General features: G+C 39.8%; 1 protein-coding gene across 5 annotated transcripts; it reads right to left on the reverse strand.

The window, feature by feature from the left end:
- Positions 1-45,042: 45,042 nt before the first annotated feature.
- Positions 45,043-237,250, reverse strand: mta3 (metastasis associated 1 family, member 3). Of its 5 annotated transcripts, XM_059985760.1 has the most exons (22): positions 237,032-237,249; positions 234,691-234,758; positions 223,976-224,069; positions 203,067-203,193; positions 182,374-182,437; positions 177,806-177,923; positions 148,110-148,212; positions 127,890-127,989; positions 117,969-118,157; positions 116,461-116,535; positions 115,170-115,228; positions 113,778-113,905; positions 107,895-108,046; positions 106,944-107,166; positions 100,388-100,477; positions 93,388-93,546; positions 89,132-89,167; positions 85,053-85,084; positions 80,530-80,684; positions 69,681-69,716; positions 65,938-65,965; positions 54,595-54,742 (listed from the first exon to the last, which is right to left on the reverse strand). In XM_059985760.1, the coding sequence occupies exons 1-22, from the start codon at positions 237,057-237,059 to the stop codon at positions 54,731-54,733; spliced, it is 2,076 nt and encodes a 691-aa protein (XP_059841743.1). In that variant the 5' UTR covers positions 237,060-237,249; the 3' UTR covers positions 54,595-54,730. The 5 variants fall into 5 exon arrangements, with proteins under 5 accessions (XP_059841742.1, XP_059841741.1, XP_059841744.1 ...); XM_059985759.1 differs by lacking the exons at positions 65,938-65,965; positions 69,681-69,716 and having other exon boundaries at positions 45,043-54,742; positions 93,397-93,546; positions 237,032-237,250; XM_059985758.1 differs by lacking the exons at positions 65,938-65,965; positions 69,681-69,716 and having other exon boundaries at positions 45,043-54,742; positions 237,032-237,250.
- Positions 237,251-288,358: the final 51,108 nt, after the last annotated feature.

Genomic DNA, 288,358 nt, shown 5'->3' on the forward strand with positions numbered 1-288,358 from the left:
TTTGTGTTGATCCTTTATGAATTTTCTCCGATTCATTGCTTAGATTTTGACTCTGTGAGAGTTCAGATACAATCACAAATTGACAATTGTACCAAGTATGTGAAAATTCCAAAACTTTTCCTTGTTACTTTTGTAACTCTAAGACTAAACATCCTGCTTGTTTAACATGCCCTCATTCACTCTAAGATTTCATTTCCTTCACCATGGTTGCAGTGAAGAGCATTCACAGAAAGCATTATGGTTGCTACATATTCTGATAGCACATCCCAACTCTGCACTACTACCAAGGGCATTAAGGGAACAGTCTCATAGGGAACATACCACCTCCAGATTCTTCTCCAAGTGACAGCCCATTGCAATTTGGTGATCATATTGTAACAGTCCAGCTGTTAATTCTAATTTAAACATTTTTAATTCAGAAGCAAGAGAAAACCTGCAGATGCTGGAAATCCAAGCAACACACACAAAATGCTGGGTTTTGGCCCTAAATGCCCGCCGTATTCTTCCATAGATGCTGCCTGACCTGCTCAGTTCCTCCAGCATTTTGTGTCTGTTTAATTTGGACCTTGGAGGTACCCATGTTATTGACCAGTGGGAAATAGTTTTTCCTCATTTATTTCCAGAAGCTTTCAGAATTTTGGACCCTTTGTTTGCAACTTCATTCTTTCTTCTAACAGAAGAATGCTTGTTGTTTTCATTTCAAATTTGTTTGGGAAAATAACATTAAATCTGATCACAGCTATTCCAAACCCAAATAGATGTTAGGCACCTTAATTACTTTGATACCCAACTTGATCTGAATGATTTGCAGGGAGCAGGGAACTGTGATCCAAAGAAGATACTGAAACTCTCTGCACTGGTTTAAAATGCTCTGGCCAGGCCCCGTCTAACACTATCTGAGGACCTACAAGTTTTGTTTGAAATTCAGTCTGGTTGAAACTTCACATAGATCATAGATCCTGGAGACACTAGAAAGTGAAAATGCTAAAAATTGGAGCAACACACAAAACACTGGAGGAACTCAGTGAGTCAGGCAGCATCTATGGACAGAAATAAACACATGATGTTTTGGGTCAAGATGGGTCCCTGTTGGGTAGTCTGGTTCAATCAACATTAACCAATCTTGTAAACTTATGACAGCATCAGCTCGACAGTCATAAAACATTTTTTAAAAAGTCAAAATGTATTCATGTCTTATCTAAAATCGTTGTCCAAAAGGAATACAATTTTTAGAAATTTATAATTTCTATTTTAGAAATGTTGTTCAATATTGTTCAATAAAAAGATCTTACTACAATCTTCTAGAAGGTTTTCTCTTTACCTGTTATCAAGGTTTCTTGCACAAGTTAACACAAGTTTACAAGTTGCCTGCTCAGCAGTCACACTGACACCCTGAAGGTACAAGAAATCTGGAGCAGAAAACAAATGCTGGAGAATCTCAGTGGGTCAAGCAGAACCTGCCGAGACCAAAGGGTTGTCGATGTTCCTGATACAGCCTTGACCCAAAACATCGACCATCCTTTTGCTTTCACACAAGCTGCCTGGCCCACTGAGTTCCTCCAACAGTCTGTATACTGGTAGGGTGTGCAGACTGGGAGCACTGCCACCAGCCTAGCAAATGCACACTGACCATCAATCACCCATTTTATTCTCCCAAGTTCCAATCCCCCTCCCTCCTCATTGTAAAGCTCACGTACACACTCAAGGCAATTTACAGTGGTCAATAACCTACCAACCCACACATTCTTAGGATGTGATAGGAAACTCATAAGGTCACAGGAGAATGTGAAGCTTTGAACCCTGGTCTCTAGTGCTCTGTCACAGCAGATTTATCAGCTGCAGCACTGTTGTCAGGCCACAATATTACCAGTTTTTAGAGAACTTCTCAACCTAAACCTGTTCTCCAGCTTAGCCAGCAGAGGACAGATCGAATAGGCTAGTGGGTATTTTACTGTCTCGCTTTTTGCTACAGCCAATTAAAACACACTCTCGTCTTTTTCAGCACATTACCAGCCTTTACTCTTCTTATCTCCAGCATGAGTACACAAACCTAGTACCTCCATCGCAGACTTTTCAGCGTACAGTCCTCTAGTTCTGCACACAGACAACAGACAACCAATACCTTTCCTTTGATACAGCTCCCCTGACTCCAACAGGATTCAGCTTCACCACCTATCTGTTCCTTTCATAGCTCTACATTAGAGGCTTTACCTGTAACACTGTCACCTTTTCTTAGTAAGGGACAGGTACCTCTGTAAATCATTAATATGATGTTTATGAACATTGACTTCTCTTCTGCAAACATCGGGTCCCATCACGAGATTACACCAGGCCTAGTGTCAAGAGAAAATCAAGCACATCCAATCAAACAAGGGACGATCGACCGCTTAAAGGATTTTCCCTTTTATCTAAGCTTAAAGTTTTTAATTGTGCACACTTATATTAAAAAAAGTTAATCAAAATAAATGCTTACAGATTCTGAGAGGTTGCATATAGGCATATAATATTTTGGATATACCTTCAATTTTCATTGCTTCTTTCCTGAAAATTCTAATTCTGGCCTCTTATGCATATTGTTTGCCCTCGTTGATATTCTGCATGCTTGGATTTATGCCATGCAAATCATGGAGACACAGGAAATTGCAGATACAGGAACATGGAAGAACAAACTGATGGACGAACTCAGTGTGTCAGGCAGCAGCTGTGGAGGGAAATGGACTGTCTGGATAGATAAGCATTAAAACATCACAAAAACATCTGATCTTTGCCAAGCTCAACATTTCAGATCTTTTCAAAAGAAATCTCTGGAAGATAAGAAAGAAGATATTTGGCTGAGTTTCCAACCTCCTCCTCATTCCGGGGAATTCTGGACAACTGGGTCTGATGAAGTGAACTTATTAAGCACCATTAAATGGCAGGAGATAATACGAAACGAGAGCAGAATAAGGCCATTTGGCCCTTCAGGTCACCTCTGACATTCCATCATGGCTGATTTATTTTCCCTCTCAACCTCATTCTCCTGCCCTCACCCCATAACCTTTGACATCCTGACTAAGTAAGAACCTATCAACCTCCACTTTAAACATACCCAATGAATTGGCCTCCACAGACATCTGTGACAATGAATTCCACAGGTTCGCCTCCTTCTGACAAAGTAAATTCCTCCTCCCCTCTGTGCTAACAAGGTAGATAGATGCTGCCTGGCCTGCTGTGTTCCACCAGCATTTTGTGTGCATAGAGTGAAACTCCTACTCACCTCATTTTAAGCAGATGTCCCTCTATTCTGAGATTCTGTCCCCTGGTCCCAGACTCACCCACTACAGGAAACATTCACACCACATTTATTCTAACAAGGCCTTTCAATATTCAGTAGGTTTCAATGCAATCTCCCCTTATTCTTCTAAGGAATAGCAATTACAGGCCCAAAGCTGTCACTCATCATGCTGTACTGTTAACCATATCATTCGTGAAGTCATTCCTGTGAACCTCCTCTGGACCCTCTCCAATGCCAGCATGTCTTTTCTTAGATAATAGGCTCAACACAGCTCACAATCTTCCAAGTGTAATCTGACCAGTGTCTTATAAAGCCTCAGCACTATGTCCTTGCTTTTATATTCTAGTCCTCTTGAAATGAATGTTAATATTACATGTGTCTCTTTACCACTGATTCAACCTGCAAGCTAACCTTCAGGGACTCTCAAGTCCCTTTACCCCTCTGATTTTTGAATGTTCTTGCCTTTTTGAAAATAGACTATGCTTTTATTCTTTCTACTAAAGAGCATGACCGTGCACTTCTTTACACTATATTCCATCTGCCTCTTCTTTGACCATTCTACTAATCTGTCAAGCCCTTCTGCAGACTCCCTGCTTCCTCAATGCTACCTGTCCCTCCACCTACCTTTGTACTGCCTGCAAACTTGGCTACAAAGCCATCGATTCTGTCAGCCAAATCATTGAAATAAAACATGAAAAGAAGTGGACCCAATGCCTGACACCTACGGAGCACCACTCATCATTAGCAGCCAACCAGAAAGGCCCCATTTATTCCCACTCTTTCCCACCTACCATTTAGCTAATCTTCTATCCATGTTAGTATCTTTCCTGTAATACCATGAGCCCTTATCTTGTTAACAGCCTCATGTGCAGCACCTTATCAAAGGCCTTCTGAAAATCCAAGTGAACAACACCCACTGGCTCTCCCTTTCCTACCCTACCTGTTATTTCCTCAACAAGTTCCAACAGATTTGTCAGGAAATATTTCCTCGTAAGGAAATGATGTTGATTTTAACACAGTTTTTCATGTAGCTCCAAGTCCCCCAAAACGTTATCCTTAAGAATGGACTCCAGCGTCTTCCCAACCACTGAAGTCAGGTTAATAAGCCCATAATTTCCTTTCTTCTGTCTCCCTCCCTTATTAAAAAGTGAAGTGAAATTGCAATTTTCCAGCCCCGCAGAACCATTCCAGAATCTATCGATTTTTGAAAGATTATTACTAGTGCCTCCACAATCACTAGGATGTAGTATATCTGGTCCAGGTATCTACCTTCAGACCTTACTGCTTCCCAAGTATCATCTCCTTAGTAATAGCAAATATACTCACTTCTGCTCCCTGACACTCAAATTTCTGGCACACTGCTGGTGTCTTCCACAGTGAGGACTGACATAAAATACCTATTTTGTTCATCCTCCATTACTTTGTCCCTCATTACTACCTCTCCAGCATCATTTTCCAGTGGTCTGATATCCACTCTCACCTCTCTTATACTCTTTACATCTCTGAAATGCTTTCAGAATCCTCTTTGATAATGTTGGCTAGCTTACCTTCATATTTCATCTTTTCACTCCTTACAGCATTTTTAGTTGCCTTCTGTTGGTTTTTAAAAGTTTCCCAATTATCTAACTTTGCACTAATTTTTGCTATATTATATGCCCTCTATTTTGCCTTTGACGGTCCTTGTCAGCCATGGTTGCAATCTTCTCCTCTTTAGAATACTTCTTCATCTTTGGGATGTATTTATGCGGTGCCTTTGGAAATGTCCCCACCAAGTCCAGCCATTGCTGTTCTGTCATCAAGTGTCAAGTGTCTCCTCCCAATCAACTTTGGCCTGCTCCACTCTCATGCCTCTGTAATTCCCTTTATTCCTCCGTAATACTTCATCTTTTCCCTCTCAAGTTGGAGGGTGAATTCTATCATATTACGTTCACTGCCTCCTAAGGTTTCCTTTATTTTCGGCTCCCTACTCAACTCTGGTTCATTACGCAACACCCAATCTAGAATTGCGTTTCCTCTAGTGCGCTCAATCACAAACTGCTCTGAAAAGCCATTTCATAGTCATTCTACAAATTCCTTCTCTAGGGATCCAGCACCAAACTGATTTTCCCAATCTACATGCATATTGAACTCCCCCATGACTATTATAACATTGCCCTTTTTACAAGCCTCTTCTATCTTCCATTTAATTTATATCCCATATCTTGGCAACTGTATATAACTCCCAACAGTTTCTTCTTACTCTTGCAGTTACTAAACTGTAGCCACATGGATTCTATATCTTCCTATCCTATGTCTGATTTGTTTAAATCTCTAATAGCCTAAGCATTTAATGAAACGATGGAAACATGTACTGTGCTAAAAACAAAATTGTAAAATTAAATCCTAATGTTCATAGTATTGCTGCTTTTTCAAAAGAAAAAACATGTTTTTAAAACTTGAGAAATACTAATTTGTTTTACACAATTTTCCAAAATAAATTTTCGACAAGGCATGATCCAAATGACAATAGTTTGCTAGAATTTTTGATTCTAAAACTAATTTTCATACTTTAGTACGTTTATCTTCTTAGATTTATTTCAGTTTCACTTTGTTTTAGTGTTGGATCAATGCCACGCTTCACAAATCAGAAGGAAAATTACCGGCAAAAGGAAACAGTGCCTAATTGCCTGCTCATCTTGACACTAATCCTCAAAGCACTATTTGACATTAACCAGGAAAATAGATACAGAATGCTTTGGAACATAGAATAGTACAGCACAAAAACTGGCTCCTTTGCCCACAATCTTGTGCTGATCTAATGACACCTAATTAAACTAATCCCTTCTGTCTGCCTTTGGTCTGTATCCCCACCATCCCTGCATATTCATGTGTCTATCTAAGAATCTTTTTAGCACCTTCATCATATCTACCTCCAGCATCACCCTTGGCAGTGTATTCCATGGTATGCTCTACTCTGTGTGGAAAATCGTGCCCCTCACACCTCCTTTGAACCTACCCCCTCTCACCTTAAATTCATGTCCTTCAGTATTAAATATCTTGACCCGGGATAAGATATCAGCTATCTACGTATGCCTCTCATGATTTGATAAGCCTTTATCAAGTCTGCTCTTATTCTCTAGTGTTCCAAAGGAAACAATTCTAGCTTGTCCTAACTTCTAGTGCATGCCCTCTAATCTAGGAACCATACTGGTAAACTCTTCTGCACCCTCTCCAAGGCCCCACACGCTACTGGCAACTAGTACTGAATGTAATTCAACTTCCTGATTCTTAAAACCAATGCATTGGCTCATAAAGGCAAGCTTGTCTCAATCACCATTCAGTCTCAAAGCAATCTTTCAAACATCACACTTACATACATTATAATTTTGTGTTCCATCCATAACTGGGGTTCCCAACCTTTTTAATGCCATGGACCTCTACCATTAACCACGGGATCTGTGGACCCAGTTAGGGAACCCCTGATCTAAAAAGATGAGGACAAAGATAGGAATGCAGATCCTCGGATTACAGCTGCTTCAGAAGTACTTCTGATAAAGAATGCAAATATCAAACAATGCTTGCAAACCCTCCTAAAGTATTACTCATTAAAGATTATTTCAGGCCATGGTCACAAACGGTGTCACACGCAAAAGATCAGTACTTTTACAAATTTGTCCCTACAGTCATTAATCATTAACTAATATTGACAATCTAGTAATTTGCCTTGGCATCAGTGCTGCCAGATTGAGAAAGAAATATTGTTCGTCATTATTGAATTTTTTTACTACTCAGTGGTCAAGCATGCACAAACATAGGCAGAAAATAAAGGAGGGAGTAGCTTTTCACTCTCACCACAGCAGTATCTGTCACAAAGAATGGTCACTCAGGGTGTCCAATATCCAGGAAACCAAAACATCCTGGTGGTATGGTAGTGCATCTTTACAGGGCCAGAGGCTTGGGTTCAGTCCCAACCTTGGGAGTTGACTGTGTGCTGTGAGGAGTCTGCATGTTCTCACTTTGGGTTTTCTGCATCCCAATGACTTATAGGCTGGAAGGTTAATCAGCCACGATAAATTGCACCTAAGTGTTGATAGTGCGTGGGAGGAAGGCGATGAGAATATGGACTGAATAAAAATTAGACTAATATAAATGGGTGGTCAATGGTCAGTGCAGACTGCATATTTCCATTTCCTATCTCACAATGACAACATGAATCAACAAGGAAATATGGCAAGAAGTAAAAATGCAAACAATAGATTAACACCAATAGTACAACCTTTTGTATGTTTGCCATATTTGCTGTCACCAGTCAGATTAAGATTCAGATTCATTACATGGAAATGGAAATGTATTGTGAAATGCATAATTTGCATTAACAACCCACAGTACCAAGGATATACTGAGGACAACCCACAGGTGTATTCACACAGTCCATTGCTAACATAGCAAGCTCACAACAGAACCACACAGAATGCAGCAGAATAGAACACAACAAACAACAAAACAACAACTGCAAAACAAGCCCCTTTCCTCCCCTTCACCCACCCACACAGTCTTCCAACACCTAAACCTTCATAGTACCTTTCAGTGCTGACTTGCCAAAATCACAAAGGTAAGTCTTGAAATACAGAGTGGAGAGATTTTTAACTCAGTCCTAATTTTAAGATTTTCCTCAAATGAATTTATATATTTCTTTCTCTAAATAAAACAAGGCACATATACTAACCCACTTTAGAAACAGCTATCAGACATGCTTTATTCAGTTTCTTTCCCTATTCAGTGTTTCAGGTCAATAAAAGAGCCTGCTAATCAAATCAGCTATTTTTGTAATTAGCAGAAGTAATGGGTGTTTTGCTTCCCCGTTTCATTACAAATATTAAATAGCTAATCTTTGATGATAATAGAACTACTATTCCTAATTACTAACAGGCGATGAATGTATGATTCATTAACTTCCTGCACTATTAAATTTGTTGAGTTTATATCCTGGATGCAATGAAGCTCTTCTTCCCTATCCACATTTTCTAGTGGAAGTGGCATGCACTTTAATTGTAAGGGAAATACTATAAACCAAAGAGAGTGCATAAAATGGTCTTTGACAACACTATTGCTAGTCTATAGCATGATGTATCCCAAGATACTATGTTATGAGATAATTGACCTTCAATTTCTTGTATTGGTTAGGCAACCAGTAAAGGCACTCTTCACAAAGGGGAAGGAAGTAACATAGAGAAATACAGGACAATTACATGTCAATGATACTTCAAACATTGGGATGAACATAAACTTCCAACTATTGTCAAGAATGAACTTTTAAACTAACTGCATAATATCTGCATCCCAGTTGCATTTCTACCACTTTGTTTGCTCCTTTCGTTAAATTTCCACTCCCCCTTTTCCGTTGTAAATGTATCTTTCTATCTCACAGCTATTACTGAATGATTGAAAAGGAAGTTTTCAACTAACCCCATTAGACCAGTTTGGTCTTCTCAAACCTGCTCTTGAATGCCATATTTGAACTGATTAAAAATCTCACTTACATGACTTCTGCAAATAATTCTTTCAATGCTCAATATTGTCCAATAAATTTGTCTTTGTAAATTTGTAAGCATTGGTACAAGCCAAGTTCCCACCAAACCCTGCATTCCATTGAACTAAAGGAATGGCAAGCGGAGCCTAACTTTCTGTGGCAACATTGTGAGTTACCACTCCACTATGATATGTCTCAACATCAGGATGTTAGCCTCCACTTCTACATGAAGAAGATGCCTGCCAAAATGAAGTTAAGGATTGCCTTGGTCTGGAAAATGACAATTTCAAGCTGAAGAACATCAACATCTCTGCTCATGATATCAACAATAACCCTTGTATACACTTTTTTCTTTTCAGGGTGGCTGGGGTCCTGTCGGAGTCCATGATCTACTGCTGTAGCTCAGACTACGGGTTCTTGGACACACCATACAGCTTAACATTTTGATATCTCCAGGGTCAGCCCAGACGATGTGGCCCTGTTGTTAACCCAGTTCCTCACTGATGTCAGTGACTGAAGTGTCATAGGAGACTTAAATATCGAGACAGCAGACTGCATGTACTGCTGTTTGAAGAAGGCCCCCCTGAACTTGACCAATCCTCTCTCTCTCTTTTGATGGTGAGAGAGAGCATGTCGATCCTTGAATCAGGGACTTCAAGTAACATGGAAGGTTCTCACATCAAAACAGCAAGATGCAGGTCTTCCGCATTCATTTGTTGCAGGAGCAACTTGCTCTCTCTCTCTTCTACAGCCTGTCTGAGAAAGCAAAGTGCTGGGATGGGCTGTAGTTTTTTGATAGACTCTAGGTCATGATCTCTTGGCAGCTTTTGTAATGCTAGGATGGTGTGGGAAGAGGGGCAGGGTACTTTGAGAGCTCTGACGTTTCTGTCATTCATTATTTGGTTTTTCTCTGTTTTGTAGATGTCTGCGAAAAGTAAGAATTTCAGGTAGCATCCTGTCCACATTCTCTGATGTTAAATTGAACTTGAAACCTTCAGCTAATGCTAGATTGCCTTGTTTCACTGCCCATTAATCTGTAGGAATTCCAGCTGATTACAAATATTTTCTCATCAACAAGGAACACAGTACCCTTCACTGGTGCTTAAACCACAGAATCCTTTCTGTTTACAGAATGACTTCAGCTCTGAGGAAGTTTGGAACAGGGAATGGAACTCACAAGAAGTATTACTCAAATAGCTCATTACAGACCACACAGAAAGAAAGAGCCTTGCTTTCCAAGACATACATCACAACTTTTAATTGTCTCTCCAAACAAAAACAGCGGGCAATACTGATTCTCAAGGCACAAATGGAAAATTTTAAACTTTCCAATGGGCATGAACTGAAATAAGCCATACAGCATTTAAAAATTCAGGGCCCAAATTGTAAATATGACAGAGGTCATAATGATATATTCTGCTGTTTCAAACTATGGTTGATATTGCACTTGGGACAGCCATGTGAATATCAAAGAAAGTGAAATTAATTTAGTATCCAGTAATGATTAAATATCCAGTAAGAATTGCTCAGACAGATTACATTGTGTACAGGGATAGTCCGGACATCCCAAATGGTGAAACACTTGGAGATAGTAGAATGGCAGTATGAGACCCATCAGTATGTCTGAGCTTCAATTTCACCTTTTGCAGCTTTCATGGGTATTTACTTCTGGGCAGATAAAATGCCTGTATGTTTCTGCTGGAGGGCCCATTTTAATTTGCAAAGTTGGGTTCTTTAATGCTTATAGAGCATAATGCAGTCAAAATACAGTATTGTATAGTCATAGGGCCTCAGCAATATTGTATTTCAATATTAAATATCATTCCAAAAGGCTGGAATGTAATATTAACAGTAAGGTTAAACAAGATAAGCAAAAATAATTCGTGGAAAAAGATTTCATAAAAGCAACAAGATCCGTGCTGGGATTTGTGTGACCTGAAATTACATTGAGTAAAATGATTTTTGAAATGTTTAGACAAATGAGTAACACTGCAGTAAATGGTGCTCACTCTTTTGCATATGTGAATCAAATTTCAATATGGACTCAAAGCACAAATCTAAAGCTGGGACTCCCAAAAGTGGGTTGATGGTGAGATTTATTATGTGTTGGTGGGAAGGTCTTCCTTCTGAACAAAGGATGTACTTGCAATAAAGGGAGTGCAGCCAAAGGTAACCATTTGACTCTTGGCAATGACAGATTGTGGTATGAGGAGAGATTAAACAGACGGACATACAAATGGATGATGGGTTAACACAGAACAGTGGCTGGTGTGGACAAGTAAGGTTGACTCATGCTGTATAAGTCTATGATTCCAAATGTACTCTTGAATGTGGAAGAATGAGAGGTGGTCTCTTTAAAACCTACACATTGTGGTTTGATGGGATAAATTTTAAGCCACTGTTTCCTCCAGCTAAAACATGTATAATTGAGGACCACAGTGTCACAAGAAAGGGTGGCTATTCACAAAATTAGATGACAAGTTTCATTACCTAGAAGGCAGTGAATCTTTGAAAGCCTCTCGCTAAAGGGTCCGTGGATGTACAAGACAGGAAAGAAGTGCTGACACAGTATTGAAAGACAGACCTGACAGAAAGGGCTGAATGTACAGTTCCTGGTCTTTTTCTTTCTGTTCTTTCACTGACTTCCATTCAGATAACGAGCGCTGAATACATTAACTTGGAGGGACGGTACAAGAAAAATTAATTACCATTGACAGTAATTTCTGTTTAGACTTTGGTTATATGGCACAGTGCTCTCGGTTTAATAATTGTATCTGTGATGATAATTTGTCCCAATCACTCTTTGTTGGTAATAGCAATTTACAACTGATTTTATTGAGGAGTACTGTTGATGATTAGTGGTTTAAGTCTGAATTATATTGCAGATGATTTTCTCAGTGGCTCCTTTGATCACCCTGTGCTGGATGAGCATAAGCATGCTAACATTTCATTTCTCCTTGTTCAAATTGAATTCTCCATTCATGGATGACCCCTGGTCTCAAGGATTTTAGAGTCACAGAGCAACACAGCGTGGATACATAACACCTATGCTGGGCTGATTTACTGAAATGTATTTGCTCACTCTTCAGCCCACTTCCCTAACTGATCAAGATCACCTTATAATCCATGAAAACCTTCTTCACCTTCAACAAAACCTCTGCATCATCTGCAGACTTACTGATCAAGCCTTGTGCATTGACATCCAAATCATTTATGAAAACAATGAGTAACAACACAAATCCCTGCAGCTCAGCAATAGTCACCGAGGAAGGGTCTCAGCCTGAAACGTTGACTGCTCGTTTCCAAGGATGCTGCCCAACTTACTGAGTTCCTCCAGCGTGTTGTACGTGTTGCTTTGACCTCAGCATCTGCAGTGTACTTTGTGTTTTTGAATCCTCCCCACTAGTTCTTCCTGGATTCCATGGAACCGATGCTTCTAGACCAGTCTGCTTTGTGGGACCTTGTTGAGGGCCTTGCTAAAATACAGATAAACAATGTGATGGTGCCGGGCTTGCTGACCACAAAGTTCAAAACTCTAACGAAGAACTTAAGCCCTATCAGATATAAAGAGCCATGGGAACCCTCACTGATGAGAGGTTACAGTGTAATCTTCTCTGACTCGTTCACTTCCCTGTTTTGCCTCCATAGTGACTTTAGCTGCCAATACCCACATATGCACAATTTGAGCAGTGGTCTCCTACACCCGACCTTACCAAGGAGAAGATACTTCCAGCTAACAAACTAGTTTAAACACAGTTCAGTTATTTACAGCAATGCATGTTTAAATCCAAACAACATTCTTACAGAGGATTTCTGTCTTATTAAAGATTTATAAATTATAAGCCATTTTTAATACACAAAGGATTTCCAAAAGAATTCCTATAAGCTAAAAAAAAATACCAACAAGCCGCAGATGAACCAGTCATCTGTCACAGAAATCAAAGACAGAGGAATGGATTCTAGTTCACCTCATCTTTCCTTCATGATTTTTATTGTTCCTTTGCCATTCCTAATAAGCATGAACTTCCCTCTACATTTATACTACATTTTTGCTACTTGGGTGAACTTCACAGACATATGGTATTTTTCCAGATACTTTTAAACACAAAAGCTTCTGGAGACAGAGATCCCAGGATCCCACAATTAATGCCGTGAAACTGATTCCATGAGTATACATTCCAACTTACTAATATATCAGCTATTGATATGCTAAATGATATTATGCATCTTATCTGCAAACTTCCTTGAACTAAACAACTGAGCCAACGTTGTCTATTTTGAAACAAGCCAAATTAAAAATCTATTTATCTTATACTGCACCTCTTCAGCAGTTAGCACAGGCGCAATGGGGCCAGCATCTGCTCTATAGACAGTGCGTGTTTGCAGAACTGTCGACTTCAAACTGATTATCACTTGCCATTTACATTAAGAACTGAAGACTAATGTGCATTTACAACTAGAAGCTAAACAAAGAATGTACAGTCAATGTTTCAGGACTGATGAAGGATCTCTGCCCAGAACGTTGACTGTACTCTTTTCCATAGATGCTGCCTGGCCTTCTGAGTTCCTCCAGCATTTTGTGTGTGTTAGTTGGTGAGCCTTTGGTTGTAGAGTGTCCTGCATTATGAGAAGGATGAAGAGGTTCTGCTCTTGCATCTTCCGGAGGTTTTGGGATCCAGAACATTGCATGGCAAGCTGCTCGATCTGCTCAGGCTGCCTGATCTGCTGATCTATTCCAGGGCTCCAGTCAAAGCTTCATGCCAACACTTTCATTTTTATCACTCTTAGATGACCGGTAGCTCCTCTAACACTACTTCTCAGCTTAGATGGAACAACAACTCTCAATCCTACATAAGTCAATCCCCACCAGGAGCAACTTCATCCTGATGATTTCTACTGCACTTTCCAGCCATTTTAAGTTGGCATGTAAACCAAAGACAGTGTGGGATCTTTTCTGGTTTTCCTTTTGTTCATCTCTGCCCTAATAGGGAGACTTTCGATTTGAGTTAGGAAAAATAAGTCAAAAGGAATTTCTTTGTTAATTTTTCAGGCATTTCCTTTTCCAAGGGTAAGCAAGACATATCAGTTGTTCTCTTGAATTCAATATTGTAATTGTGTTCTCTAAGAAGCAGAGCCCATCTCTGCAAGCGCACTGCTGCTGTTAGTGGAGTAACCTTTCTGCAGATTGAAAATGGAAATTAGTGGTTGATGATCATTAATGAGGGTAAACTCTCTGCTATACAAGTACTGGTTGAAATGTTTTACACCCCAAACCAGACTCAAGGTTTCACTATTAATATGTGCATAACTTCTCTCTGCAGTGGCAAGAGAACATGATGCAAAGGCTATGGGGCATTCATTTCCATCACTCATAACATGTGACATGACTGCACATATACCATGAAACATTGCAGGCAACCTTCACTGGATGATGTGCATCATAACATGTGAGTACATGGTCTGACGTCAACATTTCCTTTATCTTTTCAAAAGCCACCTCACACTGCTTTGTCCATTGCCAATTCTTCTCAATCTGTAGCAATGAGTTCGAGGGGTGGAGCACATTAACCAGGTTTGTCTGGAACCTGTTATAGTAGTTAACAAATCCTAAAAAGGACTGCAACTGTGACACATCCTTTGACCACTGCTTGAATTTTTTCAGCATAGTTCTGTAATTCTGTGGCACAATGGTGTGACCACAGTAAGCGAGTTTGGTTTAAAGTATTCATGCTTGTTGCATTGTGCTCTGACCCTATAACTTTCTGGTTGTTTTGACACGGCCTTGAGATTTTGGATATGTTCCTTGTCATCCTTACAATGATATCATCCAGGTAAAACTGATTGTCTGTGCAGACTTGCAGTACCTGGTCCATAGCTTTCTGCCAGGGTGCAGGTGCAGAGGCTGCTCTGAAAATAAGACAATTATAGCAATTAAGCCCTTTGTGAGTGTTTAAGGTGAGAAACACTTTGGACTCTTCTTCCATCTCCAACTGTAGGTAGGCTTCGGATAAATCCACTTAGCTTCCCAGAAAGGTTTGCAAAGGAATCCTTAATCCTAGACAGAGGGTATTGATCTACTTTCAGCACTGTGTTGATGGTGACCTTAATATTACCACAGATCCTGACAGATCCATTCTTCTTGGCTACTGGAACCATTGGCATTGCCCATGGGCTCCACTCAGCCATGGAATGAATTCGTTCAGCCTCCATGCAATCCAGCTCACTGGCTACCTTATCACGGATGGTATAAGGAACCAGACGGGCTTTGTAAAACTTGGGTGTGGCATTTTTGTTCAACACTATTTTACCCTTGATATGTTTGACTTTTCCAATGCCATCACTGAACACTGCTCTGATATCATCCAGTACCTTCCGTAGTTCACTGTAAGTTGACTCTATTGCAGGGATGTGACATGCATGTTGCGGATAGATCACCATCCAGCACTCACATTCCCACAATGCCAGCCCTCCCGCTTTTACCAGATACAAGCCCTACGTGGTTTGTTGGTTGTTATATTTCGCTGTTATAAATGTCATTCCCACAGAAGTTACCTTTTCTCTAATATAACATCTTAGTTGGATGTCTGCAGACTTCAGTTCAGTATCTTTGAAATGCCAATGTAACTGGCAGACAACTACAAAAAGGCTCTCTTTATTCCCACTCTTTGTCTCCTGCCAATCAGCAACTGTTTTATCCATGCTAGAAGCTTCCCTGTAATATCCTGGGCTCATAGCTTGTTAAGCAGCTTCACGTGTGACACCTCATCAAACGCTTTCCACAAGTTTAAGTACATGATATCAACTAATTCTCCTTTATCTATCCCGCTTGTTATTTCTTGAAAGAATTGCAACAGATATGTCAGACTTCCCTTGAGGAAACCATGCTAACTATGGCCTATTTTATCATGCAACTGCAAATACTCCATAAACCACCTCCTTAACAATCAACACCATATTCCCAAACCAATGAGGTCAGACTAAATGGTCTATAATTTCTTTCCTTCCTCTCTCCCCTCTTGAACAGTGGAGTGACATTTGCAATTTTCCAGTCTTCTGGAATCATTCCAGGCTTTAGTGATTCTTGAAAGATCATTACTAATGCCATCACAATCTCTCTAGTCACCTCTTTCAGAACCCTGGGGAGTACACCATCTGATCCAGTGACTTATCTACTTTCAGACTTTTCAGTTCACCAAGAACTTTCTCCCTAGTAATGGCAACACACACTTATGTCCACTAACACCCTCAAACTTTTGGCATACTGCTAGTGTCTTCCACCGTGAACACCGATGCAAGATACTTACTCAGTTCATCTGCCATTTCCTTGTCCCCCATTGCTACCTCTTCAGTGTCATTTGCCAGTGATACAATATCCACTCTGACTTGTCTTTTGCACTTTCGAAACCTAAAGCTTTCTCCAATTAACAATGGGTTTTGTTCTAGAAGTTCCTGCATAACTTTCAGAACATCAGCAAAGCTCATTTCAACTGGTTTGGTTGGTAGAGATAAACTCCTAAGCAAACTGTATGCTCTACCACCAACAGAACTCAGCAGAACTGGAACTCGCTTTTCATTAGCTATTTCATTTGCTTTAAAACACAGCTCAAGATTTCTGTATGCAGCAACCCTTTATCATTTGTGCAAATGAACGTGTCTATCTTTCCAATATAGCCAGCCATTTCTGATTTTTAAAGTATTTATTATTATTATTATCACCAGGTACTTACTATTTACAAATCTGTGAATTTGTCCATTTTCTACCTTTCTGAAAACTCGATTGTCTCTGTCCCTTCTTGACGAAGCACGGGCCGTGCTGTCTTATTACTTGATTGCTTCTCACTGTGCTTTTTTTAAAATTCAAAAGTCTCATTGTGCTCTAGCAGGTAGGTAGTCATCTGGGGTTAATTTAAAATGTCCTTGTTGTCACTGTTATGTTTTGTAACCTTAAAGCATAAATCTAATTAAAGGAAGCATAGATCCAGAAGTTTGTGTTTTAGTTTTGCTTTTACTTTTAGTGAGGCGCACACCTCTGATGTGGTCACATGATGACATATGCCATTTACGTATTTTTACATATAACCTGTAATGTGTTATGTAAACAACAGAGTGCTTAATCAAACAACATATTTACAATATTTCTGAAACATTAAATATACACTATCCTTTTTTGTCATTATTTTAAAATAATATGATATTTAAATATTAAATTTGATTGTTTACTCAAGTATTGACTATCAACATTTTAAAACCAGTTTTTCTAAAACATTTAATTTATCCATGTTTTTCTTCCAAATCAACTCTCCATTTGTTGGTTTTCTTCCAAGCCATCTCTCACATTTCTCTATCAGACATATAAATAAATGTCACCCAGTAAGTGATTATCCTTGTCATCAGCTTAACACCAGTATTTTCAAATGCTTTCTTCAACATGATTAGTTATCAACATGATTAGTTTTCCCTTTGTTTATTATTTTAAGTACATTATTTTTGAGACTGAGTGTATTAGTCAAAGGTAATATTTAATCAGGAAATTGATTTGAAGCCAACTTATATAAAAGTGAAATAAGACAGATGCTGGAAATCACAAATTTTAAGGAAACAAATAAAACATAAAATCTTATGGAAGCATTTAGCTAAAGAGGATGAAAAACAGCTCATGTTTTAGTCTCTGTAGGTGTTGCCTAACAACTGACGATTTCCAGTATTCTCTGTGTTCACTCGATTCTCTGTTCTTCTTTCACCCTCATTTACATGGCCAACTTCAGAAGAGTGACAGTTATCTCCATCACACTTTTAAAAACGTCTCAGTAATGACTGTTGAATTATAGGAGACAAGATGAAAAAAGTCCGCTAGTGCCTCTGAAATCAAAACCCGGCCAGAAAAGGCATTTCAAGAAAAAGGGAAAACCAGGAGAATATATAATTAGTAAGCCCTTAAGACATGTTGTAACCATACAGGGAGTGTACAGGTCAAAGTGATATGGTTTACAGCTCAGGAAAGATCCCTCCCTAGATTTCCACAATATATTAACAATTCATAGACCCACAGAGCAATACAACATGGAGTTGCAACATGTTTCAAATGAGGAATATTATAGAAGTGTGATATCTGAAAGCATATTCCTTTCAGTTTTACCCTAGGCCTCAGTGAGTGATGTCAGTAAGATATTCATGTGAGTATCTCCCACCTGCAAATAATTCTCCTGACTTACAGCATCCATAAAGATTCAAAGCTCCCATTAAGATCATTCAATATAAAGCAGGCTTCTAATTTTCTTGAATTTTAATTCTCACATTAATGTCATGTTATAACAGTTTTCCACTTTGAAGATAACAACATTGCCAAATACAAAGGTGTTTCACTCAATGTAACATTCCTGTATAATGGAAAATTACACTCTTTACCTTGCAAGCTTGACGTTTCACTTAGAATATGAGGACTTAAGTTGTGACTGTCTTCCTGAAAAAATAAATAGAAAGTTAATAGTCACTATTCTTACTAGTTCAAAATAAGTCATAGATTCATCATAGTTTAAAGATTTAGTCAATTTTTGAGTCTAAGTGGGTTAGTGAAAGGTAACATTTAATAGGCAATTGATTTTAAAAATGACACAATAAACTTTAACACACCTGTCAGGGATGGTAGTGGCTTTCCTGTACCAGGTACAAGCAATATACTGTAATCATTAAAGAAGGTCATAAAATGTAACTAACTCCCAGTGTACCCTGATACAACTTAACTCATTCATGACTCACCAAATGTCAACACGCCATGTAAGCAAGTTGTGCCGATATCTGTGACTTTTTCCAGTATGATCCTTGAGAATGAATTTCATTCATTCAAAGAACCACTAAAAATCAGTTAATTTGGAAAATGCATAAGTAATATATAACATCTAATGCATAAGCTGTGTGGTGAAAAAGGCACAACTGCGCCTCTTTCACCTCAGACAGTTGAGCAAGTCTGGTATGGGCCCCCAAATCCTAAGAACTTTCTAAAGGGGCACAGCTGAGAGCATCCTGACTGGCTGCATCTCTGCCTAGGATGGGAACTGTACCTCCCTCAATCGCAGGACTCTGCAGAGAGTGGTGCTGACAGCCCAGCGCCTCTGTAGATGTGAGCTTCCCATGATTCAGGACATTTACAAGGACAGGTATGTAAAAAGGGCGCTTAGGATGATTGGGAACCCAAGTCATCCTAACCACAATCTATTCCAGCTTCTACCATCCGAGAGACGGTACCTCAGCATAATAGCCAGGACCAACAGGGCATCAGACTGATGAACTCACTCTGATTTGAGTGTACTCTATGTTACATTGATTATTATAATTTACTATGATTGCACATGGCACATTTAGATGAAAATGTAACATAAAGATTTTTACTCCTCATGTATGTGAAGGATGTAAGAAATAAAGTCAATTTAATTCAATTCAAATTCAATAATGCAGATTAAAACAAACTGAAATGAATGCAATTTGGTACAGACCTTTAACACAAAGTTGTTATTGAAAGCGCCAGCAATTCGATCACAGTGAGACCATCACATGCATTAACTGTAATATGCAGATGAATTGGTTTAAACTGTTTGTCTGTTTTCCACCCTAATCATACTTTACCACTCTGTTGTGAAGTTTTCAGTTCCATTTTTGTATTCTGTTGATAGTTCTATCAAATTATTCTTTAGTTCTATCAAATTATTCTTTTCTTCTCCCTGGGTTCTTTTACAGGGTTCATCAATGATGTAATGGAAGTATTACTAAGATTAAACAATTAATCAAGCTTTTCTTTGGATAGCACTTAGATAAGTTTTATCCAAATTCACACCAGAAATATTAGAGATAAGCTTAACTCATTAAAGTTAAAGAGTAAAATACTGGCATGAATACTTCTAAGGTACAAGGTAGTAACAGGTTTTCATTTGTCCCAGCAGACCTTCTCCCAACACTTAGAACAACACTGTTGTTCAATTAACTGTCGGTACTGCAGAGCAAAGGCACTTTCTCATTCATTCAGGTAACTACCTGCAACCAATACAAACATTCTAATTGCTTCTATTGATAAATATTAAAAAAATATATATATATTCAGAAAGTTAAACTTTCAGAATTGTAACTGGAATTCAGCTTGGATTAATGATATTTCCAGTTGTGGAGGCATCCAAAATCAAGGTCTTTGTAAGGGTTAAGAAGACTGGCAACAAAACCAGAATGGATTTTTTTCTGAGAACAGAGGGTATAGAAACCACTTTGAAATGAAGCAGTCATATGAAAAAGAATTGAACATGCAATTTATTGGCAGTTTGAGGTGAATTCAGAAGTGGCCAAAATTTGAAAACAAAAATACTGCATTCTTATTACTGTGCCTCCTGTCTGTAACTTTGAGAAAATGTTCCTATTGAAACAGAATGGAACTGTCAATATACAGTGACTCACTGTTCAACCCTCGTGCCCTCAACGATCGGCAGGAAGGTAGACAAAAAAATTCATTCTGCAATGTGTTCCAACTCTTTAGATTGGAAAAGGCCAGGAGAGAATTGAGGAAAAGAAACAGATTTTGTGTAACCATCGTTTTGGAGAAAGTAGAGAAGTTTCCTGCACTCCAGTCATCCCACAGATCCAAACCAGATTTTCAATATCTTGGATCTCCTTTTTCTTTACAGCAGGAATTACTGCTGAAAGATCCAAGCGTAAAGATCTGAAACTATCAGCTTGTACCACTATGACAGAGGCTGCACACAGCAAAGCCCTAATTTGTTTGCAGGTCCTTCTTTGCCTGACTATTTTCATCACCTCTTTCAGGTTTTTTCCCCAGTGCTGGTATAGCAATCATTTGCTGGGTGGAGTTTTAGTTATGATGTGGGAACTCCCTACCACACCATTTCAGGTGAATATAAAACATATCATAAAGAACAGCTTAATTTACCATTGGTGAAGACAATGATGTGAATCCCATCTAAACTGAGTTCTGTGATAAACTACATGACTTTTGGGAGTCCTGTCCAGGTTTTAAAAGAGGTGGATTCCTCTCTAAGTGGTAACAGAAAAAAAATCAACAAACATAAAATAACTTCAGAGATATGGTTTCAGTCCGATTTTTAAAAGAATCAGAAAATGCCATTTCATGCTGGATTGAAAGAGCTTGCATTTTGGTTAAAAGCTTAGAACAAAATCAACTTAGAATCTTCCTCTGTCTTTATTAAAAACAAATAAGAGCTAACAACACTTGATTTCTATGGGAAAATGAATCTGGCTATATAATCTGTATAATGTATTGTCTTTAAGGACACACGGAATTTGTTCCCAAAGTTGTACAGTGTCATGTGCAAATACAGTTGTCTAGAAACTCTATGGCACAAGAAGAGTGTTTTAACAATGCTGTGTAATGGGAGCTACCAGCTATTTTATTCATTAGATCCCAGCTATAAATCTCAGTTTCACTGGATGATTATGATAGAGGCTCTGTACTGAGGAAGATAGTCTTTGACAATCAACCCCATCTTGGCCTTAGGTCAAAGCCAGGTTATCATCATTTGGGACATGGATGAGGTTTACTTAAGAACCTGCATGTGAGGTGCCCATGGACAGAGATAGGGGGTAGATATCATAAATTATCAAGAAGGTTGGAGGATTGTGGTTGGAACTGTTTGCACGTGAAGGATGACAAAATATTGAGTTTTGTGTCTGGGGCTATCAATCATGAAAGTGGTTGCAAGTACAGAGAAGGAAGAGATCCAGAACTGAAGGAGAATTGAAAGGTAGAACAGACTCAATGGAGTTTAGATTTGGATCAGAGGAAGGGGGTTTCGGGGCAAATTGGGGAAAGTGGACAGGGTAGCACTTGCAATGTTTAGATGACCACAGTTAGTCATGGGAATAAAGTGGCCTTGAGTTGGAGGTTTGGCTTTAGGGCAAAATCAGAAGGCCTTAGAGTGGGTGGGTGGCACTTACAAGATCAGCAGGATTGGTATGAGATAAAGGGTGGGTGCAGTGTGGGTGGGTCTCTGCAGGATCTGAGGTAAGGAAGCTATCTAGCCTTCAAGACCTGGTCCAGTGCTCCTCTACTAAAAACTAATTGGTCCTGGGAGTACCAAACACTTGATGCTCTGAGGACAATGATTCAGTCGCAATTCATCTGCCCAGGAAGTGACATCATTCTGTGTTTGACTTATATCGTGAGGGAATAGCTTTCTTTTGTCTGAGAATGCCCAGTTGAATTTAAAGAGAGATGTCTTCCAAAAGGTACCTTTTTCACATTTTATTCTTGAAAGAAGAGTAAATATTACTTTATTTGTGAATTCTAAGCAAATGGTTATTAATTTCTAGTGCCTGCATGTAGAATCTGTGCAGGTTACCAGGTTTAATTACTCTCAGATTTAGAAACATAGAAAACCTACAGCACAATACAGGCCCTTCAGCCCACAAAGCTGTGTCCAACATGTCCCTACCTTAGAAATTACTGAGTTTACCTATAGCCCTCTATTTTTCTAAGCTCCATGTACCTATCCAAAAGTCTCTTAAAAGACCCTATCGTATCCGTCTCCACCACCGTTGCTGGCAGTCCATTCCACGCACTCACCAGTTTCTGAGTAAAGAACTTACCCCTGACATCTCCTCTGTACCTACTCCCCAGCACCTTAAATTTGGGTCCTCTTGTGGCAACCATTTCAGTCCTGGGAAAAAGCCTCTGACTATCCACATGACCAATGTCCCTCATCATCTTATACGCCTCTATCAGGTCACCTCTCATCCTCCGATGCTCCAAGGAGAAAAGGCTGAGTTCACTCTATCTATTCTCATAAGGCATGCTCCCCAATCCAGGCAACATCCTTGTAAATCTCCTCTGCACCCTTTCTTTGGTTTCCACATCCTTCCTGTAGTGAGCCGACCAGAACTGAGCACAGTACTCCAAGTGGGATCTGACCAGGGTCCTATATAGCTGCAACATTACCTCTCGGCTCCTAAATTCAGTTCCACGATTGATGAAGGCCAATACACCGTACGCCTTCTTCAGAGTCAATTTGCGCAGCAGCTTTGAGTGTCCTATGGACTCGGACCCTAAAATCCCACTGATCCTCCACACTGCCAAGAGTCTTACCTTTAATACTATATTCTGCCATCATATTTGACCTACTAAAATGAACCACTTCACACTTATCTAGGTTGAACTCCATCTGCCACTTCTCAGCCCAATTTTGCATCCTATTGTTGTCCCACTGTAACCTCTGACAGCCCTCCAGACTATCCATAACACCTCCAACCTTTGTGTCATCAGCAAACTTACTAAGCCATCCCTCCACTTTGTTATCCAGGTCATTTATAAAAATCACAATGAGTAAGGGTCTCAGAACAGATCCCTGAGGTACACCACTGGCCACCAACCTCCATCTAGAATATGACCCATCTACAACCACACTTTGCCTTTTGTGGACAAGCCAGTTCTGGATTCACATAACAATGTCCCCTTGGATCCTATGCCTCCTTACTTTCTCAATCAGCCTTGCATGGGGTACCTTATCAAATGCCTTGCTGAAATCCATATACACTACATCTACTGTTCTACCTTCATCAATGTGTTTAGTCACATCCTCAAAAAATTCAATCAGGCTCGAAAGGTACGACCTGCCCTTGACAAAGCCATGCTGACTATTCCTAATCACATTACACCTCTCCAAATGTTCATATATCCTGCCTTTCAGGATCCTCTCCATCAAATTACCAAGCACTGAGATAAGACTCACTGGTCTATAATTTCTTGGGCTATCTCTACTCTCTTTCTTGAATAAAGGAAAAACATCCGCAACTCTATCATCCTCCAGAACCTCTCCTGTCCCCATTGATGATGCAAAGATCATCACCAGAGGCTCAGCAATTGCCTCCCTCGCCACCCAGAGTAGCCTGGGGTACATCTCATTCGGTCGTGGTGACTTATCCAACTTGATGCTAAAAGCTCCAGCACATCCTCTTTCTTAATATCTACATGCTCAAGCTTTTCAGTCTGCTGCAAGTCATCACTACAATCACCAAGATCCTTTTCCATAGTGAATACTGAACGTAAAGTATTCATTAAGTACCTCTGCTATTTCCTCCAGTTCTACACACACTTTCCCACTGTCACACTTGATTGGTCCTATTCTTTCATGTCTTATCCTTTTGCTTTTCACATACTTGCCAAATGCCTTGGGGTTTTCCTTAATCCTGCCTGCCAAGGCCTTCTCATGGCCCTTTCTTCTTGACTAGATTTATCACAGACTTTGTACACCACGGTTCCTGTACTCTACCATAACTTCCCTGTCTCATTGGAATGTACCTATGCAGAACTCCACTCAAATATCTCCTGAACATTTTCCACATTTCTTTCCCTGAGAACATCTGTTTCCAATTTAAGCTTCCAAATTCCTGCCTGATAGACTCATAATTCCCCTTACTCCAATTAAACACTTTTCTAACTTATCTGTTCCTATCTCTTTCCAATGCTACTGTAAAGGGGATAGAATTATGATCACAATCTCCAAAATGCTCTCCCACTGACAGATCTGACATCTGATGAGATTCATTTCCCAATACCAAATCAAGTACAGCCTCCTCTCTTGGAGGCTTATCTACATATTGTGTCAAGAAACCTTCCTGCACACACCTAACAAACTCCATCCAATCTAAACCCTTTGCTCTAGGGAGATGCCAATTGATATTTGGGAAATTAAATCTCCCATCAGAACAACTCTGTAATTATTATACCTTTCCAGGATCTGTCCCCCTATCTGCTCCTTGATACCCGTGTTACTATTAGGCGGCCTATAAAAAAAAACACCCAGTAAGAGTTATTGACCCCTTCCTGTTCCTAACCTCCCCCCACAGAGACGCCATAGACAATCCCTCCATGGCGTTCACCTTTTCTGCTGCTGTGACACTATCTCTGATCAACAGTGCCACACCCCCACCTCTTTTGCCTCCCTTCCTGTCCTTTCTGAAAAATCTAAAACCCAGCACTTGAAAAAACCATTCCTGTCCCTGAGCCATCCAAGTCTCTGTAATGGCCACCGAATCATATCTCCAAGTACTGATCCACGTCCTACACTGATCCGCTTTGTTCACTACACTCCTTGCATTAAAATAGACACATCTCAAACCTTCAGTCTGAGCGCATCTCTTCTCTGTCACCTGCTTATCCTCCTTCTTGCACTGTCTACAAGCTTTCTCAATTTGTGAGCCAACTGCCTCTTACCCAGTCTCTTCAGTTTAAACCCTAGTTAAATTCTAGTTAAAATTCTAGCTTAAACTCTCCCCACTAGCCTTAGCAAACTTCCCCGCCAGGATATTGGTCCCCCTGGGATTCGTGCAGCCCATCCTTTTTATACAGGTCACACCTGTCCCAAAAGAGGTCCCAATGATCCAGAAAGAGCAAACACAAGGAAATCTGCAGATGCTGGAAATTCAAACAACAACACACAAAATGCTGGTGGAATACAGCAGGCCAGGCAGCATCTATAGGAGAAGCACTGTCGACGTTTCGGGCCGAGACCCTTTGTCAGATCATGTTGTTCCAATGATCTGAATCCCTGCCCCCTGCTCCAGACCTTCCCTATTCCTATTCTCACTGTTGCATGGCACAGGCTGTAATCCTGAGATTACTACTTTTGCAGTCCTCCTTCTCAACTTCCTTCCTTACTTCTATCAGAATCTTGTACGAATTTGGTTTGGATGGTCTGAATGGACAAAAATTCGATCCAGCATAACATGGTATTGAATTGGAATCTCATTCAAAGTAGGTTTAGAAATAAAGCATCAAATCTCCGTATATCATGGGTATTCTTCAGATGGAAGATAGCGTTCTTAGCTAGTCCTTTAACCACTGAGACATCCCAGTCAAACCAGAATCTTGTTCAAAATCTGTTTTAATGAACTTTCCGAACTACGGTACATACAATGACTGAACAACAATTCATTGTGTATTAGTCCTCCCTAGTAAAGCAATAATGGCAGTGGATATCAAGCTAGCTGTCCAAGTAACTGCAGTACTAGTGCCCTCGACAGACAATCAGGCAGCAGAATTGGACAGTCAGTGAGATCCAAGAAGCCATGTGTAGCCCCCTGGCTGGACTCAGTCTCGTTCAACTCGCTTCCATCTCGGGGGAGCAGCTTTCGGCCCCGCCAACCTGGATAATCAGCTTGTGTGGATGCTGTCTGATGTTCCCACCTCGCCAAATAACAGACAATACACCATATGCAATTAAATGATTACACTTTATAGATCTTACTAGAACTAAGTGATTAATAACAATACAGTATATATGGAAAAGAAAATAAAGAAAAGGCGCCAAACTTATCAAAGTCCAAACCACTTCATGCACAACCGTTGGAGATCAATTAACGAAGTTTACTGGCCACCATTCGATCCCCTCCAAACTCCTCAACTTGTAGCTCAGGACCACCCGAAGTGATCAACCAAGCACGTCTGTCCTTGTCTCCTCTCCTTGCTGAACCTCCTGGCCTCGGACCCCCGCTCAGGGTCTGTTCTGTCGCCCAGTTTACAGCATCACGTCCTCTCTCTCTCACCACCTCGTGCCGACTCCCCAAATCCCCTCCAATACTAGCTTACAGACCCAGAAGAAGGAATAACCTCCAACCCAATTGGTTAACAAATGAATACAGTTCTTGTTATCAGTAAATTTTAACCCAAACAAGCTGCAAGAGAAAGCTCTTATCATAACAAAGAAGTATTCCTACTTTTAACAAAACAAAGAAGCCATTTTGATTAACATACGCAGTAACATAAAGAAAGAAGAAACCCCCTCAGATTCAAATACCAGGAGATCATCCACATATGCCAAAACTCCAAACACCTCCACATCCCCCAAGGTCTTCCACATGCCCCACGGGAAGGTTGCAAGGGCTTCGGATATGCCGTGTGGCATCTTTTCGGACTGGAAGAATCCTAGGGGACCTATAACAGCTGTCTTCTCCTTGTCGGCCTCACTGATCGGGATCTGGCAACATCCACTCCTCAGATCCAGCACCTTAAACCACTTTGCACCACTCAGACAGGCCATCGCCTCTCTGGCCCTCAGGGCCGTATTCTGGTCCATGACAGTGCACCTCTTCAGCGCATTATAATCCACACACACACTGCCTACATTTTCCACGGCTGCAGAGGCCAGTCGCCGCAACCTCTCTCTCATCAAGGTGTCTTCAGCAGTCAACTCCCCTCCCTCGTGGGATTTCAGGGCGCCCACTAAGAGGGTCTCACCCTCAGATACTTCCCCCAGGCCGTACCACCACCGGCTCTCGTTTGAATTTGGTACCAGCCCAATGCTGCTACGTACAAGCAGCTCAAAACTCTGGGTGCATCGACAATGCCTCCAAACAGCTCTCACCCGCCTCCTCCTGGCAGGCCCCCAGGCGCCTCCTCACCAGCAGGGTGTTGGTCCTCTCCAGAATCGCAATGTTGCCCATCTCAGCAGTGTCCGGACACATCAGCATTAATGATTCACGAACCTCAGCCACACCCACACCGGCCTCCACAAACTCCATTTTCACTGACCAATAACTGTTGTCTGGCTAATCACCAGCACTGGCACCCTAAATCTCCAGTGCCCTCAATGTCGTCAAGGGTAAATGCTTCCAATACCGGTTATAAAACAAACTGTACAGCAACTTGACCTGCGCCCCGGTGTCGAGGATGGCTTTAGCTTGGCTTCCATCCATCCGTAATGACACCTGAGTGCGTGGTCCCTCTAAGTCTTCAGGAGTAGGGTCTGTTCCTTTTGGGATTTCCTTGGTACATTACTGGGAACGTGCTCCCCCAGAGACCCCAAGCCGTTCCCCCACTGGGCCTCCTCTAAGTTTCCCGACACCTCTCAGACCAACTGAACAACTGAGGGAGTTGCTGATCCCTTTGACAGATCCTCCTGGCACCGCAAGCAATTTATTTGCCCACCTAGCCAAAGAAAATACCCTGAAAACTTCCCACCAATCTCCCGCCACAGATATGGTAAGCCCCCCCAGCTGTGGCATTTGAAGCAAACGCATTTTCCCACACTTCCCCATAACTGGCAGCTGTCACCCATCACCCCGAGGTAATTGTACCCAACAGTTCTAACAATGTCACCAGCCTGCCTACTTAAACTTCCAACCAATCCCTGTCACGTTCCCTCAGCCAAGCACTGCCACTCACCCAACAACTGAGAAGTCCACTCCGCCCACGCCACCGCCCCTTTAGGGCTGGACATTATTCCAACAACCGGGCGGAGCCTACCATAGCTGAAAAATTCCAACCTGTCGTTCCTCACTCTCCTAACAGTACGGACAGCCTGTGGTCCCACCACCATTTCGACAGCGCTAGTCTGAACTCGAACAACGACCTCCGGGCTACCAACAGCCACCCCACCCAACACACATGCAGTGATAACCAGCAATCTCACACCAGCAGAGGCGCACTAGCTTTTCGTCCCCACAGCTTGCATAATTTAAAGAGGACGATCACACAGAATTCCACAGAATTTCAATTCTGGACACGAGCCCCACAATGTAGCCCCCTGGTAAGCCTCAGGCTCATTCAACTTGCTCCTGTCTAGGGGGAGCAGCCTTAGGCCCCGCCAAACCGGATAATCAGCTTGTGTTCTGTCACCCAGCTTACAGCATCATGTCCTCTCTCTCTCACCACCTCGCGCCGACTCCCCAAATCCCCTCCAACACTAGTTTACAGACCCAGAAGAAGGAATAACCTCCATCCCAATTGGTTAATGAACAAATACAGTTCTTGTTATCAGTAAATTTTAACCCAAACAAGCTGCAAGAGAAAGCACTTATCATAACAAAGAAGCATTCCTACTTTTAACAAAACAAAGAAGCCATTTTGATTAACATACGCAGTAACATAAAGATTAAACACATGATTAAACCAAGTGATTGGACCAAATTAGGACCTCTCCACCTATTGAGATGCTGAATCAGCATTTCTTATTCTCAGTGCAATACAGTAAATCCATGGAGCACTATAGCAGGCTCTACGACTCATCTGGACCATGCTGGCCTAGTCTTCTGCTTGGTTCCACCTATCTGCACCAAGACCATAGCCTTCCATTCCACTCCCCATTCGTGCATCTATTCAAACTTCACTTATATATTCCAATTTAATTCACATCTACCACTTCCGCTGGCAGCTTGTTCCACACTCACACCATGCTCACAATATAAAAGGTTCCCCCTCAGATTCCCCTTAAGTATTTCACCATACACCCTAAAACTATGATCTCTGGTTGTAGTCTCACCCAACCTGAGGGGAAAAAAACTTGTTTGTATTCCTCATCATTTTGTATCCCTCTGTATGACCTCTCCTTGTTTGCCTACGCTCCAAAGAATAAAGTCATGATGTATTCAACTGTTCTCTGCAAGTCCTGAAAATATACTTGAAATTTTCCCCGGATATCTTTCCTGTAGGTAGGTGAACAGAACTGCACGGAATACTCCAAGCAACGCACACAAAATGCTGGAGGAACTCAGCAGGCCAGGCAGTATCTATCTACTGTCAATTCCACTTCCAAAGAATTATGGAACTGTATTTCCATGTGCCTTTGTTCTTTCACACACCTTAGTGCCCTACCATTCACAGTGAAAGTCTTACCTTGGATTGTCCTGCCAAACTGCAACACCTCACATTTATCTGCATTAAATTGCATGTGCCATTTTTCAGCCTAATTTTCCAGCTGGTCCAGATCACTTTACAAATTTTGATAGCCTTCCTCGCTGTCCACTACGCTTCAATCTTGGTGTCATTGGCAAATTTTCTGATTCAGTTTACCACATTGTCATCTACATCAGTAATATTGATAATAACCAACAATGCCAATCCCTGAAACACACCCTTACAAGGGAGGTAATTTGCGAATGTGAAAATATAGAATCTCCAGAAATAAAAAAAAAGATTTAAAATACTGCAAGTCAAGCAGTTTATGTGGTCAGGTCAGACACCCAATAGCAGAAGTGAAAAACAGTTCTGACAAAGTTTCCCTGGCCTGAAAAGTTAACCCCGTTTCTACCTCCACATTGGCTGCCCGACTTGCTAAGTATTTACTGCTTTAATTCCAGATTTCCAGATCTTAATTTTCAAACTTCCGAGCCAGTGTTGAATACATTCTGAAAAGACGTGGAAAAAAAAAATCAATGAAAAGAGAGAGAAAATAATTTGAGTAAATTGAACATGTTTTTTAGTGGCAGCAGTTCTCACAGTGCATATATCTATTTCCAGTAATTCAATAAACAAGTGGAAACTGCACACTTACTGAAACAGTTAGTCAAAGGCCATGGCCTTACCTATCTACAATAGGCTGGAAAGACCTGTGAAAGGTTAATGGATGTAGTCATTGCAACATGAATCTGATGATGTGGTAAGTTATTTAAACAGTTTAGGCAAAATGGGCAGAGCAACTTCCTTCTGTGACCTAACACTTCCATGACTCTAAACTGACATTTTAATATCTCAGAGCAATGCACAAATTCTTCTGGGTCAGAAATCTTTTATAATTCAATGAAATTGTTGAGATGATCCTGCTTGAAACCAGCAAATTTAAACAAATATAGAAGGGGACAGGAGAAACTGCAGGTGTTAGAACATAGAGAGAGAAAAAAACAATCTGCTGGAGAAATTCAGCTGGCTTGAGCAGCGTTAGCGGGGGGAAAGGAGTTGTCAACATTTCAGGCTGAAACCCTGCATCAGGACCAGAGCTTTCTCTACCCCACTGCACTGCCCCAATACACACACACACACACACACACACACACACACACACACACACCTTATTTTAAATGAAGTAAGATGCTATTCATTTAATAACATCTTTTACATCTTCAGGACAAATCGGAGACACGCTGAAGACATTGCATGAAACTCTAATTTAAATCTGTAATTAATTAACAGCCACTTAATCTGTTTTAGTGTTCATTGAAAATTAAACAAGGGATTGCATGATCGGACATCTCCTCAAGCTTTTAATACAGACTCAAAAGGTTGTTGAAATTCAACAAGACCTCCAATCAAGAGAATATTGCCAAATATGTAATGTTAATAGACAATAGGAGGGTTTGAGGAAATATCAAAATAAAAAGAACTTAGGTGACTGCATCTCAGTGATAAAGTAAACCTCTTGATATGGATTTCATATAAGTGATGCAATTCTGCATTCCTTGAAGTTTTGAAGAATACGAATCTTTAATTTCAAGTAGATCATGTTGGAAAGACAAGTATTCTTCAGAGGAAGACAATGTAACAGCTAGCAACATTACTTTGACTTTAACTTTCAGCAATTAGCTAGCCTGGATGGAGTATACCGTATGTGCTTGATTGACGGTGTAAACAGTGCACCATACTGCAGATACTGACTTCAAGAGTCTGGATTTACATTCACCACAATTGAAAATAACTAATTCAAAATACTACTTAACATTTTCTCTTTGGAGCTGAACATGTTTAAGATGAATGAAAAACTACAATTGCTATTGCTATAGACTTTTCACACTAAGATTGCTCTGTGTTGTTAATAATATATGTGGTCACATTTATTGCTGCAATCAAGTGTGGACAGGATCTCTGCAATTTGAATGTTCCTTGAGGTATGACAAGAAATATTAATCATACATTATTATTTACATATCCATGAGGCTGAGTTGCTACAGATTCAATACCCCAGCTGGCGTGTGGGCCAGCAATGGGGTGAACTTAATTTAGTTCTTTGCAATTTCAAAAGTAGAAAATGATGCTACTTCTATGAAAGATAAATGGAAGCAATTTAAAGAGAGATTCCACTCTCAAAATGGTCATATTTATCATCTTTCAAATTCTAAGTTAGCTAAGAATAATTTGGCAGTTTTATTGATAGTTAACTTATTGCTGTGTTAAAGCCTGAAGAGTTTTATGGTCATAGCATTGAGTACCTGATGTGTAAGTATTAATGCATTAACATGATATACAAAGAAAGTGCAAAGCATCTGTTTAATTAACAAGTTTAACCAGGGCTGTAAAGTAGCATGGCCCCCAGAACAATTAGGCCTTGATATTTGAGTACAAATGTTTGCTGGGTTGCAAGTATTCCATTCTTGACTGTCAGAGTTGAATGCACCACTGATCTGGACATAACAGAAGGGATAGGGAAGGAGTCAGCCACCTGGCCCATCAAGTTTGCTCTGCCATTCAATATGATCATGGCTGGTCTGGCCGTGGACTTAGCTCAACCTACCCACCTATTTCCCATGAACCATACTTGACCTGCAATGCTCAAATATATCTAACTGTGTCTTAAATATGTTTAAATTGATTTAACTGTGTCTTAAATGCATTTAATAAGGTAGCCTCTACTGCTTTGCTGGCAGAGAATTCCACAGATTCACCACTCATTAGGAAAAGCAGTTTCTTCTCATTTCCATCCTAAATCTATTCTCTAACTTCTTGAGGCTATGTCCCCTAGTCTAGTCTTACTTATCAGTTGAAATGAACTTTTTTGCCTCTGGCATATCTATTCCTATCATAATTTTATATGTTTCTATAAAATCCATTTCACTCTTCTGAATTCCAGTGGATATAGGTAGTCCCAGGCAACACAATATCTCTTGATAGGTTAACTTCCTTATGTTTGGAATCAGCCTGGTGAACCTTCTCTGCATCACCTCCAAAGCCAGTATATTGTTCCTCAAGTAAGGAGATCAGAGCTGCACACAATACTCCAGGTGCGGTCTCACCAGTATCCTGTAGAGTTGCAGCATAACCTCCCTGCTCTTAAATTCAATCCCTCTAGTAAAGAAAGCCAACATTCCACTTGCCTTCTTGATAACCTGTTGCACCTGCAAACTAACCTTTTGTGATTCATGCATAAGCACTCCCAAGTCTCTCTGCACAACAACGTGTTGCAATATTTCATCATTTAAATAATAATCTGCTCTTCTATCTTTCCTTCTCAGGACCCACTGAGTGAAGAAGTTACCCCTCACAATCTCCTTAAACTTGACTCTCCTCATTCTCTGCATAATTTGCTTTCCCACCTAGTTTTGGGTCATCAGCAAATTTAGATATGCTACATTTGGTCCCCTCATCCAAATCGCTAATATATATCATGAGCAGATGCAAGCCTAGCACTGACTACTGAGAAACTGCTCACCACTGACTGCCAACTAGAAAAACACCTATTTATTCTAACTCTATATCTTCTATCTGTCAACCAGTCCTCTATCCACGCTAATATATGCTACTTCATGACCATTTAGGATCCCAAACAGTCCTTCCAGGTGAGGCGACACTTCATCTGTGAGTCTGTTAGGGTCTTATATTGTGTCCGGTGCACCCGGTGTGGCCCCCCGTATATTGGTGAGACCCGACTTAGATTGGGAGACTGCTTCGCCAAGCACCTATGCTCCATTGGCCAGAAGAAGCAGGATCTCCCAGTGGTCACCCATTTTAATTTCACTTCCCATTCCACCATGTCAGTCCATTGCCTCCTGTACTGCCACAATGAGGCCACATTCAGGTTGGAGAAACAATACCTTATATTCTGTCTGGGTAGCCTCCAACCTGAAGATTTCCCGAACTTCTGGTAATGCTCCTTTACCATTACCATTTACCTTTACCATTCCCCATCCCCTTTTCCCTCTCTCATCTTATTTCCTTGCCTGCCCATTGCCCCCCTCCAGTGCTCTATACCCTTTTCTTTCTTTCATGGCCTTCAGTCCTCCCCAATTTGATTCCTCCTTCTCCAGCCCTGTATCTCTTTCACTAATCAACTTCCCACGTCTTCATTTCAACCCTTCCTCTCCCGGTTTCACCTGTGTTTCTCCCTCCTCTTCCCTCCCCCACCACGTTTTAGCTCTACTCCTCAATTATTTTTCTCCCATCCTGCTGAAGGGTCTCGACCTGGAACACTGACTATACTCTTTTCCATAGATGCTGCCTGGCCTGTTGAGTTCCTCCAGCATTTTGTGTGCGTCGTTTGGATTTCCAGCATCTGCAGATTTTCTCTTGTTTATGCTGATGTATGCTGTGTCTGCCTGTTGGACCCACTTCTACTCGTGAATGATAATTTCAAGCAATTTCTTGACTAAACGTTAAGCTAACAGGCCTATTTTTATATGCCTACATCCTTTTGTAAACAGTGAATGATATTACTGTCTTCCAATCTGCTAGGACCTTCCGGTGTCCAGAGAATTTTGGTAAATTATCACAAATTCTTCTACTATAACTTCTGCTATTTCTTTCAATATATGGGATGCATTCATTAGGACCAGGGGACTTGTCTACCTTTGGGCCCACTAGTTTACTCATCACTGCCTTTTTAGTGACAATGATTGTTTCCAGGCGCGTCCCTCCCATCACTCTTAACTTATTTCCATAATCTCTCTCTTTGACTGTTAGACATGTCCTCCACTGTGAAGACCAACACAAAATACTCATTCAAAGCCTCAGCCATTTCCAAATTGCCCAATAATAGTTTCCCTTTTCAGTTTCTAAGGGACCTACATTGACCTTAGCCACCTTTTCCCACTTTATATAGTTATAAAAACTTTTAATACCTGCTTTTATACTTTGGGTGTTTACTTTCATAATCCATCTTCCCTTTCCTTATTGTTTGCTTAGTGATTCCCTCGGTGCTTATTAAAGCTTTTCTAACCTTCTTATTTCTCACTACTTATGTGAACTTCGTATGCATGAACTTTTAACTTGATGCCTTTTTTTATTTCCTTAGTTATCCAAGACTGTCACTTGCCAGCCTTGAAGTCATTGCTTTTAACTGGAGTATACTTTCATTGAGCACAATGAAAAATCTCTTTCAACGTCTTCCAGTGTTCCTTAAATGTCCCACCAGTGTACGCAAACCATTGTCCCATTGTAGTCTCCCTTGTTTAGGCATTATACATTGGTTTTAGATCAAACCATTGCACCTCCCTTTTGTATGAGAAATTCAATCATACTGTGACCACTTCTTCCAAGAGAATCTCCAACAGCAAGATCATTATTTTTTTCCTGGCTCGTTTCACAGGACTAGAACTAATATAACATTTTACCCTGTAGATTCAGTAACATGCTGTTCAAGAAAGCTATTGCAGATATATTCCATGAAGACCTCCTCAAGAATGGACCAACTTGATTTGCTCAGTCTTTGTAGAAGTTTAACTACCCATGATGATTGCTGTTCCATTCTTACATGAATCTAGTATTTCCTGCGTCACTGCAATATTATTATTCTGTGGCCAATAGACAACTCACTTGAGAAGCTCACTTCATTAAGTTGGCCAAATGAAGGTGAAAGGTGAAACACAATTAGGGTGGGCCATCGATAGTGCTTCAGGTAGGTGAGCACTAGGTCCCTAGGAAGGGGCCGCATTGGTGATATTGAGCAATCAGGAAATATTGACGAAAAACCATCAGGGGAATTAGGAATGTCAGTGTATAGAAAGTGGGAGAGTTTGGAAAAAGGTGAGAAAGGACTGCAAAGGAGATCTACTCTCAGGATGAGGCTTTATCATTCCAGAACAAAGGAGACGTCCTCCTTCTTTCAAGAAAGTGGCTTCCCTTCCTCCACTATCAATGCTGTGCTCAACTGCATCTCTTCCATTGCACGCATGACTGCTCTCACCCCATCCCCCAGCTACCCCACCAGGGACAGGGCTCCTCTTATCCTCATCTACCACCCTACCAGCCTCTGCGTCCAGCACATAATTGTATGGAACTTCCACCATCTTCGTCTCCAGTGCAATCTTTCCACAATCCAACTTTTTGCTTTCCGCAGGGCTCACTCCTTGTGCAGCTCCCATGTCCATTCATCCCTCCCCACTGATCTCCCTCTCTAGTACTTATTCTTACAAGCGGAACAAGTGATACACTTGCCTCTACACCTCCTACCTCACTACCATTTAGGGCCCCAAACAGACCTTCCACATGAGGCAACATTTCACCTATTTGTCTGTTGGGGTCATATACAGTGTCCAGTGCTCCCACTGTGGCCTCCAGTGTATCGGGGAGACCAGACATAGATTGGGAGACCGCTTCACTGAGCATCTGAGCTCAGCCGACCACCCATTATCTCTACAACTATGATCTGCATTCACTGGGCCCCTGGACCGATTGGTGCTGAACTGACTCTACAACTGTGATCTGCATTCACCGGGCCCCTGGACTGGTCGGTGCTGAACTGACTCTACAACTGTGATCTGCATTCACCAGGCCCCTGGACTGGTCGGTGCTGAACTGACTCTACAACTGTGATCTGCATTCACTGGGCCCCTGGACCGGTCGGTGCTGAACTGACTCTACAACTGTGATCTGCATTCACTGGGCCCCTGGACCGGTCGGTGCTGAACTGACTCTACAACTGTGATCTGCATTCACCGGGCCCCTGGACCGGTCGGTGCTGAACTGACTCTACAACTGTGATCTGCATTCACCGGGCCCCTGGACCGGTCGGTGCTGAACTGACTCTACAACTGTGATCTGCATTCACTGGGCCCCTGGACCGGTCGGTGCTGAACTGACTCTACAACAATGATCTGCATTCACCGGGCCCCTGGACTGGTCAGTGCTGAACTGACTCTACAACTGTGATCTGCATTCACCGGGCCCCTGGACCAGTCAGTGCTGAACTGACTACATGGCTAAGGATTCACTTTTGGTGACTCTGTGGTTCATGATCTATGTGTTATTTGTTTACTTTGTTATTGTTTGTACGTTTTTTTCTTCTTTCACACCTTAGATATTTGATTGTCTTTGTGGTTTGGGGCTTTTCATGAATTCAATTGTGTGTCTTTGTTTTGTGCCTGCCTGCAAGAAGACAAATCTCAAGGTTGTCTACAGTATACATACTTTGATAATAAATGCATTTTGAACTTGTTAATGATGTAGGCTGCTATTGTGCTATTGCAGTAGGATAACAAATGCTGTAATACCTGTCACAAATGAATAACTGTGGAAGGGTAACTATGGTGCTTGTTTGCTTGTGGAATCAACAGCCACATTTCACTTTAATGCAATAACGTATTCCAGCTTGCTTCACAGAAATGAGACAGATACCAGGCAATCAGAGAAGAAATTACAGAGGTGACAAAGAAGATGGCCCAACAGACAGGATTAAACAGCCTTGAAGGGCAGCAAGAGAAATAGCAAAATGAGGAGTTGGAAATATTACAGAGAAAAAAAAGTAATAGTCAAAATAGTATTTAATACCTCCAATATTCCAATGTCATTATTTGGGAATAAAATATGAAGGCTTAAGGAAATACAATATTTTTCAAAACAAATTGGTATCAATATGGGGTAAGAACTTATGCTCATTGGTTATTTGCTATACAAATTAGAAATGATCTTTATTCAAAGGTTTAGTAATTAGCAGGGTAGATACATTTTAATAGTCTGATAATTGTACTGTTTCCAAACATTTCTTGCACAGAAAGGGAGTAATAAGAATTACAGTGTCATTCCCACAGCCTGTGAATTCTCATTGAATATTTAAAAAATGTCAAATCTTAGATATTTCTTAATGTTTCATTCTGTTTTATTTCTCTTAATCTAATTTAGTTCTCTGTCTGCATTTGCTTTTACATTAAATTGGCCCAGTGTATAATTCATCTTCTCTAACTGTTCTTATTTATTGTTTGAGCCCTTGGCCCTATTTTTTTTATTGTTTGTCGAAGTCACAGATATCTTATCACCCTCATTTCTGATCCAAAAAGTCTTTGTGGGCAACAAATTAATAAGGAAAAGTTGGCTCTTCAATAAAACCTGAGCTATTTAATCTCAGTCCATTATGTTAGGCTATCAAGTCATTATATACTATTTCTAAAATTGATTATACATCCCCCAACTCAGCAGCCTTCTGGAAAATGGATCAAAAAAAAGTGGCAAACCTGTGGTTTAGTAATCTTACTTTCCAGCCTTTAAGTATGGAATTTGTTTATGAAATAAATTAGCCATTCAGTCCTTCAAGTCTGTGCCAACTCTTTGTTGAATGATGCAATCAGTTCCATTGCTCTGCTCTTTCCCTGCATAACACTGTAAATTACTCTCCTTTAAGTTCCAATCCAGTTCCCTCAGTCCAATATTTCAACCCTTTTGCAGGCTCTGAATTCAGATCACAACCAGTCTCTGAGGGAAATAACTGCTTTTCAATAATGTTCTGTTCTCTACTTTTAAACTACATTCCTTTGACCTTGAACTACCCACCAAAGGAAGCAAATTTACTCAAATCATCTAAACACATGCCAGTTCTCCATGAGAACTCCTATCAACTTTGTCAGCAGGACCAAGGAGCTGATTGTTGACTTTAGGAGAAGGAAACCAGAAGCCTATGAGCCAGCCCTCATCACTGTCTTTTGTACACTCATTGAATGTCCATGTTGATGTGGTCTTTCATTGATTCTATTATGGCTATCATTCTATGGATTTATTGAGTATGCCCACTAGAAAATGAATCTCGGAGTTGTACATGACGACATATATGTACATTGATAATAAACTTCCTTCGAACTTTGAACACTCCCATCTTCTCTAGTCAAACCTTCTAGCTGTATCCTCCATCTCTTTAATGAATCTAGTAATTGTTTCTCTACCCTCTTTCTAGACCTCAAACATCCTTCCATAAATACAGGGGCTAAAATTGATACTATTAACCAATGTTTTGTAAAAGTTTCAACATAACTCTGTACATTTATACTAGCTGCCTTTATTTATGAATCATAGGATATCACATGCTTTACTGGCCAATATGTCCTGCCTCTTTCAAGGGTTTTGTGCATTGGCTCCTCAGTTCCTGACCATCTTTTAGAATCATGCTACTTAAACTTACATGGTCACCCTTTATTCTGCCAACATTGCCTACTGTTTGTCTGCCCATTCTCCTATCCATTTATGTCCTCTTAACTTACTTATCTGAAGATTTTGTCACTTTTCTTCTGTTTTGTCATACCTCCATGTATATCCTTCTGTATCATATACAAATTTTTAAAAAAATCTGATCACACCCATTTCTAAGCAGCAATGCCAGCACTAATACCTGAGAGTGTCATTATCCATCACTCTCTCATCTGAAAAACAAGTTTGCCATAACTCTTCACAGTCCCTCCATGAGCCACTTTCTTATCTAAGTTGCCAATGATGCTTAGGTCATGGTTCTTACACAGCCCCTCAGCTGCTAAATACCTCCAGAAAGTCCAAATGGACAACATTTATTGCATTCCTTACACCAACTTAATCCATTTTTTTTTGCAAAACAAATTTGTTCCCTATTTATGACAGGTGGTTTCAATATTGCCCATATTGAGGTTAAGGAATCTGCAGTGCGGTATACATCTGAATTTGGTCTAGAATGATAAGTGTTTTTGTTTTAATAATTAACTAGATCGAGAAATAAAACTGAATTTGTTCTTGCTCCAAGAAAACACTTCAAATTCTTACCGAATGACAACATAAAACAATAGCAACAATAATTTCCATTAACTGCACATTAGAAAACAGAACACATGGAGTTGCTTCATGGTGGTGAGGAATCAAGAGAAAATTAGGGAAAATGGTTTAATAATTTTGAACTTTAAAGGAGAGGGAGAGAAATAGAAAGCACTTTAAAAATACAGCTTTTGCAAGATTCCAGAGAGAGTGATAGAAAGTATGTAACCATAGATTCTTGTTGGTTCAGGCAGGTTTCACCACGACAGCCCTCCAGACATGGAACACATCACATGCATAATTAATCCACTTACCTGTATGTCCAGTTCTCTAAGTACATGGATTGCAACATTTTTGCTTACAATTATATTCTGATGTATTTTGGGAAAGAGTTCAAATGTTCATTTATTATCAAAACATACAACTCTGAAAATTCTTCAGTTCTCCAGGTAACCATGAAATCAAAAAAGAAAAGAAAGAAAGCACAATTACCAACTACAAAATCGAACAAAATAGATCGGGCACATCAACCCACCAAATCCCTCCTCCTGCACAAGAAAGCAAACAAAATGGAACAGGCACGTCGACCTCCAAAACTCCCTCCTACCCAAAAAAACCCATAAAGATCAGGTGATAAAACACAGAATATAAAAACCAGAAGACTGAACAAAAAGAATCTATAGTCCAAAGTCCAATCAAAAACACAGAACAAACCGGACAACACTCCCAAAGAATATACTTTGGATTTCCTGATCACTGTGTGAAAAGTTGTAGGCCTCCTAGTTCACAGTCCCCATTGTTATCTTCAAAACCACATTAAATAAGTATGAGAGATTCTGCAGATGCTGGAAATCCCGAGCAACACACATAAAATACTGGAGGAACTCAAAAGGTCAGGCAGTATCTTTGGTAATAAATGAACAGTTGATGTTTCGTGTCAAGACCCTTCCTCAGGACTGGGGGATGATGTCAGAAGCTGTTACAGAAACTGAAGCCATTAAACACTTGTTCCTCAAACAGAATTTTGTGTGCAGTTTTGGTCAGACTGTTAAAGGAAAGACATTGTCAAGCTGGAGAAGGCGTGTAAGAAATTTACCAGTGTGCTACCTGAACTAGAGGAGCTGAGCTGGCTACACTGCATCTTTATTCCTTAGACAACAGAGAACAAGGGGTGATCTCACTGAAGTTTATAAAATCATGAGGGTTATGAACAAAGTGGACAGTTATAGTCATTTTACTAGAGTCTAAAATTAGAGGGCACAGAGGGGAAAGACTTAAAAGAGACCTGAGAAGTAATTTCTTTACACAGAGGATAGTGAGTACTTGGTATAAATTGCAAGAGGTAGAGGTCAAGGTGGGTACAATTGCAATATTTAAGAAGTACTGGCATAAGTACCTGGAGACGAGGGGCTTGAAGGATTATTGGCTGAGCACAGGCAACTGGGACCAGCAGAGAGGATGCTGTGACTGGCATTGACCAGTTGGACTGAAGGGCCTGGTTCCATGATATATCACTCTATGATGCTAATCTCACATTAATTTGATTCCAACCGTCTATTGTGTTGTTCCAAGATATTCGCTTTTATACAGGGACTCAATAAAATAAGTCATTGTTAAACAATGTAACTTAGTAGTTATCAAACAAAGGTTATAATGTATATATCAGAAAATACCATCATCATTTCAGTTGTCTCAGGAAATGGGGATAAAATAAGAATGATTATGTATATAGAATTTGTCTATACTTCCTGCTGCTTCAGTAAAGCAACCAGCATAATCAAATATCCCACCCACCCTGGATGATCTCTTTTCTCCCCTCTCCCTTTGGGCAGATTGTACAAGAGTCTGATAGTGTGTACACCAGGCTCCAGGTTGAGTCTAGATAATTCAACAGACCTCTCGCATGATAAGATGGACCCCTGGTCTCACTACTGACCTTGTTATGATCTTGCACATTATCGTTTACCTGGGCTGCATTTTTTTTGGAAGTTTTTGCATTTTATTCTGCTTTATATTGTTTTACCTTTTTTCAGGACTGTGTTAGAGTGGTCAGGCTTCAGTTCAAAAGGCTTCACGGAGAACCAGCAGCGGCAAAAGTTGCTGAGTCTGCTGGAGTTACTTTGTTGATTGTGGAATTTAAGCTTGAGAAGTTAGAGCCAAAGGTATAACAAGTGTAGGCAGGGTGGTAGTTAAGGCATGGAATGCTCCTCCTGTGAGATGTGGGATTGCAGGGCACCTGACAGGCTCACTGATGACATCTTCAGAAAGTGCACCCAACTTCAGCTGCTGATAGACAAAGTCAAGGAACTGGAGCTGGAAGTACTCAGGACCATCAGGGAGGCTTAAAACTTCATAAATGGAACTTTTACTCAGGTAGTCTCACCCAAAGTGCAGGCTTCTGATAGTAGATGGGTGACCACCAGGAGAAGTAAGGAATTATCAATTAAGTGCAGATTTCCCCTGTGCCCATTCCCCTCAGCAACAAGTACACCCTTCTGGATGCTTCGGGTGTAGGTTGTCCTAACAAAACACACCGCAGCAGCCAGTCCAGTGGCACTGCAGCCAGTTCTGATGCTCAGCAGGGAAGAGGGTAAATTCTGGTAGAGCAATAGTGATTGGAGACTCAATAATTCGGAAGATGGACAGGAGATTGTGGCCACAAGAAAGATGCTAGGATAATGTGTTCCCTCCCAGGTGAAAGGGTCAAGGATGCCTCAGAGCAGTTGCAAAATATTCTCAAGAGGGAGGATCAGCAGCCAGTGGTTGTGGTGCACGTTGACACAACTGACATGGGTAGAAAAGGGGAAGTGATTCTGCGCAGAGGGTATAGAGGGTTAGGGAAGAGACTGAAGAACAGGACCTTTAAGGTAGTAATCTTTGGATTACTCGTGGTGTTACATGCTAGCAGAGGAATAGGATGATAGTACAAATGAATGAGTAGCTGAGGATCTGGTGTAGTGGGCAGGATTTCCAATACTAGATCATTAGGATCTCTTCTAGGGAATGTACAACCTGTACAAAAATGGAACCAGTGGGGGGGGGGGGGTAGTCAGGAGAAGACAACATACTCATGGGAGAAGATTTAAATTAATTTGGCAGGAGGATGGGGAGCATAATGATAGGTCTGAAGATGGACTAGTTAGTAGACAAGTCGATCTCGTGCGTTTTGAGACTGAGGAAGGACAAACAGATGATAGGGCAAAGTTACAGTCAGTGGGATGAACTGAAGTGGAACATGGGGTAAGGTTGAGAGGGATGATTAATGGGGGACTGAAGATATATTTAAATGCACACAATGCATGGAATAAAGTAGATGATCTTGTAACGTAGTTAGAGATTGAAGGTATGACATTATAGGCATCACTGAGTTGTGGTTGAAAGAAGATCATAGTTGGGAGCTTAACATCCAAGATACACATTGTATCAAGAGGACAGTCAAGTAGGTAGAGGGGGTGAGTTGGCTCTGTTGGTAAAACAATAGAAATCAAATCCTTAGGTGACATAATGGGAAGATGAAGAATCCTTGTGGATCGAGTTAAGAAACTGCAAAGGTTAAAAAAAAACCCTGATGGAAGTTTTTTTACAGCAGCCAGAATACAGAATATAAATTACAATGGGATACAGAAAAGGGATGTAATAAGGCAGATGTTATGATAGTTATGGGGATTTCAATATGCAGGTAGATCAGATTGATGCTGGATCTCAAGAAAGGGAATTTGTAAAATGCCAATGACATGGCTTTTTAGAACAGCTTATGGTTGAGCCCAGTTGGGTAAAGGCAATTCTAGATTGGGTGGTGTGTAATCAACCAGATTTGACTGGGGAACTTAAAGTGATATAAAGCTCAGGAAGCAGTGACTATAATATGGTAGAATTCACTCTGCAGCTTGAGACAGAGAAGATAAAGTTGGATGCATCATTGTTACAGTAGAGTTATAGGAATTACAGAAGAATGAGAGGGGAACTGGCCAAAGTTGAATGGATGGGGAAACCAGCAGGGATGATGGCAGAACAGCAGTAGTTGGACATTCTGGCAGCATTCTGGAGGGTGTAGAATGGATACATCCCAAAAATGAAAAAAAAATATAACTTAAAGGGAGAATGGGGTAACCGTAGCTGACAAGGGAAGTCAAAGAAGACACTAAAGAAAAAGTGAGGGCATATATCAAAAATTGGTGGGAAGTTGGAGGATTGGGAAGCTTTTAAAAACCAAGAGTGCAACTAAAAAGCTATACAGAGAGAAAAGATGAAATTTGAAGCTAAGCTAGCTAATAATATAAAAGAAGATACCAAAAGTTTTCTCAGATATATAAAGAGTAAAAGAGAGGTGAGGACAAAGAAATGATGGACAAGGCTGATAACTAGTTTGAGTCAGGCAAACACTAGCAGTATGCCAGAAATTCAAGGGTGCCAGAGGACAGATGTGAGTGCAGTTGCTATTACTAAGGAGAAGGTGCTTGGGCGGTTGAAAGGTCTGAAGGTGGATAAGTCACCTGGACCAGATGGACTACACCCCAGGGTTCTGAAAAGAAGTAGCTGAAGAGGTTGTGGTTACATTAGCAATAATCTTTCAAGAAACACTATATTCTGGAATGGTTCTGGAAGATGGGAAAATTGTAAATGTCAAGGGAAAATCTTGCCCGACAAATCTATTGGAATTATTTGAGGAAATAACAGGCAAGATAGACAAAGGAGAGTCTGTGGATGTTGTTCACTAAGATTTTTACAAGGCACGCATGAAGCTGTTTAACAAGAACCTATAGTATTACAGGAAAGATTCTAGCATGGATAGGAAATTGGCTGACTGGCAGAAGACAAAGAGAGGCAATAAAGATGCCTTTTCTGGTTGTCTGCTGGTGACCAGTGGTGTCACGCAGGGGTCAGTATCTGGATAATGGAATTGATGGCTTTGTGGCCAAGTTTGTGGACAACACAAAGATGGATGAAAATGTAGAAGCAGGGAGTCTGCAGAAGGACAGACAGGTTGGGAGAATAGGCAAAGAAGTGGCAGATGAAATACAGTGTGGAGAAGTGCATGGTCATGCACTTTGGTACATAGAAGGAATAAAGACATAGACTATTTTCTAAATGGGGAAAAGATTCAAAAATCTGAGGTGCAAAGGGACTTATGCAGATTTCCTACAGGTCAAGTTGGTGGCAAAAAGGAAGTGCAATGCTAGAATTCATTTTGAGAGCACTAGAATATAAGAGCAAGGATGTAATGCTGAGGCTCTATAAGGCATTGGTCAGACCACACTTGGAATATTGTAAGCAGTTTTGGGCCCCTTATCTAAGAAAGAAGTGCTGGCTTTGAAAGAAGTCCTCCAGAGTGACCAGAGCAAGTTTACAAAAATGATTCCAGGAATGAAAGAGTTAACATATAAGGAGTATGATATTGCTCTGGGCCTGGACTCACTGGAGTTTAGAAGAATGAGGGGTGATCTCATTAAAAACTACCAAATATTGAAATGCCTATGTGGAGTGGACGTGGAGAGGATTTTCCTGTGGCAGTGAGTCCAGGACCAAAGGGCACAGCATCAGAATAGAGGGACATCCATTTAAAATAGAGATGAGAAGGAATTTCTTTAGTCAGAGGGTGGTGAATTTGTGGAATTAATTGCCACAGATGGCTGTGGAAGCCAAGTTGCTGAGTATATTTAAAGCCAACGCTGATGGCTTCTTGATGAAGCAGGGTGCCAAAGATTTTTGAGAGAAGACAGGAGAATGTTTTTGAGAGAAATAATAAATCAGCTTTGAGGGAATGACAGGACAGGCTCAATGAGTAGAATTGCCTAACTCTGCTCTTATGTCTTAGGTCTAATATTTAACCAGATAAAAATACAAAGATGTCTTCAACTTTATTTTTTTTAACCAGTTGTATACAAAGCATTTGCCACCCATTATAAACATTAACAGAAGACTCATTAATTTCTCCCTTACAGCATCAACAAAGATTTTCTAAATAGAAAAAATTAGGCCCATATTTACTATTGCCAAAGCTAAACCTGTGGGAAAAGGCAACTCCTGTTATTTTTAATGTCACAGAAATGGGCAGCAGAACAAAAATCTAATTCATTAGTAACCTGCAGGTTTTGCAATCTATCATCAGCTTAAACATGTTTGCATACAGCAGCTGTAAATAAAAATTATTCACAGAAGACTAAATGGTGAACTTTTCATAATATTCAATACCGCGCACAGGTTTATTTCACAAGACCACAAAGTAATCATAAATAACATAGATTATGCTATAAATTTAAAGTTATAGAATAACAAATGTTTTATTTTGTTCTCTGCTATTTTATTATGTTTGGTTCTCTCAAGTGCTTTTTCTGACGCCAACAGTTCGGTATTTACTAAGAGTCATTGACACATGGACTTGGTTAGATTTTGCAGTAATGTGAAGGGTTTTAATTCACAATCTATTCAAGGTAAACAGCCACTTATTTCTAAGTGACCGACATGAAACTTCAACTGAAACTGCATATTTTGATTGCACTAAGCTCATTTTGAGCAACTGCAATGCAAGTGAATCAGCACGATGGAAAGGAGCTCTGGAGGTGAGGCTGAAGGGTTTTTAGATGCCTTGATGCGATGATATAAACTGAGGGAGAGAAAATTTCCCTTCAAAATGAGGCTGGAACCTCCAAGAAATGCAGCATTTATCTATGGCTTCAAAACTTTGATATTACTTAATTTAAATGTTAAGGTTTCAAACCCTTTCTGCCTTTATTCTGTCATTCGTGTACATGGGGAAGTCTCCAATTTTCTTGAAAATGGCCTTCATACTCCGTCTACGATGTGGTCTATGACATTGGCACAACATTTGCACTGCTGTCCCACTCAACCAGGGTAGTGTACCATTCCTAAGGGAAAATGCTCTAACCCTCTATGCATTCCCTACGTGTTAGAAAAGCAATAGTTAGATGAAAAGGGATATAGTCCAGTGAAGAACATGGTGTTTAGAGGAGGGAGACTGATTATCTTTGGAAGGAGATGGAGAAAAGAGGTGTTTGTCATTGGCAACTAGCTCATGGTCATTGAGATGGGAACCGAAAAGCAAGCAGAAGTACAGGCATCATAATTACACTCCTCCCAGGGAAGGTTGTATCACTCCAACCGTTACACACTGCTCACACATATAATTCTCCACAACTGGATGCTAGAGCAGACAGATGACTGTGTGAGAGAATGGTCGAGTACTGGGTTAGCTCACAGGCACTTGCTGCCAATATTGACACAGGAGAAAGTCAGAGATGCTGAGCGTTGGTCACTCTCAAATGATTGACTGGATGGAGAGTCAGCAAAGAGTGACACGCCAGCTGCTAGCTATGCTGTTGTTTGCATTTTAAAAGGGAATAAGGAAGTTGGGCTCCATTGATGATGAAAGGAAATCCCTTGCTCACCTGATCTTGTGACATTGTCCAACAGCAATACTGCAGCTCCCAGATTCCCATAGGTAGCAGTGTGCTGCCTTAGGACTAACAGTGGGTCTCTTGCCCAGGCAAGTGAAGCAGAAAAATTGCTTGTGGACTCACACTTCAGAATGAGGTGTGCAATGAGTCACAACTTTCAGCATCTCACTGAAACTTGCCAGATCCTGATGTGTCTACCATTGCTGAGTCTATCATGGCATTGAACATCGCAACATTAGAGGAATCTATTCCTGTGGGTTTGAGTGCAAGGCGCTTCCAACTCACATGGGTAATAGCATCATCTCATGTTCTTTCCTACCAACAGCTGAGCACAGGAGGCTGCACAGGATCTCAGTCTGGAACCCAGGGAGCAGCTGCCCTGCTACAGGCACAGATGCAGTTACAGTTGGCAAGGGCATGATCAATGAGTCAATGGCAGCAGTGTCCATACACTGCACCTGAGGTAAACTTAACTAAAGTTGAGGTTCTCAATCACAATTTTCCATGAAATCTCAGGCATAAGCAAAGAAGCTTTAATTGTTTTCACTCATCTGCCCAGTATTCCCACTATTTGCTGCCTTTATTTCATTTTTCCAACTGGAAGCATTTCCATTATGCTGACAATGTTAACTACATTATATTAATCAACAGATGAATTTACTTTCAGGAATCTGAGCATTTAGGATGAATAGTACTTGCATCTGCATGAATATATATTTAAGGCCACAATGTATCTAGCTTGTATTATACAAAAACTTTTACGTCATGCACATGAAGGTAGAAATATTCTGTATACAATGATAGAACAAAATGAATTTATAGATTACCATGATCAAAGGGCACAGCAAAATATAAATCTCTTATTTAGCACTTTCAACTACTTACACAGTTAGGGAGGTTGTGCATTTTAATGTTAAAACAATGCAGTTTACCAATTGTGCCAACAGTCAGCTTATGATCAGCCCTAAGCCAATTATTGCAGATATCATATCCAGTTGCAAAGAATACTGCAATCTGATTAGGAATGAATGGCAACGGCTCGTGGCAGAAGTGGGGGGGTGGGGAGGGGTTTGTGGAATACCTCTAATAGGTAGGCACTTTGTGTCATGTGGAAGCAGTGTTTCCCAGCACGCCACTGGTTGCCATTCTGGTCTGCAGTACTGTTCATCTGATCTCTACCAATGTAGTTCTTCAATGTTATTATAATAATTTTTTCTACACTGCCAAGTACACCCAACTTAACATTTTTTTGTACTTATTCACAAACTTAACCATTTAATACAGCAATGATTGGAAACATTTGCCTGACATGTTTATATTATAGCAATCAGCTTCAGATAGTTAATGGACATATTCAAGAGGCAGCATCCATGATTAAGGACCCTTACCTTCCAGGACATGCCTTCTCCTCAATACTACTGACAGGGAGGAGGCAAGGGAGCTTGAAAACCAATATTCAAGGATTTAGGAACAGCTTCTTCCCCTCTGCCATCAGATCTCTGCACTGCCTCATTATTCCTTATCTGCAATGTATACATTTTTTGTCCTTGCACTGTACTGTTGTCACAAAACAACAACAGTCATGTCATATGTCAGTGATAATAAATCTGATTCTGATTCCGAATATCTCTAGTTTAAGGTTACAAAACATGAACCGAAAGAGATCACTAGTGGCAGGAGAAAAAGTAGGCTGGATGGAGTGGGCCAAAATGGGTTCAGCAGCATTTTGGGGGGAGGGGGAATGAAGAAGTGGGGATGTGCTTGGAAATTATGGAAGCATTGCCATGTACTTCCAAAATCCATTAATTATTAGGCTAGTGATCAAGCCAAAGGGTGGTTGGGGTGGTGAGTTCATCTGAAGAAATAGGGCCTTGATGAGAATTGAAGGAAGAGCTTAAAAAAAAGACAGGAACAAAAGATAAATGGAAGCATGCTACCTATTTAGTAGGGTTCCAAACCAGCACAGGGAATAACTAATGATCTGGGACAAGGAACTTAACTTCCACTAACACCCTCCAGATTGCTGTCCAGAGAATCATTTAATTTGATGCGTGTCTGACAATATATAAAAAAAATCACTTCTGGTTTGAAAGTGCAATGGGCCTGGTCAAATTTTTTAAGTCAAGCAAAATGGCCTGGAATTAGTCATTGCACTTACTATGGACTAAAACACAACAGTTTCAATGACATGCAATGCACAGCACAGCTCTAGGCAATCCAATTTCAGCAAGACATGTTTAACACAGTCATGATTAGCAAGATCTTAATGATACTCCTCCATGTTTGCTGCTGGGTGAAGTCATGAAGAAGGAGCACAATACAAGGAACAAATCTACATGTCTCACCAAGATGGCAGAAGGGGTAAGCAGCAGAAATATTATGTTAGGGTGATGGAAACGGTTGTTTCATAATTTAACCATGTCAAACCAATGCTTATCTCACTAAGCAGAATCCATCTCATTTACCTTGGGACTTAACTTTCAATGGACTTCCTCATCTTCCCATCTATTTACAGCTGTACTCGTCCTACTGCCTGTGTACTGAGATGCCACTGCAAGATAGTCATCTCCTTAAAAGCATTGTAAAGGCTTTGTGAAATGTACACAGGTCTGTTCTTATACCATCCTGTAAAGGATTGAGCAAGGTTGTAGGGGGAAAGGAATTTTCTGCCACAACTTATGTAAAACTCCTGACACAGGACAGACTCTGGACAACAGTGACAATAGTTTATCCAGTTCTTCATCAATGAGGAAACTTGGATCCCATGGGTGCTAAACAACATTATTCACGATACTAGATCATCTATTGGGTGGGGTGAGCTGCATGACACCTCGCAAATTGTACACCAAGCATCATTTGGAAAATAAGGCAAAGGAAATTGGAATCACAGGAGCATCTCTCAGTGTAAAGAAATGTGGAATAGTCATGAATCATTACAAATACATGAAATGCAGTGAATCAATCTCAGTCACTTACAACTCAGTCATGTTCAACCCTATGCTTGAATAGAGGGCTCAAGCTCTGTTGAATTCTATCATTTGCTCTCTGTCCATTTGGAACTACGTTCAGCCTTAAGCACATCGAACACACAACGAGATTATTTCTTCAGTGATTGAACAATAAGAAACTCAAGTGTAGTGATAGACATCACAGCTTCTTCATCATGACCCATTTCAAATCACTTCTTTTCTATCACACTCTTCAAATATATAGCAATAATTTGTAATTATGTACAATAATTCTATATTTCTTCCACAAGCAGCAACTGTTAAGTTATTTGACCAACAAATCCTCCACCCCCCATCCCCATTGCCCGTAAGTGTTTGGTCATTCACTAAAATTACGCCTGATCTTTCACTTTGGTGTTATATTCCTGCAATGATCCTAAATAGCCCTTGATTATCTTAATATCTAAATATTTATCTAAATGCTCTGCAGATTGGCATCTAAGCCTCCATAGCCCTGTTAAGTGGAGAATTGCAGATTTACTAACCTCTGGTACAAAGTTTCTTCACCTCTCTATCCTGAATGACCTTTTTTTTAAAGTTTTCAGACTGTCACCCCCTGGTCCAGACATTCCAGCCAAAGAAAACATCATCCCTGTATCTACAGCCTTTCGAGTCTCTATTCTACTCAGCCCAATGCTGAAAAAAAATGTTATCAACTTTCACTCTTCTAAACCCAGGAGAGCCTGAGCCCAGTCAAGTAAACTTAACATATGACAAACATATCATCCCAGGAATCAATATGCTGAAACTTTGCTGCATTCCCTCGATTGCAAGTACAACCAGCATGGGTAGAGAGAGACCAGATATCTACATAATATGCTCGTGCAGTCTCTTTAGTGCTCTGACAATTGGAACAAGCTCCCTGCACTCTTGAACTCAATTTCTCTCGCAATAAAGAGAAGCAGAATGTTTGCAGATATGTTAGACATATCAACAGGTTTGCTTTAACATCAAAGAACTCTACCAAGCTGTTCACCTGCAGTGATAGGAATAATGTGCTGTCAGTCTAAAAGCAAGATGATGGTACTGGGAAGACAGAAGTGAAAAATGCTCACTTTTCATGGGCTGTTCTCTAACCCACCAGCACTCAATGTGCTCGTGAGCTTCTGGTGAGTGATTGTTTCCCTAATACAGGAGCAGGTGGGATCCAAACTATGACTGGATCAAAGAGTGCAGGTGTGTGTAGAAAACTATCAAAGTTACATAAATTCATAGTTCCACTTCTCTTTTTTAACCAATATTGTTTTCAGTGCTAGCTGACCTGGGTCATTTTACATCATGAAAGGTCATTTATAACATAAATTTGATAATGCAATCAAGAGTGATGAATTCTGCATGCCACAGAGCTTCAGAAGAGTTTGCTGAGTTTTGTGATTCCTCAGCTGAAGAAGTGCAGGTCACTATGGCTTATTCACTGGCTAATAATGTGCAATACATAGCCTTTATCACATTGTTTTGAATTTCCCACTCATGGAGGAGATCCTGATTTAGTTACTGTCAGTATTTAAGGGCATATCAAGGCCAGAAAATGCAATGTTTCAATCTCGATTCAGGTCTTCATTTGTAACATCTGCATTGCTGTATTTGTTTTACCAGCATTTTCTAAACCTTGAAAAGGTCCGAGGATGAAGACTGATGGTTCCCATTGGGGAATGAGCAACATAATACACTTGGTTGATGGACTAGTTTATAGGAGATGATGGGGGTTGGAGAATTTAAATTTAATATTTTTCCTGGCGAAAGTCGTTAGCAGAATTTTCAAGGTTTTAAAGTACCTGGGAAGCATTTTTTTGAAGCTTTCCCCATCTAACAAGTACACCATCGGTGATGAGCACTGAGCTATCATCTAACTGTAATACATAACACAGTGCAATGTGGTGCTAATGCAGCACAAGACTATCAGTCTTGTTACACTTACCCGTCAGCACTGAGGAATATTTTGAGCACAATTGCAAGTACTAGAGGTGCATCTTCAGTAAGACTTGCTCAGTGACTTAGCTAGTAGTCACATCTTTCCCAAAACATACAGTGAGCCCACCCTCGGTCAACTCCTTACTGCAAAGAAAAATGCAGTGCTGGACGTTGGATGATGCATCCCCGGGAAGCAGGCACACATGGATCTGGATGGACCTTTTCTTGTGATTGCACACCATTAGTGCACTGCTGGAAGGAAATTACTTGCAGAAGATCAAAGTTTTAATCAATGGTACTCTGCACCAGGGGGATGCCAGCCAGAGATGCTAATCTGACCACCTGCAGAGTAGATGAGCACTCAGCAAACTATGCACTTGTAACCTATTCTGTGTATTTAAGTGCTACCAAGAGAGGTCCTTGAGGATCCGCGATGTCTAGGAGGCAAAGAAATTGAATGTGATTTACAAAATGACAGAGAAATCAGGCTCAGCAGCAGGCAGCTCTTCTTGAACAAGGCAACAGATGTCTGTGATCACCTACCCTGTCAATCCTAGTGCAAACAAGCGCTATTCCATACACTTTAAGGTAGCCAAATATCTGTGCATAGACGCTTCACATACACAAAACCTCCAGTGTCCTCTCTCCTCTACTTGCTTTGCTCTCCTATTACCCCAGGTCAGTTGTGGATTTCTTTGCTGTGCAACCTATTACCACATTTATGTTCCTTGTGTGATCGAAAGCTTCCATGATATTTGTTCCCTAACTTTTTTCAGGCCTATTCTGAAGGTGCCTAACTGAAAGTTCCCAAATGTTTATGATCACAGGAAGCCATTACAAAATATTTGCTAGTGGAAACTAAGAAAACAGCATGAAAGCAAAGAGCACTTATTCTTACTGATGAGCTTCCCCAAGTCTCGTCTGCTGAAGTTTGTTCTCAAATGCCCCATCAGCATGGAAAATTTATCACCCTGGCCTCACAAGCAGGTTACTCACATGCACCCAGACTCTTCTCCAAAAGATGCACAAGGAGTCATTTAAATATGACTTAAACATTGCTTTCCTATTATTCCCCAACAATTCTACCAGTCCTTGAGATTTACTGATGTTATCCTGCCCTTACAGAGTTTCAGCTTTCCACTAAATTCATAAGATGAAGTTGTGTTCAAAGAAAAATTAAAGGTTGCTAAGGGTTTGAGATATTGTAGATAATTAGGCTGACAGCAACAAAATAGATGGAACCCTGAAACACATGCAGCTCTTTCCTGATGGTATCATCATCAGAGCAACCTGGAGAGATAGTGATTTGATTTGGCTGCATGATCCTGGATTAGTATGTTTAATCATTAAATTACCATTGTTTTAATTCAGATTATTGAAGTCTGAACTTTGAGGTGTATCTGCATTGAAAATGGCATGTGGAACAGTTTCACATTGAAGGAAGTTAGGCTCCTCTGCAGCATCATACAGCTGGCGATATGAAAGTCCATGTGTTGCTCAGCCAAAATGCACCCAGCAGGATGAGGGCATTTGTACTGTTTACCTTCTAACTGCTAAACAACACAAAATCTTCTAAACCATCGCTCTATCAAAGGAATATTGGTATAAAGCTGCTCAGGTCTGAATTGGACATAGACCAAGAGTCAAGATGGTAAAACTTTTAAATACATTGTTAACAATAAACACTTCATTGAATTTCAGTACCTGATATTCTGGGTGCAATATTGGACCTGGTTATATTTCCTTTTATTAAAAATATATAAAAGTATCTCTAAAGCCATAGCCACAAACTCCATTTTACCGTTAGTCACTGAATGCAAGTATAATTAGGTTCTTCCATTTGTCATTTTCCCCCCATTTTAAATATTTGTCTACTGAAGTCCATGCACATGGATAAAACTGTAACTACAGCTCCAGCTATAATCTCAATAATTACCATTGTACACAGCTTAATCAGATAAACCACAAAACAGATGCTAATTACAAACCAGCTGTTTCCCAATATATTACTTAATTAGCTTAGCTGTCATTTGTGCTGTAGTGAAGCACAAAATGCTGTTTTCTCTTTCTTGTCTGGAAGAACACCACAAATACACAGCAGGCAGAGCTCGTGCTGAAGCCCTTCGATCTTGGGGCATTTTTTTCTTGGTGCTGAAGATGAGATGATTGAGAGGGACCTAGACACACACACTTTGGGTTTTGAGCCCTGATGAACTGTAAACAAGGATAAGGCCTGAATTGTTTCTGCGTAAGGTTTTATCTGTGTAGACTTCATAAGGTGATTTCCACTGGAATCTGGATATACATTTTATATACAATTCAGAAATTTGTATCTGCCTGCAGTTGCCATTACCAAAATATGGCTTAGGATCGTCCATCAATGACGGAACAATATTATGCCACACAAAGGAGCTAGAGGAACTCAGCAGGTCAGGAAATGAACAATAGATTTTCAAAACCACTCATCAAAACTGACCAGTTCCAAAAAGGCCACTGTTTATTTCCCTCCACGAATGCTGCCCGACCCGTTGAGTTCCTCCGGCTCCTTCGTGCTCCAGATTTCCAGCATCTGCAGTCTCTTGTGTTTCCTTTTTAAAACTCGATGTTGATTAATTCAAGAAGGGCAACCTAGCAATCACGGAATATAAACAAAAGGACGATTGGATTGTTTGGGTTTAAAAGCCTTGAGACAAACTTGGACATCCCTGATCGATATATACACTGGTAAGTACTTCTAAAAAGCATATTAACAAACATATTAAAGTACTTCAGTGCTACTTGTATAATCAATCTAATGCACAAATAAAATATATAAGACAGCAAAATGTCTCACCATTGTTCTGAAAGCACTAGAAAATAATATAAATGTAACAATAAGAATATTCATCCGCTGGAGAGAGTGGCAAAACAACATTGCCATTAAAATATTGATACTATTTCCTTATTCTTCTTAACAACAACTAACAAAGTTGTAAAGGCCTGATAGGAAATCCATGTGATCTATAGCTTCAATGCTCTATTCTTGATAAATTTGACTGACTAAATCCACCAATTTCATGTTCTCAGTCTGTAATGACAATTGCTTCTGCAATGTTGGATTGTTTGCATTGATTAGAAGTCAAAGGCGGCTGAGGGGATGGCATGATAAGTGGGAGGTAAGGTCTCCTAGAAGCTCTCCTCATCTCAGAAGGCGACAGTAGTTTACGAATCTTCCTGTATGAAGGAAACAAAAGATTTTGTTTGTTAACAAACCCACATTTACAAAACATGAACAACTCACAGCCATCAAAATCTTTATTTGAATGAAGGTTTATACAAATATTGCCAGATAAAATAGTGATAGTGAACAACAGAAAAGGAAAATTGAATTTTAAGGAGAGAATTGCAGAGTTTAGTTTCAAGGGAAATGAAATCATGGCCACCAATGTTGGAATAATTAAAATCAAGAATTTACTGTTGGCTGCAATTGGTGAACCACTGACATATGAAAGACTTGTAAGATAGGGAGAAAAAGTGAATTGGGAGGGATGATTAAAAGAGCAGGAGGTATGGAAATGCTGGGTGCCAAGATCACAGAAATAACAGAAAATGAGAATAAGAATTTTACAATTCTGTCTTTGTTAGTGTATAATTTAACTTTCACAATGTAACAGGTGAACTTGAAGTGAGCGATGATAAGCCATCAGAATTTTAGACAATCACGTCTATGTAGAGTGGATGATGGTGAGTCGTCTGAGTGCATGTCAGAGTATTCAGGACTGCTTTTAACAATGGTAAGGATGAGGTTTTCAGTAGGAGGCAAGAGAAGGCAGTTTTGAGATAAGAAACATTACAAAGATGGTAGTTAGGCAGAATTAGTAACAGAGTAGATTTGAAAATGCACGCTCAGAGGTGTGTTGAGAATGTGTAGTCTGATTTTTTTCCAGAAATTGTAACAGTGACCATGAAGCCAAGTCTGTGACAGTCACAAAACACTCAGTCTTCTCACATTTAGAAGATAATATCCACTTGGCTAATAAACGATATCAGACACTGCGTAGCAAATCTGAGACAGTGGAGTGATCAAGGGAGAAAGTGGTAAGGCAGGACTGACCTTTGGAACCTTTGGAATGTTTGTATTCAAAGGAAATCACTGAGGGATTGGATGAGATAACAAATAGAAGTGTTGAAGGACAGACAAAAGGGGACATCAGAGATAATAGTGCAGATAACAGTGAAGAAACACTTGTGTGATTCTCCAGCTGGAATTTGATAATGAAACCAAAAACCCAAATGGACAATGGAGGCCAGATGCTGGGAGGATGTTAGTGTGTCATAACATGAGAAGATTGAGGGGAGATGGTTTAGAACTGACAAAGTCAAAATGAATAACGTTTGTGACTTTGTTTGGGTAGCACTGTAAAGTAGATTAGAAGGAATCAAATGTAAAATTGAGGAACAGATAAGCATGAACTTGGAAGCCTACAATATATGTATATTTACGGATACTAAATAGGAAAGGAATGTTTAAGATAGGGTACAACACTCGAAAAATGCTGGTGGAACACAGCAGGCCAGGCAGCATCTATAGGGAGAAGCACTGCCGACGTTTCGGGCTGAGATCCTTGTTAATTTTCAAGGCAGTCTATCAATAGTGCTTTCTTTGAGAAGGTTGATGATGGAGAACATGAAAAATTTTCACTGGCATGATAAATATCAGTAACTTTGTTCTTAATGCAGTACATCCTCATATTTTGCCTTTTGGATACAAGCTCACTTTCTCAATTATTATACAAGCTCAATTATTAAATATGAAGCTGTGGTTGTTAATTCATTTCAAATCTTGCATTGTGTTGTATGGGTTCCGATCTAGCTGAGATCACTGGACTCAAGGAGTTCCAGCGCCTCAATCCCAGACGAACGTGGCACAGAATTGTCTCTTATTGCTGTGTGGTACGTATTAATGTGAGGTAGCATTAACCACATTATATTGTTGTAGCAGAAACTACTGTTAATTGAGTGTTGATCACCCTTAATAAAGGATGTGTTGCTGGAACCTCCAGCCTTATGATCTTCTTTGAACAGAAAGAAGTTGTAATGGTTTATCCTTAATGTTCAGACCTAGTGGAGAATACTAGCAGTGTTGCAATGTAAATCAGAATATATTTCTAGTTCAATGTCCAGTCACGACTAACTGGATATTACAACTGGCTTCATTCCCTACACTAGGAAGGTAACAGATTTGGAAAGGAGGATGGAGTCAGTCGGGATTTCTACACCTATTTGTTCCTAGGATATCTACCATCATACAATAATACCAACTAGAACAGGATCTTTTCTCCTCTAGTCCTGCCAAAAGGTCTTGGCCCAAAAAGTTGACTGTACTTTTTTCCATAGATGCTGCCTGGCCTCCTGAGTTCCACCAGCATTTTGTGTGTGTTGCTTGATTTCCACTATCTGCAGATTTTCTCCTGTTTGCAATCAGAACAGGAGTTTGTTAAAATGAGTGTACTGTTTAAGCTAATCAACAAATAACTGTTTGAATAAGATATCAGCCACACTGAAAATACAGTAGATTCTGGTTAACTGAGACACATCAAGACCAGTATACTTTGGCCCAATTAAGCAGCTCCCAATTATCCAAAGTTTAATTGAAATAGTTAAAATGAAATAAAAAGGTCAAATTCCCATTTAACTGAGTAACAAATTACTTACTGAAATGAAATACAGGACAAATTAGAACATCACCAATATTAACAACACTGTATTCCGTAATTTTTAGTTAGTAACGAAGGAATTCATTGAGTGTTTGTTGGCATAGTACACTCGATTGGTGAACTACCCATTCTTCACCCCTTAAAGCACTGAGGTTTAATGCTTTTCCCTATAACCAGCAACTTCTTTTTATAAGTTCCTGACATTTTTGAACAACATGGTAATACGGTTCATTACTTTCTTTGCATTTGAGTGTTGCCTGTTTGTAGCAAAGGGAACCATATGGCATAGCACAATTAAAAAACAAGGCCTGTTATATCCTCATTGTAGATATCATATGCACAAAACTTTTGAAACAAGTTGGGAAGTTTTGTAGATTTCCATGTTTTTGCACTTACAACATGAGCACTATCTTTCTCACTGTGTGCTTTCTTGAGTACTAAAAATCTGTACTAATCATCTGGCTAGAGTGTTCACTGAGATCTTTAACCTCTTGCTTCAGCAGTATGAAATACCCAACTGTTTCAAGTAGGCTTCCATTATATTGGTGCCTTAGAAGAACTTGGTAACCTGCCTCAATGAGTATCGTCTAGTAGCATTTACTGTATATTCACAGCAGTGAAGTTTTTGAGAGGTTGGCAATGAAGTGACTTGGATCCACTCCAATTTACCTACCGGAGCAACAGGTCCAGAGCAGTTGCCATCTTACTGGCTCTTCATTTAACCATGGAATATCTGGACTGCAAAGATGCATAAATCAGGATGCTCTTTAATGACTCTGGCTCGGCATTCAATACCATCATCTCCTCAAAACTAATCATGAAGTTTCAAGACCTTGACCTCAATACGTCCCTGTGTAATTGGATCCTCGACTTCCTTATGTCAGTTCGGATTGGCAACAATACCTCCTTCATGATCTCCATCAGCACAGGGGGCTAAGCACACACCACAAGGTTATGTGCTTAGCCCCCTTCTCCACTCGCTTTACACTTACGACTGTATTGTTAGGCACAGCTCCAAAGCTGTATTCAAGTTTACTAATGACACCACTGTTGTAGGCTGAATCAAAGATGGTGATGAATTAGTATATAGGAGAGAGATTGAAAATCTGGCTAAGTGGCACCATAACAATGCCAGAAAGACCCAGGAGCTGATTATTGACCTCAGGAGGAAACCAGAGGTCCATGAGCGAGTCCTCATTAATGGATCAGAGGCAGAGAGGGCCAGGAAATTTCAATTCTTTGGTGATATTATTTCGGAGGACTTCCATCTTGGGCCCAGCACGCAAGTTCAATTGCGAAGAAAACGTGGCAGCGGCTGTACTTCCACATGTTTACAGAAGATTGGCATGGCATCTAAAACTCTGACAATCTTCTATAGATGTGTGGTGGAGAGCATATTGATTGGCTGCATCACAACTTGATATGGAAGCAGCAATGCCCTTGAATGGAAAAGCCTACATAATAGAGTGGACCTGGCCCAGTCCATCATGGGCAAAGTGCTCCCCGACATCTACATAGAGCACTGTCACAGGAATGCTGTATCCATTACCGGGCACCCCCAACACCCAGGTCATGATCTCTTCTTGCTGTAGCCATCAGGAATAGGGCACAGTAGCCTCAGGACCCACACCACCAGATCAGGAACAGTTATTACTCCTCAATCATTAGACTCTTGAACCAGAGGAGGTAATTTCACTCAGTTTCACTTGCCCCGTCATCGAAATGTTTCCACAAACTATGAGTTTCTTTTTGAAGGACTCCTCACATCATGTTCTTGATGTTTATTGCTAATTTGTTCTTTTTTTTGTATTTTCATAGTTTATTGCCTTTTGCACACTGGTTGAACACCCAACTAGGTGTGGTCTTTCATTGATCCTATTATGGTTATTATTCTGTTATGGATTTATTGAGTACACCTGCAAGAAAATGAATCTCAGGGTTGTATGCAGTACATGTACTTTAATACATTTTCTTGGAGCTTTTGAAATTTGAACTTAAAGTGATGCCTACATTTCCATTGAGACAACCAACTGTCTGTTACTTTAAATCTTTGTGACCCAGCTTCTTAGTTAGATCCTCTGACTTCTTTTTAACATTGATTCACTGACACACATAACTCATCCAGTTACAATGGAAAAACACTGATTGAGGGTCTCCTCAACATCCAGATACTTACTTCCATGCTTTCATTTTTGGGATGTTTCCTGTTGTCCCTCATTTATTGCCAATTACCCTTGTATTTTATCTCCTTGCTGATGTACTAAGTGTGCAATTGCAGATTTCAGCACTCCAGTTATCTCTGCCAGCTGACGATAGTAGTGTTGGGTAGGTGGCTTTTAACTTGGTCCAACAGGGTAAATTTCTAGTTTCAAATCTTTTCATAGCAAGGGTCTCAAAAAATTTTAAAGAAAAAATAATAAAACTCACTTTTTGGAATCAGCATCCATCTAGCCAAATGGATAACGTAACACAATAATACTCAACTGATACAACTGTTCACTCTAAGCATGGTGTAGTGTCTAATGGCCACACAAGTTCACATGACTGACCTTCTTCTGCCCCAAGTAAGCTGCATGGTGTCCCAAATAAACAAAGGGAATCCCCGCTATTTTCTCAAATTGCTTTTGTTCTTAAGATTTGTCCCACATAAGTGGCTGCTCTAATTAACTGGACCAATTAACTGGAATCCACTGCATTGACAAATAAAGCTGTAAAATTACAGATGGACTATAAATTTTAATGCACAAACAAGTCACATCTTTATATGATTTTTAGGGGAATCTTGTATATTGTTTTTCAGTTTGTGGGAAGTTAAATAGCGATATTCTTCAGGCATTAATGTAATGGGCATTGCCTTAAATTACAATCAATTCATGAGAGAACTGGGTGAAAGTCACGGTTTCCAGACTTATGGATTACACAAAACCTGGCAGTATTGTGAAATGCAGAGAGCGTAGTGCTAGAATGCAGTTGATATATAAACAGTTTGGAGAAATGGGCAGACACATGGCAGATGAAGTTTAGTGCAGAGAAAGATAAGGAATCAGAATCAGGTTTAATAATACTTGCATACATCATGAAATTTGTTGTTCTGCAGCAGTACAGTGCATTAAATTAAAAAAAAAACTATAAGTTGCAATAAGAAATAGACATAGAAATTAAACAGTGCAAAAAGAAAGCAAGAAAGTGCTCATAGGTTGGTTCATTACCCATTCAGAAATCTTGGTAATTTTAAAATCTTGGTGGTGAATTTGTGGCAGGAAGTTTGAGGAGAGGCAACGTAGAATAACGAATACAATTGAAGAAAAGGTGCAAGAGCAGAGGGCCAAATAACTGTATGCAATAGGAAAGATTGGTGAAGATATTAATGAAGCATACATAATTCTATGTTTTATCAACAGAGGCATAAAGAGAGTATAAAAGGTGCTAGGTTTTATTAAACCTCTAAAAAGCATCAGTCTGGCCTCAACTGGTGTGTTCATTTCTGGTTATTGCATCATCAGGAGGATTTGAGGGTATAGAGAGGGAGTAGGGAGTTTGGTTACAAGGACAGATTGGAGAGCAAGGCGTTGTTTGCTCTGAGAGAAAGCTGAATGGATATTTAATTGAAGTATAAATTGCTGAAGGGTATGGATAGAGTGCAGAGGGAGGGCCTGTTCCCCTTGGTGGAGGAGTGGATGATGGCAGGTCATGGATACAAAATAAAGGAAAAGAGAATTAGGAGAAAACGCTTTCATGCAGGATGCATTTGGAAATTAAAATGCATTGACTGTGAATGTGGTGAACGCAGATTTATTACGCCTAACAGGGAATTGGATAAATATATGATGAAGAAAGGGACAGTGAGAACTAAAGAATTTATCTGGCAGAGTGCTGGTTCTGACATGATGGGTTGAATAGTCTCCATCTGTGAAATAACTATTTACATTTTAGTTAATATCAGAAGCAAGCTTATAAATATAAAACATTTATTACAAAAACTAACCAATGTAGCATTTTATATCTTATGACATTTTACTTCTAATGCACAAAAGTTTACAGTTGCATAAATAGCTTTGTTTAAAAATCAAGAATAATTACTTGTAAACAATGAACCTTACTGCTGAGAACAACATATCATTCAGACAAAATACTTAATGGCTTAAATTAGTGCCGCAATGTGAGCAACCGAAACAAAAGCAATTCATTCTTTATGATATAATTAACTAAAACAATCAACATTCCTGTCACTGCTTGCAGACCCACTATATTGTTTCACAGTTCTCATCAATTGTATCTAAAACAGCGAGTTCAATTATTAATTATTAAATAATTCATTCATTCTATTCATTGCCTGCTTGAACACATAGTGCAACAATCTAAAATAGACATATTCACCCAGTTAGCCATATAATTCCTGGACATAGATCTAAGCCAGTGATTTATCAATGCAGTAGCAACTATTTGGGTACCATATGCAAGATATGACATGCAAGTAACTTTTCTGTTCTCTGTTCATAGCAATAATACAACAGAATTGCTAAAAAACACACACAATTCATTGTCTTTATAGAATATAAAATAGATTAATTACTAAATGTTAAAAAACAACTAGTTTCCTAATGGTTTCCTTACACAAGAAATAAGTCATCCAACAGTAATTCAAATATATTTCAGATGCAAAAAACCTGAAGTACTCTTAAGTTATCCATCCTACCAAGGAAGAAGCATAATAATAAGTCTATGAGGTACAGACTTCAATTCTGACGGAAAGGTTAACAGCCTGAAACATCAAACCTGTTTCTCACTTCATAAGTGCTCCCTGACCTATTGGGTATTTCCAACATTTTACTTTTACAACAGATTATTTATTTTCCTTCCCCTACATCGCAAAAGGTACAGGATGTGTTTGGAACTTGAAATACTTTGCCCATGGACATGGTGAAGGTAGATTTATTATGGCCAACGGAATTAGATGAACATATGATGGAGAAAGGAACAGTGAGCAGAATTTATTAATTATATGGAAATATTTAGGCATCAAGAATGATGGGGAAAGGGGTTTAGCCTCAAAGAGTAAAGTTTATTATTAAGAAACAGAGGTCAATTTACTGGCTTGCATGAATTAAAACCAAACTTTGCAGAAGATTTGTTGTATGGCAAATGAAGGCTTGGACAAACTGACCTTTCCACACACGTTGCCCTCTCCAGATCTGATCCAGCACTGTAACTGAGGACCATTACCACATGTGCAACATTGAACAGATATATTATTTCATTAATTCTTGTGACATTGCAATACAATTTCATTTTGTTGAGTACTTCAGAACTTAAAATAAAAAGATCATGCAACCATAAATGCTGTCAATAATTACTTCAAAAACCTGTAGTGATGCAATAAAAAAAGTGTGCATTCACTCACAGCTAATCGCCAAATCATAAAAATGAGTTAACAAGTGTGACAGCAAATAATATTGCTCCCCTGTCACCCAGTCAATAAATGGTAGAGCCAATGAAAGGCAGCATTTTCAATTCATCTCGTTCCTACCATCAGAGAAAAAGCAGTACGAGTTAAAATCTATATCTGTTCATGTCAATTCATTGCAAACTTAGTGGAATATAAAATCACAGGGAATAATCGAATTATCACAATGTCTCTCCAAAATTGGAATCATGTTTATAATTAGGATTTTTTCAGACAAAACAAAGTATTTGGTCAAAGAAGTAAAAGAGAAGCTGTCCAAGATTTCTCTGATCTGCTTCAGTATCAGGTAACTACAGAATTATCAAACATTAATGAAAATAGATTGAGGTGATCAGATTTTGCAATTAACATTCAGAGCTCTGCAAAACATGCTTTCCTTTAAACGGTTCAGTTCCAGTTCATTGTAACTTGAAAAAAATTATGCAAGGTTGATGAAAACAATGGGAGATGCATAAATAGAGTTATCTAATTCGAAAGCAGACAATAGTCCACAGTCAAAACCAATTATTTCAAGCTTCTGCAGATATATTTCTTTCAGATATACCAAATATTATTTAAGAAAAGAGAGGCTCGGCATAAAATGCAGGCAAAACCCATTTCCTGCCTCTGACACACATATACACAATGATGGAAGTAAACTGTTCCACCCCTCTTCAAGTCGGCCTGCAAAAAGATGCTATGTGAAAGCCCATTGAAAAGAATTACATTGTAATTGCATAAAATTTACAGTGTGATGAGAACATTTTAAAGATAGCATTGTTCTACATGATGGAAAATAATTGCCTTGTCAATCTTAGAGGATGCTTAAACATTCTTTGGTAATAAATGTAACATTCCCAACAAAATTTTGCAATGATTATTGAATTTCATAATATATAATTGCAAAATAATGTAAGCAGGGGTACAGTAAAAAAGAGACAATCACTGAGTGAGGAAGTGACAGTATTCATTATGAAGATGATGAAGTGTGTATGCAAAAATCAATGCAGATTCTCTGAAATCTGTGGCTTGATTTGATGAAAATAATCACCATTTCCAAAATCATCACTATAGGTAGTACATTCTGATTTCCTGATTAAGCTGTTTTCTCCAGAGAATCCGTATTCCTGATTTATAAATCATTTGTCTGATGCCTCTGGTAGATAAAGAGATTGTAAGATGAGAGGGACAATGAAAGAGAGAGTGGGGGAGGGGGAGGGGAAAGAGTGGGGTGAAGTGGGGGGGAAGGGGGGTTAGAGGGGGTTGTAGAGGGGGTAGAGGGTGGTAGAGAGGGTGAGAGAAAGGGGATGTAGAGGAGAGAGAGATGGTAGAGAGTGGGGGAAGTAAACCGAGGGGGCGAGAGCATTGAGGGGAAGGGGTGAGGGAGGGGGAGAGCGAGAGAATGAGAGAGAGAGTGATAGAGAGAGAGAGAGAGAGAGAGAGAGACAGGGAGTGGGGAAGAGAGGGAGATAGGTAGATTTATGTTTGCCTGAGTTATATTCACTTGCATACACATAATTCCATTGACTTTTATGAGAGCTAGAAGACTTTATAAAAAATGGAAAGCAGAAACAAATTTAGAAGGGTCTGGATTCCATCGCTAATTAATATTTGGTAATTGCTTTATCACTGTCACAATGTGAAACTTTGTTTATACCATCCATAAATATCATTCCAAAACAACCATACAAAGAAGTACTGCAAATAGAATAGCAATAATAGAATGCAGAATATACTGTCAGTTACCATTACAGAGGAAGTGCAGAGCAGGAAGACAAACCAGGTGCACAGTAGAGAAAGATTAGACATCAGCTACTCTGACTCTGTACCTGCAGTTTGTAGAAGATCTCTGCTTCAAACAGAAGCAGAAAGATCCAGTCTATCTCAGCATTTCTCCTTAGAAGTTCCCATGTCCACATTTATAAATTAACTTTCTGTAAGCTCATCACAGTGTAATGCAGTTCCTCCCTACTCCACCACAGGTTCTCTAACCACAACATGTCACATTGTAATCCTGTTTGCATCTCTTGACTTAAACTGCAACAACTTGCAGTTAATATAATGCAATTAAAGTACTTCACAGTAGAACAAAGTAACACAGTGTCTCATTGAATCACACAAAAGAAAATGGGGAGACAAGCAATAGCAAAAGTTTGGTCAAAGAAGCAGGTTTAAATTTTAAAAATCTCATTTTTAGAGAGAGGAAAGAAGTGATGGGGTTCAGGATGGAAAACAAACCCCAGAAAGAAACTGGTGTGGATGAAAGCAGTCTATGTTCCTGTCTTTTAAAAATTGTCTTCATTTTTTATATGAAATATTTATAAATCTTAAGAATGATGCATGACTATAGAAAGGATACTGTTAGAAAGTAGATAAAGGACCAGCTTTAGATCAAGTATTATAAGTATGATGTGGAAAGGAAACATAATTTTAAAACAAAGAGGGAAACAGGTCCCTCGTGTGCAAACATATGTCTCCAAAAGTATTTCAAAATTATATGCAACGAAAAATAAAAAAGAAATGATGTGGTTTTTAATTTAAAAGCATTGAGTAATAAAAACAAAGAATTTGTCCAAGGCTGAGATTAGACTGGGATTGGTTGCGGGTGGTTTCAGACTTCATTCTATTAAAGCAGCGGGAAAGAGACAGGCAACCAGGGTTACCATTGACCAGATACTGTATTTCACAGAGCTTTTGAAAAAGTCACTTGTAAGGGTATGGTGCAGCAAAAAAGACTTAATGGGTTTAAACTTTGTGTCTCTTTTTTGGTGAGTATTTTGGTATTGTAATGTTTAGAGTTTTAAACTTTGTTTGCATACTGATAATGTATGGGTGAATAGTTTTGAAGTTGTTACAGTCATCTGCTGATCACAAGATCCAAGTTAACAAAAGGATTCAGAATCTCCACAGGAAGAATATTCACAACAGAAGTGCACAAATAATTAAGCACATGCTTTATTACACCATTTAGAATAATAAAGAACATTAAAACCATGAATTTAAAAGCAATTTAAAAACTGACAGCTTTAGTGGAGCATGACAAATGCTACAAAATAATTGGCATAATTTTCTAAATATCCCTAAAATTGTACAATTCATCTTAAGGAATTAAAAAAAAACACAAAATCACAGTTCTGGTTGTGTCACATAAATTAGCATGCTGTTTTAACTGTCAACAATCCCTCCTTTATGAAATGACAGTCTCATTTAAGGTCTGGCTGTGAATGGCTTTTAAGTGAGCATTAAATCATGGGAAGATCTATACTTACTGTGGAAAGGTGTTCAATTGCTTCAGCACTGAAATGAGATAAGCATTCATACATTTAAAAATGGATCTACAAACATATACTGTACTTCTCTCTTAACTTGCTGAAAGTGGTGGTTAAGTGGGATAGCTCCTGAAATGGATGAAGGGTTTGCTACATATGATTAAGCTATGGCTGCCTTTTTCAATGCTGCCCCCTCACCATTGCATGCCACCTGCTCATTCACATGATTGACACTGGTAACAGTACAAGCTTACTGCCTTAGCAAGCTGGCAGACATCACCAAAAGCTAGCTTGCTCCTCTAAAAAGGGAGATGCACATGATGACAACAAACGAGATAGACAACTGGCATTACAGTTGGTTCCATGGCTTGTTGATGTTGTACTAGTCTTAATGTAGGAGACAGGGAGGAAAAGAATTGTCTTAGTCTGAGAGGAGGTCTTCCATACACATTTTGAAGGATGTGTGTGGATGAAGCTATGCAGTAAACTAGAAAGCATGGAAGCAATGCTGCAGGAAGTTCAAGGACTTCAGAAATGATCATGGACTGTAAAGGCGATCAAAAGCCAGTGAAGGCATTCTCAAATGTCATGTCCTGTCAATTGACTGCCAATCTCACTAATACACAAAATACCACATGCTTTATCAATCTCTATCAATCAGGGCATAGAACTAAAATTAATCTAAATCTGACTCTGCATTTATCTACCATTGTTGTAAGTCTTACACCCACAACTCACAGCTTGGACTGTCAAACATGATATGTACACCTCCCATATACTGAATGGCACAAAGTGACACAAGATCTCAGACAGGCACAACTAACTATCATTAGGAGGAGAAACTGCTCTGCAGAAGTGAAAATGTCAGGAATCAATCAGTGACCAGCACAGGAGATAAAGATACCGTCAAATCTAACCTTCCTTATCACAACCAATTTCTCACTCTTCCTCCAAAGCCAGCTGATCTAGCCATTTTTTCTTTCTTTCATTCTACAAAACCACAACCTTGAGTTTTTCTCCTTCAAATACCCAAGAATGACAAGGCTAACCAATCAATGACAGCAGGAAACAGAATGGTGAAAAAGCTTGCTTAAGTCAATAACTCCAAGAGATTCAATTCACTGCCCAATTCCGCGCAGGTATTGTCATGGCTTTGTGTTATGACAGACAGACAGACATACTTTATTGATCCCGAGGGAAAATGGGTTTTGTTACAGCTGCACCAACCAAGAATAGTGAAGAATAGTGAATGATTGAGCTAAAGGGTTACAGCAAAGGAACTAGAGCAACTAGACAAGAAATTGGGGGTGGGGCCAAATTATAATACCTTTTGAAGTTAAAGTGCACATATTTATGTTTACCATAACATAGTGAGCTTTAAAAATACTAATACTTAAGTCTACAAGGTTTGGCAACCTTTTGAAAAGCGTTAAATTCAAATGATAATGACACATAAAAAATTTGTGGCTAACTTTATTAGTGAATAACTAATTACAAATAGATTTATTTCAAATATTACTCTGGAAATTGTGCAAAGTTTTAGAAAAATCTTTTTTTGGAAACCTACTATTTTATCAGCTTTCTGAAATCAATGTGAGGTGTGGCAATGGCACAGTTCCAGGTAGATCAGAACTGTTAAGTATTATTTTATGCTCCTCTGTGATCTCTTTCAAACCATAGATTTCAGCTTAATTGCCTTAGTGATGGATAAATTCTACATTTGGCTGCCTTATATATACAAGAGGAACATAAATTTAAACCTTATCCCTGAGGCTCCACATTTTGCATCTCATTAGTGGAACACATCTACTTACAGAAAATAATTTTTTAAAAACTTGGATCACCTCGAGCTTTATCTAGAATGATTTAATATGTTATACAAGCAAGTTTTGTTTTATATATTGTTGCTTGTAGATTGTACTATTCCAATATACTTCCCCATTTCCCTTGTTCAATGCTTTGCAAAACCCAGAACTTAATCACCATGTCCTAACTTGTAACTTCTCATTCATGTATTATCCCTGTGTTCACAATGACTTACTACACCTGCTTAAGCAGGACTTTGATTTTAAAGTTTTCAGCCTTGCTTCCAAGACCCTCCATCGCTATATAATCTCTTGTAGCTCTATGGTTCTCCAGTTGTTTATGCTCCTCCAAATCCAACCTCTTGAGCATCCTCAATTTTAATCACTTCATCGATGGCCATGCTTTTAACTATCAACACCTAAGGAATTCTCACCCTAAACCTCTGTTTTAAAAATCTATTCCTTTGCCATTTGAAATGTCATAATAATGTATCCTCTGGCAAACAGTGATCATAACAGAAAGAACCAAAGTAAACAGTGACTTATGAGGAACGTGTTGATCAAATAATATTTAAATGTTTGACTTGCAGATAAATAAAATGTAATTTTCATGAATACACATTCCATCAAGATATAGAGATGCTACAGGATTATGCTCCAAGCAAAGTTAACTAGAGAAGGGTAATTATCATTAAATTAGACAAGAAGTTTATAACACTGCAAGGAAATACATGAGGATTGAGGAGTAGTTGAAACCAAACATGGGCCAAAATTGAAAGCAAGATTGGGAATGAAGTAAGAAGATAGGGGTGATACATGACCACTGTACCAGCCAGATCACCCAGTGGCCAGTCACTTTAATTCCACTTCACATTCCTACACTGATAATGCCTGTCCATACTCTCCTCTATTGCCAAGTCGAAGCAAGACACAGATTAGAAGAACATCCCAGTAGTTCCCAACCTGATGTAATGAATGCCAATTTCTCTAACTTCGGGTTACCACTCCCTTCTGTCCTCTTTTGACTTCCTTACCTGACCCCTCTCCCCATCAACACATTTCTTTCCCTTCCCCCATCTTCTCGATCCAACTATGACCCACACACTTTTCCCTTCGGTTCCCCTCCCCTCGTATTTCCCTTTATTCCATGTCCCACTATCCCTTCCTATTAGATTCAATTTTCTTCATACCTCTGTTATTTCCATCTATCACAATATATTTTCTTACTATTTGGGCTTTCTAATCTGAGATCTGCTGTTTTAAGAAAGAGTGACACACATCCAAGCCAGGTTGTTGCAGAAGGAAGCTCTCTCTGTGAACAAAAGGTTACTCAGTCCCAAACAACTTTTTTCCAGCATGCAAATGTTGCACCACTCACACCAGTAACTTTGCAGCTTTTTTCAACTACTCTTGCAGTGGCGAATGGTAGGGGAAGCTGAGGGAGGTAACTTGGGAAGAAGAGGCTGACCTCATAGCGCAAGTTGGGCAAGTCCATTCAATACCATGAGGAAAAATGGTCCAAACTTCTAACATTTACAACACGTACAAGTAGTCACCCCTTGAAGGCCTAGGCTAGAGCTTTTAGGGGAATTACACATTCAAGAGGGAAAAATTTAGAAGGGAATTGTTATCTCTGCTTCATTTCATCAATAGATCACTAAAAAATCATATTATTAGTCCATTCACATTATTATTGACAGTATTATCTCATTGACATTTATGGGATCTTGACATATATAAATTCCCTGCCACTCTGCACACTATTTGCCAAATTGACAATATTGCTACTGTATGTATTTAGCCTAGAAGTGACTTTACATGCCATGGGGACTTGAAAGTCACTTTAGAAATGCAAGTCCTTGCAACATGATTGCCTGTACATACATACATGTACAAATATGAAGGCAACATTATGTGCCATTACCACAAACAACTTACTTCCTGACTTTGGGGAAACTGGAACTCTGCATCCATCTGCAAAACAAAAATATCATACATGATCTGCTCATAATAAAATTGTAGATCTCACCCAAAACAAACTTCTATAATTAAAAAAAATAAGTGACACCCTAAATTTGCTTTAAGTGCAATAATTTGTACTGGAATATGTCAACTACACGAATATTTAAAACATTGTATTGTGAAAGGTCAATTTGCAAACTCAACAGCTTCACTTGCTTTATAAATGTGCAAACAATCCTGGTTCTTTAGAAACAGCAGAAATTTAATCAATAATAAATGTACATGTGAAAAGGTAGGTGGATTAATAGAAAGATTTGTAAATAATATTCCAAATTGTCACGATAATAGCATAAACAAGTTTGAATTAAATACACGTCAAAAGACCTTTTCTCTGATATAGTTAAGTGTGCTGTGTTTTTAAAACATAAGTTTTTAAAACTATTTTTTTAATTTATTAAAGAAAACCCATATCTAATTTCAATCTGACTAGCCAGTTTTGGATTTCAGCAACTGACATAGCTAAAGCAACCGTAACTATTTTAACAAAGTTGTATTGACTCCATATTAAGCAGCAGGGGGCACTGACATTCAATCTGAAGAGATTTCCTTATATAATTCTTGTGGTCATGTGATAACTAGGATTAACATATAATATCAGCTGGAAAATCATTAATTGAAAACCAGCAAGTTGATCATCCAAGAGATTAGTGAAGCAAGACGAGTTTCACTTGAGGATTTAATCTACTTTCAAGCTTTTGTTTTTGTTTCACATTTTAATCCATTGTGTCCTTTCTTCAACATCTACATGTCAATTTCTGAATTATTTCAAAAATCAAAATCAAACAGCATGTAGCTTCTGTATACAATTGGAACAGTGACAAGAACAATCAGAATTTTTCTACAGGAAAGTGATCAAAGTAAAAGACCAAAACAGTTAACAAAATGAAACACTAACTTACAGTACAGCAAGGAAAAGCAATGCAGTTTTAATATAAGAATTAAACAGCATCAACTGGACAATCCTTTTCAGTAGATGGTGTTGTGTGCTCCTTCAAATGGGGGTGATAAACAAAATGCTTTAAGTTGGTTTGTAAAATATAAACCCCAAAAATATGAGAATAGACTCCACTACTTCCTCATTATATAAAAAAATCTCATAATATCACAAATACATAGTCCTTTTCTGCAAGTTACAAAGAGGTGTTTTACATTAATTAGGTTGCACTTTGACTGGATTAGTGACAATGTGAAGAAAGTAAAACATAGAAGTAAAATAATTAAAGTTTATTATTAAACCTTTAAGTAAGATTAACAGAATTATGTGAAGCATTCAGTGATCAACACCATTATCCCCTCAGTACTCATCACTATGCTTCAAAAACCGGGCCTCTGTGCCTTGCTCTGGAACTGGATCCTTGACTTCCTTATCAGGGGAATACAGTTGGTGCAGAACGGTAACATTACTTTCTCCTCACTGACAATCAACACAGATGCAGGTCAAGGATGCATGGTTATCCCATTGCTATGCTCTCTACACTTATGATTGTGTGGCTAAACACAGCCCAAACACCATCAAAAATTCACCAATGATACAACTGTTGCTGGCAGAATCTCAGGCAGTGACAAAGGAAAGTACAGGAGTGAGATAGATTGGGTGGTTGCGTGGTTTCCAATAAAAATCTTGCACTCAACATCAGCAAGACCACGGAATTGATTGTGGATTTCAGGAAGGAAAAATCAGGAGAACACACGGCAGTCCTCATCAAAGGGATCAGCGGGGCTGAGCAGCTTCGAGTTCCTGGGTGTCAACATCTCAGAATGTCATATCCTGGGTCCAACATATTAACACAATTAGAAAGAAGGCACAGAAGTAGCCCTCCTTAGGAGTTTGAGAAGATTCTAGCAAATTTCAGCAATGTACTGTGGACAGTGTTCTGACTGGTTACATTGTTGTCTGGTATGGCCAATGTATACGATTGAAAAAAGCTGCAAAGCGCTGTAGACTCAGCATGCTCCATCACAGGCTCTAGTCTCCCCATCATCGAAGGACATCTTCAGTAGGCAAATCCTCAAAACAATGGCATCCATCCACGAAGGACACTCACCATGCAGGATGTGTCCTCTTCTCATTACTACCATCAGGGCGGAGGAATTGGAGCCCGAAGACTCACACACAACAGCTTCTTCCCTTCCACCATCAGGCTTCTGAATGGTCCAAGGGCCCATGTACACAACCTCACTATTTTGCTGTCTTTTTACAGTATTTAATTGTGTATTCTTATTGCAAACTCTAGTCATCGTTATGTATTACACTGCTACCACAAAGCAACAAATGTCACATTATATGTCAGTGACTATAAACCTGGTTCTCATTCATATTACTGTATTGCCAACCAGTGTTTTAGCTGATAGGTTATAACACAAGGAAACAGCAATAATTTCACTGCTAAAGTGGCTGAAAGAAATTGGTAGCCTAAAACATCTACTGAATGGCTAAAATTAAAATAACTTTTTCAGTAAAACATTATTCTAGGCAGATCTTAATCAAAATCTATGTGACAAGGCAAGCTGGATTCAGAATTGACATGCCCATAGTATGCAGAGGGTAGTGCTGGAGGTCATCAGTGACCAGTGGTGCTCCACAGGAATCAGTGCTGGGATCACTACTGCATGTGAGATATACACTCAGCGGCCACTTTATTAGTTACCTCCATTTCAATGTTCGATGTGTTGTGTGTTCAGAGACGCTCTTGTGCACACAACTGCTGTAACCTGTGATTATCTGAGTTGCTGTTGTCTTCCTGACTTAATGACCTCTCTCGTTAACAAGGTGTTTTCGCCCGTGGAACTGCCACTCACTGGATGATTTTTTTTTTTGTTTACCACACCATTCTGTGTAAACTCGAGAGCAGCCTTTCGCCCTGGAGGAACCCTTGGAATAATTTTCAGGTCTCAGGGAACTCCTGTATTATATCTACAGCTCATGGTATGTTAGCGTGATCAATAAGTTGCAGATATAATAATCCATATATTGTAATAAAATTGATCAAAATGTTATAGCATAACACATAAAGGTATACCACTCTGTAATCAAAAATTTAAAGATGTCATACATCATAAAAGGAATTTTTTATATTAAAAAAATCAACCCCCTACCAACTACCAAAGAAAAAAGCTGATGGATGGTAATGGATAATTAGAAAAAAAAACATTCGCTTAAGAAGAGAAGATAAAAATATACATAAAAGTCTGTGCACTGTTAAACTTTATAAATTGGAAAAATAATTTAGGAAAGGTCCCCAAAAAGATTGTTTCGAATTTAAGACTGAGCAGCAATAATAACAATCCAAAAATAACTGTCAATGCTCTTTTGAGTAGAGAATGAATTTTTAGCCAACTTTTCTTGAAAAAATCAGGTAGTTAAGCTTAGCTTACCTTTCTTGAAATTAATCTCTTTCCCTTTCATAAATTTTACAACAGCAAAGTGGCAGACTAGCAGCTAAATTGCGGTGCATAAAATTCCTTATTTAGAATGAAAATTTCCCTCCAATTTTCTCCTACACTTGTAGAGTTTGTTCACTCTATAGGTCAGACAGTGGTGTGCTAGGGGAAGCTGAGGGAGGTAACTTGGGAAGAAGAGGCTGACCTCATAGCGCAAGTTGGGCAAGTCCATTCAATGCTCAGAAAATGCATTTCACGTTCACCAGCCTACTGTAGTCCCCTCCATGCAATGCAGCGCTCACTAACTATCCACAGCCTCCCCATCTCCAGTCTAAAACTGAGAATGGACTCAACCAAATAAACACGGTTCAACTGCGCACTGCCACACTGGGCTGAGAGACCTCCAAGGAGATTGCTAACGGGGCTGTTTGGTCCCTGCCCACTAGTGCGAGCACTAGCATATCATGCAGAGTTTGAAAAACAATGTTTTATTTTTAATCTCGATCTCCCGTGGAACTCCTAGTGACCTCTCGTTGAACGCCAGTTGAGAAACCCTGCTCTAGAGACTGTTGTACATGTAAATCCCAGCAGATCAGCAGTTTCTGAGATACTCAAACCACCCCATTTGGTAACAACAATCATTCTATGGTTAAGGTCACTTAGATCACATTTCTTCCCCATTCTGGTGTTCGGTCTGAACCTCTTGGCCGCATCTGCATGCTTTTAAGTATTGAGCTGTTGCCACATGATTGGCTGATCAGATATTTGCACCAGTGAGCAGGTGTACAGGTGTATCTATTTATGTGGTCACTGAATATTTGTGATTTTTATTAAACTGTAATTGTGTGGGTTGCAGACAGCACAAAGAGTGTTGGGGTTACTGACAGATGAAGGAGGCTGTCAACAGTTACACCAGGACATACATCACTTACAGATATGGATGGTGAAATGGCAGATGGAATTTAATTTGAGCAATGTAAGGTGTTGCACTCTGGAGGGCAAGTATAAGGGAAAAGTATACAATTAATGGCAGGGCTTTTAGTAACACTGATATACGGAGGAATCTTGGGGTTCAAGTTCTTAGATCCATGAAGTTGACCACCCATAGAGTGGTAAGTAAGGCAAATAGCATGCCTGCCTTCATTGGTCTGGACATTGGGTATAAAAGTACGGAAGTTATGTTACAGCGACATAAAACTTTGGTTAGACTACACTTCTGGGTATTATGTACAAATCTAGTTACACCATTACAGAAAGGATTAGCAAGTTTTGGAAAGGGTACATAACAGATTTGTCAGAATGATGTTTGAGTTAAAGGTAATAAGCTATAAGGAGAGGTTGGACAAACTTGGGTTGTGCTCTTTGGAGCACTGAAGACCGAAGAGAGACAAGATTGAACTTTATAAAATTTTGAGAAGGATAGGTTGTTAAGAGTTTCTATTCCCCCAGGGGAGAAATGTCAAACTCCTGAGGATGTGTATTTAAGGCAAGAAGGGGGAAGTTTTGTATAGGGTTGGTAGGTGCCTGGAATGGGCTGGCCTGGGGGTGAGGCGGCAAGTGGAGAAAACAGATATAATAATGGCTTTCAAGACACTATTAGATAGGCACATGCATGGAATGGAGGAATATTGATAGAATGCAGAGAGAAGAGATTTAATTTCCACAAGGCCTGTTTCTATGCTGTACTGCTCTATCTTCTACAATCACAATTTTTTGTTCTCCTTTATGGTTTCAAATCCAGATGACACAATTGAACAAAACACACGTCTGAACACTGAAATGATATCTATCAAATTATAAATAGAAAAATTATAAATAAGGTTTGAAAATCTCACCTATTATTGAAAGAGCAAGTAACTGATACGTTAAAAACAGTAAAAGTTATGTTAATTACTGCAATCCTTCAAACCCTATGCCCCAAAGACTCACATGAACATAACTACATCCAAACTTAATTCATTTTTGTTCTATAATTTACAAGGCAGACATAGAATAATTCCTTTGCTGATTCTGATGGCCTAATATTTAATGGTTAATCACAAATATGTTGGCAACTTGATATAGCCACATAAATCTAAAGACATTGATTGGGTGTATGAACTTGTATTCATTGCCTACACTTAAGGACTGTCATATCAGACTGCCCAAAGAGAAAAGCTTTCTGCTGTTACTGACTAAAAAACTTCTCAATATTCAGCCAGCTTCATGCTAAGCTGAGGAGTATTTAAAAATGTAATCTAGGCCCAAATGTAATCACAAAAAAGAAGTTTATAAAGCTGAGTTAGACATGGTGCAGTACCATAGAATCTATAGCAATAATCATGCATGCACATGAAAATTAAATAGACAAAGCGATATTCAGCAGACATTTCAATTACTTTTCAAAGATATTTCACTGCATCAGCTAGAATTATTGCATAATTCCCTTGACTTATTAATATTCTTCTGCCAAGATAACATCATATATTGAATGTTTTCCTGCACCTTAGAGAGAAAGGAAGAAATGCACCCTCCAATTAATTAAAATATTTCTTGATTATAAAAAAAATCACCATACATGACATTCTGTTTGAGTGATGCAAAAAACAGAAAGTCTTGAGAACATTATTGTCCAAGATTCAGCCTTGAGTGTACCCAACTGAGCACCAACACTGGCGAGGTACAGAATTTCAAAAATTCATAATCCTCTGAGTAAACAAATACCTGACGTCATTGTGACACAAATTTTAGACTTTCTAGCCGAAGCAAATATTCTCTGAGCATCTATTCATCAACTTTATGGAGCATTACATATTTCAATGAGACTATTTATCATTTTTATAGGAAGTTCTTACCCACCCTTTCCCCAAAAGGAATTAATCTAGTAAATTTACATTGCACTACATCCAATTCACTCCATCAGTTTGAATTCAAGACCATCAATTTCCTTCCTGATAAGTTGCATGTTCTATATTCATTTTAATATTGCATACATCAGCATTTACTAGCTTCTCATCATGTTAAAAACAATTTTACTACTGTCTGCTAAAAATTAATAACCTCATACTTGTCTGTATTTTACTTCTATCAACTATTCATTGAAGCCATCCAAATCAATTTGCATAAAAACTGGATTCATTAGAATTTGCTGTTTGTGTGTAAATCCCACAAAAAAATAAAGTTTGTCACATGCTTTGAGTGTGGTTGAGCGAACTTCTTGTTGAAACTCCAGCAAAGTGGATATTGGCCTTGTAGTGAGTTATGCCAATGTGCATATTATTCCTTCTTCTGTACTTGCCGCTCATGATGACATCATCATGCCCACAGCACCCATGATTTACAAACACTGAGGTTCCAGCAATGTAAGTACTGTATATGCTGGATTGTTGCAACATAGACTTGCTTGAAAAACAGCAAAAAAAAACTACCTATCTATCAAACTCTTCCTTTTAGCATGCAGATAACACAGAAGACAAGGTTTTTTTTTAAACAATGAAATTTATGCGGCAATACAAACCTGCTTTTACATTTAACTGTGTTCAAGATGTCTGCTATTCCAAAAAGATAGTTTCAGTCCAGGAATAATTTCCTTTTGAGCAGGTTAGATACAAATTACTCATGACAATGAAAAGGCAGAAAGCAAAAAAAAACACAGTACAATCTGCAACTATTGTCTTCCAAATGTACTTTATAATAGGCAGGGTTAATTCTACTTGAAAGCTCTGCACAGAGGTATCCAAAGCACAACAGGTGATGTTGAGATAAAAGGGATTAAGTTTCATCTTAAAATGTTCTTTCTAGTAAACCTCTGGAGATAAAACTTAACCCACAGTTTTCCCAAGGACCCGAGTTGAAACTTAAAATCATTAGCTACCAAAAGTCACTAAACAAAGTATAAAGGAAAAAGGCACCTTATGTGATAAAGTTGACCGGCAAATGGGGATCTATCCTGACATGGGCTAAGAAGCCACTTAATTTTCGAAACTGTTACTTCAAAACAATTTGGATCATGCATCCTTCCTGGCACTGGATTCAGTCAATCCTGCCAAGTGCCCTCAAGCATCTATTGAAAGCAGTCACTCTTTGAGAATAATTGTCTGATTGACTTGGTTAACAGAAGTCTGACATAATCAGACTTACTGACTTGCCCAAATTTTAAGTTTCACCCAAAATGCTGAACTTTTCCATTGTGATCTGGAAGAATCATCTGCTACTCAGGGAACATGACCACTTGGAGGAGCAGCAATGGGAAGTAGAGAAAGCATGTTAAAAAGGGCAATGTTATAATAATTATGTGGGATTTAAAAATGCAGGAAGGTTGGGAAAATCGGTTGGTTCTGGATGCCAAAGAGGGAATTTTTTAGAATGCCTACAAGATGGATTCTTAGAGCAGCTTGTGGTTCATCCCACTAAGGAGAAAGGTACTTCTGGATTAGGTGTTATGTAATGACGAAGATTTGATTAGAGAACTTAAAATAAAGGAACCCTTACGAGGCAATGATCATAATATGACAGTATTCACACTGCAGTTTGAGAGGGAGAAGCTAAAGTTAGATGTATCAGCATAATAGTGGAGTCAAGTGAATTACAAAGGCATGAGAGAGAAGTTGGCCAAAATTGATTGAAAGGGGACACTAGCAGGGATGATGGCTGAACAGCAATGGTTGGAGTTTCTGGGAGCAATGCAGAAGGTGTAGGACAGATACATTCCAAAGATGAAGAAGTTATCTAAATTGAGGATAATGCAAACATGCCTGGCAAGGAAAGTCAAAGACACATAAAAAGAAAGGAGAGGATAGATAATATAGTAAAAGTTAGTGGGAAATTGGAGGACTGGGAATAATTTTTAAAAACCAACAGAAGGCAATTAAAAAGCCATAATGAGAAAAAAAGAAGAGATTTTAAGGTAAGCCAGCCAATAATATAAAAGAGGATACCAATTTTTTTTCTGATATATAGAGAGTAAAAGAGAGGCAAGAGGGGATTTCAGACTGCTGTAAAATAATGCTGCAGAAGTAGCAATAGGGGACAAAGAAATGGCTGACAAACTTAATAAATATTTTGCGTCAGTTTTCATGCAGAAATTCAAGTATGTCAGGGGACAGGAGTGAGTGTAGTTGGTATTACCAGGGAGAGGGTGCTTGGGAAGATAAAAGGTCTGAAAGTAGTAAGTCACCTGAACCAGATGGATTGCATCCAAGGGTTCTGAAAGAGGTAGCTGAAGAGACTGTGGAGGCATTAGTAATGATCTTCCAAGAATCAATAGATCTTGGAATAGTTCTGGAGGACTGGAAAACTGCAAATGTAATTCCACTCTTTAAGAAGGGAGGGAGGCAGTAGAAAGGAAATTATAGTCCAGTTAGCCTACAGGTTAACCCATAGGATGAGTCAGTGGTAAAGAAGGCAAGTGCAATGTCAGCGTTCATTTTGGGAGGACTACAATACACCTTAAGAATAAGGATGCAATGCTGAGGCCTTATAAAGCATTGGCCAGACTGCACTTACAGTATTGTGAGCCCCTTATCAAAGAAAAGATGTGTTGGCATTGGAGCGGGTCCCGAGGAGGTTCATGAGAATTACTCTGGGAATGAAAGGGTTAAGGTACGAATGTCATTTGATAGCTCTAGGCCTGTACTTGCTGGTTTTTAGAAGAACGAGGAGGGATCTCATTGAAGCCCACTGAATATTGAAAGGCTTAGATAGAATATATGTGGAGAGAGCACAACCTCAGTATAGAAGGACATCATTTATTACAGAGATAAGGAATTCTTTAGCCAGAGACTAGTGAATCTGTGGAATTCATTGCTACAGACAGCTATTGAGGCCAAATCATTGGGATTAGTTAGGGCATCAAAAAAAAAGGTAGGAGAATGGGATTGAGAGGGATAATACATCAGACATGATGGAATGGCAGAACAGACATGATGGGCCCAATGGTCTATTGCTGTTCGTATGTCTTGTGGTCTTTAATTGATTCTGGACTCTTACAGATTCTTATGGCATCAGATCAGATAGAGGCAAGGAAGTCATGAAATAAGGAAATTGCTGCAGGGAATCCTTAGGTAATTATACTAGGCCATCTTAAGCTGCTTCATTAGTGATTTCCCATTCACCATGTAAAAAGTGAAGGTGTTGGCTGATGACTGCAGAGGGGTCAATTTCACCCACAGTTTTACAGATAATGTGTCAACTCATGCCTGTATGCCCAGTCAAAATGAGGTATGGCCTGATGAATGGCTAGAAAGATTTGCAAACATTGATAGGTAATTAATATTTCTAATCTGAACGAGCCAAAATACCTTTTTACATTCAAAACTACTGCCATCATCTGTTCCCTCATCTACATCCTATGGGCCAATGTGGGTTAGAAATATAATGGATGAAACAAAGTGCAAAGATGGGGATGGGCTAGGTAATTCATAGCAGCTGACTTGTTCCAACAACTCTTTGATGCCTTTCCATTTGCCTAGATTAATATATATCTAAAAGTATTCAGGAGTCTTGATATCATTCCAGATTGAGCAGTCTATTTTATTGATACCTTATCCACCAACTTAAATATTCATTCCTTCCATAATGTACCTGCATTATCCCATCCATACATTTCTCCAGAGCATTACCATTCACCTCACCTGTCTCTAGTCCTAAATGTGCCTCTGCCATCCAAATTTAATTTCATCAGCACACTTAGATATATTACTCCTGATTTTCTCATCCAAATCATGAGTAAATAACATGAACAGCTATGCACTGGTACTAGAATATCCTAATAAAAACTGTCCTGAAATCTGAAAGTGACCAACCTTTTACTCCTGCCAGTATGTTAACTACTGACCCATCAGCTAGAATCATTTTAGCAAGCTCTTGACAGCATCTTTCTGAAAGCCCAAATACAGCTCAACTTTTCTCTCAGTAGCTTCAAAAACTCTAACAGATTTAATATAGTTTCTCTTTTATTAATCCACATTTGTCTCCTACCAGCCCTACTATTATTGCTAAGTTACTGTGCAGTTGCTTTCTCAACACATTACCTGCCTGCCTCAAATGATTTTCTAAAACTGAAGAGAAGTCCTACAGCCTTTACCTGATCAAAGTCTGTATACTGACACCATACTCAGTGGAACTGGACAGCTTGATGAAACAAGAAAATCCCAAGTAATCAGGATGCCAACAGTTATGTCTGCAAACTTTCAAGTTGATTAAAACTAAACAATAATTACATCATAATGTTGAACAGTGTCGCACATTAATTACTGGTGTAAGCTATATCACAAACAAAACTATTGCAACATTAATTTTTTGCTTAACCAAGTCATTGTAAGAATTATCTGTATTTTAAAATGATATATGACATGACATTTTAAACTAAATTAAATTGTTCTAATATTGAAAAAAGAAATCCCACCTTGTTTTCTCGGTAACTTTAAAAAAACCATCATCAGGTGCATCAATCCAGTTAGGCCGTTGTCTCTTGATCACTGGAACAGTACCAGGCTGGATTACATTGATTCCAGTCGACATTCCTTTTCCATTAGATAAGTATGGGAAATGATCAGCGTTCTGAAATAAATAAAAGAGTGCTGGCTGAACTAAAGATATCCGCCCTTTGATAGCTTGCTGTCGGTTATAATTTATCATGACCTTTAATCAGCATCACTTCTGCAAAATCTGGCTGGATCTTTACTGGGTATACACTAGACAACATTTTATTTCAAAGAATCAAACACACAAATTGCTGGAGGAACTCAACAGGTCAGCAGTGTCCATGGAAAAGAGTAAAGGGTCGAGTATTGGGCTGAGACCCTTCATCATTCCACACTTGCACCACCCTCTGTGTAAAGTGGTTTCACCCTCCAGTCCCATTAAACAGTTCACCTTTCACCCTTATCCTATGGCCTCTAGTACTAGTCTCATTCAACTTCAATGGAAAAAGCTTATTTACCCAATCTAAATCCCTCTTAATTCTGTAGTCCTCTCCTCTCATTTTCCTATGATCAAGGGAATGAAGTTTTAATCTATTCAACCTTTTACTATAAACTCAGATTGTCAAGTTCTGGCAACATCCTTATAAACTGTCTCTGTTTTCTTTCAATCTGAAAACTGCACACAGTACACAAAATTTGGCCTCACCAATGTCTTTATACAACTTCAACATAATATTCCAACTCCTGTACTCAATACTTTGATTTCTGAAGTCCAATGTGACAAATGCTCTTTATGATCCTATCTATCTGAGATACCATTTATAATGAATTACAGAGCAATAGTCCCAAACCCCTTTGTTCTATTGCATTCCTCAGTGCTTTACTATTCACTGTGCACGTCCTATTATGGCTTATCCTCCTGAAGTACAATACCTCACACTTGTTCGCATTAAATTTAATTTGCCATTCTTCACAGCCTATTGAGGGAACTATATCAAACTTAAATTTAAATAATGGAAAATATTGTGAAAGAAAAATTCTTGCTTCTTCCATTTTGGATAAAGAAAATGTAATCTCTAGAATTGGTGTTGAGAGCAGTTGAGCTATAAAAAAAATAGGAGAAACTGACAGTCTATTGCAAACAACACACACAAAATGCTGGAGGAACTCAGCAGGCCAGGCAGCATCTATGGAAAAGAGCACAGTTGACGTTTCTGGCTGAGACCCTTCATCAAGACTGGAGAAAAAATGATGAGGAGTCAGAATTAGAAGGTTCCCTTTTCCCATCTAACTCTGACTCCCATCTTTTTTCCTCCAGTCTTGACGAAGGATCTCAGTTCGAAATGTTGACTGAACCTTTTCCACAGATGCTGCCTGGCCTGCTGAGGTTCTCCAGCATTTTGAGTGCTTAGCTCAGATTCTGAGCATCTGAAAACTTTGTTTGTGATTAGCCTATCGCAAAGGTCATTTCATCCATTTAACTACAGGACTTAACTCAAGCATATTCTAAACACATCTGTCAATTACAAACTGGTACACATACAAAATGCTGTGGAATAACTTCTGCCCCCTTCCTTCCCAGTCCTGATGAAATATCATGAGTTTATTCTCCTCCATTGATGCTGTCTGACTTACTGAGTTCCTCCAGCATTTTGTGGGTGTTGCTCAAGGTTTCCAGCTTTCGCAGAATCTCTTGTGTTAATGGTGTAATTAGTGTAGTGGTAATAATAAGATTTATTTCAGTTTAACTTTACTCTCCTGGGTTCCACTGAACTCCCCACTGAAAATAGAAAACATTATAAGGTTGGTTTCTTAGCTGTGCATGTGCTTTTTAAACAGGACTTTGTACTGAGAAACATGCTTACTCTCAGCTTAGTAGAAGCAAAAAAAAAACAAATAGTAAGTGCATTTTATAAAACAATATTTGCTATTAAAATGTGCAGGTACTTAAGGTCATGTTATTTTATCCAGACCAGCCCAAAAAAAATCATTAAGTTAATTATGCCAGAAGCAAAGCATTTGCTTCATTAATTTGTAATCAAATTAAATAATCATTTAGCTAATCTCTTTGATGGGGAAAGAATCTGTCAGAATTTTTCACAGTGCAAAATGTTTACTCAACCAACAGTTTATTTATCAAAACATTCCCATTAAAGACAAGCATAATTTAAAATTGAAAATGCCAAATTCACTGCCTTTAACTCGACTTAATTGTTCCCTTCACATTATAATCCTAAAGTTCAAAGCACATTTATGATCAAAGTATGTATAACTATATACAACCTTGAGATTCATCTTCTTGGCAGACAAAGAAACCAAAGTGAACCCATTAAAAGACAGTCAAACACCCAATGTGCGAAAAAAGAACAAATCATGCACACAATAAAAGTAACATTTAAAACTAAAGTTCATGAAAGTGAGTCCACAGCCACGAAGCCAGCTCATCGCTGCACCCAGTCCAGGAGCCCATTAGTTGCAGGTCACAACTTCAGTTCAGTACAAAGATGAATAAACATCATGAAACAGCCAGCCTGTCCCTTGCCTCCCACCCTGACAAGCCAACTTTTTCAACCTGTCCTGATACTTAAATCAGCCAAACATCAGCTCATTCCCCACTCCTGAACTTGGGCTCCGCCACTTTGATTCAGCCCCAAATTCGCTCCAGCAATGGCCAAACTTCAGACTGTTCCTTGTCTTCATACCCAAGCCCTGCCACCTGGATCTGGTCCATAACCCAACATTTTCAATCTAGTCCATGCTTAAGTTGACTAAATATTGGCTTGCTCCTCGCTCTCAGGTTCAGGCTCTGCTGCTCCGATTTGGCTCCAATCCAGCTCAGCAATGGTCAACATCGGCTAGTTCCTTGCTCTCAGGCTGTGGTCCCACCACCTCAATTTGACCAGTACCCACTACCTAACTGCACCTTCGAAACGTCAGTTGACACCGCAAAAATGCCAGGTCTTACAGACGGTTCAAAAGCACAACTCTGATAGGGATGTTCCAGGCTATTGATTGTAGTGATCATTATTCGGAAGAAGTGTGATTAATAGAATAGAATAGAATAGTTGGTAGATTTGTTTGCTTCCAGTAAGGCGTAGCTGTGTTTCCTCTCCTTCACTCAGGTGTAATAAGAGCAATAAGATTGTATACATCATTCATCTGAATGAGAAGCTAAATGAATGGGTGAATCAACCAATGGTATCATTTCTAGTTTCTTTTAATGTAGGATTTGCCTATAATTAAATTACAATCTGAGCATTTTTAAACCATCGTACCCCCAACAGAAAGCAGGAAGGCCCTTTCCTTCAGAGTTTAACTTGACCTCAGCTGAACGTGAGCGTGCTTCTAAATTTAGCTCATTAAATTATGGAAACAAACGTTAGGAAGCCAACCACCTGGAATCTGGTACATTCTCTAATCCAAAGAAGAAAGTAGGGCACACCTGGAAGGCAGTTATCATGGCAAATCAGCAGACGCTTTTCAACCTTCTGACAGACCTAATGTGATAACTTATGCAGGTTAAAGCGAAATACCAAAATCCGAAATTCTAATTTTTTTTTGAGCACTGACATAACATTGTAAATGGAAAATTCCACAAGTATCTGGAAACCTTACTAGGTGATGCACAAGTTTAGCGCTCCAGACAGTTCTGAGAAGTAACCTCACATATATAATGAACAGAAGTTAATGAAAAATAGAAAAACACCAGATAAAGTGAAAAATGAAGATTTCGACCATGCATTGAAAGAGTGGATTTGTCAGCGTCAGAATAAACATATGCCGCTTAAAGGATTGCTGATCATGAAACAAGCGAAGATCTATCAAGACAAACTGAAAATTGAAGGTAAGCATGAATATTCAGTAGGCTGGCTGCAGAAATTTAAGAAAAGGGATGACATTAAATTTTTTAAGATTTGTGGTGATAAAGTGTCAGCTGATCATGAAGGAACAGAGAAATTCATTGATGCATTTGCCAAGATCGTCACTGATGGAAATCTAACATGCTGAACGGCAGCATCTACACATACGTGTTATGAACCAGTGTAAGACAAAGGCTGCTTACTGGTACCACAAAAACTCAGAGTCCAGAATGATGGTGATACAAAACAGCAACTGACTGTCCAGCTGGGTAGCTGAAGTGGTAATAGCTTACCTTTCTGATGATTCAATGTACACAGTATTGTTTCATTCACAAAATTATTAAAAGTATTATGTAAAACTACTATCAGGGTATATGCATAAACTGGCTATGTAATGTAAATGGATTTCGTGTTTAGACTTGGGTCCCATCCCCAAAAGTATGTCATCATATAGATGCAAGTATTTCAAAATCCAAAAATATCTCAAATCCAAAACACTTCTGGACCCAACCATTTTAGATAAGAGGTGTTCTATCTATATTCTTAAAATTTTAGTTGCATTCGTTATAATTAAATGAATCAAAACAACCATTTTCTTTGATTAAAACAATTTTTCAGTATTAGAAAGAAAAGATGAAACTTACTATTAAAGTTCCTTGTGTATGACTTGCAATATCTGAAAAACGAACATGTTCAAATTAAGTTTATGCTCTAATCATGCAAAATTTTAATAACAATTGCAACCATTCATATGTGACAATTTTCACCACATTCCAGTTAAATCTTATCAAAAGTCTGTGTCAGGTTTATTAAACAGAAAGTTAATTTCACAACATTTTACTAGCCCATTGTTTTCTCAAGTGTTCAAACTGACAATGACACACCACTTACTGTTTTTGATACTGACAAATGCATTCTTGTCTTTCCCATGCACTGTGGATTCCTGCCCTCAACTACAATTCAGAATCAGGTTAAGCCTAAAAAGAACCCTAAAGTACTTTTTAAAATTGTGTATCAAATATAGAGCCTAATTCCTGTTAACCTACTGTAAGAAATATTCAGACAAAATAATTGTTATCTATTGGATTCAATTACCACTTTCTATATAACTAGGGAATCTGGGATTGAAAGTACAACAACTTTGCCAAAGAAGTCAGAAGTTATCCGAAAGTACGTAGGCAAAACAGCAAGACTCACTTAATCTCAGTGTGATCCTTTCCTTCAATATAGGTTAATAATGTAGATTCTTTTAAGCAATTTTACATAGACTGTGAATTTTACAGACATTTCTTCATTGAGTCTTACTGTTTAGCATATCAGAAGGATTGTGTATAGGCTGTTAATGCATGATTACACTTAAACTGAAACATTAGCTGTTACAGTGTTGCTTATTAACTGATAGCTCTATGGGAATTAACTTGGTCAACAGAAGATAACATAGTATGATTGTAAAGTTATACCTGAACCATTAGGTTGAACTTGGACAATAAGTTTAACAATTTATTTTGCTAAGGGTGAATCACTGCAGAAGCTGAGAGTGGAACTGCCCCAGCGTGATGGCTTTTCCACTTTTAAAAACTTTCCACACACAGGTTTCCTGTCATCATTGTTCTGTAGTTCATTTAAATACAATCCCTCCTATATCCTGATAGTTACTGATTCCTCCTGTATCCCAATAGTTACTGATAACTAGTCTTAAATAGGATCTGTTTATCCAGATGTAGAATTCTGTTAGCTGGCTGATCCCCATTCCATGCTTGGTGTTGGCCTCTTGTGCCATACCCCTTGACGTGGTACCTTATGGAATGCCTTTTCAACACCATGCACAGCAAAAAACATTTTGCAATGAAATTGCAATGTATATTGACCTCACTGGTACAATGTATTCAAATATTCACCATCTGTTTGAATAATCTATCAGATTTAAAACCTGCTCCTCAAACTCAAAGAAAGCGTGCAGATTCCAAATATTCTTGGTGTTATAACCATCAAGACTAGGAAGTTTCCTTTATAGAAACATAGAAAACGTACAGCACAATAGAGGCCCTTTGGCCCACAAAGCTGTGCCGAAAATGGCCCTACCTTAGAACTACCTAGGCTTTACCCATAGACCTCTATTTTTCTAAGCTCCATGTACCCATCCAGGAGTCTCTTAAATGACCCTATCATTTCTGCCACCACTGCTGCCACCGGCAGCCCATTCCACGCATCCACCACTCTCTGCCTAAAAAAAACCTACCCCTGAAATCTCTATGCCTACTTCCAAGCACTTTAAAACTATGCCCTCTCGTGCTAGCCATTTCAACCCTGAGGAAAAGCCTCTGACTTTATGGATTAAGTATTAGCTGCCTTACATCATGTTTATGACATTCTCAATGTTGATAGTTCTGTGCAAAGATAAATATAGTCTCCAACCATCCTTGCAATTTTAAATCTGGGAGCCAACTATCACCGCCAAGCTGGTTTGTCTGAGTAGCAATTGATTTCTGTTGACTTGCTCTACTCATTGAAGACAAGCATGCCAATTGCCTTCTTCACCAATCTGTCTGTCTGTGTCACTACTGTTAAGGAACTATGTATTTCTAACCCCAGGCCTCTCTGTTCTACAACATTCCCCAACTCTACAATGTATGTTCAAGTCCTGTCCTGCTTTAACCAACCAAAATACACTTGTGACTTAAGTTTCATCTGTTATTTCTTGGCCCATTTGAAAAGAAACATTGAAATTGAAATAATAGGGATTGCCAGAGTAGAGAATACAGCAGTTTTCTATCAGAAAATTTGATTGAAGCAACACGTTACAGAACTACAGTATTTATATGTAAACATGGATTGTTTATGGGATTACATGGGTTTATCAGTAGGATATTTAAGGGTTTGCTGCTCTAGTCTTATTTTCTGACCACTTTACTTATTTTTTACTTTACTTGATCATTACTGTTTGCCTTTGATTTTTGTCTTGGTAAAATGACCATTTTTCTATTCTAGGTATGATTTTAATGAATAAAATTTGTTTGCAATAAATCCTCTTTAAAGATTGATAAAGATCTCTTACACCAAAGTGTTAGATGTTATAGGTGTAGCTGCAATTCTTTTATTTAAATCGGCAGCAGATGGGATGTTTCTCTTTTATATTCCATATCAGTGGGGCAACTTCAAAACATTTAATCAACATTTAGAGAATATGTAAATTTTGATGATTCCTTTGAACGAGCTATGAGCAAAAGAGAGTTAAATGTGAATATTCATGTTGTAAGAGGAAGAAATCTCTTTCTAGACCAGGGGTGGGCAAACTTTTTGACTTGAGGGCCACAAAGGGTTCTAAAATTTGACAGGGGGGCCGGACCAGGAGCAGATGGACGGAGTGTTTTGGTAATACACCTCATAAGAGAAAATAAAATATCATGGGATATGTAGAAAACATGTGCTTTAATTTCAATTGAAAATGAACAAATGCATTACAACAAAATATCTGTCTTTGAAGTCCCATGGTATTTAGCTATTTATTGAAATGACTTTTAAAACACTGAAAATTAAATGAATAAAATACAGCTTTTTAAATAGTAACAGTTATTATTTTAAAGCACTGAAAATTGTTACCCTTCAAGATATTATCATCATCACTCTCCTCCTGACTGTCTTTATTTCAAAAATGATAGGAGATGCAGGTCTACTTGTCCTGCTCCTTCTTATTCAATTGTCCCCTGTGCCAAAACTCAACAACGACCAGCCAGTATGCGGAGCGCGTTATTTGATCTGGAGCGCATTTTTTATTTTGAGAATGTACGTGCACCTGCGCACTACTCATGTCCATCATTTAACAGAAATGACATGTAACATGTAAGGCGTATTGAAAAAAATATTTTCAAATGCATTTTTTACATAACACAATGAATAAACTTATTTTTAATTTCAGTGGGAACAGTGTTGTTGGTCTCCCTTTTTAGCCAGCGCATCAAAGTCTGGATTTAGTTTGGTTGTGGCGATTCTCAGGATGGATCTGAGATGTTGGTCAGTTAACTTGGATCTGTGGCTGGCTTTGTTGATGTTCATGACGCTGAACGCCTGTTCACACAAATAGGTCGAGCCGAACAAAGAGTAAAGCGCAAATGTGGAGTAATACGCTGCACCTCAACAAAGGTCAATGTGTAGCGGTGTGCTACATGCAGCGCTAAAATTACGACACGGAGTCGGTAACTGCAGTCGAAAAAAAAAACTTTATTCGAAATCCCCAGCCTAACTTTTAAGCCTCCCTCAACCTGCCCCCCTGCGCAGAGGCTCCAAAGCTCTGTGCTCGCAAATCCCCGCAGGCTATCTCCCGTAGCCGGAACGCTGGCTAATTGTGAGCCGGTTCGGATGTGCCAGGAAATGGGTCGCCACAAATGTATATAGAATGCGTCATCTATTGGGAAAACGCCAGAGTTGCGGGGGAAAACCGTTAACAAGGTTTATTAATATAATTTCATCAAGTTCTGCGGGCCGGATTAAAAAGTTTAACGGACCGCATATGGCCCGTGGGCCGTAGTTTGCCCATGCCTGTTCTAGACCACTTCATGAAAAACCCAGGCATCACTTGCATGCTCAGGCATGCAATATCATCCAACTTGTTTGGAATTCATAACAGTATTAGTGCAAAAAGCATACACAGAAAATAATCTCTCTATTTGTAAATAATCGTGTCACTCACACCAACTAGAAATACATTAACATTGTGGCATCTTACCCCTATAAGGCGTCAAAAGTCGCTTTTTCACATTCCCTGATAATAACAAATAAAAATCATTTATAAGAACTTCACATTATTTGCAGTTAGTTACAGCTTCTGAATTAACAAAAATTGTATATTTTTGCCAGTTCTAAATCACACAAAATTAGTTTGAGTGGTCAGAACTTCCCTTCTGTTATCAGATTTCTGAACAGTCAAAGAACAGTACCTCATACTTTTGCTTTTCTTTTTGTACTTTCTTTTTACATATCCTTATTGTAATTTATAGAAATTTTAAAATATTGCACTGTATTGCTGCGACAAAAAAACAAATTTCATGACATACGTCAATGATAATAAACCCGATTCAGATTCTTTACACATTATATTGAAGTAATTTCATTCATCTGTAACCTGGGGGGGACTTGGAAAATTTGTCATGATGGCCAAGACTGATTAAATGAGCACAGGAATATATGTTTAGAGAAAACAGGCACCATGGTCAGTTCCATGATGGAAGTGTGGTCTATTTACATATGTCAAATCAGAAACAAATGGATGAATTTAAAACCAGACACTTAATCAAAGCTCTTTTGGCTGGAGATGAACAAATATTCTCAAACCAAAGACAGAAGATGTTGGATAAACTCTGCAGGTTAGGTATGATATATGGAAAGAGAAACACAGGTCATCATTTAACCTGAAGATCCTTCATTAGAACTGGGAAGTGGATAAAGACGTTTGTTATAAGTTACAGAGAAATCAAGGGAAGAAGTGGATAGGATAAAGGAAGCATTACTGGTTGAGTTAGGCTGGAGTTTGCCAGTTCAGGAAGGAATCTTGTCAATGGGTTAGGGGAAGTGAAAAATGTCAAGAAAGGATGTGAAAAAGCAGTATTTATGGAGAAAGAAAGCAGAAGGAATATTTATTTTTCAACAAAACAGACTAGTTCTGATACAAATTTTGTCAACTATGATTGATGAGGAAAGGAAATTTAAGTTCTTGTCAGCAGGCTAGACATGGAAGAACATGTAGAATGAAATAAAGTCTTTAAAGGAAATTGTGTGCATGGAATTAACATCTGCGACAGTTCCATGAGTCAGTGGGCCTGTAATGGATATTGGATATTAACCCATCCCCTGAGATACAGACAGAGAAGTCCAGAAGGGGAAGAGAAATTTCAGAATAAGAGCTATTTAAGAATTGTCAGCAACATATTGTAATTTTCAAGTTTTGCATAAGTACAGGAAACAACACCAGCACAGTCATCAGTGCAACAGCAAACGGGTTGAGGAAGGTGTTGGGTAGGACTGAAACACAGTCCTACGATTTTCAAGAATTGAGAAGCATAGATTGTACCTACAAAAGTTCCCATTATCACAATCTGGGTAAAATGAATTACATTTAAAGGAAGTTGTTCAATATGAGGACAAGTTCAGCCAAATGAATGAGAGTGGTTGTAGAGGGACCGACTTTCAGCTAGCCACAGAAAATGAAAATGCACAAACTAAAGATGTGTGGTAAGAGGAACTCATTTAAACATTTCAATCAAAAGTCCTTTGTTAGACATGTGTATCACATTACATTTTTACAGGTGCATATTTTATTCAAAAACTTGGCAATTTTTAAACTCAAAGAATTTCTAAGGCTAACTTATGTAGATGTACATGAACAACATACCTAGGCCCTAGAAATTTGTTCTTCCCCGGAAAGAAGTATTAAGCCAGTGATCTGTAGTAGGCTGGAGAAGCTACCACTTCCAAATTCAATGCTTAGTCTTGTTTCTACAGGAGTAAGTCCCATGTACAGGATCAAATGCTATGCTATCTAATAGAAGGTGTCATCCCAGATATGTGAAGAAAACATATACAAATATTGCAATAGTAATAGAATATTATTTTAACATATTTTACCTTACCAAATCAACTCAGTTTCTCATTCAACATGCACACTTTCCAGTGGAACTGGATGACTCTTCAAACAGTATAATCCTTGTACAGAAACAGACAGCCAAACGCCAAGATTACCCTAGACACCAAATAACTCATTCAACTTCAGATCGTTCCAGCAGGTCGCTTCTAGTGGTGCATATATCCATTCAAAAAATATTATAGGCAGGTCCTGTTTAACAAACTTACTGGAGTTCTTTGAAGCTATAACAAGCACAGTGGACAGAGGGGAACAGATGGACATTACTTACTTGGGATTGCCAGAAGGTGTTCGATAAAGTGCTGCATAAAAGACTTATCCATAAGGTAAGGATGCATAGAGTTGGGCGTGATGTTTTAGCTATGGGTAGATGGTTGGTTAACTAATAGAAAGCAGAGAACTGGGATACATGGGTGTTACTCTGGTTGACAGTCAGTGGTGAGTGGTGTACCGCAGGAGTTGGTGCTGGGCCCATAATTGTTCACGATATACATTAACGATCTGAAAGAGGGGACCGAGTGTAGTGTATCAAAGTTTGCTGATGACACTAAATTGAGTGGAAAAGCAAAATTGTGCAGAAGATGCAGAGTCTGCAGAGAGATATAGATAGGTTAAGTGAGTGGGCAAGGGTCTGACAGATGGAGTATGATGTTGGTAATTGTGAGGTCATCCACTTAGGAAGGAAAAATTGAAGATCACATTATTATTTAAATGGTAAAAAACTGCAGCATGCTGCTGTGCATAAGGACTTGGGAGTGCTTGTGCTTGAATCACAAAAGGTTGGTTTGCAGGTGCAGCAGTCTATCAAGAATGCAAATGGAATGTTGGCCTTCATTGCTAGAGGGATTGAATTTAAGAACAGGGAGGTTATGCTGCAACTGTACCAGATATTGGTGAGGCTGCACTTGGAGTACTGCACTCAGTTCTGGTCTCCTTACTTCAGGAAGGATATACTGGCTTTGGAGGCAGTGCAGATGTGGTTCACCAGGTTGATTCCGGAGATGACGGGGTTAGAGTATGAGGAGAGATTGAATTGCCTGGGTCTATACTTGCTGGAATTCAGAGGAGATCTTATAGAAACAGATAAAATTATGAGAGGAATAGATAAGATAGAGGCAGGAAAGCTGTTTCCACTGATAGGTGAGACTAAAACAAAGGGACATAGGCTCAAGATTTGGGGGTGCAGATTTAGGACAGAGGTGAGGAGAAACTGCTTTTCCCAGAGGGTGGTGAATCTGTGGAATTCTGTGCCCAATGAAGCAGTGGAGTAAACCTCAGTAAATATATTTAAGACAAGGTTGAATAAATTTTTTGCATTGTAGGGCAATTAAGGGTTATGGAGAAAAGGTAAGTAGGTGGAGATGAATCCAAGGCCAGATCAGCCATGATCTTATTGAATGACAGAGCAGGCTTGATGGGCCAGATGGCCTACTCCTGCTCCTATTTCTTATGTTCACCAATCTTTCAAATGTATGCTGCAAGGAAACTGCAATGAAATAACATTACGACCTCAGAGACTATCATACTAGAGTAAGAACTCTAAATTGCAGTTTCTCCTACAAAACTTGTTAAGGTGATGAGTTTCAGTTTATTTTATTACCAGTATTAAAATGGCAACTTTGAAAGCACGCAAGTTGTTCCATGTGCAATAATGAACCATAGGTCTGCTATTCTAGTAGAAGTGGGAGGAATTTCCATTTAATTATAAAATGATAATTACAAGAAATTTATTCAAAGACTAAATCTCATTCAAAGTAATCCAGCAGGCTAATTATTATAATTTGATTACTACTACTATTTATAGAGCACTTTTCATACGAAGTATTTTACAATGGATTTCCCGAAACATAACATTAAAATGATGTCCAGGACCGTAGCCCATTACTCATTTGGACCCATCTTTGAGTTCATTAGAGTGACAAGTGATCACACAAGGCTCTAAGGGGACATGACAGTGTAAAGGATCAGCATGATGATGCAGTAGGCTTGAGGTACTGCACAATTCTGCTGTAGCTAGTTAGAATTGTAAATGTTTACGTTCTTATAATGATTTCCTCATGGCCACAAGGATTTCCTCTGGGTGCTCTGGTCTCCTCCTCCTAACCATGTGGGTTAGTTGGTTAATTGGTCACATGGGTTTAATTAGCTCATTGGGCTGAAAGAGTCTGCATTGGACTGGAAGGGCCTGATACCATGCTGCAACTATAAATAATTAAAACTATCAAATCCTCCATAAAACTGAGGAAATGGGAGCAGACAACAATTCAGAAATAAGATATTGTATTTGTCACTTGTTAGGTTGTATAATTTTACAATATCATATTAAACTGTGTCATTAAACTAACCATCCACACCATTTTGCTGGGTGTAGCTTCGTTTTCCTAGAATAGTTGGAGAGCCGTGGTTTTGAATCGTAAATAGCCGTTTTGGTGATTGACTTGAGTTCCCAGAAGTGATGCTTGGTACAGTTCTGAACACCTTTGGCTTTACAGCAGGATGCACTTCTGTAAGTTAAAAGACAATGTAAAATATAATCAGGCAACAAGAAGAATTGAAAGAGCAACAAAAAGTCCAATTAACAGAAACATATTTTATAAACTGCTTTTGTTTCCTGGTTAGATGGTTCTAATAAAAGTACAATTAACATAGGAGCAACTTTTTCCAACTTATTAAGTCCATATTGGCCCCATGCAGAAGCAATGTAGTTGTTTCATTCCCCTGCAGTCTGTTCATAGCCCTACAAATATTTATTTTTTAAAGTATTGTTCTGCCTCAATCTCAGTTTGAGTTGCATTATCTCCTACAAAGGATGCACAGCAGAAAATTTTAGCACTGTAATGAATGTCTGTGCATAAACCAGATCTCTTTCAAAATAATGCATTCAAATGCCTATGATATGTTCAGTTTAGGCAAATGCAAAGACCTTTACACATATGATCATACTTGTACAAATTCTCTCAAACACTTTGAAGGTCAATTTCAACTTTGCTGACTTTTCTATCTAAAACAATGTCAGTTATAATAATTTCCATTTTTCTTCAGATCCATGGCACCTCCTATGCTTCAAGCCTTATGTAACCTGCAGAAACAAAATCTAACATCTAGATCCTGCTTTAACACCATCCTCAACATTTTTCTTTACAGATATCAGATTCGATTTATAGTATTTTGTCCCAAAAAATATATTCTGAGGATAAACAAGGTCTTTACACTTTTAAGCAAAGAGAAGCTAGGGGAATCTATGCAAAATAAAACTGGCAGAATACCATAGGGATTAATCAATACAATATGATACAGGATGAAGAGAAAGATTACCATTCACCTTGCTTGGTTGGGAAAGGTTCAAAAATAAGAATTGTTATGATTAAAGTGGGGCATTAGAGAGGTGATTAAAATTAAAGAATTGGTACTGCATAGGTAGGAATATTTCAGCCCAGTCTTCCATTGAGAAGTTAGCAGATCTGTTTGGGTCAATTGACTCATATATATTTAACAGAGCATAATCTCAAGATTCCTGGGCACGGCCTAGAGCCAGCCACACAGTCCAACAGCTTGGAGTTCAGTGGCCCAGACTGCCAAGCTTTGAGGCCGGGAGATCTACCTGTTCAGCCTACACCAGGTAGATTAGAATTTAGTATTGATCTTTCTTTAACTTCCTAATGATCTTTCTCCCCACCTTCCAGTCATTCAGTGACAGCTTGGTGGCAAAGGCTCACTGGCTGTCAAACCCATGGTGGAGGCAGAGTTGACCTGATACACTAAGAGAGTCTCTGCCAAATACTGGTCTTTTCTGATCAGCTTAAATTGGCCTCCCAATGCAACCCAAGATCACACTGGGGGCCAAAAAGCATGTTCTGAGGGTAAGTACCTCGTGAGCTAAGGCTGTTAGCAGAAGATCCAGAATATTTACAGGGGTGACAAGACCTACAAGCAGGGAGAACAGGAGAAATGAGTTATTGAGTGCATTGTCAAAGATTATAATTGATGTGGAAATCATGTTGCATTTATCAGTACGCAATAAAAGGAAAGTGGAATGAATGGTTTTGGGAACAACAAGCAATAAGGATGAGGAAAACTACTGCAAAGGAAGATTATCACAAAATGGATAAAAATAGTGTGTTTTCAATTTCCAATGTCTATTGACATTATTAAGCTCCTATTCTCATACTGCTATTACTCTAACACATCATGGCAACTGTGATTATTCCTACTATCGATTTGTCCCCATCACAATTTCCTACTCTCCTAAGTAATTGCATAGATCATATTGATATGCTGCACGTGGAATGTGCTTCTGAGAGTTCAACTTAATTTAGGGATTTTTGTTCAATCTAATCTGAGTATTTGACACAGAAAATATTTTACATATCAATTGGATATATCTTTAAACCTGCTCTCCCGTGAAAAGAAATGACCCACCACTGATGTTGCTGGTATTGCAGAGCACTTACTTTGTTTGTTTTGTCCAGTCACACACCACCACACCGCCCACCCCACATCTCCACAGTTGTATATTCCTCACTCTTCCAGGCCCCTACATTCAAACACTTTCCTATATACCTCTCCACCTTGCTAACTCTCTCCCTTAATTCAAAATTCTTCTTACATCTAATTTACCGTTTGTTACTGTTCACCAAGGTGGATTTTTCTGTAGATTTATTGTTACCCTAAATGAAGTTGTAAGTCGAATGTGCTCTTACTGTCCCCCACCATGAGCACATTTAGATTACACCAAATTCATTTATCCTCAACTAAAGGTTGAAGATATTAAGGATCTTTAAATGCATACTGGAAAAAGGGGGAGATGTCAGAGTAAATTGGTGAGGGGAGGATGGGAAGGAGGACAAGCTAGAAGGTGATAGGTGAAGTCATGTGGTAGGAAAGGTAAAGGACTGAAGAATGAACCTGTCATGAGAGCAGAGTGGACCACAGGAGAAAGTATGAGGGGGTGGGGAGTGTACACCAGGGATTGATTGTAGGCAGTTGAGGAGAAGAGAGGCCAGAGTGAGTATGAAAGAAGAGGGAAGGGAGAGGGGAAAAGAAAAAGAGAGAAAAAACATAACAAATAAATATTAAAAAAAAGGAAAGAAAAGAAATGCTAGAGAAACTTGGTCAGTCAGACAATGTATGTGGGAGGAGGGAACAGTGGATAGTTTGAGTCAGAGATCATTCTTAATGTCTACTGGAATCCCATTTAGATTATGCCAAACTCACCCTCAACTATTACGCAATTATAGTTTTTTGACATGCCTTTGGCAACTATACAGTACATGAAAACTTCGATTTAAATACCAAAACACTTGCCCAATAAAATAAGCTCAACTTACTCCAACTCTATAAGGTAATAGATAATAGAAACAATTTTATTGCTTGTACCCTGTCAAAGGGAATTCTTATTTGAACTTATTTAAATTGTGAAATTTCTGAATGAATGATAAAGATATAGTGAACAGAACTAAATGACAAATATATTTTTGGCTTGAGGATGAATGTCAATACAGTATTCTTTTTTTCTAAAGGTTTCTATTCTTGGCATTGCAGTCCATAAGACCATGACATTGGACCAGAATTAGGCCATTCGGCTCATTGAGTCTGCCCACCTTTCCATCATGGCTGATTTATTAGCCCTCTCAACCCATTCTGCTGTAACCTTTGACGCTCTGATTAATCAAGAATCAAACTCTGCTTTAAATGTAAACAATGACTTCTCCTGCATAGCCTCTGAGGCAATGAATTCCACAGTTTCCCCACCCTCTGGCTAAAGAAATTCCTCCCCAACTCTGTTCTGAATGGATGTCCCTCTATTGTGAAGCTCTGCCCTCTGTTCCTAGACACCCCCACTATAGGAAACATCCTCTCCACATCCACTGAGTACAGGCCTTGAGCTATCAAATAGTCCTCTGTATGTTAACCATTTCATTCCTAGAATCATTGCCATGGAATGACAATGGAACCTCTCCAATACGAGCACACCTTTTTATTTTGGATAAATGGCCCAAAACTGCTCATACTCCAAATGTGGTCTGACCAATGTATTGTAAATCCCCAACATTACATTCTTATTTTATATTCTAGTCCCCCTGAGATGTATGCTAACGTTGCATGTGCCTTCCTTACCACTCACTCAACTGGCAAGTTAACCTTTAGGGAACTCTGCACAAGAAAGGCCAAGTCCTTTTGCACCTCTGATTTCTGAATTTTCTCCCAGTTTAGAAAATAGTCTATGCCTTTATTCCTTCTACCAGAATGCATGATCATACACTTCCCTCTACTTTATTCCATCAACCACTTCTTTGCCTATTCTAATCTGTCTCAGTCCTTCTGCAGTCTCCCTGCTTCCTTAACACTACCTGTTCTCCACCTATCTTCATATTGTCTGCAAACTGGACCACAAAGCCATCAATTCCATCATCCAAATCAGTGGCATATAACGTGAAAAGAAATGTTTCCAACACCAACCCCTGCAAACCACCAATAGTCACCAACAGCCAACTAGAAAAGACTCCCTTTATTCCCACTCTTTGCCTCCTGCCAGTCAGCCACTCTTCTATCCATGCTCGTATACTTCCTGTAAAACCATGGGCTCTTAATTGTTTAGCAGCATTACGTATGTCACCTTGTCAAAGGCAAACCTAACTAAACAACATTCACCATCTCTCCTTTGTCTATATTGTTTGTTACTTCCTAAAAGAATTCCAACAGATTTCCCATTTTGGAAACCACGCTGACTTTGTCCTATATTATCAGGTGACTCCAAGTACCTGAAATCTCATCGTGAATAATGGATTATTAACAACCCCCCAACCACTGAAGTCAAGCGAATTGGCCTATAGTTTCCTTTCATCGCCCTCCTTCCCTTTTTAAAGAGTGGAGTTGCATTTGCAATTTTTCAGTTCTCTAGAACTATTACAGAATCTAGTGATTCTAGATTCACTCCTAATGCCTCCACAATTTCTTCAGCAACCTCTTTTCAGAACGCTGGAGCATTGCCCATCTGGTCCAGCTGTTTTTTCATCCCCCAAGCACCTTCTCCTTAGTAATAGCAACTACACACACTTCTGGTCCTTGATGCTCTCACATTTCTGGCACACTGCAAGCGTCTTCCACAGTGAAGACTGATGCAAAATAAGTATTAAGTTCATATGCCATCTCTTTGTCCCCATTACCACTTTTCCAGGGCTGTTTCCTATCAGTCCAATATCCACTCTTACCTCTGCTTTATATACCTTACTTTATACTTTACCTTACTACTTATATATCTAAGAAACTTTTAATTTTCTATTTTACATTCTTGGCTAGAAAACCTTATATTTCATCTTTTCTCTCCTTATGGCTTTTTATTTCCCTTCTATTGGTTCATAAAAGCTTCTCAATCCTTTAATTTCCCAATAATTTTTGTAATATTATAGACTCTTCTCTTTTCCTTTATGCTGTATTTGACTTCCCTTGTCAGTCACGATTGCATCATCCTGCCTTTAAAATAGTTCTTCATTTTTGTGATGCACCTATCTTACACCTTCCAAACTGGTCCCAGAAACTCCAGCCACTGCTATTCTGCTGTCATCCCCACTAATGTCCCCTTCCAATCAACTTTGGCCAGGTCCCCTTTCATGCCTCTGTAATTCTCTTTACTCCATTGTAATACTGATACATTTGACTTTAGCTTCTCCCTCTCAAACTGCAGGGTGAATTCTATCATATTATGATCACTGCCTCCTAAGAGTACCTTTACCTTAAAGTCCCTAATCAAATCTGGCTCATTACACAACACCCAACCAGATCAGCTGATTTCATAGTGGGCTCGACTTCAAGCTGCTCTAACAAGTTATCTGGTAGGCATTCTTCAAATTCCCTCTCTTGGGATCTAGCACCAACCTAATTTTCCCAATCTACCTGCATATTTAAATCCCAAGGGATTATTGTAACATTGCTCTTTTTACAGCCATTTCTATCTACTTTGTAATTTGTACCCCACATTATGGCTATTTGGAGGACTATATATAACTCCCATTGGGTCTGTTTACCCTAGTAGATTTTTACACATTACCAATAAAGTTTTTACATCATCAGCTCATATATCACCTTTCTAAGGATTGATTTAAATATCTTTTTACCAACCTACTCCATCCTCTCTGCCTACTTGCCTATCCTTTTAATATAATGCATATCCAGTCATATTTGTTACATGTGCAAAAAATACATTCATAAAACAAAAATTTCCCCACAGAGAATGAATACATTAATAACTTTAACTCTTTGGGAGAGGGAGAAGTGGGGCCAAGTGCCCTCTTCTTGCTACTACAAATTAGCAGGAGGTGCAGAAGCCTTAGGTCCTACCAAGATCAGGAACAGTCATTACCCTTGAACCATCAGGCTCCTGAACTGGTGTGCATAACTTCAATCAGCACTATTAAGAACTGCTTCTATGATTAACAGATGCACTCTCAAGGACTCTTTACATCTTAAGTTTGCAGTATTAGTTATTTACATAGCTTGTTTTCTTTTGCACATTAGTCATTTGTCAGTCTTTGTCTATTTTAGTGAAGTTTTTTTTTTGCAAATTCTATTTTATTTCTTTTTTTCCTGTAGATACCTGCAAAGAAAAAGAATCTCAAGGTTGTATATGGTAACATATATTTACTTAGATAATAAATTAACTTTGAACTTCAAAGGAAGTGGAAAATAAGACCAGATTTGTGGTATCCCTAAACCTGTTGTGCTAAAAGTTTTGCTTTAAATGTCTAAGTACTCTGTTGACTAGTATGTTATCATTTCCCCAATAGTAAAATGAGAAAATACAAGAATGAATATACATGAGAAAGGATCTAGTATGTGACAAATGAACTCTTCTTGGGCTTCCAGCTGGGTACAGGTATTGATTTTAACCAATGTTTCAACGTCAAACTCTGCCATCTGTATCAGGCATGATGCCTAGGCATATCTAGCCTGGTGGTATATATCCTCCTGTCGTCCATCCCTCTTGATTGGTTAGTCCTCATCCAATCAGGTTTCTGTTGTCTCACCTTTTTTACAATCAAATTCCAGTTCCTACGTAGAGTGAGTTGTCTTAGTTGAAGTTATTTTCCTCTACATTTACTTCAATTGCTTCCTTTACCAGGTGGTCCCAAAAGCTATTAGTGTGGCACAGCCGTCGAAGTCAATGCTATGGCCATTGCGAATGCAATATTTTGCTACTGACAATTTATCCTTTCTTGAAAAGGATAAACCTCCTGTGCTCCTTGTGCTCTGTTTATTCAATAATATACATATTCAATTCAGATATATTTTATTACATATCAATGAAGCTGCATTTCTTAGTATTGTCCTAAAATTATTAACACCCACCTAGATACTTGATAACACTTGCCAGAGGCTTCCTCAATGGCTCTTTGATATTCAGTGGCCTTTTCGCTGCATCTGGAAACCTAGCAGCACCTGTAGGCAGAACAGGAAACATCTAATGCGCATGTAACAGCTGTCAGTAACAGACATGACAACGGCATTTTTCAAGTAGAATTATTTAATTAACTTCCCATTTCCTGTACAATCAAATACTTAACCAAAGAAGTGGTATCAAATGCAAAATCTAAACTCCAAGTTAAAAATTCTGAAAAACATTCAACGTGCAGCAATTGGTGATATTTAACTATGAAAAAATCAAGCTTGTTACCACCTTTGTTACCTGCATATTGTAGTTATAGATTCAGGTTAAGACTAAAGGCCTTTTTTAAAATATAGCATTTTTAACCAGTGGTAAAATTACTACGAAAGGCAATATAGAAACGTCCAACGTGTGCTTACAAATCCAACCTGCATAAGAATGAATGTTGTTGCGACAAATTATTACCAGGAAGGAATACAGATTTGTCAAAAAAAGCATTTTATTTTGTATTTCTATGAACTTGCAGTTTTTATTTAAGTGCCCTACCCGTCTGTTCAAAGGAATATGCGTTTTTTTAAAATCCAGTGGCCAGGTCATTATCATTACTAGTACCTTTAATGCAATCTAAAGTATGCATTCGATTTCAGGCACAAGAATCACAAAATTTTCACCTGGACGGAAGTATTCCCATGATGCCAAACAGGCTTAACAATAACACAGATGAAATGGGGATACACTTGGCCAATTCCTTTGTTGTACCTGTACCTCACCATACATCTACCTATGATGATAAAATTGATGACTTGAAACTTGGCTAACACTTTGGCATGCCCAACGTTTGAATAACAACAATGTTCTTCTAATAAGTAGAAATTCCTTCACGTGGAAGTTCACACTCATGGAGAGTCGTCTAAATCAAGTAATTAATCTATAATGTCAAGAAACAAATCGAGGATGTTCATCAGATGACATCTTCTGCCAAATACATAACTTACTGCTTTAGGGGTCCTAAGGACCATTAACCTGCTCTAATAGTTCTTGCAGCTCCTACAGGCTGCAAGTACGTTTTGGTCCAATAGTCCCTTGAATAGCATGGCAAATTCACCATATTGCTAGTTTTCTTTTTAAGTTCTTGTCCGAGGACATGATTCTTTAAGCACCATATACATTACTAACGAAGACTCCAAAACTTTACATAAGCCTGCATGTAAATCTGTCAAAAAATCTTACTTTTCAAATTTTACCTGGTGCACTTATGTGTAATTACAAGATCCAACTTAATTGTGAATTCTTACAATAATTACAAGGAGTTAAATATAATGGCCATTTCTATTGACAGGAGTCAGAAATCTTCCCAGTTAGAGATGCCTTCTCTCTCTATCCAGTCTTCTTCATTCGGTGTATGGTGCCATGGCCCTGACCTTTATTAGATCTGCTAACAGGATCAGGCATGGATAAAAACACCTCATGCAGCCCTCACGAGGAAATCACATTAGGGTTACAAGGTGACTGGAGACAGTCATCACTTTGCCAAATTTTCTGATTGATGCAACACTATCCAGAAACGGGAGTTATTATACTTCAGTCCAGAAAAAGGCACGTCTTTTTCTTTGCATAATGCTAGCTATACTAGAGTTAAATCTTTAATTACCCAGGTTACTATAACTAATTCTGAATTTTCTTCTCTCCTTTATAATAAATCCTTCTCTAAAGCTGCATCTTATTTCAATTCAATCAATACCTAGTTTATTCAATGTACATAATCTGAGTAAGTTGCACTTATTTTTAACATCCAAATGGCTCATCGGAAGTATTAGAGTTCTTCACACCAAAATCTTGGGAGTATTATTATATCATTTTAGGTAAATGTGCTTTCATTATTTAATAACTATGTAACCAGCAACTGTAGAACAGGCAGCATTCAAGAGTTCTGTATGATATACAGGACATCAGTAATATTTTAACACCCTTTACCTCATTCTAAGCTCTCTTTCCATTGCAGACAGCAATAGTGCCTTAAAATACGAATTACATTAAAATTCATCAAGTGAACCAAATACAGAAGAAGGGAAAGTAGTCATAATACTGTGGGGGGGGGGGGGGGGGGATATTTCATTTTGTCTACCCCATGAATGCTTCCTTTAGAATTGTCTATTGTATTCAATATTTTGGAAGACAATTAACATGATGCTACCAAGAACTTCCGTGGTTAAATGCTGTCAACACGAATTAGCGATCTGAATTGGCATGTTCTTCCAATAGCTCACTATACTGTAGCACTTCCCTGTGTCATTGCAGTGAGATGAACAGTGCGTATGAAGTTGCAGTACTTACATAGTACAGGTCCTCCACAAGTTACAGTAGGACTCCATTCCTAGGAACTGTCGGTAACCTGAGCAGCTCCAAAGTCAGAAATACCACCCAGCAATATATTAAATAAAAACACACAGGACAACCAAAGACAACATGTAGTAAACCCAGAGTACTTAATTCAACCACTCAGATATTGCCATAAACTGATCCCACATGATAGAAGATGCAATGCAGCCCCACAGCCGTCAGGAATTCCATCTTGCTGGTCTCCTAAATGCTTGCTCATGTGTACAGGCTGCACAGAAGTAGCCTGGGGAGGATCTGTATATTGTCACTCAATGTGCCAGAAAAAGTTTCAGATCTTTCCATTTTACTTCAGGTGGAGATTAATATAATAAGCTTTAATTACTGACAATCAATTCCTTTGATATTGAAACTTAAAACTTATGCAGCATCTTATTCCTAATGTAAAGATCCTATTATCTCTTTTCTTTGTCCATTCAGACCATTGTTCCCTTTCATTCTGTCCTAGATGTGACATGTAATATTCTCACTTGTACTCAGGAGTTGATACTACATTGCCTTGACATTCATCCCTGGATGGCGACACTAAACACGTTACATCACTGTCAGTTCACTGTGCTGTCTCGAAAATCAATTTCCTTTAATAGGGATGAGTTTTCTGCCTGGTATCAATGACCACACTGGTTAATGAGAAACAATTACTACCCTGATCACACAAATATATCCTCCAAAGGAAGGATTTGAGAGGATACTAAAGGAGAGTGACTGGTGTTCATTCATGATCAGTAGCAAAATGTAGACCACCATATTTTAGTGTCCTTAGGGCATAAACAACTAACAAATCTGTACAAATTTGAAAATATGCCCTCTTCATGTTCTTACAGTATCAGTCAAAATACAAACAAAAATATTAAGTTAGAAAATTCATAAAACCCTAAAAAAGCGAAATAATCAGTTGTTGCACGTTACGTCAACTGCCATTTAGGTTTAAAAATTCATTAGCACCAGATGGCCAAGAATTTGTGCATGGAAAAACCATTCGATTGTGCACAGGTGTGGAGCTGATGAAGGAAATAATTGATGCTGGGTCTGGGAGATGCAATGGGGGAGAGGACTATGATGAAAAGGAAAGATCAGAATGAGGATCAGATGGTGGTAAATGTTAGCAAGTGTAAGGTAGTTGAAGAAGAATGCTGATTGTGAGATGGATCAGACAATTAATGAGTGAGAGGACTCGAATGTTTCTGGTGAGGGGAGCGCGAGAGCTGAATAGTTGAAAACAGAGTGTACTTGAAAGAATGCAAGTAAATTAAAAAGGTGAGCATAAGTACTATAAGTGGTGGCCTCCTTGAATAATCAAGCTGCAGTACAAACATTGCCATTCAAACCAGATTGGACCAAGTCCCCAACTTCTGCGCTTTCGAGCAACCTGAACTTATATTTTCAAGCAACCAATGCTTCACGAAGAACAATGTCACTGCAGCTTTCTAATAGGGAAAATATCACATCTGTGTAAGACTTAAAGAAAAATTTCTAGACGTTTCTCAAAGTATCTATAATGTCCTTTTTATAACATGCAACAGGAGTAGAGAAAATAAATGACTAAATGAGAAGGTGCTAGGTAGAATTTATATCAATGTGTGTTTCAAAGTAACTATTCTATTATCTGGACAAACAAGACCAAAGGCCTGGTCATATAATTCACTTTTTATGCAAAAAAAATGGCAAAATATAGCAAGAATAATTAGCTATTTAATCAACTCTGCAATTTTGCCTTAGATTATTTTATTTTAAAACAAAAAACCTTAATATAAAATAGCCCTTTGGTTATTTTGCTCTGAACAAATAAATTCTGTGTGCTCTTATTTGCTATCCAAACAAAATATTGCTATATTTATTTTCAAGATATTATTCTCCAGCAGTAATACACCATTTTATTATCTTGCATTTATTAAAAAAGTAGGTTGGTAAATGTATTATTTCAGCAAGAAAGCCATTCCTGAGATGTACACAGGGAACAACAGACACATTTCATTCGAAGAGGTTGCTGTCAGCAGAAAACATTCAGCTTATTCCAACATTGTACATCACTCCTAAATAAATAAAAGTTTTCCTTACACAATGCACACTTTAATTTTACAACTTAAAATTATGTTACCAAATGGTTTTCCTGGGCTGCCATATTATGTTTATCAATTATATTATTAAATGCTCGAAAATACTATAAATCAAATAATGTGTGTTGTTTGAAATGTAAAGACCAGGGGGAAAGGAAAATGCGTCCATTCTAACATCAGATGTGTATTCCTTCAACAAGTCTAATGTCCATTGCAGGTTACAAATCAAATAATTGCATTTGTTGACACCGTCTTACAGTTGAGTGACAAAGCAGTACATCTGGATGGCAATCCCTCTCAGAGTCTTTGTCAAGAGGGTTGACTCATCTACCTCTAACACCCACTGCACTTCAATATGAGGGTTTGCCCAAAGCAGAGTGGAAAATGGAACTATTCTGTTTTAACATCTCTTTCTGATCCTTTCTGGGCATTAAGAAACTGACATTTCTCAAACATAATTGGCAACAAAGTTTGATCTTAATAAATCTCACAAGAAGTTGATTCTTTTGTATACTCAATCTCTACTTACCTCGTCAATTTGGAAAAAGTAAGATAACAGATAAGTTACACCATTACCATCTTTTAAACAAAATATACTGAATAACTGCTGACATCTTGCACTTTTAAAGTCCAATTAAACCATTCATTTTCATGTATCAGCACATTTTCAGTGATAGTCTAACTCCTGAAGAGTTCATTATATTCAGGAAATCTGTCCTCAACTTTCCTCTAGTACTGAAAGCATATTTCAGATATTGCTGAATTAATTTGTATTCACTGTGGTATTACAAAATGTCAGCTTGTTCAGAATAATTACTTGCATGTCCCATCTTCCAGTTCTATTTTTCATAAATTGCCAATTAAGCAATCTCTGCATTGGAATAACAGCATGTTGTCAATCAGTGGTTTTACACAATGCGGGACATTTACAAAGATGATTGTGATTATGTATTATTAGAAATTGCATGCACCATTTTAAAAGAATAACATGATTTACTACAGGCACAAATGAAGAACAATAAACAAAAGTGCAGCTGCAAAAGGTGACAATCATATCAATAACATAATAGGTTATCACCCAGGTGCCATTTACACATTGAAGTAACAGGCAATTTTGATTGAGAATGGAAACTGAAAGCATTTTGTAGGAAGCTCTACTGCAGTAAGCTCACTCTTTACTTAAGGCTTCTATCATAATTTTCATCTTGCAAAGTATGCTGAATATTAATTGCTGAATATTCAGCACTATTTGTGGAAAAAAATGACGTAAAAGCATGACAAGCATTTTGAAAATGATTTGTTTTTCTGCCTACAGCTATATATTTACCAGGCTTCTAATTTATGTCACTGTTTTGAATTTTATCCTTTGGCTTTATAGAATCAAATTGTATTTTGAAAATCTCACATATTGCCCAGGATAGTTTGATTGCATCTAAAGCAGCAGATGTGAAGCACAATACAGCCAACTTAAAGAAAGATTGTCTGCTAAATGTATCTATTTTGCAATCATCCTGGTTGATGAGTAAATTTTATTCTTATTCAAAAGCTTTATGATCAAATCAGAACTAGAACTAGAGAGAAGAGTATAATTTAGGGGAATGTATAACTGTTGTAAGTCAAAATATATTTTCAATAATTCATGTTTTATCTTAAGGCAATGACTACTTGAATGCCACCTATATTACAGACGCATTAAAACTTCATTTATTTGTTTACATATTATGGGGCTTAAAAGTACCAATTAACTTTTTGAATATTCAAATCACTTATTTACATTATTATAAAATAAAAGCATTATAAAATAAAAATGACTGCACATTTATTTTAATTGCAATATAAATTACACACTTTGACAAATATTTTTAAAATTTTGAAGCAGACAGTCTTCCTTGAAGTTGCTCACACAACAACACAAACAGCTACAGGCGGCTTTTGAGCAAATTCAAAAAAAAAATCCACACAAATAAATAATGTAAAGTCATAAGTTCATTTATTGCAAACAGTGGGACAGGGAATGGTGAAAAAGCATGGAAAAATCAAAGCTAAGAATTTAAAAAGTTCTTACATTCTGCCTTAATGGCAGCACAGTTAATTGGAACAAATGGTCTCCTTGCTGCCTGTTTCAGCTGCAAAATATCTCTGCAAACATGTCTGGCAAGTTTTGTAAGACGTGTTGTCTGCAGAAAGAAAGACTGTCGTGTCTTCAACGTAGACTTTGGACTATCGATATGCATTGGTACACCATGCCCTGGTTGACCATGACGAAAGATGCCTCTTACACGTGGCTCCTTTTTAAAATATAGAGAAGGAAAGCATTCAGTAAGTGAACTCATTACATTTAGAAAAATAAGATGGTTACAATTTAAATTAAACTAGTAAAGTTGGATCTGTTCAACACCTGAATTTACACAAAAATATCCTTTTTGAGGCAACAGAGATGATGCACACTAGTCACCCCATGGACTGATGTCAAAAATCCTTTTATAATGGATTTCACTTCACTTTCAAGATTCATTCTTGATGAACTTGATCAATTTATATTTTTAAATAGCATGTGTCAATATTGTAACATACTTGTGCATATTTGTTATATATTGGTAATGACAACCTTACTCTGATGTAATAACATATTCATATTTAAAATTAAGCTGAACATTAACTTTGTCAACCCTAGCATACTTTGAAGAGAGCGTTCTTTTAAACAACAGAAAGATTACAAGGTAATTTTGCCATGAACTATTGGGCCATCTTATATCCAATATTTTACTTTTAAGCAAGTGAGAGAAAAATTAAGTGCCTTTGCATTCCAAGGTCAAAGGGAGCTTACAGTACTATGATTATGGTTTAATTTTGTATTAGAGAAAACATTGCTTTATTAAACTTACAGGTGATAAGAACAATAATAATAACTTGATGGTAGAAATAAAGTCCAGAATAAACTGGTCCATTGACAGTGTCGATAGCTAATCAAAAGAATCAGCATAATTTAGGAAATTCAGAGGTTTTAGCTTGTTACCGAAACATCATGTGGTGGCGACATTTTCTCTGCTTCTGTTCGAGTAGGCATCTTTAGACCACCATATTTCTTCCAGTATGTCCAACATGAAGCACAAAGTCTACATTGCATATTTGGAGGTCCCCAGGAAAACCACTGTTGAGACTGTGTGGCTGAAACAGTACAGATTGGGGAAAAAAGTCAATTATTCCAGTTATGAAAAGTTTTGAACATAATTGCAGAAATTTGGAAGAAACTGCACTAATTTAACATCTTTCTAATTTTGTGACCATTTCAATATTTGTGGCTTACTGAATTATTTTCTGTCAGATCGCTTTAACTTAAAATAGAAAATCAGTAACTAAAATCAATAATGTGTAAGCATCCCCATTACAGGTTAACCTGATGGCACAGTTTCCACCAACGTTCGTAATAAATTGAAATCTGATCAACATTTTAAGTTGATAAAATTCTCTTATAGTTTTCTTCTTGCCAGATTTTGCTCCTGAAATAATCACTGATCACATAAAATAAAAATGCTATCTGTACATCATTGGTCTTGATGGATTTGAACATAATAAACCTAATTTTGGCTTTGTTACCATCACCATTGTGAGGAAATTATTGTATGTTTCAGCTTACTACTTCTTTGGTGATTTTGTTTGCAATTTTTAATTTCTCAGCACGTACTCTACAAGGACCCTTGTTTTTTTATTTGATATATATGATATTTGAGCACCTGTTTAATACTGAGCTGCATGGTACTAATAATAACTATAATAACGCACCTTGTGTGAAGGTTACTTTAAAGAAGAACTCACTTAAAAGTCCGCCAAGTCTTTTCTATTTCAATACATTTGGAAAATAATCCAATATCGGAATGCAAGCCAAGACTTTTCTGGCCTGTGTGATTAGAATATAAGACCAGCAAGATAAGACTTCCAGTTGCCACGGAGAGACTTTGCCAACTTGCAAAACTGGATTGAGTAAAACACAGGTTTATTGTAGAATGAATGGGAGCAGAAATTTTCACTGAAATTCTCTGAGGAATGGTGCAGCAGAGGATGCTATCAGCCATGATGGTAACATTTGAATTTTAGTGCCTGTGCTTTTGACATGCACAAATTCATTGTCTGAATACCTCCACAGGCAGAGATATCAGAAAATAAGACAGATTATGGTCAGACTTCCAACATTTTCTCTTCTACCTCTCCCCCTCCCTCCTGTTGTGCGGAAGGCACAGAAGCTTAAAAGTACGTACCACTAGGCTCAAGGACAGCCCTATCCAGCTGTTATTAGACTTTCAATAGTCCCCTAATATGACTCACGACCTCAAAATATACTTCATTATGACCTTGAAACTTATCGTATACCTGTACTGCACTTTTTCTGTAACAATTTAATTTGCATTCTGTTATTGTTTTCATTTGTACCGCCTGAATGCGCTGCTGTAATGTGACAATAATAAATGAATTTACCAATTTGGTAGTCAGGAACAACAAGAAATGCACAACAGAGCACCATTTCCTGGATCGTCATCACAGCAATGCACTTACCATTTATAAGAATGCACACTTTGCACTGTCATTCCCAGAATATAGAGGTTGTGCATGCTGGAGTGCATCCCAGAGTCACACAAATAGCTAGAAATGTTAAAGTCTGAGCAAAAGTTCTAAACCGAATCACTATGGGAATATGGAAGCCAAACATAAAAGTATAAATACAAAGAATATTGCAAACAATCTACACAAAAAAGAAGCAGTGTTCTAAAATTACTCTGTTTTAGGATCACCAAGGTAACTCATCTCATAAACAACCTTATTGAATGCTGTAATTACATTAGGGATATCTAAAATGACATTTACAACAAATACTCAGAAAAAGAGTTAGTCTCAAAGGATACATATTTATGACAACGATGGCAAGAATTCTCTTCAAAAGATTTTGAATCTTTGTGATTCTTTACCCCCATAGTGCTGTTAATAATTACTGATGAAATAAGAAACTTCAACAACTTCAGCGTCAGATCTGACTGCAGATGAGCTTTGAATCATACACTATGCCATTATTAAGTCTGTTATTTTCCACTGTAATTACACTACCCAGTTGCTCCTTTTTGTATGTGCTGTTGAAATCATCACCAATACTGTTGTTACTTCTACAGCTAATTTGAAAGCACTTTTGGCTGACATCCTACTCTATAAAGCTGAAGTCAAATAAAACTGCGCTCTAAATTCCATAATGCCCCAAACAATGTAGTTCAAATTCTGTTCAGTGCCTCTACTCACCTATTTATACTTCCTTCATTGAATCCCAATCAAGCCATGCCTCAATTTTTAAATTCTGTCCTAGACATTCCTTCCTGAATGTTGCCTCTTCCCTTTCATTCATTAAGAGGTGAGTTAAAACCTAGCACAATCCTCTCTGATTTGATTTGATATAAATGATGTATTTCACTGCATATTTCAATGTACATATGACAAATAAGGCTAATCATCTTTAATAATCTCAACTCTATCTCCTTTACCATAGTGCTGGAGAGGGATAGGAGCAGACAATTTGGGAAAACATTTAATTCGGGTAGGGGGAAATATGATGCTATTAGGCAGGAACTTGGGAGCATAAATGAGGCGCAGATGTTCTCAGGGAAATCCACGGCAGAAATGTGGCAAATGTTCAGGGAACATTTGCATGTCGTTCTGCATTGGTATGTTCCATTGTGGCAGGGAAAGGATGATAGAGTAAAAGAAACATGGTGTACAAAGGATGTAGAAAATCTAGTTAGGAAGAAAAGAAAAGCTTACGAAAAGGTTAAGAAACTAAGTACTGATGCAGCTCTAGAAAATTATAGGGTTGCCAGAAAGGAGCTTAAGGAGGAAATTAGGAGAGCTGGAAGGGGCCATAAGAAGACCTTGGGAGAGCAGGATTAAGGAAAACCCTAAGGCATTCTACAAGTATATGAAGAGCAAGAGGATAAGCAATGTGAGAACAGGACCAATCAGGTGCAACAGTGGCAATGTGTGCATGGAGCTGGAGGAGGTAGTGGAGGTACTTAATGAATACTTTGCTTCAGTATTCACCAGGGAAAAGGACCTTGGTAATTGTGGGGATGATTTACAGCAGACTGAAATACTTGAGCATATAGACATTAAGAAAGAGGATGTGCTGGAGCTTTTGAAAAGCATTAAGTTAGATAATTTGCTGGGACCGGACGAGATGTACCCCAGACTACTGTAGGAGGTGAAAAAGGAGATTGCTGAGCCTCTGGCGATGATGTTTGCATCATCAATAGGGACAGAAGAAGTACTGGAGGATTGTGGGTTGCAAATGTTGTTCCATTGTTCAAGAAAAAGCATAGAGATAATCCAGGAAATTATAGACCAGTGAGTTTTGCTTCAGTGGTGAGCAAGTTGTTGGAGAAGATCCTGAGAGGCAGGATTTATGAACATTTGGAGAGACTTATTTTGATTAGGATAGTCAGCATGGCTTTGTCAAGGGCAGGTTGTGCCTTGTAAGTCTGACTGAATTCTTTGAGGATGTAATGAAACACATTGATGAAGGTAGAGCAGTGGATGTAGTGTAAATGGATTTCAGTAAAGCATTTGTTAAGATTCCCCAAGCAAGGCTCATTCAGAAAGTAAAGAGGCATGGGATCCAAGGAGACCTTGCTTTGTGGATCTAGAATTGGCTTGACCACAAAAGGAAAGGGTAGTTGTAGATGGTTTGCATTCTGCATGGAAGTCAGAGACCAGTGGTGTTCCATAGGGATCTGATATGGGTCCTGTCCTCTTTGTGATTTTTATAAATTACCTGGATGAAGAAGAAGGGTGGGTTAGTAAGTTTGCTTATGACACAAAGGTTGGAGGTGTTGTGGATAGTCTGGAGCGGTGTCAGAGGTTACAGTGGGACGACGATAGGATGCAGAACTGTGCTGAGAAGCGGCAGATGGAGTTTAAATGTGAAGTGATTCATTTTGGAAGGTCACATTTTAAGGCAGAATATAATATTAATGATAAGACTTCTGGTAGTGTGGAGCATCAGAGAAATCTTGGGGTCTGTGTCAACAGGACACTCAAAGCTGCTGTGCAAGTTGACAGCATTGTTCAGAAGGTGCATGGTGTGTTGGCATTTATCAACCATTGGACTGAATTCAAGAGCCGTGAGATAATGTTACAGTTATATAAGACCTTGGTTAGACCCCACTTGGAATACTGTGTTCAGATGTGGTCATCTAATTACAAGAAGGATGTGGATACTATAGAGAGAATGCAGAGGTTTACAAAGATGTTGCCTGGATTGGAGAACGTGCCTTATGAAAAAGGTTGACTGAACTTGGCCTTTTTTCCTTGGAGTGTTGGAGGATGACAGGTGATTTGACAGAGATGCATAAAGTGATGAGAGGCATTGATTGTGTGGATAGCCAGAGGCATTGATCATGTAGTTAGCCAGAGGCTTTTACCCAAGGCTGAAATGGGTAACATGAGGTGGCATAGTTTTAAGTAGGTACAGAGGGTATGTCAAGGATAAGTTTTTCACACAGAGAGTGGTGGGTGCATGGAATGCACTGTTGGCAACGGTGGTAGAGGCGGATACAATCGGGTCTTTTAAGAGACTCTAAGATAGGTACATGGAGCTTAGAAAAATAGAGGGCTATGCAGTAGGGAAATTCTAGACAGTTTCCAGAGTAGGTTACATGGTTGGCACAACATTGCGGGCTGAGGGGCCTGTAATGTGCTGTAGATTTAAACATAAAAGTATGTTTCTAATACTTTTAGCCACCTGCCCAAAGTTGTCTGGCAGGATATCAGTTTTAACTTGATACTCCTCCTGTTGTTTTTTGTACAACTTGCTCTGTTAAATGAAAGCATAAATGAAAGCTGGTACTGCTGATGGACTTTTGGACTACAATGGAATCCAGGAAAACGATAGATCATATAAAGTGGGACTGAGATTGATTAAATATGACATAATTGAATGTGCGAGTAGGCACAAATGGCCTGCTTTTCTTCCTATTACTTATGCTCTTGTGGTACATCTGGTTTATTTTTTACAGAAAAGACAAATGGGGTGCAGGTACATTACAACAAAAGGCTCCCATCTGCTTGCTTTGAGTTGTGGATTACATAAATCAGAAACCCCAAGGTAATGCTGAAAATGTCAAAAACCCAACACGCACAAAAGACATCATCTAAATCAGGAATGCTATTTTATAATCTCGCTTTCCCTTAATTAACTGAGCAAAAGTTCACGGCTCCTGAGCACAGGCAGAAGTTCAGCCAGTTAATAATGTCAGAACACCTACACGGTACTACTGAATGCTTCAGATTATGTAGAAGGAGAATGCCAACTTCAACTTGCCAATCAGGTGGGAGATGACTTCCCCCCAGAGGAAAACTGTGTCCAAGGGGCAAGTTGCCAGCAAGCTAAGGTAGCTTGACTGTTCAAAGGAAGATTTCCCTTTTAACTTCTTGATACCTAGGTCAACTCTTGCATTTCCCTTTTGTATCCATCTCCTGCGCCTTCATGTACCCGTCCAGCCAACTTGTTATCAGTAGCAAGTTATTAGAATTTTGTACTGTTTCTTTTCCAACACACCGCAGAGGTACACTACTCTAACCCATGTACGCTGAAGAGTAACTACCTTGCTGAGAAGAGCACACAGTTTTAAAATATGAATACTAACTTTTTTAAAACTTATGGAAGCTTGTAGCACTGCCTCCTAATAAGAAAATGAAACTGAATGAGGATGCTAAGGTAAGATGCAATTGCATAACTAAACTAGAAGTTTCTAGTTAATCGCAAACATATTTATATGAATTACAAAGTTCATTTCTGGTTAGAAAATCCTCTCGTAGGATATGCTCAGATCTCATGCTAAAATAATTCAGTTTGAATAGTACTCACTGTAACAACTCTCACACGGTCGGCCTAAACTTGAGTTTTGGTTTTGATAAACCATCCCTCCAACTGGACCATTCGCCACAGCAGGCTTTCCATTAACATTCAATATCTGATTGGGATTAGGTTTATTGCTTTATAACAGAACAAAAAAAAAGAAAACATTTATTTATAAACAAAAAAAGATGTTAAATATTGCAAAATAAATCAATCACCAGTATATAATTTTCTTGGGTGAACATGCAGCAGTATCTGTAGAACTAATCCCCAGCAATAAAGATCCTGTTACAAGATTCAGCTCTGTTTTTACAATTATGTTATCAGTCCATCAGGCTCTTAAACTGACCTGCAAACCCTAATCCTACATCAACAATGGAACACTATGGACCACCTTTCTTGATGCACTAATGTCTTGTTTTTCACACAGTCTTCCTATTTCTCTTCACTGATTGTATAATTTATAATTTGTGCATTGTCTGTGATGCTGCTGCAAGGAAATTTACCATTGTACGTGTATCTTACCATACTTATGCACATGACAATGTACTTAATTTTATTTGAATTTTAAAAATGGAATGTTAAGGTGCTGAGGTCCACGGCTGCTCTATGCCTGAACAAAGAATGAATAGATGTGGAGACGTCTTCAATCTTTTTACCAAATAATGCACCAGCAATCTGGCAAAGTTAGTATCAATAGTAAATCAAACACAGCAAATCCCTATTTCTGACTAATTTTTATTTTGCACTCAGTAGGAATATGGAAATTAAGACTGGAAAATATTAAGCTAGAGATTTGCAATAAAATGCTGACAGTTCCTTGTAAAGAAACATTTGGGACAGCCACATGAAAACATCAGTCTCAAACTTGCTGGCCAGGCTCCCCACACAGTTTCCTGGTTGCACACTCACTCTGGACTCCAAACAGGATCCAGTACAATAGCACAGACCTGCTGCATTCTCATTACTTGAACCTATGCCAGAGAGAGCTCAATCATTTTAATCAACACAGATTGAAATTGATCAGACTATGCTTCAGTCTGAAACATTGGTTTTTCATGGTCAGATGACCTTTAAAATAATTTGTCAAAGTACCAGCCATGGGAAAAGATGGAAATAAATTTAGCTTGTATTTCAAGTAAACCGTAAATTTATAATAAGCCTAATAATACAGAATTTGTTTGATCAAACAAATCAAGATAAAATCTTTTAGTTTAAAAACAAATTGCAGCTCTTCTATTCAGCTTGTTAGGATGTTAGTATGGAACCAATTGGGCAGACTGCAGCCAACTACCAGTTTACATCACTGCAAATGTTAAAAACAATGTTCAGAAATTAGATCTAAAACTGCACAGCATTTCACATTCATTACAAATGTACACTGGTTTACAAAAAACTTACTATGTTGGAATGTACACCTGTTTCAGTTTGCTCTCTGCCTCAGCTGCCTTGAGGCGTTTCTAAAAATAAAAAAAAAATAGAATTATAGAAGTCAATTGAAAACTGTACATTGAATTTCAAGATAGCAATGCATGTCAAAAACAACAATGGCCCTGTTACTGAGTTCTCAGAAATAGCACTGCATATATGTATCTCTCCATGCCAAACACAGTTACTTTCTGCAGCTGGAAAAGCAATTTTACATCCATATTGCTTTGGTCTCATTTAGCTGGGCTTTAATTTTACCATTATTTTACAATGTTCCTTAATTTAATTATACTTCTAGCCTATTATTCACTGATTTTCTGTTCAAAGGTCACATTTGCTACAAAACCTTGTAAGTTGTGTTTAATACTGCCAGCTCTAAAAAAGTAAGATATGCTCCTTACTGAAAACTTTATGCAGTGGCATTGAAAGGTAAAAAAAAAAATGCTGATAACTTGCAGCAAAACAAAAAAGATGATGCTGCAAACACTCAGAAAGATTCTCTATCCTCAGATACTGTCTATCCTGCTGAGTGCTTCCCTACAATAATATTTTTGTTACGGCAGTATAGTTCAGTATAGTTCACTGCAGTAAATGGTAAAATCAAATTCATCCAATATCAACATTCTCAATGAAGTCCTCCGAACAATGAATGTTTAACTTCAAGCACGACATCACTGGAATACCACCAATATAGATACACATAATGTTGTAAGGGTTCGTAAAGACCAATTTCAACAGAGCTGGCAGTATTAATACCAGGAAATTGCGAGTATTATCCCAGTGATGCTTTGCCCATTTAAATAGATGGAACCATAAACTTGGCCCTGAAATGATTTCCTGCATGAATGGGACTTTAAATAAATCAACGCAGAACTGCCACATCCCACAAAACAAAGAACTGCCACAATATATATAGCAGTGCATATAGCGATAAATCATAAGGATTTATTTAGATTCAACTGTCTTAAAAAAACATACTTTTATTATCAGAATATATCATAAAAAAGGACATGTATTAACTTTGCACAGATGTTAAAGTTCTAAAGTTCACAAAATTCGTAGAATATTTGGAAGCTATTAATGCTATTTGTAAATGGAAAATAATTTTAGAATGAGTCTAATTGTTGCTTCTGATGATTTCAATCTGTACGAAGCAATTTTGTTTAGCCCAAAAACAGTGAGTTTAATGTGCATTAGTCTGTAAACTAATTAATTATCAATTCAGTAACAAATTGTCAATAAGATAAGCATGGTTTTAGCTTACCTGTTGGACATATCTGTCTGTTGTTTTCCACATATAATAGTATTCTATGATACTGGTCAGTGATTTCCATGGCAACTATTAAAGAGATAATGATAATTACACTCAGCTACAGGTCAATGCAAAATATATTTTAATTAAATGTCTTTGAAGATTAATTAAGCTTTGAAAGTTGAGAATATACATATTTATAAAAATAAAGTGTGTATTAGGAACTGTTGATAACTGCAATGGAGTAAAAGGTGGTTTACGGTGAACAAGGATGAATTAAATTTAGACCAATAATCTAAATTTTCTGCATGCCAGCAGCAGTAGAGACAGCATGTAGTGCAAAAAAAAAAATCAGTAAATTGAAGTACAATATGCAGTGTTGTTTGTGCAACAAATGCTTGAGTATACCCATGAAGATGGACCATTGAGGAATAATATTACAGAGAGACAGAAAGGTCAAAGGTAATTAAATGAAGTTACTAAACAGTAGTGATGGTCTTTAAGGATGTTATGAATACTTTCACAAGAAGCAATATTGCAGTTTGTATGGTATAAGTGAAATTGTACGACCTGAGGAGGCAAACTTTTCATTGCAAATGATAATGTCTTTAAGAACTTTCAAAAGAAAGAAAAAGAGTATACAGTAATTGGAGAGCGTGGCTTCAGGGTTGTGGTTGATGACAACAGGCTTATTGTAGTTGGGAAAAACTTTATCCCTACAGTGCCCAATAACAGCTGACCTAAGGACAATGTGGCTTATGATCTCGTCCAAAACCAACACAGCATGAGGAATTACATCATTTTTGTGTACCTTTCAAGCAAATATTTTATCACAAAGTATCCACTTAAATTTTCACAGCGATGTAAGGCATATTAAATCCGTGCTGATCTGGGAGACATCTCTCCACAAAAAAAAACAGCTTTATGGAGTCAAATTTCCCAGCAACTATCTATTCAGCTGAATCCTCAAAGCGAATGCTGGTACTTGGAGTGGGGGTACACAATGAGAAGAGAAAGGAGAGAATCCAAGAATTAGTGGCAAAAATCTAAAAGCGCTTTCTGGAAAGTCACATTGGTGAACATGTACATGACTGGGCAGTAGGAAAGGACAGTGAACTTAAAATTATACAAAGCATTCACAGAAAAGAAATCAAAAGTAGTAGAATGTTGAAAATTCAGAAGGTGTGGCACATCTCTGAAAAGCAATGCACAGTTTCTTATATTTCTGATCTTGATCTATTCTCCTCCTCCTTCAAAAGAATCTTTCTTTCCCAAAATAATCCAGTTTATTTCACTTTTTCTATTTTCCTTTATGTCTCATTTTCTTGCAGGGGTATGTAATGACCTCCAAAGAACACATCAATGTTATCATGTTAAGTCCTTACAGCACACAGAATGAAATATTCCTGCATCAGAGCAAATGAATCAAAAGTTGTCCTATTAATAAATTAACTTCATTCCTGCAGTTTCATCTAATCAATGGATTAATGAGATCAGAATAAATGTTCTGCTGTTCTTACAAAGTCTTGCCGGATGTCATTGAAGTCCTTGCCATACTTTTCCAATGCCTCTTCAAACAGGCTAGCTTCAGATGCTGACCATTCTTCCATTTCATCTCTGCACAGAACAGGACCACCCTGTGGCACTAAGATGCTGATTGCATTTGTCAAGTCATAGTTGTGCTTGTGTAAAGTGTCCATTGCGTGAAACTAATTAAAGAAAATAAAATCAGTAGACACCGTAAGTGATGCAAAAGAGTTAACAAGAAATACCTGTAATAATGAAAATTACAAAATAAAACAAAATTAAGCAATTATCCTGTCTGACTACTCACGGCATGTTCACAAATACAAAGTTTGTAGATACAATAAATTAAAAAGATCATATTCTAAACCAGGGAGAATACACCTCAAGGGATAAAGAACGGAATTGAGGATAAATGAAGTGCAAAGCATAGGGGTAAACACATCCACAGCTAACAGTGGGGAACGATGGGGCAACACTGGGCTCCAATGCCATCTTCAACTTCTTTGGATTCTCTGATGACACTACTCCATGGTGCAGAGAGTCAACAGCTTTAAATTCCTGGGCACTAACATATTGGATGACTCGCCCTTAAGGAAAGTGCACCAGCGTCTTTAGTTTCTTAGGAGATTAAGGAAGCTCCGCTTTCACTGAAAACTCTAACAAAAGTGAGTCTTACATCAGTGGTTGGTAAGTTGATGGAAAAGATCCTGAGAGGCAGCATTTATGAACATTTGGAGAGGCATAATAGGACTAGGAATAGTCAGTATGGCTTTGTGAAAGGCAGGTTGTGCCTTACAAGCATGATTGAATTTTTTCAGGATGTGACTAAACACATTGATGAAGGTAGAGCAGTAGATGCAAGTGTATATGGATTTCAGTAAGGCATTTGATAAGTTACCCATGCAAGGCTTATTGAGAAAGTAAGGAGGCATGAGATCCAAGGGACATTGCTTTGTGCATCCAGTATTGGCTTGCTCACAGAAGGCAGAGTGGTTGTAGATGGGTCATATTCTGCATGGAGATTGGTGACCAGCGGTGTGCCTCAGGGATCTGTTCTGGGACTCCTACTCCTCATGATTTTTATAAATGACCTAGATGAGGAAGTGGAGGGATGGGTTAGTAAATCTGCTGATGACACAAAGGTTGGATGTTGTGGATAGTGCGGAGGGATGTCAGAGGTTACAGCGGGGCATTGATAGGATGCAAAACTGGGCTGAGAAGTGGCATATGGAATTCAACCCAGATAAGTGTGAGGTGGTTCATTTTGGTAGGTCAAATATGACGGCAGAACATAGTATTAATGGTAAGATTCTTGGCAGTGTGGACGATCAGAGGGATCTTGGGTTCCAAGTACATAGGACACTCAAAGCTGCTGCGCAGATTGACTGTCATTAAGAAGGCATACGGTGCATTGGCCTTCGTCAACCATGGGATTGAGTTTAAGAGCTGAGTGGTAATGTTGCTGCTACATAGGACCCCTGTCAGGCCCCACTTGGAGTACTGTGCTCAGTTCTGGTCACCTCATTATAGGAAGGATGTGGAAACTATAGAAAGGGTGCAGAGGAGATTTTAAAGGATGTTGCCTGGATTGGGGAGCGTGCCTTATGTAAACAGGTTGAGTGAACTCAGCCTTTTTGCCTTGGAATGAAGGAGGATGAGAAGTGACCTGACAGAGGTGTACAAGATAATGTGAGGCATTGATCGTGTGGATAGTCAGAGGCTTTTTCCCAGGGCTGAAATGGCTAACACAAGAGGGCACCATTTTAAGGTGCTTGGAAGTTGGTACAGAGGAGATATCAGGGGGAAGTTGTGTTTTTTTTTAAAACGCAGAGAGTGGTGAATGTGTGGAATGGGCTGCCGGTGGCGGTGGTGGAGGCGGATATGATGGGGTCTTTTAAGAGACTGCTGGATAGGTACATGAAGCTTAGAGAGGGCTATGGGTAACCTTAGGTAATTTCCAAGAAAATACATGTTCGACAGACACAGCATTGTGGGCGAAAGGGCCTGTACTGTGTCGTAGGTTTTCTATGTTCCTATAACCTTCTATGGATGTACTGTTGCAATATCCTGACTGGTTGCATTATGGTCTGGGACAGCAATTCAAATGAACAGGAACATAAGCAGAATCAGAAACAGTATCTGATTTAATATGACTGGTGTACATTAACTTTACCGCAGCAATACAATGAAATACAGGTGTCCCCCGCGTTATGAATGTTTGCTTTACGCCACTTCACTTTTACAAAAAATTTTCCCTTATAAATAAATGGTTCTTCGCCTTACGCCATTTTGGCTTAAGAAAGGTTTCATAGGAACGCTCTGCCTTCGTGGGGGGGGGGGGGGGGGGGCACCTTGTACATGATCATTAAATGTAGAGAAAAAAATCTGAGTTACATTAAGTATATGTATGTTTATTAGAGTTAAGCTAAAATAAGTAGTGCAATAAAACACTACTCGTGGACTCAATGTCCATTTAGAAATTGGATGGCAGAAGGGAAGAAGTTATCCCTGACTCGCTGAGTGTGTGCCTTCAGGCTTCTGTACCTCCTTCCTGGTGGTAACATTGTGAAGAGGGCATGTCCTGGGTGCTGAGGATCCTTAATGACAGATGCCACCTTCCTAAGTCAACTCTCCGTGAAGATGTGTTGGATACTACAGAAACTGGTACCCACAATAGAGCTGACTAATTTTACAAGTTTTGGATCTTTATTTCAATCTTGTGCAAAAGCCCCGCCATACCAGATGGTATTGCAGCCAGTCAGAATGCTGTCCATTGTACTTTTGTCAAAGTTTTTTGAATGTTTTAGTTGACAAATGAATTCTCCTCAAACTCCTAATGAATTATAGCTGCAATCTTGCCTTCTTTATAGCTGCAATCTTGCCTTCTTTATAGCTGCATCAATATGTTGCATCCAGGTTAGGTCCTCAGAGATACTGACAAGCAGGAACTCGAAATTGCTCACTCTCACCACTTCTGATCCCCCTATGAGGATTAGGTTGTGTTCCCTCAAATTACCATTTCTGAAGTCTACAATCAGCTCTTTGGTCTTGCTGATGTTGGCTGTAAGGTTGTTGTTGCGACGCCACTCAAATAACTGGTATCTCTCGCTCCTGTATGCCCTTCGATCACCAACTACTATCGGCTAGGAGGTACAGAAGCCGTTAAGTCCCACACCGCCAGGTTCAAGAACAACTACTGAACTTCAACCATTTGGCTCTTGAACAGACGGGCAAAATCCTAATCACTAAGGTTTAGCAATACTAGGGCCACTTTGACAGCTTTGCACTAAAATTAACTTTGGTTTCAATTATGTTTTCTTGCAAAAATTAGTGTAAAATTATGTATAATTTATAATTTTCACGTGAGTGCTGTTTATATGATGCTATGTCCCCATGATGCTGCTACAAGTAAAATTTTCGTTGTACTTGTGGAAACATACTTGTGCATATGACAAACTTGACTTTGACTTTGATGAGACACTGAAGTATTGGAAAACTTTGCAGAGGAGAAAGCAGGAAAGGGCTGTTGGATACACTCGCGTCTTCACACTACTAGAATTAAGCTCAAAGAAAGTTGTAAACAATTCAGTGTTTTCTTGTATATGAAAACTTAGTTGCCTAACTTAAAAAACAGGTATTTATAACAATTTTATTTCTAAGCCAGCAGCAAGGCTGGACATTTAGAGTAAACAGGATCTCCTGTTTAGAAGCCAACTACAGTATTTTGTTAAATCAAACTGAAAAGGTGCTATTTACTCTGAATTTGAGGAACACTTTCTATCAGATTACCATGCACAATGTGTGTACTTTGTACCATATCTACCAGTAGACAATTTGTTGTAACTTTGTTCAGTGTTCAGATAACTGAGCAGGATTCAAACCTCACACTTTTAAAACTTTCTAACAGAAAATGTCAAAGAGAAATTTCAAACGCACAAAAATAACTATATGGGATGGCCTAATTATATAATTTATGCTCTCTATGGCCTTGATGTGGCTCCAAAGATTCTCAATGCAAGTACAAAGCAACTTATAGCCCTTGCATTTAATTCTAAGAACAAAACCAATTGATAATGACATTGAAACCTACTGATATATGAGATGGGACCCTACGGTCAGAGTCCTATCAACAATATCTTCTATACTAATGGTTTATTTCTCCTTACATATCCATTGGTCTTTTCCACCTTCCCATCATTTGTATTTCTCTATCCAGCTTATACAAATCTAAAGCAGCAGACACAAAATGCTAGCAGAACTCAGCACAACTCTATTCTTAGTCTATTCAAAGACTACATGTCTGATTCTTGCACATGTACTTATTTCAAAAACTTTTCTTATCAATGTCTCTTTTTGTCTTTGGTGAACCTTTTAATCACTTTGATAACTCACAGAAGAACCTCATGCCATTCAATTTCTTTTTCTGCAGCGTTTTAAAATTTTTTATCCCTTCTCATTTTGATGCTCTTTGATAAGATCCAATCCTGAAGAAGTATTATTGATTTGTAATCCAATAGACTGATTTCTGTTTCTCTATAGATGAAGCTGAAGGTGGAGAGGGTTTTCAGCTCTTTCTTTTTTTATTTACTGAAAGCACGACCAACACATCAGCGCATGAAGAAAGAAAATTTTCTTCAGATTAAATCAACACCACCTTTTAGAAATTCATTTGGTTTATAAAATAAACTGTACAGGCTAAGAAGTGCAATATTCTGCTGAAACTGAAAATGCAAAATAGTACTGAAGGACTCATGTAATTTAATTTAAGTACCTATGAAGCTCTTCAAAAACATTTTTCCCTATAAAATTTTTTTGAATGAATAGCTATTTCTAACAAATGTTAAGTTTCTTAAGTCTTTTTCTTCCAGTTATTGAAGACAGCACAAGCACTTAACAAAAGGTGAGAATAGTGGATTCAAATAATGGGATTCTATTTGCAACAACAAATTTGTTCCTTTCCTCTTCTCTGAATTAATCTTTCTAAATGGTTAAGCCTTATTTATTCATGCTGATGTGTGCTGATCAGGTTTCAGTCTTAATACCTGTGGAAACATCAAGACGTGTCTGGAATATCCAATGGTGTACCAACAGACAGATCCCAATAACTACCACCACAATCAAGCATCCCAGTAAGTACATTTTTGCTCTGAATGATGTCAGGACTTTGACCCTCATTTGGCATTCTCCAGGAAGCCACTGAAAAGTAAGTTCACTAGTCCCTGAGATATGGAATTCTTTTGTACTCTAATATTGTATTCAATAGCTAGTTAAACAGCACTGCCCTGCAGCTGTACAATCTGCAGTGACCGTGATTTCACGAGAAGTGAGAATGGACGTTGTAAAGATATGGTTTTCTTCTGAAATGTACAAACTTTAATCACAGAACTTCTCAATTACTATCCTCAAGATATCTATCTCAGTAGAAGATGATTCCTCTGTGCACGTTGTGGATGCACGTTACTTCTTTCCCACATTCATCTCCTTCTCAGTGCATTAAAATTAGATCCTGTTCATAAATTTATTTTGCTTACTTTTAAAGCAACAACTATTAAGGATACTGCCATATTCCAGCATAGAGCAGTACAGTATTGAATTGGGCCTTTTGGCCCATTATACACATGGTGTCCTAATTCCATTGGCTGACTTTAAGTTTGTACCCTCTTGTTTCTCTACTATGGGAGAAATATTCCGTCTATCCTATATCAGTCTTATAATTTTATATACCAACATTAAGTCTTTAACCTCCTTCACACCAAGGAAAACAAACCCATTTTATCTAATCTCTCCCCCTTAACTTACATCCCCCAATCCAAATAACATCCTGGTGATCCTCATCTGCACTCTCTCCAGCACAATCACATCCTTCCTACCGTGGCAACCAGAACTTCACAACATATTCCAAATGCGATCCAACCAAGTGTTTTTTTAAAAATATAAAGTAATATAACGTCCCAACAATAGTTTATGTCATAGCCTAGGAAAGCAAGCATAGGGATAAGTAAAAAGGGCTAATTACTAAATACTCCAGTTTAAAAATCTGCAATATCATGTCATTCTAAGATTTAGAGAACTATGTTCAGCATACCTCTCTCGTTTACTTTTTAAATCTTTGCAGCCCTTCTGTTAGGACTTCACTTTAGAATGCCATTTAAAGCGCATCATGAACGCTCAGCAGAGGAACAAAAAGTGTTTCAAATTTGTACATTGAAGTTAAATAGTTTCCTTTTAAGCATGCTAACCAAAAATTTCACAAACAACACACAGATGATATCATAATCACTCCAGAAAATATAAAAAAGCAAATCTACAAAGAAATTTAATTCATTTTGAGCAACACTGGTTGTTTTATTTATTGTTCAGTAGTTATTGCAATTTGTTACTGAATCTGAAGTCCCATCTGGGGAAATGTTATAGTCAATTTGATCATATTTCTAAGAGGCCAAATGAACAAGAGGTGTTTGGAACTTGTGCAAAGGCCAGCTAGATCTACCATTAACTGTACATTTGCAGACATACAGTTGAGAAATGCTCTGCTTAGTGGTTTGTGTGTTGAATCCTGCGAGCTCCCACACAGCAGATGCCAGCAAAACCTCAACAACCAGTTAATCCATTCTACTTATCTCCTAAAAACTTGTTTACATGCATAGGCTATGCACAAGTCAAGTTCTTGTTAGCTGGGGAGGATCTGTACTGTTATTCTAATATGAATAAAAACTAATTGCTATTGATCTGAAAAACTAAGAGCTACATCTCTTGATTTTTTCCCCCTCTACACCAGCATTTGAATGTCCCCACCCACCTATGTTTTAGCAACCAGTAACAAACATACAGATTGGCACAAGCTTCTCCATAGCAGTCTATCATTCTGACTCAATAACTTTTGATATTCTGAAAAGTGATATGCATGTTCAGCAACAGGCTCACAAAGATTTCTTATAATATAATCTTTAAGAATGAAGGAGGCCACTCAGAGAGGCCCTAAAGTCTTTTCATTTGCTCTAATCCTCTGATTTTTGCACAGGTTATGAGTTATTTGGTCCTATCTACAGAGCATTAAAGTTCTTTTTAAAAAAATCTTTAAATTCTCAGTTATATCTCCAAATTCAATTCAGTCATAGGAACTTAGAAAACCTACAGCACAATACAGGCCCTTCGGCCCACAAAGCTGTGATGAACATGTCCTTACCTTAGAACTACCTAGGCTTACACATAGCCCTCTATTTTTCTAAGCTCCATGTACCTATCCAGGAGTCTCTTAAAAGACCCTATCGTTTCCGCCTCCACCACTGTCGGCAGCAGCCCATTCCACGCACTCACCACTCTCTACGTAAAAAACTTACCCCTGATATCTCCTCTGGACCTACTTCCAAGCACCTTAAAACTATGCCCTTTCGTGCTAGCCATTTCAGCCCTGGGAAAAAGCCTCTGACTATCCACACAATCAATGTCTCTCATTATCTTCAAGCAAGATTTCACTTACAATTTTTTTTAAATCTGAAGATGCTGAACATCCAAAAACAGAACAGGAATGCTGAAAATATTCATGTCAGATAACATGTAAAATCAGAGAATTTAAGCTAATGTTTACAGTCAATGGCTTTTCATCAGAATTCTGACAATACATTCTGTGACCAGAGCAGATCCAGAAAACTGAAAATTATTTCCAGCATTTTCTGTTTTAATGTTGTTCTTGCAACTCATTTGAAAACGTAAGATTTATATTTCTGGTTTCTCAATACTTTTCAATTTCCTCCATCAGTAAATATTCAGTGATACGTTTTCTAATATCCATTTTAACCAACCGATCTGTAATTTCCTTGGCATGATATATCTTACTTTTGAGTCACATTAACTATCTGCCACCCCTTTAGCCCTTCACCTCTTCACCTTTTATCGAATTAATCTTCTCCATTTAATCTTTTTACAGACAGGCTTGGCATTTGCTGTGCTTATATCTGAATCACATTTCATCTTGCACTTTGGACCTGTTTCTGTCAAGTCACATTAGGCTCAACCCCCTCCCTCTTACCTCTTTGGCCTGCCATCTAGCCCTGCCACATAAACGTTTCATTATGCAAGTACCTTCCGGACATCGTCCTGGCTTGATTCCATCCAGAAAAAGTCTACAATTTCTTGCGATGCTTCACACCATGTCCTTTTTCAACATTTAAACATTGTTAACCTTTCTCTAAAGCCTCTTCCATTGGCCAACTAGGCTGCCCTTGTTTGGTTCCATAATTAATTACATTTTAGGAGCTGAAAGTGACAAAGTTTGAAGTTTCTGGGCATTTCCTCAAGGATCAAAACTTGGCTCTCTATTCGTCATTAAATATTGACACCTTAACTACTACTTCATCAATTCTCTCAATCAAAGGCTCCCAACTTGGGGTCCACAGAACCTCCAGTTAATGGTAGGGGGTCCATGGATTTGAAGAGGCTGGGAACCCCCGCTCTATTTAGTACATTATGCTTTCTACAGAGTTCAACCCACATGATAATACCCTGGGGTCTCCAGCAAATCCCAGCCTCCTGAATGCTAGGTTATAATTGATCTGACATCACTGCTTTCAATGTCCCCTTCACTTCATCTACTTACCTCTGTAGCACAATAGTAATCCTCAACTTCACGTTCCTCCAACAGTAGTTTCCAGCGTATACTCAGCCTTTTTATTCCTTACATAAATGTATTCATCTTCTTCTCCTCCTTTATCCTTTGGATTCTGTTAAATTCAGTTTTTAATTCACTAATCCTACTATATCAATGCTTAGTGTGCTGCCAGCATTTGCCTAACTGCACGTTGATGGTGAAGTGTAATTGCATCTGCTGTGATTGCACTGTGTGCACAGTAGAACCACTGCCGAGAAGAAACAACATGATGATTACACATGCTCTTTACATTGGAGTAGTTGAATTAATCTTGTGATTATACTCTATGGCTGACTGATAATTCAACATGTTTAGAGTCAGGGTCTTGACAGATCATAATAAACTAAAGGCAGACGACATGCCCATGAGTTCTAAACAACCACACAACACATTGACGCGATCATGAAGACACACCAGAGGTCCTGCTTCATTAGGAGTTGAAGGAGATTTAGTATGTCACACTTCTGGAGACGTATGGTGGAGAGCATTTGGACTGGCTGCGTCACAGCCTTGGTGTGGGCACTCCAATACACAGGAATGCAAGACCTTGCAAACGGTTGTAGATTCAGCCAACTCCATTGCAGGAACACCCTTCCCCATCAAACACAACTTCAAGAGATGGGGCCTCAAGAAGGAGGCGGCATCCACCCTCGAGGACCCACATCAACCAGGACATGCCCTCTTCTTGTTGCTACCATCAAGGGGAGGTACAGGATCCTGAAGACCCACACTCAATGAATCAGGAACAGTATGTAACCCTCCGTCATCAGACTTCTGTACAGTCCATGAACATCACGTTATTCCATATTTTTACCCTATTTATTGATTTTGTAATTTATAGTAATGCTATGTTTATGTACTGTAGTACTGCTGCAAAACAACAAAGGTCACATTATATCAGTGATAATAAAAGTGGTTCTGATACCAAGCAATTTATCCCCAATGTGCATCTGCAATAACATAATGAAAAAGAAAATGCCACTATTCCAGAAGGGGTTCAACCAACATCAAGGGATTTTAAAAGTGTTCATCACTTGGCAGGAGACATTTGTCAATCTTACTTCTAGATATCTTACTTTGGCTATCTGCTCTGTCAACTGCGAACTCATTTTGACATTAAAATGCTTGATTTCCCATGGCAATACGTAATACCAAACGCCGGGTATGTAGGCACACATGCATGCAGAATGAAAGCATCAAGGCCAACTTAATTTTCCTATTATCTGTAAAACTCTGGCTAGCAAAGGAAAAACAATGTTGAACTTACCAGAGTAATGTCCCTTGAAGCAGCTGCTGCACTCATATGTAAACTTGGCTGCCTGACAGAACTGCTACAATCCAGAGCTCTAGCAAATGTACCCACAGCACTGTTGTGGGAAAGAGACAAGGGAAATAGTCAAAGAACTTCAGTATTCATATGCCACATAAGCACTAAAATTTAATAACAGGTACATTGGAAAGAGATTTCATTTTGTATCTGAAACATGTCACTTAAAAGCATTCAGTTTATGCACAGAAAACATGCCATTCAGCCCCACCAATCTGAGTCTCTCCCTTGTCTTTCCTTATTTAAAACCTGTCAGCCTAATCCTCTGTTCCCTTCTCCCTCATGAATTTGGTCATCTTCCCCTTAAATGTCTCCATATTATTTAATTATCCCTGTGGATAGTATCAGGGCAGCATAATGAATATTTTTCAGGCCTCCTTTGCACATCTCTCATGTTCTAGGTTCTCTACAGCACAGTGGTGACAAACTAAAATCATTTTTAAAGGAGCAGGAATTTATGCACTCCAGTTTCATGGCCCATTATGAAGACGGACTAAATTTACTTTTATCTGAAAATACAGAAAAAGTTCCTTATTCTCACTCATCTAGCTAAATGTCCTAAAAATCGCAGCTGTAAACTGAACTCAAAAACAATCATGTCCACTATCAATGTTTATGCTGCTGAACTGAAAAATAAGATGGGCCAATTGATTGATATTTAAGAATCAAATCTTCTGAAACATAGAAATGCCTTTACAAAAAGATTTTATTTTGCTTGGATGGCCCCTTGTGCAATAGGATCCTCCATTTCCACACTTGCAGACCCCAGCCAGTTCAAATTGGCAACAAGATTTCCATAATCTCATCAGCATGGCTGCACCACAAGGCTGTGTACTTAAACCCCTGCTCTACTTGATTTATACTCATGACTGTGAGGCTAAGCATTGTTCCAGTGCCATGTCCAAGTCTGCTGATTATACCACTGTCACAGAGGGAGACAGAAAATTTGGCTAAGTGGTGCCACAACAACAACCTCTCACTCAATGTCAGCAAGACCAAAAAGCTGATTATTGACTTCAGGAGGAGGAAATCGGAGGTCCATGAGCCAGTTCTCACTGGGGGATCAGAGATGGAGAGGGTCAGCAACTTTAAATTCCTCTGTTATCATTTCAGAGGACCTGTCTTGGGCCCAGAACACAAGTGCGATAATGAGGAAAGCATGGTAGTGCTTCTACTACCGGAGAAGTTTATGAAGATTCACCATAACATCTAATCTCTGACAAACTTCTATCAAAGTGTACTGGAGAGTATTTGAACTGGTTACATCACAGCCTGGTAGGGAAACACCAATGCTTTTGAACGAAAAATTCTACAAAAAGTAGTGGATACAGTCCAGACCATCATGGATAAAGCCCTCTCCACCACTGGGCACTTCTACATGGAGTGCTGTTGCGGGAAAGCAGCATCTATCATCAAGGATCCTCACCACCCAGGCTACGCTCGCTGCCATCCAGAAGAAAGTACAGGAACGTCAAGACCCACACCATCAGGTTCAGGAATAATTATTACTCCTCAAGCATCAGGCTCTTGAACCAGTGGGGGTAATTTCATTCGCCCCATCACTGAACTGCTCTGACAAACTATGGACTTACTTTCAAAGACCCTTCCTCTCGATATTTATTGCTTATTTATTTATCAGTATTATTATTACTTTTCTCCTTTGTATTTGCCCAGCTTGTTTTTTGCGCATTGGTTGTCTGTCCATCGTGTTGGCTGTGGCCTTTCATTGATTCTATTATGTTCCTTCGATACACTGAGTTTGCCTGCAAGAAAGTGAATCTCAGGATTGTATGCGGAAACATGCGGTATATATACTTTGATAATTTACTTTGAGTGGAGAGGTGAACAACACACAGGTATTGAGGAGCAGTACAGGAAGCAGATTTGGACAATTTCAAAGTTCATAGTCACTAATCTGAGATTCTTTTTCTTGCGGTCATTCTCAGTAAATACAAACAATGTGCAAAAGACAAAAAGCATATACAAAAAGAAAAAAAAAGTAAAAAATAAATATCAAGAATATGAGATAAAGAGACCTTGAAAATGAATCCATAGGTTGTGGGAGGCCCAAAGGTGTTGGGACAAGTGAAGTTATCCCCTCGGGTTTGACAGTCTGATGGTTGAGGGGTATTAACAGTTCCTGAACCTGGTGGTGTGGGCCTCAAATCTCCTGTACCTCCTTCCTGATGGCAGCAGCGAGAAGAAACTCGATGGTGGGAGTCCTTGATGATGGATGCTGCTTTCCTGCTCCTGTGGATGTGCTCAAAGGTGGGGAGGGATTTACCCATGATGGACTGGCTATATCCTCCACTTTTTAAATCAGACAGGTTAAAAAAACTAAAAGGGCAGTTGTCAGGGGTGATTTCAACTTTCCCAATATTGATTAGCACTTACTTCGTGTAAAAGGTGAAGATGGAGTGAAATTTGTTAGGTGTGCCAAGGAAAAATTGCTGGCAAAATATATACAAGTGACTCGAGGAGAGATCAGCAACACAAACAAAATGCTGGTGGAACACAGCAGGCCAGGCAGCATCTATAGAAAGAAGCACTGTCGAAGTTTCGGGCCGAGACCCTTCGTCAGGAGTAACTGAAAGGAAAGATAGTAAGAGATTTGAAAGTAGGAGGGGGAGGGGTAAATACGAAATGATAGAAGACCGGAGGGGGTGGGGTGAAGCTGAGAGCCGGAAAGGTGATTGGCAAAAGGTATACAGAGCTGGAGAAGGGAAAGTATTATGGGATGGGAGGCCTAGGGAGAAAGAAAGGAGGAGGGGAGCACCACGGGGAGATGGAGAATGGGCAGAGAGAGAGAGAAAAAAGAGGAGGGGGAGAAAACTAAATATATCAGGGATGGGGTAAGAAGGGGAGGAGGGGCATTAACGGAAGTTCGAGAAGTCAATGTTCATGCCATCAGGTTGGAGGCTATCCAGCCAGTATATAAGGTGTTGTTCCTCCAACCTGAGTGCAGCTTCATCTTGACAGTAGAGGAGGCCATGGATAGACATATCAGAATGGGAATGGGATGTGGAATTAAAATGTGTGGCCACTGGGAGATCCACTGGGAGAGAAGAGACCATATTGGATCTGTTGCTAGGCAGCAAAACTGGTCAGGTGACAGATCTCGCGAAGAATAAGCATTTTGGAGACAGTAACCACAACATCCTGATGTTTACTATAGACTTTGGCAGGAAGAGGAGCAGACTGTATGAAAAAGTATTTAATTGGGGGAGGATGAAATTTGACCCTATGAAGTAGCAACTTGGGAGCATAAATTGGGAACAGATAGGAAAATGCACAATGGAAATATAAAGGTTGTTTATGGAACACGCACATTGGGATCTGTATAGGTTTGTCCTGTTAAGGAAAGATAAGGATGGTGGGGTGAAGGAAACATGGTTGATAAGAGATGCAGAACATCTAGTTAGAAGGGAGAAAGAAGCATATTTAAGGTTTAGAAAACAATGATTGGACAGGGGTCTTGAGTACAAAGTAGCCAGGTCAGAGCTTAAGAATGGATTTAGGAGAGTCAGAAGGGAACATGAGAAGGCCTTGGTGAGAAGGAATAAAGAAAATTCTAAGGTGTTTTACACATACATGAGGAACAGGGGGATGAGTATAGTCAGGATAGGACTAAACAGAGTTAAAAGAGGAAACATGTGCTTGGAGTCGGAGGAGATGGGGGAAGTTCTTAATTAATGCTTTGCTTTAGTATTCACCAGTAAGAGAGCCATGATGAATGTGAGATCAGCATAGTACAGGCTGATAGGCCTGAATATGCCAACGTTAAGAAAGAGGATGTGCAGAAACTTTTGAAAAACATTAGGACAGATAAATCCAGGGCTGGACCAGATATATCTCAGGCTGTTACAGAGAGTGAGGGAAGAGGTTGCTGCACCTTTGGCAATGATCTTTGTGCCCTCCCGGCCACAGGAGTAGTACCAGATGCTTGGAGGGTCGAAAATGTTATTCCTTTGTTCAAGAAAGGCAATAGTGATAATCCATGGGATCATGGACCAGTCTCACATCAGTGATGGGCAAACTATTGGAGAGGATTCTTGGAAACAGGATTCATGAGCATTTGGAGAATCACAGTCTGATTAGGGATAGGCAGCATGGCTTTGTGAGGAGCAGGTCCTGCCATATGACACTGACTGAAATATTTGATTAAGTCACAAACCAAATTAATGTAGTGAACTTAATACATATGGATTTTATTTAAGGCATTAGACAATGTTCCTCATGGTAGTCTCATTTAGAAAGTCAGGAGACATGATTTCAAAATTGGTTTGTCACAGAGGGTAAAGAGTGGTAATTGTGCAACAAGCTGTTCTGGGAACTTTGTTCTTTGTTATTTTTACAAATTAGGAAGTGGAAAGGTGGGTTAGTAAGTTTACAGATGGCACAAAAGCCGCTGGTGTTGTAGATAGGTTGTTGTAGGTTGTTGACAGAATGCAGAGTTGGACTGAGAAATGGCAGATGGAGTAAATCAGGCAAGTATGAAGTGATACATTTTGGAAGGTTAAACTTGATGATAGAGTACAGGGTTAATGGCAGGATTCTTAGCAGTGTGAAAGAACAGATGGATTTTGGACTCCACATCCATAGAGCCCTTAAATTTGTTGAGCAAGTTGATAGGTTGGGGACGAAGGTGTATGGTGTGTTGGCCTTCATTAACCAAGGGATTAAGTTCAAGAGTTGTGAGCTAATGTAAAAGTTCTATAAAACATTACTTTGACCACACAGAGGTCAGTTCTGGACCTCTAATAATAGAAAATATGTGGAAGCTCTAGACAGTGCAGAAGAGATTTATCAGGATGCTGCCTGAATTAGAGAGGATGCATTATAACAATAGCTTGAGGAAGCTAAGGCTCTTTGCTCTGAAATGAGAAATGAGGGATGATCACAGGTGGCTTGGAATAGGTGTATAAGATGATAAGAGGCATAAATAGAGAGTCAGCCAGAGACTTTTTCCCTCTGAGGGTAAATGTCTAATAGGAAGCAGAATAACAGGAGGGGAATGAGGGAAGGGTTAGGGATGGATGTCTGAGGCAGATTTTTTTAGATCAGAGAGAGTGGTAGGTGCATAGAACGAGCTGCCAGGAGTGGTGGTAGAGGCAGATACATTAGGAACATTTATGCAACTCTTAGATAGGCACATGGATGAAAGAAAAATGGAGAAATATGTGGGAAAGAACAGTTAGATTTGATCTTGGGGTATACAGAACATGGAACATAGAAATCTACCAGGCATTACAGGCCCTTTGGCCCACAATGTTGTGCTGATCATGTAGCCTGCTCTAGAAACTGCCTAGAGTTACCTTCTATTTTTCTAAGCTTCATGTACCTATCTAAGAGTATCTTAAAAGACCCTATTGTATCCGCCTCCACCATTGCTGCCAGCAGTGCATTCCACACACCCACCACTCTGTGTGAAAAACCTACTCCTGACATCTCCTCTGCACCTACTTCCAGCACCTTAAAGCTATGCCCCCTCGTGCTAGCCATTTCAGTCCGGGAAAAAAGCCTTTAGTTATCCACATGATCAATGATTCTTACCATCTTATACAGCTCTATCAGGTCACCTCATCCTCTGCCACTCCAAGGAGAAAAGGCAGGGTTCACTCAACCTATTCTCATAAGGCACGCTCTCCAATCCAGGTAACATCCTTGTAAATCTCCTCTGCACCCTTTCTATAGTTTCTACATCCTTCCTGTAGTGAGGTGACCAGAACTAAACATAATAATTTAAAAAGTTGGCACAACATCATTAGTTGAAGGGCCTGTACTGTACTGTCCTAAACTGTGCATTATTACACGGAAACAGTTTGTTGTGGTTGCTACTTGTTCATTGTTTAATCAAGAAATGCGGTGATTTGAGCCAATTCTATACCTTACACCCAACAAACAACTTCAAAATGTAAGAGTCTATCTCCTTCCTGTGCTAGATCTTTTTCCATATATACTGATCAAGTCAACTTCAAGTTTATTGTCATTCAACCATATACATGTATACTGCCAAATGACAAGGTGTTCCTCTGGACCAAGTGGCACAATACAGTATATATAACTGACACACAACAGAAGATAACATACCCACAAATAAATTAACAAATATTAAAATATACTCCAGAAGAGCACCATTTAAAAGATGTAAAGGATGAACAATTACACCATTAGTTGGAGCTGGAGTGGCCATTGTGACTGGATACACCACCATCTTGATACATAACAACATGACTCTTCTCCCAGAATCGTAGACTGCTATAGTTTAGGCCCGTAGCTTTTATCCTGCAGATCTAGAAATTACTCTTGGGTCATTATCCAATGTCTTTTTCTGGTGTTAATTGATTCTATTTCTGCTACCCTAATGGTCAGTGAATTGCAGACCCTGATTTTCTCTACATCTTCTTGAATCAATCACCCAAAATTCTGAATTTGTGTTCTGGTTCTTAGAGTAATATACTGGTAAAGAAAATATCTTTCCCCTTTTTACCCTACCTAAACCACTTGTACAGTTCTATTAAACCACCTGTCATTCCTCAGTGCTTCAGGCCAAAGAACACTGACTTCTCCAACTTAACTTTATTGCTGAAATCCCTCATCCTGGGGAACGTTCTAGTGAATCCTCTCTTGCACTTCCACACCTTTCCTAAATTGCGGTGACCAAAGCTGAACGCAATACGTCAGCTGTGGTCCTTTAGAGTGCTTGTAGAAGTCAAACATACTCCCTGTATTTGTACTCAATAGCTCACTTTGACATTCAAATGTAGTCAACAAATAATTTTTCATTGCACTTAATCAATCCCTTTTTTAAAATAGTTCAGAAAGGAGACAGGTTTAAAATGGGGTACACTAAATCCTTAAATCACCATCTAGCATTTGGTGTCCCCAGTTGTGCACAGACATACCGGATCTGCAATGAGAAGCTGAAGTACCAGAATTAAGTCACTTGACTATTAATACACTTTTATTGTGAATTTCCAGTGATTGGAGAGGTGGAATGGATTACTTAAGAGGAGGGGTGATGGGAGGAGAGCAGGGCAAGTAAGACACTTAAGGTTAGTGGCTTGCAATCAAGTTGCTGGATGTTGGTATCCTGGACAGAAAATGATTTTCTTCCAAATTACATTTGACCACCCTCTCAGAAAGCTCAGTGTCATGTATCAAAAATGGAGGAAAATTACAGCCTGCTGGAAAAAGTCTTTCAGAGCAATGGACTTGGTGAAAATCAATAGTACATCTCAAAATCACTGTGATTTTTAACTACTTTCCCCACTGGCTACATCAGGAGGACACGTTTTGGCCGTTCTTGGAACAAATAACTCATAAATGCATAAAATGTGTAAACTTATAACCAGTATACCTGGGTTAGCTCTGCTACAAAGAGACCAGGGAAGACAAGCAGTTGTTCAAGTTTGTAGCTTTGGCTGATTTCCCAGTGGTGCGAAGCATCAAAACTATAAACTAAGTTACGGTAAAATATAAGTGTTTTTTTAATAATTTCTCACTGTTCCATTATAAATCAAATACACATTTTTATAATGTGAGTGTCACATGACGCAGAATAAATCTTTAATAGGACCAACGTAAGGAGCATCTACTGCATGCTTTGAAATTGAATTTCAGGACATATTCAATTTTCCATCAAGTATGAATTAATAACTATTTTTAAACACCCCATATTTAAATTCATGCTGTATGTGTTTGCTGGTTAGTTAAGTTAGAGAAGGAAACACTATAAGAAATGTACATCCCACTCTGCTTGCACAGCAAGATTTAAATTAATCAGCCATCCAAGAGCAAGGTCAAAAGTATATACAACCTTTAACTGAATTAATTGTTTATGCCAGGAAAAAATTGCCATTTGTCACTGACTTGCCTTCTGTTTCTTGTGCATGGCAATGACATTTGCATACAGGTTAAGACCTTTATCATTCAGGATGTCCTCTGCTATTCTGCAAAGTCCATTGCTGCAAGGATATTTTACATAAACTGCCTGCTTTATTTTAACTTCTTTGATGCAGCTAAGTAATTTTTTTTCCATGCTCAATATCATGCTCTATTTTTGTATCGCAGAACAGAAGTAGCTTATTCAAAAAAATCTTTCTAGGTTCTTAAAAATTTTATGGATTTTGTGGAAGTTTTATTTCTCTATAAACAGTTATTCTGTCACAAGAGCAGGAAACGGCTCAGAAATGTGTGAATGGTACAGAGAAGACGCAGGTTAAGGAGACCGAACATATCTCAGCAACACTGAGAAGGGAAGGCTTGTCATAGGAAGAGGTACAACAGAGCAGAGACTGGAAGCTGTGTTGGGAAGATCTCTTGAGGGAATACAGTCAGGAAGACAATGGCTTGATGCTCAGTGTAGGGATCATGGTTCAAAAGAATATGTGAAGAGGTCGACCTCATGCAAAGCTGATTTAGGTGTCCTGAATGGAAAATAAGAGATCAGCTGGCTAAATAACCTCATCACTACCTTGTCAAAAGATTGGACAGAAATATTGGAATTGGGACAATAAGAGTGGGGTGCTGAAGGTTCATAGAACATAGAAATCTACACTACACTACAGGCTCCTTGGCCCACAATGCTGTGCCAACCATGTAGCCTACTCTAGAAACTGCCGAGAATTACCCTACCGCTAACCCCTCTATTTTCTTAAGCTCTGTATACCTATCTAAGAGTCTCTTAAAAGAGCCTATTGTATCTGCCTCCACCACCATCACTGACAGTGCATTCCATAAACCCACCACTCTCTGTGTGAAAAACCTTCTCCTGACATAACCTCTGCACCTCCTTCCAAGTACCTTAAAACTACATCCCCTTGTGTTAGCCAATTCAGCCCTGGGAAAAAGCCTCTGGCTATCCACACGATCAATCCCTCTCATCATCTTATACACCTCTATCAGGTCACTTGTCCTCTGTTGCTCCAAGGAGAAAAGGCCAACTTCACTCAACCTATTATTGTTATTGTGATTTTTATATGGTTATTCTCACAAGGCACGCTCTCCAATCCAGGCAACATCCTTGTAAATCTCCTTTGCACTCTCTCTATGGTATCCATATCCTTCCTGTACTGAGTTACCAGAACTGAACACAGTACTCCAAGTGGGGTCTGACCAAGGTCTTATATAGCTGTAACATTATCTCATGGCTCTTGAACACAATTCCATGGTTGTTGAATACCAACACACCATATGCCTTTTTAATAACACTGTCAACCAGCACAGCACCTTTGAGTGTTTTATGGACACTGACCCCAAGATCTCTCTGATTCTCTACACTGGCAAGGGTCCTACCATTAATACTATATTCTGCTTTCAAATTTGACCTACCAAAATGAACCACTTCACACTTATCTGGGCTGAACCCCATCTACCACTTCTCAGCCCAGTTCTGCATTCTATCAGTCCCTCTGACAACCCTCCAGACTTTGCACAACCCCCCATGACCTTTGTCATCAGCAAACATACTAACTCACCTTTCCACTTTTTCACCAAGGTCATTTATAAAAAAACAGATCCCTGCGGAACACCACTGGGTCACCGATCCCCATGCAGAACATGAACCATCTACAGCCACCCTTTGCCTTCTGTGGGCGAACGAATTCTGGATGCACAAAGCTAAGTTTCCTCGGATCCCATACCTCCTTACTTTCTGAAGGAGCCTTGCGTGGAAACCTTATCAAATGCCATACTGAAATCCATATACACAACATCCATTGCTCTACCTTCATCAATGTGTTTTGTTACATCCCCAAAGAATTTAATCAGGCTTGTAAGACACGACCTGCCCTTGACAAAGCCATGCTGACTATCCCTAATCAGATTATGTCTCTCCAAATGTTTATAAATTCTCCCACTCGGGATCTTCTCTAACAACTTGTCCACCACTGGTCTATAATTTCCTGGGTATCTCTACTCTCTTTCTTGAACAAGGGAACAACATTTGCAACCTCCCAATCCTCCAGTACTTCTCCCATCCCTATTGCTGATACAAAGATCATCACTAGAGGCTCAGCATTCTCCCACAGTAGCCTGGGGTATATCTTGTCCAGTCCTGGCAACTTAACTAACTTAATGCTTTTCAAAAGCTCCAGTACATCCTCTTTCTTAATGTCTATATGCTCAAGCATTTCAGTCCACTCTAAGTCAATCCCACAATTGCTGAGTCCTTTTCCCTGGTGAATACTGAAGCAAAGTATTCATTAATTACTTCTGCTACTTAATGGGTATTCAGAAGGGGATAATAAGAGCAAGAGATGGTCTTGGAAAAATTCAGACTGTCAATATTGCATCAGCAGCAATAAACTGATAAAATGATAAAAGGACAGAAGGTAGCCTGGGGAGTTCTAGAAAAAGGAGAAGCATTCACTAACTGGAATGAAGATTATTATTGTGTTCTTGTTCAGTGGTAGAATAGGGTGGTGGGATAGGCAATTGATGGATTTCTGGGGAAAATTAATTAGGATTACGGAATTAGGTTCTTGATGGTCAACATGGACAAGCACTGTTTTTGCGCTTTACTGTAAAAAAATTGTGAGATAATCTCAACACATGTGGAAAAAGCATTAACTTCTCTTCCCAAGAGAATAAACAGCAATCAGCTAAAATATGTAATCTCTCTAATAAGTTAACCACCAGTCAGTTCACAGGAGTTAGAGCTCTACTTGCGCCTATTCCATGGGCAGTCCTCTTCTAACTGATAAAATCAGAACTGTACATGGGACTTATTCTTCTATATATAACTGGAAATGAATTTGCAATAATCATAACACTTTTTTAAAAACCTTTACAATCCAGTAGTAAGCAACCAGCCAGGTATACACAAAAGATGACAATTAAAATTATAAGTGAATAAAGCCGAGTTTCAGGCATTGTCTACAAATGGCAGGAATATATTAGTGTAGAGGTATAGAGAAGGCTGCTTAATTATGGGTGTACAGAATCGAAGAACCCAAAGGAGGAGTTATTTTCCTTAACAGAAACATAAATTTAAAGTGACTGATTGGATTGCTTTAGGAGTTGAGGTTATAGATTTTGCCCTTTTGATTGCTGTACTGTCTGAAAGGTGGTAGGAGCTCAATCTTCATCGAGATGTGCACTTAAGTGTTGTGAATTGCAAGGCTAAGGTCCATAGCCTGAAGAATTCAACAAACTGTACTCTCGAGAATGCTGTGGCAGATATTGCTGGGGCAGTCAGGTTTGGGACTACATTGAAACTTCAGATCAGATCTAAGTGGCGGAGCCTGCGCCCCGAGAGTGGAAAACGAACCAATATTTAGCTGATTTAAGAGCCAAGCCAGATTAAAAAGATCAAGTCATTAAGGCCACGTGTGAAGGATGAACTGGTGTTTACCTCAGAACTCCAAGAGGCTTTACTTGCCTCAATGCTGAACTGGCCCTGTGGCTGTGGCCTGCAGCCATTGGGATTCTGGTCTGGCTGCAGGGCTGAACTGTCTCCGTGGCTGTGGACTCACTTTTGGGGACTCTGTGGTTCATGTTCTGGGTGCTATTTACTTTTTCACTGAGTAAAGGGGGTATCTTCTTTTTCATTGTTACTGTGTATGTTACTCAGAATGGCTTTTTTGTTTTGTTAAAAGTAGAAATGTTTTTTTGTTGCGAGAGAGTGCTGGAAGCTTGTTTGGGTTAAAGTTTACTGATAAGAAGAATTGTATTCCTTTGTTAATCAATTGGGATTAATGTTGTTCTTTCTTCTGAGTCTGTAAACTACTGTTGGCAGGCTTTTGGGAGATTGGCGCGAGGGGGTGAGAGAGAGAGGATGTGAGACTGTAAACTGGGCGAGGAACAGACCTCAAGCAGGGGTCCGAGGCCAGGAGGTACCCCGAGGAGAGGAGACGAAGATAGATGTGTTTGGTTGACCACTTCGGATGGTCCTGAGCTGCGAGTCGAGGAGTTCGGAGGGGGTCGAATGGTGGCCAGAAGACTTCAGTGATTGAGCTCCAGTGGTTGTGTATGAAGTGGTTTGGACTTTGATAAGTTTGGTGCCTTTTGCTTTTCCTTTTCTTTCATATATATTGTATTGTCTAGTACTCTTTTAGTTTTAGTAAACTCTTTAAAGTGTATTCCGTAACGGTATCTGGTGTGAGTTTGATATTGTGTGTGTACGCGCGGCATAACCTTGATTCCCACAGCCTCTGCGTGCACGAATGGTGGGGTTGGTGAGTGGCTGGATCTCCTTTTCCCCTAGACATAGACCAGCCTGTTGAGTAAGTGTTACATTTGTGGGGGCTCGTCCGGGATTGGATTGTCAGGGGCTGTGGAATCGCGCCGGTAGCAGTGCAGAGATGGACAGGGATAAGTTTGTTAACTGGTGCGAGTTGGAAGATGTACCAGTGCAGTATGCCTGTGTAGTGAGCGGAGTGGATTTTCAAGTTTCGGGTGACATGTTAGTGCGGGGGTTAAATTTGGTAAAAGGTATTGGGCAGGTAGATTTGGTAGCTAGATGGTGTGGTAAAGAGGTGGAGTCTAGTTGGGTGTTGGTTCGTACGAGTGCTGACGTCATGACGTTGGAACTGCCAGCAACGGTCAGTGTTCTGGGGGGGGCAGGGCCGTGGGGGCTCCACACTCTCTCTGAGGATGAGGATGAGGAGACACCGGAGGAGGAGCTAGAGCTAGAGGTGGACCCCAGAGAGCTGCCCAGCTCTAGTAAAGGGAGGTGGGAGGAGGGAGGCGTGACTAGGCACTGCCCCCCAGGTAGGGGGGGAAGCCTCGGAGCTGGCAGCCGCACTTAACTCCCTGGTGGGAGTGGCCGAGAGGCCACGGCTGAAGCTGGGGGTGTTCTCCAGAGCCAAGCCTACTCCGGACAGGGAGGTGGACTATGAGACCTGGATCGAGCATATGTCTTTGATGTTAGAGGATGTGTGTGTGACTTTTAGAGGGTTCTGTTGTTCATCTTTGTTACGTGGCTGCCTGCAAGAAAACAAATCTAAAGATTGTACATGGTATACATTAGTGGTCGCCAACCCGTCAATCTCGAATGACTGGTGGATCTTTGAGACTTTCCCAGTAGATCCCGAAAAAAATGGAAAATAAATACACAAATACTGTTGAGGGATTGTTTCTGGATTGCGGGGTTTTAGCTCCATTCTTTCTGCCCAGTGCGCATGCGTGTAGCTCCCGCGCACCACACAGTGTACTTCACTGGTCCCCAACCACTGGGGCCACGAGGAAATGATATGAGTCAGCTGCACCTTTCCACATTCCCTATCACGCCCACTGTTGAACCTGAATCCACGTGAGGTCATCAGTTGCCTAAACACAGTGAAATCTTCGCACCAGGGATCACTGGTAGGCCTCGCGCGGCTGGCAGGAACTGCCGTTGCTACCCGACTGGAGTGCGGACAGATGGGTGCCAACTCTAAACCTGCTTAGCACACCGAATGTTCGTGGCGAACCCAACTCTAAAATATTCGCAGACGACCTAATTCGGGCTCAGGGCTTCATAAGTAGCAGAGCAGCTACCTCGCTGCGATCTACTGAAACAAACTTTTGTCGGCCGATAGATCCTACAAGGGGGGCAGGCACATGCCCTGTTGCATGACACTCTTCGCTATGTCAGTCGCTCTCTCCAGACTGCGACTGCCGCGGCCCTGGCATGGGAACAGCCGCACCTGGCCAAGGCATCTGGTGGCGGGCGGGTGGGAAGCTATCTAATGAGAAAATGAAGCCCTCAAAACTGCTTTGGTACCCTGAGTCCAAGCACCCTGCACTTAAAGACAAACCCATTGAGTTTTTCCACCGGAAAAAACATAAGCAAGCAGGACAGAAGCTAAGTGCCGACAGCCGCGAAAACTAAATTGCGGAATAGACTGGCCACAAGGAACCTGCTTCAAGTATCGTTGTAGTCCGGTCCTGATTAACATCCCCCCCCCCCCCCCCCCCCAGTCCGCAAGAATATTGTCAATATTAAACCGGTCCGCGGTGCAAAAAAGGGCAAGTACTCCTGGTGTTTATACATTATTTCTACTTCCGGGTTGCGGGGTTTTACTTCTGGTGTTTTCTGCCCCGGTGCGCATGCGTGGAACTAATTGATCTGGGGTCGGTCTTGCCTTTCATTAAGGCCGAGGTAGGGGATCTTGGGCTTAAAAAGGTTGGTGACCACTAGGATACACTTTGATAATAAATGTATTTTGAACCTTTCCCTGGTTATTTTGTGGCCATGAAATAAAATGGGATACATGACAAGCTCAGGTGCCGGTACAGATCAGAAGACAACCCTTTAGAGAAAGCACTTAATGACTGCCACATCAGAATTGTCTTTTGCATAACAATCAAAGGATCATAATAATCCACACTATTTGGGACAGAAATTTTTCCTCAAAACACTAGTTCTCAAAAGTGAAAACTAAAGCAATTTTAGTGTCTGATTGAAAGTGACATTCTAAAAACACCTTTATTAAAAGTTTTGCAGATGTCAAGCCTTTTTGCATATTTTGTTTCATGATCTGAGGACCGCCTTTGAAAATTGGTTTACGAGAAGTGGAGAATACACCTGGTCAGAACCCTTCTTAGAAAGTTCTGGGAATTCTCAGAAGGAAGCACAATGGGATCATCTTTGCCACACTCCCATTGCTCATGGTTGGAAAAGCTGTAGCCTTGTCTTTATCTGGACCTGCCATTGTGAAGGATGGGAATAATCTTGGAGCTCCCCCTACTGTGTAATTACCCATTATTATCCAGTTCTAGATATCATGGGAATGCAAACCTTCGATTATGATTGATTGGGTGTGACATCACTGCAGGGTGTCTGATGCCTGTGAAAACACCAAAGGAGTGACTACTTGTGTATATTTTGGCCAACGTTCAGCTTCATCATTGTGGTTTTTTGAGGCAGACCAGACAAAATGCATGCAACAAATTACCCTTCCTGACAACTAAAAAATACCATCTACCCAAAATGGTCTTGGAGAACACCAGAAAAGGCAAAATAAATCAAATTTTCAGTGAAGATCATTCTACAATGCTGATGGATATGGATTTCAACTTCAATAAGTGTGAAGATATGCTTTTGGGACATTCAGACCAGGACCGAACCTATACAGTGAATGACAGAGCACAGATGAGTGTTGTGGAACAAAGAGACGTGGGAGAACAAGTGCACGGTTCTCTGAAGTGCCACACAAGTAGGTGGCGGCGGGGAGTGAGAAAAGGATTTAGCATGCTGGCCTACATCATTCAGGGCATCAATTTTAAGAGTAGGGAAATTATGTTGCAGTTATACGAGCTGCTGGTGAAACTACACATACAGTTCTGTCAGCCTGCTATAGGAAAGTCTTTATCAAGCTGGAGTGAGTGCAGGAAAGTCTTACAAGGATGCTGCCTCAAGTAGACGGCCTGAATCATAGGGAATGTTTGGCCACAGTGCATCTTACTTCTTTGGAACATAGGAGAATGACAGGTGACCCTGAAAGTGTGTATAAAATCATGAGGGAAATGGACAGTCATTTCCCCAGGAAGGGGATTTCAAAACTAGAGGACAGATACAAGAGAGGAAATGTTTAAGAGACCTAAGAAGTAACTTCTTTATACAAAGGATAGTAAAAACTTCGAGTGAGCTGCCAGAGAAGTAGTTGAGGCAGGTACAATGACAGAATTTAAGAGGCACTTGGACAAGTACATGGATTGCTTTGGAGAGTGTGTAGACGAGCAAACTGCTTGGATTGTAGCATGTGCTGGACAAACCGGACTTGGTTGCTCTGGAGTGGCAGAGGCTGAGGAGAGTCCTGATAGAAGTTTATAAGATCATGAAACCATAGATAGACAATATTAGACAGCATACATTTTAAGTAAGAGGGGTTAAGTTCCAATGAGATGTGTGGAGCAAGTCTTTTTGTTACACAGAGAGCAGTGTGTGCTGGAATGTGCTCCGAGGGATAGCAGTGGAGCAAATATAATAGAGGTATTTAAAGAGACTCTTAGGTAGACAGGATAGTTTGAAATTTGTGGATGAGTATGTAAGTAGCAATTTTCTATTTTGTTATGCTTGTCATCCCTTGTTCCTTGAGGTGAAAGCAACAGCAAGTGTACGTTGACCCATCGAGGAAGAGTAGAATAGAAGGTTATTAGTCAGTAATACGGGAAGTGGAAGGAAGAATTTTGGAATGAAAAGTGGCAGTGACCAGGGTTGTTTAAAATTTATATTAACAAATTAGACTTTGCACTGCACATCAAACAGGGGAAGGCTGAACAAAGTGCAATAAAAAAAACTAAAAATGGAAGTGTGATTGACAAATTAATTTTAACACAGGTATCTGGAGTGATATTGGTTAAAAAAATAGGTCATGTATTAATCAGAAAATAAGAACCTAAATGGTTAAAAAAGCAGATAGATCAGAAAAAAAAAGATGAATAAGCCCATAAATAAGGTAAGCACAATATAGATCTGAAAGCATCAAATTTATATTAAATTTGCACTGAAACTTGGTTGGACAACATTTAAAAGTACTCTCTAGAATCCTATTGTCAATATTACAATAAGGATATAGAAGCATTTCAAAGGTTGCAAAAACAATTTAAAAGGGTATATCACGACCGCAAAGTTACAGCCATTAAGATAAAATGGAACGATACAGCACAGGAATGGGCCCTTCAGCCCATATGTCTATGCCAGCCAAGACATTTTTAAACTAACCCCATCTGCCCGTTTGTCTTCATTTTCTCCCTGTCCACGTGTCTGTCAAAATGCCTCTTAAACCTACATTATTATATCTTGTTTCCATAACTTTCCCTGGCAGTACATTCTGGGCACCTCCCACTCTGTGCAAAAAAATTTGCTTTGTATATCCCCTTTTCATCTTAGAACTATACACTCAAGTATTTGACATTTCCACCCTGAGAGAAAGACTATCTCCCCGATCTATGTCTTTCATAATACACTTCAATCAGGTTACCCCTCAGCCTCTGACAGCTCAGAGAAAACAATCCAAATATTCATTACCTGTCATAATAGTTAATACTCTTAAATCCAGACTCTAATATCCTGGTGACAGCAAGTGTGCTATAAGCCTCCATTACCACCCTATTAGTCAATTTCAAGAAGCTATGGTCATGGACCTGAAGATCCGTCATGGTCATGGACCAATTCTCTTGAGGGTCCTGCCATTTACTGTATACATTGTTCTTACATTTGATCAGCCAATATGCAAATATCTCACTTGTCCAGATTACACTGCTTCTGTCATTTCTCACTCTCATTACCAATAGGCCTACACCCTGCTGAATTCTTTGACTGTCTACCTCACTATACTCAACCCCCTTGCCAGTTTTTGGGTCATTTGCCGATTTTCCAATCAGACCATCTTTCATTCAAATTGTTTACACACATCACAAACAGACAATCCAGCACTGATCCTTACATCACACTACTGGTCACAGGCCTCCAGTCAGAATAAGACCCTCCACCACTACTCTCTACTTTCTATCATCAGCCAGTTTTGAATAAAATCTACCATATCTTGATCTTCTGAACCAGCCTTGGACCTTGGCAAAAGCTTTACTGAAGTCATGACCTCCACAGCACAATGCCATGCTGACTATCCCTAAAATGCCACTCCTTTTCAGGATGGTAGTGGATCCTCTCCCCAAGAATCATTTCCAGTCATTTCCCTACCACTGAAGTAAGATTCACCAGCCTATAGTTCCCTGGTTGATCTCTATTGCTCTTCTTATACAGAGGAAAACAGTGGCTATTCTTCAGTTTTTAGGGATCATATCTGTAGCTAAAAAGAATACAAAGATCTCTGCCAAAGCCCCAGCAATCTTCTCTCTTGCCTCCTTCTATAACCTGGGATAGATCACATCAGGTCCTGGGCCTCATCAACTTCAAGGCTGTTCAAGAGTCCCAATACCTCCTCCTAACTGCTATTAATACCTCTCTGATCTGTTCTCCTCTATTTCATTCACCCTGGTGAATATAGATCCAGAGTGTTCATTTTGCACCTAACCAACTTCTACTGGCTCCAGACATAAATTTCCTCCTTTGTCCTTAAACGGTCCAACCATCTTTATAGTTTCTCTTGCTTTTTTAAAATGCCTTGGGATCTCGTCAATCCTACCCACATAAGACATTTCAAGGCTCTTTAGCCCTCCTGATTTCCTGTTCAACTTCTCTTGCTTCCATTGTGATCCTCAAACAACTTGTCTGAGTTAAGCTCTTAAACCTAATAAATGCTTTCTCATTAAATTTGCAAAATCACTCATCATTCAAGATTCACGAACCTTGCCAGTCTTTATTTCTCACAGAAAAAAGTGGTCCTGAAATCTAACCAGATCGCCTTTAAAGGACTCCATCTATCAGATGTGGACTTGATAAATAGCTCATCCTAATCTACTTTCCCAAGCTGCTGGCTAATACTGACCTAATTAGCCTTTTCCTAATTTATCACTTTCCCCACAGAGGTCCAATCTTATCATTACCCATGATCTGAGAAATTATGGAGTGGTGATCACTGTTTCCAAAATGCTCTCCCACTAAAACACTGATCACCTGGCCAGGCTCATTTCATGCTACAAGGACTCTTCACTGGTTGGACTATCAACATACAACATTAAGAAAAACTCGGAAGGCACCTAACAAATTCTGCCCCCTCTGGCACCAAGGGGTACACCAGTCAATACTACATAAATTATAGTCATCCACGACAACTACCCCGTTGCTTTTACATCTTTGCATAATCAGCTTACATTAGTGTTTCTATATCTCCTACTAGTTATTGGGGGCGCATAGCATAACCCAACATGGTGACAGCTCCTTTTTTATTCTTGAACTGTACTCATTTATTCTCAGTGTTTGTGCCTTCCTGGATGTCATCTCTAAGTGACATATTCCCTAATCTGTAGTATAACTCCCCCAACTTTTTACATCTCTCTATCACCTGAATCCAGGAACATCTGAATCTCTTAAATGCAATCCTGCTGTTCTCTCAACCAAGCCTCTAATATGGTTCCAGCACCATAGATCCATGTTCTAGTCCAGGTCTCATTACTCTTGTGTTTATACAACTGTCAGTGACATAAATCACTGGGTTGAACAGAAACATACACAACTGACCCTATTTAAAAACTGTTTGCTCTTAGTACAGTGTAGTGTCCAACAGCTACACACAGAAGTATACACAAATGGTGATAAGTTAGAAATTGTTTGGCATAGTCCCCTGTCCCAAATAAAAAAAGGGAGTTCTGGATGTTTTCTCAACTAGTTTTGTTCTTTAAGAGTTATCCCAAGAAAGTAGTTGCCCTAATTAACTGGAATCCATTGTATTCCTAAATATGATCTGCATTGTCTGCGCATGCATCAAGAAATGGGAGTTGAATAAAAGGCTTGCATTTATTTACTTTCTCCCCCCACATGAATTCCAGGAGTACTAATTTTATTCTGGATGTCAATTTTTTGGTAAGTGATTTTTGGGTAGTGATTTGTGAATTCTGCATCATTACCCATGGAATGGGTAGAGTGGGTGAGGGCTCCTCCATATAAAATGATCGTAAAAAAACAGGGAATTTAATGCTAAGCCACTGAGTGAGAACTCTGATTAAATTATGTGGTCAAAACAAGAAAAATGATGCAGTTAATGGAATGAAATGATAAGTACAGGAGAACAGAACTGGTAGATTTTAACTGGCTAGGATGGGAGGAGAGTCAAATACCATCAAATTGATTGAGCCAAATGGTATGTAGCTGCGCTGTATATTTCATGAAATCACATGTAATATCTTTTATTGCAAGATAAACCTAATGGAAAATGTAGATCCTCTCTTCTAACTAATCCTTGTTAACAGTTTACTCTGAGTCATTATACCACAAAAACAAACCACCAAAGTTCTGCAACAAAGTGTATTATAATTTATATCTCCTTGGGGACAGACTTACTAAAGCATAATTATTTGCTTTGCTATTGTTATGCTTTAGTGACTGTACATGTTGAATTTCATGTGTATAAGTCCTTTGGATCTCTTTCAGTCTAATTGTTATTTTCAGAAGCCATGCAACCAACTTCCTAACGTGCACTCCTTTGCATTTATCCATGTTGTATAAATTCACTCTAATCTAATTCATTTGCGTTTGTATTGAATCAAAGAGCATATTTCAGTGTTTTATTAACTAACAGTACAAATACAACACACTTTACTTCCTGAACTCACCGTGCAACTACCAGGAACTGATCTATTTGTCGATCACTCAAAGGGTTGTCAGGATCCCAAACCTTAACTTCCATCTTCGATTGATCTCTGGAATCTGATTCACCTACCAAAATAATGAAAGAATATAATCAATATATCTTCACCAGTGTAGGAGGGTTTCTCAGTTTGGGCTAGCGGCATTGCTGCACAGAACCTACAGTGCAAAGGGTTTTCAGCAAATTCAAAAGTGATATATCGAGATGCAAAATTACCGCGAAGGTTACGATCAACTGCTTACAATCAAATATGTTTTGAGAAAAATCAAATCTGAATGAACTTTTCTGCCAATCTTTGCATTTTATTTGGTTAAATTTGCTCTTTGCATAGATTGCAAAGTAAAACTAAATATACAGAATATTAGAATAGGTTTTATTATTTAGAACAAATCTGTGCAACTTAAAAATAAGAGCAAGATATATATATTCTTTTTCATTTAATTTCACTAACATAGCTAAGCCGAGTGTGAGGTTGGATTGATCTAAGCACCGGCCACGTTTGGAAAGGTTGGCCATGGGTCAGAACGAGGTGTCGAGGTCCAGTTCCAGAACGTATCAATGCGGTGGGGCCCAGGTCCTAGTGCAGGGTGGGAGGGGGAGGAGGTGCAAGCTGGTGTTTCAACAATTTAAATGCCGGGCTAGGTGGGCTGAAAAGGCTAGGTGTCAGAACTGGAGGTGGGAGTCGCACTGGGTTCACTTGCTGCTCCATGACGTTTACTCTGCTCTCCGTGGTGCTAAGGCTGAGGCTATGTCCTGCTGCAGTTGCTCCAGACTTTGTGTCGGGGAGCTTGGCTACGATTTGCTCCACTATGTGACGACCTGAGGTTGAGGCTATGCACTTTGGGGCTGTGGACTTACTGTCATTCTGAATGCTGTTGCTTGCTTTTATTGTTTGCACAATTTGTGTGTGTGGTTTTTCTCTCTCTCTGTGTTTTGGGTATTGGTCTTTCTTTTAAACTAGGTTCTTTCCGGTTTCTTGCTCTTTGGTTGCCTGTAAGCAGACGAATCTCAAAGTTGTACAATTTATACATACTTTGGTAATACATGTACTTATCATTCTTTAATTCAATCTACCAACAGTGGTAGCTGAGGTGAAGTTAACAATCATGTATTACAAATGACCATCATTTGTTTTATGTCTCAGAATTACAGAAAGGTTAAAACTGGAGATGGCCATTCAGCCTGGACACTGAATCTGTAATGACTATGTACCAGCACAACTCGCTAGTTCCACACCCTAGCCTCTTCAATACTTCCTTGCAGTTTTTTTCTTACCATATATTTAATCCAATTCTCTCTTGAAGACCACAAAGAAAGCTGCTTCTACCACACCTGCAGGCAGGGCATTCCAGGGTTCAACAACTTTGCATTAAAAAGCTTTTCCTCACATTACTTTTTCCTCTTTCCCTTTATTTTACACTTTTGTTGCCTCCATTGACTGAAACAGTCTCCCACAAACCATTCTGTACAGAACATCATCGTTTTATGTATTTCTCTCAAATAGCCCCTTGGACTTCTCTCATGAAAGTAGTTACAAGCCTTCATAATCTATCCTTGTAGTCCTTCATCCCAGGAACTAGTCACATAAATTCTTTTTGTACCTTCTCCAGCACTTTCACATCGTTCCTATAATATGACAAGCAGAAATGAACATTATAATCCAGCTGAGACCAGATCAATATTTGCTGAAAGTTCAGCATGACTTCCCTACTTTTATAGTCTAGCCTCTATTAACAAAACACAGGTGTGCATGCCTTATTAACCACTTTCTCTATCCACGTTGTTATGCTCATAACCCCCCACCCTGATCCCTCTTGCCCCACACCTCCTTTTGGATCTGTACCATTTATTCTACATTGTCTCCCTTTGTTCTTCCTTGCAAAATCACCTCACAATTCTCTATATTAAACTTCATCTCATTAAACTTCATCAGCCGGAAGGTCATTACTGCCATTTCTGAGGACTAAGGCATTGTTAAACCTCACCTGCCCTTTCTCACAGCCTGCTTAGATGTTCCAACAATTTATCATTATCCTTTTCATGGTTCACAATACAGCCAAGTTTTAAGTCATCCACAAATTTAAAAATTGTGGCTTGCATCTCCAAGCATAGGTCACTAATATATGTATGTATATATATATATATATATATATATATATAAAAAAGCAATAGCCCTGCATCAATCCCGAAGAAGTATAACTTCTCACTTTCCTCCAGTCTAAAAAGCAACTATTAAACATTATGCTTTGTTACTTAGCCAACTTCAAATCCATGCCATTAATGTCCCTTTTATGCATGTCTTACCTTTGCTAGCACACCTGTTACAAGGCAACTTATCAAAAATTGTCTAGCATTAAGATGGATAAGTTCCCACGTTATTAAGAAGCAAGAGATTGCTGAAGCTTTGAACAAGATCGTTGCATTTTCATTAGGTGCAAGTATGGTGCCGAAGACTGGTGGTTAATGAATGTTGTTCTTTTGTTCAAGAAGGAAATTAGGTGTAATCTAACAAATTATAGACTGATGAGTCTTACATCAACATTAAGAGACAAGATCTTTAGGGATAGGATTTATGAGCACTTAGAGAAACATGGTCTAATTAGGAACAGTCAGCATGGCTTTGGGGGGGCAGGTCACATTTGATTAATCTGGTTGGGTTTTTCAAGAAGGTGATAAAGGTGATTGATGAAGGTAGAGCTGTAGATGTTGTACATGTGGATTTTAGTAAGGCATTCAACAAGGGACTCCATTGGAGGCTCACCCAGATAATTAGTATGCATCGGATTTATGGTGACTTGACTGATTAGATCCAAACTTAGCTTGACTACAAGTAGGCAGAGGGTTGAGGTAGTATGTCCTGCTCTGAATGTTTGGCAGGCTTCTGTACTGGGCCCACTGTTGTTTGCCATTTATTTAAATGTTTTTGATGAAATGTGCTGGGATTAGTGAGTAAATTTTCAGGTAATACAAAGATAGCTGACTTTGTGATTTGGGAAATTGGTTTATTATTGCTACATGTACTGAGATAAGGTGAAAAACTTGTAATGCAAATCATTCATACAGATCAATCCATGACAACAGACCATTGAGATATACAATGTAAAATTACAACAGAATGCAGAATAAAATGTTACAATTTCAGAGAAAGTGCGGTACCGTGAGGAACCAGTGAGATTTTAACTCCTGTAGACCCATTGATAGTGACAGACAAATTGCAGTGAGTCCAGGTCCTTGCTTAGGCTGGAGTTGATTCTGGCCATGACGATCCTCCCAAAGCACCTCATTACAGTAGATGTGAGTACCACTGGGTGAGAGTCATTGAGGCAGCTCACTGTGTACTTTTTTGGCACTGGTATGATTGTCACCTATTTAAGCAGATGAGAAATTCCAAATGCAGTAATGAGAGATCAAAGATGTCCTTGAACACTCCAGCCAGTTGGTTGGCACAGATTTTCAGTGCTGTACTAGGTACACCATCAAGGCCTGAAGCCTTGTGAAGGTTTCCCCCCATGAAAGCTATTCTGATGCCAACCTTAGGACAAAAGCAATACCTAATTCAGTATGCCAGTTTTTGAATACAAATCACTGTTCAACATCATACCCTCAGTACTAATCAACAAGATCCAAATCTGGGACCTCAGTACCTCCCTCTGCAACTAGATCCTTGACTTCCTTAAACACCATCTACGACTTGCCAATGACACTGCAGAACTTCAGGTAGTGATTAGGAGGCGTACAGGATTGAGATAGATTAACTGGTTGAGGGGTGTTGCAACAACCTTGCATTCAACATCAGTAAGACCAAGGAATTGACTGTGAACTTCAGGAAGGGGAAGTCAAGGGAACACACATCAGTCATCATCGAGGGATCAGCAGTTTCAAGTTCCTGGGTGTCAATATCACTGAAGATCTATCCTGGGCCGAAAGTATTGATCCAAATACAACAAGGGCAGAACAGCAGCTATATTTTATTAGGAGTTTGAGACAATTTGGTATGTCACCAAAGACTCTCACAAATTTCTGCAGGTGTACTGTGGAGAGCATTGTAACATGTTACATCACCAGCTGGTATGGAAGGCCACTACAAAGCACTGGAAAAAGCCGCACTAAGTTGAAAGGTCAGCTAACTTCATCATAAGCACTCGCCTCCCAGCATTGAGGACATTTTCAAAAGGTGGCATTCATCATTAAGGACCACCATCACATAGAATATGCCCTCTTTCTCATCAAGGGAAGAGGTACAGGTGCCTAAAGACACACATTCAACATTTTAGGAACAGCTTCTTGCCCTCCCCATCAGATTTAAGGGAGCTAGGGCTTTACTCTTTGGAGAGAAGGGGGATGAGGAGACATGATAGAGGTATACAAGATATTAAGAGGCATAGATAGAGTGAACAGCCAGCACCTCTTCCCCAGGGCACCACTGCTCAATACAAGAGAACATGGCTTTAAGGTAAGGGGTAGGAAGTTCAATGTGGATATTAAAGGAAGGTTTTTTACTCAGAGAGTGGTTGGTGCGTGGAATGCACTACCTGAGTCATTGGTGGAGGCAGATACACTGGTGAAATTTAAGAGACTACTAGACAGGTATATGGAGGAATTTAAGGAGGGAGGCAGGAATATGGAGGAATTTATGGGAGGCAGGAATATGGAGGAATTTATGGGAGGCAGGGTTTAAGGGTTGGCACAACATTGTAGGCCAAAGGGCCTGTACTGTGCTGTACTATTCTATGTTCTATTTCTGAATGGATAATGAAGCTATGTACTCTACCTACAGTAGTACAGCTGTAAAACAACAAATTTCACCACATATGCCGGAGATACTAAAAATGATTCTGATTCTAATTCAAGATTGCAGATTGTTTAGTGTAATTTCCAGTACACGTGAAGGATGTACAATGCAGCATAAAAAAAACCCACAACATGCATAAATATATAAGTTAGCTTATATATACAAATTGATTATACAGTTGCAAGGAGAAGCTTGTGAACACTTTGCAATTACCTGGCTTTCTGCATTAATTACTCATAAAATATGGTCTGATCTTCATCTAAGTTATAATAATACACATACAAGCAATCTGTCTGAACTAGTAACACACAAACAATTATTTCTTCTTGTCAAAACTGAGTAAACTATTTAAACAATCGGTCTAGGTTCAACAGATTCTGAAGCAGGTGGAAAAAGAACCCAAGGGTAACAGCAAAAGACCTACTGAAATCTCTAGAATTTGCTAAAGTTTCTTTTCAAGTGTCTGCTATAAAGAAAAAATACTGAACAAGAATGGTGTTCATGGAAGGACAGTACATGAGCAGGGTGGGAAAGGTCCTTTATGATGTTACAAGCCCTTTTCTGGCACCTTTCTGTATATACTCCATACCCTTGATGGTGGATAGAGTGGTGCTGGTGGTACATCCATCAGACAGTCTTGACTATCGTTTCTGCCGCAGTGCAGTTTCCACACCGTGCAGTGACGTTTCCATACCATACCATGCTGTCTGCTGCTCATCTGCAGAATGATGCGAGTATAGATGTGCATAGTCCAGATCTCTTCAGTCCCCTCAGAAAGTAGAGGTGTTGGTGAGCTTTCCTGATTGTGTATGTGTTCTGGGACCATAATAAGTTGTGCAGAATGTGCCCTCCCAGGAGTTTGAAACTGCTTGCAGTTTCCATGCTGTGCCAACGAAGTAAAGAGAGATGCGAGTGGTACGAATTCTCAAAGTTCGTAACTATATCAATAAGGTACAAGGTGAAAACAAGGTAGATTGTGAAGTCAAGAGTCCATCTAATTATGCAAGAAACCATCAATTGTCTTATAATGGTAGGATAAAGCTGTCTTTCAGCCTGGTGGTATGTCTTCTTAGGCTTTTGTATTGTCTACCCAATTTGGGGGGGGGGGGGGGGGAGAGAGAGACAAAGAATATCCAGGGTGGGTAGGGTTTTCAATTACACTGGCTGCTTTACAGAGGTGGCGAGAAATAAGCTACGTCCACCATTCTCTTAAATTTCTCAGTCACAGAAATAGCAGATGCCATCCCAAATCACGAGGCATCCAGATGGTGCATCAGGACACGTATTGTCTGCTGACATCCCCAGTAGCTATATGGAGATCATACCTTGATATCTTAAAAAGATCAAGTACAGTCGGCCTTCCTTATCCGTGAAGGATTGGTTCCGGGGCCCCTCGCGGATATTAAAATTCGCGGATGCTCAAGTCCCTTATTCAACCTGTCTCAATGCAGTGGATCTTAGGACCCAGCAGAACCCCAGACCGTATTTAACCTGTCTGAGTGTGGTGGACATTAGGACCCGGCGCCAGAGCTCTGAATGCGCAGTGTTTCTGTTCACGAAAATAATCACGAGCATGATTGAAAATAAAGTGGAAATAATAAAGCAATTGGAAAGAGGTGAAACTCCATCGGTCATTGGAAAAGCGTTAGGCTACGTCGGTCAATGATCGGAATAATTTTAAAGGATAAAGTGAGAAAGGCCCTGCCCCGATGAAAGCTACAATTATTACTAAGCAACACAGTGATTTAATTATTGGGTTTTGGGGTTTTGAGCCTCCACATCAACCCACCACGGATGGAGAGTGCACTCGCATGTGGTCTGTCACTGGCTCGCACTTGGGAACGGTTCCTGAGCCCGGCACTGAAACATACATTCTTAAGTGTTGTATATGCATAGAAAGGTAACATATATACTATATACTAAGACAAACGTTTGACTGATGCTAAATAATGCCAGATGTACCTGTTCCGACTTACTTAGTAAGAGAACTTCCGATTTTTTTCGATCTCGATCCACGATGACCCACGCACATCCTCCTGTATACTTTAAATCATCTCTAGATTACTTATAAAACCTAATACAATGTAAATGCTATGTAAAACTGTTGTTATACTGTATTGTTTAGGGAATAATGACAAGAAAAAAATGTCCGTACATGCTCGAACAACAAGCTCTGGAAGGGCACTTCTGGGTTTTCGCGATTCGCGGTTGGTTGAATTCGCGGATAAGGAGGGCCGACCGTATACCAAAATTAGAATGCCACTGTCCTAGACTTCAGCAAGAAGTGGACCATCCATGATTTCTGGTTTGGCAACACCAGGATTGTCCTCTTTCATACACAGTCTTCAGCATACTTGCAGATAAAGATGGTGACAAACTCACCTAAACTGGCTGTTGACTCTTTGAACACAAACCTGTTTACAGCCTAAAAGCAGGTACATAGAATCTTAGCCATTTCCTCAGACCACCACTGAATAATTTTCTGTACTGGATCCTAACATTTCAGCTTCTGTTTGTATGCAGGATGGAGAAGTTCAGCCTGTGAAGTCTTATTAGCCATATCTTGGGGAGGGAATGGCTAGGTAGATATCGTTGATGGTTGCGTAGCAATGGTAAGGGATATTTAGGCCCATGGTGAGACAGGACACACACTGGTAGAATTCTGGTAAAACACTCAAAGTTGGCCTGCATGAAGCTGCCTGTAATGTTGAAGAGGGTCTCAATATCCCATTTTCAAGACTGTATACAAGATTTCCAAAAGATACAGAGGGATATGGACCAGTTGCAGATACGGGCAGAGAAGTGGCAGGAGTTGTTTAACCTGGGCAAGTGTGAGGGATTGCACTTTGAGAGACCACACAGTTAAGACAAGATCCTTAATAGCAATGATGAACAGAGGAATCTGGGGGTCCAGGTTCATGACTTGCTAAAAGTCACCACACAGTTTGATAGAGTGATAAAGAAGGTATATGACACGCGAGATGTCAGTAGTTGAGGTAATGAATTCAAGAGCAAGGAATTATGTTGCAACTTTATAAACTGCTAGTTAGGACACACTTGCAGTATTACATTCAGTTTTGGTCCTTTCATTACAGGAAGGATGTGGAGGCATTGGTGAGGGTGCAGACAAGTTCTACCAGGACATATGCTATGAAGAGTAGCTGGACAAGCTGGGGCTTTTCAGAGCCAAGGGAAAGTTGACAGAAGGTTATAAATCCAGACAAGGTAGAGATAGGCAGCTAATGCCTTTTTCCCAGGATTGAAATGTTCAGTACTAGAGGAGATGTATTTAGCTAAGAGGAGATAGAGTTTGTATTTATATAGTGTTAAGGATCTGAAATGCACTGACAGAACAGATGGTAGAGGCTGCTTGCATAAGGGCATTTAACAACACATGAATATACAGAGGGGAGTATAGTCAATCAGAAAGAAGGAGGGTTAGGTTATTAGGAGCCTGGTTTAATTAGTTCAACACAACATAATGGGTTGAAAGACGTATCTTGTTTTGTACAGTTTTATGTTCTATTCCATGCATACCAACTAACAGCACCAAACATATCAAAAAAGTTCAATCAAATTGGTTACATGCAGTTGGCTCGTAAGAAATCTACTTACCATGATTCATATCCCTCCACCTGACTATTAATTCTGCCCTGGGCCACTGTTTCTCATAACTTTCTCACAACTGAGATTAAGTTCACTGGTCTAGATTATTGACATCCTCATTCTCTATTTTCCCAAAACAAAAGCAAGAGCAAGAGAATGAGGATAAGACATGAGAGAATAGGACCAATCAAGTCCAACAGTGCAAAAGTGTGTATGGAACCGGAGGAGGTAGCCGAGGTACTTAATGAGTACTTTGCTCCAATATTCACTATGGAATAGGACCTTGGCGATTGTAGGGATAACTTACTGCAGACTGAAAGCTTGAACATATAGTCATTAAAAAAGGAGTTGTGCTGGAGCTTTTGGAAAGCATTAAGTTGGATAAGTCACCAGGACCGGAGGAGATACACCCCAGGCTACTGTGGGAGGCAAGGGAGGTTGCTGAGCCTCTGGCGATGATCTTTCCATCACCAATGAGGACAGGACAGGTTCTGGAGGATTGGAGAGTTGCGGATGTTGTTCCCTTATTCAAGGAAGGGAGTACAGAAAGCCCAGGAAACTATAGAACTGTGAGTCTTACTTCAGTTGTTGGTAAGCTGATGGAGGAGATCCTGAGAGACAGGATTTATGAACATTTGTAGAGGCATAATATGATCAGGAATAGTCAGCATGGCTTTGTCACAGGGCAGGTCATGCCTTACAAGCCTGTTTGAATTTCCTGAGGATTTAACTAAACACATTGATGAAGGAAGAGCAGTAGATGTAGTGTATATGGATTTCAATAAGGCACTTCATAAGGTACCCCATGCAAGGCTTATTGAGAAAGAAAGGAGGCATGGGATCCAAGGGGACATTGCTTTGTGGATCCAGAATTTGCTTGTCCACAGAAGGCAAAGAGTGCTTGTAGATGGGTCATATTCTGCATGGAGGTTGTGCAGTGGTGTGCCCCAGGGAGGAAGTGGAGGGATGAGTTAGTAAGTTTGCTGATGACACAAAGGTTGGGGTGTTCTGGATAGTGTGGAGGGCTGTCAGAGGTTACAGCGGGACATCAATAGGATTCAAAACTGGGCTGAAAAGTGACAGATGGAGTTCAAGTGTGAGGTGGTTCACTTTGGTAGGTCAAATATGATGGCAGAATATAGTATTAATGGTAAGACTCTTGGCAGTGTGGAGGATCAGAGGGATCTTGGGGTCTGAGTTCATAGGATACTCAAAGCTGCTGTGCAGGTTGACTCTGTGGTTAAGAAGGCGTCCGGTATATTTGCCTTCATCAATCATGGAATTGAATTTAGGAGTTGAGAGGTAATGTTGCAGCTATATAGGACCCTGGTCAGACCCCACTTGGAGTACTATACTCAGTTCTGGTCACCTCACTACAGAAAGGATGTGGAAACCATAAAAAAGGGTGCAGAGGAGAGTTACAAAGATGTTGCCTGGATTGAGAAGCATGCCTTATGAGAGCAGATTGAGTGAGTTTGGCCTTTTCTTCTTGGAGTGACAGATGATGAGAAATGACCTGATACAGGTGTAGAAGATGACTAGAGAGATTGATTTTGTGGATAGTTTTTCCCAGGGCTGAAATGGCTAACACAAGAGGGCACAGTTTTAAGGTGCTTGAAATAAGGTAGAGAGAAGATATCAGGGTAAGTTTTTTTTTAAAATGCAGAGAGTGGTGAGTGCGTGTAATGGACTGCCAGTGACGGTGGTGGAGGCAGATATGATAGGGTCTTTTACTAGACTCCTATCTGGATAGGAACAGGGAGCTTAGAAAAACAGAAGGCTATGAGTAACCCTAGGTAATTTCTAAAGTAAGTACATGTTTGGCATGGCCTTGTGGGCCAAAGGGTCTGTATTGTGCTGTAGGTTTTCTATGTTTCTAAAAGAGTAATATTCACTACCGGCTGCATCACTGACTCATGTGAGGTACCAACACGCAGGATCGAAAGAGGCCTCAGAGGGTTGTAGACTCAACCAGATCCATCGTGGCACAAACATCCCCAATGACGACATCTTCAAAACAGGTTCCTCAAGGTTGCATCCATCATTAAGAAACATCCCTATCTGGGACATGCCCTCTTCTCATTCATAACATCAGGGAGGAGATACAAAGAGCTTGAAGGTCCCAACTCAATGTCTCGGAACAATTTCTTCCTCTCTGCCATCTGATTTCTCAACAGTCTATGTATTTATGAACACTACTTCCTTATTCCTCTTTTGAACTGCTTGTTTATTCACTTGTTTTTGTAATTTTCTATGCTTGTACTCTACTGCTGCCACGAAACAATAGATTTCACAACTTATGTCAATGACAATAAACTTGATTCTGATTCTACTCTCCCATACTTCAAATCCAAAAAAAGTCATTTTAAAAATATGGTAAATACCCCTACTCAAGTACTTCCCTATCTGGTCCGAGTGACTTAGCCAGCTTTTCTAATACCTTGTTCTATCAATAACCAAAGTCACAATTATCTACTCATTCACTTTCACTCTTAAAGCACCCTACTTCCTGATGAAGGTTCGGGTAAGGTAATCATTTAGTGCAATATACAACCCTGAGATTCATCTTCCCAGAGACAGCCACAAAGCAAAGAAAATCACGGAGCACGTTAAAATAAACACAAATCCCCTCCCACGCGCTAAGAAAAACAAATAGCACAAACGGCAAAAAAGAAGCATAATATAAAACACCAAGTCATCGAAAGAGTCCAGGCATATTCAGTTCAGCTCAATCTAGCACTGTGTACATAAACACTGCCCTCATCACCAAGGTGGGAATTCTCATTTTTGACCTTAAAATGCTCCATTCTGTCATGTAATGCTTTTTCTCCCATTGTACGTATGTTCAAACAGGTTGCTTCTTATTGTCGCTAGTTAATTTTTTCAGGGAATTGAAATTGAAACAATAGTTCAAGTTCATGCTTGTCACTCGGTTGAATGACATCAATACAGCCAAATGAAACAGCGTTCCTTCAGGGCCAAGGTGCAAAACGTAGAATCAACAGTCACACACAGTACACAGCAAATGTAGCCACAATAACAGAAAAAACATGTAGTCACCAAACAATAATATAGCTGAAGTCACCTGAATGGCATGGCCAGTAGACTAATATTGCATGGAATCTTGTCCTGGAGCCACATTTCTGCAAGAGTAAAGCTACCCAAACAAAATACAAGGCGTTGTTCCTCCACCCTAAGAGCAGCCTTATTCCAACAGTGGAGGAGGCCATGGATGGATGTATCGGAATGGGAAGTGGAATTAAAATGGGTGGCCATTGGGAGATTCTGCTTGTTCTGGCGGACAGAGCGTAGATGCTAGGCAAAGTGGTCAGGCTTTTCCGTTTGGGTAGCCTCCAACCTGATGGCATGAACATCAATTTCTCAAACTTCCAGTAATGCCTCCATACCCCCTCCCTCCACCACTTCCCATCCCCTCGACCCTCTCTCATGTTATCCACTTGTCTGCCATTGCCTCCCTCTGATGCTCCTCCTCCTCCCCCCTTTCTTCTTTCTTCCATGGCCTTCTGTCTCTTTCACCAATCAACTTCCTGGCTCTTTGCTTCATCCCTCCCCCTCCAGGTTTCATCCATTGCCTGGCATTTCTGTCTCCCCTCCCCCCATCTTTTTAAAATCTACTCCTCAGCATTTTTTCTCCTGTCCTGCTGAAGGGTTTCAGCCCGAAATGCCACCTGTACTTTTTTCCAACGATTCTGCCTGGCCTGCTGAGTTCCTCCAGTATTTTGGGTGCGTTTCAGATTTCTAGCTCTTGCAGACTTTCTGTTGTCAATGCAGCAGTTCTTCATGACTTGCTAGTGCAGCTGCAGAGGAATGCAATCCAGCTTGTTTTATACCGAGAAAATACTGGAGAGCAGCATGATGGGAGGGACCAAACTCAACACTGCACGGATTCCAGTGCACTCACAGAGACCTCTCCTCTCTCCCACACTACCTCCAGCATCTCCACTCGAGTTCAAGTTTATTGTCATCTGACAAACGAAACAATGTTCCCCTGGACTCTGGTGCATCAACAATCAATCAATCAATAAATAAAACACACAGCTCATAAACCAAACTATTACCATAAATTAATAAAAATCAAAATGCATGCAACACAGATAAACAGAAAACAATACAATATACAGTAAATGACATGCTGACCTAGTGATGCGACCTCAATGGTGGCAGGGTATTAATTAGACTCACAGCCTGAAGGGAAAAGCTGTTGCCAAGTCTGGCAGTCCTAGTCCTGATGCTTTTGTACCTACTTCCTGATAGCGGTGAATGAAAGAGATTGTAAGATGAGTTGTGGGGACCCTAAATAATGCTTTGGGCCTTTGGTCTGTAACGTTCCTGGTAAATGTCATAAATAGGTGGAAATGCGACCTCAGTTATCCTCTTGGCAGTTTTTACTATTCTCAGAAGTGTCCTGCGGTCTGATGCCCAGCAGATTCTGCACCACACAATGGTGCAGCCAAACGGTATTCTCATTGGTGCTCCTGTAGAAAGTTGTTAGAATGGGGGTGGGGAGAGTTAAATGCCTCAATCTCCTCAGAAGGTGTAAACATTACTGTGCCTTCTTGACTAGTGAGGAAGTTGAGAGCCCAGTTTAGATCATCTGTTATATGCACACCAATTTACTTTGTGCTATTCACTCTCTCTCCAGCAGAGCCATTGATGTGCAATGGAGAGAGGTTGACCTGTGCCCTCCTGAAGTCTGTAAATCAGCTCTTTTGGGTTGTCCACATTGACACTCAGCTTGCTGTTCTCACACCATTTGACAAGTCTCTCTATCTCCTCTCTGTGTGCCGACTCGTCATTGTGGCTGATGAGGCCAACCACAATTGCATCATCAGTGTACGTGATGATGTGATTGGAGCTGGATCTGACAGTGCAATCGTGAGTCAAGCAGCACGAACAGCAGCGGTTGAGCACACAGCCCCGGGGGCATCAGTGCTCAGCGTATCGTAACTTGAGACGATACTGCCAACTTGGACTGATGAGAGTCTTTCCATCAAGAAGTCCAAGCTCCAGTTAGAGAGAGCGGTGTTGGGTTCCAATCAGGATAGCTTAACCACCAGGCTCTGAGGGGTGATTGTGTTAAATGCCAAGCTGAAGTCGACAAACAGCATCCTGGCATATCGTTTTTTAGATGGGACAGGCAAGTGCGGAGGCACAAAGCTATTGCATCATCAATGCACCAGTTTGAACATTACACAAAGTGGAAGGGTCCTTTGTAGCTGGAGGGTGGTATTTTATATGATCCATTACCAGCTGCTCAAAGCCCCTCATGATTGTTGAAGTCAGTGCCACTGGGTGGGAATCATTTAGGCTAGTTACTGCTACTCTCTTGGACACTGGAATGATGGTGACTGCAGGGACAGCGAACTGTTTCAAGGAAATGTTAAAGATGTCCATGAAGAACTCTGTTAGCTGATCAGCAGAGTCCCTCAGCACCCAACCAGGTATGTTATCCAGCCCCACAGCTTTACTTGGGTTTACCCTGGCTATGATTCTCCTCATCTCAGCTGTGGCCAGAGAGGGTGCCTGCTCCTCAGGGGAAGGGGGTTTTCCTTAATGTGACATCATTCAGCCTATCAGGAAGGGAGGTGTTGCTGTCGTTGACACACAAAGTAGAACTGTAATCTGTTGCGGTTTGAATACCCTGCCACATGCGCCACCTATCCCTGTTGTTACAAAGTTGTATGTGAATTTTCTGGACAGCTGCAACAGGCAACATCACAGCATGAGGGCCTGGTTGACACAGCAACTGAGGCAATGCAGCTCCCCTGCCATTGGCCTTTCCAATGAACCAGTGAACAAGCCTTGCATTAATGTCCAATCACAATAAAAATATCCAAAACAATTACTTGCACCATTTCTTAGACCGCACACTGCCTCCACACAACAATGGTACATAACAAGTCCAGGTGACAACATGGTGAGCAACAAGTCCAGTTCCATCGCTAGTGGGGGAGACCTGCAATCCTTGTTGTTCTTAATCTCCAACAGTGACTTGAGATCATAAAAAAAACTTAAAGGACGAACTATTGCACCTTTGGTTGGAACCAGAGAGGCCGCTGCAACTGTGCATGCCATCTTGTGGGAAGAATCAAGCTTTTCTGAGGCTTGCTTTGCTTCACCTATTTTAATTTCAATTCTTCTACAATTTTCTCTGATTATTGTCCAGTTCTTGTTGTTATCTACAACCCACTAAGCAGATAAACAGCTTTCTATCTGGTTGATCATCCCTATATCTGTTTTGTGCTCCAATGTGTTCAAGAGCTGTTGTTCTTTTGCTCCCAATGGGAATAAGCTTCAACTGTACCCAAACTATCCATTCTTTTAAAACAACCCAAGGTTTTGCTTGTCAACTTTCAGTTCCAATTTACTTGGGCCAGATCTACTCTCTTCCAATTCACACTGGCTTTCCTATAATTATTTTTTTTAAGCGAATTACCACTTCTTAATTTCTATAGTGAAGATAAATCTTATGTTATGAATGTTCCCCCACCAATGTTTGCATAAAAAGCTAAGTTTTAATATTATTTTTAAAAATTTGTTGTAAACAGGGTTTTTATCCTAGAATTATTTTCTTAAAAAGTTTGGTTATAATTTAAATAATTTAATTGCTTTGACATTTAATCTAAGGCATAAGTTATCAATAAAAAATTATTACACTATGATGCAAGGGCATGAACTGGTTTGACTTTTTTAAGTTTAGACATAAACTTAAAAAAAACTTGAGAGGAAATTCGATAGAAATGTATAAAATTATGATGGGTATAGATAGAGTGAATGCAAGCAGGCTTTTTCCACTGAGGCCAGGCGAGAAAAATACCCAGAGGACATGGGTTAAGGGTGAAGGGGGAAAAGTTTAAAGAGAACATTGGGGGAGGGGGGGCTTCTTCACACAGAGGGTGGTGGGAGTGTGGAATGAGCTGCCACTTTTAACATTTAAGAAAAACTTGGAAAGGTATATGGATGAGAGGGGTATGGAGGGATATGGTCCAGGTGCAGATCAGTGGGACTAGGCAGAAAAATGGTTCGGCACAGCCAAGAAGGGCCAAAAGGTCTGTTTCTGTGCTGTCGTGTTCTATGGTTCTATATAATTAAGCTGCTAAAATGGCATGAATGTATAGATTATACACAGAGAAATCTGGATTTGAAAAGATTTATTTATTTTTAAACTTTTTGTCAAGATTGATCAAATAATATAGATCATGTAAAAAATCCATTTAACTAACATGACTGTTTTTTAATCCCATATTCTCTGCATTACAGAAGCAGGCCTCTACACCCAAATGATCTCAGTCTCTGTTTACTCTCTACAGATGGTTCCTCCCACTCCTCCAGTTAATTCAGCCAGTAAATCTTTATATTCCTTTCTCCCACATATTTATCTAGCTTCCCATTAAATCTATCAATGATGTTCAATTTAGTTATTTCTTAAGGTTGCAAATTCTACAGATAAGCTACTCCAAAAGAGGTCCCTGTTCTTCATTGGGCAATTCCATAGAATTGTATATATTTGCCTAGAAGAGCAAACAGGGTCTTGCTTTAATATGTTACCCAAAGTAATATATACAACAATGCAGCATTCATTTAGCTTTGCACGAGCAAATGCTCACTGCAGCTTAAACTAACAAATCTTTGACGAGCAAGTTTTGTACCAACTAAGCCAAGTACTTTCAAATCTTGGCTGCAACCTCTGCCTTCACCTTTGGGATCTATGTAAAATAATTGTGCAGTCAGGAATATCAGACTGCTCCCTGAAATCTAATTAAGGTATCATATGAGAAGCTCTACTTTCACAATACATGCGCTGAGAAATAAGATAGCTTTTTTTTTTATACGCTAAAATGGTACATTAAGTAACATATTCTACAAGAAGATACAATTCTGCCAAAGGGTTCTTGAATTAAATGATAAATTAACATGTCCCACAGAATTCTCTGTATTCTAAATGGGCAGAGATCAAAGTTCAAAGTAAATGTATTATCAAAGTACAAATGTGTCGTCTTCTACAACCCTGAGATTCATTTTCTTTTTTTTTGTGATTTATTTTTTTTATTGAAGTTCATCAAACAAACATTTCCATAAGATGTATTTCAGACATTGTACATATATATCATATAATTATATATATCACAAATCTCCGCAAAGTATTTATCTGAGCACTTATAGAAAAGAATGGAAAGAAAAAACAAGCAAAAGGAAAGAACTATGTACAAGTAGGGAGTGATTTTTTTTTACAACAGATTCATTGATTTGTGAGAATGAAATCGGGCCTATGAGGCATTATGTAGTTAAACCATTTTTCCCAGTATGAATCAAATTGTTCCGGCTTATGATTAACAGATGCTGTTAGTTGTAAATGTCCATTGTAATTTCCATCCATGTATTTAAAGTTGGGCTCTCCTGTGATATTACCCATCTGCTTGTGTCTCCCAACTCCTCTACTTCCCTGGCATGACCCTCCCCTTCTCAGTTCATATCAATCACTTCAAGTTCCTGTCTCATAACTCTCCTGGCTCTGTTTGTAATGGCTATTCCCCCTTTCCACCCTCAGTCCTGGTGCAGGGTTTTGGCCCAACAACATCAATACACTCTCTCTCACACACACACACACACACACTCACTCTGACCCACTGAGCTTCTCTAACAATTTGTTTGTTGCTACAGATTCCAGCATTTGTAGTCTTGTGTCTCCAAGTTAGAAATTATAACTTCTACCAACATTTATCCCTGTAAACATGAATGTTTTCTAAATGATTGAATATTGCAGATCTCTAACACACACATCCCTTACCAATTAATAGCACAAAATACATTCAGCCCTCCTTATCCGCAGGGGATTGGTTCCGGGACACTTTGCGGATATCAAAATTCTCGGATGCTCAAGTCCCTTATTCAACCTGTCTCAATGCAGTGGATCTTAGGACCCATCGGAACCCCAGACCTTATTTAACCTGTTTCAGTGCGGTGGACATTAGGACCCGGCGCCAGAGCTCTGAATCCACAGTGTTTCTGTTCACGAAAATGATTGAAAATAAAGAGGAAATAATAAAGTGAACGGAAAGAGATGAAACGCCATCGGTCATTGGAAAAGCGTTAGGCTGCTTCGGTCAACGATCGGAACAATTTTAAAGAATAAAGTCAGAAAGGCTCTGCCCCGATGGAAGCTACAATTATTACTAAGCAACATAGTGGTTTGATTATTGGGTTTTGGGGTTTTGAGTTCTTGATCCTCCACATAAACCCAGCACGGTGGAGAGCGCACTAGGGAGCAATCTGTCCCAAGTCCCAAGAACTTCCATTCCCGAGACTGGCACTGAAAGATACGTTCTTAAGCGTTTTATATGCATAGAATGGTAAAATATATACTATATACTAAGACAAACGTTTGACTAACTGACGCTAAATAATACCGGATGTACCTGTTCCAAATTACTCAGTAAGAAAACTTCCGATTTTTTTCCGATACCGATGCATGATAATCCACGCACATCCTCCCGTATACTTTAAATCATCTCTAGATTACTTATAATACCTAATACAATGTAAATGCTATGTAAAATGGTTGTTATACTGCATTGTTTAGGGAATAATGACAAGAAAAAAAAGTCTGTACATGCTCGAACAAGTGCTGGAAGAGCACCTCTGGGTGTTCGCGATTGGTTGAATTCATGCATGCGGAATCCGTGGATAAGAAGGGCCGACTGTATACTGAATGGTCTGCTAATATTGATGAAAATAGTTCCAACACCAGTTACATTTGCTATTTTCTTGTAAATTGAATAGTATTAGTATTTCAACTACAATAGAACAATGACAGTAACCGGCAAATTTCTACAATATTTTAAAATTGATCATAGGAGGTATATTCCAAGAAATGGCACTTTGAGAGAAGAGAGACAATGACACAGTTGCACAAAATAGATGCCCGTCATCGTAAATGGGAGCATGAGCATGAAGTCTAACGTAAAGTGTGCTATAAGACGACAACTTTTGTCCATCACTGAGGCACACAGAAATAACTTCTCTCAAAGGGCAGTGAATCTCTGGAATTCTCTGCCCATGAGGATGATGGAGACCGGATCATCAGATATCTTTGAAGTGGTGATCCAAGGTACTGGAGGCTGTGGGCCACTGGCGCAGAAGGGGAATTGATGCTAGCATAGATCAGCCATGGTCATATCAGATGGCAGAGCAAGCGTGAATACCCAGGTGGCCTATTTGTGTTCCTCTCTTGTGCTCATTTGTTCTTTATTGAAAGGCAAAATTAAAGTAAGAACTAGTCGCGATAATTAAAAGAACAAAATCTGTAAACTGTGGCTTGAAGACGTGTTCAGCAGGTTAGGCTATACTTAAGGAGAAACAACAGGTTTGGCATTTCAGATCAATCACCAAACTGACATGTGAACTGCCAGCACAGCAGTATCACTGGCACCAGTACTGCCTCCATAGCTCCAGAAACCCAGGCTCGATTCTGATCTCCAGTGTTGTCTGTGTTCAGCTGCGCATTCACCCGTGACTCCATAGATCTCTCTGGGCATTCCAGTTTCCTCCCGCGTCTCAAAGATTTGTCAGATGGTAAATAAACTGGCCGCTGCAAATCATACCCACTGTAACTGGTTGGTGGGGGAGTCAGGAGGTTGGGGTGGGGGTGGTTCGGTCTTGATGACAATGTGAGAGGAAGAGGTCTGATGTGATGGCTCTGTGGGCCAGTACAATCTTGATGTGCTGAATGGCCTTCACGATATCATAAAGTGCAAGAGCAGCCGCTTTTTCTTTCTCCTCACCCTGACTGCTGTGAACTTCAAAGGTCCACAGAAACTTATTCTGTGCATAAACTCTTAAAAAAATTTTTTTTATGGGGAAAAAATGGAAGTCAAAGCTGGAACATAAAACAATGGATCAACTTACCTAACAGTTTTAGAATTCCACCACTGACAAAATATTAAGGTCCAGGAACTTGTTGCCAAGAATAAGCCACCCACACTAAAGGTATTCAGAATCATTGACAAACGATTAGAATCCATTCCTGCAGTGGTCAGTAATTTCAGACTTCAATTGTTTGCAGGGGAATCCCAATGTGTTCCCACTTACAGGTGGAATGTTCTTGACAAACATTCAATAGAAAGAAAATTCTCATGCAGTTCATACCCATATTCTCCCTTTAGGACTTGCAGGGAAATTCCAGTATTTTCCCCAAAGACTAAATGCAATGAAAACATCTAACATTAAAATTTTTTGTGCTCAGTATCATTTCCTTGTACTTTGTTATTTTAATGTCTAATGTCTAGTGATGCCCATAAAAGGATTATATTTATTTTCTTTAAAATTATTTGCTTTGTATTCATGTGCTTGAAAAATGATTACAAGAATAAAAGCTTTCCAAAAAGTTAATAGCAATTCCACTCAGTGGCTGTATCTAAAGCAAATGAGAAAATCTACAAATGTTCGAGATCCAAACACACTACTAGAACTCTGATTCTATCTCTGACCCCTCATTTTTTTTTTGCTCCAGTCCTGAAGAGTCTTGGCCCAAGACTATACTCTTTTTCATAGATGCTGTCTGGCCTTTTTGAGTTCCTCCAGCATTTTCTAGTGTATCCAAAGCAACAGGGATTTAGTTGAGAGAGCACCAAATTCTGAATACTGCAATTTTATTAGGATAACATTTTTTCATTCCATCTTATTTCAGGAGTTTTAAGCTGCATCTGTTTCCACTGGAAATAGCAAAGATTTCCTCTTTTTATTGATTAAACTGTAATCCTTAAAAAGTATTAAAGAGATCAAGTTTAACCCTTATTAGTGCCACAAATAGAAGACTGAACAGCTTTTCAATTTTCCACCTGCTTATGTAAGTTGACATTTATTGATTGGAAAATGTATAACATACATTAACAAATTGCCACAGCTTTCATATCAGGAGAATTCTACAAGTGAAAAATAAATGAAGTTAATAAACCAACCTGAACAATTAATTTAAATTTTAGTGCATTTTTAATTATGGTTTAATGCTTCGTATGTTAAAGGTGACAATAGTAATTAAGAAAACTACAATATACTTCACTGTAATACATATAACAAAGTAAAGCTTCCATTTATTTTAACATGCAGTGACAAAATTACAAATGAAAACTTCATTACCACAAATCTCAGAATAAAGTTACTTCATCTCAAAGTTCAAAGTACAATTATCAAAGTACACACGCAGAATACAACTCTGAGATTCGTCCTTCTGCAGACAGCCCCAAAACAAAGAAACACCAGGGAACCCATCCCTAGAAAAATGTCAAACACCCAGTGCATGAAAAGAGAACAAAATGCACAAACGGTAAAAGCAAATGAACAACACACAGAATATCAACATTAAACCAGGTGTCCAGGAGTATTCAGTTTAGTTCAGCTCAGTGCTGCTAGCTGACTGTAGGCTGCAGAGCCTGTCTTCACTGAAGCACCCTAGTCCTCACTGATTGCCCAGGTCAAACCACTCAAAAACAGCAAAAAAAGTAACCAGAACCTAGTAACACATACAACATTAATCTCAAATTCCCCCAAAATTAGCCCACAGCCATGAGCCTCGCTGATCAATCCTTGTAACATGGAACCCAAGACTCCTGCACTTCCTTCTGACAGCAGCTAGCAGGAGAAGACAGACAGACAGATGTACTTTATTGATCCTGAGGGATACTGGGTTTCATTACAGTCACACCAACCAAGAACAGTGTAGAAATACAGCAATATAAAACCATAAATAATTAAATAATAAGTAAATTATTCCAAGTGGAAATAAGTCCAGGACCAGCCTATTGGCTCAGGGTGTCTGACACTCCGAGGGAGGAGTTGTAAAGTCTGATGGCCACAAGCAGGAATGACTTCCTATGACACTCAGTGTTGCATCTCGGTGGAATGAGTCTCTGGCTGAACGTACTCCTGTGCCTAACCAGTACATTATGGAGTGGATGGGAGTCATTGTCCAAGATGGCATGCAACTTGGACATCATCCTCTTTTCAGACACCACCGTCAGAGTCCAGTTCCACCCCCACAACGTCAGTAGCCTCACAAATGAGTTTGTTGATTCTGTTGGTGTCTGCTACCCTCAGCCTGCTGCCCCAGCACACAACAGCAAACATGATATCACTGGCCACCACAGACTCGTAGAACATCCTCAGCATCGTCCGGCAGATGTTAAAGGACCTCAGTCTCCTCAGGAAGTAGAGACGGCTCTGACCCTTCTTGTAGACAGCTTCAGTGTTCTTTGACCAGTCCAGTTTATTGTCAATTCATATCCCCAGGTACTTGTAATCCTCCACTATGTCCACACTGACCCCTTGGATGGAAACAGGGGTCACTGGAGAGGAGGTGGAAGAACCAAAGTCATAGTGCCAGGCAAACAGCTGCTTCATCAATATCAACAAAGCAAAGGAGATGGTTATCAGCTTCAGGAGAACTCAAACCATTCACACTCCCGTCCTTACATTGGCAGCACTGCAGCAATAATTGCAAGCAATTTCAAACCCCTGGCAGTGCACATCGCACACAACTCCTCATGGTCTCAGAACACATCACACAATCCAGAAATCTCATGAATGCTTCTACTTTCTGTGGAGGCTGTAGAGAATTGGACTGTGTGTCAGAAACCTACTGCAGATTCCCCAGAGGCATAGCCGCCGATTTCGTAAAGTTGATTTTATAATATGAAAAGGCACTAAATGAACTTATGCATTGCATATGGTGGTGCACTGATATATCAGGGTTTGATAAGAAAATTAGAACATCATCTGCATACAATGTAATTTTATGTGACTTTAGTCCCATGTCTGGGGCAGATATTTTGGAGTCTCGCCGAATAGCCTCTGCCAATGGCTTGATTGCTAGTGTGAAAAGTAGTGGTGATAAAGGGCAGCCCTGCTGGCTGCCCCGCAGAATACTAAAATTATCCGACCTAATACCATTAGTAAGAATCACAGCCAGAGGGTCACTGTAAGGAACCTTCATAAAATTACTGCCCAAACCAAATTGTTCTAAAGTAAAAAAAAGTTACAGCCATTCAACACAATCAAAGACCTTTTCTGCATTTAAGGAAACCAACAAGCCGTCCACTGCCTGTTGCTGACATGCCTGAATTACATTAAGTAATCTTCTGATATTGTTAAATGATCTACGGCCTTTTACAAAACCCGTTTGATCCTCTTTTATGATAAAAGGTAACACAATTTCTAATCGCAACACCAAGGTTTTAGATAAGATTTTAAAGTTAACATTTAACAATGAAATAGGCCTGTATGAGGCACAGTCTTCAGGGCTCTTTCCATTTTTTAAAAATTAGGAAGTTATTAGCTTCTCTCAATGATGGTGGGAGGAGATCACGATTAAATGCATGATTGAACACGTTTAGCATAGGCTCTGATAATAACCCTGTGAACTCTTTATAGAATTCACTAGTGAGTCCATTAGGACCAGGGATCTTCCCACTTTGGAGCTGTCTCACAGCTTCCTGTATCTCATGTATAGATAACGGGGCAGGGAAGAGGGACTCTTGTTCAGAAGAAATGCCCAGGAAATCTAAATTCCTGAAAAAGGACTCTTAGATTGTCCATCACTAATTGCTCAGATTGATGCAATTTAGAATAAAAATCCTTAAACACAACATTAATCATTTTAGAATTACGAGTGAGGGCTCCTGTCCAATTCCTAATTGAAGGAATAGTCTGAGAGGCATTTCTCTTTCTAGCTAAATAAGCTAAATACCTACCTGTTTTTTTGTTTAGCAAATGTCAATCTTCTTTTGGCTGCTTGTGTAAAGAAAGAGTTTAACGTACAGCGTAGGACTGTGATCTTCCGTAACTTGGCTGCAGAAGGCTTATTAATACAATCCTTTTCAGCTGCCGCAAGTCTTGCTTCCACTAGGCGCTGCTGTTCCGCAGCTTGTTGCTTCTTACTAGCAGAGTACAAGATAATTAATCCCCTTCGCAGTTTCCCACAGCATCGATGGACTACTAGCTGATTTGGAATTAATAGATAGGAAAGTTTGAATTCAGAAGTAAAATAGTCTATAAACTTATTATCTTTTAGGATAAAAGGGTTCAGCCTCCAATGTCTAGGTTGTACTGAATTATCTTTGGGCTTAATATTTAAATATACTGCTGCATGGTCAGAAATAGCAATATTTCCAATTGTGCAGGATACAACTAAGTCTAGGAGTGTTTTGGGGGTTAGAAAAAGATCAATTCTGGTGTAACACGTGTGGATTAGAAAAAAATGTGAAGTCTTTGTCTGAGGGATGTAACAACCTCCAGACATCCACAAGTCCTAGTTCTCCACATAGGCCCATGATTGGTTTGGACTGTGAGGAGAGCAATGGGGGACCACTAGGCACTCTGTCCATCAGTGGGTCCATGAGAAAATTAAAATCCCCACCTACAATAATGTTTTGTATTGAAAAGCTTGTAAGTTTGGAAAAAGCATCTATTAGGAATTTGAGAGGATGAGCAGGAGGGCAGTAAACATTAAGGATATCATATTCCTCTCCATATATTGAAGCCTTAACAATTACAAATCTCCCATATTTATCCTTAATGCAGTCTAATAACTTAAAAGGTAAGTTCTTTCTAATTAAAATGGCCATCCCTCTACTCCTGGTATTAAAAGATGAAAAATAGACTTGATCAAATCCAGGCTGTTGCAGTTTTAGTTGTTCTTTATTCAACTGTGTCTCCTGCAATAAGGCTATATCCATCCTCTCCTTTTTCAGGTTTAGCAAGATTTTCTTTCTCTTGATTGGTGAATGACTCCCCTTAATGTTCCAAGTGCACAATTTTAATATAGTACTGGTCATAACCCTTTATGACAATCATGTGACTCCGGAGGAGAAGAAACCCGACTTAAGATCAGCTGAGCAACAATAAAAAAAACACACACAAAAAAACCAAAGTACCAACAGCATTGAACAAAAGGACTTACCCCACACTTAAAGGGGGTATCTGAACCTTCTGGCACCCCATATTCTGCCCCACTGCCAATATGGCATTAAGTACTGGCTTCCGGATTCTCTCAGCTGCTTCCTCACCTGGTCAAATCCTTTGTGCTTCTGAATAACAGCTGCCGAGAAATCTTGAAAAAAACCGTAAGCCTGGATCCCTCATATATTAAAGCCTGGGTATCAGTCCCACGGTGTCTCGAAGCCTGTATCACTCTTTGCTTAGCACAGAAATTATGGAACCAGACATAGATGTTGGTAAGGCTTTGGAGCCAACGTACAATGAGCTCTTTCCACTGTAATGTGTCCAGCTTTGGTTTCCAAATCAAGGAAATTAGGCAGCCAGCCCTCAAAAGACGTGGCTGGCTGACTGCCTTCTGTACCTTCAAGTAGACCAATGATCCGTATGTTCTTCCTTCTGCCTCTGTTCTCAAAATCATCGATATGGTCAGACAGGCTTTGAACTTGCTTTTCCAGTGCCCGGATGCGGCTTTGGGCCTGATCAGCCACTGTCTCTACTGCGGAAACTCAACCCTCGGCCTCAGTCGTTCTTGTATCAAGATCTTTAAGGTCCACTGTGTGGTTCTGGAGTATCAGAGAGAGTGCAGCCAGCTTCTCATCCATCATTTGGATATGTTCTCTGTAACTTCCTGAATTACTTGACAAAAAGCAGGGTCCAGCATGTTAGCACAGCTAGTAACGGCTAGTTCCCCAGCACCGGACTGGGTGAGCACTCTGTGCAGTCTGTCTTAGTCGCCTTTTTAGTACTTTTCGATGGCATGGTGTTGGAACAGCTCAAAAAAAAATACCCATCAATGTTCATGTTATTAAATCCAACACTTGGGCATTGAACAAAATGTTGAAACTGATAGGTTTATATGAGAAATTATCAGTGTTGTGGTGCTGAGCTCAGCAAAGCAGACCTTTCACAGCGCCACCATCTTGAAACCCCCCACCTTTCTGTCATTTCTAAACTCATGTCCTTATTTCAGATGTAACCCAGCAACTCGTGTATGTTTCTAAATTTCTCTCAGGTGTAAATGCTCATCACCCCTGTGTTTGTTTTCCCTAATTCTCCACCCATTTCTCAATTACTAACAAAAACAGAAATAACCTAATCACAACATCAATTCCTGGAATGGTCTCTCTGCCCATGCAATCTTTTCTTTCTTTACATCACACAAGATTCCAATATGGCGATCATCATGCCGTTGCACTACATTGCAAATTGCATCAACACTAAGTTGAAAAATATAGAGTAAGCATATAATCCTGATAGATGCCAGCACTGCCAAACTAGAATTCAATGCTATTGCTAACACTACGTATTAATTCACAGACAGGATCAAATACAAGCAACAGGAAGGACATTTTAGCAATGTTATTTAACAAAAAATATCAGCTTTGTTGTTTCATATGGCAGGTGTTTTTCTCTTCACACTTCTTTTCTGGTTTTTGTCAAGTTTTTTCATGTGGTAAGTCTAAATTGAGATCTAAAAATGTGCTCGACAGATTACATAAATCAGACAACTTAGAATCTACAGAACTGGCACTAAAGCTAACCATCCCCAATCCCAAGGGATTGTCTTAGGAGAAGGAAAGTTAGAACAAGCTTTAATCATCGATACAGTTTATTTGAACAACTTAGTTTCATTTTTTTGGGGTGGGGGGATTTGATGATTAGAAATGTCTGCTTTTAAAACTACAATGTTAGAACCTACCGGTGTTGTATTAGAATCACCATCAACGATGAGCCAGTCTATGGAGAGGAGGTGGAAGAACTTGAGGCCACCTCCCCACTTGAAAAACTTCAAACTAAATTTCTCTCTGACAATTTCCCTCCACAGATGCTACCTGTCTCGCTGAGCTCCTCCAGCATTGGCAGTCTTTCACGTCTCCACCTTCTGTATGATATCCAATTCATTTGAATTCACCAGACAAAATGTATAAGCAGCTTTGACTTCCATAAATATGCCATTCACTTTCCCTGCCCTGACTGCAGATCACTTATGCCAACGACTCACTGTGTAGCTGCTGTCTCTCTAAGACCTTTAAATCATGCATCGACAGTTTGTGAGCTGATGCCTGGGAACATTAATCAAATATGGTACAATCTTGCTCATGCTCAGTTCTTGTCTTGTATCAACTAGTATATTCCTAACATTGACCAAGCAGGAATTAGAATATGTACCTAATGCAATACCTAGACCAGGCTGCTGTTTATTGATTACAGTTCTGCATTCAACACCATCATTCAATCAACAAGCTTCAAAATCTGAGTCTCTGTGCCTTCCTCTGCATCTGGATACTTGACTTCTTCATCAGGAGATCAATCAGTGCAGAATGGTAATGACATCTGCTCCTTGTTGGCAATCAACACAGGCGTACCACAAAGTTGTGTACTTCGCCTACTGCTCGACTCTCTTTGCATCCATGAAATGTGTAGCTAGGCACAGCTTAAATGTCATCCGTAAATTTGCCAATGACGCTATTTGATGTTGACAGAATTTTAGATGCCGATGAGATGGTATCACAACAATCACACATGCAAAGTCAGCGAGACCAAAGACTTCAGGAAGGGGAAGGTGAGAGAATACATACTAATCGTCATTGTGCATTCAGCAGCGGAAAGGATGAACAGTTTCAAGTTTCTGGGCATCAACATCTCTGAAGATTTATCTTGACCCCAATATATTGATGCAATTAAGGAGGCAGCACACGAGAACCTATATTTCGTTAGGCGTGTCAAGAGATTTGGTATGTCACTAAAGACTCCAGCAAATTTCAATAAATGTATCATGGAGCGCACTCTCATTGGTGGAATCAGTGCCTGGTTTGGAGGCTTCAATGCACAGGATCGAGGAAAGCTGCAAGCCTTTGTAGACTCGGCCAGTTTCACCACAGCCACCACAATCGAGAACATCTCCAAAAGGCGACACGTGTCCTCTTCCATTCCCTATCACGAGAGAGGTGGTAGAGGAAGTTGAAGACCCAAAATGAATGCTTTAGGAACAGCTTCTCCCCATCCGTCGCCGGATGTGTTAATGGTTCACGAATCCATGCAGACTACCTCACTTTTCTCTATCTACCCATTTCTTGTTAATTATAGTATATTTTATGTCTTGCATGGTACTGTTGCCACAAAACAACAAACATCACAACAAAGGTCAGTGATAATAAATGTGATACTAATTCTAGTAACCATCCATTCCACTGTACCTCTCAGAATCAGAATCAGGTTTATTATCACCGGTATGTAACGTGAAATTTGTTAACTTAGCAGTACAGTTCAATGCAATACATAATCTAGCAGAGAAAAAAATAATAAATAAAATAAAACATAGTAATAAACAAGTAAATCAATTATGTATATTGAATAGATTTTTTAAAATGTGCAAAAACAGAAATACTGTACATTAAAAAAAAGTGAGGTAGTGCCCAAAGCTCCAATGTCCATTTAGGAATCAGGTTGCAGAGGGGAAGAAGCTGTTCCTGAATCACTGAGTGTGCGCTTTCAGGCTTCTGTACCTTCTAACTGATGGCAACAATGAGAAAAGGGCATGTCCTGGGTGCTGGAGGTCCTTAATAATGGACACTGCCTTCCTGAGATATCGCTCCCTGAAGATGTCCTGGGTACTTTGTAGGCTGTTTACTTTTCCATATGAAAAATCCCCAGAGTGATTGGTCAAAATTACTTCCCTTTAGGCGTCAGATCAACTTACAAATTCCTTGGCTTCCAAGCCAAAAATATCTACATATTTGGTCTTCATATTTAATGACTTAATTCTGAGCAGATCACCACTCCATTTGCAGAAATGCAGCCCCAAACCCATAGGGAACCATCGCTGTTAATTACTGTTGACTGCAGACACTCATCCATCCAGCTCTTCTTTGGATGAACTGCATCCTGCCCGAGTCAAAATTTTCAAATTTTGACTCGTTAGTCCAGAGCACTTGCTGCCATTGTTCAGCAGCCCAGTCCTTGCATTTTTGTGCAGAGATGAGTTTTGGAAAAATGTTTTTTGGCAGCAACGTTTCCATGAAGACCACTTCTGACAAGACTTCTCCAGACTGTAGAGAGGTGTACTGGATTTCCAATGGTTTCCGTGAGTTCGGAGCTGATAGCTATGCTGGACCGCTTCTGGTTTAGAAGGGACAGCAGTTTGATGTATCTCTCATCTGCTGCACTCAGTTTCCATGGCTAACCACAGGATTGCTTGTCCTTAATTTTGCACAAGCACACTCAGCTGCCACTTCTGTTTGCTGTAAGCACGGTGTAGTGTCCAATGGCCACAACTAGTACACATGACTGACCATCTGCTGCCCCAAATAAGTGGCAATGTCCCAAATAAAGAGAACCCTGGCTGTTTGCATTATTATTTTTTGTTCTTTAAGAGTTGTCCAAAATAAGCAACTGCCCCAATTAACTGAAGGCGCAATTAATTATCCACTGTACATGCAACTGAATTATTTAACAGTCACCCAAGGAAATATTACTGCTCAATTGTTCCCATACATGTGTCGATATAAAAATGTAAATCTTAGCTTTCAGTTACAATGTTTCCAGTGGGGAAATATATGGCATCTGCTCAATACCACTAAAAATTGAACACCTGTTGTAATAGTACTCCAGGTACAAATTCACATCATCCCAACCGGACAGAGCATATTATTATACTAAATCTTTAGCCAAATGAAATTGCATTCCTCTGGGACCAAGGTGCAAATCACAAACCCAGTCACACACTTTACACAGAGCACATAGAATCACAACTGCAGAAAAACATAGTTACAAAATAGTATTAATATAATTAATAATATATTGCATTATTATAATATTTATAATAATAATAAAATAAAGCAACCCTGAGTGCCTTGGCCTATAGATTGATGGTGCATGGATGTTGTCCTAGAGCCATGTTTCTGCAAGAACAGGCTGCAGCAGTTTCTCATATCATGTAGTACAGCCACAGATGAAATCAATCCAGCTCGTCTCCCATCAAACAATCACTGGCGGGCAGCCCCAATGTGAAGAGCCATCCTCCAACCCAGCGCAGCATGTAGGATTAGTTTAAAGTGGTTCTAAAATATTTTGTCTTCAAGCCGTAATGTTCTATATTCTTTTAAATACACTAATTCACAAAATGTATTCTCATACTTTTCCGTTTTATAAAATACTGATACTATTATACAAAACTAAGTTTACCGATAAATACAATCTCTGTGCAAACACACACCAATGATTCATGTAGTAAAATGAAACAACAACCTTACCTTCATTCAGCATGTCTGAAATATCAGCTTGGTATCGAGTACCTACACGTATTTCCCCTTTGTCTGCTAAGAGCGTCTTCTGTGAAGGATCATACACCAACGAGTAGAAAAAACTATCCTGCACAATAGGAAATGTTTGTTCTTTAAACAAATCATATGAAAATTATTAGCCAAACTTATCAAGGAACACCTTCCCAAAAGAGTATCAAAATTTTGACCAAAATCATTTCCCACAGTATGTATATTAGCAATGGATACCCTAAGGCTCAGGCAGAATGCAATGCTCCATGCTATTGCCTTTTCACATTTGCACCTGTCACACAGTCATTACACAGTTGTTAATTGCATTCATCCACCCTATCAATGACATTTTAGAAGTTCTGTTTGCTTCAGTTCTGAGCTGCATCTACTTCAAGTACTGTAGATAAGGTAGATGAGTTCAGAGCATGGCTCAGCATGTGGAATTAGGGTATTGTAGCCATTAGTAAGACTTAGTTGCAGGAGGGGCAGGACTGGCAGCTCAATGCTCCAAGGTTCTGTTGTTCTAGGTATGATAGAGCAGGTAGGTTTGAAGGGGGAGGAGTGACATTACTAGTCAGGGAAAATGTCATAGCAGGGCTCAGACAAGACAGACAGGAAGGCTCGTCTACTGAAGCTATATGGGTGAAACTGAGAACTACAAAAAGCGATGACCACGGTAATGGTGTTATATTAAGGATCACCCAATAGTCCACAGGATTTTGAAGAGCAAATCTGTAGAGAGGTAGCAGACAGTTGCAAGAAAAATAAGATTCTGATACTAGGTGATTTTAACATTCCACATTATTGACTGGGACTTCAATGGGTCAAATGTCAAATGAGTTCACAAAAGTTTCCTTACTCTGTATATAGAGGTCCCAACTAGAGTGAATGCAATACTGGATCTCCTATTAGGGAATGAAACAGGGTGGATAACAGAAGTGTGTGATGGAAACACTTCGGATCTAGTGATCATAATTTTGTTAGTTTCAAGATAATTATGGAAAAGGACAAGACTGCTTCTTTAATTGAGATTTTAAATTGTAGGAAGGCCTATTTAGATGGATCTGGGAGATGTGGATTGGTAATGGCAAAGGGATGCATGGCAAGTGAAAGGCCTTCAAAACTGAAATATAGAGAATAGTTTGTACATTCCTGTTAGAATAAGAGGGAGAGGTAACAGGCTTAGGGAACCATGGTTTTTGAGGGGTACTGAAGCCCTAGTCAAAAATAAGGGGGTGCATAGCAGGTAAGGGGAGAAACAAACAAATGAGGCGCGTCATGAGCATCTGAAGTACCAGAGAAGACTTAAGGGAGAAATCAGGAAGGCTAAAAGGCATAAGTTTCTCTGGAAGAAAAAATACAGAAGAATCCCAAGGGCTTAGACCACAAGACCATATGATATAGGAGCAGAATTAGGCCATTTGGCCAATCATGTCTACTCCACCATTTTATCATAGCTGACCCATTTTCCCTCTCAGCCCCAATCTCCTACCTTATACCCATATCCCTTCATACCCTAACCAATCAAGAAGCTATCAACCTCTGCCTCTCTCTGTGTTCCTTGGTCTTAGACTCCCCCACTAGAGGAAACATCCTCTCCACATCCAGGCTTTTCAACACTCAATAGGGTTCAATGAGGTCACCCCTCATTCTTTTGAATTCTGTTGAGTACAGACATAGACTTAGAGCCACTAAATGCTCTTCATTCTACAGATATATTATAAGATAAAATAAGACAAAATTGGTCCACTGGGAGATCACGGTGGTATCTACACATAGAGCTGAAAAAGATGGGGGAGATGTTAAATGGATTTTTTGCATTTGTATTTACTTGGGAAATAGACAGAGTCTATGGAACCGAGGCAAGTCTGTAATGAGGCCATGGACAATATACAGATTACAGAACAGGAGGTGTTTGCTGTTTTGAAGTGAATTTCAAGAGGTGGGGCAAAGTTAAGATGGTGCTAACTGGCGACTCCTTTGCTTGCAATTTTGGAAACAGCTTTACTTCCATCTTTGATATGTCTTTAGTCCCTTTTTAGGGTGTCTTGGGGGGGGGGTTGTGAGCGGTTCTCTTTAAAACCCTGACTTGGGTTCTTTGTGGCAATGGGATCCGCTCTCAGGGCCTCACGCCCGGTCACTTTTTGATATCCTAAGGACGTGGCCTGGAAGGCGAGAGCGCCTTCAGGGTTCCAGGATGTTGTGGCTCTGGGGACGTGCTGATTCTAGGCCGGTGCCCCGATTGAAGCATCGTGGGAGGACACGGAACATCGGGAACAGCAGGTTAGCTGCCGGGGGTTGTGTGCATTGAGAGCTGCGCCTTTTTAGTGCAAACTCACCGGACACAGAGTTCAGAGAAAGCCACGCAGCAGACTTTTAACATTGTAAATCAGTGTGTTATGTCTCCCCTCTCACTGTGAAACAGGGACACCTCTTCTTCCCTTATTGGGGGAGAGAGAGTCTGTGGTATGTTGAATTATCGGGTGAACGAGTACTTTTTGGGGTATTGCAAATCTGTGTCTTTATTGATGCTTTGCTGCACGCTTGAGTGCTCATTGGAGGGTGCTGATGATTATGCTGGTGGGGGTGAGGGGGCTGTCATTGCCTTGCTGCAGTGAGGGGAAGTTGGGGGGGGGGGTTAGGGTTCTAATATTTAACAGTTTTCATTCTTTAGGGCACTCCTCTGTTTTCGTGGATGTCTGCAAAGAAAAAGATTTTCAGGATGTTTACTGTATACATTCCTCTGACATTAAATGTACCTATTGAATTAGGGTGGCTAAGTCTGATTGACATGCATTGGGTGGGGCAGGTCATGTTTGATCAATCTTAGAGTTTTTTGAGGAGATTACTAGGAAAGTTGATGAAGGAAAGACAGTTGACATTGTTCACATTTTTTTTTAAACAAAGTCCTACATGACAGCCTGGTCAAGAAGTTTCAATTGCTTGGGATTCAGAATGAACAGTAAATTGGATTCAACATTGGCTCAGTGAGAGAAGCCAGACTGATAGCAGATGGCTGCCTCTCTTTGAATGAAGGCCTTTGACTAGCGGTGTGCCACAGAGATCAGTTCTGGGTTGCTGTTGTTTGTCATCTACATCAATGATCCAGATGATAAAGTAGTAAACAGGATCAATAAATTTGCAGGTGACACCAAGATTGAAGGAATAGTGAACAGTGAGAAAAACTGTCAAATCTTGCAGTGGAATCTGGACAGCTGGAAAAAAAAAGTGCTGTGAAACAGCAGATGGAATTGAATGCAGACAAGTGTGAGATGTTGCAGTTTTGGAGGACAAATCAAGGTACCACATACACAGTGAACGGTAGGTAGGTCACTGGGGAGTGTGATAGAACAAAGGAATCTGGGAATAAAAATCTACAATTCCCTGAAATTGGTATTACCAGTAGATAGGGTCATGAAGAGAGCTTTTGGCATATTGACCTTCATAAACCAGAGTATGTGTACAGGTGCTGCAATGTTGTACTGAAGATGTACAAGACATCACTGATACCAAGTTTGGAGTACTGTGCGTAGTTCTGGTTACCTACTTACAGGAAAGGTATCAGTAAGATTGAAAGAGTGCAGAGATACATAAAAAGAAAGATCAGTGAAATTAACAGATAGGTGACAGATATAATTTAATAAAGAAAGATAATTGAGGAAGCCAGCTAAGACAATTACAGAGACAAGAAAGAAAAGTGCAGAGAGGTTAACAAAAATTGGTAATGCTCTTCAGGATTTTATAATTAAGGCACAGGACCCACAAGCTTTGCCCACACTTTGGTTTTCCTAACAGCCACTTGGTGGATTGGAGTAAGTCATCTGGTCCATCATGCTTGGGCCAGCAAAAATTCCACAGTATCGTGCTCTCTCCATAGCCCCGCACCTTCCTCTGCCTCAAATCTATGTTCAATTTTTTATCAAAACACAGTAAAAATAATTCTCTCAAGCACTCAAGTGTTTTAACAATAATTTAAACCTTATCACACATTACAGGTTAAATAATTAAAACTTCTTTCCATTTTACTAAAGAAAATCTCACAATTTTTAAAATATTGATGCACCTTTTAACTATTTCCACTCCAGTAGAACTAGTTCCAACGTACCTTATTTTAACTATATATTTTTTTTAATCCTGGGCATCATTTTACTGATAGTCTCTCTGGGTTTAAAGTTTCTGTAATGGAATTTACAAAAACAAATTTTGCAAACTCTTCTGCATACATGCATTAAATATCTCAGCAGTTCTTCTAGACAAAATCTATACCCCTCATCTTGGTTTTTTAAAATAAAGTCTATCACATGTGTTATTATGAAAAACTTCAGGGTCCTTAATTACAGCTTTGCTAATTATTGCCTCATAGTGAGTTAAGTACTGCACCATTTGCTTTGGCTGTCTCAAATTTTCCAGATGCAGATATGATACTTTATATGAAGCAGACAGCAAATAGCTCAGATCAAACCTCACCATACAGGAAATTCCTGGAAGACTTTCGTTTAACAAAATGTCAGTCATACCAAAACCAAAAACACTGATCTATACATTACCTCCTTTTCCAAGTAGCTGGCCACTGCTTCTGTTTCGTTCAAAAGTGAAACACCGCATTTGCCTCTAAGGGGAGAAATATATTCAGTTCAGCAAATATTCAATTTTTTTCAATCAAACAAGCAATCTAAATCCAAAGACATGCACAAAATGTTTCTATAATCTGGTGAATATTCACGATATTTAATCTGCCATTGTTTCTTTAGTCAGCAGATGCTATATAACTTGACGTTAGGTTGCTCCTCATGGACAATTTTCTACTTAAATTCCTGACCCATCTATCTAAAGGTAGACAGTGGATGAGCACTGACTTCCCCTTCTCAAAGTTAGACTAAAGATTGTGCTAAAGATGCAGATTGCAATCAAACTCCTGTACAATTTTAATCCCTTGTGAACTGCTACAACATTACCACTGAATGCTAAATGATCCATTTAAAATATCAGTGGTTACTAAATCTCTGTTGAAAAACACTTCTTAGTCGGTCTTGCTGATTACAGTTCACACTTTTCCTTTAACTGAAAATCATCCTTAATAGTGAGATAACTATTATATCCTTTTGAGAGATTGTTGGTAAACGCAAAGTCGTACACTTCAGAAGGGAAAATAGAAGTTCATATTATTACTTAAATGGTGTATAAACTGCAGTACACTGGTGTGCAGAGGAACTTGGAAAAGCTTATGCATTTATCATATATGGTTGGTTTGCAAGTGCAACGGAATATCAAGAAAGCAAATGGAATGGTGCGTTTCATTGTTCAAGGGATTGAATTTAAGAGCGGGGCAATATGCTGCAACTGTTGGTGAGGTCCCCTCTGGAGAACTGCATGCAGTTCTTGTCTCCTTACTTGTGGAAAGACATACTGGCTTTGGAGGCAGGGCAGATGAGGTTCACTATGTTGATTCTAGAGATGAGGGGGTTAACTTGTGAGGCGAGATTATGTCTCCGGGGACTACAGTAACCAGAATTCAGAAGAATGAGAAGACCTTACAGAAACAGAAAATTATAAAAGGGGTAGATAGTCCGTGAGCCAGTATGGTTAGTCAGTACCATCTGAGGGGAATAATGTTCTAGTGATTTTTGGCAAGGTATACATCTGTAGAGTTAGAAAATATGTGATAGCATTGTACCAGTTGTAGTTTTATGTGTGCTATCGTGCATTTTATAACACTACCCTAAAATAAGCATTTCTGAAAAGTGGCCAATATAAAGTACAACATATATATTCAACCTATTTTGTCATCAGTGATCTCTCAACATTGAAATTTGTCACAATGACAGCTGAGTTCAAGCACCTTTCATCAAATGTTGTTATAAAATTCTGCATTGAAAACTATGTCATTGGTGGCACTTGCAGTACAGCACCCAATTTCAGTAGAGTGAATCATTTCATTTTTAGAAAAATATTTGTCTGTTGTTTATTTTGAAAAAGTCAATAAAAACCCTAGGACACATATAATCACATGGATTTGTAGAGAATTTATTCAGGATTTGAAATAAGTAATCATTTTTTTGTATCTATTCCACATTAACATCAATACAGTAGAAAACGTTACCCCACCACCCAAACGATAAAAAACCTAATTTGGAGAGATTTCTGGAGTTTTATCGATGTCATGATACTTTCCATATTGTTGTATCAAATCAAAATAATCTTACGCTTTTGTCATAGCATATAGAATTACAGTACAATAATTCAAATGCGGGGTTCCACACAGCCATAACCTAAGCCCCATTTGATTGTAAAAATATATTTAATCAAAGGCTGCTTTCCATACTTTCAATAACCTATTAATAATCATAATAATTTTCTAAGACTTCCACGTCTTCCACATCTTCATCTAAGCTTCCCACACACTCTGAGGTGGATGCCTGCTTCTCACAGTCTGCCAGTCTACACATGCTAGTACACCTGAGGCCATTTGCAATACACATACATCTTGGGAGTGAAACTTTTTTTTGGATAGTTTCAGGCCAGTAGATCCAGGATGGCATCGGGTGCTGGCTGGCCTTCCATCCAGTGCACCACCATCTGTTCAGCCTCCTCTTCTCTCTCCATCTTCCATCCTCTGCCAACAGGGCTTGGCACTTGTGTGTCCTTCTCCAAACATCTTCTCCATATACCAGCCTGGTAGCTGGCTCACTTTGCATGTTTTGTTAAGCAGTCCTTGCATGGTGGGAGTTGATGACTTTCGATTTCACCTTTTTTCGCACAGAAAAGGTGATACCTGAGCTCATTGACCTTGGTGGTCGATCCTTTGGGGGCATACAGGCTCTGTACTCTGCCTTCCTTCATTCAGGGACTATGAAGCTAGTGAGACTATTTCTGTTACTGATTTTGGTCAGGAAGCTCCTTCCCTGCCTCACCATCTGTGTGCCTGTGATACCTTACAACTCATGATCAGTCTCTTCACCCCATATAAATCTTTAACTATTCTTGATAGAGTTCTCCTTGTATGTGTCGAACACAAAGTCTATTCTGCTACTCTGACTGCCTTCCCTCAGAGCCATGCCCAGAATTGTTGTGCAACTTCTCTAAAAGTAACATGACCACCTTTCGCTCTTTGGACCAAGTTCATTCCATCAACCACTGTAGCAGAGTTTCCTGAGAGTTGCTCTTCTACTGCTACATTTTTCTCCAAGGTTATGGCTAAAGTAGCTTTATTTGTCTTTCTCAGCAATCCTTCTGTGAGGACAGGGCGCAGGGCAATGGTCCAAGGGGATGAGAAAGGATATCCTCCATGTGTAGACTGCGCCCTTGTGCCATTACTGTGATGCATCCAAAGAAAGACCTGTCTGCTTTCAAGATGATCTTCCTCCCATTTGATTTAACTTCTCTCTTCTTACACACATCACTGAATGTTTTCAGCTTGTTGGTTTTCATTGGGTCATGGAATTTCTTTGCTGGTGGGTCTCCCTCTGGTCTCTCATCCTTGAAGGTTGCATAGCATTGCTCACAAATCTATATGCCTTCATCAGGTCAGAGGAAATGTCCTTGGGGGCTGCCTTTGCCGTAGAGATGCTAATGAGGTCCTGCTTCTCTGCAAATGGGTTGACCCATTCATGTGTGAGGCTAACCACTGCTGAAACTGCTTCCTCATCTTTCAGGATGCTTGGCCGCTGTAGCTCTGCATGACAGAGCTCTGATTTGTTGCCTTACACCATCTCCCTTAACTGTCCCAGGAATGCACTGCAGTGCTCAGTTGTTATGTAGTAACGCTTGATAGCTCCAGCATTCAGGCTGAACCATGATGTGCCTCCCTGTGTGTTTTTGTTCACTGTGGTTTCAATAGCCTGGTCCACAGGGATCTGCCCAAAGGGGTTGTTACTTGACAGCTGCACTGAGAATTGGCCTGTCTTGAAGGCCTCATACACAGAAGGATTCTTCTCTGGGAGGTTCATCATCTGAGCAAAGTAAGGGGACAGGTACCTGACACAATTCATCTTATCATAGGCAAAGCACCGTGGGATCATGGTTCTTATAGAGTGGAGGTGCAACTCCCAGCCCCCTCACGAGAGGTGCGCAGAAGCTCAAGTACTACGTTCTCTACCACTTCAATGTATGATATCCAGAATGCAGAGTGCTCTCCATTGTTATGACGGAAAGCTACCACCGCTACAGTGCTATCACATATTTTCCAGCACTAGGGGAGTACACCTTGCCAAAAATCACTATTATTATTCCCCCCAGATGGTACCAGTGGCCAAATTTTGGGGTCCTGGCTCATGGACTAAGATATGATAGAGGCAGGAAAATTTGTTTTCTTTAATAAATGATACTAGAACTAGACAACAAAGCCACTAGAAACAGGGGAATAGATTTAGGATAGAGATGAGGAGTAAGTGCTTTTCCCCAGAGTAGTGAATCTGTTGAATTCTCTGCCCAGGAAAGCAGTAGATGCTACCTCAATAAACATATTTAAGAAGTTGTTTGATGGATCTTAGCACAGCTGGGGAATTAAAGGCCATAAGATATAGGAGCAGAATTAGGCTATTCAGTCCATCCGGTCTGCTCTGCCATTTCATCACAGTTTATGAAATTTTCTTCTCATCCTCAATCTCCTACCTTCTCCCTGCATTCCCCCATGCCCTGACCAATCAAGAATTTATCAACCTCTGCCTTAAATACACATAAAGACTTAGCCTCCACAGCTGCTTGTGGCAGTGAATTCCACAGATTCACCACTCTCTGGCTAAAGAAATCTACAATCTAAAAAGACACCCACCTGTTCTGAGGCTGTGTCCTCAAGTCTTAGACTTGCCCACCATAGAAAACATCCTCTCCACATCCACTCTATCAAGGCCTTGCACCATTCAATAGGTTTCAATTAGGTTACCCCTCATTCTTTTGAATTCTAGAGTATACAGGCCCAGAGCCATCAAACATTTTTCATACGATAAGCCATTCAATCTTGGAATCATTTTCATGAACCTCCTTTGAACCCTCTCCAGTTTCAGCACATCCTTTTATGATAAGGAGCCTAAAACTGCACATGATGCTCCAAGCGAGGCCTCACCAGTGCTTTATAAAGTCTCAACACTATATCCTTGCTTTTAAATTCTAGTTCTCTTGAAATGAATGTTAACATCACATTTGGCTTCCTTACCACAGACTCAACCTGCAAATTAACCTTAGGGAATCCTGCACAAGGACTCCCAAGTCCCTTTGCACCTGAAGTTTTTGTAAGTTCTCTCCATTTAGAAATTAGTCAACTTTTTCATTTTCTCTACCAAAGTGCAAGACCATACACTTCCTGACACTGTATTCCATCATCTATTTCTTTACCAATTCTCCTAATCTGCCTAAATCCTTCTGTAGCCTCTCTACATCCTGAAAACTACCTGCCACTCCACCCATCTTCATATCACTTGCAAACTCTGCAACAAAGCCATCAATTCCATCATCCAAATCACCGATATATAACATAAAAAGAATTGGTCCCAACACAGACCCCTGTGGAACACCACTAGTCAGTGGGAATCAACCAGAGAAGGTTCTCTTTATTCCCACCCTTTGCCTCCTGTCAATCAACACAGCTTTATCCATATTTCAGGCCGAGATATCAAGGTCATGTCCCAAAACGTCAACTGTACTTTTTTCAATAGATGCTGCCTGGCCTGCTAAGTTTCTCAAGCATTTTGTGTGTGACACTTGGATTTCCAGCAACTGCAGATTTTCTAATTTGTGACAGCTTTATCCATGTCAGAATCTTTCCTGTAATACCATTGGCTCAAAGCTTGTTAAGCAGCCTCACGTACGGCACCTTTTCAAAGGACTTCAGAAAATACAAGTACACAATGTAAACCAATTCTCCTTTGCCTATCCTGCTTCTTCAAAGAATACCACAGATTGGTCAGGCAAGATTTCCTTGAGGCCTATTTAATCATGTGTTTCAACTACCCTGAGAACTTGTGCTTAATAATTGACTCCATCTTCTTCCCAACCACTATAGGCCTATAGTTTCCTTTCTATAGCCATCTCTCCCTTCTTGAAAAGTGGAGTGACATTTGCAAATTTCCAGTCTTCCAGAACCATTCCAGAATCTAATAATTCTTGAAAGATCATTACTAATGCCTCACAATATCTTCAGACATTTCTTTCAGAACCCTGGGGTGTACAGCCTCTGGTCCAGGTGATTCATCTACTTTCCGATCTCTCAATTTCCCCAAGAACATTCCCTCTAGTAATGCTAACTTCCAACACTTCATGATCCCTGGAACTTCCCCCAGTGTCTTCCACACTGAAGACTGATGTGAAATACTTCTTCAGTTCATCTGCCGTTTCGTTCTCCCCCATTACTATCTCTCCAGCATTGCTTTCCAGCCGTCCATTATCCACTCTGTCCCTTTTTTACACTTTTAAGAACCTGGAGAAACTTCTGGTAACCTCTTTAATGCTTACCTTCTAGCTTAATTTGTATTCCATCTTTACCTCCTTAATGACTTTTTTAGTTGCCTTCTGTTGATTTAAAAGTCTTCCAATCCTCTAGCTTTGCTCTAATTTTTACTCTATTATATGCACTCTATTTGGCTTTTATGCTGGCTTTCACTTCTCTTGTTAGCCTTTGGAATATTTCTTCCTCTTTGGGATATATATATCAACTGCCTTCTGAATAGCTCCCAAAAATTCTACCCATTTTTGCTTTGCCCTCATATCTGCCGGTGTTCTTTTCCAATCAATTCTGGCCAACTCCTCTCTCAATCCTCTGTATATCTGACTTTAGCTTCACCTTGTCAAATTTCAGGGTGAACTCCATCATATTATAATCACTTACCCAAAGGTTCTTTTACCTTAACCTCTCCAATCAATTCTGGTTCATTACACAACACCCAATCCAGAATAGCTGATCCCTAGCGGGCTCAACCATGAGCTGCTCTGAAAAGCCATCTCGCAGGCACTCTAGAAATTCTTCCTCCTGTAATCCAGCACCAACCTGGTTTTACCATCTACCTGCACATTGAAATCCCACATGACTATCGTAATGTTGCCCCTGTGATATGCATTCTATCTCCTGTTGTAATTTGTAGACCACATCCTTACTACTGTTTGGGGGTCTGAATACAACTCCCATCAGCAGTTCCTTAGCTTTATCCACAAGGATTCAACACCTTCTGACCCTATGTCACCTCTAATGATTTGATTTCATTTTTAACCAGCAGATCAACACTGCCTCCTCCGCCTGTCGTTTTGATACAATGTGTAGACATGGACATTAAGCTCCCAGCTATAAACTTCTTTCTGCCATGATTCAGTGATGCCTACAAATTCATACTTGTCAATCTGTAACTGTGCTACAAGTTCATCTACCTTATTTTGTATGGTGCGTGCATTCAAATACAGCACCTTCAGTCCTGTATTCATCCTTTTCAATCTTGTCTACCTTTTACTTTGCAACTCATCCTGCTGACTGCAATTTTGCCTTATCTACAGCCTCTCCTCACTACATATTGCCTCTGTAAATAAGCTACCTTATCTTCAGCACTATTATCTGCCTTTTCTATGGTACCTGTTGCATTGAAATACAGACAGCTCAGGACACTAGTCACACCATGCTCAACCTTTTGATTCCTAACTTTGTCTGAAGTCTTACCAACATCTGCCTCCACAACCTCTCCACTAACTGTTCTGGCACTCTGGTTCCCTTTCCCTTGCACTTCTGGTTTAAACCCCACCCTGCAACATTAACAAGTCTTCCCTCTAGGATATTACACCCCCTCCAGTTCAGGTACAAACCATTCCTCTGTACAGCTCCCACCTTCCCTGGAAGAGAGCCCAATGATCCAAAAATCTTTTGCCCTCCCTCCAACACCAACTTCTTAGCCACAATTTAAACTGTATAATCTTCCTAGTTCTGGCCTCACTAGCCTGTGGCATGGGTAGTAATCCTGAGATCATAATCCTGGAGGTCTTGCTCTTTAACTTAATACTTGTAAAAATCCCCGTCTCTCAATTTCTCTGTCTCCACTGCATCTGCTCTCAGGATTAGGCTTTTCACTCCAGAATGAAGGAGATGTCCTCCTTCCTCAAAGGAGAAATCTTCCTTTCCTCCACCATTAACGCCTTGTGCTCAACCACATCTCTTCCATTTCACACACATCTGACATCACCCCAGCAGGGATAGGTTTCCTCTTGCGCTCACCTACCGCCCCACCTGCCACTGCACCAGCACATAATTCTATGTAAATTCTGCAATCTCCAATGGGATCCCACTACCGTGCACACCATTCCCTCTCCCCCACTTTCTGCTCTCCACAGGAATCGCTCCCTATATGACTCCCTTGTCCACTGATCTCCCTCCTGGCACTAATCCTTGAAAGCAGAACAAGTACTACACCTGCCCCTAGACCTCCTCCCTCACTACCATTTAGCGCCCCAAACAGTCCTTCCAGGTGAAGCAACTCTTCACCTGCAAGTCTATTGGGGTCATCTGCTGCATCCGGTGTTCCTACTGAGGCCTCCTGTATATTGGTGAGACCCATTGTAGGAGACCACTTCGCCGAGCACCTACACTCTGTCCCAGCAGCATCTCCCAGTGGCCACCCATTTTAATTCCACTTCCTATTTCCATTCCAACATGTCAGTCCGTGGCCTCCTCTACTGCCACAATGAGGTCACACTCAGGTTGGAGCAGCAAAACCTTGTGTTCTGCCAGTGTAGCGTGCAACCTGATGGCATAAACATAGATTTCTCAAACTTCTGGTAATGCCCACCCCACCATATCCCCATTTCCATTTCCCTCTCTCTCCTTATCTTCTCACCTTACCTGCCTATCACCTCCCTCTCATCCTCCTCCCCTTCCCTTTCTTCCACAGCCTTCTGTGCTCTCCTATCAGATTCCCCCTTCTCCAGTCCAATCTCATTACCAATCAACTTTCCAGCTCTTTACTTCAACACCACCCCCCCCCCCACCAAGTTTCACCCATCTCCTACTGTCTTGTATTTCTTCCTACCCCATCTTCGTACTCTGATTTCATCTTTTCTGTCCAGTCCTGAAGAAAGGTCTTGGCCCGAAATATCAACTGTTTACTCTTTTTCCATAGATTTGCCTGGCCTGCAGAGTTCCTCTAGCATTTTGTGTGTGTTACCCAGCTCTTTGAACTCTCTATGCTGAATTCAGGACTCTGGGGAAAAAGCAGGTTGGTGGAGCTGAGACCATGGTCAGATCAGTCATGATCTTATGGAATGGTGGAGCAGGCTTGATGAGCCAGACGGCCTACTCCCGCTGTTCTTTCTTACATTGACCTGAAGAGTTAACAGTTTCTTTTTCCACAGACACAATGTGATCATATGAAAGTTTGCAGAACATTCTGTTTATATTACCAATTTTCATCATCTGCCATGGTTTGCCTATGTTGAATAAACTGTTAGTTTGGTTCCAGAGTTCCTACTTTTCAAGTCTTTTCAAGCCAAAAAAAAAGCAAAGTTAACATAACTCAGAATAATCTGTCTTCAGTCATGTATGTGCAGTACTTTCTCGTGCAATCCTTACTGGATAGCAGACCAAAACTCTTCCCCTAGCTCAAAAATGCTGGACCCAATATTATGTCTGACTGTTGAAGGGAACAAAACCAACCAAGATCAAAAGCAGAACCAGTGATTCATAAGCTTTGGCTCAATGAAGCACTTTCTCCTCAGTCAAATAATTCTTAGTTCAAACTTCACTGCACAATTCAGGTGACACTTCAGAGCAGTAGTAATGGAATACTGCACCACAGAACTGGAGGTTCTCAATAGGCTGGAGCTTCTGGATAGGTTTATCCCATTGAAACAGGGAAAGGATGGAGGAAGGTGAAGGATTCATGAATAATACAAGATGTGAAACATCTCATCAAAGGAAGAAAGAAGCTTATTTAAGGTTTAGAAAGCAAGGATCAGGGAGGGCTCTAGAGAGTTACAAGGTAGTATGGGAGGAGCTGAAGAATGAACTTAGGGGAGCTAGAAAGGGGCATGAGAAGGCCTTGGCAAGTATGATTAAGGAAAATTCCAAGGTGTTCTACACATACGTGAAGAACAGAAGAATGGCCAGGGCAAGGATAGAACCAATCCAGGATAGAAGAGGAAACATGAATCAGGAGTTGGAGGTGGTAGGAGTGATCCCTCATGAATAACATGCTTCACCAGTGAGAGAAACATTTAAGTTTGAAGATAGCATAAAGCAAGCTAGTATGCTAGAACATGTTGATGTTAAGACAGAGGATGTGTCTGAATCTTTGTAAACATTAGGATAGATAAATCCCCAGGGCTAGATGGGTTATGCCCCAGGTTACTATGGAAAGCAAAGGAAAAAATTGCCATGCCTTTGGCAAGGATCTTTGCATCCTCATAGGTTACAGTAGTTCCAGATTTGTTTAAGAAAGTGAGTAGGGACAATCCTATGAATTTTAGACCAGTGAGCCCTACTTCAGAGGTGAGCAAGTTATTGGAGAGGATTCTTACAGACATGATTTATGAGAATTGGAGAAGCATAGTCTGATTAAGGATAGTAAGTATGGCTTTGTGAGGGTCAGGATGTGCCTCACAAGCCTGACTGAGTCCTTTGTGAATGTGACACAGCATATTGATGAAGATAGAGTAATGGATGTGGTGTATATGGATTTTAATAAGGCATTCGATAAGGTTCCCCGTGGCAAGCCTATTCAGAAAATTAGGAGGCTGGGAACCTTAGCTGTGTGGATACACAAGTTCTAGCCCATAGAAAGCAGAGGGTGGTAGTAGATGGAGGATATTCTGCCTGGGGATCAATGACCAGTGCCTGTTTCACAAAGGTCTGCTCTGGACAACACACGAAATGCTGGACCTCTGGACTTTGTAATTTTTCTAAATGGCTTGGATGAGGATGTGGAAGGCTGGGTTAGTAAGCTTGCATATTATATATACAAAGGTTGGTGGAATTATGAATAGTGTGGAGGGTTGTCGAAGGTTGCAACATGACACTGACAGGCTGAAGAGCTGGCCTGAGAAGTGACAGATAGAGTTCAACTTAGAAAACTACGAAGTGATTCATTTTGAAGGGTTAATTTTGAAGATAGAATTCAAAGTTAATGTCAGGATTCTTGGCAAATTGAAAGAACAGAGGGATCTTGGAGTCCATGGCCACAGATCCACCAAAAGTGCCACATAAGATGATGAAGTTGTTAATAAGTCATATGGTGTATTGGTCTTCATTAGGTGGGTTATTGAGTTCAAGAGCCACGAGTAATGCTGCAGCTGTATAAAACGACCTGGAAAATTGTGTTCAGTTCTGTTTGTCTCATTATAGGAAGGATGGGGAAGCTTTAGAGAGCTCAGAGAAGATTTATGAAGATGCTGCAGGGACTAGAGAGCATGCAGGTTGAACAAACTAGGGCTTTTCTTTTTGGAGCAAGAGAGGATGAGAGGTGACCGGATAGGTGGTGTAAGAATAATGAGAGGTATAGATACAGTGGGGAGTCAGAGACTTTTCTCCAGGGGAAAGATGGCTAATATAAAGGGGCATAATGATAAGGCGACTGGAAGAAAGTATAGGGGAGACGTTAGAGTTAAGTTCTTTATGCAGAGAGTGATGGGTATGTGAAACACTTTGCCAGGGGTGATGGTAGAGGCAAATACTTTAGGGCCATTTATAAAACTCTTAGACACATAAATGATAGAAAATTGGAGGATTATGCAGAAGAGAATGATTAGATTAATCTTAGAATAAGTTAAAAGGTTGGCAAAATAGCTTGTACTATGTTGTAATGATCCCTGTTCTATGTTCAAATTATGTGACACATTTGGGATGAAAAGCTAAATGATAGAGATGCAAGCTCTGCAGATAAAGCTATTCAAGGACAAATCTCTCCTTCAGTTCCCTAACCAATATTTGTACTTCAAGCAATACATGAAAAACAGATTATTTCATTGCTGTAATGAAACCCTATACAAAATTTATTGTTCTATGTCTGAACATCACAACTGTGAGTTCTAGTCAATGCTTTGTAATTCATGAAACCCATTGTGAAATTGTTTTCTCAAATGACCTCAATTGTTAATTGCAGTTTTGTGCCACATTGAACCAGAAACTGCATCTTAAAACATAACAATTTGACATTAATAGTGACATGTCTCATTAATCTTAAATATTCCACTAAAATTTCAAATTAATGTCAGCAGTAGGCAGTGGCATTTTAGAATTTTGGGCATTTGTAGCACTTGCCCATTTGTTACATTTTTAAAGCCTGTAATTCTACAATTCAAATTAGTTTGAACTGGCCTTTAGTTCCAAACATTATGCTTCTGTACTTTGAAACCTAATCATGATGGATAAAACCCAGTGCTGACCAGTTTCAATTTTTCTTATTTATATTGGATTTAAACATATTTTTTTGCAACAGAACCATGTATTTTTTCCTTGAGTTTACTTGTGCAAGAGTGCTTCTTAGCCCATTTCTCTCATAGATCTTGCATACTCTTGTGAGAAATCTATAGATTAAGTGCTTATGCTTACACACCTTTTTTTTAAACTTTGTCACTCCTGTTGCTGCCTGCCTTTTATTTTTTACAATTTACTGTGAGCTTCTGCTACTTCCAACTATTGCCACATAACACAGGATCATCCTAGAATAGGGTTTCTTCCAAATCTACCCTGTCCCGCAGCTAGCTGTGAAAGCCTTGAAAAAGAATCAACAGCAAACTTTGCAGAATTCTGTTAAAAGCTGCTTTTTTTTCCATCTTGTCAAACTTTTAGTTTAACTGAATAAATGCCCAAGAATCAGAATTAATATCACCAACATGTCATGAAATGTGTTAACTTTGCGGCAGAAGTACAATACATAATATTTTATATATTAATAGAAAATAAAATTCAGGCTGCTGTACCTCCTTCCTGACGGTAACAATGAAAAGACAGATCATTCTGAGAAAACAGACGATAATAGTAAAAGACTTGGCCGTATCCAAGGTCAAGAAGTTATATTCTAAAGAAGTTTTTAAAGCAGGAGAGGCAAGTAACAGAACTCCTGAGAGTAGGTCAAATATGTTAAAGAGTGGCAGCAAGGTGCCAAATAATAAGCCAGAAGCACAATATCACATGTCTACAAGAGGTACTGGAGACAAGGACAGATGCCAAATAAAACCATTTGGCCCATCAAGTCTGCTCTGCCATTTCATCATGGCCGATCCATTTTCCACTCGATCTCAGACTCAGGCCTTCTCCCTGAATCCCTTCACACACTGACCAATCAGGAATCTATCAATCCCTGCCTTAAATATACATAAAGATTTGGCCTCCACAGCAGCTTGTGGCAAATAATTCCACAGATTCACCACTCTCTGGCTAAAGAAATTTCTTCTCACCTCCATCCTTAGAGGACACCCCTCTATTTTGAGGCTGTGTCCTCTGGTCTTAAGACTCTCCCGCCATAGGTTTCAATGGGGGCACACCTCATTCTTCTGAGTTCTACTGAATACAGGCCCCGAGCTATTGAGCATTCATCACATGACAAGCTGGAATCACTTTTGTGAGCATCCTTTAAATTCTCTCCAGGTTCAGCACATACTTTCCAAGATAAGGAGCCCAAAACTGCTCACCAATACTCCAAGTGAGGCCTCACCAGTGTTTATAAAGTCTCAAGATTGCTAATCCTCTTGATATTAATGGTAACATTGTATTTGCTTTCTTCACCACCGACGTGCAGGACCATACACTTTCTGACACCATATTCAATCTGCCATTTCTTTGGCTGATTTCTTTGCCCATTCTTCTAATCTGACCAAGTCCTTTAGTAGCCTCTTTAGTTCCTTAAAACTATCTGCCCCTCCACCTATTTTAAATATAACGTAAAAAGAATCGGTCTCAACACAGACCCGTGGAACACCACTAGTTATCAGAAACCTACCAGAAAAGGCCCCCTTTAGTCCCACTCTCTGCCTCCTGCCAATCAGCCACTGCTTTATTCATGCTAGAATCTTTCCTGTAATACCATGGGCTTGCAGCTCATTATGTGTGACATCTTGTCAATGGCCTTCTGAAAATCCAAGTACCCAACATCAACTGATTCTCCTTTGTCAATCCTGTTTATTATTTGTTTAAAGAATTCCAACAACTCTGTCAGGCAAAATTTTCCCTTGCTGACTGCAGCCTATTTTACCAACTGCTTCCAACTCCCTGAGAACTGATCCTTAACAATTAACTCCAATATCTTCCCAACCACTCAGGTCAAACTAACTGGCCTATAACTTCTTTCCTTCTGCCTCTCTTCCTTTTGAAGAGTGGAAATACATCTGCAATTTTCCAGTCCTCCGAAACCATTCCAGCATCTAGTGATTCTTGAAAGATCTTTTCTAATGCCTCCACAATCTCTTCAGCCATCTCTTTCAGAATCCTGGGGTGGACACCACCTGGTCCAGGTGACTTATCTACCTTCAGACCTTTCAGATTCCCAAGAACCTTAGCTCTAGTATTGGTAACTTCGCAAATTTCATGACCATTGACATATGGAACTTCCACCATATTGCCAGTGCCTTCCAGTGAAGAATGATGAGCATAGGAAAATATGGACTCAAAGAGTTTGAGAAGAAAGGACACAAGATTAGCTTGAGATAATACAGTAATTCTGCTTAAATGGGACACAGTGGAACAATACATTTTGGCTCAATTAAGTGGCTGCTCCAGTTTGCCAAAGTTTCATGTAAATAGTTCAATACGTATAAAAACAAACTCCTGCTTAACTGAGTAACAAATTATGTACTTATGTGAATTACAGAACAAATTAGGACACGACTGTACTAATACTACTACAGTACTATAAAACTATGTTTTAGTTACTGACAGTTAGTATCAGAGGAATTCATCCAGGGAACACTTGTGTTCTTTTGACTGAACAAATCAGCACAGATACCCAGTGCAGATAATAGGCTGCCTTCAGACAATGATTTTGATGACTGCGTCTTCCAAATCTTTATTTCCATTGTATCGTTCAAGACGATTGCCAATATCTTCAAATTCTTTATAGTTCCTAATTTGAAGTAATTAACTAATTTCATTTTCACTCTAGACTGTTTCTGGCATCTCCAAGCCCAAATTCTTGAACCACTGTGAGCAAGCAGTTCTGCATTGTCTTACTGCTTATTTCTTGCAAACTGTCAGTGACAAAAATCACCACTTTTTGAACAAGCAACTGATGATATTTTAAACTGGTTACTCTAAGGGTGATGCATTGTCTAACAGCAACATGCAGTGTATGTGACTGACACTAGAGACCTGCAACAGTCACCTGTCACAATTAAGCAGCATGGTATCCAAAATAAACAATGGGAGTCCTGATTACTTCCTCGATTCGATTTTGCTCTTTGGGCTGTCCCAAATAAGTGACTGCCCCAATTAACCAATGACCCAATCCAAAGAATTGGAAAGGCTACAAATAAAGTTGCTGTTGAAGCAGAAAACAAACTATTGGAGGAACTCAGCAGGTCAGAAAGCATTTGCGAAGGTCGACATTTTGGGTTGAAACTGCCTCAGGACTGGGAGTGCACAGTAAGGATAGACTGAATTAAGAGACGAAGGAAGGCAGGGACTTGTAGGGATAGGCAGAACTAGGTGCCGTGAGGAATGGAGAGCAATTGGAGCAAGTTATCAAGACAAGATGGTGCCGGCAACCAATGTGACTAATGGTGACGTCCTGGACAATTCACAAATTTAATACTTCTTTTTTAAAATATACTTCTACTACTTGTTAAATACCCCTAAGGTTCATTTTTTTCTGTGGACTGTCACTTTAAAATGCTGAGGAAATGAGACTGACTTTTAGACATTGTCAGATCTCTGCTGACTGCAGAGTTGCTGGTTAATATGGTGAGAGAGGTGGAGTTCTTTTATGGACAATGAATGTTCACATTTTTCCTGTAGCTTGTTTTAAATATACAAGGACACACAGACACACACAGTGAGAGTCAAGATGGATTTGGTCAATGGAAGACACCAGTGAGTCGGTCACTGGTTTAAAACTTTCAGTGGCCCAAAAGGGGTGAGTTGAGATCGAGCCAGAGTATTGATACATGGCTCTCACAAGTTTGCTGCAACTAGAAGAAGTTTGTAGAGAGAGAGAGAGGAGAGGAGAGTAAGGTTTGAAACAGAAGAAATATAGTGACAAAGAGATCACTGTTTGGACTCTCTAAGTAGCCTGTGAGGGTGAGTTTTTTTCCATTCGGATACAAAAGTGTGATTGTCACATAGTTAATCCACAGCAGTGGGTTCTCTGGTGAGGGAAAACCTTTGTGAATACCACATGTGTGTTACCCTTTGTCTGGGTGTGGTGGTTCACTGAAGACAGACATCCCTGTGGGAAATCACTGTTGAAGTTATTTCGTATGTCGTGGAACTGGATAAATGGCTATCACGTTGTGTGTGATTAGGGTAACCTTGTGGAATCTACCGGTGTGTCGACCCTTGCCTGGGTGGTGGTTCCCTTGAAGATGGTCTCCTTTGTGATAAGCTACTGTTGGTGATATTTCATGTGAGGATTCGGAGGACAACGGGAAATTCGAAGACATCTGTTTATTTGGATTACATATATCTCTCTTACCTCAATTTTGTGGATTGAACTGAACAGAACTTTCTTACATACCATCATAAGACTGTATCACTTACCACCTAAGCTTAAAGACGTTTGGGGATTTATATATTTACACCTATATAACCATATAACAATTACAGCACAGAAACAGGCCATCTCAGCTCTTCTAGTCCGTGCCGAACGCTTACTCTCACCTAGTCCCACCTACCTGCACTCAGCCCATAACCCTCCATTCCTTTCCTGTCCATATACCAATCCAATTTTTTATTTAAATGAAATCAAACCTGCCTCTACCACTTCTACTGGAAGCTCATTCCACACAGCTACCACTCTCTGAGTAAAGAAGTTCCCCTTCGTGTTACCCTTAAACTTGTATACCAGGATGTTCCCTGGATTAAGGGAGTTACATGGACTACAAGGACAGGTTAGACAAATCTGGGCAACACACACAAAATACTCAGCAGATAATGCAGCATCTGTGGAAGGGGAATAAACAGTTGATATTTCATGCAGAGACCATTCATCATGATTCACCCTAAACATCTGTGGCAAACAAAGTTAATAGCTAAAAAATGTGTTTGAGTCAAAAATCTTATCAAAGTTCAGTACTCAGACATATACTTGAAGAACCATAATCTACCAAACAGTGCATCTTGATATGGGAAGTAGAATTACTTCAACTAGCCCCTTACCTATACCAAGAAGAAACATTAGACCAAATAATTTCCTTTCTGTACTGTAATTTTTTATGATTCTTTATGATTTTATGAAGCTATACAGATTCAGGGAGACAACAAATTGCATATTAAAAGTAAAGGTTGCCTATAAGAAAAAAAATCTCATTTTGTTCAGGAGTAATATTACATCACTACATATTGAAAGGAAAATAATTCAGTATAACTTGTGAAATTTATGCTACATTTCCTTAATGTCCCCCTTTAAGTTTATTACATGGTCACAAATTAACCACATATCTTCAATGAAATCTATCATACAACTTCAATATAAATGTGAGATTGCCAGAAGTCATGTTATCCTCTGGTGTCAGAAATATTTGATCAACGCTGCAATTCTGTACATTTTATATGACTAATAATTATGAGTCTAGTGGCTGCATTCATCAAAAATTATTTTAAGACACTTGCACAAAGCAAGAATGTACACTATGATACTAAATTTACCATCTTGGGTTAACAGCACAAGACCTCATTGGAAACATCTATCAGAACTGTCTAAGAAATACAGTATAGCTATGTTAACTATTAAGCTATTTATGATTTGTGGTAAACTGTAACTTAAAGGCTTCACTGTTTTGGAAAACTAATCCGAATATGGAAAAATGGGCTCAACTTCCAGATAACTTCTCAACAAATTCTATCTTCTGCACATTGCTTGCAATGTTAGGAAAATCCATCATTACTGATTTCAATGGAGATGTGGATATTCAAATATGAAAAATGAAAAAATTAAAAAATAGAGTTTGAAGGATACCTAGTTTACTCTATTCAGAGAAAACAACTTCTCATTTATTTTGTTCTAATAGCTTAAGGGTACATTTTCCAAAGGCCAATCAGATGCCAATGATGATAGACGCAAGTCCCTCCACTGCATCTAATAAAATATCTCCATTGACTGATATACCTATATTGATTGACTGTGTCCTGAAGAAGGGTCTTGGCCCGAAATGTTGACTTTTTATTCAATTCCACAGATGCTGCCTGACTTGCTGAGTTCCTCCAGCATTTTCTATGTATTACTCTAAGTTTTGAAATTATTTACTGAAAGATTCTGAGGACAAAGGAAAACTGCAATGATGATAATTCAATGGTATTGACAAATACAGGTGTAACCACAAGGATGCAAGATTTTGAATCTCTTATACTCAATGGAAGCTATGTTAAAGAAACTGTATAGGTGTATCAAAAAACAAAATGTTTCCATAGTTGCTGGAAAATTATTTTTGTATTTCTAGAAACTATTTAGACAAGTTACTAGAACTATGCAAACTTCTGCCATTAATTTCCACAAATAACTTCTGCACAGATTTGTTGTACACTGGCAACAACACAAGTTGCTGCTGATGAAATAGTCCTAAAAGTTGACAGAATACATTGAAATGTTCCAGTTGTAATTTTTACAAAAACATATTACATTATATTGGACGGCAAATATGAGTACCAATTAACTGCCTTTTGCTTTCTTTCGTTGTGCTGAAGCACCTCTAAATGAATGAATTAATATCACTGGAATAACTTGGAAATGTTTGAGTGAAAAAAAAGGTATTGCATTTACCAGGTTTAATAGGTGCATGACAAAGGCTGGATGTCATCAGGTTATTTTAATAGCAGATGATCTTTACAACATAATGTGAGATCTACCAAATTCACACACCTTTAACTGTAATTAGAATTTTTTTTAATGTGACAAACACCACTGGTGATTTTTTTAAATATATGACAAACACCACCAAAGCAGTTTAAATAGATATAACATTACTTGTAGCGTCAGAAACTAGAGTGCAATCTCTGATGCTACAAGTAATGTCCGTGTGGACTTTGGACATTTTCCATGTGATTAGTTTCATCCAGTTTTCCTTTGACATTCCATAGACATTCATTCTAGTTAAGTTAATTGGGTAAATCGCCCCTAAAGTGCAATTGGGATGAACACACAATTCATTTAAACGCATGGTGATGGTAGATATGGACCGAGTGGGTTGAAGAGAACCTTTCCGTGCTGTATTCCATGAAGAGTCAAATCATTATTTATCTGTATTCTCCTTCAGTTCAAACAATCGGCAAAAAAATGAGGAAGAGACATACAAACCACTTACCTGGTATAACTGAGAAAGGTAGTTTTGTTCAGGGAAATGCATGGCAAAGACTTCAAAATAGTTTTTTAACTTAATATAAAGTGGAAAGACAAGGAAATATTGGAAAGATTAAGCTTCAAGCCCAAATATATGGCTTGTGGTTTCTGTACATTGTGAGGAAGCACAGCATCACTGGAGATCACAGGCAAAGAAATAATAGGAGTAAGTAGAAGAGCTAGGTTTGAGTTGGACAGCTTGAAGAGTGAGAATTTAGGAGCATCTGTGTTGTTCAAAATATATAGGAACTGCATGCAATTTTTTAATAAGGTATTCAAGCAAATCAGCTTGTTGTCAACAGCATACGTACAGCATCTTTAAAAATAGTAATGTGTCCCTATGGACTTCATTCAGCATTATAAAAAAACATTCATGGTTTAAGTGATCTGTTTCTGTATCAATAGGCTGTAACTGTATTTTTTTATCTTATTTGATTTTATTTAGAGATACAGCACAGAGCAGCCTCTTCCGGACCAACAAGCTACCTATTTAACTCTAGCCTAATCACAGGAGAACTTCCAATGACCAATGAACCAATTAACCAGTGGGGTTTTGGAATGTTGGAGGAAACCAAAGCACCCAGAGGAAACCTACGTGCAATTTGGGGAGGACATACAAACTCCTTTCATATGCTGTAAGTTGCAGAGGAAGACAGGCAACAGAGAAGACAGAAGGAATATATGCGATAGGGTAGAGATTAAGGGAGACTGAATGATCCCAAAAGTCAGTTGATAGAGGGTAGAAGCTAATTAATAATAAATTATTGATTCAGAGGAAATACAAATGGAATGAGGTGGGTGAAAAGGGGAGGGAGAGAAAATAACTACAGGAATATGCAAAATATAACAGAAAATGTTGAAAATATTCAGCAGGGTCAGGCCGTGACTACAGGAAAAAGAACAGAACTGTTCTGTATCATTAACACGAGATTCTGGAAATCTTGAGCAGCACACACAAACGCTGGTGGAACTCAGCAAGTCAGACAGCCTCTATGGAAGGGCATCAAGACTGGAAAGTAATGGGGCAGAGGTCAGAATTATTTATTCCTTCCACAGATGCTGCCTGACTTAGTGAGTTTTTTCAGCATTTTGCGTGTGTTGTTTTCTGTATCACACCTTGATGACTTTTTTTCTCTCTCGCATTCCTCATTTATCTAATTCTATTTACATCTCATCCATTCACATCTGTAATTAACAAGGTTTTATCACCCTCACTTACCTGATACTACCACTATCTGCAAAATACAACCTCTCTTTCCTTTAGTTGCCTCCACACTTTCACTTCCTCTTCAACCTAAAATACACTTGTTTACTAGTTTTGTAAAGTTATTCTGAAGGGTCATGATGTACCATAAATAACTCTTTGAGACGTGAGGCAAGATATCGGCTTTTAATTGACTGGAAAAAAGAACAAGCAGCAATTGACCACCATGCTACATCCTGGAGACTGAGGGCAGGGTTTAGGCCCCAATCGCCTTTATACCAGGGTCTGTGGGAGGAGCCACAAGAACAGTCAGCGGGGGAGGGGGGCGAGTCCAGACAGGTATACGTAGTTCACCACAGGTCATTAATCTGAAAAGTTAACAGTTTCTCCCTCCATATTGCTGCTTCATCTGATGAGTACCTCCAATCTTTCCTGCTTTCATTTACTCCCCATTGAGCTTTTTACACATCAGAATGACAAAATGAGCATTTGGGTTCTTAAATTGAAAAGATTTCTTTATTATTTCTATCTAAACAAAATAAGCTTAATACAGTATAAATAAACATTTTTCCAATGAAGTACACTTTCATACCTGATATGAGTGGCAGGAAGTGACTCATATTGGCGTGATAGAAATATCTCCCTGTGTTTAAGCTGATGTCTTTGCTTTTCTGTCAAGTCTAAAATACTTGTAGTCTCCAATTCTTCTTCCATTTCCTCTGCATAAAATAAAAAATTTAAAGGTATTAATAAGGAACCAACTTCTTGAAAAGCTTTACAACAATTAAATTTGATGGTATGGGAAAATTATCTCCGAATAGTAGATTACAGTTGCTTACTATATTCTATACAGTTGGACTAAAGAAGATTCATGATGTTACAATTACAGTCGGCCCTCCTTATCCGCGGATTCCGCATGCATGGATTCAACCAACCTCAGATCGGAAAAGCCCAGAAGCTCTCTCTCCAGCACAGTGTTTAAACATGTACAGACTACTTTTTCTTGTCATTATTCCCTAAGCAATACAGTATAACAACTATTTACATAGCATTTACATTGTATTAGGTATTATAAGTAATCTAGAAATGACTTAAAAGTACAGGCAGTCCCCAGGTTATGAATGAGTTCCATTCCTGAGTCCGTCTTTAAGTCGGATTTGAAGTCGGAACAGGTACATCCGGTATATTTAGTGTCAGTTAGTCAAACGTTTTTCTTTAGTATAAAGTACATATTTTACCTTTCTATGCATATAAAACACTTAAGAAACATATGTATTTCAATAATTAAACCACTGCGTTGCTTAGCAATAATTGCAGCTTTCATCGGGGCAGGGTCTTTCACGTGCTCCATTAAAATTGTTCCGATCGTTGACCAACTGTAGCCTACCGCTTTTCCAATCACCGATGGCGTTTCACCTCTTTCCGATCGCTTTATTAGTTCCAACTTATTTTCAATCGTGATCATGATTATTTTTGTGAACAAGAACACTGCGGATTCAGAGCTGCACCGCCAGGTCCCAATGTCCACCACACTGAACATGTTAAGTAACGTCCAGGGTTCCACTGGGTCCTAAAGACCACTGCACTGAGAAAGGTTAAATAAGGGACTTGAGCGTTCGCGTTTTTTGGTATCCGCCGAGTGTCTCGGAACCAATCCCCCACAGATAAGGAGGGCCAACTGTATTCATAAGTTAACTCTGATTCAGTAATTATTTACTATAAAGAGGAGCACCAGAAAGCAGTTACAACAAAGACAGATAGCTCCTAGCGATTTACTAGAAATAAACTTGACAAAGCTTAGACCCGGCCTTGACATTATGCCTGTCAGCATCCTTGATTTGATAAATGAAGTTCAAAAAGAATTAGCAGCTAAAAATCAGAGATAAAAACAGGAAAAGCTAAGGACATTCAGAAGGCCAAGCAGGAAGAGAAACAGTTAATGATTCAAGTCCAAAACACGCTATCAGAATTGGGAAAGGGAGAAAACAAGCTTTCAGTACACAAAGGTGGAGGAGTGATGGAATGAACAAAGGAAACACCTCTGACAAGGAGGGAGCATAAGGACAGTACGCTATATTCTTTCCCTAAACAAGATTTAAGCAATACTGTGCTGTCATGAGGAATGACTCTGTAATTTCAGAACTGACTGCAAGTTGTCCAAGCACTTCCTAAAGTCCACAGACAGCTCAAACTCAACTCTTCTGTAACATTTGGCTCCACATTCAATACATGTCTCAGCGCTAACAGTTGCGGAAGGTTTTCTGAAAGGCACTGCAGTGCACTCAGAAAGGGCTGATGTGTCTGAAAAAGGTTGCAAATACATGTCCTAATGACACATGTCCTAGACAATCTTCAAAGACACCATTATACCAACAATTGGTTGATTAGCAATGTATTCACATGCTCAGCACTTCAAAGTCTGTAAACACTGAGGCAAGCAAAAATCTGCAGGACAATCACCCGCCAAGCTCTCATACTTGAACTGTAGAAGTCAGATTCAAGGTGACACTCAAACTTCCAAACAAGTGCAGTTGATCTTTTCTGCTATCTACAGTCTCGCAAAGATCAACAAGGCTCTCTATCCACAAAAGCATGTTTTTGATTTCAATGGGAAAAAAAGCAGCATGCGGAGGCTTGGAACTTGCTAGCATAGTTGGCTTCCATTGGTACAGAAGGCGCTCACTGCACTCATAACAGTTTTATTTAAAAATGAGAATATTTTGTATTTCCTCAACAGAAAGGGTTCCCAATTTCTGGATCCTGAGCAGAGATTCTTAATGATGAAGCTCCCATGACTCCTTCATCCTAAGCTATTTCACACCGCTGCTACTCCTGAAAGATAGATCTTAGGGGTCATAAGGTACTCACTGAAGACCAAAGGGAGCACGTGGACAATGAAAGGACATCAGGGAAGGATATGCCTGCCCAGCATCACCAGACTCACTCCCAGATAACCAGGGTACAAGGCCTTTTTTATTTGGGCAGTAATGTTTTCCCCATTGAAAACCAACTGATCTTCTCCACATTTCAATCATTACCACAGTACACCATCAACCAGCTAGTTGAGCCTAAATGTTCCCTCTCTTCCTGCTTTGCATGACCACCAATTCTAACTATGAATCTTTCAACTAAATACCTAAATGACTTGCCACAAAATCACTGTTTCTAGCCCTCTCTTAAAGAAATCACTACTACATAAAATACTCTTTACTTGAGGGATATCTGCAGGTTTTCATTAACGGTGGCTAAGCATTTCAAAATCTAAATAACAGTAAAGAGGGCTATACAACATTGAGGACAATACAAGTTCAGTGTAAGATATTTCACAATATTGTGATCAGAATGGTAGGGCATGGGTACGGAGATGTATTAATGAATACAAATTTCATGGCAATGAAGAGCATACTCATTCTAAACAAAAGGAATCCTTTGAGGTACTCCACTGTAAGCTATGTTTCACAATGTTTAATGGGTAAGAACCAAGTCTCAATAGTAGAAAACCACATTTCAATCAATTCACAAAAAAGGACAACTGGTGCCTGTCCCCTTTGACAGTCCGAATGGGTTCTGATATCCTAGCACTAATGTTGCAGTATCCTGGGTTCTGGCTACTACAAGGCTGCACTCTTTGACATTTGACTCTGTGTCTGTGGCACCTGCAAGTTGTTCTTGCCCTTGAAAGGGTGGCTCTAGACTATTGTCCCTGGTCAAATGAAGCATGTGTCTGGGAGTTTTTTGTTGACCATGGAAATGGCGGCTGGTAGACAGGACATGGTGGGAAATCATTGGTGGTCACAGTAGAGGGGATGTGATTGTTATCAACCTGTACCCCCCAATCCTCTTGGGAGAGTTAGCAGACAGCAGAGCTGCCGCGATGTGTGCTGGCAATGTTGGAACCAAAGTGCGGAAGAAAGACAGACTCCACTTTCGAGGTGGCTACTAGAGTTTATTCATAAGAATGCCAACAGAACATCGGTGGCTGAGCACAGCGACACTGGTAGAGGTAACATTCTAAAAACTAGGACTCCCACAATTAGTGCTAATCGAGCATCTGCTTTAAATACGTAACACAGAAACCCCAAGCCTTTCAAAGTAAACTTAACAAGTTTAAACAGAAAGCATCAGGAGACCACATTACAAAGAGCAAATTGCTTGAGAAAAACACAAGGAACTCTCAGCGATTAACGATTCTCATTAAACAATTCATCAATTCAGGTTCTCTTAAAAACCTCTGAGCCCAACACCCTCTGGCTCCCCGCACAAGCCCGAAGAGATCATTACAAGAGCAGTGATTTGCTGATATTCTAAATGCACTATCATCCATCATCTTAGAGGCCCAAAGCTGAGGCAGCTGACACACTCCAAACCACAGCTGTCTGACCCCTGCTGTCTTCACTTCTCTCTCTGAAATCTAAGTAGGTGTCTGCTCGTGAGGAGGTGATACTGAATGGGTGCGAGGGTATACCTTCCATCTGCAAGAGCAAAGACAAGTTCACTCACACCACATCCCTCAAGCAGAAAAGCAATCGATTGACTCATGGTATTCTTCAGCTCATGCACCCTGGTCACGTGCAGAATTACTCAGCTCATGAAAAGCAGACAGCTGCTCACTGTGACCAGACCTCTGAAAGCTGAACAGAAGCAAAAAAAGTCACTGGGTGGCTTCAGTTGTACCCCTACAGCAGCCTTCACTAGAAATCACAAATTGTGACAAGACTGACACGAAGCTCTTACACAGGAATACGTGACCTCTAGAATAACAACTATGGTCTCCTGGATCAGCAAAACCACCCACAGGGGAATGTAGTTGGAATCCTCCACACTTCCCCTCATGCTTTTAAATAGGCAGTGCTGACAAGGTATAAACCACCTGCAGTGGGTTGCCATCAGCACAAGAAGGTGCTCGTTGGTGAGGAAGCGCCAGGTATATATTCGGGGCCTTCCAGGACTCTTTGGTGGACTACAGTCATCGTGAGAGGTCATTTGTTGATTAAAAAGCAAAAGGTTTAAAAAGTGCTTGGGTGCTTTTGGGACTTTACAGTGGGGTACAATCATAACAATCTATTAGGCACTTGGCAGGAGTCAATAAAAAGAATTGAGGTGTAAGTAAAGCAGACAAGCAGACAGTGTGAAGGGACAATGTTAGAGAGGTCAAGCTTTGTCTCAACAGGCTTGAGCAAGTGTAGGTGCAGGTTCTAAGTAAATTTCTAGTAAGATTTTTTTCTCTGTTAATACATAGCTAGTGGTATGTTCCTTGTGTAAGATGCGGGATCTTTGAGTGACATACCGTCTCCTCTGGAGGAGATATGATGTTTGAAATGAAAGAGAAGGTATGACTGGTACAAAAAGGACAGGTCACACCTGAAACTGAGAGGACCAATATCTTCGTGGGCAGGTTTGCTAGAACCATTTGGGAATCAGTGTGATAGGGTTGAAGATGGGGCAGCTGGGATACAACCAGATGTAGTGTGTGGTGAAACTGAAGAAGGACAGGTAAATATAGGGCAAAGCTGCAGTCAGGGGACTATTAAAGTGTAACAGAGGGCCAAAATGAACACAGGACTGAAGATGTTATAATTGAATGCATGTAGTATACAGAATAAGAAGAATAATCTTGTAGCACCGTTAAAGATGGACAGGTTTAATGTTGCGGGCATCACTGAGTTATGGCAGAAATAAGATCATATTTGGGAGTTTAACATCCAAGTATACACATTGTATCAAAAGGACAGGTGGGTAAGCATGGGGGGGGGAGGGCTGGGGTGGATCTGGTGGCTTAAAAAATGAAATCAAACCCTTCGAAAGGAGTAACACAGGACCTGAAGATGTAGAATCCTTGTGGGTAGGATTGAGAAACTGCAAAGGTGAAAAAAAACACCCCGGAGAGAGTTACAAACAGCCCTCCGTACAGTAGCCAGATTGTGGACTACAAATTACAATGGGAGATGGAAAAGGCATGTAAAAAGTCCAATGTTGCAATAATGATGGGGGATTATCAACATGCAGGTAGATTAGGAAAATCTGATTGGAGCTGGAACCCAAAAGAGGGAATTTGTAGAATGCCTGCGAGGTTGCTTTTTAGAGCAGCCCGTGGTTGAGACCACTAGGGGAACAGCTATTCAGGATTGGATGTGATGTAATGAACCAGATTTCATTAGGGAGCTTAAGGCAAAGGATACCTTAGGAGCTGGTGATTATGATAGAATTCACCCCTGCAGTTTGAGAAGTCAAGGTCAGATGCATCAGTATTATAATGAAGCGAAGGGAATTACAGAGGCATTAGAGAGGAGCTGGCCAACATTGATTGGAAGGGAACACTAGCAAAGATGATGCCAGAACATCAATGGCTGGAGTTTCTGGGAGCAATTTGGAAAGTGCAGGAAAGATACATCCCGAATATGAAGTATTCTAAAGGGTAAACTAGGCAACCGTGGCTGACAAGAGAAGTCAAAGACAGCATAAAAGCAAAAGAGATGGCATATAATGTAGCAAAAATTAGTGAGAAGGCAGAGAATTAGGAAGCTTTTAAAAAACCAACAGAAGTCAAATGAAAAAGCCATCAAGAGAAAAAGGATGAAATATGAAGACAAGCTAGCCATTAATATAAAAAAGGATGCAATTTTTTTCAGATATATAGAGTAAAAGAGAGATATGAGTGGATATTGTACCACTGAAAAATAATAATGGAGAGATCGTAATGGGGGATAAAGAAGAAACATTTATGTTAGTTTTCACTGTGGAAGACACTAGCAGAATGCCAGAAATACAGGGGCATCAGGGGCAGAAATGAGTGCCATTGATATTACTAAGGAGAAGGTGCTTGGAAGCTGCAAAATATGAATATAGTTAAGTCAAGTGAACCAGATGGACTACACTGCAGGGTTCTGAAAGAGGTAGCTGAATAAATGGTGGAGGCATTAGTAATGATCTTTCAAGATTCACTAGATTCTGGAATGGTTCCCGAGGACAGGAAAATTGCAAATGTCATTCCACTCTTTAAGAAAGGAGAGAGGCAGAAGAAAGGAAGTTATAATTCTGACTGACTTCAGTGGTTGGAAAGATGTTGGAGTCTATTATTAATACTGAGGATTTGGGGTACTTAGAGGCAAATGACAAAATAGGCCAAAGACAGCCATGGTTTCCTTAAGGAGAAATCTTGGCTGCTAAATCTAATAAAAGAGGCTAAGACAACAAATTTGTCTGTGTCTGACTGTCTCTGTGCCTGCATTAACACAACAGTATTCCTGGTGTTGTATAACTCACCTTGACATATGTGAAATCAAAGTTTTTTTCCAGCATTGGCATTACCTGAAAATTCAAGTTTCTAATAAAACCACCATAGATGCCTCATGCTAGGTTCTTCTTATGTGTGTGGCTGTTTTCTGGCTGCCTTTGAAAGTACATGCTTTAACAACTGACAGTCTCCTGACTGTTGCACAGAACAGGAACATTCTATTGTTAGGAACCATGGAAATCAAAGTATCAAAAAAAAGACTTTCACTGATATCAGTTCTACATCATTTTGAGGTAACATAAAATTTTAGCAATTTGAATTCTAGACAACCCGCAATTTTGTTTCCAGTTTACAAGTCAAGTCACTTTTTTTTAAATCATTTCGACCATAAACTGCCGGTACAATACACAGTAAAAACGAATGCTACGTGAAACAACACAAAACTATACTAGACTATGTGAGACAACTCAAGGCTACACTAGACTACATAAAACAACACAAAAACTACACAAGACTACAGACCCACACAGGACTACATAAAGTGCACAAAACAGTGCAGGGCAGTACAATAATTAATTAGTAAATAATTAATAAACAAGACAATAGGCACAGTAGAGGACAAATTTCAATATAATAACAATGATGTCGGTCTAGACTCTGGGTATTAAGAGTCTGATTGCTTGGGGGAAAGAACCTGTTGTACAGTTGTATCGTGAGAGCCCGAATGCTTCGGTACCTTTTGCCAGATGGCAGGAGGAAGAAGAGATAGTATGATGGGTGCATGGAGTCCTTCATAATGTTGTTTGCTTTGCGGGTGCAGCGTGTAGTGTAAATGTCTGTAATGGTGGGAAGAGAGACCTCGATGATCTTCTCAGCTGACCTCACTATCCGCTGCAGGGTCTTGCGATTCAAGACGGTGCAATTCCCGAACCAGGCAGTGATGCAGCTGCTCAGGATGCTCTCGATACATCCTCTGTAGAATGTGGTGAAGATGGGGGATGGGAGATGGACATTTTTCAAACTTTGCAGAAAGTAGAGATGCTGCTGGGCTTTCTTTGCTATGGAGCTGGTGTTGAGGGACCAGGTGAGATGCTCTGCCAAGTGAACACCAAGAAATTTGGTGCTCTTAACGATCTCAAAGGAGGAGCTGTCAATGTTCAGCAGAGAGTGGTCACTCCGTACTCTACTGAAGTCAACAACCATCTTTTTTGTTTTGTTCACATTCAGATACAGGTTGCTGGCTTTGCACCAGTCCGTTAGCCGCTGCACCTCCTCTCTGTATGCTGACTCATCGTTCTTGCTGATGAGACCCACCTCGGTCATGTCATCGGCAAACTTGATGACGTGATTTGAGCTGTGTATTGTTGCACAGTCGTGGGTCAGCAGAGTGAACAGCAGTGGACTGAGCACACAGCCCTGGGGGGCCCGTGTGCTCAGTGGGATGGTGTTGGAGATGCTGCTCCCGATCCTGACTGACTGAGGTCTCCCAGTCAGGAAGTCTAGGATCCAGTTGCAGAGGGAGGTGTTCAGGCCCAGCAGTTTCAGCTTTCCAATCAGGTGTTGAGGAATGATTGTGTTGAATGCTGAGCTGAAGTCTATGAACAGCATTTGTACGTGTCTTTTTTGTCCAGGTGAGTGAGGGTCAGGTGTAGGGTGGTGGCGATGGCGTCATCTGTTAAGCGGCTGGGACAATACACGAACTGCAAGGGGTCCAGTGAGGGGAGCAGCTGGGTCTTGATGTGCCTCATGATGAGCCTCTCAAAACACTTCATGATGATGGATGTGAGTGCAATGGGACACTGAAGAATTCTTCGGCATGGGGACGATGGTGACGACCTTACAGCACATTGGATGCTCAGGGAGATGTTGAAGATGTCAGTGAGAACATCTGCCAGCGGGTCTGCAATCCCTCTGAGCACTCTATCAGGAATGGTGTCTGGTCCAGCAGCCTTTTGGGGGTTGACCCTGCATAGAGTCCCAAAACAGCTTTGAACTCCTGGGAATGCACATCTTGCACAACCTCTCGTGATCCCAGATCACATTCTGCACAATTAGGAAAACTCACTAACAATTTCTCATTTTGAGGAGGCTGAAGAAAGATGGACTATGCACGCTTATACTCATGTCATTCTGTAGACGTGCAGTAGAGAGCATCCCAACAAGTTGTATCACTGCATGGAATGGAAGCTGTACTGCAGCAGACAGGAAGGCTCTACAATGGTGGTCAAAACTGCCTGACATGTCACAGGCATCAGACTACCCGTCATCACTGGTATACATATATAGAAAAGCGCCAGTATTATCAAAAAGGGTCCCACTAAAACTGCTCATGGAGTGTTTATCCCACTTCCATCAGGGAGGAGGCTACATAGCAACCATATCAGGACCACTAGATTCAAAAACAGTTACTTTCCTTAAGCAGCATGGCTGATCAACACCTGCACTTACTATCCCCAACCACCACTTACTTTATCATTTCCTGTCAGTCACCTTATGCACAGACACTCCCGTGCCAAGTGTTACTTTATGAACATACAGTCAATCTTTGCATACAAGTTACCTTACGTATTTGTACTGACTGTGTTTTTTTATTGTTATGGTGTTCTTCATCTTATTGAGATTTTTTATGCGGCATTCTCCTTTACACTGGTGTATAGAAAATCGTCAATAGACAGTAGGTGCAGAAGTAGGCCATTCGGCCCTTCTAGCCAGCACCGCCATTCACTGTGATCATGGCTGATCATACACAATCAGTACCCCGTTCCTGCCCTCTCCCCATATCCCTTGACCCCACTATCCATAAGAGCTCTATCTAACTCTCTCTTGAATGACATTAAACAATCTTGAACTTAGTTTATGTATTTGCAGCTGTATTACCAACACAGTTACGCCTATCTACGGTTAGTGAACATGTCACCATATACAACCCTGAGACTCATTTTCTTGCAGGCATACTTAATTCAAAAGCTATAATAAGATCAATGAACAACTGGCAGGAGTTGATGTTTGATCACCAACCTCACAAAATAATTCCTCATGTGCTACTGAATGATACCTATTAAAACAGGTTCCCATGGTCTTCTTAGGCACTGGTATAATTGAAACCTGCTCGAAGCGGGTGAATACTTCAGACAACCAAAAGCAAGTGGTTAAAGATCTCAGTGAACACTCCAGCCAGTTGATATCTGGAGACAAAAGCTGCAGAAGATTCAAAACATTCAATTGTAGCATAATTCATCCCTCACAAACTATTTATCAAGACAAGAAGTTGACATGGACCAGATTCAGATTCATTTACTTATCACGTATGCATTGAAAAATACAGTTTTTACATCGACACCGCAACCCCAAGGAAGAGCTGGGGGAAACCGGCAAGTGTCGCCACATGATCAGCTGCCAAGGTAGCATGCCTAACGAGTACAGCAGAACAACACAACAAGCAGCAACAACAACAAAACAAAAATAACAGCAGCAAAACAAGCCCTTTCCGTCGTCCCACCCACCATCACGGGCCAGCTCTTGACAGGAATAATTTGTTGAGGTTACACCTGATGAGCCATGATCTTGTTAATAGTAGAGCTGAACTGATGATGCAGATGGCACACTCCTGCTCCTAGGCCATGCTTTGAAATGCATTCCTTCAAGATGCCACCACTCCCCCTATTACTGAGTGGTTTTAGAATGGCAGGAGCTTCCTGAAATTTTGTTCTTTCTAATGCCGAACACTGTCCCGAGTTCTCTGGACCTGTGGAGTAATCACCTCTTGTAATGCGGCCAGTCGAGGAAATCCTCAACTTCCTTAATGCTGTCACTTAATCATCTGGACACTATGTCTAATCACTGTTGCAAGTCAGATTTCTGCATATAGCAAAAGTCCAAAAACATAACTAAAATAATGATAATAATGAACTGCTTCAGGAAGATGGTAAAAGGGACAAATAGGCATTTGCACAGTTCCCATGGAGAATTTCTGGAAATGAGGGAAAAAAATGTATCCTTTATATATAAAATAAATTCTTGACATTCTACAAAATTGTTCAATAGTTAATTAATATAGATAATTATTTCCAAATACCGTTTTTTAATACTATAGCATCAAGTGACATTGATGTATGTAGCTTTCAATAATCTCTGCTAATTTCTTTATGGTTTTGCAAGATGTCAAGGTTCAATCCTTTAATCTATTCAATGCTTTCAAATAAATGAGGTAAAGGATTGAACCTCAAGATGTGTAAAACCATAAGTAAATTAGCAGAGATTTTTTAGAAATAGGATGAGGCATGTATGGTAAGTTACTGATTAATTTCTGGAACCTCGTCAGGGGATGATTAGTCAAGCAAGAAATCAGCCCTGATAACAATGGGTAATAAAGGTCCAATTTTTATACTGTTTGTGGAAACTGTAAGAATTGAATTCAAAGATAGTGAGAGTAAAATTGATTTAGTCTGTTGATGTGAATATCTGCTAACTTTCCTTGAAATTACATTTCCTGATCATTAGTACAGATGTGAGGATGACTAGACTAGTTTTGTTTACCCAAGAGGTTTTAATATTCATTCTAATTGGTCCTTGCTTGTAAGAAAAGAAAAACACAATATTAGAATATCAGCCTGATGCTGACAACTTAAACCTAGCCCATCAGTCAGGTAACTGACAAGTCAGAGTACAAAACCAATGTTACATCTTGTCCAAGTTACTCCCCTGGGATTGTACTGTTTGAAGAGATTTTAAACAGCAACACAGAAGTTGATTTCATTAACAATTAAGGAGGTGAGTTTGCATTTTGTCCTCTGCGTTTAGCATATCTAAATAGGAAATATAATCACCTTTATTTAAAAATTCTGTTGAAACTCATACTTATATTTACCTATTCAAATAACTTTTTCAATTCACACAACATGCTGGAGGAACACAGCTGGCCAGGCAGTATCTATGGAAAAGAGTAAACAGTCAACATTTCAGGCCGAGATCCTTCAATGGGACATCCTGAAAGATCTCAGCCCAAAACGTCAACTGTTTACTCTTTTCCACAAATGCTGATGGCTTGCTGAATTCCTTCAGCATTTTGTGCATATTACTTTGATTTCCAGCATTGCAGATTTGCTCCTGTGTGTGATTTTTTAAATTCAAACAGATAGCTTTTATGATTTATTTTTAAATTGGAATTCAAATGTGAACCTAAAGCAATGCAACAAAAGTATTAGCTGTTTTATTAAGAAAGGTTAATTTCTTAATATTTTCCTCCCAAGAGTTTAGAATAAAACAAATGTAAACATTACCTGACTAAAGCTTTTGAAATTTGGCTTCAAGCATTTCTTTAAATAAATTTAAATATAATTAAGCAAATAATGCACAAAGCTGAATAGAAATATTGAAGCAACTGGACTAAGTAAACACTTCTAATATTCAGACTATGAAATCTGAATTCAGACTATTTAGACTATGAAATAAGCAGTGTACTTTTGCCATCAGGACTGAAAGGTTAATATCAGCAAACAAAACATGCAATGTTGCGTTCAAACACCCACCTACTTAATAATGAAACTGATAATTTATGTTTTTCCTTATTTAATCCCTTTCCTTTAATTTGTTCCACCAATATTTTAAGTTTAACGAGACTTTATACATATTATATTTCACCCTTTATTGCCCTAAATATTGACCAATTTCATTTTCATCTATTACATAATCTTAAAGAACACAGTATCACTTTCACATCAGTGTCAATAATGAAGAAACAATTTCCCCTCCTGCCTTTATTTTATGGAAGGACACATTAATAAACAAATTGAAAGTCAAATTTCAGTTGGAACTAATCTTCCAAATTAGGGCTTGGCCTTGTTGGAGTATCAATGTACTACATTTTGTTAGGTATTATGTCTTTCCTTGTCTTTCTGCACTATTCTGCAGGCTTTGATATCATTGACAATGCTATCCTCCTCCAATGCTTCTCTAGCACTGTCCAGCTGGGCGAGCCCTCAAATGCCTTGCCTCATTCCATTCTGGAATATATTTTCAATGTCGGAGAATCACCCTCAGTGTAAGGATCTATCCTTAACACCTTTATTTCTCATGAACATGTAACCTTATGCAACATTATCAGAAATACCATGCCTGAGACAAGCTTCAGACATATAACTGTACCATTACTATTACTAATTAGTATTACATTACTAATTCTATTCCTTTAAAACTGTCCAACTCTACTGCCAAAAGCTTCATTCATTCCTGGCACTTTGAGGCTTGATTATTCCAATGCATTCTTTCTCTCATTCTTCATAAAATGGAGGATATCCAATTTTGCTGGATTCACCACAACTCACCTTTATTGGCTCCCAATTTAGAAATTCTCATCCTTGCATACATACTGCTCTATGGTCAAATCTCTCTCACTATTTCCAAAATATCTTCACTCAAATTGCGTTAAATAAAAATAAATAAATAGTGTAAAAAGAAAGCATCACCTTTTGAAGAGTCAGGATGATAGGAAGGCAAGTAACCATTTTGGAGATGGTCTCATCTACAACTTTCTGTAGCTTTTCAATCCTTTTAAACTTTCCTCCCCTCACGCTCAAGAATTTGACATTGCCATTCTTAGATCTATTTAAAACAGGTATATAGTTCAGAGAATCACAGGCTGGACTGCTGAATTGCTATTCCCATAACAGCAGTTATAAAGGTGCACTTCAGAAATACTTGATATGCTCTCAATACCATTTAAAAATGTTGCGTATAAAGCCAAGTCAAGGTCACACAGCTCATTAATTTGAAAACTAGATATATGCTCAGTAAATGCACCTTATTGCTAGTTCATACCAAGGCGTTTACAGCAGTTTCTGAGAATAGAATCTTATGCCGCATCTACCCAATCACTGTGTCTAAAAGTCTGGAAGTAAGCAGGGAGGGGATTAATTAGCTAGTCATTTAATGAAATGTGTGTGATGGTTTTACCTTTAATCAAAATATTTTAACTACTGACACAAATTAAAGCCACTATTTGTTGCTGAATTTTAAAGATTTTAATTGAGAAAGGTTATATCTGTACTTCCTTCAGATAAATCTACATTTTATCTGTTACACAAATTATATGATTAAGATATCGTCTCAGCATTTTAATGTTAATTAACCTTTTCTGGTTTCAATCCTGAAACTTCTAAGGAGACTGCTAATTCATTATTAGGTTGCTTATTAACACAATATTGTTTAAAAAGCCTATCTTTTGTTCTAGAGCAGCTCATAAAATTACTAGTTATATTATATCCACTTGCCGCCTAAGTAAACTGTGACATTCACTTTTGCTCCATATTAGCAGGTGCTATATTTTCACATCTACATTAATGTACACAAAGCAGACAAATTTAATTTACATGGGTGCACATCAGCCTTATTGAAACGACACTGTCACTACACGAACAGACAGTTCTGTTCCGAGCATCACTTTATCAACTATTTATACAGTCTGACAAATTTATATTTATTGTGTTGCTTATCTTCTTGTGTTTTTTTGCACTGCCTGGGATCTAAAGTAACAAATATTTTGTTCTCCTTTACACTTGTGTACTGATAACATTAAACAATCTTGAAATGCAAGGACACAGGATTGTCTGAATCCATGCCAATTATTTGTAGAGCAAGGCAGTCCTATTCTACTGATCACTCTCAAGTGTCCTGCCAATAATTTTTCCTCAATTTCCTATGAATTCTTTTGTGAAAATCCTTATTGACTAACTTTGCTTTTGGGCACATCACTTCAAATCTGTTTCTTCTAGCCCTTGAAGCATCCTATGATCAGAACAACTTCCCTCGATTAACCCTCCCCAAATCTGTCACAAACACTATCGCCATCCAACCACTAATCAAATCCACACGTGATGTTTGCATTTGTGTGAACTACATTTTGTCCCTTTTAACACACACAAAATGCTGAAGGAACTCAGCAGGCCAGCTATCATCAATGGAAAAGAGTGTAGTCGACGTCATGGGCCAGGTCTGGAGGAAAACAAGATGAGGAGGGGAGGAAGAAAGACAAGGTCATGATGAGTGAAACTGGGAGGGGAGAAAGGGTGAAGTAAAGAGCTGGGAAGTTGATTGTTGAAAAATATAAAAGGCTAGAGAAGTTGGGGGGTGGGTTGATAGGAGAGGAATGGAGGTTATGGAAGAAATAAAAGGGTGAGGAGCACCAGAGGGAGGTGATAAGCAGGTTATCAAACAAGGTGGGAGAAGGGAAAAGGGAATGGGGTGAAAGAAGGGGTTGGGGGGGTTATTACTGGAAGTTTGAGAAATCGATGTTCATGCCGTCAAGTTGGAGGCTACCCAGATGGAACATAAGGTGTTCCTCCACCCTGAGTGTGGCCCCATCATGACAGTAGAGGAAGCCATGAACTGGCATGTCGGAATGGGAATGGGAAGTGGAATTAAAATGGGTGGCCACTGGGAGATCCCGCTTCTTCTGGCAGAGGGAGCCTAGGTGCTCAGCAAAGAGGTCTCCCAATCTATGTTGGGACTCACTGATATATAGGAGACCACACAGGGAACACCAGATACAGTAGATGACCCCAACAGACTCACAGGTGAAGTGTCTCTTGGAAGGACTGCTTAAGGTCCTGAGCAGTAGCGAGGGAGGAGGTGTAGAGGTGTAGGGGAAGGTTCCACTTGTGAGGATAAGTGCCAGAAGGGAGAGCAGTGGAGAGTGATGAATTGACAAGGGAGTCGCATAGGGAGCGATCCCTGCGTAAAGTAGGAAGTGAGGGGGAGGGAAAGATGGCGTGCTGGTGGGGTCCTGTTGGAGATGGTGGAAGTTACGGACAACTATGTGCTGCATACTGGGATGGTAGCTGAGGACAAGAGGAACCCTATCCTTAGAGGAGTGGCGGGAGGATGGAATGAGGGCAGACATGCGCGAAATGGAAGACATGTAGTTGAGAGCAACGTTGATGGTGGAGGAATGGAAACCCATTTCTTTGAAGAAAGAAGTCATCTCCTTCGGTCTAGAACGAAAAGCTTGATCCTGAAGCAGGTGCAGCAAAGACAGAGGAATTGAGTGAAGGGGGCTGGCATTTTTATAAGTATCAGAGTGGGCAGAGGTATAGTCCAGGTAGCTGTGAGAGTTCATAATATACATCAATAGATAAGCTGTCTCCAGAGACAGAGAAAGAGAGATTGAGAAAGGTGGGGGGGGGGGGGGGGGGAGGGTGGTGTCAGAAATAGACCGGGTAAATTTGATGACAGGAGGCAGAGTTGGTGAAGTCGCCGAGCTTCACACGGGTGCAGGAAGCAGCACCAATGCAGTTGTTGATGCAGCACAGGAGAAGCTGGGGAAAGAAACTAATGTAGGCTTGCAACATAGACTGTTCCACGTAGCCAACAAAACGGCAAGCATAGCTGGGACCAATGTGAGTACCCATGTTTTCACCTTTTGTTTGAAGGAAGTGGGAGGAGCCATGATAATCCTTCCATCATGGTTTTAAAAGTTTTAATTCAAGACTCAATAGAATTCAAGCAGTACTATTATTGAAGTACCTTGTATTGTGCAGAAATACTTTCCTAACAGTTTAATATTAGTCCAAAATAATTATAAAAACTATAATAAGAGCAAGATAAAGTATTTGGAAATTTCTTTTTTAATTTTAGCAGTGATCAAGATACACTAGCAGGTAATGAATGGGTTAAGTACTTTCAAGCTGTTGTTTTAATCCCAAAATGGCTGCTCGCCTAGATCAAACTGGCTGGTGATGTTGAAGGAGGGGTGGTGGGAGAGAAGGGAAGGGCACAGGAAGCACTATCTGATACGTCAGCTCACTGTTATGTAGACTTACTGGTCACATGATTTAAGGATCTCCTTATCTACACTGGGTTAAGAAGTGCTTAGAAATTGTGTTGTTTTCAAATGTTTGTCGACAAATCAACAGAGTAGCTAATTTTAAAATACTTTGTGTTTAACACAACTGGGCTGTTAACAATACTGAATATTGTAAGTTGAAGTTAAATTTGGGTAGTTTGCAATGCACCATTAAAGTGACTTCAGTGACACCTACCAAGCCAGAATAGAGAAGGTAAAACACACAACTGAAAATGGAAATCTATTTAATTACTGTTCTACTGTATCACAGAATTGCAAACGAGCTTTTGTTTCACACTGTAATTAAACTCTGTTGAATCTTTACACCTGCGTATTTCTTTGGCTTTCTTCCATTTTGTAAATGGGGCAATAATAAATGACTTTAGTTTCTACTTCACAATTATTTGCAACTGACTATCAGCCTATTTTTGTAACTCTATTACTTTTTAGAAGGAACCTTATGCATTACATTCAAATCAAAACTCAAACAGCATTTCTTCCAACCTAGAATGGTCTTTGTTTTAGTCACCAACTCCATATCCTCTACATTAGACAAACACAAAATGTATCAGTCACAGTTTTACTTCCCACAGTATTCTTCCTTGACATTCTAGTTCATGCTTCCATCCCCAGCAATGTCCCTTCCCCTTCTCACAGTATTTTTTTTTAATGCAAAATCTGAAGGTGGAACACTTGCAATCTTTCCTTATCCCTTCCCACCATCCAAAATCCCCAGTCTTCTGAGTGAATCAGCAACCGGCTGTCCTGGTCCAACTGCAGCCAAGAAAGCTCACCAATGCCACCCTTCCATGGAGTCTGTATATACTTCTTGCTATCTCAGTAAAGCAACCAGCACAATCAAAGACACCACCCCATCAGACATTCCCTCTTCTCCCCTCTCCAATCAGGCAAAACATACAAAAGCCTGAAAGCATGTACCATCAGGTTCAAAGGCAGCTTCTATCCTGCTGTTATAATCAGAATCAGATTTATGACACAGCTACATCATGAAACTTACTGTTTTGCAGCAACAATATAGTGCAATGCATAAAATAGATTATAAATGGCAAGAAATGTATATATAAAACTGAAACAAGTAGAGTAAAATAGAAGCGAAGTTGGTGAGTTGTGTTTATCGTCCGTTCATAAATCTGATGGCGGAGTGACAGAAGCTGATCCTGAAGTGTTGTATGTGTGTCTTAAGGCTCCTGTACCTCTCTCTGATGACAGCAGTGAGAAGAGGGCATGTCCTGATGGAGGTAATTAATAATGGATGGCATCTTTTTGAGGCATTGCCTTACGACAATGTCCCCAATAGTGGGAGGCTAGAGTCCATGATGGAGCTGACTGAGTTTACAACACACTGCAGATTTTTCCAGTCCCGTGTAGCTGCCCCTCCATACCAGACAGTGATGCAACATTAGAATGCTCTCCATGCAACTTCTGTAGAAACTTGCTCAAGTCCTTGATGACATACCAAATCTCCTCAAACTCCTTATGATATATAGCCACTGTCATGACCTCTTCATAAACGCATCAATATGTTGGGCACAGGATGGATCTTCAGAGATGCTGACACTCAGGTTCTTGAAACTCCTCATGCATTTCCACTACTGATCAGTCAATGTGTTCCCTCAATTTCTCCTTCCTGAAATCCACAATCAGTCCCTTGGTCTTACTGACATTGAGTGCAAGGTTCAAGGTTGCTGTTGTGATACCACTTAAACAGACAGTCTATTTCATTTCTACATGTCTCCTTTTAATCATCTGAAATTCTGCCAATACCTTTGTCATCGGCAAATTCATCGATGATGTCTGAGCTCTGCCTAGCTACGCAGTCATGGGTGCAGAGAGTAGAGCAGCAGGCAATGCATGCACCGATAAGGTGAGCAGGTGCTGAGTGTCCTAGAGAAGGAAATATTATTTTCTATCCACACTGACTATGGTCTCCAGATGAGGAAGTCAAGGATCAGATTGCAGAATGCGGTACAGAGGCCCAGGTTTTGAAGCTTACTGTATAGTACTGAGGAGATGATAGTATTGAAAGTTGAGCTGTAGTCAATAAACAACAGCCTGATGTTGTTGGCCGGGTGGTCCAATGCCGAATGACAGCCAGTGTGCAGTCAGTCAATCCCAACTGAATGCAAACAGGTCACTTGGTCAATGCTCAAACCTGGTGACTGTTTTAAAGTCATTAAAACTTGATAACTTTATTGACAGTGACTTCACTATATGGCTGAACCAGTTTTGAAACTGCTCTGTACAATTTCAGCTGATCCTATTGAAGGCAGGTTTGGACATCAGAAATAGTTTTTGATACCTTGAATCTAATAACTCCTGCCACAAAGTAGAAACTCACTTTAGCATAGTTAATGGCTTCACAGTCTAGAACCAGGCAGGAATACCCAAGAGCAATTATTACAACTGTACTTGGAGGGATAAAATTATACCTAAAAAGCAAGGTGAGAACCAACTAGGGTAAAGCATTATGCCTCGGTTGCAAAGTATCATTATTTCATATATAGCATGGCTAAAATAAGCATAACAACACTCATTCACTTTAGTAATATTCCACTTTACCTGACAGTTTATTCCTGATAGTTCCACAATAACGAAAATTCAAGAAAGAATGTTTATTACTGTATGATAAAGCAAAAGAATCCCAGCTTTATCTTCACATTATTAAGAGTGCAGATGAACCCAAAATATTGATGACATATCAACTGATTAAATTATTGAGCTATTTCTGAAATTAGAGATGCAACTGTTTTACTAAACTAAATGCCTAATTTCTCCTGTAAAGGCCCTGGTCTTCCAGATTTTATGCATTGCTTTAAGACTATCCTAAAAGTCAAGGAACATACATCTAATCACAAAAAAAGCAAAATTAATGTCTATAAATGCTTAGACAAGCTCAGCAATTTCATGTTACTTAGTATTAATTTGCACAAGCATTCTGCAAGCAGTGCTCAAATGTGCAACAGTGCAAAAACAAAAGCCTTATTTTGTGCAGAATTAAATAACTCCAAACTGCATACAAGGACAAGCATTAAAAATAGAGCAGACATTGAATTTGTACATCACCCTAATATAATCATAATACCAAAGTACATATTAACTATCTAAAAAGTTCATTTCAAGATTGTTGTACACTTGCTGACTTAGCATTATTAATACAAAGAATGGGTACAGCAGAATTTAGAATCAATAAAAGTGAAGACCATCAACTATTTAAACAAAGTTCTGCTATTTGAAGAACATTGGACAGCAAATTTGATCAGACTTCAAAATCAGGATACATCCACTTACTCTAAAATAAATTTAAAAAACTTTATAATTCTAGAAATCTAAAATAAAAGCAGAAAACACTGCAGCTGTGTGGGTAAAGAAATGGTTAATGATTCAGATCAAAGTATTTCATATAAGACCATAACACATAGAAGCAAGTTTCAGCCCATCAAGTCTGCTCTGCCATTCCATTAAGGCAGATCCTGAATCCTATTCAACCCAATATACCCGCCTTCTTGCTATACCCTTTGATGGCCTGACCAAACAGGAAACCATCAACTTCTGCCTTAAATATACCCACTGACTTGGCTTCCACTGCAGTCTTCTGCAAAGCATTCCACAGATCCACTACTCTCTGACTAAAGAAATTCCTCCTTACCTCTTTTCTAAAAGGTCGCTCTCAATTTTGAGGTTGTGCTCTCCAGTTCTGCATACCCCCAACATAGGAAACATCCTCTCCACATCCACCCTATCTAGTCCTTTCAACATTTGGTAGTTTTCATTGAGATCTCCGCATATTATTCTAAATTCCAGTGAGTACAGGCCCAAAACTGCCAAACTCTCCTCATATGTTAACCTGTTCATTCCCAAAACCACCCTTGGGAACCTCCTCTGAACTCTCTCCAAAGATAATACATCCCGTACTCTCAGTCGCTGCACGCCACGGAAACCGGTATAAGCACCGGCCTGATGAGCCTATAAGGCTCGGGACAGACTTTAACTTCAACTTAATATGATAAAAGGAGCATGTGATTCACAAATAAAAATCTCAGTTAAATTGATCAAAATTCCTAGTTGCAATATTCATTTATGTGAACAAAAGGTTGGGTGCTGAATACTTTTTTAATGCACTATGTGTACATTAATATACATTTAAATTTGTCTCACAACAGCACAATATTAAAAAAAAATAGACTTGAAAAGGCAATACTTTGTGTACAAAGAAAAACAAACCAATTTTTATTGTTACACAGATGTTTATAGAACCATGGAAGAACTGTTCATTTCTCCTGCTGATTAAAAAATTTTAAACAGCTACTTTGTCTTATCATGGTACAAAAGTACTCCCATAAATCATAAAGTTAATCAACAGCTTCAAATTTAGTATTTTAAATCTGAAATTAATTTAATCTGTACTTACTTGCATGTTTATCTGCGAGTACTATTAGACTGTTTGATATGTCCCTGCGCCGATAAAAGCAGACCACCTTTGCTTCCACATTACCGCTGGCAGTCTGGAAGATATACAAAATATTAAATCAGGGTTCTTTTAGGAAATAGACCACTGTAGGTTGAGTAACCCTTACCAGAAACGTTTGCGGCCAACCCATTTTGGAATATATAATGAGATAGCTTGGGATCGCCATCATTCCTGACTTTGAATTTATGTGATACCAGTAAGCAGTCTTTGCCTTATGCATATGTACTTAACAGTAAAAAGTTAACAATCCACCAGCATTCTCAGGTTACATTATTTTCTACTGTTCATACTCTTCTACTTATGAGCATAAATTCAACTAAAGGGATGAAACTGGGACAAAATTAAGATAATTCAGGCCTTGTTCCTGGAGCTGACAATATGTATTTCATTTTCCATCGGTTCTAAGAAAGCAGAGGTGCTGCTTTCTTCATAATGACTTGTAAGAGACGTTGGACAGGCATATATATTTATGTGTCAAAGATGGAGCGACATGGACATGGTGTAAATAGTGTTTGTGTGTTCTTGATTTGCTTTTTAGCTGGTTCAGCACAACACTTGGGGCCGAATGGCCTGTTCCTGTACTGTACTGTTCTATCTTCCTCAGTCAAAGCTGGTTTCTGCTCATATTAATAGAAGACAACCAGAACAGAGTTCGTGTAGAATCAGAGGCAGAAATCCATACTTAAACATACTCCGATTATTACTAAATATTCATACATCAGCATCAGTGCACACATTCCTAACAACATACACTATGTTTTACTGTAGTAAATTGACTTAATTTCTGGTACAACTCCCTGAAACAATTGTTCTGCGATTCAATGGAGATCTGTCCTATCATGCAAAGCAAGAATGACAGTAGCAATTCACCTGCATAATAAATTTATCAGATTCAAATTGCTCTTGGGTTGAAGAATTACCTGATAATTGTTATTTCCAAATAATGATCCTAATTGATTAATCTTATTACACACAAGAGTCCAATGCCCGCTGCAATTGTTCTACTCTCTCAGCTCTTCAAAAAGCACGTGGTACATCCGAAACAAAAATCGACAGTAACTCTGTATTTTCAGCCTTATAATGCTTGCTTTGTTCCAAATTTAACACTATGTCAGATTCCTTCATTTTTGTTTCATTTGCTCTTGGATTTCAGAGAATTTAGGCAAGTTGACCCCGACTCTTTCTCAGGCAATGCTATCCAGCCTTTGTTCACAATTTAAGAGTAAGTTGACAATCAGCCCAACCTTGCTTTTCATCACAAATTCCATCACAACATCATTCACCCATATGCTACATAGAATCATTGAGATTTTAAGATGCAGAAAGATATTTGACCCTTTAATGTAGTGTTCATTTAAGAGAAGTAACCTAATCTAATTCCTGCTTCTCATTGCTCTGCAGGTCATGGGATTCAAGCACACATCCCAATATCGTTTTCAGTCATGGATGACTTCTGCATTGAAACAAAGCTCTCCAGCCCAACCTGACCATACCAATGATGATTCTTGCCAAGCCAGTGCCATGAGCTCACATTTGGCTATTTCTTTCAAATTTTAATGATGGCTTCCTCTTTCATTTTTCCAGACAGCCAGTTCCAGACATCACCTCAAGGTGGAAAAAAAATGCTTCCTCAACTCTCTTCTTATTTTTCTACAAATTTCTTGAAATTCAAGCCTCGTGTTCAACCCCTATGCAAAGGGAAATAGATTCCGCATTTTCCATACCATCTAGGCTTCTCAAAATTATATACAGGTCAATTAAGTTTCCTCTCATCTCCCTTTGTTTAAAAAAAATCAACTGCAACCTTACTTCAAAGCAACAATTTTCCAGTCCTGTTAACATCCTCATAAATTTCCCTCTGTGCTATCTCACATGCCACCACACTTTTCCTGTAAGGTGACCAGAACTTGTATGCAATACTCAGGGCAAGATCGAACTAGCATTGCATACAGTTCAAAGATAGCATCCCTGCTCATATATTTACTTCACACCTAAGCTGTAAAGGAAAATATCTCATACATCTTTTTAACCAACTTTCTGGATTGCTAAATGTACATAAGGTCCTTCTGTTGCTCCACACCACTCAACATCCTCCCATTTACTGTATATTTCCTTGTCTTATTTGATATCCCCAAATTCACATCAGTGTTCTTCTCTGCCCACTTGCCACATTTCTACCCAACCACTCAGACTACCTTCAACTTGCAAACTTCAGCTTCCTCCTCACTGTCAACTTCACAGCCAATTTCTGTATCTGCAAGTGCAATTACTATGTTTTTGACATTCAACTCTAAGTCATTAAATATTTGCAGGAAAGACCAAGTAGTGATTGCATTTGCTTTTACTTGTTTGATCAGCTTGTCATACTGAGCCTTTTCAAAGGCCTTGCTGAAATCTGTGCTGGCTACTTTATTGCCATTATACAAACTTATTACCTCCTCAAGAATACATTCAAATTTGTCAGACATGACCTTGGCTTAATAAATTCAGGCTGACTGGGACTAAGTAACCTTATCTCCCTTTAAATAATTACAACACTCCCATAATAAGCAACTTGGCTGAAATTACTTAGTCGGACCTTCCTCCCTTTTTAAACATGTTTAAACAACAGTACAATACAGTCCTCCTTCCTATCTGATGTAACCACGGAGAATTGAAAGCACGTAAGGAAAGCTTCTGCAATTTCTTCCAAAACAACACACAAAATTTTGGAGGAACTCAGGAGGTCAGACAGCATCTATGAAAAAGAATAAACAGTCGATACTTCAGTCCAAGACCCTTCATCAGGACAATAGTCCTGAAATCAAATCCAGCCAGCTCCTTGTACACTCTCTATCCATGCTGGGTTGGAAGTCGAACTAGCAACTGCAACTCTGCCTCGTAAAAAAGTCACATGCTAGGGAAACGGCAAAAATGGCACCTGATGCGCCACGAAGTGCAAAAAAGAATAGACGCTGCCTGAGCTGCTGAATTCCTCCAGCACCTTGTGTGTGTTGCTCTGGGTTTCGGGCATCTGCCAATTTTCTCATGTTTACAATATCTTCCTGGCTTCATTATCAATTATTAGACAGTATATACAATACTCACTGCATCCTCTATCATCTGTGTAAAGTGAATTATTTTATAAGAGCCACAGCCAATTGGTAAAGTCTGATCTATTTTCAGTATTCTGTGCTGACTCTACCTGTTAGTCCATATTTAACTTAGTGTTCATCACTTTTCCACTCCATTGTAAACACCAGAATTGCACCAACCACAAAGATATTATCAGGACAGAGCAGTCAGACCAATAATCTGTTTTCCTGATTAAGATTTTTACCCAACAACAATGAAGGAATAACAAAGTAAATCCAAATCAAGATGTTCCAGTCTGAGTGGAACTTGCAAGAGGCAGAGTTCTCAAACACCTGCTGACCTTGCTGGAGCCAAGCCCAGCCAAAGAACCCACCCCACCCAGCTTAGACATTCTCTCCTCCTCTTTCTCCATTGGGCAGAAGAGACCAAAGACTGAAAGCAAGAACAGCTTCTATCCCTCTGTTATAAGACTATTAAATGGATCTCTTGTACAATAAGATGGACTCCTGACTTCACCATCTACCTTCTCATGGCTTTGCATCTTGCCTGCCTGCATTTCACTTTCTCTGTAACTGTAATACTTTATTAGAAACATAGAAAACCTACAACACAATACAGGCCCTTCAGCCCACAAAGCTGTGCTGAGTATGTCCTTACCTTAGAAATTACGTAGGGTTACACACAGCCCTCTATTTTTCTAAGCTCTATGTGCCTATCCAGGAGTCACTTGAAAGACACTATTGGGTCCGTCTCCACCACTGTCGCCGGCAGCCCATTCCACTCACTCACCACTCTCAGCGTAAAAAACTTACCCTTGACATCTCCTCTGTACCTACTTCCAAGCACCTTAAAACTGTGCCCTCTCGTGCTAGTCATTTCAGCCCTGGGAAAAAGCCTCTGACTAACCACACAATTAATGCCTCTCATCATCTTATACGTCTCTATCAGGTCACCTCTCATCCTCTGTCGCTGCAAAGAGAAAAAGTTGAGTTCACTCAACCTATTCTCATAAGGCATGCTCCCCAATCCTGTCCACCAAGACCATCTCATGGCTCCATCTGGGAAAAAGCAAGCCCTAGGCCAGGGGTCGGCTCTCCCGTCCATTCTGCTCTCCAATGGACATTAAATTGGACTACATCTGTGGCAACAAAATACTCGGCGCGAGTACAGAAATGGATGGAACCCTGGATGCCGCCATTCAGCTGTTTATTTATGTAACAGATTTCCCCCCAAGCCACTGCACTACCAACCCACTACCAACCTCTGCTGTGCCTATTGTCTTGTTTTATTATTTATTGTAACGCCTGCACTGTTCCGTGTACTTTATGCAGTCCTGGGTAGGCCTGTAGTCTAGTGAAGTTTTTGTGTTGGTTTACGTAGTTCAGTGTAGTTTTTATATTGTTTCATGTAGCACCATGGTCCTGAAAAACTTAGTCTCATTTTTACTGTGTAACGTACCAGCAGTTATGGTCGAAATGACAAGAAAAAGTGACTTGACTTATAATCTTCTAGATCTCTATTAGTTTTTTGAAACTTTCATAAGCTTTTCATTTATTCTTGACTAGATTTACAACAGTCTTTGTACACCACGGTTTCTGTACCCAACCATCCTTTCCATCTCATTGGAACATACCCATGCAGAACTTCACCCAAATATCCTCTGAACATTTGCCACATTTCTGCTATACATACGGTTCCCTGAGAACATCTGTTCCCAATTAATGCTTCCAAGTTCCTACCTGATAGCTTCATATTTCCCTTTATTCCAATTAAACACATCCCTAACTTGTCTGTTCCTATTCCTCTCCAATGCTATGGTAAAAGAGATAGAATTGTGATCACTATCTCCAAAATGCTCTCCCACTGAGAGACCCGACACCTGACCAGGTTCGTTTCCCAATACCAAACCAAGTACAGTCTCTCCTCGTGTAGGCTTATCTACATATTGTGTCAAGAAACCTTCCTGAACACACCCAATAAATTCTACCCCATCTAAACACAATCACTTCAAACGATGGTCAGCACTGCTTTTCACTGAGCATTTTACTTTCACCATTATATACACCTTTGTATTCTGCAGGGTTTTTTCACTCTAGGGAGATGCCAATCAATATTTGGAAAATTAAAATCTCCCACCACAACAACCCTGTTATTATTACACCTTTTCAGAATCTGTCTCCCTGTCTGCTCCTCTATGCCTCTGCTACTATTGAGTGGTCTATAAAAAACACCCAGTAGTTATTGACCCCTTCCTTTTCCTAACTTCCACCCACAGAGACTCTGTAGACAATCCCACCATGACTTCCTCCTTTTCTGCAATTGTGACACTATATCTGATCAGCAGTGCCATGCCCCACCTCTTTTGCCTCCCTCCCTCCCTATCCTTTCTGAAATATCTAAAGCCTGGCACTCAAAGTAACCATTCCTACCCGTGAGCCTTCCAAGTCTCTGTAATGGCTACAACATCATAGCTCCAAGTACTGATCCATGTTCTAAGTTCATCTGCTTTGTTCATAACTCTCCTTGCACTAAAATAGACGTATCTCAAACCATCAGCCTAAGCGCGTCCCTTCTCTATCACCTGCCTATCCCCCCCTCTCACACTGTCTCCAAGCTTTCCCTATTTGTGAGCCAACCATCTCTTCCTGTCTCTTCAGTTTGGTTCCAACCCCCCAGCAATTCTAGTTTAAACTCTCCTCAACAGCCTTAGCAAACCTCCCCACCAGGATATTGGTTCCCCCTGGGATTCAAGTGTAATCCGTCCTTTTTCTACAGGTCACTCCTGCCCTAAAAGAGGTCCCAATGATCCAGAAATCTGAATCCCTGCCCCCTGCTCCAATCCCTCAGCCACACATATATCCTCCATCTTATTCCATTCCTATACTCACTGTCATGTGGCACAGGCAGTAATCCTGAGATTACTACCTTTGTGCTCCTACTTCTCAACTTCCTTCCAAACACCCTGTAGTCTGCTTTCAGGAACTCCTCCCTTTTCCTACCTATGTCGTTAGTACCAATATGTATCACAACCTTTGGCTGTTCACCTTCCCACTTCAGGATATCGTGGACACGATCAGAAACATCCCGGACCCTGACACCTGTGAGGCAAACTACCATACGAGTTTCCTTCCTGTATTCACAGAATTGCCTGTCTGACCCTCTAACTCTGGAGTCCCCTATCACTGCTGCCATCCTCTTCCTTTCCCTGCCTTTCTAAGCCACATGGCCAGACTCTGTGCCAGAGGCATGGCCACTGTTTCTTCCCCCGGGTAGGCTGCCCCCCCCCCCAACAGTACTTGAACAGGAGTACTTATTGTTAAGGGAGACAGCTACAGGGGTAGCTGTCTCCTTAGCATCTGTAGCATCTGCCCTTCCTACTCCTGACACTTACCCACTTATCTGTCTCCCGAAGCCCTGGTGTGACTACCTACCTGTAGCTCCTCTCGATCACCTCCTCACTCTCCCTGACCAGGTGAAGGTCACTGAGCTGCATCTCCAGTCCCCTAACGCTGTCCCTAAGGAGCTGCAGCTTAATGCTCTTGGTGCAGATGTGGCCGTCCAGGAGGCTGGGAGTTTCCCGGACTTCCCACATCAGACACCAAGCACAGAACACCGGCCTCACACACATACTTCCTGTTTGTATTCTACAACAGGCAACCCACCTCACCTTGACCCATTATCGCCGAAGCCCCATTGAACCAAAGCCCTCCTACTCTGTCTCCCTCTGCTCTGCTTTATAGTACTGCTTCTCCCTTGTACGACCTCAATGTACTGAAAGGACTGATGTGAGTAAATGATCTGTTCAGATACCTGTAAAACGAAGTTTTTCACTGCACTTCAGTACACGTGGCAATAATAAACCAATTTATTTTCATTTTCTGAGACTTCTCTTGTTTCAATGCCTGAGCTATTACCTTCCTTTTTTGACACTTAGCCTCAGGGAAAATACATCTTTTCAGTGAACTTCCTTTTGTTCATTCCTTCCACCTCTCCTATTTCTCTCATTTTAAAATTTGTTTAACTGCTGACATTTTCAGTCCTAAGGAATGATCAATTAACTCACAAAAGGTGGGTGAAGAGACAATAGGAAATCCAGAAACCACTGCTCTGTCCTGCTATCAACACCAGCAAGACACATACAGGCAAGAGCCCATGCATCTTCCACGATGAGGCAACACAAAGGACAGTGCATCCAAGAGGCAGTCAATCCACTGGACGAAAAAGTGCTAAGCACTCAACAATTGCTATGGATATGGCACAAGTGTGCGTGATTCAATCCCACAGCAAATCGCTAGATCCAGTCTCAATTAAAACCCATACTGAAAAGATGTCAAACAGCCCATAAGCATATTTCAGTCCATTTCCAAATGTCAACTGTAAAATAACATGACATCTAAAGGTGTCAGCGTCCCTGCTTGAGTGACGAACATCAGTCACAAATTCAGTCTTACATCTCACATATTGGAAGCAGAGGATGCACCAGGGACACTATAATCATGATCAGCTTCAAGGAATGAGACAGTTCTAATTGCAGTAATTGGTAAAGTTATCAAAGGGGTCCTACCCAAATACCTCTACCTGTGCCTTAGAAGCCAAGTGAATGTGATCTTCGCTGCTTGATCACTTCAAGAGAAATCCAGGGAGAAAAATAAACTTGCCAATTGAGAGGGACTGTGGAGCACCCTCATCAAAATCAGCCTCTTTCTTCACTATCTGGTTGCTTACAAGATGGAAAACCAACGTGATCTTAACCAACAGGTCCACAACAGTCTTAGTCTGAGTACAAGCAAGGCAGCCCCATCACCCAAAAACATTTCTGAATGTTTCCTGTCACAATAAAGCCTCACCTCCAACAAACCTCCCACTGGAGCGGAGTTAACCTGCAACTAAATTGGACAACTGCCCAAACTTTTGCAGTTACATTTCAAAACCAAGTTCAAGTGGTAATACACGGTCAACTTGTGCGTGTTTGCGGTTGTGGATGCTGAACTTCTGTGTCCAATCATTAAATCAGTAAAGCATATGAGAATGAATCTTGCACCAAACAAAACAAAGATCTGATTTCAACTAGCAACATCGTAGAAAAACATTTCTCGATGTAACCCTGGAAAACATGGACCACTTTATGTACCCAAGGAATAACCTTTCTGCAATGGTAGATATTGAAAGCAAACTCCTTCAAAGCCTTTGTTAAACAGCAGAATCTTTGAATATCCAGGGAAATGACTGATGTACAAGAGCTCAAATCTGGCTCAAAGCTCCTGAACTAATTGGGCAACAGTGACTTCCACTCTCATAGCAGAGGCACACCAGCAGCTATATTTCATTCTGAGTTTGAGGACATTTAGTGTGTCACCAAAGTCTCAAGCAACTTTCTACATTATGTACACTGGACAGCATTCTCAATGGTTGCATCACCACTTGGTATGGAGGTGCTAGCACACAGAATCGCAAGAGGATCCCCAGGGTTGTGTCAAGGGCACTGTACTGTTGCTACATAACAACTTGTTAGTGACAATAAACTCAATTTTGATTCTGACAAAAATCCTCCAGATCTTCAACCATAATAAACAAACCAATATTAGCATCCTCTCTGAGCAACATTCTCAGCACTAAGTTATATTTAATCAGTGGGTTACATTATTCACATACTTGAGAATAGATTCCCTGTTCCACGTTCATAGACACTATCGTGAGGAAACAATTCAAGAATGCTTTCAAAGCCTCCATGAAAAAGCTGAGGCTTTTTCACCCTCATGAGAAACCCTGACCAACAACCATGGAAAATGAGGAAGGAGCATCCAAGATGGCATTGACAAGCTCAGCTCCCTCTGTCAATAGCATGCAGAAGCCTGGCGAGAATGGTGGGAGGCAGACTAACCGTCCATCTGCCCTGTGAAGCTGCTCCTGTCCACAAAAGGTAACGTCTGCAGGTCACCTATTGTCCTCATCAACTACCTCAAAATCTGAGTGACAAAGATCATTCCCAGACCCAAAGGACTCCTAAGAAGAATAACAAACCAACTGAACTTTCTATTCCTCATTTTAATGTTTTCTAATACGCTGAATATTTCCAGTATCTTCTGCTATCAAAACCAAAAATGCCACTTCCTGCTCCCCCACCATATGCTCATATTCACTACTCATAAGAATTCTTATCAAGGATGACAAATCCCTCTGCCTCTGTGCTATGTACTCAAACAAGAGTCGATCAATTACTAACAGCTTTGAATACCCATACTTTTAATCAACAAATCAGAATCAGCTTTATTAACACCAGCATGTGACGTGAAATTTGTTAACTCAGCAGCAGCAGTTCAATACAAAACTAATGAATAAACAAGTAAATCAATTACATATATTGAATAGATTTTAAAAAACGTGCAAAGACAGAAATACTGTATATTAAAAATATTGAGGTAGTGTCCAAAGCTTCAATTTCCATTTAGGAATCGGTTGGCAGAGGAGAAGTTGTTCTTGAACTGCTGAGTGTGTGCCTTCGGGTTTCTGTATCTCCTACCTGATGGTAACAGTGAGAAAAGGGCATGTCCGGGGTGCTGGAGGTATTTAATAATGGATGCTGCCTTTCCAAGACACGATCCCAAAAGAAGTCCTGGGTACTTTGTAGGCTTGTACCCAAGATGGAGCTGACTAGATTTACAACCTTCTGCAGCTTCTTTTGGTCCTGTGCAGTAGCCCCTCCATACCAGACAGTGATGCAGCCTGTCAGAATGCTCTCTACAGTACAACTACAGAAGTTTTTGAGTGTATTTGTTGACATGCCAAATCTCTTCAAACTCCTAATAAAGTATAGCCGCTGTCTTGCCTTCTTTATAACTACATCACTATGTTGGGACCAGGTTAGATTCTCAGAGATCTTGACACCGAGGAACTTGAAGTTGCTCACTCTCTCCACTTTTGATCCTTCAATGAGGATAAGCAATTTTGGAATAAAATCTTCAAGGATTTGATGTATATAGTTGGGCACCTGAATCTATAAAGGTTAGGTCTTCAGTCTAAATCACACATTACCATATATTGAGAATCCTGATTACAATTCCATATAATCTGTTGAAAAAAAAACATTGTATGGAAGTTCACCGAGGCATGAGAAAAATGGTTTAGTATCAAATATGGGGAATATTTTTAAAAAAAACATAGCTTACTGAAGTAAACAAATGAGGTAAATCTACAAAAAACTGCTGATTTTTATTTAAGTCTATTGCATGTCGTAATGTGGCTGAAGGCACATATCCCAATAGAGAGAGTTCAATGCACCATGTCATGACCAGAAAAATGTGGAAAGGTAATCATAGAGTATGAAAATGTAGTACAATATGCTGAAACAGAGACAAGGATGAATAACTTAATTTGAAGCACTGGGAAATTGGCAAAGCAATCTATCGAAAACAGATGAGGTGACTATAAAGAATGCTTCAGAATTTAAAAATGAAGCAGAGTTTGGATTAAGTAAAATTTCAAGAAAGTTGGCAACTGGCAGAACAGCATTAGAACAGTTAAGTTTGGAGCTGGAAAAAAACACAGAAAAGTAACTAAGTGTACATACACATTTAAAATACCTTATTGAGTTCTTCTATTCTTCTTATTAAGTAAGGATTACTGGAAGAATTTTCAAAGTAAACATAGTCTGAAACAAAAGAAAGAAAAATGCAATCAAGTTACATAATCATTTCCAACAACATTTCTTATTCATACATTCTTATGGCTCAAAGATACAAACATGATCTTCCAAACTTGCCTTGATTCTGGAATGGTTACAATGGATTGAAAGGTAACAAATGTAACATGCAATAACAAAGGTGAGTGAAAAATAAAAGAACCACAGATTACTTGATCTGAAATCAACGCTGCAGTCCACCGTGAAAGATATGCTAATAGCAAAGCCAGAGAGTCATAAGAAGACTCAGTACAGTCAACTTAGTTTTATGGTGGGAAGATAGTATCTAGTTTATTTCTAAGAATGTACAAGCAAGATTGATAAGGCCAAACCACTGAATGTAGTGTAAGATTTTCCAAAAGGCATTTAAGTGCTCAAATATGGGAAAAGGTATATTAGAAGATACAGTTATTTGTTACAGTACATAAAATACAGATCATTTTCCAGTTACCAGGCTGAAATCAGTGCCACCATAATTTATACTCAGGTCCTCAGTTATTTACAAGCTATATTTATAAATAAACAAAGGGTCAAAATGCAACCTATCTGATTTAAATAGAAACATTTGGGCAAAACATAAATAACACAAGTATTGCAAACAGTTAAGAGAAGTATTGCATTAACATTTACTACAGGAGTTATCACAAGAGAAGTTGTTGAATTTGTACAGGAGTTCACAAAACCACAAGCAGATTGAGTAAAATATCCACATACTCCTCAGAGATTAGAAGGCTGTTTCAGAGAAAGATTATAACATTCTGCAAGGTTTGACACAATATATGCCATAAGGTTACTTTCTTCAACACAAGTAAATCAAGAGGGAAATTTCAAGACCAAGTGTCAAAAAGTTTAGATCTCAGCTGGAGAGAAATGTCTTTGTTTACTAAGTTATGCATCTTTGGAATTATCACCAAAGCTTCTATATTTAAGGGCTGACAATACTCAGTACAAAAACAATAAGAGATATGGAGCAAAGGCAGGTTAGCAGAGCTGGTTACAGACCAACCATGATCTAATTGAACAGCATGCTCCTGTGTCTTATACTCCTTAATGATGTTTACACACAGAGCATTCACTTATCAAAGACTCTGAACTAACCACCCCAACATCAGTGACCTAAAAATCAAGCCAATCAACAAATTATTAATCAAGCCAAAAATACTGAAAATAATTAACAGTCGGGCAGTATCAAGAGAGAAAGCAAGATAACATATGTCAAAATATTTAAAGAGTTCCAAATAAACCCACAATATTAACACTGTTTCTAGCTTCAAAATGCAAGCTGACCTCCTGAGCATTTCCAGTATTCTGTTTTATTTCAGATTTCCGTAACCTGTGGGGTTTTCTGCCTTTTGATACGAAATATTTAGCCTTCTATTATTAACTGTAAAACATTTAAAAGATGGCTGAAAAATTAATTTGACAGCTAGCACTCCACACACGCTCGAGTGCCCGCTTGATTTCTAATTTCCTGCAACTCTCCCTCTCCAAAATTGGAGCTGTTAATAAATGGCCGGCATTTTATAGGTTAACAGAAACTGGTGGCAGCTAACGCAGATTATCTGCCCAGTGATGCTGCAGCCATGCTGGTTCCTTCTCGTAAAGAAAAAAAAATGAATTGTACATTTAAAAAGGTGAACTGGTCCAACAAACATACACGTGCCTTTTATTAAGGTATGCGTCTTTTCAGACCAGAGATTGCAGAGGGAGGTTATTCAACAGTGAATGTCTTTTGTTCTACCTGGAGAGGGAGAGAAGCAGTGGCAGCGCACCCCGGGTTTGAAGGTACAGGCCTCGCTCCGAGGGGGAGGGAGGGAGCCACTGAGTGTCACTTCGCCATTTTTCCACTGATAACTGTGTTCAATCACCAATCCCACCACCTCACACTCCAGCTAAAAACTCCGATCAACACTTCAAATAACTTTGAAAAAAATATTAAGCAGGAGTTTCTCCTCTTATATATGTGTATATATATATATATATATCATTTGGAAGGGGAGGAGCCAATAATTTATATTTTCACCGAGTCCTGCCCAGCCCCGTGAACTTTCCGAGTTATTTTTTTGTGGGTGTTTTGTTTAAACGCCTCCTGGTTATTATTTAAAGCTGCAGTTTTGCCTCAAGAAGCAGATTAATGAACAATAAGGCCGGTGAGGCCCGGGCAGGCAGCCTCCGACTCTTTGATCAGTTCCCCAACTGATCGGCTCGACCCTTTCCATCAATAAACAAGCGCAGCCACCTACCTCCGACCCTGTACATATTTGCCGCCATTCCGCCCCTTTTATTTTTTAATATGCCGGTTGAGAGGCTGGTGTCGGAGCGAGGGGAGGTCAAGGGGGCGGTGACTCCCGCTCTCCCCTGCTCCTGGGTGCTCCCGATGGACACAGGGCCACCCGAGTGCCCGCCCGGGGAGCTCGCTGCTCCGCGCCTGCCGTCGCCTCCTGCTGATGTTGTTGTGGCGGCGCCGCGGCCAAACCGGCCTCGCTTCCCTCCCCCTCGCTTCCTGGCTGCACTCGCCCCTCCTCCTCCGCCTCACCCTTACCCCATACTCATCCCAAAATGTCGTTCACCCGTGCAACCCTCAGTAACTCAGCGCCCCCTAAACAGGGACCCAAGCCCCCTTCCCTTACCAGCAAACTCAGTTCTGCACCACCCAATCACCCCCACAGCCAAACACAAGAACTAACAGGCAGAAACCCTTGCCCCATCAACAGCAATTCTCATCCACTCACTCCCAACCTTAAGCCCTAGTTCATCCCCTGCATTTACACTTAATTCAACTGCACTCCACCTTAGAACCCCAGGCTCCTTAAGCACTTACCCCAGCAAACCACCCTGATCCTAGCCTCAGACTTCATTCACACCACGATTCTCCATCTACTCCACCATCCTTTCACTCCATCGTCTTTTCCCCTTCTCCAATCTCTCATCTCACATCCTTTAAACCAAATTCCCATCTCTCTGGTTCCCACTCAACTTCACCCCTCTATTCCCCTTTCTCTGCCTCTTCACTGACTTCATTTCATCTCTTACCCTTCTGCCCTTCTGTCATTTCCATTATAACATCTTGGCTCTCCCACACCTCTCTACTCCCCAACAATCCCTCTCTATTTCTATCCCTATTGCTTCCCTGCATTCCTTCCTACCAACTCCCCCACTACCCCCCATATCATCTTCCCTTTTACAACCTTCTTCTCCTACACGTTGCTCGTCCATTTCTCCAACTCTGCAGTTTTTTCCTTCATTCCCTCAATCCCACTTCATTGCTACATCTAGCTTCACATGCCTACATTCTTCTCCATTCTTCGCTTATCCCTTTTTATCCTTGCCTTTCTATTTTCACTTCTCTTCCCTTCTGTTGTAAGCATCTGCCTCCCTCTTCTCCTGCTCATTCCCTTCCCTCACTTGCCTTTCCCTTTACTGACTTATTTTTAATATGCTTCTTTCTTCCTCCTTTCTCCTATTCCTTTCTCCCTTTGTGATGGTATTGGATTTACTGACCACAAATGTTATAAATTCAAACAAAGATCTTAAGCTGTATCAGATATAAATAGCCACAAATACTCTCACTAAAGGGAGATTATGCTGTAACTACCCAATCTTCAAAGACTGGTTTGCTTCCCTGTTTATTCTCTGCGGAGGATTTTAGCTGCCAATACCAACTAAATGAACGGTGGGTCCCCGTTCCTCCCTCCCCTCTCCCTAAGAAGGAGAATGTGCTTCCAGCTAACAAAGTGGTTTAACATGCAGTTGATTTATTTACAGCGGCACATGTTTGAATCCACATATTGTTAAAACATATCCAATTCCTATAAACTGAAATACATACCATGATGCAGACGTGCAAGTCATGCATTGCAGAAACTGAAGCTAGAGGAATGGATTCTATTCTTCCTATATTCCTATCATTCTTCCTGATATTCTTCAATGACTACTAATAAGTCTGAAATGCTCTCTGCATCTATACCCTTTTCCTTACACTTGTGTGACTCTGTTCCCCTTAATCACCATCTACTTCTATTCTCCTCCCTCTTAATCTATTTCTCTCATTCCTCCTTCCTTTCCAACTCCCTCTTGTCCTCTTGATCTTCTTCTACTTCTGCTCCTTCCTCCTACCTGCTGTCTGTTTCCCACTGCTGCCTTCTTATTCACTCCTTCCCTTTCTCTTTCTTGCCCTTATCTTTAACATCAGTCCAGCTCTGCCTCCTCCCCAGTCCCTTCCTCGCACCCCCTTCAAGAGTAGGGCCGGTACTCTGGAACTTCCTGTCACTGGCAATGGCCAGTGCAAATGGGATGCAGGTCCATGCTGACAGTTCTTTGCATTGAATCCTTTGGCAGAGTGCAGGAACTTGATTTGCTTAATGCAGTATTGTCAATGCATAAAACACAAATAACAGCTCCATTCTAAAGTCTTAAAAACTTTACGGAGAAACTGTAGATAAATCTACCATTAAATTCATTTTTTGTTCAGAAATTAGCATTGGGTGGATACAGACCAACAAAACCATGTGATTTGCAGATAAACTGACATTCAGTTTCCCCATATTAAAAAAAAAGAACCCACATGAAAAAATTCTGCAGATGCTGGAAATCCAAAGCAAAATGCACAAAATGCTGGGGGAAATCAGCAGGTCAGGCAGCCTCTACGGAAAAGAATAAACAGTTAATGTTTTGGGCTGAAACCTTTCTTCAGGACAGGAAAAAAGAACAACTGGTGAAACGATAACAACATTCCATTACATCCAAGTTTCACCATTAGGATTTGTTTAAAATAGAGATTACACTTGGACGCATTGTGCATAGTGATAAAATATTTCATTACTATTTCTGTAACCTGTCACAAAAGATATGACACACAAGTAAACTGAAATGCAAGAATTGGAAATTCTAATGATCCAATAAATTATTATAATAGTTTCCTTAAAAGTAGACTTCTGACATCTTACCCCATCCCTGACATATTTAGTTGTTTGCCTGTTCTCCATCTCCCTCTGGTGCTCCCCCCACCTTTCTTTCTCCTGAGGCCTCCCGTCCCATGATCCTTTTCCTTCTCCAGCTCTGTATCACTTTCGCCAATCACCTTTCCAGCTCTTAGCTTCATCCCTCCTCCTCTGGTCTTCTCCTAGCATTTTGCATTTCTCCCTCCCCCCACTACTTTCAAATCTCTTACTATCTTTCCTTTTGGTTAGTCCTGACGAAGGGTCTCAGCCCAAAACGTTGACAGTGCTTCTCCCTGTAGATGCTACCTGGCCTGCTGTGTTCCACCAACATTTTGTGTGTGTTGTTTTCTGACATGAATCCTTGTTCTCCAGAGCATGCCCATTAAACATGTTGTAATTAGATGCATAATGTACTTTCAGAGAACAAAAAGAATGATACATTATTAATAAAAATAATAATGAATGATATCTTGCAAGTTATCATTAAGATCATTGTATGTGGACTGGCATCCAGTATCAATATTTTGCATATATTTATAATGTGCGTAGATATTGAAGTTGGGTTTCACAATGTCTAGGAATTGTAGGATTATTTATATAATAAAACATTTGAATGGGATTTAATTTATTACTAAAAGCCTAAAATTTTATTTTAATCTGGCTCACAATCTAAATTCAATTTCAGAATTCTGAACTATAATCTGAAGAATGGCCATGGTAATGTATTCCCATTTCTGTTTCTTCTTCCACTGATCTTGCCAAACTGACCCAGAATTTCCAGCATTTTCCATTACTTTAGTTGGTGCTATCTGAAAATATGGCCAAATGTTTTAAGAATGTTGAATTTGACATCTAGCGATATAAAATTAGCATCAAAACCTAATTTATCAAATTAGAATGCCACTGATAAGATAGAAAGGTTACTTAATTGATGATAAAATGAGAAAATGTTTTAAAACAACATATCCAAGGTTAAAGCTCTGCGGTTTCTTTATACTAGTTTGGTACCTGTCCCTGCCACCAAATTAAAATAGAACTATCCCATTCAGTTTTAACTGGAAATTTTTGATATAATGAAGAAGCAGATGTTGGAGTCGTGTTGTTTTAAGAATACACATTTGGATTAGGCCATAATCCAACAAGATAGGACACCAATTTCACAAAGGTCTAAATCATCAAGATATTAAAGTAGGAAAGATGGAAAGAATAATCAGCATTGATAATTATTCAACAGGCTCTGATTGCAGAGAGCCGGGTCTGTGTGTGTATGATTAAACCTGCCCTAGTTCTGAATGAGTTATGCTATTATTTCACTTGTTGATGAATACCACCGGAAATCGTGGAAATATAGAGAATCCTTCCAATTATAGACAGGCTAGTTCACTTGAATGGTATAGCGACATGGTAGATAATGCAATGCAGTCAATTTGCTTTAATGTGAGGCGAATTTGCAGAAGGCTGGGGATTAGTGGGAGTTTGGGGGTCGTCCTTCGGTAATTACTGTAGGTTTTATATCTCGGTCAAGTCTTTCGCGAATTAACACATACTGGAATACGGTCGCATTTCTGGAACCAGGTTAGAAGAAAAATGGGAAATTCGCAAATAGTTTCGGGACTGACTGTTGGTTCAGTAGTTAATGGAAATCCGTGTCGCCTGTTATTGGAAATTCATTAACAGTGAATTGCCAGGTGTACAGTGCAATGAAAAATTGTCTCGTTCACCGGTTCTTGCAACGTAAATCAGGAGTCCTGGAATGGGCTGTCAAATTGGATGGTGGATGATTGTGAACACTCTAGAGACTCCGACGTACAAGATCTGAATAATATTTGCACAGCCCACTGACTTGAACATTCTCGGTTTATAAACTTTGTTTCACCAGAAATTGATTTCAAAGATATGAGGATTGACGTGTTAACTCGCTGGAAATAATTTTCGGGCCTTTCTTTGACCCTGCCAAGTTATATGGCGACAACACAGCACTAAAAAAGGAGTCTTGTATTAAACGTGCACAGCATATCAGTAGACCAGATTGTGAAATAAAGAAAAAGTAAACTTACTTTAAAAAGATGATTATATGTTCAATTTATTGACAAAAATATGGTTTGCATGCACGTTGTGGAAACAAAATTGGAAACACTGAAAAGGTATTAAAGACAGAGTTTTGAAGAAAATTTGAGTAGTTGAAGCAATTCTTGATTTCAGTTGTAAATATTAAGGCATCTGTTTGTACCTTTCTATGATGTAATTTTTCAGTATTTTCATGAACCGTGAAAGCAGTCCCATTCTATACAACATTCCGACAGACAAACACGTTCTAAATAATCGCGATTTCACTTAAAACACACAGTCCATGCGTCAAATACAGACAATTAAATAAACCACTATATGTGTTCTTAAACTACTAACTACCGGAGAAATTCGAGAACTACCCTTGTACAGTCCTATGAGTCGATTTCCAAAAAAGTAATTTATATTCCTTACCGATGTATTCATTCAATATTGTTTTTATAAAAACTATAATTGTTTTTCCATAGAATAAGTGTCATTTTCACAATAATTCTGTGCCAGTTGATCTATTGTTTAACGTGTTATTACAAAAAGATTCTTACCTAATTCATAAATATTTCTAACGGTGACTTTTCTAGCTTTACCCCTAGAATTAGCACAAAACGGTACGCAGAAGCCACGGCCTTGGAAGAGTTGTAGTTACTTTCCCTTACGTTCTAGAAGTTGTTTCAAGCATTTTTGTCAAATTACGTGGCTAATTATAACGTTTTGAACAACATAATACGTGTTTTTTTATCATTCAAGTTGCTTTAATTCCGATACTGAAAACATTGGAATGCGGCCCTGCGCCCAAAGTGGTATCAAACATTTTATCTTGAATAAGTTCTATGTGTGTTCAAATACAAATGTACATTAAAATGTTTCGGTTAATTCTAGTACTGGAATCAATTATCGCAGAGAAACAACAGAAGAGAAACTAGTTACTTTGGTTGGCTGGCACTTGTCTCTCGTTATACTGCACACATACTTCACCCTTTCCCTCTCATTAAGCCTCCCAACTAAATGTATTACCGCCAACAATATGGCAGGAGGTTTTATATTTGTCTGAGCAAAGTGTAAAGAAACACCTCAGAAATTCTTAATACAATCTGTTAGAAGCAAACTTGGATTTATGTTCCTTTTTTCCCCCCTGGACGTGACCACGTGGTAGAAAAGCCTCTTCACGTTCTTCCTTTTGAACACTTTCATAACATTAAGACATCACTCAGTCTTCCCATAGCAAATAGTAAGTCCCCATTTGCTCCACATTTCTTGTCAGTTTCTCTGTTCCGGTGTTAACTTTGCAAATTTCTTTTGGTGTGCCTTCTCCAAAGAAAGTATGATATAAACGTAACTTTCTTCTTTATCCTCCCAGAGGACCTCAACCTTGTCATAGGGTTTGAAAGTTTGCGTGCCTCATTGACCCGGAGCGCAATGTTGACTGGAATAAGGGCCTTGTGTTTTGACTCTAGGTAGGGTCAGCCTAGCCAAACAGGTCAAAGAGGAGAGTCGAGACTGAGAGTGGTCCTCCGGGTTCGAGTGTTCACCTCAGGGCTAACAACCCCGACTGGCCAAAAAAATGTTACTGGAAACAGCAAAGTGCCAGCAGCGTAACAGGCAGTAAACTAACTTCCTCTTCAAATTAGCCCAACAGCCTCGAATAGGTTATGGATCAGCCAGTTTACGTTAATAATGCTTTTAAGATAAACTTTGTAGGTTTGTTGAAAAATTATACACATCGTTATTTTAAACCATTCATTAGGAATATTATTTATGACTGGCTCCTCGTTAACCAGGCACTTAGTATTGTCAATTTTTCTCTTATTGGGAACTACACATTACAGATATATCTTCCCGTAAGGTATGGTATATTTTATATTCGCACATTGCTCAGAGGTTAGTTCCCACGTTTCTACTAAGATAATAACATGCAATCTAACAAATGATTTGCATCACATTTTTGCCTCTCCAGAATGTTAGCTGCATCATTTTGGAATGTGGCATCATTTAACTGTATATTCGCCCTTCCTCGAACGCAGGGTGTTGCTGTACAGGCACAAATACATGTTGCAGAAGAACAATTAAGGGGTTAATTTAGCGTCGATATGTGGCAGGAAATACCTGAATGATGGGTGAACTTTGACCCAGAAATCATGAGGTGCACTATCGAGTGCAGATACTGTGCTTGGTTTGCAGAAGCCAAGACCCTTTCCTCAAAACAGGCTATTAATGGACATCGTAACCAATAAATACAAGTTAAAAGACGGCAGCAGTTACTTTTTGCCTGTTTCGTGTGCATAAGTATAAACAACCAGTTTCCTTTTATCGATAGAAAATAAATTATTTTCATTTGCTCAATGATGCGCTATATCCATTAAATAACTGGCAATGGCATCCTACAACTCTATTAGTCACCAAAATAATAAGACAATCTACAGATGGAGAAATGATTCTATAGAAACAATCAGGTGCAAATAACGAAAGTGAAAACTTAAAACAGAATGCCCTCACCTTATTCTCTGATCAAAGCCAGGAGAATTCTAACATCTCTGCAAAGATACCAACTGACCACTATCAGGAAAGCATAAACACAAAACATTCTGCTGATGTCGGTCCGTGGCCTCCTGTACTGTCATGATGAGGCCACTTTCTAGTTTAAGGAGCAGCACCTCATCTCAGATTTGCCTGACTTCCAACCTCAAGATTCCTATCGATTACTCCCCTCCCTTTCTCGCTCTTTGCATTTCCCATTCTGGTTCCCCTCTCACCTCTTCTCACTTGTTCATCACCTTCCTCCTTATCTTTCTTCCAAGGTTCTCTGTCCTCCTCTATCAGATTTCTACTTCTTCAGCCCTCTACCTCCAACACCTATCATCTGCAGGCTTCAGACCTCCTCCTCACACTCCCCCACCTTCCTTCTCACCTGGGGCCACCTATCATCTTCCGTCCCCCCCACCTTCTTATTCTGGCTTATTCCCCATTGCTTTCCAGTCCTGATGAAGGGTCTCTGCCTAAAACACTGACTGTTTATTCTTCCCCATCCATGCTGCCTGAGTTGCTGAGTTCCAGCATATTGTATGTGTTGCTCAAAATCGGGAAAGACTCTATGTTAAAGTTAGGTTTGTAACAGAAATTACCATAAGACATTGGAACAGTATTAGGGCATTCAGCCCATCAATTATGCTCTGCCATTCCACCACTGCTGATTTACATTCTCTCTCAACCCGATTCTCCTGCCTTCTCCCCGTAACCTTTGATGCCTTTACTAATCAAGAGCCTACAACCCGAGTAAAGAAATTCTCCTCATCTCTGTTTAAAAGCGGCACCACTCTGTTCTGAAGCTGTACCATCTGATCCTAGACTTCCCCACTATACGAAACATCGTCTCCAAACCCACTCTGTCTAGGCCTTTCGATATTCTGTAGTTCTCTATGAGATCCCCCTTCATTCTTCTGAACTACAGTGAATACAGGCCCAGAGCCACCAAACACTCCTCATATGTTAACCTTTTTATTCCTGGAATCATTCTCATGAACCTCTTCTGGAGCCTCTTCAATGCTAGCATGCCTTTTCTTAGATAAGGGCTCAGAACTGCTCACAACACTCCAAGTGCAATCTGAGAAATGCTTCATAAAGCCTCAGTGTTACATCTTTGCTTTCATATTTTTGTCATCTCAAAATGAATGTTAACATTGTATTTGCCTTCCTGCAATGAACATTGCACTGACTCATCCTTCAAGTTAACCTTGACGAAACCTGCATGAGGACTCCCAAGTCTCTTTGCACTTCTGATATCTGAATTTTCTCCCTATTTAGAAAATAGTCCATGCCTTTACTCCTTCCACCAAAGTGCATGACTGTACACTTTCATCTACTACTTATTTTCCCTTCCCCTAATCTGTCTAGGTCCTTTAGCAGACTCCCTGCTTCTTCAACTCTGCTTGCCCCTCCACCTGTTTTCATATCATCTGCAATCTTGGCCACAAAGCTATCTATTCTATTACTAAATCATTGCCATATAATGTGAAAAGAAGCATTTCAAACACAGACCCCATGGAACACCACTAGTCACTGAACGACAACCAAAAGTGTTCTCTTTACTCCCACCTCTTGCTTCCCGCCAGTCAGCCAATCGTCCATCCATGCTAGGATCTTTCCTATAATACCGTGGGATCTTATCTTGCTTAGCAGCCTCTTGTGTGGTGCCTTGTCAAAGGTCTTCTGAAAATCCAAGTTTAAAAAAAACACTGACTCTCCTTTGTCCATCCTAACTCTGATTTCCTCAAAAGATTCCAACAGATTTGTTAGGTAAGATTTCCCCTTAAGGAAATCATGCTGACTTTGGCCTATTTTATCATGTGCCTCCGAGTACCTTAAAACCTCATCCTTGATAATAGACTCCAACGTCTTCCCAACCACTGAAGTCAGGCTAACTGGCCTCTAATTTCCTTTCTTCTGCCTTCCTCCCTTCTTAATGCATGGAGTGACATTTTCAAGACTATTAAAAATTATGGTGCATTACTGCTATAATAAGTTATTATTTTGTATTTTGAACATTTTTTATTTACAGTTTAAAGTTAATAACTACAATATTTAAACGTATATGAGATCCTAGAGGGGCATTATTCTGAGTTGCTACTGTAACATGCTAATTACAGTTTGTCTAGTAGGACTAGCAAATTGCCTTTGATGAGGTGTCATGAAGGAGATTATTTAAAATATGCAGCACATAACTAATAGACCACTAATTTATTGGCATGGATCGAAGACTGGTAAATGAATAATCAGCCAGACCATGGAATTGACTGTGGATATTAGGAGGGGGAGGTCGGGAGAACACATACTAGTCCTCATTGAGAGGTCAACAGTGGAAAGGGGTAAGATCAGGATCAGGCAACTTCAAGGTCAGGGGCATGAATGTTTCAGAGGATCTATCTGTATCTTGGGCCCAACACTTTAATGCAATCATGGAGAAGGCACACCAGGGCTCTAGTTTATTAGATGTTTGAGGAGATTCAGTACGCCAGCAAAGACTGGCAAATTTCTGTAGTTACTGTATAGAAATGAAAGCATTTTGACTGGTTGCATCACAGTCTGGTATGCAATTTCCAATGAACAGAATCACAAGAGGCTGCAGGGGATCGTAGGCACAGTCAGGTGCATCACAGGTACAACCCTTTCCACCATCTTCAAGAAGCACTGCCTCAAGAAGCCAACATCCATGAGTAAGGACTCTCACTATCTGGAACATGCCCTCTTTTCATTACCGCCATTGAAGAGGAGGTAAAGGAGCCTGAAGACCCATACTCTATCATTCAGGAACAGCTTCTTTCCTTCTGCCAAAAGATTTCTCAGTGATCTGTGAACCCATGAATGCTATCTTTTTTTTTACTTTTCATTAATTTTTTGTAATTTATATTAATTTTTAGTCTTTCTATTGTCCTGCTGCTGGAAAACAACCAACTGCACATCATATAAATCAGTGATAATAAGTCTCATTCTTATTCTGAAATAAAGAGTATAAATAAACAGATCAACTTTGGGGCAGGATGGCTGTCATTAGAGAGTACTGCAGGGAATGGAACTGAGGTCCTGTTCACAATTTATGTCAATGAAGGGATCAGATACAATGTATCCAAGTTATGTGACAGCATGGGCAGTGAAGAGACAGTTTAAGTGAGTGTGTTAGACTGTAGCAAGTTCAAAGTACATCTATTATCAAAGTATGTATACATTATGCAACCTTGAGATTTGTCTCCTTACAGGCAATCATAAAACAAGAAACTTAAAAGAACCTATTAAAAAAGACCAACAAACACCCAATGAGCAGGGAGAGAAAAACGTCATGCAAACAATAGAAGTAAGCATTTAGAATGAAAGTGAATCCTCAGACACAAAACCCAGAACGGTTGGAGCAGGCCTGCAGCCTCTGCCTCAGTTCAGCACATTGCGGAGCCTGCAGACATGAAGCCTGGAGCAGTCCCACAGGCAGAGCCTCAGTGCAGCGAAGAGCAGATTAAACATTGGAGAACAGTGTACAGAACTGGGCCGCCTTTCGTCTCAGGTCCTGACACCCTGCCTTTTCAATCCATCTGGCCTGGCGTTTAATTTGTCCAACCATTGCTCTAAGGCTCCAGCTCGGTCGCATTGATACGCTCTGGGCCTGGACCCACTGCCGCACTTCAACCTGTACCCAAACTTTCCAAAGCGGCCCAGCGCTTACATCGATCAAACTTTGCCCTCAGTTTAGATGTACGGGCCCTGAATCTGCCTTTCCTTCACTCCAACTTTTCTCCACTCTGCTTCTCTGAATTCATCTCGAAAATGCCTTGACCTCAACCCGACTGCTCTCAAACATCTCACACCCGCAGGCTTCGACCATCAACTCCGCCTTGTCTTCGCTCACCTTTTCATTTGTAGCGGTGATCATTTAGAATAATCTTTTTACAGAAAAAGTGTTATTAATGAAGTATTTAGTTGTATTTCTTGCTATGTTAACCACCAGTAAGCTGTCACTCGCCTTCAGCAGTGCCCTTTAAACCAGAAGAATATACTGTGCAAATAGAAGAATATACTGTGCAAATAGAAGAATATACTGTGCAAATAGAAGAATATACTGTGCAAATAGAAGAATATACTGTGCAAATAGAAGAATATACTGTGCAAATAGAAGAATATACTGTGCAAATAGAAGAATATACTGTGCAAATAGAAGAATATACTGTGCAAATAGAAGAATATACTGTGCAAATAGAAGAATATACTGTGCAAATAGAAGAATATACTGTGCAAATAGAAGAATATACTGTGCAAATAGAAGAATATACTGTGCAAATAGAAGAATATAATGTGCAATATATTGTAGAACATGCAAAGTCAACCATTTAAATATTTTTTAAATGAGGAGAGATTGATACAGTAGGTGTTGATGTTCAAAGGAATCCTTGGTGTTTTTGTACATGAATGAGTTGAGGTGAACATGCAAACAATTAGGAAGACGAACACTGTGATCTTATTGAATGGTGGAGCAGTCAAACATGGTGAAACATGGCAGTGTTGGCACATAGCTTGTCAGGTTTGTTTGCAAAGTAATATGGATGAATGTTGAGTGGGGATCAGAGCAACTTCCAGGACACAATTGTGGAAAGGAACACTGAGAGATGTTGGATGGCAAACAACAGAAAACAACCAGTCTTTGCTGGCTAAATACGGACCTTTGTCCTGGAGATATGAAATCATTGTGGTTGTAGGGTATTATAATTGGTGGAAATGTACATAATTCATAGCCTCCAACATTGAGTTGGGGTTCACTTTAAGAGGCTGATCTGATATGATGAAGTAATTACATAAAGTACTTTTGCCATGTTTTGTGTTCCATGCTTGGAGTACAATAAATGTATAGTTTATAGTTTATCTTAAGCATAAAACACCTTCAGAATTTTTATTTGAAAAAACCTACAGTGACAATTCCGATGCTCTAGGACAATTCCAAAGTTATTAAATGTGTCAGCTAACATGGTTGCTTTGAAACTGTTGGAATTTTTGGCAGCAAAATGCTGTTGCTTGGTTTGTACAAACCGAGGCCCAATCTGTGCATGAGAAATCTCTGCTGATAACACCAAATGTGGTAGCATAGCTTGGAAACTCCATGACTGTGAGAGTGGTCTACTAGAAAACCCACATGAACACAATAAATATTGACCACTAAAAGCTCACACTCACCCTTTACAGACTTTTGGACTATCAGAGTCTGAGTGCACCTAACAGTTACTCTCTTTGTCCAGCCTCACTGATGCTAATCTGTTAGAGCTAATGGACCACATGTTCCTCTGCTGGGAAATCACCATCCTTATTTTGTGTTTTAAAGAACTCTTCATGCAGCAAATATCTGATCAAGTTTGCATAACCTTCGTTTATGATGGATTATAGGAAGCTTGCGAAAATGGCTGAAAATTCCTCCTCCTTTCTCTACCTCAATCAGCCCAGTCAGCAAGGCCTCCAACATAAGGATGCCCATGGCTGTGAAACAGATGAGGCCGGGCCTGTATTTTTACCATGCTTGCTTTGGATTAGGAAGTGCCAACCACCTTGCAGTTTCAACAGTGACAGTGCATCAGGACATCAGAGGTCTGTAAGCACCGTGGGTTCCAGCTGTACAATACACCACAGACACTCTATTAGGCAAAGCTTCCTGTATGACAAGGGTGCTCAAGTGAGTGTGCCACCAGCATCACCTTTTGATGAGAAGGCAAAGAGCAACGAAAGCTCGCTGCTCAGCTCAACAGCAGCAATATTCAGACTTGTGGGGGACGATAGGTAACATGCCGCTTCGGTGGCCGACGTTAACAAGAACATCATCCCAGTTAAAATGGCTGGACCCTGCTCAGTGCAGATTTCCTGTGTGCAAAAGGACTATTAGTCTACCTTATGAACTGCCAGCTTTTGGATGTCAAGGACCTTGGGTCATTACCCTGCTCCCTCAGTAAGTTCCCCACAATTACTCTGCCAAGCACATGCACCACCACAGATGAGTTTACTTGACTACTGGGTGAATTCCAAAACTTCACCAAGCCCACATTCTCCACTACAGTCACAAAACATGGGGTCAAGGACCACATTTCTACAACAGGCCCACTCACATAGACTGGACCAAGAAAATTTGACAACCACGGAGACTGAGTTTGCCAACTTGGAAAGATTTGGCATTATACACTGGTCGATTAGCCCTGGGGCTTCACCCCTCCACATGGTCACTAAGTCCGATGGTGGTTGCCACCCTGATGCAAAATCAATAACTCTCGGAGACATGAGGCAAGAGATAGGCTTTTATCAGCTGGAAGAAAGCACTGTCAGCAGCAAGAAACCATCACACAACATCCTGGAGACTGAGGGAGGAGCAGTGCCTCCAATTGCTTTTATACAGGGGTCTGTGGGAGGAGCCACAGGAGCAGTCAGCAGGGGGGCGTGTCCAGACAGGTATATGTAGTTCACCACACACCCATGTGGTGATTACCGATGCCTTACCAACCCCACTATCCCCAATCATCACCCAGTCCCACACAGCAAAGACTTTTGAGCACACTTAGCCGGAAAGTTAATATTTTCCAAAGTTGATCTAGTTAGGGGCTACCATAGGTGCTTGTGTGCTTAGAAGACATTCCCAAAACAGCAGTGATAACCTTGTTTCTGCATATGCTGATTGGGCTGAAAAATAGAGCACAGACTTTCCAGCAGCTGATGGACTCAGTATTAAAGGGTTTATATTTTCTTTTAGATTATCTGGGTGACACACTTGCTGCCAGTACATCCAAGTTGAAACACGTATCTCATCTCCGCACACCTTTTGAGTGCTTGAGTTAACATGGGTTGATTATTAACCCTGCTGGATGCTAGTTTGGGTTGTCAACCATTGACTTTCTTGGCCATCTCCATAGAAGATGCAAAAACCCCTCCCCCATCAAAAGTAGCTGCTATTATGCATTTCCCATCACCCTGCACTACTAAAACACGACAGGAGTTTTCAGGCATGGTGAATTTCTATCACTGCCTCAGTCTGCCGGCTGCTGAACTTATGTTTCCCTGTATGGTGTGCTTAAAGGCAATATCTTTAATCATGTGCTTGACTGGTCAACGGACATGACCAGGGTACTGGATGATACCAAACAAACACTTTCCAACATGACCCTACTGGCATATCTGGTCCCCAATTCACCTATAGCCATTACTACTGGTGTTTCAGACTACGCTGTGGGTGCTGTGCACAGATAGTTGGTCAGAGGTGTGTGGCTGCTTTGACCCACCCCCCAAAAGGAAGTAGAACACGTTTGACCGTGATCTTTTCGGTCTCTATCTGGCTGTCCAGGAGGTGACTATGCCAGCATGGCAGCCGACCAAGCTCCTGACCCAGAGGTCAGTCACGGACCTGTGATTTGCTGACATTAAGTTCGGGAAGCTGGAGTTTCTCTCCTGTGCAATGTCTCAACCAGTCGCCCTTGCTGCTTAGTGTCAGCAAACTAGAGGTGGACTGTTTTTGTCTTGATAGATGGTCTCTTGCATCTGAACCTGAAGGCCTCACAGAAATTGGTTGCACTAAAGTTTGTATGACATGGCCTTAAAAAGGACGTGCGTGATTACACTGCAGCCTGTGTGGAGTGCCAGTGACCAAAAATTAACTGTCAGAGCAGCTTTTGAGGTCCCTGAGCGACAGTTTGACCATATCAATGATGGTCTTCTTCCATAATTTTTGGGCTGTACCACCAGGTGGCCAGAGGTTCTCCTTCTAGTATCAATGATCGTCTCCTGTGGGTCCTGCTGAGGTGCAGAACAAATCCAAATGACCCGAAGCTGTTTGCGGCTGAATTGATATACAGGCAGCTGTTACGAGCACAAGGTGATTTTATTCCTGACACTGGTTGCCCTGTCAACAGCATTCCACCCTCCTCAGTACATTCAATTCCTTTGCACCTATTCCTACCTCCCATCATGGAGTACAGAACTCTTGGGTTGCCGTTGACCAACATTCTGCCTCATTTGTTTTAGTTCGCTATGATGTACACCAACATCCCTTTCGGCCACCTTACAATGGCTTGTTCTGCATTTTGGAATGGAGAGAAAAGATTTTTATTATAGATAAGAGGGGTAAACCTGAATGTGTTTCAGTAGATCACCATAAACTTCCCCACCAACATTTGGAGGAAACCGCTACCATGCCCCTGCCATCACAACGTGACCAGGAGCATGTCTATATACCTCGGGATGAGCTGGAGGCCTCTGCTGTTCCTCCACCCATGGAACATAGAACCCAAATCAGGTGGCTTGTCCAGTGCCAGTCTGGACAGGCTCACAATGCTGGTTTTCATGAATTTTGGGGTTCCCGTGCAGGGTAATGTAATTGGTGGAAAAGTACATAATTCACAGCCACCAACATTGAGTTGGGGTTCACTTTAAGAACTGGTCTGACATGATGATGTAATTATGTAAAGTACCTTTAACGCACTTCATGGTCAGTGTCAGGAGTACAGTAAATGTATTTATTTGTGAAAGCCTACATGGTAGTACTGGTGGGGGGAGAGGGTAATTACTGAGTAGTCCCAAAAAAGGGCAGGAGCTGACATCCAGGGAGCTGTCTGCTTTTGGGTGAAAGCGAATGGCTAGCAGCTAGAGAGTGGGAGGAGGATGGGAAGGGAAAGAGAGAGCCTAAGAGGGGAAGAGGTGAATGAAGGGGAGGGAAATCAACCAAGAGGACTGGATGAGACTGAAAGAGTAAGGATACAAGAATGGAAGGAGTCAGGGTGGGGGCAAAGAAAGAAGCTGAACACAGAGTCACGTGTATTTTTGTCATACAATATGCTTGTGAGAGGTCAGAGAGTGTCAAGCAGCAAAACGTGGCCTCTATTTGTCTTGAATCTCCTTGTCAGTGGCCAAGACCCTGAGCTGTCAAAGATCCAATGGTAACAGGTGGGCAAAAACACTCCCATGTTAGAAAACCACATAGAGGCAATGAGTCACAGCATCAGCGTTGTAGTGTACAGAAATAGTCTCTTTGATCCACCACATCCTTGACGACCTTTTTGCTCAACTGACCTAAATTACATCTATATCTGATTATACTTTGCCTATTTAAGTGCGTAAATGTCCTTCAAACGTCGGATTGTATCTGACTCCCCACCCCGTCTAGCAGCAAGTTCCGCATAGCAGCCACTTTCTGTGTGAAATGTTTTATATTCATAGAACGTACGTAAACAGTATGATTTACGTATGTCTGTGATGTCTGTGCTGACCATGATGTCAATTTAAATGAATCCCATTTGCTTGCACATGATCTGTATCCCTGCATTCCTTGCCTGTTGGTGTGTCTAAGTGTCACTTCAATATTACCATCATCTAGAATCATAGAATCATTAAGCCAAAGAGCACTACAGTAAAGAAAAGGTGTTGAACTGTTATTCTGACTAGTCTCATTATATCTGCCGATAATAGACACAATACTCCAAATGTCGCCTGACCCCCTGTTGCACAGGACTTCCACACTATTATATTTTTTACCTCAATTGCTAAAGGCAGATATTCCATACACCTTCTTAACCATCCTATTGACTTGTGTTAACACTTTCAGGGAGCTATCAATGTCCCTAATGTTCCAGCTATGTACTGTGTGCTTTCCTCTAATATTTGATGTCCCTCAGTGTAATGCCTTAAACTCCATCTTCCATTTCTCTGCCCATCTTTCCAACTAATCTAAATCCTACTGTATCCTTCAACAAACTTTTTCATACAAATAGTATTATCATAAACAAGCAAGGTTCCATCTCTGGTCACTAACCTCCTATCAGAAGAACACCTCGCTACCACTGTTACGTACTCGTGACATGACAGTGGTACCCTTGTCACGTGACTGGGGTTGAAGCTATACTGGACTTGAGGTAATGGTCTTGTGATGGTGGAGTGACGTCATTTTCCTGCCAGTAGAGATCATGTGACAAGTTTTTTTTACAGGTTATAAAAGGAAGACCCCACACTGTGGGGGGGGGGGGCAGTTCTTGGCTGGATTTGCCATGTTGACTTCATGCCGCTGCGTGATTTAATGTGATGACGCAGTTTCATTGAAAGATGAAGTTTTATCTAATGCCTAAGCTTTAAAAGGTCATTGCCAGCAGTTTCTTTACAATACTGCTAGTTGAGGATCAGTGGAGAGTGAAGATCGGAATTCGGGAGTTAAAGATCGAGGAGAATCGATTTACGACGGTGAAACGAGTTTGACCTTATTTAATCCTTATTCGGAAGGATTTCGGTGACTGTTCTCGTGTTAATCTCTGTGGGATAGCAGAAGATTGAGGACAGTGTGATAAAGGAAAAGTCAGTGCCTTTAAGCCGTTTCGTTTCGTAAATTCTTCGTGGGAAAAGTTTGACGCTGGGGATCGAAGCAAAACGACGTGAAAGAGAATTTAAGTCGTCTTAAAAAGTCTCTCCCTTAAATGGACTGTGAGCATTTTGAACTTTTGGCAATACTACTTTCAAGAACTGTTTTTGCAACATCGCGTTAAGAACTGTTTGAGCTGCATCATTTTAAGAAGTTTAAACTGCCGCACAGCAGCTGTTTCCGGTTACGTTAGTGTTTGTTTACTTTTGGGGGGTTTGTTTTCAGTGTTTAATAAAAGTGTTGTTTGTTATACAATGCCTTGCTGAACTCATATATTTATTGTTGCCTGAATACGTAACACCACTACCTCTGCCTTCTAAGGCCCAGCCAGTTTTTAATCTAACCAATCACATCTTGGATCCCATGTGGTTTAATCTTCAGGATCAACCAGAATGCTTTACTAAAGTTCACATAGACAACATGCATTACCTATCCTCATCAATCATCTTCGTCTCCTCCTCAAAAACCTCAGGTTTGTAGTATATGACTTTCCCACATAAAGCTTGGCTATTCCTAATAAGTTTATGCTTTTCCAATTGCAAGTAGATTATATTTCTAAGTATCTTCTCCAATAATTTTCTAACCACTGATGTAAGGGTTGAAATCTACTCAAAACTATGCCCTTTTGTTTTTGATATTCCTACCATGGAAAAAACAATTCTGACTTTGTACCCTATCAATGCCTCTTAAAATTTTAAAAGGGAGGACCACTCAGCCTCCTTCAGGCAAGGGAAAACAAACCCAACGTATTCAATCTCTCCTCAGAGGTAATGTCATTCAATCCTGGCAACATCCTGGTGAATCACTGCTACATCCTCTCTGGTACAATCACATCCTTCCAATAGTGTGCCAGCAAGAACTGCATATAATACTCAAGTGCAGTCTAATCAGCAATCTGTATATCTCAACTGTAATATTCTATGGCCCTACCTAGGTAGGCAAGCATTCTATATACCTTCTTCACTACATTTTGGGCCAAGACCCTTTGGCAGGACTGGAATAAAAAGCTGAGGGGTAGATTTAAAATGTGGGGTGTTGGCAATGAAAAGGTCCAGAGCAGGCAGAAGACCAAGGCGGGGTATCTAAGAACAGGAAGAGGGTTGAAAGGGATGGGAGAAGGGGTCATTGGTGTGGGGTTGACAATAAAAAGTTCCAGAGCAGCTGCTCAGCATTTTTTCTCCAGTCCTGCTGAAGGGTCTCGGTCTGAAACGCCGACTGTACTTTTTTCCATAGATGCTGCCTGGCCTGCTGAGTTCCTCTAGCATTTCGTGTGTATTGCTTTTATGGCTCCTATTTGGCCTTCCTAATTTCCATTCCCAGAGAGACTCTTTGAACCTAGTTTCTGCACTTGGGTCTGCCCCACCCTGAAACTCAATGGCCATCTCTGATACGAGCCTCCGCTTTTTTTTTTATCCCTCTGTCTCCATGTCAGGACATAAATTATCCACTGACATCCTCTACCATGACTCCCACAATTACTCCAACTACCTCTTCGCACTCTGTCACTTGCAAGGATCAAATTCCTTTCTCTTGGTTCCTCCATCTTTACAATGTCTGTTCCCGTGGTGAGATGTCCTCCTTTTTCAGAAAATAGGGCTCACTCCCATTGCTATGAAGCAGCCCTCACCCACATCTTTTCTGTTCCCCATACATCTTCCTTCACCCCACCCACTACCTTGATTTCAGGCATAGGGCTTCACTTGTCCTCACCTACCACCCCATGAGGCTACGCATTCAACATATCATTCTCCAGAGCTTCTGCCTTCTCCTAGTGGATCCCAACACAAGGAGCATCTTCCCTTCCCCTTCACTTTTTGAATATCTGCTTGTCTCTTCCCACCGTGCCCCCTCTAGACACTTAACCTTGCAAACCTGTTAAGTGTTATACCTGCCTCTGACCTCATGCCTCACCACCATTCAGGGCTCTAAACAGTCCTTCCAGATGAGGCATTTCTTCCCATGTGAATCTATCGGTGCCAGTTATTGCACCTGCTACACCTGTGTAACCTCCTCTATATCAGTGAGGCCCAGTGTAGATTGGTAGACCACTTCATCGAGCACCTTTTAGCACCATCTTCTGTAACAGTTAAAATCTGCCAGTAGCCAGTAATTTTAATTCCACTCTCCATTCCTACATTGATCTGTCTGACCTCCTCTGTTGCCAATTTGAGGCGACCTGCAGGTTAGATGAGCAGCATCTCATATTCTACCTTGCTCATCTCCAATCTGACAGCATCAATATTGATTTCTTAAAGTTCCAATAACCACTCCTCTCTCTCCTTTTTCCCCCTATCCCACTGGCCCCTTCTCTTTACCATCCTTCACCCTCTCAATCTTCCCATCATCCACATATTCCTTCCTTTGATTCCATCCTCACCTGCTTCCCTTTATTCATGGTCCACTGGCCTTTTTATTAGATTCCACCATGTTCAGCCACTTCACATTCCTGCTACTTACACCATTCCCACTCTCTCCCTCCCTCATCCACCTACCAACCCCTGCTCACCAAGATCCACCTATCACCTACAAGCTCATGCTCCATGCCCCAGCTTTTTATAGTGATTATGTGTAAATATCACATGACCCATTGAGTTCCTCCAGCATTTTGTATGTTGCTTTGAAACCTGGGATATATTTCCTATACCGCTTTTCATCCAAAGTTCCCAAACTTCACCTTCATTTTTCACCCTTACCCAAACATGCTGGATCTGAATTTTTACTAACTCTCTTTTCAAAGAATCCCACTTGTCAGTTGTTTTATTTGTATGCACCTCCACCAATCTAGATTTTAAGATTAGCTTCATTTGTCACATGTGCATTGAAACAACAAAGCATACATTGAAATCCGTGTTGGAGACTACAATGCAAAGATTGTGCTGGGGGCTGCCTGCAAGTGTCACCACAGTTCCGGCAGTTACACAGCATATCCACAACTTACTAACTCTAAACCTTAAGTCTATGGAGGTTGGAAGGAAACCAGAGCACTCGGAAGAAACACTCGTGGTCATGAGGAGAATATACAAACTCCTTGCAGACAATGGCAGGAATCAAACCCTATATGCTGATTGCTAGCACTGTAAAGTAGTTGTGCTACTGGTGCACTACCACGCCAGCCACAGCTGCTTTTGCAATGTTCCCTTTTAAGTAATTGAAATCGGCACTTGGTCCAAGACCTTAACTTGAGGACCAACCTTATCCTTTTCCATATATGCATTGAAACTTAAGAGAATTATCCTAAGGTAAGGTCGAGCACTGTTCTCTACATATTGTCTTGAGAAAGTTCTTAACAAACTCCACTCCATGTAAACCCCTTGTACTAAATGCAATCCCAGTCAAAATTAGGAAAGTTAAAATCTTCCACAACCTTAATCCAATTGCTTTGACATTGTTTTACAGTTACTTCAGAACTGGAGTGAAGCATGTCATCCCTACCACTGGGGCTGCCTAAGATTTAGATAGGTTCTTGCCTTCACTCTCCAACCATCCTCAGATATTTAAAATTTCTGTCAATTTTGTCTACATGTTACAGAGGAGCATTCAATAATTATTTGCATAACATTAGCAACACACACAAAATACTGAAGGGTCTTGGCCTGAAACGTCGACTGTTCTCTTTTCTACAGATGCCGCCTGGACTGCTGAGTTCCTCAATCATCTTGGGTGTGTTGCTTGGATTTCCAGCTTCTGCAGATTTTCTCATGCTTGTATTTGCAAAATATAATCTGTTTACCTCTTAAATCCTGTTGCACATCCTGTTGTGATAAATGTACCTTACTAAGTCTGTCTGTAGACTCTTTCATTGAAAATTGAATAGCCATTATTCATTTTGGCTATAAAATGTGTGTAATAAACTGCAACACATGCTATGGAGCATTCGAAAATGATGCAGTGAGAAAACATTCTCAGCACAATTTTAAAGCAACAAAAAGATTTATTTTTAAGAAGTAGGGTCGTGTACAGTTTGATTCTTTTAAGTTAGATCAAATTACATGTTATCATGTTACATAATTCACGAAGATGAGTTCCAAGGTAATTTCTGAATTGTGTGATGGCACTCCAATTCAAACAAGCTGATTAGCATGTTATTTATCCATATGTGGGAGCATCTTTGTTTCCTTGCTTGCCCAGAGTCCCCAGTAATTCTGTGGAGTCATCCTGTGCACTGTTGGTCACTGGTCTGTTTACAATTATACACAATATGAAGTCATCTTCAGAATGTTTTGTGCAACATTGAAATATTATGGGATTAAACAGAAGTTTAGGAGAAGCTTGAAATGTATAAAATTAAATAATAACTTCGGGAACCATAAATAAATCTTACATGGACTCAGTTCAATTTAAAATTTTGGTGAAGACTGCCACACAGAAAAACTCAGAATTAGGATTAATTTATGTGGTGATTATTATGCATGAAATAGTAAAGATGAAAAGGCACTTATCATTCATATCCATCCATTTGTTGAAAGTTAACTTTACCTTTGAGTTTTGTTTGCATGTAAAACAATCCTAGCAATAAAAAAATACAGCTTCCAAATGTTCTGAATGTGGAATGTGAAATAGATTACTACATCATACACTGGGGCGCTCTCTTCAGTTACCTGATGAGGTAATCCTAGGCTTTGGCTAGGAGCAGATGTTGCCAGATGGTGCCCAACCTTCTGAGAATGTTTCAACCCTTAACCACTACACTCTCCAGTTGGTGGGTCAGCAGTAGTGGCTAAGTCACTGCCCATCTGCTCCTGACTTCCAGCTCAACTCCTCTCACCTGTTCTGTATCCTGCAAGAGGCCCTTCTTGCTTCCTCCCCCATCCTGTGAGCTGCCTGGTTCTTACTCTTTTTATCAAGGCCCAGCACAGACAGCAACCTCCATGTTGACCTTGCTGGGAACCCTCTACAGCCGATCTCCACAGAGAATAAACACATCTGCCATCCGTTGTCCCTGCACTCTTGGCCTAAGGACTGGTACATCAGGGCCTTCCTCTCATGAGCTTCCACACATCCTTCCTCCCATGGTACTGTGAGCTCCACCAGGATGATTTTCCAGTCTTCAGTGGACCACAGTACGATATCTGGTCAAACTGTGGTTTGCACCACTTCTGAGAACTGCAGCTTCCTCCCCATATCAACCCTCGTCTCCCATGATTGGATTGGATTTAGGCCTCTTTGATATGACTAGTGTGGCCCTCTCCTTGATGAAAATGTCTGCCCTGTTTGCTTCCCTGCCAGCTGGTCTCTTTAAAAACCTCTCTCACTCCAGTGTGTCAGCAAGGGACAGCAGGAACTTGTCATGTCGCCACTATACCATCCTTGTGTTAAAGCTGTTTTGCATCCTGACAATATGTGTGCCACTGAACCCCGCTGTGGTGAACTACATATACCTGTCTGGACATGGCCCCCCCCCCCCCCCCGCTGACTGCTCCCTGACTGCTCCTGTGGCTCCTCCCAAGGACCCCGGTATAAAGGCGATTGAGGCCTGAGCCCTGGCCTCAGTCTCCAGGATGTAGTATGTTGGTCAATTGCTGCTTGTTCTTTCTTCCAGCCAATAAAAGCCTATATCTTGCCTCATGTCTTGGAGAGTTATTGATGGTGCATCACCCGCTGACCACAAAGTTTACAGTTAGGGTCCTCTCTCAGCCCCCATGTGGGCCGTTGTGATGGTGTAGGGACAGTCTCATTCACGGACCGCAGGAGGAATGAAATACGGAAGGGCTTCAGTCTCCAAAGCTCTGCCAAAGTGATCTTGTGCTTAGGAAGATCCCATTGTATCCAAGCGCCCTGTGACCCCAACTCCACTGCCTTCAATACCCACCTTTCATCCTCATGGTTCCGTGCCTCTACCTGGACGATGCCACACCTATCCCTTGCACTTACACTCCCCCATCAAGGGAAGTGTACGGAGCCAGGACTTTGCTGTTCCAGGCATGGTTTGCCAATGATGCCTCTCAATTGCAAGGAGCTCACTACCTGGTCTATGGCTGAGTTGACAGCCCATTTTCGGCCTGTTCTTGTCGCGATTTCTGCTTGGTTTATTAGCTTGTCATCGGAGCCCTCAGAGTTAACACAACTCAACACTTTGTCACCTTGAACTTCTCTATTACCAATGAAAACGGAAGCTGCAGCTGGTCTGATCTTATCTGAGCTCTACTGAAGAAAAACTTGGAAGGATCCCCAACCACTTCCGTACATGCTTGTTGCCTTTCCTCTTGATGCCTTGTACAGGGGTCCTGGAGAACTCGTAACCCGTGGAAAGCCACAGCAGCCTTGCTAGAAGACCATGTATGTTCAGCCATGTCTTAAATTTACCATGGAGTCCAGATGTTCCGAATGTGGGGCATGGAGCACATTGTAAAGAGAGTGTCACATTTATAGTTGGGGTTTGGTCACAAATGAGCACCATGCAGACAAATTTCCACAAATTGTTTATAAATTAACTTGAATTGTAAAACAAAACAAAAACCTATTGTAGTAAGTAGTGGAATTGTTGCCTTTCTGTTCTTTCCTGCCTCAAATAAATTGTTTTTGTGTATCTTATAATTTTTGACACTCAATGCATTTGTAACTAATTTTACAGATATACACTTGTCAATGGTTGGTAACTTATTTGCCACTCAATGATCAGTTTATGGCATGAACTTGTAATACCATAAAACAGATTATTCTTTATCTCTCAATCTCACTTGACAATGTAAATATGAGAATTATTCAGGTCAATTTACTATTTTCTTTCATGGAAAATGTACATTCTAAATAATAAATTGTAAAAGGACAGTATGGCCAAAATTGCAATAATAACCGTGTTTCAAGAGATAGGCTCCTTTATATTTACATTTCTTTGGTGCTTTAATTTCACATGAAATTACTTCTGAAAGTCAAGATACAGTATGTTCTGTCCTTTAATTTTCCTTTGAAAAGAAGCAACAGACAAGAGGCCAACAGGGTCAACTATGAAACTGAATAAAAGGATGATATCGAGTCAATTCTGGTAACCTTTGAAAAGCTGAAGAGACATACATTGATTTCATACTCTTGCTAAATAAAGGAAGAGGTTTACAATTGTACAGTCTGCCCTGCATTGCATCTATATCAAAATCACTTAGCAAAGATGACCAGAGAGATCTAGATAGGATGTAGATAGAGTGAATATGGAGAGGATGCTTCCTTTAGTTGTGGAGTCAAGGATGAAAGGATAGAGCCAAAGAATAGAAGAATAGCCCTATGAACAGAGATATAGCTGAATTCTTTTGGCTAGAGGGTGATGAGTGTGTGCAATTCATTACCATAGAGAGCTCTGGAGGCCAAGTCAGAATCAGAATCAGGTTTATTATCACTGGCATGTGTTGTGAAATTTATTAACTTGGCAGCAGCAGTTCAATGCAATACATAATATAGAAGGAAAATCAATCAATCAATCAATTACAGTGCACGTATATTGAATAGATTAAAAATCACACAAAAGCAGAAATAAAATATATTAAATAATGAGGCACATGAGTGAATCTGCAGATGCTGGAAATAAATAAAAACACAAAATGCTGGCAGAACTCAGCAGGCCAGACAGCATCTATGGGAGGAGGTAGTGACGACGTTTCAGTCCGAAACCCTTCATCAGGAGTGAAGTAACTTGGGATGGTGGAGAGGGGATAAGAAGAGTGGGGAGGGATAAAGTAGAGAGCTGGGAAGTGATAGGCTGGAGGGAAATGGGCTAGGGAGAAGGTGGAGAATTATGGGAAAGAAAGAAAGTTCCCACTTTGTTCCTGTTTTATAACGGTGAATTCAATGGGAGGCACCACGTCAAGATGAGGCCACACGCAGGTCGATGGAGCAATACCTTATCTCCCACCTCGGTAGCCTCCTGCCTGCCGGCATGAACATCCAAATCACAGACCTCCATTGATACCCCTGCCCCCCCTTACCCCCATCCCTATCTATCATTTTAGTCTGGTTCTCTTTCTCTCTCTTTTTTCCCCCCTCACTATAATCTCCCCCCAGCCCTACCTTTCTTTCTCTTCTATTTCCCATAATTCTCCACCTTCCCCCTAGCCCATTTCCCTCCAGCCTATCACTTCCCAGCTCTCTACTTCATCCCTCCCCCCACTTCTTATCCCCCCTCGACCATCCCATGTTATTTCACTCTTGATGAAGGGTTTCGGCCCAAAACGTCGTCACTACCTCCTCCCATAGATGCTGTCTGGCCTGCTGAGTTCTGCCAGCATTTTGTGTGTTTATATTAAATAATGAGGTAGTTTTCAAAGATTCAATGTCCATTTAGGAAGTGGATGGCAGAGGGGAAGAAGCTATTCCTGAATCGCTGAGTGTGTGCCTTCAGGCTTCTGTACCTCCTACCTGATGGTAACAATGAGAAAAGGGCATGCCTTAGGTGCTGGGAGTCCTTAATAATGGACGCTGCCTTTCTGAGACACCGCTTCTTGAAGGTACTTTGTAGGCTCGTACCCAAAATGGAACCAACTAAATTTACAACTCTCTACAACTTCTTTCTGTCCTGTGCCCCCCACCCCATACCAAACACTGATGCAGCCTGTCAGAATGCTCTCTCCAGTATATCTATAGAAGCTTTTGAGTGTAATTGTTGACATACCAAATCTCTCCAAACTTCTGATGAAATATAGTTGCTGTCTTGCCTTCTTTATAGCTGCATTGATATGCTGGGACTAGGTTAAATCCTCAAAGATCTTGACACCCAGGAACTTGAAGCTGTTCACTCTCTCCACTTCTGATCCCTCTATGAGGATTGGTATATGGTCCTTTGTCTTACCCTTCTTGAAGTCCACAATCAGCTCTTTTGTCTTACTGACGTTGAGTGCCGGGTTGTTGTTGCGGCACCACTCCACTAGTTCCACTAGGTATATCTCGCTCCTGTCCGCCCTCTCGATTCCATCTGAGATTCTACCAACAATGGTTGTATCATCAGCAAATTTATAGATGGTATTTGAGCTATGCCAAACCACACAGTCATGGGTATAGAGAGAATAGAGCAGTGGGCTAAGCACACACCATGAGGTGCACCAGTGTTGATCATCAAAGAGGAGGAGATGTTTTCACCAATCTGCACAGATTGTGAACAGTTAGGAAGTTGAGGATCTAATTGCAGAGGGAGGTACAAAGGCCCAGGTTCTGCAACTTCTCATTCAGGATTGTGGGAATGATGGTGTTAAATGCTGAGCTACAGTCCATGAACAGCATCCTGACGTAGGTGTCCAGGTGGTCTAAAGCCATGTGAAGAGCCATTAGAACCATAGAACATTACAGCACAGAAACAGGCCTTTTGGACCCTCTTGGCTGTGCCAAACCATTTTTCTGCCTAGTCCCACTGACCTGCACCTGGACCATATCCCTCCATATACCTCCCATCCATTTACCTGTCCAAGTTTTTCTTAAATGTTAAAGGTGAGCCTGCATTTACCACTGCATCTGGCAGCTCATTCCACACTTCCACCACTCTCTGTGTGAAGAAGCCGCCCCCCCCCCCCAATGTTCCGTTTAAACTTTTCCCCCTTCACCCTTACCCATGTCCTCTGGATTTTTTCTCCCCTCGCCTCAGTGGAAAAAGCCTGCTTGCATTCACTCTATCTATACCCATCATAATTTTATACACCTCTATCAAATTTTCCCTCATTTTTCTATGCTCCAGGGAATAAAATCCTAACCTATTCAACCTTTCTCTGTAACTCAGTTTCTCAAGTCCCAGTAACATCCTTGTAAACCTTCTCTGCAATCTTTCAACCTTATTAATATCCTTCCTGTAATTCCTGGACCCATTGAGATTGCATCTGCCATTGACCTATTATGATAATAGGCAAATTGCAATGGGTCCAGGTCCTTGCTGAGGCATGAATTCGGAATAGTCATGACCAACCTTTCAAAGCATTTCATCACTGTAGATGTGAGTGTTACTGGGTGATAGTCATTAAGGCAGCTCACATTATTCTTCTTAGGCACTGGTATAATTGTTGCCTTTTTGAAGCAAGTGGGAACTTTCGCCCGTAGTAGTGAGAGGTTGAAAATGTCCTTGAATACTACCGCCAGTTGGTTGGCACAGGTTTTCAGACCCTTACCACATACTCCATTGGGACCTTGTGCCTTGTGAGGGTTCACTCTCTTTAAAGAGAGCCTAACATCAGCCTCTGAGATGGAGATCACAGGGTCATCAGGTGCAAGAGAGATCTTCACAGTTGCAGTTATATTCTCCCTTTCAAAGCAGGCATAGAAGGTGTTGAGTTCATCTGGTATTGAAGCATCACTGCCATTCATGATATTGGGTTTCATTTTGTAGGAAGTAATGTCTTTCAAACCCTGCCAGAGTTGTCGTACATCCAATGTCACCTCCAACTTCATTTGAAATTGTCTCTTCGCCCTTGAAGTAGCCCTCCGCAAATCATACCTGGTTTTCTGGTACAGGCCTGGAACACCAGACTTGAATGTCACAGATCTAACCTTCAGCAGACGACGTACCTCCTGGTTCATCCACGGCTTTAGGTTTGGAAATGTACAGCAAGTCTTTGTGGCACACACTCATCCACACAGGTTTTAATAAAGTTAGTAACCACTGCAGCATACTCATCCAGGTTCGAAGATGAATCCCTAAATACAATCCAGTGCACCAATTCAAAGCAGTCCTGTAGGCGCTCCTGTGCTTCCCTTGTCCAAACCTTCTTGGTCCTCACGACTGGTGCTGCAGTCTTCAGTCAATGCCTCTACTCAGGGAGTAGAATTACAGCCAGGTGATCAGTCTTCCCAAAGTGAGGGCATGGAATATCACGGTAGGCATTCTTGATGGTGGTGTAGCAATGGTCCAGTGTGTTGTTTCCTCTGGAATTGCATGTGATCTGTTGATGGTAATTGTTTAGTGATTTTTTTCAGACTGGCCTGAAACCCCCCCCCCCCCGCCCAAAATGATGGTGAAGGCGATAGGGTGCACAGTTTCATGCATGTTGATCATAGAGTATGCGTAAAGCGGAGGTTGATAGGTTCTTGATTAGTAAGGGCGTCAAATGTTACAGGGAGAGGGCAGGACAATGGTATTAAGAGGGATAATAGATCAGCCGTGATGGAATGGCAGAGCAGACTTGACAGGCTGACTGGCTTAATTCTACTCCAATGTCTAATGGAATTATAGTCTTTATGTTTTCCAAGTTGGTTGAAGAACCTGATAGCAGTGAAGAAGAAGTTGTTGTTAAACCCTTCATTCTGGGGAGTATTCCTTTGCATTTCTGATTTGAGTCTTGCAGATGGCGGTCAGGTTTTGGGAAGCTTGGAGGTGAGTTACTCATCACAGCGTTCCCAGCCTGTGACTTGCTTTTGCAGTCACCCTGTGCATATGGCTGCATTAATTCAGTCTCTGGTCAATGGTAACCTCCAGGCTATTGACAGCTGTATTGAAAATAAATGAAAGGAGGTGATGGCTGGATTTCTTGTTGGATATTTATGTGACACAGATTTTACTTGTGAACTATCAGCCCAGGCTTGTGGCCTTTGGATGCATATTGCTTCATAACTGAGAAGTCACAAACAGTGATAGACATTGCACAATCACCAGCAAACAACCCTACTTCTGACTTTTTAAGTTTAGGAAGGTCATTAATGAAATAGCTGAAGATGGTTACACCAAGGAACATTTGCAGAGTAATTTTTAGACTGGAAGTCAGGGGTTATGGAAATTGGACAGGAAAATGGTTCTGAAGCAAGATCAGAGCATTCATTATTTTATTTAATGGGAGAGTTGGGATCAAATGGTCCACCCCATTTTATGTCCATCACCTCAATGATTGACAGTAGACTGATAGCATGATAATTGACTGATTGCCCTATTGTTTGTGGACTAGCTATACTTGAGCAATTTTCCAAATTGTTAGCCAGATGCCGGCGTTATAACATCACTGAAATTGCCCGCCTAGCTGCACAGCTTTTAACAATTTGTCTTCTCCTAAATCATTTGCTGTATCCATTGTCCTCGTACATCCACAATAACATGAGCTTAGAATGGAGAATACTCATCTGTAATTGTCTCATGCGATTGCTATCTTCGAGAAAATATAAATTTAGATAGGATTCGCTGCCTGTCCATAGTGCCAGCTTAACACTCAAGCACCATTGATTAAGCATACTGGTAGATCTGAAGGTATGGAATTGGCTAGCTCTGCTCGCTCATTCAGAATCAAATCTTCTGATCCTTTGTCAGTGATCCAAGTCCAGCTGGACACAGCAATACCAATTCTTTGATGCATCCACTTTGGGGACTATTATTTTCAATAGGTCACTTCTCCGGGAAGCCTTCATATCCATCTGGCCTCACAAAAATAGTTTCTCTGCACTTGGTTTAACAAAATCAATAAAAGAGAATTACTCCAAGACGAGAAAATCTGAAGATGCTAGAAATCTAAGGAACACACACAAAATGCTGGAGGAACTCAGTAGGTCAGCCAGCATAATAAATAATAATACTTAATTGATCCGGAGTGGGAATTTCTTTTGTTACAGCAAAGTTTAACAACCTACTTAACAGTGTGCAGACTGAACTAATAATAAAGTACAGAATAATAAAACAAGCAATAATAATGTACCAATGTGCAATAATATGAGATCTTGGGCCACACTCCGGGCAGTAGCATCAGTTTGCATAGCTCAATCATTTAGTCTCTGGAATAAACATAACTTTTGCTCAATCTTAACTCCAAACACAAGGTAGCCATCACAAGTGGCCCTAGCACACAATAATCCAGAATGGCACACAAGAAAATATAAAAACAACAAAAAAAATATGAAAATCTGCAAAATACAGGAGCTACTGCAACAAGCTGCTTCTAGCATGGCACCATCTATGGTAGTGAATAAACCATTGCCGTTTTAGGCTGAGACCCTTCCTCAGGACCGCAGCAACCCATTTGTTCATCTAATATTTGTAGTTTTCATTTTTGTGTTTTTGTATGAGTAGAAGATAAATTCAAAAGTTGATGAGTTACCCCTCATTATAGTTTTCCCAATATTATATTTCTAAGGTTATTCCTATACTAAATAGCATATCTATTGCCTGTGGAATTTATCTTCAGGAACTACCTTTGTTTCTTATTTACCTTTGGATGTGTATATAAAGCTTTTAATATTCCTAGTGGTATTTGTTTTTTTAGTATATATTGAGGATATTATTGTCCAAGATCTTTTTGCTGTTTCTTGTGAATACAGGACGATATACTTTATGATGCTGAACAATAATTGATTGAAGCCAGGGAGCAATGTTGTTTATTTTATTAATAATAATGGCATTTATTCAGGTAGACTGCCAAAAACAATAAGAAAGTGGCTCTGCGCTCCATGAGTTAAGGAACTGAAATAATGCTCTGTACAATGACTTCTCATGCAATTCACAGTCATCTAGAAGGTACTAAGGGAATGGATATTATACTTGAGTGAGGAAGAGAAAATGAGGAAGAGAAAAATGAAATACATGGCAGTTCATGTTGCTTTTATTATTCCATGAATATTTCAAAACAACTGGCTTTGAAATAACAATAATAAGGTGGTATTTTGAGTACCACCTTCTCAAATAGGGAATAATATATCCTAGAAAACTGGAAAAATAATAAGTGGTTATTCTCCAATTATTAGCTTACTGAGTGGAATCACTGCACTCAAAGGAAGAAAGATATTAGCTCCTTTCACTGACCTGAGCATGCCCCCAAACTATTTACAGCTATTGAAATACACTATGCAGACACTACTACTGCCACTCCCACAAACTGTAATACAATAACAATTGGATAATCTGATATTGGGATATAGATTAGCTGGGCATTTGGGATAACTTTTCTGCTTTTTTTCAAAATACTGATTTGTAATTTTTGGCATTTGTGGCAGAACAGACAGGTCATGGGATTAACACCACACGACAATGTTGGCATTCTAACAGTACCCTGAAATTTAAAGATTTTGTTCACATACCTCTCTGAGCTGGGAATGGAACTAACAACCTTGTGATTCAGAGTGAAGACTGATACCAACTTAAGTGTTGACAGCTCTGGGCTATCACAGACTATCCAGAATCAGTCCATGGAGCATTGGATAAATGTCTGAGAGTGTGGTAGATGATATTTTCCCTCACCAGGGTCAAATTACACAGCCCAAGCTGGGATAAAACCTACTTGTTTGTATGCAGTTTGTAAAACTCAGGCTCATGTCATTAAAAATACATTATATTAAAACAATTTTCAATTTAAGTACTTTTCTTTATAGAGTTTGTCTTTTGAGTGAAGACTTCAAACCCAGAAAGAGATTCTAACAGGAGGAAAAGTTAAGCATGAGTTAATAAAACTGGACACATACCAAAAAAGGAGTCCAATATGAATTTGTTATGCCAAGCAGTCCTCTTTTAATTCAGTCTGAGCAAAATTTGTATGATTTTCAGATCAGGTTAAAGATCAAAGGAAAACTGATGAATACTGTAAGGTATGCTGAGGTGGCAGTATTGATAACCAATATTAGAAAGACAGAAGAAGGTAAATCAAACAAAATAGAACATGAACTGAAAATAAATTATAAGGAGTAAGTCAGTTTCAATAAAAAAGTAAGAGAATCACTTAAAAAATGACCTAAGAATGAACAATGTGAAAAGGAAGCAGGTAGATAAAATTGTTTGCGTGGGCAGCCTTGTAACATTAGATTGCTGAAGCAATAGGGAAGTTAAGTGGAATGCGGAATTGCAAAAAAGACATTTAACAACCTGAATGACTTTCCGCACAACTGCACGGTGAGGATTGTGACAAGTAATCAAACCCTTCATCATTGTGAGTTATATAAAGTGTTGTAGGGAGGAGAGAGTTTGATTCCAGATCAAGAATGGAGACTGAAAAGATTTGAATTATTATTCAACAAATGCAGAGAATTAACAATAAGGCAGGAAATGTTTTGTTGGCAAGTTAGTTTTTTTAAACTTTTCTTGTTATTGTTTCAATTGCTTTCAATAGTCAAATTGAATAGATAATGAAAGGTGATTGAATGTGCATGAGTAGGAACTTACAGAGTTGAAAATGGTGACTTTATGTAGATTTCCTTTATATACTAAAAGCAATTAAATCAAAAAGCAGTCCTTTGCAATCATTTTCACAATCTTGGTAGACTTAGTATACTGGTCACAGTACTCTTGTTCTAAAGAGAATTGCTTGAAAAAGTGAATGAGTGATTCAGTTCATTTGAGCAGAAACTGCAAGATTTGAAGTTCACTGACACATCTCAGCAATGACAGAAATAAATACCAAAAAGGAAAAGGAGTTAATTTTATCTGCCTAAAACTGCTGAAGTATGTTTTAGCATGGATGGGACAAGTTCATTGTGCTTAAAGTGATAGCAACTCGCCAACGTCCACATCAGGTTACATGTGACAATCCACCTTAAGTGAGGTGGATGGGCAACTTAAATGTGGTAATTGCATACTGAGGAATATTAGAATCACAATCAGAATCAGACTTAATATCACTGGCATTTGTCATGAAATTTGTTAACTTAGCAACAGCAGTTCAATGCAATACATGGTAAATGTAGAAAAAGCTGAATTACGGTAAGTATATATGTATATTAAATAGTCAAATTAAAATAAGTAGTGCAAAAATTATAAAACATATTGAGATAGTGTTCATGGGTTCAATGTCCATTTAGAAACAGGATGGCAGAGGGGAAGAAGCTGTTGCTGAATCACTGAATGTGTGCCCTCAGGCTTCTCTACCTCTTTCCTGATGTTAACTATGAAAAGAGGGCATTGTCCATAAGAACGTAAGACAATAAGACAAAGGAGCAGAATTAGGCCATCTGGCCCCTCAACTATGCTCCGCCATTCAATCATGGTTGATCCTTTTCCTCCCTCCTCCCCAACCCCAGTTCCTGGCATTCTCCGTGTAACCTTTGATGCCATGTCCAATCAAGAACCTATCAATCTCTGCCTTAAGTACACCCAATGACCTGGGCTCCACAGCTGCATGTGGCAACAGATTCTACAAGTTCACCACAACTTTGGCTAAAGAAATTTCTCTGCATCTCTGTTTTGAAAGGGCACCCCTCTATCCTGTGGCTTTGCCCTCTTGTCCTAGACTGTCCCACCATGGGAAACATTCTTTCCACATCTACTCTGTCTAGGCCTTTCAATATTCAAAAGGTTTCAATAAGATCCTCTCTCATCCTTTCGAATTCCATTGAGTACAGACCCAGAGACATCAAATGTGCCTTGTATGATAACCCTTTCATTCCTGGAATCATCCTTGTGAACCTCCTCTGGACCTTCTCCAATGCCAGCACATCTTTTCTAAGATGAGGGGCCCAAAATTGTTCACAATACTCAAGGTGCGGCCTCACCAGTGTCTTATAAAGCCTCAACATCATATCCTTGCTTTTGTATTCTAGACCTCTTGAAATTAATGCTAAATAGCATTTGCCTTCCTCACCACTGACTCAACCTGCAAGTTAACCTTCAGGTTGTTCTGTACAAGGACTCCCAAGTCCCTTTGCATCTCAGATTTTTTGATTTTCTCCTCATTTAGAAAATAGTCTACACATTTATTTCTACTATAAAAGTGCATGACCATGCATTTTCAAACATTGTATTTCATTTGCCACTCTCTTGCCATTCTCCTAATCTGTCTAAGTCTCTCTGCAGCCTTCCTGTTTCCTCAACACTACCTGCCCCTCCACCAATCTTCGTATTATCTGCAAACTTATTAGTAAAGCCATCTATTCCATCATCTAAATCATTTATATACAGCATAAAAAGAAGCAGTCCCAACACCAACCCCTTCAGAACACCACAAGAAAAGAATCCTTTTATTCCCACCCGCTGCCTCCTACCAATCAGCCAATGCTCTCACCATGCCAGTAACTTTCCTGTAATACCATGGGCTCTTAGCTTTTTTAAGTTTTTGAGCACCTTGTAATAATAACTGCACTCACTTCTCTTCCCTCACATCCTTCAACATCTGGCACACTGGCAGTGTATTCCACAGTGAAGACTGATGCAAAATACTCATTGAGTTCACCTGTCATCTCCTTGTCCCCCGTTATTATTTCTCCAGCCTCATTTTCTAGCAGCTGTATATCCACTCTCATCTCTCTTTTATTTTTTACATATTCAAAAAAGCTTTTACAATCTACTTTGATAGTGTTTGCTAGTTTGCTTTTATATTTCATCTTTTCCCTCCTAATGATTGCTCTCTATAGCATTTTAAAAGCTTCCCAATCTTCTATCTTCCAACTAATTTTTGCTTTGTTGTATGCCCTATCTTTTGCTTTTACATTAGCTTTGACTTCCCTTGTCCGCCATGGTTGCAGTATTTTGCCATTTGAGTATTTCTTCATTTTTGGAGTAAGAAGCCATGAATTCAACATCTGAGAATCCAGAAATGTGTTGGGCTTCATAAATGTTTCAAAATAAAGTAGTTATGTGAGATTCCTGTGTGCATAGTTTTGAGTACATGAGATCTTTCAGCAGTAGTCACACAGTATTTGCATATTAAGGGAGTGGTAGCTTTCTTTTCAAACAGGACATGGTTCATATATGATTCTTTTAAACCGGATGTGCAGTTTAGTACTCCTTTGACCTCTGGTAAGCCCTACATTTGAGGAATTTCACATGTTTGTGCTTGATGCACCATCAATAACTCACACTGAGACGTAAGGCGAGATATCGGCTTTTATTGACTGGAAGAAGGAACCAGGAGTGAGTGTCCATCATACTATGTCCTGGAGACTGAGGCCGAGCGTCAGGCCTCAGATCGCCTTTATACAGGGGCCTGTGGGAGGAGCCACAGGAGCAGTCAGCAGGGGGCGTGTCCAGACAGGCACATAGTTCACCACAGTGCTGTTTGCTTCTCTTTATTCAAGGAAAAGGAAATGAACTCACCTTCCTTGCTGCATTCCCTATTTTCTTGCAGCTACAAACCTGCAAATAATTGATGATCTTTTGCAGGAGGGTGTCAGTGGGGCGTGGAGTCTGTAGATTCACCTGCTCTTGACACCAAAAAACTTGCTTCATTTTGTCAGTGCATTGGCGGGGATCCAAAGTTCAAGATGCACATTTGTTTGTGGTTGGAGCCTGCCTGCAGCAGGTGCCAGGTGTGACTGACCACTTTGTTTGAAAGCCTTAAGACAAAGATATATTGTTCCTTCAGCGGCTGGAGATATGAGTGCTGTTCCTGGTTTATTCTTAAGTAGCACTAGGACATATTCTTCCTTCAGCAGATAAAATTCGGAATGTTGTTTCTTGCTGAGTAGATCCTCCTGATAGAGCCCTTCTTCCATTTCTTCTCTGTCCTCAGGCAAGGCATCTTTGATTTCGGACCTCTTCCCCTGTTTCTGGTCATATTGGAAGGTTAGGAGTGCATTACTACGTTTTTGGTTGTATTAGGTTATTCCAGTTTCTCCTAAAGCACAACTATCACAGGCAATTTCACCACTTCATCCGTATACAGCCCAACGAGCTTTGTAGCAATATAGTTGCCCCACAGGTAATTAAAGATCCCTTGAAACAGTATTATTATGAGTGGTATGGTGAGGTACATAAGGTTGGGTCAGTGAAAATGGTAAAATGCTTCTTTTTGCTTTAATGGTCTGTTTTCCTGTACTCATTCAATGGAACAAAACAACCATAATACTGGTGTCACATGAGAATGGTGATCACCACTGCATACTCTGTGTATGGCCAGCAAACATTAAGAGCACAAATAAACCAAATGTTTCAATTTTCCAAGTATAGTAAGGCACTAGCAATTACCGCAATCAAAATTACCCACAAGTATGAATCCTTGTTGTCTAAAAGACATGTGTTATAGCAACTAATTTCTGGGCCTATGAATTCTAAACACAGGCATCTGCTTGTAATTTCTAGTCTCTCTTCCAATTAGAGTCAGTTCCCGTGAATCACATGTTATCAAGTCAGACTGATAGACAAGTACAGTACAGTCTTCGGCACCCAAGATATTTCATATGGTTTTAGATGGTATGACTTCTACACAGCTCTGATCTCAACATCATCAAGGCTGTGTGGGATTACCTGGAGAGACAGAAGCAAGTGAGAGAGCCAACGTCTGCAGAAGAACTGTGGGAAGTTCTCCAAGGTGTTTGGAACAATCTACCAGCTACCAATCTACCAGCTACAATCTACCAATCTTATAAAACTGCATGACAGTGTACCTAAGAGAATTGATGCAGTTTTAAAGGCAAACGGTGATCACACCAAATATTGATTTGATTTAAGTATTCTGTTGTTTACTGCTCTTTATAGTAAGCTATATTGATATTTAGAAACTTCATTATTCATTATTTTTTAAAGCATCTTTGATTTATGGAATTTTTACAAGTGCCTAAGACTTTTCACACAGAACTGTAGCTGTCAAGAAATAAACATCTGCAGCGGTTAGAAATCTGACAACGATGGGAAGGGAAACGGAGTTAACAACTCAGGTTGATAATTTTGCATCAGTACTAGCAAAGTTGAAACCAAACACAGGTTACAGAGAAGGCAAAATGGGTGGAAAGAACAAAGGTACAATTATGGTGCAGTGTAAGTATTCCTGTCTCTGGATAGAATTTTTAAAATTGATTGGGTTCATCACCCTCAATTTCTGGTCCTCCTAGAACTGCCAGAGACCTTTCCAAACTTATTTTCTTTGTATTTCTTAAATATTTTTCTAGGGAACAGGAGAAGTAGAAACAGACTGCCAAAATGTAGGGCAATTTCATCTGAAAACAGATCAGAGCAAGGTGCATAAAAACTGTATTTTTCATCAATACATTTGTAGTTAAGCTGGCCCACGATTAAAAATGAAACATAAAACTGCAGCAACCCCATGGGATTATAACTGAATCAGATAACTGGACCAAATGAACCATTCCAAATATTTCTTCAAACACACACAAAGAGACAAGTAAAAATATAAATCCTGCAAGTGGAAATGTGAAGAGGAACGAGATCTGCTTTCAAACATGATATGTTCTGCAATGGTTAGATGATCTGCTCCACTGGTTACTATTCATATGGCAAAATTGAAAATTAACTCCATTTTACTGCCACTCAGCAGTGTGTTTTATTTTACCGGCTGTAAAGTAAGAGTTAATATTTCTAGTTGAAGACCTATCATCAGAATTAGCAACAATTCTAGTGAAGTGAAAACAAAACTCTTGACAAAGATGCTACCTGACTTGTTAAATGCTTCCAGCTTCTTTGGATGATATTTCAGACTTCCAGCATAAGCCTGCAGTTGATTTTTAAATAAGTTTATATCATTGTTGTCATACTGATGTAATTACAGCATATTCATTAGATCCTGGGAATTGTAGGGATGGCTTACAGCGGATTGAAAAGCTTGAGCATGTAGATATTAAGATAGAGGATGTGCTGGAGCTTTTGGAAAGCATAAAGTTGGGTAAGTCACCAGGACCGGACGAGATGTACCCCAGGCTACTGTGTGAGGTGAGGAAGGAAATTGCTGAGCCTCTAGCGATGATCTTTGCATCATCAATGGGAACGGGAGAGGTTCCAGAGGACTGGAGGGTTGCAGATGTTGTTCCCTTATTCAAGAAAGGGAGTAGAGATAGTCCAGGAAATTATAGACCAGTGAGACTTACTTCAGTGATTGGTAAATTGATGGAAAAGATCCACAGAGGTAGGATTTATGAACATTTCGAGAGGCATAATATGATTAGGAATAATCAGCATGGCTTTGTCAAAGGCAGGTCGTGCCTTACGAGCCTGATTAAATTTTTTGAGGATGTGACTGAAAGCATTGATGAAGGTGGAGCAGTAGATGTAGTGTATATGGATTTCAGCAAGGCATCTGATAAGGTACCCCATGCAAGGCTTATTGAGAATATAAGGAGGCTTGGGATCCAAAGGGACGTTGCTTTGTGGAACCAGAACTGGCTTGCCCACAGAAGGCAAAGAGTGGTTGTAGACGGGTCATATTCTGCATGGAGGTTGTTGACCAGTGGTGTGCCTCAGGGATCTGTTCTGGGACCCTTACTCTTCATGATTTTTATAAATGACCTGGATTAGGAAGTGGAGGGATGGGTTAGTAAATTTGCTGATGACACAAAGGTTGGGGTGGTGTGGATAGTGTGGAGAGCTGTCAGAGGTTACAGCGGGACATTGATAGGATGCAAAACTGGGCTGAGAAGTGGCAGATGGAATTCCACCCAGATAATTGTGAGGCAGTTCATTTTGGTAGGTCAAATATGATGGCAGAATATAGTATTAATGGTAAGACTCTTGGCAGTGTGGAGGATCAGAGGGATCTTGGGGTCCGAGTCCATAGGACACTCAAAGCTGCTGCACAGTTTGACTCTGTGATTAAGAAATCATATGGTGCATTGGCCTTCATCAATCATGTAATTGAGTTTAGGAGCCAAGAGGTAATATAGAACTCTCGTTAGACCTCACTTGGAGTACTGTGCTCAGTTCTGGTCGCCTCACTACAGGAAGGATGTGGAAACCATAGAAAGGGTGCAGAGGAGATTTACAAGGATGTTGCCTGGATTGCGGAGCATGCCTTGTGAGAATAGGTTGAGTGAATTTGGCCTTTTCTCCTTGAAGCGATGGAGGATGAGAGGTGACCTGATAGACGAGATGACAAGATGACGAGAAGCATTGATTTTGTGGATAGTCAGAGGCTTTTTCCCAGAGCTGAAATGGCTAGCACGAGAGGGCACAGTTTTAAGGTGCTTGGAAGTAAGTACAGAGGAGATGTCAGGGGTAAGTTTTTTTATACAGAGAATGGTGAGTGCATGGAATGGGCTGCTAGTGACAGTGATGGAGGTGGATACAACAGGGTCTTTTAAGAGATTCCTAGAGGGCTATGGGTAACCCTAGGTAATTTCTAAGGTAAGGACATGTTCAGCACAGCTTTGTGGGCCATAGGGCCTATATTGCGCTGTAGGTTTTCTGTGTTTCTATGTTTCCCTTTCCTCTGGATTCCTGTCCTGAGATGAGTTCAGTGCCATACAGTAGCCAGCAGCCTGAAACTCCTACAGTCTTGCTCAGATGGGATAACAAGATGGTCCCTTTATATTTACTAGCATTTGTTTGAATCATGCAATTGGGTTCATTAAATAATTAGTGTATAATTTATTTCTGCAGAAGTATAACAAGGTGATTAATTGTGTTCTGTTCCCAGAATATCTAGGGTTTTGTTTCCATGAAGGAAATTATGAAAAATCATTGAGGACCCTGAGAAAAGCAGAGTGCAGTTCATCTAGTGGAATCATTTCAATCTTCATTGCATCACATGTTCATGTCCTTCTACGTCTGCAACATGAATAAGTACTAATGGATGCCAAGATTGGGCAACAGAGATGAGTTTTCCCCAGACACAGTCACAAAATACTGGTAAAAGTCAGGCAGATGGAAGCTGAGCCTGCCACATTGTTACTTGTATCTTCAGATGATGTTAAGTGGTTTGGAAGTTTGTCACATGAAGTGTCCACCTCCAATTCCAGTCCTACCCTAAACCTGCCTGAATTCTATACCCCAGAGTTTAGAACTTCTTTACCGTTTAGCCTTCCTTCTCTCTGTTTACTTAGCTTCCTGAGCCTGTTACTTTTGTTCAGATTAACTGTCATTTGCTATTCATCTGCCTGTCATTCAGTTTGCAAAACCTTTCTGTTCAATTTGCTATTTCATTATTGTTTAAGGCTCTTTCCCTGTTTGGTTTCATATTTGAACTTTGACAGTTTTATTTCTCCTGAAACATTGCATACATTCTATGCACTGTAAATACCAATGGTGCTAGCATTCACTGCTCTGGCACCTAATAGTGAAGACTTGTCATGTTAACATAGCCTCATTTTCAACTTATTTTTGTTTTTTTCCTGGTTCAGACTATTTGCAGTCCATATCAAAGGCATGCATTATATTCCATGTCATAGTACCTCTGGATTGATATATTGTTGAAAAAACTGCCCTTAACACAAATATATCACATCCATACATTTTCTGTAGTCACCTCAGAGCTCAACATGGGTCAAATGGTATCTGTGCCATCATAAGTAAGTAGCTATTTACGATAACACACAAAATAGACAAACTACTGCTGCAAATGGGATACAGATGGTTTCACCAAATAGCTATTATGGAGACCTAGGTTATGTGGTAATTAAAGTTGGGAAGTAACATTGGGATATCTGGAAAAGGAGGTGTTTTAGGGCAGGGAGGGGAAGCTGATTGTGATAAATCCCATTTATAAATAGCAACATCCACAACAGCAGGAAATGAAATTGGTTTTGGAAGCGATAACAACGAACAAAAAGCACTGCTGGAGTAGTTGACAGGCTTCTCACAGCAGCAACGCATTTTAATAGAGAATGAATGAAGAAATAAGAAAACCATGTAGCAGTAGCAGTACAATAATAACATGGCCCTGAATCTTACAATTAAATGGGCAAAGCAAATTGACAAAGTAACTTGTGTGTAATAAGGCAGGATGGATTAGTAATCTCATGATCAGAAATTTTTTCAGGAAAAGAGATGACAATGTAGAAGAATTTTTATGCAATTTGGAAGAAATGCAGCTATTTAAGATGGAGTCTCAAATTTAACTAAAGCCAGCTCTGCAGCAATGTTGGGTTCATTGGATAAAGTTGATCGGGAACCAGATAAGCAAAGCAAGTGTTGGAAGAAATATTACAAAATTTTCAGTGAAATTCAAATTAGAGTTAAATTAAGAATCAAAATACTGGTTTTGTGTGTAACTGACTAAAGAGGCTAGGAAATGTCTTAGAATAAAAGGAAGAGTTGTAAGTTTGAAAAGAATTTTCAGAGGGTTTTAAGCAGCAAGTAATGACCAAAAATGATAACATCAGTATGTTAAAATGAAATATAAGTACAATTGAAAAAGTCAGTCCAACTATTTAGAAATAGAACATAGGAAAAACAAATGGAAAGAGTGGCAGAAAAAATACAAAAAGAGTAAAGACCTGGTGGAGCCATTAGACAAAAGGCTTGTATTTGCCTTCACTGTAGTAGTTGTAATAAATGTATTAGATAGCTGGGAACTTGGGGTTCAAGGGTTAGTGAGAAGTCTGAAGTAATTAAGTTCACTAAATAACATGGAAAATACACCAAAATGTGAGGAATGAAAAAAAAAACTTCTGGAGCTGATAGGTTGCAGTACACAATTCTAAAACAGGGGCCATAGACCTTAAGACCATGAGATACAGGAGCAGCATGAACAGAATTAGGCCATTTGGCCCATCAAGTCTGCTTCACCATTTTATCATGGCAGATCCAATTTTCCTCTCAGAACCGATCTCCTGCCTTCTCTCTGTATCCCTTCATGCCCTGACCAATCAAGAATCTATCAACCTCTGCCTTAACTATACATAAAGACAGCTGCCTGTGGCAAAGAATTCCACAGATTTGCCACTCTCTGGCTATAGAGAGAGTAAATTCTTTACTAATGAAATTCCAAATTGTGCAGGCCATGAACAATCTAGGCAGATTGGAAATAAACAAATTTAAAACTGCTAGTTAAGAAAGAAAGGCACGAAGAAGCGAACTGCAGATGAGCTAGAATAATGTTTGTTGTAAATGACACGCTGGAGTTCATCATTAAGGATACTGCACTTCTGCTTGTGCTACAAACTCAGTCATTGAATTTGAAGAAGTCTCAACTGTGATTGGCCTAATCATAAACAATAATGAATCTACATACAGAGAGAAGGTGGTTAAACTATCCAATTGGTGTTCAGCTGCTTCCATCTGGCAAACGGTACTGTAAGGCCAGGACTAATAGGCTCTGGGACAGCTTCTTTCACCTAGCCATCAGATTTATCAATACAGATTGATCTGACTGTACGCACATGCATATGAAACAATTATGTATACATCTTAGTATATCTTAGTAGGCAATAACTTCCCACATTTCCCTTCTTTATTCCCTGTACATAGCAATGGGAGATTTTTACTCACTCATGCTGTGAGATGGATATAGGAAATAAAAGATTCCAATTCTAAAATTCTGATTCTAACATCAAGAAGACCAAAGGAGTGATAATTGACTTCAGGAAGGCGAGAGATCCTGAACAAACCCCACTATTCATTAACGGTGAGGTAGTAGAAAAGGTGTTCGGTTCAAGTTTTTGGGGATGAACATCACCAAGGAGCTCACTCGGTCCGTCAACACAACCTCGATCGTAGGGAGGGCACAACAATGACTACCCTACCTGAGGTGATTAAGGGGAGTTAATCTGCCCCAAAAGTTGCTGGCCTACTTTTATCTATGTTTGATAGGGAGCTTACTGACATACAAAATGATAGTATGGTACTCTAACTGCAGCAAGTCAGATCACAAAGCACTCCAACTGGTGATTAGGGTGGCTCAACAAATCACTGGGACTCTACTGGACCTGGAGACAATCTACAACTCTGAATGTTTACAGCATATTTGTAACATCATTAAAGATCCATCCCATTCTGGACACTGTTCAATCTCCTGCCATCTAGTAGAAGATACAGGATCAGCTTAGCCAAGACAGTAAAACTGCAAAGAACAGCTTCTTCTCAAGGACTGTTGTGCAGCTGAATAATGCTGCACACCGGTTATCAATGACCTCTAAGTGTTAAGGATTATCAAAGTCACTTATTGCATGTAAATATGAAGTTTTTTTAAAGTTAAGTCATACTGCATGCATTGTAGATACCTGATTTGCAGAGTCTAGAGTAGCACTGCAATCTCGATGTCTTAAGCAATGACAGTAAATTTTATTCTATTCTATAGTAACAGTGTTTAGAAAATTCAAACATGATTAGGTAGAGTCATTGGTTTGTGTAAATAAAACCATATTTGACATATTAAGTTGAACCAGTGAGGTGAATCAGAGGCACGTAGTATTCTGATATTTTCATTACACATTTGATAATCTATGATGCAAAAAGTTGTTGCACAAAATAAGGTTGAGGGGTGACTTACTATCTTGGATAGAGATTTTATAAGATGGGAGCATATGCATTATTTTCAGAATGGAGGATTATTACTTGTGAGATGTTACAAGCCCCCCATGTATACATACAGATCATACAGACAGACCCCTCAACCAGTCACCATTCATATTAATGATTTAGATGGAAATGCAGTGTATAATATATCCGTGTTCACTGCTGATACAAATTAAGACAGGAAAGTTCCCTATTGGAAAATGAGCAATCTATTACATTGGGATATAAGCACATTAAATGAAAGAACCAAAACTGTGGCAGGTACAGTACAGTATATGTGAAAAAGGCACAACTACCGCTGTGAAGATCCCTGCTGCATCTGATGACCCTGTGACCTCTGCCTCAGAGACCGATGTTAGACTCTCTTTAAAGAGAGTGCACCCTTGCAAGGCAGAAGGTCTCGATGGAATACCTGGTAAGGCTCTGAAAACCTGTGCCAACCAACTAGTGAGAGTATTCAAGGACATTTCCAACCTCTCACTGCTATGGGCAGAAGTTCCCACTGGCTTCAAGAAGGTAACAATTATACCAGTGCCAGAGAAGAATAATGTGGGCTACCTTAACGACTATTGCCTGGTAGAACTCACATTGACAGTGATGAAATGCTTTGAGAGGTTTGTTATGACTAGACTGAACTCCTGCCTCAGCAAGGACCGGGACCCATTGCAATTTGCCTATTGTCACAATAGGTCAACAGCAGATGCAATCTCAATGGCTCTCCACACGGCTTTAGACCCACCTAGACAACACAAACACCGATGTCAGGATGCTGTTTATCCACTATAGCTCAGTATCAATACCATCATTCCCACAATCCTGATTGAGAAGTTGCAGTACCTGGGCCTCTGTATCTCCCTCTGTAACTGGATCCTTGACTTCGCAACCAGAAGACCACAGTCTGTGCGGATTGGTGATAACATATCCTCTTCACTAATGATCAACACTGGCGCCCTTCAGGGATGTGTGCTTAGCCAACTATTCTACTCTCTGTATACACATGCCTGTGTGACTAGGCATAGCTCAAATACCATCTATAAATTTGATGACCATACAATCATTGTTGGTAGAATCTCAGGTGGTGACAAGAGGGCGTACAAGAGTGAGATATGCCAACTAGTGGAGTGGTGCTGCAGCAACAACCTGGCACTCAACGTCAGTAAGATGAAAGAGTTGATTGTGGACTTCAGAAAGGGTAAGATGAAGGAACACATATCGATCCTCACAGAGGGATCAGAAGTGGAGAGAGTGAGCAAGTTCAAGTTCCTGGGTGTCAAGATCTCTGAGGATCTAACCTAGTCCCAACATATCAATGTACAGTAGTTATGAAGAAGGCAAGACAGCGGCTGTACTTTATTAGGAGTTTGAAATAATTTGGCATGTCAACAAATGCACTCGAAAACTTTTATACTTGTACCATGGAGAGCATTCTGACAGGCTGCATCACTGTCTGGTATGGAGAGGCTACTGCACAGGACTGAAAGAAGCTGCAGAAGGTTGTAAATCTAGTCAGCTCCATCTTGAGCACTAGCCTATAAAGTAACCAAGATATCTTTAGGGAGCGGTGTCTCAGAAAGGCAGCTTCCTTTATTAAAGACCTCCAGCACCCAGGGCATGCCCTTTTCTCACTGTTACCATCAGGTAGGAGATACAGAATCCTGAAGGCACACACTCAGTGATTCAGGAACAGCTTCTTCCCCTCTGCCACCTGATTCCTAAATGGACTTTGAAGCTTTGGACACAATCTCACATTTTTAATTTTTTTTTTCTTTTCTTGCACTTTTTAAAATAATCTACTCAATATACATAATTGATTTACTTGTTTATTTATTATTATGTTTTATTTTATTATTTTTTCTCTCTCTGCTAGATTATTGAACTGCTGCTGCTAAGTTAACAAATTTCACATCACATGTCAGTGATAATAAACCTGATTCTGATTCTGAAAAGTGTGAATGTATTCACTCTAGTAGGAAATACGAAAAAAAAACATTTTTCAAACAATGTCACATTATTAAATATGCAATAAATGTGTGAAGCGTTCCAGTGATCAAAAATATACATGTAATCACGAAAACAAGTAATTAGGCAGGGAAACTGTATGCTGACCTTCATACAAGGAGTACAAAAATAAAGAAATCTTGCCCAGATTGATAAGAGCTATTGGATGACATCTGCAAAACTACTACTGCTTTCATTGCTATCTCTTTTTCAAATCATTTTTTATCAATGCACCATAGAAAATATCCTATCTTGTCACATAACATCTTGATATAGCATCTGCTCTGCATGTGAATGCAAGTAACTGCAGAGAGTTATGGGCACAACTCAGCACATCACAAAAACCACCCTCCTTTCCACGGACTCTGTCAAAACTTCTGGCTGCCTCAGTAAAACAAAGACGTACCCACTTCAGACATTCTCTCTTGTCCTGCCTGGCTTAAAGCAGAAGAACAACTCTCCCCACTCTTAAATGCGATTCCAAAATATGATAAAATAGACTCTGGACCTCACAATCTTTGTCATTGTTTATTTGCACTGCACTTTCTCTTTAGCTTTTACACTTGATTTTGCACTGTTATTGTTTTACCTTGTTCTGCTTCAATACATTGTGTGATAATTTGATCCATGTGAACTGTATGCAAGACAAACTTTTCACTGTTACCTTGGTACCTGTGGTCCAATTCCAATATCTCAGGGAAGATATATCTGAAACCAATGCAGCATGGATTTGTTAGATTGATTCTTTGGTTAATGAGGTCATTATGTGAAAAAAAATTAAGATAAGATGATACTCACAGAAGTTTGGGAAAATGAGAAATAATTTCATTGTAACAAACAAGATTCTGAAAGGGACATACAGCCTGTCCAGGTGGAGAGTTCAGAATGAGGAGACATAGGCTCAAAATGAAGGCTTTGGCAATTTAGGAGTGAAATGATGAAAACTTCCTTTTCTCACTGAGGACTGTAAATCTTTAGAATTATCTGGCTTTAAGGGTATGTTGCTTAGCCATATATTCAAATCAGGGATTGATAGCCTTTGTGGAAACCAAGTTACAGAAACTGGCAAGAAATTAGATCTGAGCCACAGAATCAGCCATAATCTGCCCAAAAAGCACAGCAAGCTCAAAGGGCTGTTTTCTTATTCCTTTATATACTTTATGTTCTTCCTAGTTAATCTCATGTTACTATTTATTCTTCCATTGATCACAGCTGAAACCATTGCCAGAAATGGGAATTTAAAAATACCATTAAAGCTGAGAGGAACAGAGGGAAAAGACTATTATGGGCAAAAGAAAATACTTCAGGGTACATAATTTAGTTGAGATGATCAGTTCATTTCTAATCTGCATTGACTGTGAAACTGTCGTCAGTGAACACAACATTCCAAGTGCTCTCCTTTTGACCCATAAACCTTCAATGTAAAATGGAAAGTGGATAAAATTGTTTATTTCAGTCAGCCAAGTATATCAGATGCTGAGGTACAAGTGAATTAAAATGGAAAGTAGGAACTGTAAAAGGGACATTTAAGAGGATGCATGAATTTCTGTGTAACCATAAAATAAGACTAGTGATAAGAAGAACACTTAAGAGATTTATGCAATAAACAAAACTGTGCAGATGTGAAAATTCATCATAAATGCACGAATAAGCTGATGACTAGAAATGCTTAAATCACGAAGCTTCAGAAGTATTTTAGAATATTCATTGGACAAGAAGGGCTAAGAATGTAGCTCTGGAACTGGGCTGCTAAAAGGGAGACATTATGTTGCTGATTGTTTGAAAGGAAAAAAAATGTATTGCAGATACATTATTCATTAGAAAAAGAATGATATTTATGGAAAAATTGCTGTGACTATTCAAGGGATTTAAGAACCTGGCTGAAAAATGTGATATGGAGACTGTAACACCGAGAATAGGCCTTGTAACATCTGGGTTACATTAGACCTCCTCCTAATCAGATATCTGTACTGGGAACAAACTGCCGCTGTATGAATAGATGGAGAAGTGAGTCAGTTTACGAAAATTAAGAGAGGCATTAGACAAGGGTGTGTTTTCTCCCCTGATTTGTTTAATGTGTACAGTGAAACAGTATTACAAAAAATGAGATATCTTGGGAATCAAAGTTGACAGTGATGCAGATGACACTGTGTTAATTGCAAGTACGGAGGAAGAACTACAAAACTTAATTGATATAGTTGTTGAAGAAAGTGCAAACATGGGTCTGTCTATGAATTGCAAAAAGACAGAATATATGGTGATATCCAGAAAGAAGGAGAATCCTATCTGCAGGCTGAGAATAAATGGGGAAGACATAAAACAAGTACAGAACTTTTGCTACTTTGGAAGCTGGGTGACATCAGATGGCAGGTGTGACATGGACATCAAAAGAAGAATAGGAATGGTAAAAGACACCTTTAAGAGAATGAAGAGTACACTGACCAACACTAAACTAGGCATGACGACCTGCCTCAGAGCACTGAAATGTTATGTTTATCCAGTTATGTTATATGACTCATAATGTTGGACAATATCTAGTAACATGAGGAAACAAATTGAAGCAGCAGAGATGTGGTTTTTGAGGAGGATGCAAAGAATATCATGGACAAAATGAATATCTAATGAGGATGTCATGAACAGAGCAAGCACAAGAAAGAGAAATAATGTATGAGATCATGAAAAGGCAACGTAACTTAATTGGACATGTGATTAGGAAAGAGGAGTTTGAATGCACGGTAGTTATAGAAAGATTGAAGGGAAGAAAGCAAGAGGAAGGCAAAGACAAATGATGATGGAGACAGCAGCCAGAGAATTGGAAATGAATACCAATAAATTGATCCACTTGACCCGAAACGGGAGTGTGTGGGCCATGGCAGTCAAAGCTCAAACTGGGCACCGCACCTGATGATGATGAACATCTGGGTATAACATATGCATAATATAAGTTTCACAGATTATTGATCTCTGGAGAAGGGGAGAATTATTGGAAAGGAAGAGAACTGAGAGCTCCAGTCAAATGGGAGTTGCTTGATTGTGTATTTGAAACTTATGTAACTTACCATTTATTTAACAAAACATTCACTTCAAGAGGAATAGTGTATAAGAGTAAGGAGGTGTTGATGAGGCTCTATGGGGCACTGGTGAGACCTCATTTGGAATACTGTGTGCAGTTTTGGGCCCCCTATCTTAGAAAGGATGTGCTTATGTTGGAGAGAGTTCAGAGAGGACTCACTAGGATGATTCCTAAAATGTAGGGGTTAACATATGAGGAGCGTTTGTCGGCTCTTGGATTGTATTCACTAGAGTATAGAAGAATGAGAGGGGATTTCATAAAAACAATTCGAATGTTGAACGGGTTGGACAGAGTAGATGTGGAAAGGCTGTTTCCCTTGGTGGGTGAGTCCAGGACAAGAGGTCACAGTCTTAGAATTAGAGGGTACACATTTAATATAGAGAGGAGGAGAAATTCTTTTAGCCAGAGGGTTGTGGATTTATGGAATTCGGTGCCACATACAGCTGTGGAGGCCCGATCATTGAGGGTGTTTAAGGAGGAGATTGATAAGTATCTAATTAGTCAGGGTATCAAGGGATATGGGGAAAAAAGCCAGAAATTGGAACTAGATGGAGAATAGTTTAGCTCATGGTGGAGTGGTGGAGCAGACTCGATGAGTCCAATGGCCTTCTTCTGCTCCTTTGTCTTGTGATCGAAACCTGCAACTTTTTGAAATTAATTTTCAAGATATGAATGCTGCCAGTAGCAGCTACTTACTGTCATTCCTTAATCATGCCAAGAAGTTAGTTCCTTTTCATTGTTGTTTATTCTATACATAAATTGATATAACTAAATGATTGACCAAGGTCTTCAAATGGCTGTTAACAGCCATGTTGATTTCCATTGGAGTCACGTATAGACCATAGTAGTAAAGAAGACCATGTTTCTTCCCCTGAAAGACATGAACTATCCTGCAGGGTTTTAATACCACCCTCAATAATTTCCTGATTTTATTTTACTGAAACATTATATTTCCAAGTATTTTCCCTATGGTGTTAAAAAGAACAAATGAGATTCCTGTTTTTAATTAATGAAGAAATAGATGAAGGAACAGCTATATGAACTTTCCAGTAGCAGTTGACTGTTGTGTTCAGTTGAGAATTAAACTTTAAGAAGAATGTTAAGGTCTTGGAGATGGTGTGGATGAGACTCACTGAGCTGTACCAAGGATAAGGAATTTCAATTATATAAAGACATTGGGAAAACTGGGATTAGTCTCTGGAGGTGAGAAAGTTGAAAGGAAAGTAGAAGGAGGTTCTAAATCATGTAAGGCTTTTATGGAGGAAATATAAAAGCTGTTTCCATTAGTGAATAATGAGAGGATACTGATTTAGGTGGATGAGTAAAGAACCAGAGATGAAATGATGAAACATTGTATTCACAGCATTTACATGCTTTCTCATGTAAACAAGAAAATGTTGGCACAGCTACATAAAAGCGATGATGTAATCCTGACTAATTACAGGGTAAGTTCTTTGGGTGGTTTAACAGAGCCGGACTGGGTACAAGGAGATGCACTGCTGAAAATGCTAGGCCGATTAAAGAACACGCATAATAAAATTGTTTCAATAACAATTTTTAGATGTTTACCAATCACAAAAGATAAAAATTTTATAAACAGGTAAAGGTATCACCAAACCTAAATAGGCATTGAATTAGTAATGTTAGTCAGAACATATCTTTTAAGAACAAAATAAATAAGAGAACGAGTAGACTGTACTGGCTTCAATTCACTTTCCCACCTCATCCCAAATATGTATAATTACCTACATTCAAAAATCTACCTCAGCTTTGAATGAACTCAGTATTTGCAACTCTCTGGAGTAGACAATTCTATCCATGTTCTTTTTTTCTGCAGACATAATACTTTTCCATAAGTAAGTCAAATTGTCAAGCCAAACCTATTTTACATCATGGATTTCAAGACTGATTAATGTCATTTCCAGTACTAAAGTGTAAAGGAAAAAAAAAATTGTTACTCCGGATCCAAAGCAGCACAAGGAGAAAGAATATGATAAAGAACACAACAGTAAAAAAATGAATTATAAATACATATAATAGTTAACATAAACCCTGTACATAGATTGATTTTACATCCATAAAGTGACACTAGGCATGGGAATGTCTGTAGATAAAATGAGCTGACAGGTAATGATAAAGTAGAAATGGTGGTGGGGCGGGTCAGTGTGATTAGGAGTTGATCAGCTTTACAGCTTGGAGAAAGTAACTGTTTTTGAGTCTACCTAAGCTACCTCCTCTCTGACGGGAGTGGGACAAACACTCCATTAGCAGGGTGGGAGGGATCTGTCATGAAGCTGCTGGCCTTCTGCCAGCACCTTTTCTATATATAAGTCATTAATGGCAGGCAGGCTGGTGCTGGTGATGTGCTGGGCAGGTGTGACTACCCGCTATCGAGCCTTCCTGCCCGCCAGTGACGCAGATTGTCAAATTGCTCTCTACTGCACATCTGTGGAAGGATGTAAGTGCAGATGTGCATAGTGACAGACTAGACAAGGAAAGATATTCCTGATTTCTGGGGAGTCCAGAAGCAGAAAGCACAAAATAGGGATAAAACATTTTAAAATGAGATGAGGAGAAATTTCTGCTGTAAACAGGTGAAGTTGCTGACCACAGAAT

Source organism: Hypanus sabinus, chromosome 12 (genome assembly GCF_030144855.1).
Source record: "Hypanus sabinus isolate sHypSab1 chromosome 12, sHypSab1.hap1, whole genome shotgun sequence".
Lineage (NCBI taxonomy): Eukaryota > Metazoa > Chordata > Chondrichthyes > Myliobatiformes > Dasyatidae > Hypanus > Hypanus sabinus.

Excerpts from the sequence above, each read along its gene's own strand:
- mta3 (XM_059985758.1), bottom strand. The coding sequence starts at position 237,059 with ATGGCGGCAAATATGTACAGGGTCGGAG. Across the intron at positions 118,158-127,889 it reads CTTCAAGGGACATTACTCTG|TTTCACGCAATGGACACTTT; the intron begins GTAAGTTCAACA and ends TTCTTTAATTAG. Across the intron at positions 89,168-93,387 it reads CCAGCAAAATGGTGTGGATG|GGAATGTGAAAAAGCGACTT; the intron begins GTTAGTTTAATG and ends TGTTATTATCAG.